This window comes from Periplaneta americana, chromosome 11 (assembly GCF_040183065.1).
Source record: "Periplaneta americana isolate PAMFEO1 chromosome 11, P.americana_PAMFEO1_priV1, whole genome shotgun sequence".
Lineage (NCBI taxonomy): Eukaryota > Metazoa > Arthropoda > Insecta > Blattodea > Blattidae > Periplaneta > Periplaneta americana.
This window is the reverse complement of record NC_091127.1, coordinates 46,187,891-46,442,890: the sequence shown is the minus strand read 5'-3', so window position 1 is coordinate 46,442,890 and position 255,000 is coordinate 46,187,891. Positions and strand designations below refer to the sequence as shown.

Sequence of the window (255,000 nt, the reverse complement as noted above, 5' to 3'; positions counted from 1 at the left end):
GGAAACAGCTGATATTGTTAATTAAAGAACAGTTTATGCTTAACCCAGATAAGACTCACGTCCTATATAAAGGACACCGGACGTTTCACACAAATATGTTAATAACAATGACTATGACAGACTAAATATAAGAAAAAAAATGGAGGCAATTTATAACACATAAGGATTATGGTATCATGATTGCCGACTATGAAAATCTTACACAGCAATGTTAAAAAAAGAAAACGTTCCGTCCTATATATAGGACGTCAGTCTTATCTGGGTTAATCTACATCAACATTTTCCCTGACACTTCTTTTAGTTACCCCAATAATGGTGTCACCTATTGAGAACTAGCGGAACTATTTCAAAGTGTGTCAATTTGTTATATCTTTGGTTCTGACTTATCCCATGGTTAAAGTTCGCTTATACTATCATAAAATCGTAGGTCAGATATCTTTGAACGTCAGTGTACGAGCCTCATCCTTGACATTTATTTTATCATTGGTTTATAATCTCATATATTTTAAAGAAAATTCAATGTGAAGCTTATTAAGGTGACGAATTAATGTTTCATAATTTATTTACCGAGCATTGTCCAAAATTCAATAGCATGATGATGCTCTGACAGAATATTTAAACCTCCGAAATTCTAGCACGATTATATCACAGTCTACTATATACAGTCACGAAGCTTGAGTTTTAAGGGTGCTAGAAACAATGGACTGTGACGGTACTATTTTGCATTGCCTGTAATGAAGCGATATTAGCGATCCTAGTGGTGAGCAACTATCTAATGTTTGCATATTTACTACGTATTGAGCTTCGCGACTGTATATACTAGACTGTGATTATATTAAGATAGTAATAGCTGAACCATTGCATTTCAAAAAATGGCGTTTGTTTACAAAACAGTCACTACAGTCTTGACCTGTAGACAAGTAAGGAAAGGTGGGTATACATGATAACTGGCATCGTATATCAGAATATGTCAGATACCTTTTGAATCACCCGGTATAGTCTATCTCCTGTTATCATCTATTTGTTGTTATCTTAAAAATAATTAAGTATGTTGAATGTGTTACATGAAAATAAGTGTTATAAGTATCTGGTCGTGGACACTGTAAAGAGAAAGCGGTGCCAGCTGAGAAGGGATGCAAATGAGGGCAATTAAAGTAACCGTGCCCCTCTTCCCCCTCACTCACATGTCATAATGAAATGGATGCAGCCTGGGCGGGATTAACTTATCACTCAGAAATTTCACGAGGATTGCGGGGGGATTACAAGACGGAGCTGTGGAAGTGGGGCTAGTGCGCACATCGTCGTGCTGGACATGACCAGATCCCGGACAATGTGGCCGACAGATTCGCCGCATCGACAACACTGGCATTCTCTTTATTTTTGTTTGATTTTTTCTCTTTCTTTCTAACTCTTTCTTCATGTTTTCTGTTTTTTTTTAATTTATTACAATCTCTAAATTTTCTTCATCTAATTCTCTTTCACGGTATTTTCCTAATTTCTTTCTTGATCTATTTTCTATTCCCTATAATTTCTTGTTTCTCTGTCGCTTTATTTTTATCTCTTTAAATATTTATTCCACTTCATTATTTTCCATCTCCGTCTTGTTTTTATTATACGTTTTCCATCTTGATCCTTTCGTTTTTCCTTTCTTTTTTCTTTCTTTATTTATTTCTTACTTTTCTCTTTATTTCTTTAATTCTTTTTTCTTTTTTCTTTCTTTCTTTTTCTTTCTTTCTTTCTTTCTTTCTTCATTTATTAATTTATTTCCTTATTCCTTTTCTCATTCTTTCTTTAATTCTTTCTTTCTTTTTCTCGCTTTCTTTCTTTAACTCTGTCTTTCTTTCTTTCTTCACCTCTTTCTTTCTTCTTTCTTTCCTTCTTTCTTTTCTCTTTTTTCTTTAATTATTTCTTTCTTCCTTTCTGTAATTCTTTCCTTCTTTCTTTTCTCTTTCTTTCTTTTTTAATTCTTTCTTTCTTCCTTCATTTAATTCTTTCTTTCTTCTTTCATTCTTTCTTTCTTTCTTTCTTTCTTTCTTTCTTTCTTCATTTCTTCATTTATTTATTTCTTGCTTTCCTTCTTTCTTTTCTCTTTCTTTCTTTAATTCTTTCTTTCTTTAATTCTTTCTTTCTTCTTTCTCTCCTTCTTTTCTCTTTCTTTCTTTAATTCTTTCTTTCTTCCTCTCTTTAATTCTTTCCTTCTTTCTTTTCTCTTTCTTTCTTTCTTCATTTCTTCATTTATTTCTTTCCTTCTTTCCTTCTTTCTTTTCTTTCTTTATTTCTTTTCTTTCTTTATTTCTTTCTTTCTTTATTCATTTATTTCTTTATTTCCTTATTTCTTTTCTTTCTTTCTTTTTTCTTTCTCTCTTTCTTTCTTTCTTTGTTCCTTTTCTTTCTTTCTACCTTTCTCTTAAAAAATCTTTCCCTTTATCTCCATTTTCTCTTTCTTCTTTTTTTTCCTTACTTTTATCTTTTAAAATGTTTATTTCTTATTATCCTCCTCTCCATATCGTACTTTCTTTCTAATTTTTGTTCTGCGTTTACATATTCTATAGTTTTCTCTTTTTCTTAACTGTTTCCACATTTGAGTGGTTTGTTTCAAAACCTGCTACTTCAGTTTCAGTTACTGTATTTTTACTGGAAGGAACTTTAAAATAAACGAGTCAATGTTTAAATATTTGTTTATTGGACCTTGTTATCAAAGTTGACAATTCCATTTTTGCTTTTTTTATAGGAGAGGCGAAAAACTAGATCCTTGGAAACCAATGTCACCGTTATACGTACATATTTTTAAACATTCTCATGGCTCGTAGAAATATTTTTTCAATCTCAAAATGTGATTAAAATTAATATTCAGGTCGCAATTTAAGTTAAAAAAGTGGAGTTGTCCATCTCTGAAACCAAGTCATGGAGTTGTCTGTATTTAAGCCAAACGAAGCCATATTTAAAGTGAAGTTTTCTGTTTTTGAAACCAAACGAAGCCATATTTAAAGTGAAATTGTCTACTTTTGAATCTAAGTCTCTTCTAATTCCGTTTCAAAGCAAATTTATGTGAAACTTATTCATCCACAAACCGATTATACAAAATATCAGCTATGTTGGATTCACTTCTGGTTTTGGTTTTGGAAAAACATTACAACAAAATTTTCAATTATTAAAACATTTATCTTTGCTAGTATTTGGAGAATGCGTGTTGGGAAAAGATGGTACGAATGTGGGCCTCTCATTGGCTATTGAATGAATTGTTCTAATTTGAAACCAAGCCACAGTGGAGTTGTCTACATTTTGATTCTAAAGCGCACAATTAGCCTAAGTGCTATTTTCGCTCTGTTCTATCCGTGTTTGGACCTAAATCGCATTCAGCATACAAAATTCTATGAGAAACAATCGATATCCCGAAATCTAAAAAAAATGCAGTTGTCTAACTTTGGTACTATCCTCCTCTTAACTTAATGATTTTTTACAACAGTCTATGTACTTAATGTACTAGAATACCACAGAGTTTATAATACAAACAATGCTATGTGCTAGACATATCAGGCAATAAATCTCATCTAGCTGCATACCGTACTGCCAAAATCTCCTTAAATAATATAAATTATGAAAATGACATCGATACACACCGGTAATATTCATGAAAGTGACTATAGAATAGTCTATGAAGAAATGGTAAGAAAATGTAAGCATACCTCAAATTACTTACTGTACTGCTCACAGTGATGAAAATCGTTCTAAAAATGTTCAAAACTGAGTGGAACTTTGCATCAGAAAAATAAGTTTCTCATAATCGGCTTTAGAGCAGTTGTGCACATCAGCGTGAAAACAGAATTCTACAGAGGTGACGAATTTATCAGGTTTGTTGCCAAAGTACGCGGCTTTATAACAGCCATATTTAAACATATACTTATCTTGGAGATGAAAGCTTATTATGCGTTAATGACTGCAATTTTATCACATTATATTCTACCTGATACAAGATAAGAAGGGAGAGCTACTGCCTAAAAACTGACACCATCGTACCCGTACAGCAATTGCCAACCTGCTAAGAAATAGAGGATGGGAAGTACACGAGGAGATTCATTGTGTGTCTGAACATGATTCTCATAGAAGAGTCGATATAATTGCCATCAATAGAAGAACCCAGAAAGAGATGGTCTTAGACCCTACAATTTGCTTTGAACGAGACACAAATCAAGCACTGCAGATAAATGATGACAAGCGAGCTAAATATGTACCTTGTCTTCCATACCTCAGTGAAAAATGTGGCATTTCGCTTTACAACTCGGATGTTACAGGCTTACTGTTTGGAGCGAGGGGTTGTTTACCAAAATTTACATGCAATATCCTCATATCCTTTCAAAATCCCTTTTATGAGGTTCAGAAGATTGTAATGGAAATTCTGAAGGCCTCTCTTCAAATTGTACACTATCATCTATATGTTAATACGTAAATTTTTGTTTTAATGTACAAATCGAATCATTATTTTGCTCGTTTCATTTCCCTTTATCTTTTATGTTTAATTCCGAATCCCAGTGGTCAATCTCACTTGAGGACGGATGATTTGAAATAAATCTTAGTAGTTCGTGCCAAGTAACAAAACACTATCAAAGAACTTCCGAATGAAATTTTTCCAAGGCCCAAAGTCATAAACGTCAAGAGACTGAACAACCGGAGTTGTGTGCTTTTGAATTGTTAACACTTACCTTTTACCTTCTGGAGTTATTCTTTCTATAGCCTGTCTACCTTGGTAAATGGTCCGCGAGCGTACAAACATGATGCTATGATCACTAACAGATGGAAAGTATAGCCTACCTCTTGAAACCATTTGAAGAGTTGAGTTTTCGTAAGCTTCCCCCATTTTGAGGGCAATGCATAAACATTTGGGCCTTAAATATTTTCTTCTTCACGATGACAATGGAGATAAGAAACTTATATGAGTTTCAAGCGATTACTTACTTACTTACTGGCTTTTAAGGAACCCGGAGCTTCATTGCCGTCCTCACATAAGCACGCCATTGGTTCCTATCCTGAGCAAGATTACTCCAGTCTCTATCATCATATCCCACCTCCCTCAAATCCATTTTAATATTATCTTCCCATCTACGTCTCGGCCTCCCCAAAGGTCTTTTTCCCTCCGGCCTCCCAACCAATACTCTATATGCATTTCTGGATTCACCTATACGTGCTACATGCCCTGCCCATCTCAAACGTCTGGATTTAATGTTCCTAATTATATCAGGTGAAGAAAACAATGCGTGCAGTTCTGTGTTGTGTAACTTTCTCCATTCTCCATTCCTCTTAGCCCCAAATATTTTCCTGAGCACCTTATTCTCAAACACCTTTAACCTATGTTCCTCTTAAAAAGTGAGAGTCCAAGTTTCACAACCATATAGAACAACCGGTAATATAACTGTTTTATAAATTCTAACTTTCAGATTTTTTGACAGCAGACTGGATGATAAAAGCTTCTCAACCAAATAATAACAGGCATTTCCCATATTTATTCTGTGTTTAATTTCCTCCCGAGTATCATTTATATTTGTTACTGTTGCTCCCAGGTATTTGAGAGTTTCTAGCGATTATTTTGAAAATTCATATCTCGAAGGCTAGGCCTTCTCCGGATGTAGAAATTTATAGGGAAATTTTTTATTTAATAAGAGGGATAATGGTATCTACCGAATTATACATTTTTATGTCTGTTTTAGGTTAGGATATATTATGTAATGTGTTTTGTTGTGCTTATTTCATTTTAATATGTATGTTCTTTCAGAGAGTGGTTAGATGTAATCATAGGTGAGGGGAGTGAGACCTACAAAGTAGGACTTGTTTTAGGTACAAAGCACGTAAGGTCAGAAGACCCGTGCATTGGATTTTAGAGAAAATTACGATAATATAATATTTAATATGGAACACGTGGGAGACAAATCGTTGTGAAAATCCATTATCACTTGGTGAACTTTCCTTGTAAGACGAAACCTCTCGCTTTACTATGAAAATATAATAGGATCCGATCGTCTTTAAGACAATCGTTTTGCACGCCACTGTTGCAGATGACGTCACGTGTTCTGTTCAGTGTGCGACGGGCCTCTTTGCCTCGACTGACTGAAAGTCTGTCGCTCTTTCTGACAGGTGCGTGTCATAACAAATTGATGTAGAAACGTCAAAATTGATGGTTCCTATAAATATGCTGATATTACCGTCGGAAGGCGCCTGGCATTGGGAGCGCCTTGCACGATGATACGTCTAACAAACGGCGCTGGTGATGAATCACCTCGACAGAGCATATTGCTTAATGGAAACACCCGGTGAGTGCATCGGGCCTATCTCGGTTCTGTCGAGAGTGTAATCAACTTCTGAGCCACAGAGCAAATAACGAATACGGGGAATTCGTAGGAAGAATTTTCATATTCTAAAATATCTATAAATACGACAGTACTTTGTTCAATGTGTATCTTCGAATGTGAACATTGCAGATGAAACTCGCAATGTAAATTCAGCCTTGGCAAAATTATTAGATTAAAATAGCATCTATACAGTTTCCTGTGAAAATTAAGTCATATCTTTGATCACAATGTATAGTGAGGACCACGTAAGTGTAGTTTCTAAAAGTCTAATTTGTCCGTCTCTTCAATGTTGCCAACTATAGTCCCGTCGCTCTAATTTCCGGCAGTCAATCGCGTTGCAGGTCGGCTTCATTTAAACGTGTGCGTCTTGTGATTCGCTGATGAAGACGTTATTCATTTCTTAAGGCTCGATAAATACTTAATATAATCGCCCGCCATTTTGGCTCTTTCGTTGGCGTTCGCAGAAAGCACACGAAGACGTTATTTGCCGCTCAATTATTTGCTGAATTACAGTGCGTTTGATTTATTATCATAGGAGCTACGACATGATAATGTTTAACGTTGTGGAAAATAGATTCCTCGTATGGTAGCTCGACAACGAAAGAACAAAAATGGCGAATGTTACTACCTACCTAGACTTTATAGAGCCTTCACTTCCTAAGACGTAAGCAAAGAGGAGGAGTCACGCCGGGAATAACAGCGTCGCGACTATAATACCAGTTATCACCAAAGAAGGAAAATCACATTGTTGCGTATTGAAATAATAATAATAATAATAATAATAATAATAATAATAATAATAATAATAATACAGTAATTAACAATAACTACATGTCTTACTTATTTACCACATCTAATCTTTATATTGCGAGGTGTTCTCTACATGGTTCAATAACTTATGAAATAGTATAATTATTTTTCTTCTGGAATTCTCGCATATTATGTTGGTAATTAGGATTAGTATGATCTAATATTAAAATTTATTTTGTCTGGCAACACGAAAATCATTGCTTCAACTAAACAATTTACGACTGACGAGACCTAACCTAAAAATGTAGTTTGATCACTTGAAATTAATAGTACGAATTCCAAAAACAGAACACCACTTTAAAATGTATAGCTTACTTAAAATACTTTCAAGCACTTTCTTTCTTGGAGAAGACGCTACCATACTATTTCCTCTCTTGGACATTTTAATAAAACTCTAAACACGAAAGAATTTCTTTAAAATGTCAATATATTTACATGCTTGTTTCATAAGAAATAGGTCTACCTAAGTTATTTCTTACTTAATTACACTTACCTGAATATAGAATTGAATTGGAATCACAACAAAACAGAACTGAACTGTGTATTGATATTAATATTAATACCGGTATTATTAATTAATTATTAATTCACAAGTCTAGGTACTTGCATTGTCATCAGTTTGCTTTACTGCAAACTGAAATTATTGATGCCAACATAACAGTTAGAAAATAACTGCCGGTTGTAGTATTTGTCAGTACCTGAAATTCGAAACGAAGTTGGTAAAAGAAAATTAAACTGACACCTAAAAAATCACCACAATCCACTAGCATATGTAGTAACAGGGGAATAATGGTTAGGTTTCACCCTTAGGGTATTAAGTAAGCTGACGCGGACTATAACACAAGGTGAATGTAAAAATGAACTATGCAGTTAGAAGTATCAAAAATATGTTCCAACACGAAATTTTATCAGTATGTATCTGATAGCTAAGAAACGAACCATGGGAAGTCACCGATACAAATTGATGCAATTGAGAGGCTCAGTCAGGTAAGGCAATAGCCACAATTAAGATATTTACATAACCGCCTGAATCCTGAAACATTTTTGTTTTATTTTTAAAGTTCAATATAATTGTGCACGACTTTCAGTACTTTGTGTGACGTCCATTGTTGCTGTGGCGCTACAAAATATGTTTTCGGAAGCTCTCCACGAAAGTCATAGTTGTGTCTTGGTCAACAGATTCCCATTCTTCCTCGACTCTTTAAATTAAATGTTCTCTGGTGCGTGATCTAGGTTGTCTAAACATACTGTCCTGCAGTCTAGCCCACAAATGCTCAATGACATTTAAGTCCGCCGAGCTTCCCGGCCAATCAGTCCAGACATCGTTGAAATTCTTTTGAATGACATCCATAGTTTGCTGAGCAGTATGTGCTGTTGCACCATTTTGCATCGAAACTCAAAGTGAACGAGGGAGAAATTGTCTAGGGTCATCCATGTAGTTCTAGTACAGAGGCAGTTATTTTTCTCGTGAGAAGGCCCCATGAACAGTTTGTTATTAAACCGTGGTATGCAATTCTGTCTTACCATAACGAGATACATCCCCAGCACCCATAATTTTCAGCAAGAATTTAAACCTGGAGAGACAAAAGGTTATGTTCTGGATCCGACCATCATATTCGAGACGCATCAGAATCAACCCGAGGAGGTTAATCTAGAGAAATGGCAATTTATGAACCAACTATCCCTAATTACAAAACATCGTATAAACTCAGAGATATAGAAGTCATCGGATTAGTGGTGGGCGCTAGAGGGACCATAACAAAACAATTAGTGTCATTCTGTCGTAAATTTGGAGTCCCAACAACAACAATTAAGGAAATTTCTATGATAGCTTTGAAGGGTTCTCTGCAGATTTTACGGTGACACTTGTATTTCAATTCAAATTGAATTTTCTCATTCTATTTTTGTTTGTATTTTTTATTTTACTGCAAATTTTCATTATGTAAAATATTATCTACTGTAAATGTTAGTTTATTGTAAACAAATTTCTTGTAAGACATTTTTAATGTCATCTTAAATGTTACTGTTTAACATTCTTTGTCTCTGGCAACCTCATCAAGTTGAGGAAGATGAAATATATATGCAATAGGCGAAATTTGTTCAGGATTATTAATCCTGATGCTTCTGTTCTGGTGGTTTAGTTTGGAATTCAATTGTACTGGACTCTCATCTGCGAACAAGATGTGGGCACGTTTTATGCATCCATATGGAGTGTCTTCTGAAAATCCAGCATCACTCAATCTTTTTCAAATCTTTACCCGGTCTACAACTTTCTGTGCAGTAAGAAGAAGCTTTACTGATTCTTTGTATGCAACCTTTCCTCACTGCTGTCACGCCCAGTTTTTTTATTACGATTTTCAAATTATTCAGAAAAATTCTCTTTCTTTATCACACTTCTTATTCCTGTCTTCTGATTCATACACAATTGCCTTACTATGCCCTTAGTTTGAGGAGTAACTTTTATTGGTCGGCCATAACTTTTAGCGTCTGTGACTTCGCCATCGTCCTTCCTTGTCCATTTTGTAACTGTGTTTCGTGTCAACTTTTAATGTTCGACTGATTTATTTGATTGACATACGGAACTGATAGAGATATTGAATTTTAGACCTTATATGATCTCGTGGCGTGGGGAACATCTACAAAAATCGGTAAATAAGTCTGAGTGAAAATAAAATTTGCATTGAATAACGATTAATCAACACACTGTTGTGATCTGAAAGTATGGACCGAAAGTTCCTCACCACGGGTGAGAAACTTTTGGTTATTATGTAACCGACTTTTAAAAAACTTTAAATTCACAAAATCCTTCTTACGTGTACTGAATCCCAAACTTGAAGATTACGAAAATAACAAATTTGAAAGTCTGACTTACCTCTGGACAGTGAAAAAGAGCAATAACCCAGAGAGAGAAAGAAAATTCGTGCAATTTCAAACATCTCTTCTTCATATGTGTGCTACTCGCACGAGGCAACAGTGTCGCGAATGAAAATCATTCCAACTGCTGTTATTACAAGTGTTGCCAAAGTTAATATTATTATAACTGCAGCAAAGCGCGCGTACTGTAAAATAATGATACATAAATTTTATTGCCAAAAAATTCAATAAGGGTGAGAAACTTTCTGACCATCCTGTACATTCGGCGCGCCGAGATAATTTTTCCAAAATAATGCATGTCACAATTGATTATGTATCATCATGTATATTCGTATAATTAGAGTGCAACGTCATTTAAATACATTCCATGGAATAATATTCCACGTAGATGCTACAGGAACGAAGAAACGGGAAAAAAAAATCAGCGCTGTATTAGGCATACAATGGCATGTAGAAAAGTCACCCAGTTTAGATAATTAAACTATAATTCTGTTGTTTAAAAAAATGTGTGATATGTTCTATCATCAACTTATCTTTATTCATGTATAAAGATTTTACAGAAGAATCATACACTTTTGTTTTACAGTGCACATACATAAATAAAGCTCTGTTCCGTAGTATAATACAAAGAGTTCCTTTGATATTTCAACATTTGTGTTTAAATAGTAGATACAAGATAGTAAAGTGCCTTTTACAAAATCGAAGGAAAGATTGAAAACAGGCAGAGCGAGTTTTTCAATTTCCGAGATTTTGTATTTCACTTCACTAACGTGTATTGTACAGCATTTTTTGCACGATAGTATATTTTGAAAATAATATTTAAAAAATTTTAATACACAGTACATATGTTACACTATGAACAGCTGACTTATGTTAGCAGTCTGGCCAACGTACAAACTTCACCATCAACTTCAATGTGAAGGAGTAAAAATGATTCAGGTACTTGTAATATTCCGTGTTCAATTTAGATAATTTTTATTTATTTTTGATTGGTGAAGTTTTAATGTGTTTAAATAAAATTCAGTACATTTCAAATGCAATGATTTGTTTCATATAATGTATATTTATTAACACTGCCTTTCGGGTATGAATTTTACATGCATTGTAGGATTGTAGCATACATAGAAGGCAGTGGTTTTTTTACAAATCTAGACCAGTTATTTGTAATATGTGAATATACTTATCTAGGTTGGCAACTCTGAATTCAGTAGAATGAACTTCCAGTCGTAGCGGCAGTTTAATGTAACGACGAAAAAACACACTAACGTGCAAAAATAGTTGTGTATATATGTATACTCGTATATATATATATATGTATATATATGTATATATATATATATATAATTATTTATTTCATTTCAGTTTAATGGACTTTAAAACAGAAACACATCAATTTAGATATCGCGAGGAAGCTAAAAACCAGTGTTAATTGCATTTTATTTTTTACCCATTCTTTTCTTCTTTTAAAATGTACTGTAACGTCATTTTGTTCTTTATTACATGCAGTAGCTTACTGCATTTTCACAATAAGGTAACACGTTGCTAAACTGACTTCCATTTCTGAATTTTTTCATACCCGAACCATGCGAATTTCCAATTTCCAATTAGTCCGGAGTACTACTGTATGATTATTATTATTATTATTATTATTATTATTATTATTATTATTATTATTATTATTATTATTATTACTACTTACTTACTTACTTACAATGGCTTTTAAGGAACCCACAGGTTCATTGCCGTCCTCGCATAAGCCCGCCATCGGTCCCTATCCTGTGCAAGATTAATCCAGTCTGTATTATCATATCCCACCCCCCTAAAATCCATTTCAATATTATCCTCCCATCTACGTCTCGGCCTCCCCAAAGATCTTTTTCCCTCGGATCTCCCAACTAACACTCTATATGCATTTCTGGATTCGTCCATAAGTGCTACATATCTTGCACATATCAAACGTCTGGATTTAATGTTCCTAATTATGTCTGGTGAAGAATACAATGCGTGCAGTTCTGCGTTGTGTAACTTTCTCCATTCTCCTGTAACTTCATCCTTCTTAGCCCCAAATATTTTCCTAAGAACAATATTCTCAAATATCCTTAATCTCTGTTCCTCTCTCAAAGTAAGAGTCCTAGTTTCACAACCATACAGAACAAACGGTAATATGACTGTTTTATAAATTCTAACTTTCAGATTTTTGACAGCAGACTAGATGACAAAAGATTCTCAACCGAATAATAACAGGCATTTCCCATATTTATTCAGCGTTTAATTTCTTCACGAATGTCATTTATATTTGTTAGTGTTGCTCCAAGATTTTTGAACTTTGTCAACCTCTTCGAAGGATAAATCTCAAATTTTTATGTTTCTTTTGGTACAATATTCTGGTCACGAGACATAATCATATTATGCTTTGTCTTTTCGGGATTTACTTCCAAACCTATCGCTTTACTTGCTTCAAGTAAAATTTCCGTGTTTTCCTAATCGTATCCGCATAGACAAGAAGCTGATGTAACCCATTCAATTCCAAACCCTCTCTGTTATCCTGAATTTTCCTAATGACATATTCTAGAGCGAAGTTAAAAAGTAAAGGTGATAGTGCATCTCCTTGCTTTAGTCCACAGTGAATTGGAAACGCATCTGACAAAAACTGACCTATACGGACTCTGCTGTACGTTTGACTGAGACACATTTTAATTAATCGAACTAGTTTCTTAGCAATACCAAATTCAATAAGAATATTATATAAAACTTCTCTCTTAACTGAGTCACATGTTTTTCTGAAATCTATGAATAACTGATGTACTGTATTATTGTTATTATTATTATTATTATTATTATTATTATTGTCCCGCGCCTTGGCGTCGCGGTCTAAGGCATCCCGCCTAGGACTCGCGTTACGGAATGCGCGTTGGTTCGAGTCCTCATGGGGGAAGAAATTTTCTCATGAAATTTCGGCCAGTGTATGGGACCGGTGGCCACCCAGCATCGTGATGCACTTGGGGAGCTACGATAGATAGCGAAATCCGGTTGCGAATACCAGCTATAACGGCTGGGGGGATCATCGTGCTAACCACACGATACCTCCATTCTGGTTGGATGATCGTCTACCTCTGCTTCGGCATATGGGGGTGAGGCCAGCAGCCGTCTGGTCGGTCTAGGCCCTTCACGGGCTGTAGCGCCATGGATTATTTATTATTATTATTATTATTATTATTATTATTATTATTATTATTATTATTATTATTATTATTATTATTATTTGAATAGTAGTTCAAGGAAAATAAATTACGTTCTAAAATGATGTGAATCTTAACTCAACAGATTAAATCAAACATCGCGAATTGCATAAAACCGATAATGAAAGTGCCTGTCGTATTTTACAGAACAATGTTTATTTCTATTTCGTCGCATACTTTTTGTAGGCCCACATGTTCTCTCCAATTTCTTTCTTACTCCTACATCATCATTACCCATTTATCTGTCCTCTATGAACTGCTTCTTACTTTACGAGTCGTTAAGTTAACAAAGGAGCCTACCTTGTCAGGATTCTTAATATTGATCACTGGTTGTGTGTAGGCAGAGGATCGCGATCCTCAGACTTAGAACCGAGTCTGGAGCCTGGACCGCTCGGCGCATGTTCGAGGGGACGCCGACTCGTTTGCGCACATTACTGAGGGGTAAAAGCTGAGAGCGACGCCTCACGAGCCGTTGTTCCCTCGGAGACGCCGCCGTCGCTCCACGCTCGACAACGCCTGCTTGTTCCGACGCTGCCCGCTCAGGTGAGTGCGTGACGTGTTACTAGTGGCAGGGCTGCCCTCTCTAGGTCACTGGATCTACCTCACGCTCAAATATTACTATCCGTTTTTTACTTGATCTCACGTTGTTCAATATTATTTTTACTTATTTAATTTCTCACTATTAATATAGCAAATAAAATCGTGTTGGAACCGGTAACTGTTGCAGTACGACTAGTAGGCCCTAATGATTTAACATTGATACAATAAACGTACTAGAAGCCCAATAAACTTGCATAACAGTTTTGAAGCATAATTTTAACAGGTTATAAGCGTAACTCGAAAAAAACTCTCGAAATTGACATGTAAGAACACATCTTTTTCATTTTAACGATTTAGTTAAGGGTGGATATACAGGTTTGAAAGTCAAAAAAGTCATTTTTCAATTTTTTTATATAAAGATTGGACATTTATCTTTATGTCAGTGAAGAAATTTTTACGATATATACAATATTTTTGTAGATATGACCATAAACATGTGAGTGTGTGCTTATTTATCTCTCCTCACTCATATATGGTGTAACGTTCATTTCCCGCAACTTGTATTTTTCAAAACCGTTTTTGTGATAACTCTGTAAGTTTTTAAGATACCGCCGTAAAATTTTTGCATGTAACTGTCTTTCATACTTGTAAACAAGATGAACTACAATTGTTACTGTAACATTTATAGTTTTAAAATATTTTTACTTAAAAACATTTAAAAAAATTTAACTTCTCATAAGAAATTAAAAAAAAAATGCTTCTATTGTATCGTTTCAAAGAGTGTAGTTCATATTGTTCATTTGACATTTAGGAATAAATATAAAAAATAATGACTAGAAATATTGATATTTGTGGACATTATCACAAAAACGGCACATTATTGCACAAAAAGCGGCCACTTTTTTGTTATGATAATTATTCATAATGGTGAAGCTTGTATTAAATCTGAAAATGTTCTATAATTACAGAATCAGTGAATACAGAACATGTCAAATCTCAAGATGAAAGAGTTATTAGTTGCTGAGAAAAAAAAAGTATTGAATTCCCCTAATTTTTAGTGCTCAAATCTGTATATCCCCCCTTAATTATGAAATATTTATCTTTGTTTGTTAATGCATTTCTATATAACCGGTTCAGAATAAAATGTTTTGTGTTATCTTTCATCATAAATCAATTTAAAAATATGGTTTACTTATTTAAAATTTTTGCAATTAAAATTACAATTGTTGCAAAGTAACATAATCGGTATTTCCTCGGGGATTTTAAAAAATCTTTTCCACATTTTTAGTTTGTGTATACTATTGGATGTTTTTATCATTGATTTAAATAAATATGTGTTCTTCATTCATCATTTACGTGTACCACAACTCTGGAATCATATAACTATCGTCAAATATTTTTATTTGGAATTTAGTAGTATTTTGGTATTTTTTATGTACCGATACCTAAATATATTCTCGATTTCCTTGTACCGATGTCACTTCTATGAATACAGTTTTTTATAACAATCTGTTGCTATTTTGCAAATTTTAATCTTTTAATAATGTACCGTCATAAGTTATATTGTTTTACATTATTTTTCTTTCAAAAGTTTTACCTACTTCTCACGATAGTTTATTTTTGTTCTTAGCAAAATAATATATTTCACTGATGAGAATACGTTTAATTTGTCTTAAGCTATGCAAAAACAATGACTTTAAATTATTTCGTCTTACTAATTATTTCAATACTTGTAGTTGTCATCTAGCTTCCCTGTTTGAGAGTAGCTTACGTATATTCTTCAATGTAGTTCTGTCTTATGAATCTCATATTTTAGGTAAGAGTGAAATAATTGCATTTAATCGCTCAAGTTCAGTTAATTTTTGCTATTTCAACAAATGATACTGCTTTCAAGTTAGTACTGATTTTTTTTATCTTTATTAAACTTGAATTGAAGCAGTAAGATAAATAACCATTCAAGTCCACTTTTGGCCATTCAGTTTTTGAAAATTTGAAATTAAATTTTGGATGTTTCCACGAATATTACGACTTTAAAAGTTGGTATACTACTTTGTCTTGATCTTTAAAACAACCAGAAATATTATATGCAAAATATAATAATTAGGTAAGAAATAAAAACGTTTCTTGCATATTTCTCGAAACTTGTTTAAATGGACTTGAATGGTTATTGATCTCACCGCTTCAATTCTATTAATGTCGAATTGTAAAATTAACAGGTGAATGTATAGTAATTATGTTCTGTACTGGAAAATATCTTCAAGAATTTCGAAACACGCATTATCGTTCACTCAGTAATTATTTAAATAAACTAATACGCTTGGGTTTACAAAACAAATTATTTAATGTAGATACAGAAGTAAAATAATTCCTTCTTTCATTTCAGTAAAATTAGGATATTTCTGTAGGTAAACCAAATAATTGTATCAACTCAGCTGTGTTTTGAAAATTATAGAGTAGTTTGTATTTCGATAATGTTAAATCTTTTATGAAAATAAGTCAATGATATTTCACGAATTTCACAAAAATAGGTCCATTAATTTCAGCAAATCGTTGACACAACCATTGGAAAGTACTTGGCTTCAAAAGTTTGGTTTCTTACACAGTGTTGGAGGAGTTAAATTTCGGATGCACCTCTCTCTAATATCCTTTACTTTGAGTGAAGAATCATCTATGACGAAGTGAAAAACTAGGAAATTTCACACTGCATTGAACACAATGTGTTAACCCTCAACTGGTATTTCTTTTTTAATTGTACGTAAGGATATCTATCCATATGGGTCTATATTGACCCATAGATACCAGTTGAGGGTTAATACTTAAAAATAATTCTGTGGTTTTATGGAATGGTATTGAAATTCTACATATCAAATTATATGCAGTATCACATTGTATACATACTGTAATCGATATAAACTGCTAAATGAATACAGGTAGTTGAGCATAAATAATTGAAGAAAAAAGTCAAATGTTGTTTTTCTGTAACTATCATGGTTTACCCACGAAAAAGTCTTGTAAGTCTAACGTTTTTGGAAAAGAGAATAGAGTCATTATTTACGCTACTATTCCCGGTATGAATGCTAAAGCAGCAGTCTGTTACTCTGTTGTATAAATGTATGTGTTGGATTCTGGGTGCAAGGTCATTGCCAATAACACTTACGATCAGTCGAAATTTAAACAAACAGTGAAACTACTATCAATCCTAAAAACATGGTATTTTACAAATTATAAATAAAATTATAAGATGTTATTAAATTTCACTATATATTTTTTTCAATAGCCGATATTTTCAGCCTATATTATTTTGGCAGTTTATATCGTATATAAAATAGTTCAAAATTTATATATTTGAGTGATATCCTTCACGAAACAGATCCTGGTAATTTTGCCAGTCTGTTGGGCATTTTAAAATTATGTTCTTGTCCTCTATAGTATAAAATATTCAGTAGCCAATGAAGATTGCTTTCTGTGTTTTTTACTGTAAATAAATCGCCCGAAATGTTAAACAATTTGATTTTTTTTTTCCTTTTTTTGTCAGATTCCTCCAAAAGATAAGCATATGTCTTAATTTTTTAGACATGTTACGTTCTTCCATTATCTTACAGTTGTAGTTTCTCCATTTGAATGTTTTTACTGATTTTTCTCTGGTCTCGTTCATTGTTTAGAATTTCATATTTGTTCCATTACTTGGTCATGAATTGATATTAAAATTGAGTTGGTATCAATAACTTACGCAATTTTCAATAATACAAGGAATTCCTACATTATTAATTGTATAAATTACATTTTTCTTACAATTCTGTATTTATTGGCATCTTTATGTTATTCTTCTTGTGTGTATTCAGTGTTTTAAGCATGATTGTTTTCGGTTCCCAGACGCAATGTCCACGGATATTTCGTCCACTGTTTCGTACGTCCCTTTGATATTCTGTCCACTATATTTTTTCGTCCTCTGATGTTTTATGTTCACTATTATTTCGTCCACAGTTTAAATATTCATTGTGCTAATTTGTCCTCTGAAAGTTCAGTCCACATTTTACTATGTCCTACATTTATCTTTGTTGTCTCGTCCAGTACACTGTGTCCAATATTCCTGATTGTCCATTTGCATAAATGGTTTAAGACTAATACAATATTACTACTGTACCACTATCATTACTATAATAACAATAGTAATAATAATAATAATAATAATAATAATAATAATAATAATAATAATGTGAATGAAAGTGGTAAGTATAATTGTTGTGGACTAGCATGTCCCGTCCTCTTACGGGTGTTATGATATAAGCCATTTTAAATGTTTTCACTTCAAAATTTAATACTGAATCAATGAACCACATATTTCCATAGAAATGAACATTATTATGCTACAAAATAATTAAATACATTTCCATAGCAACCCTTCTTTTTTTTTAAATTGGATATTGGAAGTACTTGTTACCCAAAAATGAACAAAATATTTATTTGACACAGAAACTAGCGGACAAGAAAAATTAAGAAAAAAAAATTATGGACACAATAATTCTTGACCGAAATATTAATGGATACATTTTTTGGTGGACGAAATGTTTTCTGGACTTAATAGCTATGGACGTGAGGTAGTGGACAAATTGTCTCGATGGACGTATTGCTGTGGACGTATCGTCCTGCAAGCTTGTTTTCACATAAAACACGTCTCAAAAACCACGTATGCCTGATGTATAATTTTAGTATTGTTCAATATACCGCATTTAATAGACATAATGTAGCGTTAGTGTTACCCCTATGGTTTTGAATTACGTAATTACACAGTTTTTTACATCCTACATTACTTTCCGTAATTAAGTTTTTATTTCAAGAACGAAACACGCAATTATAAGTAATGAAACTAGTGCTTTCATGTGGATAATGTATAATTTATTAGTCAAACAGCTGATTAAATAATGTATGGAAATCTGTTCTAATAAAACAAAATTCATCGCAGTGAAAGGGAAATAACTCTGTAGATACGAAATCATAATTAAAGGGACCGGGTAGTGATCACTGTACGATTAAAGCATATCAGTACAAAAGTTTAGTTCAATATTTCTAGGTTTTCAGTGTTCAGAGTACAATAACAATTTCCATGGTTATACAATAAATCATTATGAATTTAGTGGTATAAAAACAACTAATTAGTTTCTTATCCAAGTGCAAAAGAAAAGGCCCTAACTGATAACCTGTTTTCCCACTTTGCTAATGTGCCTCAAACTTTAAGTGCACATTACTTACTACAACTGTATTTTTTAAGTTGTCCAGCAATGTTTATTGTAAATTCTGAACCAATATTTAGTTTATATTTCACACTTAGTGAAACAGAAAAAATATTAGGGTAAACTGGGGTCTGTTGGACAGTCGGGCATGTTGGACACTCCGTAATTTAACGTGTTACCACGCCACTTGTGGGCACCACATTCTCCTAGAAGTCAATGACGGAAGTAGCCACCAGTGAGGCTACTTCCGTCATTGACTTCTAGGAGAATGTGGTGCCCACAAGTGGCGTGGTAACACGTTAAATTACGGAGTGTCCAACATGCCCGACTGTCCAACAGACCCTAGTTTGCCCTATACTTTGATTAAATATTTCTGCTATTTTTGCCAATATATAGGGTGATCCGTTTGAGTATGGATAAAATAAGAAAACTGTAAAATATTTACTACTGAACTTTATTTGTTGAAACTTTGTGCATACAACATTGAAAGATGGGAGATTCCTAAGAGCTCAACATGACCCCTATTGTGCACCCTGCACAAGTCATAACGGTAATGTAATTCAGCCCATGTCAGTTGTAACATAAGAGGAGTCATTTGTTGAAAAGCTAGAATAATTTTTACTCTCAGATCATCAATGTTCCCGGGTTTCTGTGAACAGACAATGTCTTTAACAAAACCTCACACGAAGAAGTCAGGAGGGGTTAGAAGTGGAGAGTTTGGGGGCCAAGCCAAGAGATAGCTGCTTTCTCGTACTAGGTTTCGCCTGCGACCTCCTGCATGTTTTTTTTAACACAGAACCTATTTCTACAAATGTTCGATACCACAACATTATAACATTATGAAATCGTATTTAGGTACATTACTCACAGCATACTCACTTCTAAATTCCCTTTGAACTCTTTTAACACTCTCAAATTTAGCATACCAAAGAACACATTGTGCCCGCTGTTGATTTGTAGTAGCCATTTTAATCATCTACGATTTTCATTTGTCCTTTCAGAGTATGCATTGTTGATTGTCATATATGGAGAGTCCACTGCAAGAATGATGGATGTCACTTTCTTGTGAAAAATGAACCAAGACTGTCAATGCATAGCTTAAGATATATAGAATGTACATAGGGAGTTATATGGCATTAACACTGATAGTCATTGTCCAGTAATGATCGGAAAATCACAGTTAAGCTTTGAGCACTAAGCATTTCAAAATTTCAATTGCTTCTCCTGCAAAATGTATTCCAAATGACATCCATCATTCTTGCAGTGGACTCTTCATATGGAAACACCCTTCTTTAAATCATAATATAATCAGCAAGAAATTTTTCCTACTATCATAGTACCTTTGTAATAATAAATTAATATTATCCATGCCCAAACCGATCAGGTTGTATACTTTGCCTCTTGGTTGATACACGCAGTTTCCTTTAGAAATTCTAGTTTTAAATATTTTGTCTTTTATATTTCTTGCTGACTCTATTGCAAACTACTATCTGTCGACTACTCTCAAGGAGTATTTTGTTCAATGGCCCATGTTCCTCAGGAGCACGCGAATAAAAGTATATATATATATACACACACACACACACACTATAGTTCGACGAAATTTCATTATTGACTCTTTCTTTACATGTCTGTACTGTTAGCTTCTGAGTTACATGGGTAGAAATCAATTTGTTAGTTTTATTTCCTTGTATGTTGTCGACCGAAGATATACCTTGTAATCCACTCTCAATTTTATTGATATTTATTGTATTACATCATACGTAATTTTACATTTGTCTTTTAAAGTTAGTTCTTATATGTTTCTAAAAAAATACAGTCTTCGTGTAGTGTAAAGTTATTTAAATGGTTATCGTGCGTATGGTATCAAGTTGTTCGACTGAACTGAACGTAGAAAATGTATATCAATTATTAAATGGATCGCTTAATCAATGACAACAATAAATTACATTTCTGCATTAATAATACTATTGAATATTTCTCCCAACTTGGTGAGGTTATACATTTCGAAATAATTATATAAGCAAATGTAAAACTCTTCAAGAATGAATTTCGAATCACTATGTGTTCCATTTCTATCAGCTTCAATTCTAATTTGACTCAGTAGTGAGTGGAAACTTCAGTAGGCCTGCTTCACTCAGACTGGGTGGGATGTTTGAACTATTCGGACGGTAACTTGAATATACCGTCTTGAATGCATTCATTCATTCATTCATTCATGCATGCATGCATGGATGCATACATACATACATACATACATACATACATACATACAGTACATCATAATTGTATATTTATTTATACTTACCCATTCAGACATTGTGAAGTTGAAATAGATGAATATCGATTATTGCAAAAAAAAGAAATAGAATGTTAATCAGTAATGCCAATTCAGATAAGCGAATATGAGTTTATCAATGTTAATTACATGTACTGCGGTTTCCTCTTGTTATTATAATAGAAATGCATTTTCATTATGTGATGAAATCATAATTTAAATGCAATATTTTATAATATAATTGCCAATAACCTGATTAATATTGTACAGTAATAATTAAAATAATAATTGCTGAAAACGCAGTTATCAAATCTGAATGAAGGAGTGTCATTTTATTTAGATACAATGGACATGGAATTGAAGATGTAGATTTGGAAGTAGGATTTCGCACTTTATTTAGTACTTCCATGTGATGTTTTTGATTAATCTTTAGATAAGGCTTAAGTACTTTGCATTGATATATTCCGTGACTTTGATTAGTTTGCTATGTTTTTTATTGTGTTATTTAGCTTTGAGTTTTGAATTATTAATTCAATTTCACTACCTGACACAACACCAAAACGTTTTGGAATGCCGTCCATTTTCGCTTATGATTGCTGGTTGTTACGTCATCGTTACATTAATGGATTTATTCTCATTTATTTACGGGAAAACAGTTGGCGACACTGTCTAAACAAAAGAACAAATATGAGATAAATTGATTGTGATAAATCGAGTTGCAAAAATTATCGCGATGTATGGCTTTGATTGTTTGGAATTGAAAATTTCATTACACTTCATTGGTCGAAAATGGAATGACGTCTATAAACGAAATAGTCGTGTTTGTTTATTGTCTTTCAGATTTTGGAAACTCAATTGCACTTCTGTCAGCAAGCTCTGTTTTTGTTTTTTTACTTTTACCCAGAGCAAACTAGACACAGCGTAATCACTCTACCAAACTTCATCTGAATTTGTTTCCTACCCTTGCCCTTCTGTGTTCTCGTTATTGTACCACATATCCACCTAAATTAAGTTGTTAACTTTTTGTAAATAAGCCACGACAGGAAATGAAACACTCAAATATGAATGACATGAAAAATACACAAAAGAATTAATTTTTAACCACTCTGTACATACATCAGCAGGTGGGAAACATCAAAGACACTTTTGCGTTGTAACCGCACTGCACAGTGTTTGCTCTGTCCTGCAGGTTATGCAACTTCACCTACATCAACCCTCCGTGTACCCGGGGTAATCTAATTTCGCAGTCCCTGCTCGCAGACGTCTGGCGTCCACGAGCTAGTCGCCTCGTGAAGCAAGTTCCGAGTCAAAGACCACCATGTCAATTATTTGAATTAGTACTGATCTTTGTGCCTTACTCTCTGTGTATAATTCCCACATGAATATTCTATGTGGGAGTTCATGTCTAGCCGGAACACAAATTTAATATTTTGAAATGGGCCACTTTAACACTTCTGGAGCACAGAAACTAAATAGAATGTCAGAAGCCTATATGATCGGTCTTAATTCAAAATCTAGCAAATGCACAACCAACTAATAGGAAATTTTGCTATAAACGAAAACAAAAATGAATATTTGATCAATCTTCACATCTACACAAGAGTTATTTTATTAATAGATAGTAGATAGGTGGTTTTATTCAGGAATATTATACATACAGATGCACTACACTGTCATAATTTTCTCTTAAATCCAATGCATTGGTCTTTTGACCGTACGTGCTTTATAAAAATAAGTCCTACTTTGTATGTTCACCCCCTTCACCTATGATTAGATGCAAACCACTCTCCATAAGAACACACAGATTAAAATGAAAATGACACAAACAAATCACCTTATATAATATATCCTAATCTAACATACATACAGGCATAAAAGTGTATATTTCAATAGTTATCATTATCCCTTCGTCAATTCGCATCATAAACTTCAACAGCTGAAGTTCTAAGCTTTCTCGCGCTCAAGAGGAACACTCCAATTTTTTTTCTCATTTCTATTCCCCATGAGGTCAAGAAATGCAAGCGAACCCCTATTCTGACGTAACATCGAGATATGTTCTGTTTCGTCACACTGCAACTGGGATAAAATGTGTCCATAAATCTCGTAATAAGAAAATTACGAAACTCCGTATAATGTTGCTAATAATTTTAACACTTATTTCTTTTTCTGTAAATTGTAACATTTTGAGGTTAAGATGTTATGGAGTATCAACAATGATTGTACATCTATCCTGTATTCTGTATAATTGAATCGGTTATTGTTGAAAGGAACTAAGTCCACTTTTTAAAGTTTTGAGATGATCGAAAAAACTGTTTTGTGGATAATCTCAAAACTTTAAAAAGTGTACTTAGTTCCTTTCAACAATAACCGATTCAATTTCTTTTCGCATCCCGTGTAGTTTTATCATCACCGTCTTATTCTCATCATAACGTCATCGTTATCATATCGTTGTCAGAGAGTCAATCTCATAGATTCTTGCGCTTTTACACTAACCTTTGTCCAGGAGTCAACTTTTGTTTCATCTTCTGCCAATTTGTATCTCTGTGATATATGGTGATTTATCTCTATTCATTTTTGTACAGTATGTGTTGAACTAGTGTCATACATTTCAAGCGCTATGTTCGGTTCAAGTTTGTCGAGCATGACAAGAACCGAAGTCTGCTTTGAAGAAGCGGATCTATCTAGCTTGCTCGAATCTGCCCTTCAAGCTCGCTGGCCTCTCCTACACTCCCGTGTTATTTCTTCATACTTTTAATTACAAAATTATCATTAAACATCCACAAAAATATACGTATATATAGGTAAATCACATTTTATTTAAACAATTTGACAGTTTTTCTGTACCAGTTACCGACAGAATGTAGCTATATTCACATTCTTCACATAATATTTAAATTAATCACAGTTGCTTAGTAACAATAGATGTGTGACTATACGGATGATGAAAGTATTATAAATGAACACTTAATATGAAATAAAGTGTGCAAGTCCATAAAAATAAACGATTTCATTTTAATGCTACATATCATTATAACGTGTGGATCTAAGAGGGATGAAATTACAGGAGAATGGAGAAAGTTACACAACACAGAACTGCACGCTTTGTATTCTTCACCTGACATAATTAGGAACATTAAATCCAGACGTTTGAGATGGGCAGGACATGTAGCACGTATGGGCGAATCCAGAAATGCATATAGTGTGTTACTTGGGAGGCCGGAGGGAAAAAAGACCTTTGGGGAGGCCGAGACGTAGATGGGAAGATAATGTCGTCACCTGAATGCAAGAACTAGGTAACTTGATTTTTCATATTTTGTGACATTGCCTATTTACTTATTTATTGCATTAAGGAAAAGTCTCGTTTTCTTTTACCTACTTGTTATATTGGAAAATAGATGTCGCTGGTATCGTTCGTTCAGTTACCTAGTTCTTGCATTACATTTTGTGCGATTTTTGCTATGCTATAAAAGAAGTAACTAAAGACGCAAATTTCGAGTTACCTAGTTCTTGCATTCACGTGACGATATTAAAATGGATTTGAGGGAGGTGGGATATGATGATAGAGACTGGATTAATCTTGCTCAGGATAGGGACCAATGGCGGGCTTATGTGAGGGCTGCAATGAACCTCCGGGTCCCTTAAAAGCCAGTAAGTAAGTTAGTGAATCGTTATAACTTATCCAACATGTTAATAAATAAAATATATAATTCAATTTCATACAACACATAATTTATTGTAGCTTGCAATGTTCAACCTGAGAATAAATGAGATTATATCATTTTCGTGTTAAACATAATATACTTAGAGTATCTACCCTACCTGTTAATAAATATAAAAAAATCATTTTCGTACTGCATATAATTACAACTTTACCAGAAATGTCGAAAAGACAACCTGATGACATTGGTTTAAAAATAATATGATTACAACTCATACTATTCACTCTGTTAATAAATAAAATAAATAACATCCATCCTGTTAAGTAAATGTTTTCATTTTATAATATTATAGGCCCACATAATTATAGCATAGTATTCAACCTGTTAAATAAAATAAATTATTTCATTTTCATACTACACATTATCGTCGTGCATGACAGACACTGCGTTCGGTTCATTTTGTCGAGCATGGCGAAGCTCGATATTTAGTTCGCTTTGCAGGAGTAGACCTGTCATGTTCTTCGCCAATATTATGAAAATATTTGCTGTCCTCTTCCATCCTTTCATGCTTTAAACTAGCGTCGTGCATTACAGACTCTATATTCTGTTCAAGTTTGTCAAGTATGGTGAAGTTCGATATTCGGCGATATTCGCTCCGGCGTATTTGTTGCACCTTGTTGTAAAAAATTTTCTGCTCTCCACACTTCCACCCTTTCATGTTTTAACAGCTTAGTAATTTTAGCACAGATCTTGCTATCAGTTTGCCATGTGAAATAAGACGAAATATCTAAAAATCTTGATTTTCCGCTCTCATGTTCGAACATTGCAGGACTCTATTTCATATTAAGTAAGACGAAGTTCCTCTCTCATGTTTGAACATTGCACAATACTAGTCGTACTATGAACATAGGCTATGTGTTTTTAAATTATATTTTGTTGATTTATTTATACGTATATTTTTGTGAATGTTTAGTAATATTAATAATAAGCAAATTACCTATATTACTCGTAATTACTATCCGTAACTTCGCAAGATATGTCACAGACATTCTTATGCAGCTAAAACATAAAGGCGCAAGGAGAGGAGGACCTAAGAAGAAGAGCACCGTATGTAAGGGAAGGGGAAAGATTGAACAAACGCAAAGGGAGCTTCGGTTCTACCGAGACTCGGCAAACTTGAACCGAACATAAGGCCTCTAACCGGTTTTCAACAGATTCGGTTATTTTAGTTTACATGCTTCACTTCCACGTACTGTTGGGATGCCTATGGAGTAGGGCGAAGTTCGAAGTATCTTGATATCCCCTCTCATATTCCAACATTGCATGACACTAGTTGAAAATTTTTGTATATTATATTCTTTCAAATTTTAATGCTATTTTTATACTTTCTAATATACTTCGATTTTTTAAAACTTAGAATAGGAGTTAAACTATTTTAGCATAAAAATGTCTCCTTTTGTTAATTATTATATATTATTATAATGTACCGAAGTACATATGATATTTCCATGCAGATATTCTGCGTCATCATACGATGAAAGAGTAATGGAACAGAGAAAAATTCTCTCTGGCGCCGGGATTTGAACCCGGGTTTTCAGCTCTACGTGCTGACGCTTTATCCACTAAGCCACACCGGATTCCACCCCGGCGTCGGAAGAATCGTCCCAGTTTTAAGTTCCAACTCTTGGGTTCCCTTACTCTTTCATCGTATGATTACGCAGAATATCTGCATGGAAATATCATATGTACTTCGGTACATTATAATAATATATATGATATGCGTAAATCACTTCGTGATTTAAGACGGCGCTTATTCCGTCGGATCCCGGCCAACTAGTCACTCATTACGAGTGCACCTCAGCACATGTGTGGACTTCGGTCCTAGGTTCATAGATACCTATGACGTAGTGCAGAGGGCGGCCACTAGAGGGAACCCAAGAGTTGGAACTTAAAACTGAGACGATTCTTCCGACGCCGGGGTGGAATCCGGCGTGGTTTAGTGGATAAAGCGTCAGCACGTAGAGCTGAAAACCCGGGTTCAAATCCCGGCGCCGGAGAGAATTTTTCTCTGTTCCATTACTCTTTCATCGTCCTTTTGTTAATCCTTGGCTTATTCTATTGTCTTATTACCCATACTTCGCTTCCGCAAATAAAAGAAAATACCTTTCATATTTAACATATCGTGTCATTGATTTTATGAAACCTTCTATGTGACAAGAGGCGCTACAGAAAATAATTTTTTAGGAGGAAGAAAAAATTAATTAAATATCAATACATCTACACTGATCCTCGATGATGTCATTTATGTCCATCAAATTCACCAACGTTTTCTACGGATTACTTCATATTCTTATGTAGGCCTATACTTCCTCCTAAAAAATTATGTTGTGTACTGTCACATAACAGATTTCATAAAATCAACGACGATATATATATTTTTTTCTTCTCTATATACGGCGATGTATGCATTGGAGGGGGAAAGGAACTGGCCTAGTTGCCTCATGAGTGATGCCTTATTGGTGTTACTTTTGAGGTTCAAACTTGTCTTCGGACAGTTGACTAAACAAAAAAAAAGTATGTTAGGTGAAGAATACAGTGCGTGCAGTTCTGCGTTGTTTTTTGTTTAGGACTCCCCCATGATATCATCTGTTTCCATTCATTCAATCCTCTTCGACGAAATTCAGTGTTCGGGGCTATATCATACAATTATACGTTAAAGTATAAAATATATAAACCAGTTATATTAGGCCTACCTCTTGTTCAGTATGATTGTGAAACGTGGACTCTCACTTTGAGAGAGGAAAAGGGTTAAGGGTATTTGAGAATAAGGTGCTAAGAAAAATATTTGTAGTTAAGAGGGATGAAGTTACAGGAAAATGGAGAAAGTTACACATCGCAGAACTGCACGCATTGTATTAGTCACCTGACATAATTAGGAACAGTAAATCCAGATGTTCGAGATGGGCAGGGCATGTAGCACGTATGGACGAATACAGTATTAGTTGGGACGCCGGAGAGAAGAAAACCTTTGGGGAGGTCGAGACGTAGATGGGAGGATAATACTTCCTTACTTACTGGCTTTTAAGGAACCCGGAGGTTCATTGCCGCCCTCACATAAGCCCGCCATCGGTCCCTATCCTGAGCAAGATTAATCCAGTCTCTACCATCATATCCTACCTCCTTCAAATCCATTTTAATATTATCTTCCCATCTACGACTCGGCCTCCCCAAAGGTATTTTGCCCTCCGGCATCCCAACTAACACTATATGCATTTCTGGATTCGCCCATACGTGCTACATGCCCTGCCCATCTCAAACGTCTGGATTTAATGTTCCTAATTATGTCAGGTGAAGTATACAATGCGTGCAGTTCTGTGTTCTGTAACTTTCTCCATGGGAGGATAATATTAAAATGTATTTAATAGGGGTGGGATATGATGGTAGGGACTGGATTAATCTTGCTCTCAGGATAGAGACCGATGGTGGACTTATGTAAGGGTGGAAATGAACCTTCGGGTCCACACCTGTGGAGTAACGGTTAGCGCGTCTGGCCGCGAAACCAGTTGGCCCGGGTTCGATTCCCGGTCGGGGCAAGTTAGGTGGTTGGCGTTTTTTCCCTGGGTTTTCCCTCAACCGAATATTAGCAAATGCTGAGTAACTTTCGGTGCTGCACTCCGGACTCATTTCACCGGCATTATCACCTTCATCTCATTCAGACGCTAAATAACCTAAGATGTTGACAAAGCGTCGTAAAATAACCTATTAAAATAAAAATAAAAAATGAACCTTCGGATTGTCTAAAATTTATTTGTAAGTAAGTATTAAGTAGTTTATTATTTATAATATGCTTCTGTTATGTTTTCGTCCTACTCAACACATAATAGTAATATGCTTTACAAGAGCGGTATGTTGAAGTTTTCATGTTCGAGGAAAAGTTTGAAAAAGCGAAACGTAGTTGAGCTTTTTTAATTTCCGAGAATTGAAAGAAAACATACCGCTCGTGTATCGTACATTATTTTGTGCGAAGATCGTTTATTACATACCAGAAAGAGGAATTTCCAATTAGTTGCAATGAAATCTCCATCTTGGTTTCTGTTCAATGACGGCAAATTTGCAAAACAAAAATATCTATCTTCAACATTGTTGCTTTAAAATGTTTTCTGTGTTTACTATAATCCAGTAGGCCGTGATATACGTATGTATTTTTTTTCCCCAGTCTATGATGAGTCTGGATCTTGTTGATTTTTTCACGGCTTCCTTAATGTTAGTTGTATCACGAATGCAGTAACTTTAGTGGAGTTGTATAGTTTATTTAATTTTTGAAAATATTTGAAAACAACACTTAACAGTGCAATTTAGGTGAAATTGCAGTGGTAAGTTTCCAATTTATAATTATTGCTATATTGAACGTCTCTAAAAATAATATGTCAAAAGCCTAAAGCAGTAAAATCAATATGTCACTTAAGCGGTAAGAAGAGGGAAATTGCTATGTGTGTTAGGTTGGGAATACTGAATGTGGAATTTTAGACTTTCCGCGGATTGGTTTTGTGCGGAAACCAAGCAAATACGCACGATCTCGCACAAAACATATTTTTAGAAATTTTAGACGAAACTGAAAAATAAATTAAACTCACAAAGATGCGGGTCTGCATATGAGCAGTTTTTAATGTGAAAATTATTTGGCTACCGACTGCCTACTGTGCAAGAAATCCACTCTGTGTTGTACAATGGCTTAGTATTGGGCATTCCAGTGTTTCGTTCCCCGGAGATTAATTTTTATGTTCACAACCTTTTCACAATGGATACGGGATCTCTCACGCAGCCCTTAATGTGCTTATCATTATCTTTTCATAATCGGACTCATTCGGGGGCACCCGCATGTAACAGCCATTGTGACTAAAACAATCAGGCCAGCCCTTCATCTAGTAAAGGCTACTCAGAGGGGAAATTAACTGCGTAATATTTATGTAGCGACTGGCTATACAGCGTGGCCTAATTAAAACCGTAGCATGAAAAAGAGGGAAAGCGTACTTATGATGTTTTTTTGTATGATATTGTGTTGAGCCATTAAAGTATTGCATTCCTTTAGAATCTTTAGGTCTGTTAGTCCCTAGAGCAGTGTTTCTCAAAATGTGAGTCGCGAGCCCCTGGGAGGTCATGTAAACAGTTGAATAGGTCGCGAAGTGGTTTACTAAATAAAACAAAAAGGCCTTATTAACATACATTTATTTTGTATTTATAATATATAAACAATGTTGAACTTATAAGTAAAAAAAAAAAACATATTTCAATAGCTACTTATAAATAGAGCCCGGATATTTAGGCATTTATTTTGGTTGAAATAGGCAGACATATAGGCACAGAAAATAGTAAAAATAGGCAGTGAAATAGGCATTTATTATTCATGGAAACAGACAAAAAATAGACATATACTTAATAAACCATCCCATACAGTACTCACTTTCCTTGGTTACATGTAAAGAATAGAGTATATATGTATATTTGTTAAATATTCAGTACATTGAATTCTTTGTATATGAGGCGTGTATGATAATCCATTTTTTTCTTAAGATATATTTTTATTATTCTCCTCTCTAATAATATTAATGGCATGAGTGAAGACTTCATTGCCCCAGCCCATCCTATAATGCCATATTGTAGGATAGAATGAACTAGACTCAGATATATTTGTCTTAGTGTTATTTTTTCCATAAAATGTCTAGTAAAACAAATTTATAAATTGTTTTACGTAATTTAAGGCACATGTCACAACAAGATGCATTTTTAAGTTGTCAACTGTCATAGTGAGCCGTCTGTCAGAGAGATCGTTTTTCATTATGGAAAAAGATCTTTCTACTGCTAGTGAAGCGATTGGAGCAACTTATTTTAGAAGGACTGTCTCTACTTTATTTCAGAGATCGGGAAAAACCGATTGTGTATTGTCTCAGAAAGAGGGGTGTGAAAGGAATTAGAGACTTCAAAGTATGCGTGACTTGTGCGTGCAAGCGACAACAGTAACGGGACCTGGAGACTTGCTTTTAATACTTTCTTCATCCTCTTTCTTTCGCTGGTAAACCCCGAAGTGACCTGAGCACTGAGAGTTGTACTGTTCAAATATCATTGTTAAGTGACATAAAAGATGGAATCAATAGGGGAGAAAAGTTTACGACTTCTTGAAAACATATGTATTGCTGGAGAAAAAGATTCTCAGCAAATATGTGTGAGGTGAATATATATTTTTCATTAGTACAACCGTTCTTTTTTGTTTTTTGATACAATTTATGTGCGGTTTATTTTAAATGCATTAAAATATAGAAAATGTACAATAACGACGTAAAAAAGCTAAAAAAGGTATTTAACCTTAAAATAGGCAACGCGATCTAAAATAGGCAAAAAGGACAAAATAAAAATTGGGGCTATCGTCCCCAAATATGTGGAAACGTGTTTATCTCTAATAGGTCTTTCATACATACTCAGTTTAAAAAAGGCATTTTGCCTAACATCCAGGCTCTAATTAAGTGTATCGTTAGAGCTGATTTGCGCAAACCGTCATTTTTTAAGTATGAATTTAAACAGTTCCATCAGAAAGTATTTTATCTAATCAGCTTCATTTGTAGTTGAATAATTATTCGTAGATGCAAATTATCAACAAATTATAAGCAGTAGGTAAGTAGGCAGGTATCCCCTTTACACGCATATGGAGTTAGAGGCACATGCTGTCATGACGTCGGCACCAGGCTGAATAATGTGGTCGTACTACGCTCCGACCACCTTTAACCCCCGAGTAAAACCTGGTACGTACTCAATTTGACAGAAGGATGAGTGGATCCATGGATCTTCTTGAGTTTGGAAAACAGAAACATCTCGTCAACACCCGAGTTTGAAACCGGGACCTTCCATCCCGTAGCCAGTTGCTCTACCAACTGAGTTAACCGGCCGCCAAATTCTTAGCAATTTGTGATTCCGAAAACTAAAAATCATCATTATTGATTGATTTTTGTAAATGTCTAAATAACGCATTTGTTGCATCACAATAATTATACGAAGAGAAAGTAAAAGAGACAATTTAATTCCACAATTAAACACTAGAAGTTCTGCAGTTAAAGAAAGTGATGCTCTGAGAATTTTTAAGATACCAGTGGCGTAAAATCTAGTTCGATATACTTATTTACAACATTTTGTCTCTAATGAGCATATACGTAGCAACAGACGAGGAAATAAAGCTAACTTAATTCGTTACGAAATTGATAGTACAGGATGTAATCAATATATTTCCGAATTGTACTTGCATTTATTGTACCGTTAAACATACATGCGCGTGTCAGTGAAAATCATTGCTTTTTTTTTTTTTTGTGAGTGTTGAGTCAAACAGCTACAAATTATCTTCAAGAACTGAGCATATTTCGTGCAAAGATGTCAAGGACTATTCCGATATTTCCTGGAATTTCTCTATATGCTATGCCTTATGTCTAGTCTTCTTCTCTGTCTTTCAAGTGATACATTCGGTATAGATTCCAGGCGTTTCCCTTGTTCTAGACAACTTCTCCGTTTCATATGTTCTGTGTGTTGCCTGCACTCAGGGCAGTTCGGAAACTTATTGATTTCCCCTTGTACGTTGACTAGATCCCTCAAAGAAATGAGTGCTATAGTGAGAATAGTAATATACGTTACAAGAGCGGTATGTTGACGTTTTCATGTTCGAGGAAAATATTGAAAAAGCGAAACGTAGTTGAGCTTTTTTAATCTCCGAGAACATGAAAACAAACATACCGCTCGTGTATCGTACATTATTTTATGCGAAGATCGTTTATTACATACCTGAAAGACGAATTTCTAATTAGTTGCAATGAAATCTCCATCTTGGTTTCTGTTTAATGACGGCAACTTTAGAAAACAAAAATATCTATACTCCAGCAGGCCGTGATATACGTCTGTCTTTTTTCCCCCAGTCTATAAATGCAAACTTAAAACAAACGGTAAGGTTATGTAATGATTTATTTTTCATTTTAATATTTTAACAATATTATTTATATAACATATTGCAGTAATAACATCGGCATCTGGAGTCTTGTTGATTTTTTCACGGCTTCCTTAATGTTACTTGTATATCAGGAATACAATAGCTTTCGTGGAGTAGTAGACTTTACTTAATTTTTGCAAATATTTAAAAACAATAATTAACAGTGCAATTTAGGTGAAATTGCAGTGGTAAGTTTCCAATTTAAAATTATTACTATGTTAAACGTCTCTAAAAATAATATGTTAAAAGCCTAAAGCAGTAAAATGAATGTCGCGCTTAAGCGGTAAGAAGAGGGAAATTGTTATGTGTGTTTCGTTGGGAATACTGAATGTGGTATTTCACACTTACCGCGTATTGGTTCTGTGCGGAAAACAAGCCAATACGCACGATCTCGCACAAAAGTATCTTTTTAAAGCTTTCTTTTCTCGCCTGTTGTTATTTTTTTATACAAATTTGATGCTATATCTTTCTTTCCTCATTTATCGAATAAGGTTGGTTTGATTGAGCTATTCCTTGACTAATACGTTTCTACATACAAGCCTTTCTCTTTTCAATTGAAGTATCTAGATAGGACGCTCCAAATCACTATATATTATAACGCAGTGAAATGCCAGGATATCGTTTAAAGCGAAATTGAAGAATTCTTTTCGGCCACGAATCTTGAAAAGTCAGCAATAAAGTAACGAGGACAATCCCTCAGCGTCGCAGCCATCTTTTAGGTTCATTATGAAATGTCAAGTTTAATGAATCGGAATACATTTCTTTCATTAAGTTGAGTTGAAATGAATTGTGAGGGCATTCTTTCGAAACCCAAAAGCAACCCCCTTTCCTAAACTATAACCTTCTGCCGGAGAAGGTCACGCAATTTCTCTTCCCCTGTTTTCATTTCCTCTCCCTACTTAGAGCCAGCTGCTTCCAACTTTGTTTCGGAATGCGATACAAGAAGTTGGACGAGGAAGGGAGGCCAGGGAGAGAAAGCTAGAAGCAGACGGTGTTGGAAAACTTGTTCTTTGTATCGATTTCATTAACTTACACTGGAATGACTTTGAATATCGGAATTTTGTAGAAAGTTCAACAGATTTAACCATCCAGGCTGGACTCTGTTGCAGAAATGTTATGATCGAATCTTGACAAAGGCTTTCCTTTATTATAATATAGGCCTACGTCTGTATTCATGTTTTAATTCCTGTACTTAAGTTAAGAGTCTGAATGGATAGAAGCTAAAAGTGATATAGAGGATGATTCACGAGGATTTACCGCCACTTACGGAGCTTATTCCCGAATGCATTCTGAGCAAAAAAATGTCATATAAACATTTATCCTAATTTCAATATTTTCAGAGTTACATTAATTAGAAATTGTTTGTAAAATATCATTAATATTCTTGAGTTTTATGGGTAAAAGAATATTACAGATAAAGAATGAACTATTTAGGAGTACTATTTCTTTAATTAGCTAGTATTCTGAAGTGAATTCCATAGTTGGTTCGTACAGATTTTTTTTTTTTTCGATTTTCGACCACAAAATTAGGTACAAAATTGCATTTTCTTACGCATTTATCACAATAATTGTTACAAATCACGGCATTCTTGTAAATTCTTTAAGATTGTACTTTAGAATGCATAATTAAACTGTAAAGAATCAAGTTCCTAAAGTCGTATGATTTGTAACAATTTTTGTGAAGAATTGTGTAATTTTAAGTTAAAAATTAAAAATAAAATCTGTACAAAGCAATTAACAACACATTTTTAGCTTCAGAACACTAGCCAATTAAAGAAATGATCCTTCTGAATAGTTAATTCTCTTTTTGTACCCGTAAAACTAAAAAAAAAATTGGTATTTTACTAACAACTTCAAATTAATATAAGTTTGAAAATATTGTGATTAGGACAAGTGTTTATATGACATTTTTAGCTTCAGAACACTAGCCAATTAAAGAAATGACCCTTCTGAATAGTTAATACTCTTTTTGTACCCGTAAAACTAAAAAAAGTTGGTATTTTACTAACAACTTCAAATTAATATAAGTTTAAAAATATTGTGATTAGGACAAGTGTTTATATGACATTTTTTGCTCAGGATGACTTCAAAAATAAGCTCCGTAAGTGACGGTAAATCCTCGTGAATCACTTTGTATATATATATATATATATATATATATATATGTGTGTGTTAAAATAAGACCACATAGGTCTAAATATTATAGCCTATGCATAATAATTATATTATATTTAAAAAGTAGATAATACTAACCTATACTTTATATTATTGAAATTAATGACTGATACTGTCCTATAATCAGAAATACACAGGTCATTAAATTTGTTCTTTCATAATGGATCAGGGTATATAAAGAGAAAGAGAGTTCATATGTGATAACAGACTGGGAGATGCACCTTTTCCCGCTAGGAGCGCCTACAGGTAAAGACACCATTCCAGGATTTGTATTGTCTCTATCTTGGCCATCTCGATCGCCCGATCTCACCTGCAAGCATTTTTTGTGTGGAGAGATTGAAACGTATGACCTATAGGAACGCGATAGATAATTAAAACTAACTAGTTGCTCGCATAGCTATTTTTAGGAATACCAGAACAGAGCATCAATTGCACGCATATATTATCTTTGTTCTTAGGTAAATTTCAGAAAGTTTCAGAAACATCTGTTTTATTATGAGAATTTCTGAAGTTCGAGCCAGTAGCCTTGTATTCAGGTCCATCATCATACAAGATAAGCCAAAAGACATGGAACATTTAATTTCATTTCCCTTCTGAAGAACGATATGTATGCCCAAATCGTTTCGGCCCTAAACCTCATCGCAGTCCATGATTGATTTCGTGAACGTCGTATGTAATTGAAGTGCAATAACCGCACTACGACCGCATGCGTCATGCATCGTCTATTTTGATTGAGATATTTATGAGTCAATAAAGTATGTGAAATAATTCATGAAGTTTTCAGTCGTAAAATATAAATTGAAAGCGCTAGTGGTTACGTAAACATGTCTATTCTCTAAGTACGCACTCAAGCACATTATTTGGATGAAATATTTATATTAATGAAAGCTAAAAATAACGCTAAAGGAAATAACAAAAAGATTTTGTTAAAGAGTTATAACTAAGGTTCGGATAAGTAGCTCTATCAGGATAGGCATCCTTGGTCTGTGCGTTTTGTTTACAAACATTAACTAGTTGTCACGTGTCCCCCAGCCGACAATAGTGACGACGTATAGTCGGTTCCTATCGGCTGTACTGTCCATTCACTGATGCTTTAACTAAGAAGTGGGGAGCGCTCTTCCAAGTAGGTAGAGTTTTAGCAGTGGGAAGGGGTAGTGTTTACTTAGTCTTAAGCAAGTAAAGGCTCAGTCCAATACAGCTGTACAATCTATATTGATACAGCTCCTTTATCCGAACACTAGTTATAATTATTTCAGTAAATGAATGCAATAAATTTTGGAGTAATGAACATGAAAGCTCATTTTATATTACACATATAATTAATTCTTCTGTTAACACTTCGATTTACACTATTATATATGTTTAAAGTCGATAGTTTTATGTTAAAACTTACATATTAATAATTTATAATGAGGTTCTAGTTATCTAACGTTGAAAGTAATTACAAATTTTCGAATTCTATTTTATCGGGAATCTAAAATTAGAGATCGCTGTGTCAATACCTGTAGACTAACAGTTACCGCGTCTGACCGCGAAATCAGGTGGCCCGGTTAGGTCTAGAGCAGGCCTGCAGAACTGTAGCTCTTGAGAACGACTGCTTTCCTCCCCTTTCTTACCTCACCCACCTTTTCTACCTGTGCGATCATGGCGTTCTAGTTACGCGCGGCTGTATCAACATTCATTCTGGGGGTGGAAGTCGATCATCCCCAATAGAAGTGGAGTGAGGCTGACTCATAGTTCCCCTACTCTGCGAGTTCTGCAGGCCTGGTCTAGAACATTTCGTAACCAGAAATTTCGTCACCGTTATAGTATGTCACCTATTTTTCGTCATTAGTTTTTTTGGCCATCAAATATATTTGTCATAATGTTTTTTGTCACTCAGGAGATTTTGTCACCGAAGATATTTCGTCATCATACACAGTTCGTGATCATTTTTATACCGAGGGGATTTTGTCACCAAAATAATGCAGAAATTATATTTAGGCTGTTTTCATTATGAGTCCAAAATCATCACTGTATAATTATTTTAATGCTCTTTATTAACATGCATAAATTCATCTGTTTTATGGAGTTTCAACCAAAATTTCTATTGAAGTTGTGACATACGACATGTAGGTAACCAAGGATGTTATTTTCTGTTCTATAGGCTTCATATCTATTGACAATTCGTGCAATTCTGTTATCTATGGACGTGTATTTCTTCTTTTTTCTGGGTGGAGACTGACCTGCTTCTAATTTCTCAATGTCCTGATGTATCCTTGCAGTCTCCTACTGTAGCAACTGAAGGACATGGTAAAAGGAGGGCTGTGCTTTGCCCATTAAAGTACTGAGACGTCTATGACATGCTTAGCAAGCATTTGTTGTTCTGGGCAGGTTTTCCTTGGTACGAATGTAACAATTCCATGTATTTGGAGGGAACATGGGCTGCTGCCTACCTCTGCCATATCTATGACCCATGAGAATAAGGTTCTTAGGAAAATATTTGGGGCTAAGAAGTATGAAGTTACAGGAGAATGGAGAAAGTTACACAACGCAGAACTTCAGGCATTGTATTCTTCACCTGACATAATTAGGAACATTAAATCAGACGTTTGAGGTGGGAAGGGCATGTAGCACGTATGGGCGAATCCAGAAATGCATATAGAGTGTTAGTTGGGAAGCCGGAGGGAAAAAGACCTTTGGGGAGGCCGAAACATAGATGGGAGGATAATATTAAAATGGATTTGAGGGAGATGGGATATGATGATAGAGAGTGGATTAATCTTGCACAGGATAGGGACCGATGGTGGGCTTATGTGAGGGCGGCAAAAGCCATTTGTAAGTAAGTAAGTATCAGCAAGGGAAGCGACACGAAGGGAGAAAAAATTCTGGTGGCGAATAGTGATGAGGAAATTAAATTGGTGACAAAATATGGTAGTGACAAAAGTAATTTAGTGGCAAAATATGGTGGTAACAAAAGTGAATCGGTGACAGAATGTTGCAGTGTCAAAATGTAATATGTGACGAAATCACTGGGTGTCGAAAAATCGGTGATGAAAATACCGAATCCCGATAAAATGATAGTAAGGTGTAGTGCCCAATGTTCGTCCCCTTACCTAAATTCGTCCCCCACGGTTTTTTCCCCCTATAACGTGTCCCACCCTGGTGGCGGTGAGTAGAAACCATCCTTCTTTATACTGCAGCAAGCATGCGTTGAGTTGGAACGGGTTATTATTGTATGTTTCGCTGTTATTTAAGTTTTGAATATCTGTGAAGTAGGAAAACTGTTCTTCTTTTATATTCTCAGTAGTGTTTCACAGCCCAACGTAAGTATTTCCGTAATATATTTGCTTCTATATATAGATTAAAGTGTGTAATGTAAGATCATACAGTCAGTGGACCGGATATTGCAGTGTAGTTAGGACAAGATGCTCCCATACGTTTGTGGTGCACATGCCTATACTTCGTCCCCAAACGCCTTCCCATCTCGTGGAATTTTAAGAAGGTTGTTGTCATTTACATTTCAGGCCGAACTGAAACGCATTGAACTATTGAATCTCGGTTTAAACTGTTAACATTTTTTCAAAGTATTTAAAAATATCATAAGAAAGAGTTTTTTTTTTTTTGCGAAATGTCATTAAAATAATTTTTAGAATGCTGTGTTACATACTTTCAGTAATCGTTTGTCCTGTTTCTTTTAATTTCACTATATTATTGAAATAATTTCCACTGGCTGAGTTAAAAAGCATAGGGGACGAATTTTAAGCCGCTTCATTGTAATGTTAAAAAATACATAAATTAATCCTTCATGTTTCATATTCCATTTGTTTCCGCATTTATATATATATATATATATATATATATATATATATATATATATATATATATATATATATATATTTCGAATTCTGTACATCGTAGCTAAATGTTGAAGAGTCTTAACTACATACTTTTCAAGTCTTCAACTTTAATGACCTATGAATGGTAAGCAAAAACCAAACGGGGGACAATAAATGGGCATCTTACCTTACTTTACTAGCGTAAAACAGTGACCTTGCTTTAAAATAGAAACGAGGCATACCGGTATATAGGCCTACATACTCTGTTATAATTCAAATCTGAGTTGCATTACAGCAAGACTAAAGACATGGAATATTCCTCAATCGCTCACTAGGAAGCATTAGTCTCTGAATTACAAGGATTTGTATTTCTCAAAATTATTAAACCGGAGAAGAGTAACAAAATCCATAAAGGCTCTCTCCTGGCTCTGCCTCAGGAGTGCAAACTTCAGAAAATTCGTGGATTGTGAACAATACAATGAAATGTTTTGTTTCTGTTCCCATTGTATCATGACGGAATACTACCGGCCTTTGTGGAAATTTAATAAAAGCTAATACTGGAACAGGCTCTGAACTTCTAGAAAGCTGCTCAGTTTTTATCATAAATGTCATACGAGATGGGTTCTGTATCTGCGAGGGATTTGTGCCGCTTAATTAGAGTCTCTTCAAGAATCTTCTCCCCCAGTCTCTTTACAAAATTACTTCCAGTAATTCCAGTTCTTCGTCTAGCTCTCCCTCTTTTTAGGAAGACATTTATTTCTTCCCCTGCGCAGAAACGCTAAGCTAAACTCGTTATATAAAATTGCGAAACTTAAGTGAATGAAACGATTTGTGTTAATCAAAAAATTTTGGAGAAAGGTAAAGATGTAATATAATACGTACAGCAATCACCACCATTACAACAATCACTATTGCGTGTAATATGATATATGACATCTGGTCCTGCTGGCCCTTCACATTCCTGTATTAGGTCAGCATTCCCGTTCTTACACCACTTACATCATTTTATAAATTTAGTGACCGACTTATGCTCCTCTCTTTCTTTATTCATCACAGATTCACGCGAAATGGATCCTAGAAAACTTCTTTTCGTCACATTATTTCACCTCCTTTTCACTTACTTAAGGCTGGTTCACAATAAACCGGGAACGGAAACGAGAACGGAAATATTGTTAAAATGTATTTACAGTAAATGTGAGCATTCACAATTAATTATTGTTCATATTTAAATACATTTATTTTAACATTTCCGTTCTCGTTCTCGTTTCCGTTCCCGGTTTAATGTGACCCAGCCTATACAAAACTATACGGTCAGGTTATCTTTCGACCAAAACGTCTCTGCCAGAACACAGGCCTCCCTGAGTGTGTGATCAACATGATGCAGGGCCACAGAGGAGATTTCAGGAGATAAATTTGTTTTACGGATTCTTAAGGCTGGTCCACAATAAACCGGGAACGGAAACGACAGCGAGAACGAGAACGGAAATATTGTTAAAATAAATGTATTTAAATGTGAGCATTCACAAGTAACTATTGTGAATACTCACATTTAAATAGGCTACATTTATTTTAACATTATTTCCGTTCTCGTTGTCGTTGTCGTTTCCGTTCTCGGTTTATTGTGAACCAGCCTTTACAGAACTTTATTGAAATTATCTATAGTAATGTCGCTCGTGCATTTATTGGAAAATCTCAAACCTCGAGTGACATTTATTACGACTATTTCGCGAATAAAATAAAAATGTATGTAATATATCCCTAAAATTCGCTCACAAATTGTTAATAATTGTATATTTACGAATACTTAACCTATTCAGATATAGTGAAGTTGAAATAGATCAATATCGATTACTGCAATAAAGAAATTGGATGTTATTCAGTAATGCTAATTGCGAAAAACGAAATACAGGTTTAACAATGTTAATTACATGTACTGCACTTTACCCTTATTATTATAACAGAAATAAGTTTTCATTATCTTCTGAAATCATAATTTAATTTAAACATTTTATAATATAATTACAAATAATCTGATTAATACATTAATTAAATTAAGAACTGTTGAAAACACAGTTATCAAATCTGAATGAAGGAGTGTAATTTTTGTCAGATAGCCTACAATGCACATGGAATTAGAAGATATGGAAGTAGAATTTCACACTTTATTTAGTACTTCGTCGTTACATTACACACTACACCGAGAACTAAGAACTATGTAAAATTGTGTGGAAATAGCTATATAGCACACTACAGCGAGACATATGTTGCTACACAGTGAAACCATCTCTGAATAGATAATTAAAACACGTATTTCATTACGCCATAAGAAAGGCAGTTTGATCAAAGACCTTGTATATAATATACAAGGTCTTTGGGTTTGATATGCTCTGATATTACATAAATTTGAACATCTGACTTTCTATTAATTGTTTAATTTCATTCACGTAATACATATTTTATAGGTTACAATTGTGTTAGTTACCTGTGGGCGCGGAACCATGTGTCAGCTGTGCATTATTTCGACCGTTACTCCGTGCTACAGGAAAGCATTTTCCATAGATCGACAACGCATTATCGCTGTAGTGTGTAACGGGACTGAAGCTGCATCTACACACTTCAATTTTCCATGCGCGTACGCATGCAGTCTGGGAAGAATATTGAAATGATCAAGTTTAAAACATACGTTCGATTAAAATTCATGAAGATTTCGTGTCTACTTGGTGCGCCGTTTTGAACATCGTCTTCACTGCATAAATATATTAATTAATATTAGCAATCATTGCTTGAATGCGTAAGGTTGAAAGAACAGTTTAACCGTGTAGATGCATCTTAATGGATTCATGTTCATCAATTTACGGGGAAACAGTTGGCGACACCGATTAAACAAAAGAACGAACATGCGATAAATTGATAGCGATAAATCTAGCTGAAAAAATTATCGCAATGTTTGACTGTGATTGGTTGAGATTCAAAATTTCATTACACTTCATTGGTCGAAAATGGAATGACGTCATATAAACAAAATAATCGGGATAAATCGTATCGGGAAAGATAGAAAAATACACGAGTGAAATATTCAAGTGAGTAGATCAATCATATCTCCGTATATAAAATAAACGAGTAGCGTCTATATAATTATTGTAGCAGTGTTATTAAAAAGTAATTAGTAGCAGGAGTAGGCAAACAAAATTAACAACCACATTGAACTAGAGGAGAAGGTCAAATAAATGTGAAAGCTCAGCACTAGTCAAACTACTAAATTTGTAGTGTTCACAACCAGAGTAGTTCCGAGAAGCATTCATTAAGCAACTAAACACTTTAGGTAATAAATGAAAGGCATTAGTAACACAACAATCAATCATTTTTGATGTCAGCTCTATTGTAAATTCATTTGTTATTGCGTAATAAATGTTACAATACCTCTTTGTAATACGTAGTTATACTATTAATCTAAGACGATACTTTTTAAGTAAATACATGCCATACAGTCATTTGGGGTAACTTTGTACCACTTCTATAATATTTTTATACTTATCTAAAATAGTCTGTATATAAACTGATGTTTAACAGTAAATTACTTGAGAAAACTACTTATTTTATAGATTGAGACATAATAAGCATAAAAAATCACATTTTAAATAGGTGAAATTTGACATTTAATGGTGGGACAAAGCAGGGTTTAAGCTATGAAATAAATAATTGTCCCAAATATGCACAAATGGAAAATTATATTTGTGCAAATTACGAAATGCTTGTGCAATATTATAAATAATTGTGGAGAAAGTTAAAATTAATAAAGTATGCAGAAACATAATCTTTTGGCTTAACTTGCACTTACGTATAGTTTTAGTGCAAATTTCAACCAATCGAGTTTATTGTAGACCTTAAAAAATTATTTATTTGTTTAAGTTGAATTTCTCTTTTAATTCTACAATGTGCATCAAGTATACAAAATCGTTCATGATTCTATATTCATTCATTCCTCTTTCACAACACAAATAGTTAGGCCTATGCAGTTCACATAAGCATTCTCTAGTTGGCAAGCCTTCATTTCTTAATTTACTCTCACAGTATTTTTTTATATTCCTTCAAAACTCTTAAATTTAGACCTTAAGGATGCTATTCATAGACATTTCGCTAGCCCGTGCTACGAGCGTGCTAAACTAGCCCCGGCTATCGACAGGTTACTTGTACAGGATTCATATCATATCATATCATATCATATCATATCATATCATATCATATCATATCATATCATATCATATCATATCATATATCATATCATATCATATCATATCATATCATATCATATCATATCATATCATATCACATCATATCGCTAGCATTGGTTTATAAATACGAAAAACGTTAGTTCGCTGATCATCCACCGGAAGCCCGCGCTAAGAATGTCTATGAATACGGCCCAAAAAGATTGCTAAGTAATTTCTAAGTTCAAAATGTTATTATCAGTTAGTCTTGAGAATGCGTATCTTCCAAATTTGAATATTTGTTTGTTAATTCTGTGATTTTACTATCTTTTAATAACTCAAATAATGCAGTTATACTCAATTAATGAACTAATAAAATCTGCCGTAAATATTTATGTTTTAAGATTATGTTATTTCATATTTTTACTACGCATATCTTGTAATGTAAAGTAATTAGTGTCACAACACACAACAGTTAACTACTTTAACTCTGTTGCTAGGCTAAAACTTAACAAATCTATACTAGTACCAACCATGTCTACCTGTCGCACTTCCTAATTATTTCGATTGTACTTTGCGTTTTGGTATACATCTATCACCTTTCTGGAAGTTAAACTGTATAGTCTTCTTATGGATTACGCTATACGGAGAAAGTAAATCATAGAAAACAGTAATTTTCAAGTCTTTAGGTACGACAAACTGAAATGAGAAACTGTTTACAAAAGAATGAAGAGTTTCGTTATTGAATATCAGCTAAAACAACCACAATGGTTTGCAGCAGAACGAGTACCATTATGTAGCACATAATGGAAGCTACAAAACTGAATGGACCATCTGCTGAAGCCACCAGGTTTCATTCTACCAGACCACTTTCACCGCAGAACATTTCACACGGCGGGCGCACTGTCAGGGGGGGGGGGGTTAGACACCACCACACGTTCCCCAGTGACCAAGCTTTGTATACTGAGTTGGTTCACTTGGTCTTTTTACACATGACTACGTTACAAACACACAATTAGTTCATGAAAAGCGCTTGTAAAGCAATATGATGATCCTTTGTTACTTTTTTTTAACATAGGATTTGGAAGGGTATGACAGCTCTTTCATCCTTGACTGAGTTCTCTTTCAGATCTAACACACACACTGTATGTTTTAGCACTACGGTTAATATTTTACAGACTGCAAAGCTTTTTTCAACCATCAGAACTGGTCACAAAACGAATTTCTTCGACATGCTGTGTCAACATATTCAAAATATCTCTCTTGTTATTAGTGAAAGTAAAATTTTCGTTTATAAGGCCCGTAACACACTTGCAGAGTTTTCGCCAGCGAGAAAGGTGTTGCGAGAAAATTAAAAAATTTATAACATGGATTCAAATGGACGTCCAAACACTGGAAACGATTCTCGTTCGAGGCAAAAACCTCGCGCGAGTTTCTCGCTGGAATCGGTAGCTCAGCGAATTTTCTTGACACATTTCTCAAAGATGTTTGACATTTATACTATTTATGACGATTGATGAAGAAAAAGATATCACAGGTGGCGATGAATTGCATTGTTTTTATTTGAAAATGAGGAAAGATGGCTGATAATTGCAGTCAGAAACTTATCGAACTTGTATGATGTCACCCGTAGGCCTATTTATATGATACACTGGATGAAAACTATAACAACACGAAACCTAAAGAAGAAACCTGGAGACAAATATCAGATTATCTGAAAATAAATAAGGTTATATTTTATTTTGATGAGATTTAATAGTATTAATTAAACATTTGAAGTAATGTATCTATATGTCTTAACAGTTTACATAATTTTAATCAGAAATAGAAAGAATCCTCTATCATATCATGAATGGCAAAAAACTGTGGTCCATTCAACCTGAAATAATGCCTAAATGTATCATCATTCAAATCGAAACCAGTGTCCAAAACTCGCCCTGTGATTTTCAGACATTTCTGGCTTTAATTTAGGCCTACTTTTTCTTTTCATTAACAAAATATGTTCATGTAACTACATTTTCTCATCATAATCTGAATAGTCAGATTCAACATAGCGTTCGTACGTAATTTGTAAAGTACGACAATATACTTACAGGTTATATATTTAAGTATGACAATATACGTAAATACATAACCTATAACATTTCCCCTAACGAGTCATTACTATAATCAGAAAAATGCTTTCTGTATGAAGGTAGTGCATAGATGATCATAGCGAGGTGTTATCTGTGATAGCGAGAACTCGCCAAGCGTGTGGAGGAAGGCTCTTTGCCTCTTTCTCGCAACATATTTCTCGCTGGCGAAAACTCTGCAAGTGTGTTACGGGCCTAACAGTTGTTAACTGACAAAGGAAGTATTTTCCGTTAGAGATTACGAAAATAATCCATGAGCAATTTTATATTTCTTCAAAATTTGTTCTTAAGGGAACGCTTATGAGAGTTTTAAAATTTCTACAATTTTCATCAAATATTATTTTATGGATTTTAAACTACTGGGTGAACAGTATAGAGCAGAACAGGTTACACGTCGGCCGGCTATACGCGCGGAGGTGGGGGACTCAAGGCCGTCGAGGCCGTGAAACCTGTTCTGCCCTATACTGTTCACCTAGTACAGCCATCGTCAACTGGCCTGCATACTAGTTCGGAGCGCCGAGACGCTGGCTGAGGAGGTAGCAGTGTGCAGTGTGTCGAGCCAAGCCAACGCATCCTATCACAGAAGTCAACTTTCTGACCATAATTTACAATGCCTTCTTCGATTGTTTTCTACACGAGCATTGACACCTAACATAAACCAGTTAGTGAGGGAAAAACGAATTAAAAAATCCAGGAAAACCAATGCTAATCGGCGAAAATAATTTTTATCATTTGTTATTTACATTGTAATAAAATAATTTAGGCCTACATCAGTCTTGTAACAGAAACGACAATATGTTTCATATGTTATAAAAAATAACAAATAATTGGTTTTGTGACATATAGTGTCAGATAAAAAATGAATAATTAATTTTATTTTATTGACGACACTTAAACAAAGGAATAGGATGACAGGATTTAAATATTAGTAATGGGTTCGATTTGTTTAATATTTTGTAACAGTGAAAATGCATTATAGGTCTGTAAGTTCTCAATTGCTTTAATTCGAAAAAAAAAAAAAAAAAACTATTTGTTTTCAAAACCGCTGCAATACATAACGAAAAAGTACAACTTGCTTGTTGTCTTAAACTAAAAAATGATTTATAAAAATCCAGGAAAACCAATGCTAACGAACAGCGAAAATACATTTTATAATTTCTTATTTACATTGTAATAAAATATTTTAAGCCTACTTTAGCCTTGTAACAGAAACGATAATTTGTTTTATATGTTATACATAATAACAAATAATTGGTTTTGTGATATTTATAGTGTCAGATAAAAAATGGATAATTAAGTTTATTTTATTGACGACACTTGAACAAAGGAATAGGCTGACATAATTTAAATATTACTAATGGATTCGATTTGTTTAATATTTCGTAACAGTGAAAATGTATTAGGCCTATAGGTCTGTGAGTTCTCAATTACTTTAATATAAGAAAACTATTTACTTTCAAAACAGATACAATACATAACCGAAAAATACATATTGTTTCTTGTCTTAAACTGAAAAGTGGTTTACTTATTACACAGTTCCTCTTAAAATAAATGAAGTACATGCTTCTTCCGTGTTTATTATAATTATTAGAGACTGATTAAAAGGGTTGAACAAGTGAACGGACGCCACTGCCATCACCTGCTTCCTTCCCCCCACCTCCTGCTGCACAGTTGATGTCTGAGGGATAGAGCTGAGCAGCGAGCAAACTGTCCCTGCACCATAGTGCACTGAGATGACGACTCCTGACCTAGTACATTAACATGCCTACAACACTACTATCTGTACAAACTTTGGTGCTATTAGAGCTAATATAGTTTTGAACTTTACATATATTTTAAATTTATATTTATTTATGTTAGCAGTCTCTGAAGTGAGCCTTTTTAACACCAATACGTGAAGTGAGCATAGAGTGCGTGAAGTAAAAACACCAGTACGTGAAGTAAGCAAAGTGTGTCTGAAGTAATAATTTGAGGCTATCGAAGAAAAAACATTGTATGGTACACATTCCTGAAGTTGTATTTTGACAATCGTGTATTTGAGAAACTCGACAAGCCTCGTTTCTCAAGCCTACACTCCTGTCAAAATATTACCCATTTCACGAACTTGAATAATAAAACTATTACATTTTCACATAATTATACATACATATACATAAATATACACACATACAGTCGAACTGGTTGGCGCAGTTGGTATAGCGCTGGCCTTTTATGCCCGAGGTTGCAGGTTCGGGCCGGGTCGATGGCGTTTAAGTGTGCTTAAATGCGTCAGACTCATGTCAGTACATTTACTGGCATGTGAAAGAACTCCTGCGGGACAAAATTCCGGCACACCGGCGACGCTGATATAAACTCGGGCAGTTGAGAGCGTCGTTTAATAAAACATAACATTTTTTACACATATACAGTGACATCATTTTATTTTTACTTAAATTTTTATTGTACCTGAGTTTTGAATGTACTTCACTCCCACCCCCTCTACTAGTAAACTTCCAACCCTTCTCCACACAGAACCGAGGCCGCGTATGCAGTGCTGAGTTAATGAATATAGCACGTTCCATAAATATGTTCGCATTTTCCAGTGACGGAAGAGCTTTCAATATTTAATCATATTTTCGCACAGGTACTGTCGTCCGTTTGCCTACGTCGCATCTCAGTTTCCCCCACCTGCTTCTCTTCGCCCCTCTGTAAAGTCTAGTAGCTGGGCTGTCTTAGCTCTTTTCTGAAAACATTAATTTCTGTTAGGAATTGGACGTCTATGTAATATTATACAACTGTTTAAAATAACTTAAATAAAAGGGTCTCGTTAAGTAATTAACTGTCACGTGATTTCCCCCCCCCTTTATACGACCCTGCGAAAAAATCACTTGAACGGACAGTTGATAGCACTTCTGAGTAATTCTATCTTTTCGGATCGGGCAGAAGTGAAGATTAAATTTACAGTACCTAAGGTACTCTTTTATAGAGTAGGTACAGAATTATTTCAACATGAGTTACTCTTACGAAGGACGAAACTGGTAATTGGAATTAGGTACAATAGTGTATAGTGCGATAATATGCACAAGAGAACTGAAGCCTATATCGAAATGAACGGCCACCATTTTCAGAAATGTGTTTAAATATCCATATTATGATTATTTTTCAATTTAACTTCATTCTCACTATTGTACGCTAATGTGCTGTAACAGTGCAATATACACTGCATAATTAATACGTCCGAATGGATAGCTCAATTCGTGAGTAAAAACATTAAGTGTTAATGCAGTACTGTATTTCGATTAAACAAAAACCTAATAAAAATTATCAAACTCAGAATCGCGATATTTCCTAGTTTACGTAAATGGATGAATTACTTTTCTTCCCCCCTATACCTAGTAAAGTGATTTGTATTTTACGCCAGTATCATCGAACTCCAGTCTCGGAAGGGGGAGCAAGCGGTGTTTCCGGTTCTAGACCTTTAATCCAAAGATATAGCCAAGTTAATATAAAAATGTTAGTAAAAATAAAATGATGTCCCTGCACAAGCATGCATGCATATCTTTTGTAAAACATATCTTTAGTTTTTTTATAATAGGTCCATGCTTTAATTTTTATGTTATTGTCTTTCATATAAGAGGATGACATTATTATATCATATTCGTTTTCCTTTGCTAAAGTCGGAAAGAGAAATCATCATCATCATCATCATCCTTCATGCATTAGGAAATTGATTACTGTAGCAGCTACTGAAATTGGTCCATCCATCTTTTGGCTGGTCTTCCAATATTTCTTCTTCCTCGAGGTTTATATTTCCAAAACTTATATGGTATCCTGTCGTCCTGCATCCTTGAAATGTGAGACATCCATGTATTTCTATATTCTTCTATTTTGTTGTTTAATTCATATATCCCAAGTTCTTATTTCTTTGTTTCTTTTATGTTCTATTTTCCTGTAACCTGCTACGCTTCTCAAAAATTTCATCTCATTTGTTTGTAATCTAGAGGCATCTCTCTTTTTCATAACCCATGTTTCGCTTCCATATAGTAAACTGGGTACTGACATCACCTTATAAAATTTTAACAATGTATCTTTTCTAGCTTTTCGTATCAGGGTTCTTCTTATTGTTCCATTTATGTAATTAAATTTTTCTATTTTTTCTTTTTGATCATAGTCTCCTTTATAAGATAAGGTAACGCCCAAAAATTTAAATTTACTTACCTGTTCTATGATACTGTTTCCTATTACTATTTTACAGGAAATTTGCCACAGAATGCCATAGTTTTAGTGTTATGTACAGATATATCCATATTATAGTTCGTATTTATTTTCCATAACTCAAGTACTGCTCTCTGTAGGTTATTTTCATTATTTGCTATTACTACCTGATCGTCAGCGAATAGCATCGTCATTATGAAATTATCTGCATTAAAATTCTGTGTATAGTTCTTTATTATTATTTTCCATTTTCTTAATATTTCGTCCATATATATTGAATAGAATCGGCGATATACTGCAGCCTTGTCTCAAGCCTAAGTAAACTTCCTCTACTCTTATCTGTGTATCACCAGCTATTTGTATTTTAGAATTAATATATATGTTTCTAATCACTTCAACTAGATGCAACGGAATACCTCTATTATATAATATTCTCCATAATTCATTTCTGTTTATTCTATCAAACGCCTTAATATAATCAATAAATGTTAAATGCGTTTCTCTATTAAATTCTTTATGTTTTTCTATTATTTGTTGTAATACAAATTTGTTATCTATACAGCTTCTTCCTTTCCGAAAGCCTGCTTGTTCTTCCATTATTATCGCTTCACTTATATGTTTTACGGAAAGAGAAACGTTACATATTATTAGGTTTATTAAGTCTACTGTTTACGTCTTCTATAACTCTTAGACAACTTTATGGTTAAACTTTACAGTTGTCCTCTATATTACTTTTCATTTTACTTTGTGCTTACTAAATCGATTTCTACATTATCCATGCATTCTCTTGGCTTAAGGCCCACTCAGGTTATTAAGTTAGCATAACTGTTGGAACATTTCTTCTCATTACCATAGTAAAACGAGGTAATAGTGCATACGTATTTCGCTAAATTTTCTGCGGAAGATGCCCTTTGCGCTATCTCTAATTTCTTCCACTCAATTGACTGGGTGCTTGGTGTTTGGCAGCGCTCCGAACTGTTTAAACAGTTATGTCCTTGTTGTCCGCAGCTAGTACGCACGTTCTGCTGTAGCAGCGGGGGAAATTAGTTGTACGACCTAACAGAAATACCGCTGGGTTTCATCTTCCATGAAGTTCTAACCAGCATTCTGCTGTACCTATGAGTGGGATATTGATGCGTTCGATTCAGACGAAATCGGCAGAGGTCAAGTTATAGGGTGGATCAGAAGTTCTGTTACCACCATCAACAGTATACAGTCTTTACAGGGTAGTTTTTTGCGAGGTAAAACACATTTTAATGTAAAACAAATCGTAATAAGGATTTTCGACCTCATCTCTATGTTATTAGAGCTCCGAAGGAAATAATAATAATAATAATAATAATAATAATAATAATAATAATAATAATAATAATAATAGCAATAATAATAATAATAATAATAATAATCCGTGGCGCTACAGGCCGTAGATGGCCTAGACCGACCAGCCGGCTGCTGGCCTCACGCCCACATGACGAAGCAGAGGTGGACGATCATCCAACCAGAATGGTGGTAGCGTGTGGTTAGCACGATGATCCTCCCAGCCGTTATAGCTGGCATTCGCAACCGGATTTCGCTACCTATCGTAGCTCCCCAAGTGCATCACGATGCTGGGTTGGCACCGGTCCCATACACTGACCGAAATTTCATGAGAAAATGTCTTCCCCCATGAGGACTCGAACCAGCGCGCAATCCGTAATGCGAGTCCTAGGCAGGATGCCTTAGACTACGACGCCACGGCGCGGGACCCAAAGGAAACAAAGGCAAATGATATTTAGTTGTAGTAGTATTTAGCAGTAGTATTTATTTATTTAACCTGGTAGAGATAAGGCCGTCAGGCCTTCTCTGCCCCTCTACCAGGGGATTACAACTATAATATGAACAATAAAATTACAATTAATATTAAATTTACAATTACAATTACAATAAAAATTAAAGTATTACAAGATTACCTGATTAGTTAAAGCTAGACATTTTATCATAGAAGTTAAGAACAAAGAATATTTTTGTATTTACTGAATTACAAATTAAACCTAGAATAACAAAATTCTATAGTGATGAAATTACCGGATATTGAAATATTTTGTGATAGATTAAGAGAACTATTTATAAGAAACCATATCTGAACGAATCTCAATTACTGACCAAGTGCCTAGTAAGTTTGCGTTTGAATTCAATTTTATTTCGACAGTCCCTGATGCTAGCAGGTAACGTATTCCAGAGTCTTGGCAGGGCTATTGTGAAAGAGGATAGGGGAATCTCTGAAAATAAAATCTTCAAGTAGACCTAATTATTGGATGTAGCGACAAGATTCCACTACTGTGACTTAGCCGATCAGCTAATAAGCTGATAATTTCTTATCAAAAGTACCAGAGTCGTGCCTCTGGTGTCTTCCTTGTTGGCAGAGATAGGCCCATTACTTTCTTATTACTGTATTAGGTCTATATCTGAAGATCGCAGATTAAAATTCGGACAATCTCAATAGACTTTAACACAAAACAATAACTATGAACATCTGAATATCAATCCATGACAAAGCCACTTATATTTACAGTAACTCTACACATTGAGTGGCTTTCAGTCGGTCCCTGTACCCCCATTTTAGTTCTGTTGCTGAAATATATGATCTTTTCTTAATCCTTGTACCCTCTGCCAACATTTTCAATGCTTTTCATTAGTCACGACAGTAATATGCTCCAGATTTCTACTATCACGTTTAAAACTGGATTTCGTATATTTCATAATTTACCTAGCAGATAAATGTATTTATATCCACTGATAGCGCTGTCTCTATGCCGTAGAATAGTGATGTCGAAGCAAAGCGCATTTTTCTGACCCTGACGTCGTGCGCGGGCAGCAAGCGCTAAGTATGGAAAGAGGAAGGGTAGTGTATATGAATAAGCAACCTGTTGGATTAAGAAAACAGTGGTGCACAAACTTCAAACGGAACGTGAAATTTTATGTCGTTATTTTTATATGGCTTCTTTCTGTTTAATATTATCTATATTCTCTGTAAAACATAAGTACTAACACTGATTTCTTAATATTGCACTTGTGTTTTAAATCTTAATAACATAATATAGAGTTAAGAAGGAATATTCACTTAAATTCCATAGTAGTATAATATTATACTGTATTAAGTAGATGAAACACATCATTCATAAAGAAAGTGATATTCCAAAGAAAGAGATTGCGTATGACATGATAAGTTGGAATTTATATTGATGGCATCTTTAGCCTTACAAAAGTAATCAATAAACTATTCAAAACAATATTACAGTACAAAGCAAAGTTACCTAGGTACTGTATCTCTTTTAAGTGTAACTAATATTACATAACAAAACTCTTATTGCATTATGCTTTTAAGGTGATATTTGTGAGCAACTTCCTATCATCAGAGTATTAAATTATTTTCTCGAAATCTGCTGAAGCTATAGCGCTGACATTTTTACAACAAATTGACACGTATCTTTTGCTTATGATGTAACAGTAGTTGCTTTGTTAATTCATTTCCTTACAAACAATTTCCATGCGAATATTTTCAAAATTTTCAATACACTATCTTCAGTAATACGTATATACGGTATATTAGATTTACGAAAACATTCTGTAAGGCTACTAAATAAATAGGCCTATACCTGAAAATTTCACTTTAGTTGAGAAAATATTTCTTTTCAATAAAGAAATCAAACTTGTGAAAAATGAGCATTAAAACTAAAACTTACATTCTTATTATGCACTTATACTTCTCAGACAAATATAAAAATTAACATGGATACAGTTTTAATAAGTTCTCTTCCCTTTATCTATTGAATCAGTGCTGGCCATCCCTGAATATAGCTCGACCAAGCGGCATATACCACCTCTTTCTTCTGCCTCTTTCCTTTCCGCTGTAAAGCCCTCAGGCTCTCCTGGGTTGTAAAGCGCGCGCTTGCTCCTGTGGGCATCAATTGACTTGCTTGCTGTAGAATGAGGTACTGCTCGCTTCCGTATATCAAGTTACACTGACGCAATCGGTCCTGACTCATACCGCTCCTAAAGACGGAAATTTTCGCCGTCTACCTTCGCCTCTAACGAATTTTATTCAACCAGTTTACACATTGTTAAGAAGCGATGTCTATATTCTATCAAACTGCAAATAAATCATTAACGTAGCTCTTATAGTTTCGGTGCAGTAAGCATTTCAAATTTTACACTTTTTGGGACATAGGAACATTCTACGTACCATCTCATCCACACTCATAGAATGACATTTCTCTACATAAATAAAATCATTAACGTAGCTCTTATATTTTCTGTACAGCAAGTGTCATGATAGGCCTATATCAATTATGTATCATATTTAGTCAATATTTCATTATATGTAAACTTGTGAATGTTGCATGAAAATTATTTTTATATTAAGTATGACTATTAATATTACTATTTTTGGCATTGTCTCACTTCTGGTAGTGTGGAAGAGAAGACCTCATGACCTTAACTCTACCAGAATAAATAATAGTACATTATGCAACGAGCCTATAATGGTAGTAATTAAGACGCAAGCATGTTTATGAAACGAGCGCAAGCGAGTTTCATAATTTTCGTACGAGCGTCTTAATTACCATTATAGGCAAGTTTCATACGACTTTTTATGCTCGACCATATTTCTAACTTGAAATTATTCATAAGTATTCGTGTTATTCTTATCTGACTGGGGAGCGAAACTGACCTTGTGCAATATCTCGTAAATTGTGAGATGTGCGCAGACGCGAAAGTATTGATTTTTTCCGAGAAACAAATGCCATTGACCTTGATATAATCTAGAGAGTAAAATAAACATTAATCTTGATATAACCTTGAAATTGATTTAGACATTGAAAAACGAGATGAAAAATTGAATTTATTGGAATATTATTTACAATTAACGCTAATTATTATAGTAACAGAACATAACCTTCTGCGACAGTATTGGATTTCCAGCCTCCGTGACGTTTCGCTAGTTGTCTTCCGATTGCATATTCGATAATAATCGATATTTGCGCTTTCATATTGCTACAATGGTATTTTCTGATTGGTGGAACACCTGAACTTTAATGAATAGGTGTACTTTAATGAGGTCCATTAAAGGGCTGCTACCAGATGTATAATTAATAAATTTCGGCATGGTCGAGCATAAATGTATTTATGTCCACTGATAGCGTTGTCTTTATGCTGTAGAATGAGGTACTGCTCGCTTCCGTATATCAAGTTACACTGACGCAATCGGTCCTGACTCATACCGCTCCTAAAGACGGCCATTTTCGCCGTCCACCTTCGCCTCTAACGAATTTTATTCAACCAGTTTACGCATTGTTAAGAAGCGATATCTATATTCTATCAAACTGCAAATAAATCATTAACGTAGCTCTTATAGTTTCGGTGCAGTAAGCATTTCAAATTTTACACTTTTTGGGACATAGGAACTTTCTACGTACCACCTCATCCACACTCATAGAATGACATATCTCTACGTAAATAAAATCATTAACATAGCTCTTATATTTTCTGTACAGCAAGTGCCATTATAGGCCAAAATCAATTATGTATCATGTTTAGTCAATATTATTCATTATAATATGTAAACTTGTTAATGTTGCATGAAAATGATTTTTATATTAAGTATGACTATTAATATTAGCCTACTATTTTTGGCATTGTCTCACTTCTGGTAGGGTGGAAGAGAAGACCTCATGACCTTTACTCTACCAGAATAAATAAATAAATAAATAAATAAATAAGTAAAGAAATAAATAAATATATATTTTTTTTTCATTTCTTGGACGAAACTCCGTACGTATCCTCTCATCCACACTCGGGGTAAGTCCGTAGTTCTAAGTAAAACAAAATTGAAAATAAAATATGATAATCTTTAGAAGGTAGTCGTACATTTAAGAAATGGAAATTAACCCAGTATCAGATTAATATAGTATTGCAGTAACAAATTTATGGACTTGCTTGAAAATTCAACAAAAGTGCAAAACCTTTACTGTTGGGGAAGTCTTTGTTATGCGTTAGTTGCTGAAACGAACTCACTCGCAACTTAGGTATTGGTATAGTCTCATTTTTCTGCCACTAAATTATGATGTGGGCGAAAAATGGTCGACAGAGTTTGTATGGAAATCTCTATCGAGCACTTCTCTGTACCCTAAATATACGACATGGACCACGAAGTCTTACTTTTGCATCCTTTAATATAATACAGGGACATCATTTTATTTTTACTTCAATTTTTATTGTACCTGAGTTTTTTAATGTACTTCACTCCCACCCCTTCTACTAATGAAGTTCAATCGTCCTCCACACAGGTCCAAGACCGCATATACAGTCATAGTAGCCTTATGGTCATAGTAAACAGTACGCTCCAAAAATATGTTCGCGTTTTCCAGTGACGGAAAAGCTTTCAATATTGCATCATTTTCCATTTGCCTACGTCGCATCCCGGTTTCCCCCACCTGCTTCTATTCGCCTCTCTGTAAATGCTACTGGCTGGGCTGTCTTAGCTCTTTTCTGAGAACATTAATTTCTGTTATAATTGGACGTCTACGTAATATTATACCCATACAATTGTTTAAAATAACTTAAATGAAAAGGCCTATTAAGTAATTAACTCAAATTTGTCAAATTTTCAAATTTATTTACAATTTACATTTGAATTGAATACATATGAATAGATACCCGAAATGAGCATAATGCTCATGCTCGTGCTGTCACGTGATTTCCTCCCTTTCTACGACGGTGCGACGTAACCACTGGGACGGACAGTAGATAGCATGTCTGAGTAATTTTATCTGTGCGGGTCGAGCAGAAGTGAAGATTGAATTTACAGTACGTAAGGTCTCTTTTATAGAGTAGATACAGAATTATTTCAACGTGTGTTACTGGTACGAAGTACGAACCTGGTAATTGGAATTACGTACAATAGTCTATAGTGCGTTAATATGCACATTAGAACTGAAGCCTGTATCGAAATGAAGTGTCACCATTTTCAAAAATGTGTTTGTATTATGATTATTTTTCAATATAATTTCATTCTGTATATTGTACGCTAATGTGCTGTAGACAGTATAATATACACTGCATAATGAATACCTCCGCATGGAAAGCTCAGTTCGTGAGTAAAAACACTCATCGTTAATACTGTACTGTATTTTGATTAAACAAAAACCTAATGAAAATTATCAAACTCAAAATCGCGATATTTTCTAGTTTACGTAAATGATTAACTACTTTTCTTCCCTCCTATATCTAGTAAAGTGATTTGTTTGTATATTACACCAGTATCATCGAACTCCAGTCATGGAAGGAGGTAGCAAACGGTGTTTCCGGTTGATCCAAAGGTATAGCCAGGTTAATATTAGAAATGTTAGTAAAAATAAAATGATGTCCCTGTACATTGTCTTCCGTCGAGTATGAACCTGTGAACTCCGAATCCAACGGATAATATGACAACCTCTAGACCACAAATGAATATTTTCAAAGATTGATTAAATAAGTTAAAAGCAGTACTATAGTGATAATTGTAATAGTGACAATTCTACTACTACTACTACTACTACTACTACTACTACTACTACTACTACTACTACTACTAATAATAATAATAATAATAATAATAATAATAATAATAATAATAATAATAAAAGCCGCCGCAAAGGTCTAGTGACTGGAACGCTGGACTTATAATCCTGTGGACCCGGATTCGAATCTCGGTTTACTCCTGATTTATAACTTGTGTTGGGCACGCTCGTGGTCCAGGTTACACAGGAGCTCCAGTTCTCCTGAGGCATCCCAACAAATCTCCATCACCTCAACTCATCGCAGCTGTAGCGTAGACCAGCCTTTTGTGGCGCACACTGGACAACGGCTCAGTCAGTAATTGGTCTACGCAACTGTCTTCATATAGATCATACCAGCACAAACAGCGCTCAACGAGCGCGCGGGAGAGCTGTGTTTACCGCTCGCCGAAACAGAGAGGAAGGGACGTCAGAATGACATAGACTTGCTATAGGTGGAGGAGAGGGAAACGACCACTCAGTTATCTAGTAGAATGCAGTGCGTAGGCCTATTCTCAGTAACTATTTCCCGTTGCTTAGCTACTGCTACAGTACAGTATGGAGGAATCTAAAAGACGGAGCATAACATTTAACATTTAACGATTTACAGCTCGAACTTATTGATCTTCAATGTGATCTAATGGCTAAAAATCGTTTGAATAATACTACTAGCCTGGTTGAGTTTTACAAGACTAAACATTAGCAATAATATCCACGACTGTAGTCTGGCTGGCTGTGAAATTGATTGCTATGTTTGGCTCAACATTTATATTTGTGAGCAATTGTTTTCTATTATCAACTTTAATAAAGGCAGACATCGAACATCTGTAACTGGTGTTTCATTACGATCAGTAGGCTACTGTTTCTTTCAGCTGCCAACAGCATAAATCCTCGATTTGATGTACTGATAAATAAACATATAACAAAATGAAATTGTACATTTAAGTAGCTATAGAATTTCTATTACTTCTGTAAAATAAATATTTCTATATTAATTAATAATAGTCCAAGATAGTTTTGCAAACACTGAACGGAAATTAATTTCATAAACACTCGTAATAGTATTTCCTTTTTTGTATATTTTGTACGAGATCACCCCTTCTTCCAGTCCACCCTTATACAGAGCGCAGCTAATATCTGCATTCCGCTCATGAGCTGTGAGCCGGCTCGGAGAGCGCAAACCTTGTGCAGGCCTGATATAGATGAATGACGAACAGTGAAATACCAGGCATTAATAAAAAATTAATAACAATAATAATAATAATAATAATAATAATAATAATAATAAATATTATTATTATTATTATTACAAAACTTTCACAAATTCTGCGAGAATTGCTTTCGATAAAACGAGCACTTCGTTTACCATGCTACTATTCCAACATCATATTTGCAGACAGACGTAGGTTATGTACTACATAAGAAATAACGTTTTTTGTAAGAGAGACACTCATTTCTTTGTGCTCCAGGCTATGATCCTTTGATGTTACAGCAGTTGAACTTTTGCCAATAAATTGACGACCAATAAGTTAAAATACAAGCCATATACGGAGGGTTGTTTCCGATCTTTTCAAACGACCCTGAATGAGTATATAAAACTTGTGTTGTATATTTATTATCAGATTAATTATTATTAATTTTGAAATGCAATATTGTAATCACTGACGAGGCAAACATATTTCTTCAAAACGTTTCGATTGTGCCAATCATTAAAATTAAGTTGCAGTGTTGTCATGATATGCTCCATTATTTACAATCGCCGTAGGCCTACTGTACCGCCACTTATGCAGCGAGCGCCAGTTATTTGAATTTCCTCCGTACAAGGCTTTATTCCTCGATAAATTTAGCGTGACAAAAATGCGAAGCCTGTTGATAACCAAGAATGTGAGTGAATAAAGTGAATATTTCACAGTTTCGGAACAGAGAATGTAACATAAGATACTTAAGCACTCTTGATATCTTCCTGGCAGAGAAAAAACAGAATGCTTTGAATACCTTGTTAAATTTAATATTCCACAAAAAATTAGAACTTGTTTACAAAGAGCTAAATTATGGTATTTTACATACTACTTATCTTTGGAACAATTAAAAGGTTTTTTACACTGAGAGAAGCTGAAATATTGATCCAGCTGTGGAAATTGCATGGCGTCACTTCCACTCCTTTGTGACGCGACTCTTGACGCAGGCCGTGGACTTCAATCCTCAAGAGGACATTTGGACTGCAAACGAGTCTTTAAGTCCGCCTTTACGTGGCCCTGTATCTTCTTTTCCTTTAATCTCGCGATCTCTTCACAGAACGTTACCGAAACTACGCAGTTTATTACATTCATCTGACTTCGACAGAGCGGAAAAAGAATTTGGTATCCTCATTTGATACCCATGGAATCTGACGTCCATTTAAGGAGAATACGTTCAGATATTATAGTTATATTCTTTAAGCAATTGCACAGTAGAGTTGCCTATTACAAAGTTGATATGCTAAACCAGGAGTCGTCATCTCAGTACTGTATGGTGCAGACACAGTTTGCTCGCTAGCTCAGTTCTATCCCTTAGACATCAACTGTGCAGCAGGAGGTGGGGGGAAGGAATCAGGTGATGGCAGTGGCGTTCGTTCACTTGTTCAACCCTTTTAATCAGTCTCTAATAGTTACAATGAAAATAAACACAGAAGAAGCATGTACTTAATTTATTTTAAGAGGAACTGTGTAATAAGTAAATCACTTTTCAGTTTAAAACAAGAAACAAGTTGTATTTTTCCGTTATGTATTGTAACAGTTTTGAAAGTAAATACAGTAGTTCTTTTCTCATATTAAAGTAATTGAGAACTTACAGACCTACAAAATATTAAACAAATCGAATCCATTAGTAATATTTAAATCATGCCATCCTCTACCTTTGTTCAAGTGTCGTCAATAAAATAAAATTAATTATCCATTTTTTATCTGACACTATATATCACAGAACAAATTATTTGTTATTATGTATAACATATGAAACATATTGTCGTTTCTGTTACAAGACTGAAGTAGACCTAAATTATTTTATTACAATGTAAATAACAAATGATAAAAATTATTTTCGCTGATCATTAGGATTGCTTTTCCTGGATTTTTTAATTCGTTTTTCCCTCACTAACTGGTCAATGTTAGGTGTCAATGCTCGTGTAGAACACAATCGAAGAAGACATTGTAAATTATGGTCAGAGAGTTGGCTTCTGTGATGGGATGCGTTGGCTTGGCTCGACACACTGCACACTACTACCTCCTCAGCCAGCGTCTCGGCGCTCCGAACTAGTATGCAGGCCAGTTGACGATGGCTGTGCTAAACTGATGGTCCAGAGTTCCATTGCGGAAAGATTAATATGGGTTATAGCGCAGTGTCCGATCTTAACGCATTCCGGAGGAAGAGCGCTATTGTTTAGAACGCCTGCATCACTCAAGACAAGTAGATACAAGAAAACAAACACACACGGTCAAGCTGACACACTCTTATCCTTCTTCCTCTGAATTTTATACTTCCACAAAAATCTGGTCATTTCTCGTTCATGTGAAATAATATTTCTGTTACACCTTGTCGTTCAGTAAAGCAAGTGTTAATGATAAAAGAGAGACAAAAGTTTGTGTTTTACGCAGACCAGCACAATTGATTTAGAGTTTACGAGTTATTTATTTATTTGTTTAATATTCCAGCGTTCTTCCTCTTTTAACAGACAAAAGACAGTCTTGAGTCCTTCGACGAAGCGAAAATGACCCTTTAACTAGCCGTAACTCGGAAGCCGGTAAAGAATTGTGAGTAGAAATAACTTTTAAAAGTAATTTCCATTTTGTTTTCAACATTTCTCTCACTTCGACCCCCCCCAACTAACGTGAAAAACAAAAATGTTTTCCGCTTACCAACTTTTAAAGATGTAAATATCTATTTTGAACAGATCACTTCGAAGTTTCTGTTTTTTGTCTCTGTTTCCAAAAAAGATTTTGATTTCGAGTTTTTTCCTATGCTTCTCTCAGACATTCACCTATCATTTAAACAAATACATAAAATAAATAAAAAAATATAATATATTAATAATAATTTAAAATTATGTAGTCCACACCTGTGGAGTAACAGTCAGCGAGTCTGGCCGCGAAACCAGGTGGCCCGGGTTCGATTCCCGGTTGGGGCAAGTTATCTGGTTGAGGTTTTTTCTGGGTTTTCCCCTCAACCCAATTGAGAAAATTCTGGGTAACTTTCGGTGCTGGACCCCGGATTCATTTCACCGGAATTATCACCTTCATCTCATTCACACGCTAAATAAGCGAAGATGTTAATAAAGCGTCGTAAAATAACCTACTTAAAAATTATGTATTCTAAATATCTCCTAATTCTAATTTAAATTTATGCGTCATAATTTTTAATAAAAAAGATACCGGTACTTTAAAATAAAATTATTAAACATGTTTAGGCCATAATTAAGGCTGTATTTTTTCAGCAGTTGTGACGCATTTTGCCCTTTCAAATAAAAAATGCTTAGTTCTACTTGTAGGGTTTTTTGTGTCGAAGAAATTAAATGTATAATATTTAAATTAAATAATTAAAAAAATTACAGCGCAATTGATTGTCTATCTTAGGAGCTACTATGTGATAAACGTTTAACGCAGCGAGAAACTGATTTCTTCCTCCCTCTGGCTCCGGTATCACCGTCTCTCTCTTACTCGAGACATCACTCTTTCGCACAAACCATCTATATTACAATTCCGCAGCGATCTCTGATTGGTTCTCCTCATATGCAGGAGATTTGCCGCGGAGAATAGTGATATCTATATTCACAAATTATTCATGATTCAGGATATTATATGACGTTACTCAATAGGTTTTTGCTGCTTATATGACGCGTCAATTGAAAGTAATAGTTGTGTAACATATGTGAAGCGTGAAGTTCCGCTGTTGACTAATCCTATTTCCATAAAATCTAATTTTTTCCCTCAAAAGTTAGAGAAGGTAGGACAGCTTTGGTTCAGAAATAACTCGCCCGATATCTCTCAAGAGAGGCTTTCGCGGCAATGGGCACCTCTTCTGTGTTGATGTTTACAAAGCAACTTGACTCTCGCCATTGTGCGACTGAATAGAAATGCGTGCCGTCTTGTGCTCCACGCACTAGGCTTCTCGAGTTTCCCGACAAGAGGAGAAAAATCCCTCTTTGAGGAGTACTGGATGTTCATTTCCTGTGAAAATAGAAGATTAGAGAAATCACTGATGTGGCACTACTCTCTCGTCAAATTTCCCTTTACGTTAAAAAACTAAACACACCATGCGACCCTTAAAGTACTATGAAATCATCATTTTCCTCTTCTCGTATCACAAACAGTGCGCTCAAACCCAGTAAAATATTGTATGACTTCCTTCCTCAGTGCTATGACAATTGGAAATTCTGTTTTGGAAACTGGAGGACTGATATGTAAACAACATGCCTGCTGAGTATGTCTTATCTAAAATACTTGATATTTGTTGTCCTTGTTATCATATATTACATTGATGTAATAGGTCTGATGGTGGGAGCACGTGGTACCATACCCTCCTTCTTTGCCAACAAATGTAAAAACCTGGGGCTAACACACAGCATTGTGAAGGAAATAGCCATTAGTGCCCTCAAAGTATCGGCTCAGATATTGAGAAATCATTTGTATGGGAGTGATAATGGAAATTTCAAGTTATCTTAACCGATGGCTGTTAATTGGCTTAGATATCAATCCCAATAAATCCGTAGCTACTATTATTTTTCTCGCGGTATATCTGATGATTTTTTTCCCCTTTCTTAACTGTAAATCAGCACAAACACTACTTAGGTGTACATTTTTCTGACATTTTTTATATTCGATTCCCTAACCGTTTCAAATGTATATCATTTTACCTTTTAGGTGTGTTTCCAAATTATATGTAATACTCTTTGTCAAATATGGCAACCTTTTCATAAGGGAAGCTAAATTTATTTATTTATTTATGTTTTTCAAATATACCATACAACTTGAAGAGACCTCATAATTTTCTTTCTGAAATGCATGTGGCTTAATACTTATTTGGATTCACAAATATAGTACATGACGATATTTACACGAATTGACATCATATCTGCGGAATATAAAATGCATGAAAATTACATTTCTTGAATGTACAGACACGGAAATAAAATTTGGAGCTATCTTATTGTATGTTTCGCTTACAATACACTGCGCATGTGCAGTAAATAAGAGCTCATGTATATATGCTACTTGTGTACAGTCGTGAAATTGAAGGGGTCGGAACCACAGTGGGCCAAGCGCCATACATAAAAACGGAGAAAACAGGGGTTAAAATTAAGTGCTTACCATAATTCAATGAAACATATAGCAAATAATATAAAGTGTGCACATTAAAACTAAATTATATGTCAATCTTCGTTAAATTATAGTATTTACTTAAATTTAACCCTTGCTTTCTCGTTTTTAATTAATGGCGCTTGGCCCACTATGGTTCCGAACCCTTCAATTATTGCCTACATACAGGTGGACTCCCATTAAGACTCGCTCCAAATTTTAATTCCGTAGCTGTACACAACTTCATACGTCTGATCTTGAAAAAAACTTGGATGTTGTGTTTCCTCAAATGCTTACTCCTACGATTTGACATTTGTTCTTCTGAAAGATACAGACCTATAGTCTGATTCGTTTGGGTATGGGTAATATTAATTTATTATTATAAAGCTATTATGATAGTAGGAAAAATTTCTTGCTGGTTTTATTATGATTAAAAGATGGGAGTTTCCATATATGACAATCAACAATGCATAATCTGAAAGGACAAATGAAAATCCTAGATGATTAAAATGGCTACTACAAATCAACAGCGGGCACAATGTGTTCTTTGGCATGCTAAATTTGAGAGTGTTAAAAGAGTTTAAAGGGAATTTCGACGTGATTATGGTGTGCGTAATGTACCTAAATACGATTCCATAATATTGTGGTATCGAACATTTGCAGAAACAGGTTCTGTGTTAAAAAGCAACCATCTCTTGGCTTGGCCCCCAAACTTCCCAGATCTAACCCTTCCCGACTTCTTCGTGTATTTTTTTTTTATTTTATTGGGTTATTTTACGACGCTGTATCAACATCTACGTTATTTAGCGTCTGAATGATATGAAGGTGATAATGCCGGTGAAATGAGTCCTGGGTCCAGTACCGAAAGTTACCCAGCATTTGCTCGTAATGGGTTGAGGGAAAACCCCGGAAAAAACCTCAACCAGGTAACTTGCCCCAACCGGGATTCGAACCCGGGCCACCTGGTTTCGCAGCCAGACGCGCTGACCGTTACTCCACAGGTGTGGACTTTCTTCGTGTAGGGTTTTGTTAAAGACATTGTCTGTTCACAGAAACCCAGGAAAATTGATGATCTAACTGTAAAAATTACTCAAGCTCTTCAACAAATCACCCCTATTATGTTGCAACGGACATGGACTGAATTGCATCACCGTTATGAGTTGTGCAGGGTGCGCAATGGGGGTCACGTTGACCTCTGAGTAATCTCCCATCTTTCAGTGTTGTATGCACAAAGTCTCAACGAATAAAGTTCAGTAGTAAATATTTTAGGGTTTTTTATTTTATCCATAACCAAACGGATCACCCTGTAGTTGTTAATGTTTATTATACTTGTCACCGCTGTAAAACGACATCTCTGATTGAGTTCTGGCTCATATTTACATACAGACTTTACATCTCAATTGACGATATGTTTCAGAGGAAAACAATTATTTGTATGCATGTGAAGTCTGATTAGTGTAAAATGTAGATAATCGGCGTTATATTCAATGGAGGGGGAAAGAAACTGACCACCCTACCTCATCATCTCCTCCTAGTTGCCTCATAAGCGGGGCCATGTTGGTATCAGTTCTGAGGTTCAGATCTGTCTTCGGACAGTTGACCAAACAAATGTAAGACGAGACAAATACATTTCCTAGATATTCAGATTGTGATAATCTAATAGAAAAATAACACCTCGAAATTCCTTTACACCCGGCTTTTCAGCAAAATTATGTTTTTACTGTCAGATCGGTTAATTTATCTTTCACTTTCAATAAAATTAGAAGTTTTAATATACTCAGTACAATGTTTCTGTACGCCACTACTGCTCAATGGCTAGCGCGTGCGGTTCCTAACCAAGAGACCACCTACTGGCGACGATGGAGATTTATCTGCAATCTACGAGACTTGGTATTTGACCTATATCTTGGAATTCTCCTGTGATGTCTTCGGGTTCACCATACATCATGCTGAACATAAGATCAGGGACGCCTGTTGTTGAAAGAATCTTCTTCTTACTGAGGACGTAGACAGCGACAGGGGCACTTAGGAACAAATAACCCATTGTGCGCTTCATAAAATAAAAATCTTCATAGGAGACGGTTTAATATCTTAAGACTTCTCGGGAGGCAACATGTATTTCCCGATTTATCGATGTAAGATGGTCTAATGTTGGTACGAGGTAAGGACAAACCATTCAGATGATGACGCATCGTCTCAAGAAGAAATAGTAGGGTAAAGTTGCCTAATTCCGAGACATATTTAATAAAGTCTATATTTATTCTAAAATTGTAATAAAAATTTTCAAATAACACCTGAATGACGTTATTTGGACCTTTAGCTACAGTTTTTACAACATTCAGTGTCAACCGTTTCACAAGTTTGTTATATAATATATGATTCTTCATTCTTATACAGTGGCTCCTAAATCCGTGACAGGGATCCAAATTCCGTGATAGTGGTTTCCTAATTCCGTGAGTGATATCCTAATTCCGTGATAATAAAATAATCCTCATTAACTGCTCAGAAAACAAACGTGTATTTGAAAAAACAAAAAAGGCCTAAGAGTCAAATTTCATAGAAAATACTTGTGTAACATATTAATATATTATAAACAAAATAAACTGAAAGTTAAATTCAATACAAAATTAAATTTGAATAAATTGAATTATAACGCAATTATTCCTCATTATTTATATTCCTAACTGCATTAATTAAGTTAAATATATGCCCTATTATTTTATTATAATTATAATTGATATTTTCTATAACTTATTTCTATTTTTTTTTTCACGAACTATTTTCTTTCATAGACATTAATTTTCACAATTTAGCTTTGGCATCACTGGTTTACTGAGCCAGGAAGGAGAAATATGAAAATAAATCCGAAAATTGGAAAGCTCCTTAGTATTTTTATTGTCTCACAATGTTTAAATAATCATTCACATTGATTCAGCTGACTTTAATCTACAGTAATATATCATTTTTATAAAGCTATATTAATTCTTACCTCAAATATAAAATGTTTCTTCAGGAGCGGCCATAAGAGAAAGAAAAACTTACTGGTCAACCACCTTTCACTGAACAAAAGCTTCTGCAGTCGACTGCTTCTATTCAAAAGGCGGGTAGTCAATAGAATTGAAAAGAAGACATCTCCTGGTATTTCAAAAACTTAAAAGTCAGAGAAGAAATTGGCTACAAATAGGGTCCGATGGAGGCACTTTGTGAATGCCCTATGCTCCTCATGAGGAGATACAGGAGTTTGATTGATAGATTGATTGATTGATTGATTGATTGATTGATTGATTGATTGATTGATTGAAAAGTCAGAGACCACAACTCTATGGTAGTCAATTTAAATTTTATCACGGGATTAGGGATATCACGGAATTAGGCACCTTTACCATATTTGATTCAAACAATTAAAATTTCTGTTTGTTTTCCAAATACAAGAACAAGCATAGAACTCATTTTGTTGGAGAGTGAAATACTGTATTCTGTACCAATCAACACAAGATCAAATTAATGCAAAATCTATAATTTTATTTCATTAATGAAGCATGCGTGATACTTTGAAATATTTTAAGGTGCAAAATAAAGCTATAAAGTATCACACAACGTAATAAAGGCGTCCTTAATTTATCCCTGGATGTAATAAGGATACTAAAATTGTGGCTATGTAAGAATTAATATACTGAGTCAGGGAGCTAAAGAAAACGAAACTTAAGTTTTACAACATGATGACAATTGTAGCAAATGGAAAATAAACAGATGTATTAAGAAACTTATAGAATCTGCAGAGATGAGGTCAGTGACAGGTTTAATCGCCTTGATAAACAAACAAATATGAGGACAAATAAATAAAATGATTGATGGGAAGAGAGACGAGTACAAAGCTACTTGGGAATGGAAGAACAATTTTCCAAAAATATTGGCATATTGTGAACTCGAAGAATATGGGGGATATTGGCTATCTAAATGCGTGTATGTATCAAATGCCTACCTACTTACTTGCGTGATTCGTGTTCCGCATATATAATGTTAACAGTTTTCTGAAACTGTTGTTGAATATGGTCATAAAGTCATTTAATATGCGTTCCTGTATATATATGACGTGTATCGTCTTAAATGCAGGTAGTAAGGCCGTAACACGATACTACGAGAGGAGTTCGGCCGGCGTCGTGGAGCGTGTCCCGGCATGGCTCAGTTGGTTAAGAGCACTCAGCGCGCACAGCTGAGAGGTCCTGGGTTCGATTCCCGGTGCCGGTACGAATTTTTCTCGTACTTAATGGCAATAAAACAAACCGACTAGTTCACACTAGTCATGTAATATGCAATGAGGTGGGCGAGACCTCATTCATATTCAATACATCGATACATATGATAACAATTAATTTAAATTTTGAATACATTTTAAAAAGATTGTCAAATAAGTCGGAATATGATAAGGAAATAATATAGTTTTTGTTTATTTTCCGTCTTGACTTATTATGATGTTAACTTAAAAATATTTTGTTAACAAATTTATTTTTCTTATGAACGTTTTCGCCCTGCTGTGGGCATCTTCAGACAAAGATATTTGTACCTAAATTGCATAATATATGTTAAAGTACACAAATTAATTAGTTAGAATATATAAATACATTTAAAAATATTTTCTAAAAAGTATACTAAAACACAGCAACAAACTATGTAATAAATAGAGTAAGGGAGGGGATTGTCGGATAGGTCTGGTAATGTCGGATAATCTCGGATAACATATTTCTTTTCCATCGAATGGTGCAATCTGATGTGAAAATAATGCATTACGTTCTCTACAAGTAGACGAACATCTGCATGAATAGCCATTACTGTTGAGTGCTCCACTGTGTGTGAATAGCGTGTTTTCAACGTGACTGCAAAAAAAAACTTTTTGAGGGTAAGTAATGTGATTTATTCGTTACAAGTTATTCTTATATTTACACAACATGGTATGCACTGTTTAATATACCATAGATAAGGCTTCTTAATTCTCTAATTGCAGAAATGCTATCGACAACATGTTTCATGCAGTTGGCTTGTTTTACTGTTTGTGAAGAGTCGGCCAATGTCGGATACTAGCTGAGGGCAATGTCGGATACTAGCCGAGGGCAATGTCGGATACTAGCCGAGGGCATTGTCGGCTGTCTTTCAATGCTGCTCGCTATATAAAAGCTGCCTTAAACCCATTTATATGTTTTCTATAACAAACCACTACATTTTTACTCATGGGTATTTTTAATTAATGTAAGTAATTAATTTTCTAATTAATCGAATATTATGAAGTAACGAATTGTTTCTTCTTCTGATATTTTTAGATGCCTAAAGTAAAAGAAAAAAGAGATTCAGTCTAAAAAAATGGAAGTCTGAAGATATGGTAAATGCCATTGTCGCAGTACGGGAGAAAAGAATGGGCTATCTTGCTGCTTCCAAAAGATTCAATGTACCTCGATCAACATTATTTGATTATGTACGGTCCAACTCTGAGCCCACCAAAGCCGTTAAATCGAAACTTGGACGAAAACCAATACTCCCAGCTTCACTTGAAGAGAAGATAGTTGACTATGTGTTAATGATGGAGAGAAAATATTTTGGATGAACCAGAAATGATGTTAAAAGGCTTGCATATCAGTTGGCTAAACAGAACACTATTGTAATATTTTCTGATATGCAATATATTATTTTAAATGCATTATCACACCTCTTACATAATAATGTCTAATGTGTCCGACATTAGCTTCCCATGCTGTCAGTGATGATATTATTTCTGTTTTGTCTTTGAAAGTTATACAGCAAATACATATTATGTAAATTACCTAATACTTATGTACAATCTGCAGGAACCCCAAGAGGTTATTATAATACTAAGTAATTCCAGTTCTAACTTTTTTTAATTGCCTTTATTTTGAAACATCAAAATGGTATCCGACAATACCCTCCCTTACTCTATGCATATTTAATATCATATTCTTCATGTTAGCTGGAGATCGTGAACAAGTTATTGTATTAGATTAGAATATTTAATGACTCAAATACTTGTTAAAAGATAAGCCTCTTAAATTAAATGTGTATATTTTAACATTGTATGACCCAAAAAATATTACATATATTATCTCTTTATCATGATAACATTGTAGCAAATGGAAAATGAACAGATTAAGAAACTTACAGAATTTGCAGAGATGAGGTCATGACTGTCTTAATCGCCTTGACACCAAACAAATATGAGGACAAATAAATATAATAATTAATGGGAAGAGAGACGAATACAAAACTACTTGGGAATGGAAGAACAATTTTCCAAAAATATTGGCATATTGTGAACTCGAAGAATATGGAGACATTGGCTAGCTAAATGTGTGTATGTATGTTTCTAATGCCTAACTACTTACTTGCGTGGTTCGGTTCCGCATTTTTCGGGCAGATGGCAGGACTTTGACCCATTTTCATAGTAACATAACCTACGTTACACACCTCTCACATTGGACAAGCAGTACCCTCTATTATTAACTGAAAAATATGTCTTTATAGGTACTACCACAGTCTAGTATATACAGTCACGAAGCTCAATACGTAGTAAATACGCATCCATAGATAGTTGCTAACCACTAGGATCGCTAATATCACCTCATTACAGACAATGCGAAATATTACCTGCACAGTCTATTGTTTCTAGCACCCTCATAACTCAAGCTTCGTGACTGTATATAGGCCTACTAGACTGTGGTACTACACAAAATGTAGAAGAGACGACGATACAGAATTCTTTACCGGAGATTTAATTCAATATCTTTACTGTTACTAGTCTTTTTTATTTATTGGAAATTCATAAAATGGCGATATTAAAAGAAGACGAAAGCCCGACTCTATGACGTCAAAATATATGAAATTATTTACGTTACTTTTTGTTGTCCGACTTCTTTAGTAGTAACAGACTGTAGAATTCTTATTGCTCTGCCTACCAGGCGATAAAATAACGCGTTATTTAAACCTCTGCAGTGTCCCACACCCGACGCCGACGGCGCTACTTTATCTCCAAAGAGTCCTTACATTTTAACGACAGAGTGCGGCTCTGCTATTATAAAAGCCGAACTGTTCGCTGTATGCTGTTTGTATTCTTAACTTTTGCTTTTTACTTTCAGGACCCGCTGCTTGGTGCTACGAGACTCAGAAGATTCTTACTATCAGTATTCCAGCTTATTTGAAGTCTCTACAGAATGTAAGTAGATAGAAACTTCTGCTAGTAGCAATTACAGAAGTGGAAATAAGACTTTGTGTGATCCAGAGACTATTAAGACTAACGCCTCAGGCTTTGTCCACGAACGTATGGAGTAATTTTCGAATTATAAATGTGTGTTCATAAAGTATAGAGTTGTATTTCTGTGTTGCATAAAATGAGACTCTTCTTCTTCTTCTTCTTCTTCTTATCACGTATTAAGCTTGGTGGCCTGTTACGGTCTCTCTCCATCGTTTCAGCGAACAGCCCAAAGATCTTGTTCCTAAAGGGCGGTAATGTATTCATATTATTATTATTTATTTATTTAACCTGGTAGAGATAAGGCCATCAGGCCTTCTCTTCCCCTCTACCAGGGGATTACAACTACAATATTAAGAATACAATTATAATTATAATTACAATTAATAGGTCTATTAAATTTACAAATACAATAAAAATCAAAGTACTAAAAGATTAACTGATTAATAAAATTTAGACAGTTTATTGTAAAAGTTAAGAAGAGAGAAACATTTCTTTTATTGATTAAGTAAAAATTAAACCTACTCTACTCAGTAAGAAAATGCTTAATAAGCTTGCTTTTGAACGCTACTAAATTCCGACAGTCTCTGATGTCTCTGGGTAGGGTATTCCACAAGCGCGAGAGCGAGATTGTGTATGATGATGAATACGATGATGTCTCATGTGTTGGTATGGCTAGTATGCTGCTGTTTTGCGCGCGTGTGAAGAGATTATGATATAATGACAGGTAACTGAAACGGGAGGTAAGGTAGGTAGGTGTAGAAGTGTGAAGGACTTGGAAAAGGAGAACAAGAGAATGAAAATTTCTACGTTCGTTAAGCCGTATCCAGTTTAGAGTTTGGAAGGATGGGGTAATGTGGTCAGCGCGACTGACATCGCAGACGAAGCGACCACAAGAATTATGAACACGTTGTAACCTTTGCGACTGGTTGACATTGAGGTCAGTCAGTAGAAAATCACAGTAATCGAAGTGGGGCATTACTAGTGTGCTTGGCGTGATATCCTTGTTGCAGTCATTCTGAGTATATGAGATTTCCATTTCTGTCTATAATTTTGAATTTTCTCTAAGACTAGATCAATATTTAATTCTTTCAAAATATGCTAGTTTTTCTTCTTGTCTAATCTAGCATAGCCAGCAGTTCTTCTTAAATACTTCATTTCATTGGCAGTGATTCGGTGTTCATCACATTTACGTAAGGTCCAAGCTTCACTTCCATACATGAGAACAGTTCTCGCCAGTGTTTTATAGGCTTTAATTCTAGTGTGTTTTTGGACAAGAGAAGGTTTGAAAATGTTATTAATGATATTCATTCATAGTTAAAGTAATTCAGTTTTGTAGAAATATCTTTTTCTTGTCCATAGCTCAAATAATAACCCAAATATTTAAAACATGAGACCTGTTCTACTGGTTTATTATAAAGGCAAATTTTCCTGCGGAGATAATGTTTTCCGATGAATCCCATTACTTTAGTTTTATTAATTGAAATTTCCATCCAGTATTCCTCAGAAATGAGATGTAATTGGAAAACAGAACGTTGGAGGCCATCTTCAGAATCTGTTAATAATATTACATCTTAACGGTCTGACTAAATTTCATGAAAGGTTTGTTGGATAGTTGCTTTAATGGGACCGGATACCTCCTCTCTTGACTATGTTTAATTTACAAGTTTTGGTACGTTCAGCTCTTAAACTATTCAAGATAGAAAATTGAAATTTTATGACAACATTATTGAGACTTCTGTCTGTCTATTAAATGCAATAGAATTGCTGTTACTCATTATTGTTATTTCTCCTTAATTTTCTTTCCAAATGTCTAAAATTTTTACATTTTTATATAGGCCTATTTTTTTCCAGTTTTCATATGATGGAGACTAATTAACATTCAACAGAAATAACACATATGACAGACATTAACCAGGAAAAAAATTATGTTTCTATCTTTAATAGTTTCAGCACTGAGCGTACTCAAAGTTTAAAAAATATCGAAGAGAAAAAAAATGACTTTAAATATTTTAAGTGAACAATTTCTACTGTTCTTAACATTCACAAAACTATTTAAAAATATTCCCGATGAAATTCATAGTTGAAATTGCAGAATATTAATTTTGAAATGCCAAGGAATTAGAACATGCAAAAAATTTAAATTTCAATTCAATTCAGCCTACCTGGTCCCTTTCATGTGGTTCAGTGGTTTTAGCTTCGTTCCTACACTTTATCTTTGACTGGGCCTAAAAAAAATCCATAGGAGTGAAGTCTGGATACCTTGGTGTCATTTCAGTCGATCCTCTCCTTCAGATGATTTCCGCGTAAACATATGTCTCGATGTAGTTCCGCACAGCTGTGATAGCGATTTTCTTTCTGTAAACGTCCCTAGGGAAACATAATTTCTGGACTGCTGTCTATATATTATTAGAAGCTGTTCCACCGTTAGAAACTACTGCACAAATAAACCTATTTACTATTCATGATTATCCGTCATTGCTGACACATCTCTCAAAGCTAGTACTATTCACTTTATCCATTGTAATATGGAAAATAAAATTTAGTGTTGTCACTGATAAACTGCAAATTGTAGTTTTACACATTAAATAGCCCTATTATAACAGGACATGATTAATATTTTATTATAAGGAAAATAAAGAATAGAACATTACGACAAAAAGCAAATTTTACAGTTCGTGTTTTAATTTGCTCCTGGGAATAGGACCACCTATTCATCGGAATAAAAGAAAATTAACAAAGTCAGAATTATGTAAAATTATAATTCTCAATTATATAATAACTTCGATCTAAAATAAGGAGATGAAAAAGCTGATTTCTGTTGAAAAACTGACAAAGTGACTAAATCCGCATGAAGAAAATTTTCGGTAGCTTCTTTTGTTGGTTAATAAATGTTAGATGCCGTCTTCTGGTGAGAAACTGACTGATGGACAAAATCTGTATGATGAAAATTGTTGTTTTGAATGTCTTTCGCAAGGTTATAGATTGGTGAATAGCAAAGAACTTGTAGAAATAATTTTGTGGGTATGAGGTGTAGTGTTAGCATGTCGCTGTAATTATCGCTGTTGGCTTGTATACCGGTACTAAAGTAATATTCCTCATTTATTGTATTTAAAACAAATTTTGAATGCATTATATTTTTACATTTATGACATCGATTGCTCATTTTACGTCGACTTTAAATTTATTTATTTATTTAGTCTCATAGGATTAAGGTCACAGGGCCATATCTCCCATCCTACCAGATAGCACATACAAATACAAAAAAAATAAAAACACTGACAAAAATAATACAAAATAAATTAAAGCTCTATAGAGGTTCTTCTTCTTCTTCTTATTTGGTATTACAGCCCAGGTGGGCCTTAACCTCCTCTATGGCTCTCTTCCATCCTTCTCTATCCATCGCCAACTCCCTCCAATTCCTTACTCCTAATCTATTCACATCCACTCGTACACAGTTCCACCATCTTGTTCTTGGTCTTCCTCTTAATCTGGTTCCATCTGGGTTGTTATTGAAGACAATCTTCACTTTCCTTGTTGTTTCCATCCTTGTGACGTGTCCCAACCATCTCAGTCTTTGACATCTTATGTGCGCCTCCAAATCCGATTCCTTGTACAGTTCGTATATCTCATTATTATATCTGGCTCTCCATCCATCCACTGTTTCAATTGCTCCGAATATCCTTCTTAAGATTTTCCTCTCAAATACTGCTAGTTGTTTGCATGTATTTTTATTCAGAACCCATGTCTATAGAGGTTCAACAGGGTCAAAAAAGACTATAGAGGTCTCATTGAGCTAATGCATGGAAAAGGAAGTTAAACTAACAGTAATAATAATAATAATAATAATAATAATAATAATAATAATAAATAATTTGCATATGAAGGGTAAAACTAAGAACAGCATAGTTACAATTTTTATTATACAGTGTTTCAAGAGGATTTACCGCCACTTGCGGAGCTTATTTCTGAGCAAAGAATATCATGTAAACATGTGTTCTAATCTCAATATTTTCAGAGTTACACCAATTTGAAGTTGTTATTAAAATACCTTGTTTTTTCCTTTAGTTTAAGGGTAAAAAATATCACAAATAGAGGATGAACTATTCATAAATATCATTTCTTCAATTGGCGAGTGTTCTGAAGCTAAAAATGTGTTGTTACTTGCTTTGTACAGATATTGTTTTTCAATTTTTAACTAAAAATTACACCATTCTTGCGCACTTATCACAAAAATTGTTACAAATCATACAATTTTAGGAACTACAGAGTGTAACAAAAGTTTCTGTAACAGTATGTTAAAATTATTCTCTTGTTTAGTTTCCATTTCCTCAGGAACCATGACCAAATTTTATTGTGTAGGAGTTGGTACTACTTGATTGTGGTGTGATGCAATCCTTTATTAATAATTTGGCTGAAAATGTGATATTTACCATCAAATATTTGAAAAAAAGAACTAAAATTGTCACTGTACCAGAAATTTTGTTACACTCTGTATATTCTTTACAGTTTAATTATGCATCCTTATGTACAATCTTAAAGAATTTACAAGAGTGGCGTGATTTGTAACAACATTATTGTGATGAATGTGTAAAAAAATATATATATTTTTTTTGTGGTTAAAAATCTAAAATAGAAAAAAAATCTGTACGAAGGAACTACGGTATTCACAATACTTTTTAGCTTCAGAATACTAGCTAATTAAAGAAATGATACTCCTGAATAGTTCATTCTTTATCTGTAATATTCTTTCACCTTTAAAACTAAAAAATAATGGTATTTTACAAACAGCTTCAAATTAGTGTAACTCTGAAAATATTGAGATTAGGGCAACTGTTTATATGAAATTTTTTGTTCAAAATGTCTTCGGAAATAAGCTCCGTGAGTGACGGTAAATCTTCTTGAATCACTCTGTATGTTATGAGTTAAGCCGAAGTTACGCAACTTCACAGGTGTTTAACAAGCAATTCCATGAACTAGAATGTGATTCTTTAATTTAAATTTGAATTTTTATATTGTCCGACAGTCTCCACATGGTCAGGGAGAGAATTCCAGAGATGCTACGTAAGAGTGTGTAGAGGCGTGGCTGATTTTATACGTCATGTAGAAAAAAAATTTACGCGTAATTTCCACTCCTGGTTATAACAATCTTAACATTAAGAAAGAAAGCAGTAATCGTGTTATTTGAGGAAAAATAAACAAAAAAAAAAATACCAGAACCTACGCCTAAAATAATTCACAAGTGTGCACTTACAATGCAGAACTTTAGGGAGTGCTCTTATCGTTAAAGTTGTATCGTGAGGTTTTGGACATCCTTTGTATTGAATGCTATTTATTTACTGTGTCATTAGCAAAGTTAATTTTAGAGGAGTACATTGTAACTCAGTGCTAAACAGTAATGACGCAGAGCACCACGTGGCTAAATAAACCATTAGGAGCTGCTGATATAACCAACAACTGTTACAAATCAGAGGCTTTACGGCCTTGCATAGGTGTTGCACAAGTAATCGAGCCTGCGACTAATCAACAAAATCGGAAGTTGCAGTAAATATATATTCTCACAGCTAACGCCACTGACGTATATATTTATCCGACTTTCACGTGAATGTAGGAGACATAAATTGTTTTATCTGCACATCGCAAAAATATGAATGTAAGTCATAGTCGTTAGATCTAATCTTCATTGGGAAGATTGTGACAATTAGAGATGAACAACGATCGAGAAAGCAAGACTAACAGCGCCCTCAAAGGCGAAAACCCGCACGACAATGTTGTATACGTCGCGTCGTTAACGTAAAGACGCTTGTGAGTGTTTCGAGACGTCGAGATTGATCCCTCTCGAAATCCCGAACGTCAAGCAGCCTTGAATCACCACAGTTGTTTGTACCTGACTGAACTTTTATCTACTTTGGCAACTGTTATATATGTATGTATAAACAATCAAGTAGCCTATTTGAAACATCATCTCTACCTGTCATTGTATAATAATCCGTTCCCCAATATTTATTTAATTACTATGCCCTTATTAAAAGGCTAGGAATTTTTTTTCATATGTTTGAGATCAAGTGTGCGATCTCAAGTAAAAATATATTAACGTTATTTTTTTGTTTCTTAGAAATGCAAATTTATTTGAGAATTGTTTTTCTTTTTCTATTTATATAACCATAGGTAATATCATATAATAGAACCAGAACATTTTGATAACTAAGATACTGTTGTGTTTTGTCTTTTTGTCTCATTTAAACATTTGTAATGTTACTTATTTCAATTATGTATGTTATTCAAAATTACCAAATTCTTCCACGCCGACCAAATGCTATTTCGAGAATGACGAGCGAGACTCGAAGCGCACGAGAATGACGAGACGAGATCCTAAAGACAAATGCACGAACACAGCGAGCGAGAGCAGCAGTTAGTTTTATTCATCTCTAGTGACAATCTAGCATCAGAAAGAGCCTAATTGAATTCTATGAGCTGCAACATAACTACAAAACGATATGATACATTATCAAAGTTACAAAGAAGTTTGCTAAAATGGTACGCAGGTTGTTTATATAATAGTGAAATACTAAAGCTTCTTGCATTACGTTTGAGGAAGAATAAAAGCACCTACTTAAAAATTACAAAACCAGCATTTGTGTGGTCTTTGTGTCGTACTTTGTCAATATACGTGTTTGACATGGCTTTCCGTAATCCATTTCTCTTAAACTGTACTTATATACCTATGTTCTTACTAATAAACCGTGTATTATTATTATTATTATTATTATTATTATTATTATTATTATTATTATTATTATTATTATTATACGCGACTTATACAGAGTTGGGACAGAAAACATTACTAATAAACCATGCATTAACAATGGATGTAGGGTAAAGTTGCCTAATGCCGTGATACCCCTAATTCCGTGATAGGTTTATTTCACTGAATATCACGGGATTGAGTATCTTGCTAGGAAGTTCACAGATACCTCAAAAGTAGATGAAAGATGCACTCTATCGAGAAAGATGTCTGGTGCTGTGATCGAACGGCAAATCTTTGACTGAAATTCAGTTTAAAAAAAGTATCACGGAATTAGGAATGTCACGGCATTCGGCAACTTTACCCTACAAGTAGTGTGTAATTATTATTATTGATTATTATTGTTACCATAACATATATTCTGTAGGACCAAAAATTAATGTCTTTACGTGGATTCTTCGCCCAACAATGCATATTACTGTGGAATCGCGGCCACCAAGTCACTCAGTTGAGTGCACTCCTTGTATATTGGCAGTTGACTTAAAATAATACGTCAATATGTCGAACTTAGAGTCAAGCCACAAAGGGAGAAACACTAGAGGAGTGGGATTCGATCCGGTGCTGTGGAGTGAACTTCGGCGTAGCTCAGTGGTTAGAGCACTTGATACGTAGAGCCAAAGACCCGGGTTTGATCCCCGGCGCCGAGCGAATTTTTCTCCTCTAATAATCATTCTTAAAATTCAGGTTTCTCAAAATTTTAAATTTTGAGTTGTTTCCCCTTTGAAGTGGGCCGTCGAAATAATTTAAATTAGAAGATGGTAAATCAGAGAGAAAGTATACAAAGATAAGTTTGTAGTAGAAAATGTCCATAATAGTAAACTAACATCAGAACATGGGATTAATCTAAACAATCATTCAACAAATTGTAGTAATACGACTACTGAATTGTTCATGAATACAGAGATATCAGCTTACATAATGGGAATTAGTGAATAATTTATAACGGTATTTCTCGATTTCCATTCATGTTGACACGATATTAATGATCAACAATTATTCATGAGTATCAATACAACTTAGCTACTTGTTGAATGATTCTGTTAGTTTAAATTTCACCCTAGTGTACACACTGTTACTCAATTATGCAGATGTGTTATACAAGGTGTTAAAAATAACGTTTACAACCCTTCAGGAATGATATAGGAGGTAAAAACAAACATCTTTTTTAAGTGACAAAACTTTATTAGATGCGCCGTTTTGCCGCAAGATGGCCAGAAGTGTAGATGGCTTGACTTCCGTCACAACACACACTGGTTAGTTCTGTTTGTACTAGTGTGCCTGCAAGAAGTTAAAAGGGTCCCTGACACTCTCCGTGGTGGTAATTATTTTCTTTTTCTACGCGACGTCCTACCAGAAATTTTAGAAAATATCCCATTGAACATCAGAGAACGAATATGGTTTCAGCATGACGGTGTCCCTCCACATTCTGATCGTCGTGTCAGGAACCACCTAAATGCTACATTCCCCGATTGTTGGATTGGCAGGGATGGGCCGGGTACCGTGGCCATCTCGATCACCGGACCTAACCCACTGTGGGGAGACATGAAACATCTTAAGACACCGATCGATACGGCAGAAGATTTAGTTGCTCGCGTTGTTGAAGCTGAACATGTTAGCCTTTTTGAGCGTTGCAGACACTCCATAGTACGAAGGTACCAGATGTGTAATGCCTTCAATGGACGGCAGTTTGAACACCACCTCTAAAACGACAATTGGTCTCATTCCTTATGGATTACACTAACACTTATGTACGCAATAAACGGCGCATCTTTCAAAGTTTTGTCACTTACAAAAGATGTTTGTTTTTACCTTCATTATCCCTGAAACGTTGTAAACGTTATTTTTAACACCCTGTATAGTCATTTCTACTTGGTGTAGATTAAATATCAGAACAACATCAATCAAACAAGTTTAAAACTCTAGAAAAATAGGTATATGAATTTTGATTCACCAAGTGAAGACCTCGGTGCAAAAACCGGTCAAGTTCCAATTTTTTTCGAAGTCGAGATTTAGTAACTATGCATTGCATAAATAAATATATGCTGCAAACTTTGGTGCAAGAATCCATCAAGTCTAACTTCTAGTAACGTCTCTTTAGTGTAAAAGGACTTGAATGCTTCACTGATTTGAATAAAAAACAGACATGTTCGGCTAATTCTAGTTTCAAGATCTTTCCGATAGATGAAAGATAAGACACTATTCTTTCCTACAGAATGTATTTCAATACCAACTTTAACTACAGCTTTGGTCCCCAAGATCAGATGCCTGTAGAATGTGTAGCACATTACAGAATATTAATGTTTGGAAGTATTTATGTAATATACAGTATGCATTGATTAATTACTCAATGGGAACTCATCTGAAGATCTCGTAGAATGAACAGGGTTAGTACTGAAGTACAACACGAGAGTTCGCCACTGTGCACCTCGCAGTCTGGGAATCGACTGAAGCGGAACAGCTGCCGGATTCTCTTCTCCTCGTTTATTTTGTCCGAGAGGAAGACAACAGGATCTTCGTGAGAGCGGGCGAACCTCTCACCTTGTACGAGGGTTAGTTAAATCTACAGAACGGTGGCTACAAGGAGCCGCGACCAGGGGTGTCAAGACATTTGAAAGAATGCTGGTGACACGTGTAGCAATCCACGGAACATGTTTCAGTATATCTTCTGTTACGTGAAATGAAAATAATAATAATAATAATAATAATAATAATAATAATAATAATAATAATAATAATAGTATTTTCTATTAGGCCTATTATTATTAATAAATTATCTTCCAGTACCAAGTTTATTGGCATTTTTATTTGCATTAGTCTTCATCGGTCGATCCGATGGAAATTATTTTTGACGATTCCAAATATTGATACTACTATGCAATGGTTATTGTAATGACTGCAACTAAATTACCCTTTTACGGCTAAGAGTGTTGTACTCTTAAGAAAACATCTGTGACGGCGTATAAAGAAGACGGAAATATCGGTACTCTTTTACATGAAATTTCTCGTTACCGACAAGATCTACCATGTCAATAATAATAATAATAATAATAATAATAATAATAATAATAATAATAATAATAATAATAATAATAATTATTATTATTATTATTATTATTATTATTTATTTTAGCTGGCAGAGTTAAGGCCGTAAGGCATTCTCTTCCACTCAACCAGCAAAAAGTATATATACATATTATTATGTATGAACTTACAAGCTACAAAGAATTCAACAGTTTGATTTAGATAAGAGTTACGTGTATACAAGAGTTATTTATGAATTACACAGCAAAAGACTATGAACTTTTAATTAAACAATGAAATACAAACTGTGTAGCAGAATTAAACTAAAATACATAGAATTTTAATATATTTCAAATAATGTTAGATAATAGAAAGAGATTATTATGAGTCAATATTAGAAATACAGCGCTGTCAGGATGATGTCTAAAGGAAGGAGTAACAATGTAGTCAGTGATAGTTTAAGTCAGTATGATTGAAGTGAAGTGCTAAGAATGTAATCTTTTAAGCTGTTTTTTTTTATATTTATTGTCTTGCAGCCGCTAATACTTTGTGATAAGGAATTTCATTATCGCGACGAGGTGGATGCTGTAAAAGGTGATGAATAACAAGATGTTCTATACTTAGCGTGCTACGGATAAGTGATATGGTATTTACGACGTGGTTAGAGTATAGATAAGAGAAACGAGGCGAAAGGTAATTTGGTGTTGAAATAATGTAAGGGACATATTTTAACATATTGATAAAAATCACTGGTCCCTTGAGAAAAAATGAACAGGTAATCAACGAAAATTTACAAATATAGGCTGAAGGGATGGGAACAAGATCAAGACCAAATGTATGCCAACACCGAAGAAGAGTTCATAAATATCTTTGAAGACAGAAATGCCTAATAAAACCAGCCATTACAGTTACTGACAATAATTTCTTTATATATTTATTTGTATTTATTTATTTACTTATTCACTTATCTACTTATCTACTTGTCTATTTATTTATTTAGTTATTTATTCATTTTTACATTTATCAATATTTGTGTGCTGGTCAACAGCCGTTGGTCAGTTGATAAAGCGTCGTAAAATAAACCAATTGAAAATCAACATTACAGAGGAACTCGAAATAGTTTGATCATTCGTGTAGTTCTTGCATTGTCCAACACAGCTTTGAAGGATCTACGAGAATGGAATGCCTATATTCTAAATGTTTTGCCAGTCGTCTGACATGTAAACATTCCCATGGGGGCAGATAAAATAGTTAATTTTTTTCTTCCTCTATGTTAATAATGTCAAATCAAGTGCTTATACAAATTTTGGCCACGTTTCTCATACCGTGGGATCAACAAAAGTTGCAGACGACTGTCACACCCTAGAACTGATCCCAGACGGCAAACTTCTACAACACAGGGATACAAAAGTTGATCCTACGGTATGACAAATGTATAATTTCTGGTGGAGAATATGTTGCAAAATAGTTCAACAATATCTGTATCTGTACCAATAAATATTTCCATGAAATAAAATTGTTTTCTTTTTGTAAACGGCCCCGAAGAACTTACTTCCTGGGGGGCCCTCGTAATTGCGCTCGAGTGAGCAAAATTTGTGTAAGTACCTCTTTTTGACATTATTAACTGCCTCATGAGAATATTTGCTTGTTAATTTCGAATGAATTGAAGCGGTGAAATCAATAACCATTTAAGGCCATTTACACAAGTTTCGAGAAAAGTGAAAAAAAAAAAAAACTTTTTTTATTTCTTACCTAATTATTATTTTTTGCACGTAACATTTCTGGTTCTTTTAGAGATCATGACAACTTTTAAAGTCGTAATAATTGTGAAAATATCCCAATTTAATTTCAAAATTGCAAAAAATGAATGGCCAAATGTGGACTTGAATGGTTATTGAACTCACTGCTTCATTATTATTCCTTCTGCAGACAACAAAGTAGAGAAATACAGTTATTTATTTTATCTAAGTTACATTATGAAACTCATAATTTTATGACCGTTTAAATGTAACAGCATGGCATTTCACTTCACTTTGAATCAATAATAAAGCGATGAGTTAAGTCTACGTACCGGTACGATATTATACATAATGTCAATTCATCCATTAACATGGAATTACATACGGATTGTGCATCATCCAATTACGCTACACGCCATTCACATGCTTCGCAATAAGCAAAGTGTATAGATCAAAGAGTAGCGCACAGAAATTGAAATCAAGATATGGGGAACTCGGAACCTAATCCCAGTAAATGTTCATATTAAACCCTTTGGCCTTCCCGCGCCCTGACACTGGGTAGGGGTCTGTCTACTTCTGGAAATCAATTTCCATTCCTGATTGAAAGTACTTTTTTTTTTTTCACTCTCGTAATCTGGAAGGAAAAAGTAGAGGATTACGTACGGACTCATCTGCCTATCTGCCTGTTCCAAATACGTTGATTACTCGACTGGAATCTTGCATGAAAGCTTGCGTCATAAATTTAACACTGGGCTTTAAATGAAAGAAGTAGTGAGAAACGTGGAGAAGTTATGTGAGCTATGCATGTTCAGCAATTGCAAGACGCGGTACTTTCCAAGCTCCACGTTATCAAGTAATTCCTAACAGTCCTAGCACACTTCTGTTCTCATCATTTCTTCGTTATTTTATCTTTCACACTATCTTTCTAACTTTATGTAGGCTACTCATATTTTCTGCCTGCAGATTTCCCTTCGTATGTAACCTTCACATAATTATTATCTTATTTCTGTGTCTGTCATTCTTAATTTCATCTCTTTTAATTTGTTGCCATTTGTTCTTTATTTATTCTTAATATGATTTTCTTTTTGTTCTTCTCTTCTCTGTCTTCATCGCTGATGTTTTTTCTCGTTCCTATTTCCTTTCTGTTCTACTTTCAATTTATTTTCCTCATTTCCTCTCCATGTCCTATTCTTCCGTATTTAGTTCCTTCTTTTTTCTTTTCATTTTGTCTTTCATTTCTTAATTGAGAAATTAGACTTAGTAGGAATCAAAGGTAATGCTTTAAACTTAATAAAATCGTATCTCAACGATAGAATTCAAATAACGAATATTGACATTTGTTCAAGTGAACCTTCATAAGTGTTCCCCAAGGCACAGTTCTAGGCCCTATTTTATTTTTACTCCATATTAATGACTTATTAAAAATTGACTTACAACAATACAATGGAAAAACCTGGTATGATGCATACAATAATTCAAATAATGGACTTAAATTAATAAAAAAAATGATCATCATCATCATCATCAATAACTTCAAGGTTTAGGCCGATGGCCTGTTCCGCCTCCAGAATTTTATCCATCAAACTGGTCTCTCCAACGTCTCTTTGGTCTTCCCACTCGTCTTCTTCGTGCAGGTCTATAACACCATGTTCTGAAAGGTATCCTGTCGTTGGGCATTCTTGTTATATGGTCGTACCAATTATTTCTATATTTTTCAATTATAGTTATTACACTCTCGATATTCAGTTTTCGACGTATATCTTCGTTTCTCTTATGGTCCTGTAGTCTAAATCCTGCTAGTGGCCTTAAAAAATGATTTGACATAAATTATCTTTTTATCAACGAAAATAAAATCATAATTATTCCATTCCCATTATCTGAAAAATGTTACAAATCACCCACATCTATATTAAGTATTAAATTATATAACTCCAATTGTTGCCTTATACAGTGTAAATGTCCAATTATTAAGGAGTCCTCTGAAGTTAAGTATTTAGGCATAATTTTTGACAATAATTTAAAATGGAAGCAACACATTAATTACCTTTGTAATAAATTATGTAAATAATATATTATTTTGTTTTATTGAGGAATTAGTTCTCAATAAGTTTATTACGCATAATATACTTAACTTTATTTCAGTCGGTAATTATGTATGGAATTATAGGATGGGGTAGCTTATTTAAATCCAATTTTAATCCACTTTCTTTATTATAGAAGAAAATAATTAAAATATGTCTTCATAAACCAACTGGTTTTCCATCTCAAAATTTGTTTCTGGACTTAATGTTCTTAATATAAGACAAATTTATTATATTGTATTAATAAAATTCATACAAAAAATGGAAATAATTTTGAGTTGTATTCGCATAGTTATGAAACAAAAGGTATGAATTCTTTAAGATTGTTTGAACCAAAATGCAACACTGCTACTGTATTTAATCATAGTAATAATTTCGCCCAAGAATATATAACAAATTTATATTTAAATATCTTAATCTTGTAAATTCTAATAGTTGTAGTATTAAATTTAAAGAGTTATGTATGGATTTTATAAAAATTGTAAATTTAAATTTATATATTCCTATTGCGTAGTAGACATAAGACAAATTGTATTATATACTTCTTAATTTCAATTCAGGAATCCGACCCTGAGCACGAGTTCTACTCTTTCAGGGGCGAGCTAAAGTTTGTTTTGTTTATTTATATTTTATGTTACAATTATTAGCATAATAAATAAATAAATAAATAATTTAATTAATACATTTCTAAATTATTGAATTGATTTGAATTGAATTGAAAGAGAAGTGGGAGGAGAAATTTAAAAGGTATGCAAAACGCGTCCTCGCAAAGGGTTCGGGGCTGAAAGAAACTGAATATGTGAGCTCCAAGCCTGTTGGCCACTTGTCTCAATCCGGGTTACGCTGCTCCACTGGAGGAGCTCTAGAAAATTTTGAAGGGGAATGGCCGAAAATGGACGTAACTTCTTAGGTACCACAAACGCGAGGGGAGGGAAATGTGATCAAACTGATCACAGGTCCAGAAGAAGAAGAAATTGCGGAAGCTGCAAGTCTGCACATTGAAAGGAACTAATCTAAATTAATTCATTATTCTCTTATTTATGTTATACAATGCTCCATTCTCCTATGTAGTTAATCTAAATAACAATATACAGGTTGAACCGTGAGTAATATTATAATTTCAAGGGATTATTCTTTGAATACTCTTATTTCAAACAAAAAAGTTTAATATAATTTTACTCATTTTTGCTTCCTTTTCGAGAAAAAGAAATATTTTATATTAACATTTCTTAGCGTATTTTGGAAAAGCTACTGAATTAATTCCCAATATGCTCAGTCAGTTTTATAATTTAATAATACATTATTCAAATAATTTAATTTTATCTTTAAATGTGCAGAAATTTTATCATAACAAATGCTACTTTTCGATCCGCAAAAGAATTTTACATTGCAACATTTGTTCGGATCAAATTTTTGGACATTTAAAGGACAAAACTAAAATTCTTTCAAAGGACAAAACTAAAATTCTTTCAATCATTTATTATCATAATATTCTGCTCTCTTATGTTCACTGACCATATTGGGAATTAAATCAGTGGCTTTCCCAAAACACACTATTAAATATTTCATATAAAACAATTTTTATCTCGAAAATGAAGCAAAAAACGAGCAAAATTTTATTAACCTTTTTTGCTTGAAATATCTCAAAGAATAACTACCTGAAATTAATGATATTACTTACGATTCACCCTATAGTTAAAATAAAATTTCAATTTCAGTTGAAAATCCACATTTCAGCATCGAGTTGGAGCGTAATCCACCACATGTCATGTTGTGGGCAGGTGTTACTGCTAATTGGACCTTACATTTTATGTTAATGAGTCTGTTAACGGAGAAACGTATCTGAAGACACTTCGAGAGTGGTTGGTACCCCAACTAATTGTGCTATATATATTATGGATCAAGTATGACTGCAACAGGATAGTGTGCCAGCCCATTTCGTGATAAAGTTCGTAATTTCCTTAACGACAACTTCCCAGTAAGATGGATTGGCGTGGATATGCACCATTACCATGGCCTCCACGAAGTTCCGACTTGACAATACCTAACAATAGCCTGTGAGGGTACATAAAAGAAAAAAGTGGCTGCTAGACGATATCAAACAAACGACATTCATACCCGTGGAGTAACGATTAGCGCGTCTGACCGCAAAACCAGGTGGCCCGGGTTCGAATTCCAGTCGGGACAAGTTATCTGGTTGAGGTTTGTCCAGGGTTTTCCCTCAACTCCATATGAGCAAATGCTGGGTAAATATCGATGCTGGACTCCGGAAACATTTCACCGGTATTATCACCTTCATTCCATTCGGACGCTAAATAACCTGAGATGTTGATACAGCATCGTAATATACTAAAAAAAAACAAACAATGAACTGAAAGACGCTGTGACAGCTGCCTTTGCAGACCACAGAAGTTGCGTAAAATGTTACGAAGGACCTGGAGACGTATTCAACTCTACATAGACAATGATGGAGAACACACAGACCTATTATATTAGGTAAGTAAGTAAAATTGTCAACGAAGAAGGGGAGCGTCTTTGTCCGCTTTGCAAAGAAAAGGACTTCTATAAACATATTTTCTTACAGTGTGTCGAATTTAAACATGTATGGAGAAAATATCTACCACCCTCGATGCTAAGTCAGAATAGGAGTTCGCTTGCATGTCTTGACCTCATGGGAAATAGAGAATGGGAACAAAAGACTGGATTGTTCCTCTTGAAGGCGAGACAGATTAGAATTCCAGCTGTTGAAGTCTGTGACGCGAACTGAGGAAGGGATAATAGTATCTACCCAACTGTACACTTTTAAGTCTTTTAGGTTAGGATATATTACATAATGTGTTTTATTGTGCCATTTCCATTTTAATATGTGTGTTCTTTTAGAGAGTAGTTGGCTATAATCATAGATGAGGGGAGGAACCTACAAAGGAGGACTTGTTTTGGGTACAAAGCACGTACGGTCAGAAGACCCGTGCATTGGATTTTAGAGAAAATTATGATAATATAAAATCTGTATGTATAATATTACTCAATAAATCCATCTATCTATCTATATAAAAAAAAAGAAATATCGATGGATACGGTGACTTATGGCCCGCCCAGTATATTAATTGAAATTTAGCATCAAAATTTTAAACACACTTCATGCATGACAGTACTTCATTCGATTTCAGTGAATCTAATTGCAGAAACACAATACAATTACACATATTTTTTACTGAAAAATGTTTTTTTTTTCAGTCAAACATCATATGAAAGTAACATAACGTACATTTATGTGCAGGAAATTTCCAAATCGTATTTCAATGTCAGAGCATTACCTATAGCCTACTTGTTTCTGACATGTTCTTCTCTTTCATTTAATATTGATTCATTGAATCAAGCTGTCTCTCGTTTGAACCAGGCAAACAAAATATGAATTCAGTGACAATGGCAACATTTGAACAACAGTTATTTTAGTCTTCAGAATTCTGAGAAAAAGCGTCATTCTCTCCTGTAGTTTTACAGTTCATATTTCATGTTCGTAAATTATCTGTAGTTCGCAATACTAAACTGATCAAAAAGCTTACATGAATCTGCTTTTACAGAGCTTACATTCTGAATAAGGTCAATGTATGCCTACCTCTGCTCAATTGATATGGTACGATATCGCCCTTCTCTATATCATTGAATCCAGTCAACTGTGGTCAATATCGTTTTCATCATCATCATCATCATCGTCCTTGAAGGTATTAGGCCTAGTGGCCTGTTACAGTCTCCATCCATCTTTTCAGGGGGCGTCCCAAAGATCGTCTTCCATGTGGTATATAGAGGAGAATTTGTCTTGGGAGTCTGGAATGGTCCATTCTACTGACACGGTTAAGCAATTTTTGTCTGTAGTGGTTGAGATGTTCATGAATAGCTGTAATTTTCAATTCTTTTGTAATTAGTTCATTCCTTTTCTGGTCAAGCAAGCTGTAGCTGGCAGTCCTCCTTAGAAATCGTATTTCCGCAGTTGTTAGGCTTTGAACGTCTGAGTTTCGGACAGTCCAGGCCTCACCATACATGAGGACAGGTCTTGCTAGAACTTTATATGTTTTTAACCTGGTATATTTTTGGGTTTTCGTGGTTGTGAAAACCTGGTTGATGGTTCTTAAGGCTCCATTAAAACGTTGAATATTTTCAGATATATCAGTAACAGGTAAATATGTCAAATTATAACCTAAATATTTAAATTAGTTTACCTGTCCTACCATATGGGTTCCAATGCAAATTTTACTCCTAACTGGCTGTTTATTTTGGAACGCCATAATTTTTGTTTTGTTTGGGGAAATTTTAATATTGAAATTTTGTGCTATTATATTCAGGTGATGTATTGAGTATTGGAGCTCGTCTTCATTTGTAGCAAAAAGAACCTGATCGTCTGCATATAATAATGTATCTAGAGTACAATTTCGGAAGAGCGGGTTGTTTCCATGAATTGTTAGTCGCCAATGTCTGATGCTGGAGTTGATTATATATTGAATAAAAGTGGTGAGAGAGGGCATCCTTGACGAACTCCACAGTTTATCGGTCTCCATTCGGTATGTTCTGATCTAATAGTAATTTTGATAATATTGTGGTTATATAATTCGTAAATTGTTCTTATAATTGCGTTCGGAACTGAATCATTTGCAAAATTTGAAAGACCTTATTTCTGTCAACACGGTCGAAAGCTTTTTCGTAATCAATAAAAGCCAAGTGAGTTTCTTTATTAAATTCCCTATGTTTTTCGATCAAAATCTTCAAAGTAAAATCGTTTTCATACCATAGAATAATGTGCACATGACAGAACAAATTGTATTCATAGTTAAAATAATACTGGCGCAGGAAAGAAAATTAAACACTATTTTGGTTTAATGTAATGTAAAAACAATAGTAAAAATTTATTTAAACGAATTCTTCAAAAGACTAGACATTTGGACGTCCCGAAGAGCTCCAAGTCGGGATAGCCCCGTAAAATCCGGGACGAATGGTAGGCTTACTGGAACTGTAACATGTTAGCTAAATATTTATGTATGTGTAACATGTGCCAGAGAAACACGGTAGAGTATCATACAGAACAGAACACTACTCGGAACTGCCACATTCCACGAAATGCGTGAGTAAAATTTCCGTTTCGTATCATTACCTGGAGATATATTTCTGTAAATAGAGCTGTATGTGACATACGCTTCAAAGAGGGAAGGAAGATAATATTATGGTCTAGTATATGAAAATATCTCCCTTTTATATAATAATAATAATAATAATAATAATAATAATAATAATAATAATAATAATAATAATAATAATAATAATGCGAGGGTTAGGGCATAAATCACGACAATGATTTTTTTAAATGAGCCTATGATATCGCGAGATGTCGCGTATCATAATGTTGTATGATATTCCTAGTATGTAGTCGCATCTTTAGATGGCAGTATAATGTACGAGTAGGCCTAAGGATGTTGCACAGAGAGCAATATCAAATCACTTGTGAGTCGACGGCCGTGCCATGCATCCATAATACGAGTATTTGGTCTCAACACTTCACGGATGACAGTGTGATATGGTTGTCATAGAGAGGACGTTGTTGTGCATAATAAGTAATTCAGTTGTGAGTCGACCGCCGTGCGTAATGGATATGACCCGATGTGTATTTAGGGAGGGTACATGTACTATATTGCTTTTCCAACTACCATGTAAACACGAGTAGCATGATGATGTGTCGTTTATGGATGTTTGATCTCTACTCTACCCTATGCTATCTCACTAATACACATACTGCCCTTTTAAGTAGAACCCTCCCTTTTAACCCTCTGCACTTACCTGAGGTCTTTTCTGACCCCCACACTACATTATAGGCCTATTTTAATATCTACATCCATGTACTCCCAAACGTTCCAGTAACCTAGATTATGCTCACTTCGGTTATTTTAGTTTCTTTTAGAATTAAAATTATTATTTCATAATTATTTGATTACTTTTACAGTGTGTATTGTTTGAATTCGTGGATTGACCAGCTATAGAACACGTCTATATTTTATAGTTGCAATTATTTTGCAGTGATATTATTTTGTTGTATTCAAAGTGAACATGTACTTTGAAAAGTAAACAAATGAAACAAATACAGCTTAAAATACCATGAAGGCTACTGGTAAAATGTTACAGCTTCAAGAGTAATTATTTATATTTGTAAAATTAGCTTCTTTTTCTTTCTACTGCAGCAGGTAATGAGACTAAATTAATTAATTATTTATATAAACATAATAATTTAACACTTGAGGCAATCACAATTTCCTTTTCGCGTTATATTTCAAGGAAAGTGAATGTGTTCTCTGATAATTGAAAACATAAGGCCATAGATATAGAATAAATATTATGTCATTAAACTAATTAAACTAATTAACCAATTAATTAATTCATTCTTTAAACATAGTGAATAATTCTAGGTGCAATGAAAACTTTTAATTTGCTTATAATCAGGGAAAGGATTTATATGTAAATACATATTTACTTATAAAGCTAATATAATTTATATTTTGCATTATCTTTATGTTTCACAATGTGTAGGGTTGAAAAATCCTACTTTTATTTTCCATATTTTTCCATATTTTAGAGTTTAGTACATATTTTCGTTAATTTCCATATATTTTCCATATTTCATATAAAACAGTCCATATTATATTAGGTTTAACAATAAAACAAAACAAAATTCCATTAACTTTTAAAAATACATTTCAACAATAGAGATTTAAACACATGTTCAGTAATCCCTTTAACATCAGAGTTATTTGAAAATTAACAGTCCTATCAACAATGGGAAAGTAAGTTACAAAACTGTATTAATTTAATTTAAAATTTTTAACAGACTTCAGTTGTGCAGCTCAACAGTTAAATGCCAGTCAGAGTACACATAGGTTCAGTTTTGTAAATCATACTATAAAGACGGTAAATATGCCAAAAGTACGTCATTCAGTCAATTTAAAATCAAAACTAACAAGTTACATTTCAGAATTTAAAGAAGATGGTTTATCAACTGACAATAAAATATTATTTTGTAATTTGTGTCAGTGTGCAGTATCATCTACACAAAAGTTCCTGGTGCAACAACACATTACAACTAGTAAACATCAGGCCAACAAACAACTAAATTCCAAGCAGAGACAATTGTTTTTAACACAACCAACAACATCGAATGTAAGATCTGAGTTTAACATCGACCTGTGCCGTTCTCTCATCTCTGCTGATATTCCTCTCTACAAACTAAAGAATAAGGTCTTCAGGGAATTCCTTGAAAAATATACTCAACATACAATCCCGGATGAGTCAACACTTAGGAAGACGTATGCTCCATCCATCTACGATGAGACAATACAGAAGATAAGAGATGAAATTAAAGATAGTTCAATTTGGGTTTCCATTGATGAGACTCCCGACAAAGAAGGTAGACTTGTTGGTAATGTAGTTATCGGTTTGTTAAGTGAACAATATTCTGAACGAATTCTTTTACATTGTGATGTTCTAGAAAAGTGCAATAACAAAACTATAGTTAAACTGTTCAACGAAGCTATGGGTATCCTGTGGCCAAAGGGTATTATGTACGATAATGTGTTATTCTTTATTAGCGATGCTGCCCCTTATATGGTCAAAGCTGGACAAGCATTATCTGTTGTATATCCTAAATTGACTCATTTTACTTGTGTGGCGCATGCATTTCATCGTGTGGCAGAAGTGGTCAGAGACAATTTCCCTAAAGTAGATTTGTTGATTTCATCAGTGAAAAAAGTATTTCTCAAAGCTCCCAGTAGAGTTAACGTGTTGAAAGAAATGTACCCTGAAATTCCATTGCCACCAAAGCCAATTTTAACTAGATGGGGTACATGGCTAGAAGCAGTTGAATATTATGCCGAACATATAGACTCTATTAACAATGTTCTCCTTGCATTGGACTCTGAAGATGCAGTCTCAATTGATACTGCGAAAACAGTTACCTGTGACATAAGTGTGAAGAATGACTTAGCTCACATTCAGCATACATTTTCATGCATCATAAAAACGCTCAAAAGTCTCCAAAATAGGCACCTTTCACTATCTGAAAGTTTTGAAATTATAAATAGTACTGTGGAACAACTGAATCGTGGTAGAGGTAAAGTTGCAGATGCAGTAAGAGCTAAGGTGGACACTGTACTTTCAAAAAACCCTGGATATGAAGAACTACAAAAGGTTGTTGCTGTGATGAGTGGTGAATCAACAGTGAAGATTAACTTGGACTTATCCCCAGCAGACATTGTGAAATTGAATTATGTACCAGTTACTTCTTGTGACGTCGAACGCTCTTTTAGTCAGTATAAATCTATCCTCAGAGACAATAGAAGAAGATTCACTTTTCAGCACTTGAAAGAAATGTTTGTAACCTATTGTTATGGTAACAGACAATAAAAATTGTGTTTTGTTGAAACTACATTGGAAGATAAGGTACGTCCATTATATTTTTTGTTTAGTTTGATTAAAATGTACCAATATTTAACGTACATAGTCATTTTTTTATAATTTTAAGTCCATATTTAATTCCATATTTTGGTAAAAATCCATATTTAATTCCATATTTTGGTAAAAATAACTACATATATATTTACATATTTCATATATTTTTAGTCCATATAAATCCGTTCCCTGCTTATAATGTATATAAAAATGCATTAAGCTATAAAATATCGTAATTATTAACAACAAATATTCTTGGGGTCAAGTAGATAAGTAGTATGAATTTTTAGAACAGCTGCGTTGCGAGGGTTAAATAACATGGTGCTGTTTGGTTTATGGATGTTTTATCCCTGGCCTATTTAGTACAAGTACCTCGCCTTTTCATATGCATATTTCTAACTCGAAACCTGACTCGTATTGTCACATTCCCATATTTATTCTGATTTTCATTTCCTCCCTAGTGTCATTTATATTTGCTACTTTTGTTTCAAGATATTTAAATTTTTCCGTCTTTTCAAACTATAAAAACGATACATTTCCAATTTGTATAATAATAATAATAATAATAATAATAATAATAATAATAATAATAATAATAATAATAATAATAATAATAATAGCAGCAACTTTTCGGTAATTACGTAACAGATAGTTTTTGGCGCCTTGAGTTCAATAAATCCCGTTATACCATTTCTTTGGCTTGTTCTAAACTCGTGTATTCATTCCTTTCATTAGACTCCTCTCCCACGACTATTGTTTCATTTTGTTGTTCTGAATAAATTCCAATTTACTGGTATCCGTTAACTAACTACCGTGCTTATTAGGAATGTAATGCATAATAACGTTCAGTGGAAACACTGCTTCAGTTCCTTTGACATGCTATTCATGTATAAACAATGGAAAACAATTCAAATTTTCTCTTTTCGGTGGACAAATTCAGTTACGATGAAATCACAAAGTAACAATTTTAGCAAATATTATTTTGAATTTGAGGGCTTAACAGTGTAACAGGGGAGTCTGTGGCTTTATTTTTCCCATGTGGAAAACCTCAGATTTTTATTTTGTTAGGAAATATAAATGTTTTATTTATTATTGTTTCATAAACAAAGGTGTTTTAATTATAGTAGAAAGGGAATCTATCGAAAAGTATCACTAATGAAATATATATTCGACCCATCCACAAATTGCACACAAATTTCATTATACGTAGATCACTAAACTTTATTTAAAATCTTTATAATACGTATTATTACAGTCTAATATCATATAGTCACGAAGCTTCAGGTGATTTTTTTTTGCATTTCTCGCGATACAGCGCTCCAAGCGGTTAGCAACTCGGAGTAGGGGAGAGTTGGGTAGTATCGGACATTGGGTATTATCGGACAGTGAGTTTCTTTCATCTACCACCAGATCGTAGTACCTGAATGACATGGTTACGTTTCTGTATGCGACATCACAGAAACGTAACCATGTCATTCAGGTTCTATCATCTGGTGGTAGATGAAAGAAACTCACTGTCCGATATTACCCGATGTCCGATACTACCCAACTCTCCCCTACATTTTAGTAGATCTAAACTTAAATTTTATGGATTGCAGAAGTAAAATGTAGATATACATCCCAACAGTATTATCGCCAGAAAGGCGATACAATGTATAGTGAATGGGCTCTTGGGAAGACCAAAATTATTTTGATGTCGATTCTTACTGTTAGAAGACACAAGTGCCTATTTCATGTGTGAAGATGATGAATTTGATTATTATTTATGAGATAATAAAATCAGAATTGAAACTAAACATAAAATTTATAAATAAATTGTGAGAAATACAATTTTATATGAGGCAGAAACTTGGCAATTGCAAAACGCATTCAAAAATAAATTTTTGACCTCAGAAAAGGATTATTGGAGACGATCAGCAGGCATTTTAAGAAGAGGTAAAATTAGAAACAATGTAATCAGAGAAAAAATACAAGTTAATAATGATATTGTAGAGGATATTTTCACAAAACAACTAATATGGTATGTACATATGATGCGAATGAATATGGCAAGATTACCGAGGTTGGCATATGATTGGACCCCATCAAGAAGAAGAAACAGAGGAAGACCTATGACAACATGGAAAAAGGGCATTCTGGAAGCTATGGAAAGAAGACAATTAGGAGATGACCTATGGAGAGATAGAGGGGAGTGGTATCTTGCAGTGCGATACATTTATCAGTGACTGTAAATTAATATTTGTGTGAGATCGTGCGTATTTGCTTGTTTTCCGCACAGAACCAATACGCGGTAAGTGTGAAATACCACATTCAGTATTCCCAACGTAACACACATAACAATTTCCCTCTTCTTACCGCTTAAGCGCGACATTCATTTTACTGCTTTAGGCTTTTAACATATTATTTTTAGAGACGTTTAACATAGTAATAATTATAAATTGGAAACTTACCACTGCAATTTCACCTAAATTCCACTGTTAATTATTGTTTTTAAATATTTGCAAAAATTAAGTAAAGTCTACTACTCCACGAAACTTATTGCATTCCTGATACAAGTAACATTAAGGAAGCCGTGAAAAATCAACAAGATTCCAGATGCTGATGTTATTACTGCAATATGTTATATAAATAATATTGTTAAAATATTAAAATGAAAAATAAATCATTACATAACCTTACCGTTTGTTTTAAGTTCGCATTTATAGACTGGGGGAAAAAAAAAGACAGACGTATATCACGGCCTGCTGGAGTATAGTAAACACAGAAAACATTTTACAGTAACAAAGTTGAAGAAAGATATTTTGATGTTCCGAAGTTGGCGTCATTAAACAGAAACCAACATGGAGATTTCATTGCAACTAATTAGAAATTCGTCTTTCAGGTATGTAATAAACGATCTTCGCACAAAATAATGTACGATACACGAGCGGTATGTCTGTTTCCTCGAACATGAAAACGTCAACATACCGCTCTTGTAACGTATATTACTATTGGCTGTCAGGAAATGTCAAAAGGTATTGTAAGCCGACTAACATATATATTATTATTATTATTATTATTATTATTATTATTATTATTATTATTATTATTAAGATAGCTGATTTGTAGTGACACATTGTTCACCCTACAATTACATCTCGAGATCCCTTGCTACATGATCTCTTGCGGTGAGCGTCTATAATGTCTTCTCTGAATATTCATAGGTTCATGAAAATTAATGTTGGGCTGATACCTCCTTGAAAGCTGGTGTCATGTTTGTCGCACTGATGATGCTTTAATCGTATATAAAATAAACGGAAGAAAGATTTCCCTCCGATCTATGCTTCAGTTGAAACCCTATACTCCGAAATATAAAACAATGAACAGTAGCATTGCGTGCAAGTGTGACGCAGGTTAACCTACATTACAGGACATGTGATGGCCATTATCGCGTGACTTCTTTGTTTCGTCATTTGGGAATCCATTAAATCGATGTTTTCGTCATGTAGTTTTTGTGATTTCCCTAAATTATTCAACTTTGCTGTCACCTGAATTAGTTTTTCTGTCCATTTCTACTGCTTCATATGGAAGAGTTAGCATTGTGATTCTGGAAAGAAATAGACTCGTGTTTCGATGTTTTCACCAAATTACATGTTTTCATCACGTCTGGTATTGTTAATATGATGATATAACATATGTCTGATTTTCCGTCCTACAACCTCATCCAGAACTATCACCTCATCAACATTAACATTAACATGTAAGTTTAGGTCTTGTGGTCTGTTGCGACTTCAAGACTGTGTATTTACACATATTCTTTTCGGTCATCCTACTGATTGTTTTCCTGAGGGTCTGAGTATAGTTGAGTAAGATTTTTGGTAATATTGTTTCTTCCATTCCTTGTAGATGGTCTTATCAGGAAGATTTCTTCTATTGTACTGTATACCAAACTGTTGTAAGAATGCAAATCTAATTCTTCAGGTAAAGCTCCCTGTAAAGCAGATTTGAATAATTTCAAGGGAAAAATTGTTCCGGGGCCGGGTATCGATCCCGGAACGTCTGGTTGAGCGTACCAGAAATTATTGTAAGAATCTTTTTCGTGTGCACTATTTGCAAGTTTATTAATAAATTGATAGAAATTATTATTTCTTCGAAATATACTGTATATCTTTTTGTAATATAAATCACCCCTTCAAAAGTAAATTAAATGTTTTATATATATATTCGACACATAAATCTAAGAGTTTTATTCTTAACGTATTGAATAAAATAATGTAAAATATATTGTTTAACAAAGTTTCTCATTCTCATAATGGAAAATGATGTTATTTAACAAAGTTTCTCATTCTCATAATGGGAAAATGATGTTTAACAAAGTTTCTTATTCTCATAATGAAAAATGATGCTGTCCAACAAAGTTTCTTATTTTCATAATGAAAAATGATATTGTTTAACAAAGTTTCTTTTCTCATACTGCAAAATGATGTTTAACAAAGTTTCTTATTCTCATAATGAAAAATGATGCTGTTCAACAAAGTTTCTCATTCTCATAATGGAAAATGATGTTATTTAACAAAGTATCTTATTCTCATAATGGGAAAATGATGTTGTTTTAACAAAGTTTCTTATTCTCATACTGCAAAATGATGTTTAATAAAGTTTGTTATTCTCATAATGAAAAATGATGCTGTTCAACAAAGTTTCTTATTTCCATAATTAAAAATGATGTTATTTAATAAAGTTTCCTATTCTCATATTGCAAAATGATGTTTGACAAAGTTTCTCACTTTCATATTAGAAAATGATGTTGTTTAACAAAGTTTCTTATTCTCATATTGCAAAATGATGTTGTTTAACGAAGTTTCTCATTCTCATAATGGAAAATGATGTTGTTGAACAAAGTTTCTGATTCTCATATTGCAAAATGATCTTATTTAATAAAGTTTCTCACTCCCATAATGAAAAATAATGTTATTTAACAAAGTTTCTTATTTTCATAATACAAAATGATATGTAACAAAGTTTTCCATTCTCATAATGGAAAATGATTATGTTTAACAAATTTTCTCACTCTCATAATGAAAAATGATGTTGTTTAACAAAGTTTCTTATTTTCGTAATACAAAAAGATGTATAACAAAATTTCTCACTCTCATAATGAAAAAATTATGTTGTTTAATAAAGTTTCTTATTTTCGTAATACAAAATTATGCGTAACAATGTTTCTCATTCTCATAATGGAAAAGATGTTGTTTAACAAAGTTTCTCATTCTCATAATGGAAAATGATGTTGCTTAACAAAGTTTTTCATTGTCATAATGAAAAATGGTGTGTAACAAAATTTCTCATTCTCATAATGGATAATGACATTGTTTCTCATTGTCATAACGGAAAATGATGTTGTTTAACAAAGTTTCACATTCTCATAATGGAAACTAATGTTTAACAAAGTTTCTCATTCTCTTTTGTACAACTAAATCATAACTCACATTGCGCTATAAAATATAAATAAATCAGTTGCATGAAAGCACATGGAAGTCAACACCTTTCATCCGACTGCTGCCCTCATGTCCATATGCTTCAGCAGAGGTGAACGATCATATAATCTGTACTGGGTAATGTGTGTTCATCATGATTCTGGCTTGCTTGCAAAACTAGATTTCACTACTCAATTGTAGCTCCACATATTCACACGATTCAGGATAGATAGCGGTCCTACACATCACACAACTGCGGCATGGATAATACTTTTATTATATCAAATAAAATTAAAACGAAAGAAATTAAAAGTTACCGAAGTGATACATTCTTTCAAAGTCACTATAAAGACATTTATAAAACAAATTTTATTTTTGTCTTTCGGCAATATACATAATAATAATAATAATAATAATAATAATAATAATAATAATAATAATAATAATAATAATAATAATAACAATAACAATAACAATAACCTACATCAATAGTCTGTTACGAACTTTTAATTCTTAACATTAAAAATAACATCCTAAACTTAATATTATTTTTATTTTCATTATTATTATTATTATTATTATTATTATTATTATTATTTATTTGTTAATTTTTTATTATTTTTTCCTCTAATCTGTATACCAGTAATGAGAGGTTATAAGAATATTGGTACGCGTACCATAGGTTCAGAAATTCTTCCTTGATTCTTACATCTCCGGAATCTTTTGTTTCAGATTATTTTTTTACAGAGCTATGTATCAAATATCGAAACGATTATCGGACGTAATTCTAAGTGCAGCTTATACCGACTTTTCCCCCTACCTAGGGTAATTAGCGAATTACATATACATATCTACACCGCACCGCCATTAATATCTGAAAAAGACTCACACCACCTGATTTATAACTATAAAAGTAGTTCATTTTTAATAACGATATTTATGTCTAACGCAGTGATGTCAAAGCAAGCGCATTTTTCTGACCTTGACGTCGTGAGCGGGCATCAAGCGCTAAGTATGGAAAGAGGAAAGGTTGTGTATATGAATAAGCAACCTGTTGGATTAAGAAAACAGTGGTGCACAAACTTGAAACGGAACGTGAAATTTTATGTCGTTATTTTTATATGCCTTCTTTTTTTTAATATTATCTATATTGTCTGTAAAACAAAAGTACTAACACTGATTTCTTAATATTGCACTTGTGTTTTAAATCTTAATAACATAATATAGAGTTAAGAAGGAATATTCACTTAAATTCCAAAGTAGTATAATATTATACTGTATTAAGTGGATGAAACACATCATTCATAAAGAAAGTGATATTCCAAAGAAAGAGATTGAGTATGACATGATAAGTTGGAATTTATATTGATGGTACCTTTAGCCTTACAAAAGTAATCAATAAACTAATCAAAACAATATTACAGTACAAAGCAAAGTTACCTAGGTACTGTATCTGTTTTAAGTGTAACAAATATTACGTAACAAAACTCTGATCGCATTATGCTTTTAAGGTATTATTTGTGAACAACTTCCTATCATCACAATATTAAATTATTTCCTCGAAATCTGCTGAAGCTATAGAGCTGATATTTTTACAACACATGGGCACGTATCTTTTGCTTATGATGTAACAGTAGTTGCTTTGTTAATTCATTTCCTTACAAACAATTTTCATGGGAATATTTTCAAAATTTTCAATACACTATCTTCAGTAATACGTATATACGGTGTATTAGATTTACGAAAACATTCTGTAAGGCTACTAAATAAATAGGCCTATACCTGAAAATTTCACTTTTCTATACGAAAAGTTGAGAAAATATTTCTTTTGAATAAAAAAATGAAACTTGTGAAAAATGAGCATTAAACTTAAAACTTACATTCTTATAATGCACTTATACTTCTCAGACAAATCTAAAAATTAACATGGATACAGTTTTAATAAGTTCTCTTCCCTTTATTTATTAAATCAGTGCTGGCCATTCCTGAATATAGCTCGACCAAGCGACATACCCGTATACCACCTCTTTCGTCTGTCTCTTTCCTTTCCGCTGTAAAGCGCTCAGGCTCTCCTGGGCTCTAAAGCGCGCGCTTGCTCCTGTGGGCATCAATTGACATGCCTGGTCTAACGTAAGATTTGTAGCTTTTAGTAACATATGAATATGTATAGCTGTTACTCAGAAAATTATAGAAATGAAGATCTAATGCAAGTTATTCTCTACGTTTACTTACATAATCCCAAAAAATTTCATTTTCATATCAACAATAGTATCAACTTGTATCATTAGTGATAAATACACCATACAATTACCTGTAATATTTCATTATTAATGGAAATAATGTCAACAAACCTTCTTGAGTTTTGTAGTTTTTAATAGCGTATATACATTACATAGCTGTACTAAGAAAATTACACAACAGAGATCTCTAAATTTTATTCATAATAAAAAATCTTGGAACTCCACTTGAGTTGACACTCTAGCTTCAACTCGCTTGCCGAATACCTCCAGACGCGTAGCATCTGCTGTTGAATTAGCCGTGAAAAATAAAGTCAATACATATGCTCATCTTTTAGACAATTATATCTTTGTCCCCTTTGCTGTGGAGACCTTCGGTCCTTGGGGTCATGACGCTAAAGTTTTAGTATTTCAAATCGGCCAAATTTTGATCTCGATTACTGGTAATCGTCGTTGCACTACTTATTTGCGTCAACGCTTAAGTATTGCAATTCATCGCGGAAATGCAATGAGCGTTTTGGGTACTCTTCCCGAGTCCAGTCCTTTGGACGAACTCTTTCTCCTGTAAAACTTATTAAGTATTCCGTATGTAAATATTTGTTTTTAGTTTTATATACCGTATTATTCCAATTTTTTCAAATTTTCATTGTATGTATCTTTAAAGAAAATGTTAGTACTTTCGTAATAAGTTATGAAGTTCTAAGTAACCAATATAGAGTCAAATGAAGATCGACCTATTGGCATTATATCAGAGAATCTTTTGGCAATTCAGGAGTCATGGCCTCCATGAAATTCTTTATTTTAGTGTTTGTTTTATTCTGAAGAGCTATTAGTTCTCAAAACTGACGACAGATGGATTTTGGAAAACAGGAAAATTATGTACTATAAAAATTGACATTTCACTGAAAATCGCAAATCTTTGGGTTCCAAGCTTCAAAATGAAGAGTCATTCATTAAAATTCGTTCAGCTGTTTTCCTGTAATTTCCATTATCGGTTCAAATTATATATGTATATAGATAAAACATTTTACAGCTTTTTAATTTGTCACCTAACCTATTATCTAACTAAAGTCTTTATTTGAAAGTTGTTTGGAATTAATTGTTTCTTTTGCAATATTATTTCGTATTACAATTTTAATTAAATAGAACATTTTTATTTCTTTTAGCCATAAACATAGAAAATCATTCTTATAGTTAAAAATTCATATCATTGCTCGTGGTGAATTTCATATAGTTTGACGGTACGACAGTTCTGACTTTGATATAGGCTCAGTTTTTATCTCTGTGCTGAAATGTATGGAATTAATTGCATTTTGTATGCGAGAATGCATTATAACATTTTTCACCCGAGGGAGTTCTCTTTGTAACGTAATAGTTTTATGAATGATAGGGTTTTTATATAATATGTTACATTTATTTAATCAAAATCGTTGACAGAGTTTAAAAGTTATTAAATTGCTTTTTCCCTTTCACTTCTGATTTCAGTGGAAGTAAACGTTAATAATTCATTACCTTAAAATCTAACAAGTTTAAACTTGGTACAAGTATTTATATCTTAAATATATTGGTATCTATTTATTATTTTACATTGGAACAAATTGATGAACACCATGAAGAAAATAAGTGTACATTGGAAAGACAGGAGGCTATTCAGTAACATAGGCTATATATGAAATAACGAGTCAAAGTCAAGATAGAAGAAATGTCAGAAGGAAGTGAAATAAGGAGTGGAGTACTACAAGGATGCCCTTTATCATCTACCCTGTTCAACATCTACTTGTAGGATTTGGTGAAGAACTATTTTCAGAACATGGGAGGAGTAGAAGTAGGAGGAAGAAGAATAAAGTGCATAAGATTTATTGATGACGATATGGCGTTACAGATCACACGACTTGATTCTTTACAGTTCAGTTTTGCACCCTACTGTACAGTCTTAAAGAGTTTACTAGAATGACGTGATTTGTAATAATTGTTGTGACTATTTCAATTATATGATGTCATTCTATTTTCGACCAATTAATTGTAATGAAATTTTGAATTTTATTCCAACCAATCACAGTCATACTTCGCGATAATTTTTGCAACTACATTTATCAATGTCAATTTATCGCATGGTCGTTCTTTTGTTTAGTCAATGTCGCCAACTGTTTCCCCATAAATCGATGAGCATGAATTCTTTGTATAAATTAAATAAAGCGCGAAATCCTACTTCCACATTCGATTGCATATAAAAAAGTGATACTTCTTCATAACAATTATTAATTTAATTGATGTATTAATCAGGTTATTTGTAATTATATTATAAAATGTTTAAATCAAATTATGATTTCAGGAGATAATGAAAATGTATTTCTGTTATAATAATAAGAGAAAAGGGCAGTACATGTAATTAATGTAATTAATGGCGGCCGGGTAGCTCAGTTGGTAGAACAGCTGGCTACGGACTGAAAGGTCCGGGGTTCGATCCCAGGTGGTGACAGGATTTTTTTCTCGTTGCCAAACTTTCAGAGGTTAACTCAGCCTCCTATAAAATTGAGTACCGGGTCTTTCCCGGGGGTAAAAGGCGGCCAGAGCGTGGTGCCGACCACACCACCTCAGTCTAGTGCCGAGGTCATGGAAAGCATGGGGCTCTACCTCCATGCCCCCCAAGTGCCTTCATGGCATGTTACGGGGATACCTTTACCTTTTTTTTACCTTTACATGTAATTAATATTGTTAAACCTATATTTCGCTTTTCTCAATTAGCATTACCCAGCGTATAGGTAATTAAGTATAGACACATCACGTCGGTACCTTTGATGTAGCCGGATTGATTTCAATGACCTTCAAGCCAGCTATAGCGTGAGATTCTGCTTTCTCCCTAGAGTTGGCGCTGACATTACACCAGCTAGCAGTCGACACAGCGGAAATATAACACATATAATTAATACATCTAGGTACATTATGTACTCAAATAAAATAAATTGGATCCATAAAATAATAAATCCGTCATTAACTGTAATGTCTAGACTCTAGAGTTCCTTTGTAATGAGAGTTGAGACGTTGACTCCAGCAACAATTAAAATATGTAATGATTTGATAGCACTGAAAATGGAAAAACAAAACTCTTATGAGAAGTAAAACCATATACCTATATTATATACAAATATTAAACGAATTTGATACTTAATTTTATAATGTATCATATTATTTTATAATATAATATATTATATCTGAAATGTAAAAAATTATTATTACAACTAGTTCGTCACTGAGAAATAAGGAAAAGCTGTTAACTTGAATTTATTTGAAGCAAAGCGTTACTGGATTATGCAATAAGGTAGGCGATGTTTGGATCCTTGTCTCAACTCTATACTCAACGCTCGATTACACTAACCTCTAGCGCTTGAAAGTGGAACTAAACGCCGGAGCACAGAGAAACAAAACACAGGAAAATTCGCTCAGTGTCCATTCTTTATAATCCCTATTCGCTGCATTACCGAATAATATTCAATTTCTTTATTGCAGTATTCGATATTCATCTATTTCAACATCACAATGCTTGAATAGGTTAGGCCTATTCATAAATATACAATCATTAACATTTTGTGAGATATATTATTTAAACTTTTATTTTATTCATGAAATAGTCCTAATAAATGCCACTCGAGGACTGAGCTTTCCCAGATAAATCTCAGACCTCTTGTGACATTACTGTACAGTAGATAAATGGGTAAGAAAAATTTAACTTTGTAGTTAAAAATAGCAAAAAAAAATTTGTCCGATGCAACAATGAAATTAACAACATATTTTTAGCTTCAGAATACTATCCAATTTAAGAAATGATACTTCTGAATAGTTCATTCTCTAATTGTAATATTCTTTTACGTCCACACCTGTGAAGTTACGGTTAGCGCGTCTAGTCGCAAAACCAGGTGGCCTGGGTTCGATTTTCGGTCGGGGCAAGTTACCTGGTTGAGGTTTATTCCGGGGTTTTCCCTCAATCCAATATGAGCAAATGCTGGGTAACTTTCGGTGCTTGACCTCGGACTCATTTCACCGGCATTATCACTTTCACCTCATTCAGACGCTAAATAACCTAACAAGTTGATAAAGCGTCGTAAAATAACCTAGTAAAATAAAAAGAAATATTCTTTTACCCTTGAAACTAAAGAAAAAAAGATATTTTTTAAGAACTTCAATTTAGTATAACTCTGAAAATATTGAGAAAAGGACCAATGTTTACAATATGACATTTTTTGCTCAAAATGTCCTCGGGAATATGCTCGTAAGTGGCGGTAAATCATCGTGAATCATCCTGTATTCTATAGGCTTGATTAAAAAACTGAAAGAATTGCTGGTCATGTGTTAAAAATGGGAAATGTAAAGGTACAGCCGAGATCATATATGTAACAGATAACTCATTGCTATGTTAAAATCGGCAGCACTTTGAAGAGAACAACTGCCAGGATCGCCACCCGTCCGCCGTAAACGAACACGAGATGACAGTATAGTCGCTAATGCAATTCAAATGGGAATTATGACGTGACTCCTTATGTAACAACTAGATGGCAGCGTAGTAAACCTGACAAAAGTTGTTAACCTCAAAGACTATAAGGCCGACCTATCTGGGTATATATGATCTAGGGGTACAGCAATAACTCAAGGTGCTGGGATTGGAACTCACATCAGAAAGTAAGGATAGCACAACCATGCACCAACTGAAGAGAAGGTAGAAGCAGAAAAGATTATGAAACGATTGAAGAGAACAGCATGTGAACATCCAGACATCCCGCCTGTCCAGATACTTCGAAATGAATTACCGCGAATTTCGTCGGGAACATTGAGCCAACTTCCAGGAAGGGAGATTGTAAAGAAATTATTACCTCGTGAACGAGAAGAGACAGGGAAAGACATACGAGTACCTGCTGATCCTAAATCGGTAAGAGATTTAATGCAGATTCCGGGCTGATACAGAACAACACCAAATGACAATAATTTCTTGATGTATGATTCCTTCGAAAAAGAAGCAAATCAGAGAGAAACAGTTAACTTAGCACTAGTGATTAATTCAGATACATGGTTCACAGATAGGACCTTCAAAACATCGTATCGTTTGTCTGTTTGGATTTTTGCAAATTTTTTACTTGGTTATATAAAGACGCTATTATCAATTACTGGTTTATTTAGCGTCGGTAAAATTGGTAATAGCGAGATGTTATTTGGCGAGATGAGGCCGAGAACTCTCCATAGGTTATCTGACATTCGCCGTACGGCTGGGGAAACCTCGGAAAAACCAACCAGGTAGGCTAATCAGCCCAAGATAGAATCAAACCCACACCCGAGCGCAACTCCCAATTAGCAAGGAAATGCACTACCGCCTGAGGTATGCTACAGTTATTGGAATCGTAAAAAGGACCTAAGAACATTTCGATCAAGGAATGGAAGTACCCTTCTCTTCTCACTTCTAAAACTGAAGCGGTATACCAAGAGGCTTAATGTTCAATCACTCGTCAAGAATTATCAGATTTTGAGCTCGGAATTATTTATTCTGTAAGAAATGTTTCCACAGACAAATTTTCCTGTTGTTTTTCTCACCTCTGACAAGCGCTATACAGGAAAATACAGGCTGGGGGAATACAATGTCATTGTAACAATCTAGTAGACAGAAGTTTCAAAGATGGCACCCATATGTTGCTGGCATTAGCCTTCATTCCCACTAGAGAATCTCAATAAATAGCCTATATAAATTGTGTCCCATCTGATCTATTTGCAGAGTAGTAGTTGTAGAAGTCTGTAAGTGTACAAGGAATTTATTCTTAGAAACATATTTTATTTATAAAAATATACATTATCTAAAGCATGTTATTTTTCATTCCGCAAATAAATTTTACAGTGTTACATTTGTTCGGATCAAAGATTTCACATTTAAAAGACAAAACTAAAATTCTTTCAATAATACAGGGACATCATTTTATTTTTACTTCAATTTTTATTGTACCTGAGTTCTTGAATGTACTTCACTCTCACCCCCTCTACTAATAAACTTCCAACCGTTCTCTATACAGAACCGAGGCCGCGTATGCAGTACTGAGTTAGTAAGTATAGTACGTTCCAGAAATTTGTTCGCGTTTTCCAGTGACGAAAGAGCTTTCAATACTGAATCATATTTTCGCACAGGTACTGTCGTCCGTTTGCCTACGTCGCATCCCGGTTTCCCCCACCTGCTTCTGTTCGTCCCTCTGAAAAGTCTAGTAGCTGTGCTGTCTTAGATCTTTTCTGAAAACATTAATTTCTGTTAGGAATTGGACGTCTACGTAATATTATACAGCTGTTTAAAATAACTTAAATAAAAGGGCCTCGTTAAGTAATTAACTGTCACGTGATTTCCCCCTTTTCTATGACCCTGCGACAAAACCACTTGAACGGACAGTACATAGCATTTCTGAGTAATTTTACCTTTTCGGATCGGGTAGAAGTGAAGATTGAATTTCCAATACGTAAGGTACTCTTTTATAGAGTAGGTATAGAATTATTTCAACATGAGTTACTCGTACGAAGGATGAAACTGGTGGGCCTAATTGGAATTAGGTACAATAATCTATAGTGCGATAATATGCACAAAAGAACTGAAACTTGTATCGAAATGAACGGAAACCATGTTTTAAATATCCATATTATGATTATTTTTCAATTTAACTTCATTCTCACTATTGTACGCTAATGTGCTGTAACAGTACAATATACACTGCATAATTAATACGTCCGAATGGATAGCTCAGTTCGTGAGTAAAAACACTCATTGTTAATACTGTACTGTATTTTGATTAAACAAAAACCTAATGAAAATTATCAAACTCAAAACTGCGATATTTCCTAGTTTACATAAATGGATGAACTACTTCTCTTCCCTCCTATACCTAGTAAAGTGATTTGTTTGTTTTTTTACGCCAGTATCATCGAACTCCAGTCTTGGAAGGGGGAGCAAGCGGTGTTTCCGGTTCTAGACCTTTAATCCAAAGGTATAGCCAGGTTAATATTAAAAATGTTAGTAAAAATAAAATGATATCCCTGTATATTATCATAATACACTGCTCTCTTAAATTGACTGACCATTATGGGAATTAAATCAATGGCTTTCTCAAATTACACTATGTAATGTTTCATATAAAATTACTTTTGTGCGAGATCGTGCATATTTGCTTGCTTTCCGCACACAACCAATACGCGGTAAGTGTGAAATACCACATTCAGTATTCCCAAAGTAACACACATAACAATTTCCCTATCTTACCGCTTAAGCGTCATATTCATTTTACTGCTTTAGCCTTTTAACATATTATTTTTAAAGACGTTCAGTATAGTAATAATTATAAATTGGAAACTTACCACTGCAATTTCACCTAAATTGGACTGTTAATTATTGTTTTTAAATATTTCCAAAAATTAAGTAAACTCTACAACACCACAAAAGTTACTGCATTTATAATGCAAATAACATTAAGGAAGCCGTGAAAAAATCAACAAGATTCCAGACTCATCATAGACTGGGGAAAAAAAAAGACAGACGTATATCACGGCCTGCTGGAGTATAGTAAACACAGAAAACATTTTATAGGAACAATGTTGAAGATAGATATATTTGTTTTCCAAAGTTGCCGTCATTGAACAGAAACCAAGATGGAGATTTCATTGCAACTAATTAGAAATTCCTCTTTCAGGTATGTAATAAACGATCTTCGCACAAAATAATGAACGATACACGAGCGGTATGTTTGCTTTCATGTTCTCGGAAATTAAAAAAGCTCAACTACGTTTCGCTTTTTCAATCTTTTCCTCGAACATGAAAACGTCAACATACCGCTCTTGTAACGCATATTACTATTACCTCGAAAATTAACCAAAAAAACGAGCAAATTTGTATTAAACTTCTTTTGTTTGAAATATCTCCAAGAGTAACCTCCTGAAATTAATGACATTAATTACGGTTCACTCTGTGTGTCTATATATATATATATATATATATATATATATATTTGTTACTATATTCATCCTACCTGAAAGATAAACATTATACAAGCAACATTCTCCCGGACGGTATCTTTCTCTCCTCGAGCTTTACTGAACTGTGTTGTGAACTGCGCAGCGAGGTGAACATGGAAGAATGTGATTTGTTACTGGTTCCCTGCAATCCATAACCTTCCTTCCCTCTTAAACTTTCTTTGAATACTAGTGAAGCATACTCGCGGTGACTGATGGAAGGATAAAGTCAAGTGTGAAAGACACTCCGTTTCAGAGCGGATATGACGCGAGTGATCGATACGGTTGCGTTATCACTGATTTATGTGCCTGTTTATAAAAGCGCGTAATGATACTTGTGCGCCCACAATTCAAACTGATATTAAACATAAGCACCAGGAGCATACGTCCTCACGTCTTCGCATTTATCAGGGCGTCCTTTCTCGACGACCAGCGTCTCGGCGCTTGGGGAAGGGGGACTGAGGAGACAAATGACGGTCTTCAACTAATCCCTTCTCGCTTGCTTCACGAGCCCAGCATAACAATATAACCCCCCCCTTCCAACGAGAAATAAAGCGAGAAAAATGTGAGAGTTACGGAACGGTCCCTCACACCCCCCACTCAAACTCTATTGGCTCGCTGAATGGGGTTGATGGAGACGAAAAGGCACAACGCAAACTGTTTGCTTGATACCCACTCACCTCTCAAGTTCCTTTCTTATCAGATATTCTTGGAGCGTTGCGAGAAATGGACGACTCATGCCAAGCTCCGTCCATTCGTCCATGGCTTCTTCGACTCGTGGACGGATTTTATTGAATTCTGCAAAAAATACCTACAAAAACGATTAAAATAAAATATTTTGAAGGCTTCCCACGCAAATAACCCGGGTTTGAATCCCGGTTGTCCGAAATGGAATTTGTGTTGAATAAAGAATACTAGTGGCATGTAGCAGCAATTCCTGCTTGATAGAGATTGAAAACCACAACAAAATGCTGCTACTTATGATGAAGATGATGATGACACATTTCGTTCATTGGACTAATCTATACTAATAATAAATCTGTAGCCGAAATTTTTCTGGTAATTTTCGATTTTCCAAAAATAATTGGTCCTAACATATATAATTAACCACCCTGAAACTGAAAATCGCTTTTTTGAAATTTTTGTTTGTATGTCTGTCTGTATGTTTGTTACCTTTTCACGCGATAATGGCTGAACGGATTTCGATGAAAATTGGAATATAAATTAAGTTCGTTGTAACTTAGATTTTGGGCTTTATGGCATTCAAAATACATTATTTAAAAGGGGGGTTATAAGGGGTCCTGAATTAATTAAATCGAAATATCTCGCTTATTATTGATTTTTGTGAAAAATGTTACATAACAAAAGTTTCTTTAAAAATAATTTCCGATAAGTTTTACTCCTTAAAAAATTTTGATAGGACTGATATTTAATGAGATAAATGGGTCTGAAATTAAAATAACTGCCATCTAAGGCCGTGTAATGAATTAAAAAACAAATGACTACGTCTATAAGGGGCCTTGGACAGCAACAATCGAAAGCTATGAAAGATAGCCTACAGAGAATGTTTCTGTGTTTGTATGAAGTAATATCAGAAGCTAAATTAACCGATTTGTATAATTAATTATTAATTCACCATTGGAAAGTGTAGTTTCTCTACATGGACATAATGCTGTAATGTTATTACAGTAACTTCTGAGTGAATCGAGGACAGGTAAGATTAAAATAGCTTCTTATGCACAGAAAACTTGATAGGCTATACTGCACATTCGTTTCTTGTATTTCCTAAAATAATTTTTATGACCAAATGAGTGGTCTCTGGATCAAAATGATCGCATTTTAATTATGCAAATACAATTTAAATTAAGTAACATAATAAACGATTTATCCTTCTATCAAACACGAATGTTCCCTGGATCAAATGTCCTATTTTAATTATGTAATGACTTTATATTTATTTCTAACGGGTGCAGCGGAGCGCACGGGTACGGCTAATATAGTAATATGTAATACTGTCTTCATGCATAATTTATTTCATTTCTTGAAACATTGTCACAAACAACATTATTTCTACGTAGACATAGTCGTTTATAAGTTCTTGATGCAGTTACATTTCTAAAAGTTCCAATACATTTTCTTGGTCGACCAGCTACACTCATAATAACGAACTAATAAAGAGGAACTAAATTCATAACGTAACAACACTATTACCAGATAAAATACACACTTATATTGAAACACGAAAAAAATATGTGACAGTTGAAAGATGAACAAACCATTATTATCTAGGTCTCGAAAAGCAAGATATTGTGACGTCAACATCTCGCATATACAGAAGGCTTTGATAAATATATTTCTGATCGTTTTAAGGAAACGATGTTTTATCATTTGAAATTTCATTATTTGAAACATAGCCTTTCGTGTACACAAGGCCCCACATTACTGACACCATTCATCTCCTTCAAAAAACCTAATACAGCTATATTAATAATTCAAATGAAGATAAAATAGGCTACATATACAACCAGCATGTGACGTGAACCACGGCCCTCTGCACAACACTACGAAATAAAGTGCAAGTTGTCCTACGGTATACGCTTTGCTGCGATGGAAGCATATATATATATTTTTTTTAATTTTTATTTTTAATATAAAGCTTTTTATGAACTTCGCTACAAACCATTTAGATTTTCCCGCAATATTAATATTATTATATTTCGAATTAGACATCACACAACCTCACAGGATGTATAGTTTTCATAAAATTTTTCGCCACAGTTCAAATTAAATATATAGATGTTTGGCGATAAGTTTTTTACAGAGAACTTCCGTTTCCACTACCGGCATTACATCATTGCTCCATTAATCATCAAGGGTGTTATATAGGTTACCTAGAATGGTGCACGGATGTCACATTCCACGCTTATGTTAAAGTTGAGCGGTTTGAACCGTTCTACACCGAATCAACTTCAAGACAAGCGTGGAATGAAACCTATGCCATTGGTTGAATAGCAGTTACACTTCTCTCCCCTATGCCGGGAATATTATTACGTTTTCCGTCAGGCATTATGGAATGAAGTATAGTATGCAATACAATAATAGAGCGCAGAAGTAGACAATAGAATATGATGAACTGACGTCGTTGTTCTGTTTCCATGGTTATCAAATATCTTTACAGTCTAAGTTATGTGTATGTTCTCATTGTGAAAGGTGGTATTACTTCTTAATTCTAAGGTATTGTATACTTTTTAATTTAAAGCTTATGTTTTCATTGAGCGTATTCCGAATCTCACCGGACTGGTTATGACGTCACGCTGCAGCGAAATAGGAACAAAACTGCTGGAAGGTTCGATGGCTATCATGGCGGCTTTACAAGATGTTGTCAGTGCTACGCTAGCAAGATTTTGCGAAATTTCCGTGTTATCATCTCGTTCAAAGAAAAAGAGCATAAATAATTTATTTCTTGAACCAGTAGTAATAACTGGTCCGTTGATATGTTCGCTCATAAGCCATTAACATATTGTTTTTACGTTGTGCTCGTTACAAACAATACAGCAGAACCAAAGCAGAACTTACCGCCATGACACAACAGTGCACGATGTCATTCGTCTAATTCTCGCCCTATACAAGAATCAATCAGATTCACTGATGGCGGCTGATGGAGACTGCCACCACCTCTGCAAGCTGATGGAACCGGTGAGACACCGGTGGAGCATGTGACGTCATCGTTGAAATTCGGAACACCGTGATGCCATCAGATTGCTCAGCGCTGAGATTCGGAATACGCGCATTGTAAATGGGGCATTACACTGAATACCTTTTTCTATTCAAATGATCATATTCATAATAATAATAATAATAATAATAATAATAATAATAATAATAATAATAATAATAACAATAATAATTTCTTCCCTTGTGTTCCATCTGTCATTCAATAGAAAACTGCTTCAATAAATTTATTTTTCGTGACAGTTCTGGTATCCAGTGCGAACAAATATTTCCACTGCTGCTGCTCTAATGTTTTCAAATACTGAACACGATGTCGCGTTGGAATGATGATGAACAGGTGTCCGAGCTTGGGAACGGAGAGGTGCAGACTCAACTGGTAAATAAACTAGCGGCAATAGGCCTAAACCAGCTATTAACAAACTTTATGCTACTAATGTCCCAGCAGTACAAGCTGTATAACTTATTGTAAAGTGAACTTTGTGCAGTAGTTTTGCTTGCCTTTGTACAGAGTGAACATATTGTGAATTTCTCATCCTCGCGCTGTCATACAGCTCAGCTACGGTAGAGAGTGCGGGAACGCGACATCAGTCTAAGTTAAACCACAGTTTAGTATATACAGTTGCGAAGCTTGGGATGATTTTTTGCATTTCTCGCGATAGTTGCTAGCCGCTTGGAGCGCTATGAGTACTAGGAAAATAGACTGTGCCACTGTCATCGTGATCTAAGCAGACCATGTGACTCGCTTAACCCGATCACGGAGGGCGGCATTTCAACCATATAAATTAGTTGGAATGGATAAAGAGTAACATATATTTCTCTAAAATGTAGTGTAATTGCATTAATAAAATTTAAAGCAATGCTAATGAGGTACTTCAGACATAATTCACTTGCGAGTTAAGGTGTAATATTATTTTTGGTGTGAAAATTACGTTGTTCGTATGTGTAATACCTGCCTTTATTTCGATTAAATATTGCGAAATTCTTGTACATTCATTTATGCACGATTCAATAATTTTCAGTTGCACCGGACGGATATTTAGATATGTTGAAATTATAGGTTATGTTTACTGTACCAATACTTCAATATTCGCATTTATACATTATAATTAAGCATAAAGTTACGTATGATAACTTGTAAATGTAATTTGTCTATATTTCACTTGTATTTATTTGTTTCTTACGGTACTCCAATCTCAAGTCTCATTAATGTAATATGTTAGTAGGCTAAACTAGCGCAGAGGTAGTTCCTTTGGAATCATACTCCTTTCATATACGAATCTGTGACAGGTTAGGTTTGGTTAGTTTAGGCTTTTATTATGCCTTGCTTATACGATCACCTGCACCTCCACAAAAAATCTCTTATAAATTCAACGATTTTCACTTCCGAAATCACAGGAACTACCTCAGCGCTAGTTCCACCGCTGTTATGAGTGCTGCCTTATTAGTCTTCGGATACTTGACTAAAGAACAGCAGTACTGCACTATATTGAAATACGGTAACCTCACAGCGCTATTACTAGAGCAACTAGATTTACAAAGTCTCCAATGCCGTGCCATTACATATGTATGTTATGTCATATGGAAATTATAGGTTATTATTTATATTCCTATACGGTTATGTCCACACCTGTGGAGTAACGGTCAGCGTGTCTGGCCGCGAAACCAGGTGGCCCGGGTTCGAATCCCGGTCGGGGCAAGTTACCTGGTTGAGGTTTTTTCAGGGGTTTTCCCTCAACCCAATACGAGCAAATGCTGGGTAACTTTGGGTGCTGGACTCCGAACACCTTCATTATCACCTTCATTTCATTCAGACGCTAAATAACATGACATGTTGATACAGCGTCGTAAAATAATCCAATAAAATAAAAAATAAATATGCGGCTATTACATTACACATTATAATTAAGCATAATGTCATCTGTGATACCCCACACATTCAATTTATCTGTATTTTATTTAATACTGTAATTGAGTACGTACTGAATTATTGTATTTATCTACTGCCTAAGAGACGAAGTAACACAATCATAGGGTACACTAATTTCATAGGATATAAACTCTTTTTTATTAAACCTCAAAATAGCTTCCATTCTAAACTTAAAATGTTGATGCGAATAGATTATTTTAACATGTATAATTCTCTTCACATTAAAATAACATAGTTTTGTAATTATTTCTGCGATGTGTAATGTATCGTTATTTTATTATATGTGACAGAGAAAGTTATACAAATATGAAATAGTGTGATAAACAATCTGAGACGTGTTGTATTCTAGCGGAAGCCTTCCAAATTACTACGCACTGATACTCTCTTTCGCGGCAATGTACAGTGTTACTAATTTGGTGATTTCATCACTAGATCTAGTGTTTTTGGAAAGCCATTTGGTGCCAAAAAAAAAAAGTCATTTAGCAACATGTCGAAATTCTGATGTTTTCATAGGAAGTCTAGTGATAAATCTGGGGTTTTGGACGCACAAAATTAATGTTCGGTTTATTCTGGTTTTTCATTTAAGAGGAGAGGATGGTATTTTTTTGGTGAAAAAATGAGTAAATTTTCAAAAAAAAAAAAAAAAATTCTTTAAAATTCTCTGTGATATGTGTGGAATGCATAGCATAACATTTTGTGGGTATTTGTGCCCTTATCGGATGTTGAGTCGCTATTTTTAAACTTCCTGCGTTATGGATTTTTAAATCACTCTCGCACTTTTATTGCAGTTTCCGGTAAATTATATTTTCAAAAAAAATTTTTTTTCTTTAAAATACCCTTTGATATGTGTGGAATGCATTGCATAACATTTTGTGGGTATTTGTGCCCTTATCTGATGTTGAGACGACATTTGAAACTTCCTGTGCTATGGAATTTTAAATCACACGCCCGCTTTTATCGGTTTCCAGTAACTTCATTTTTTTTTTGGTACATTGCCAGACAAAAATGGATATAAATTCTGAACTATTAAAGATACATGCATGAAAGTTAGAACACACATTCTTTAGACTATTAGGAAACTTTTCTCTGTAACAGAATTTGGTAATTGATTTCATTTTAAAAATACGTCCGTTTGTTTGCAAGAAAGGAAATCAGAAAATTGTTATTAAATTTTAATTGTCTATTTTACAAACATAGGAACTAATATCAAAATTCTATTACAGTAGAACATGCTTTTGCAAATACATTGCAGAAACTGTTTGAATCTATCTTTAAAAACGGTTTAGATATATCGGCTTTAGTATAATCCTGCATTGGCTATATTTTTTTTTTTTTCAAATTTGAGCCCAAAAATAATTTTTTTCAAAATATTTTTATTTGGTTGAGTTTCCACAGCTATGCGCTCTCTACATACAAAAAAAATTAATATTTTACACCAAATAGGAAAAAAGTTTAAAAAAATACCATCCTCTCCCCTTAATTAACCTTAAATCTTAATTGACTGGGGAAAGGGTGATATAATTTAGCTTTTCAAAATAAAGCGTAACGTCTCCACCAGTGGATTCCCCTCCCAGTCATCACAGTGATTGCATTACTCCAACTCACAGAATAGCAGTTAGGGGATCATGAGGGTGAGGAAACAGGAAATAGGAACGGACAGGTAGGCCTACAGAAGCCAGTACATTTTGTATTGTTTTATTAGCAGTTTGCTTTGTTAATTAGTTTCCGGAACTTTTCCGTACGCAACGGCCTTTTTTAATTTTTTACGGTACTTTATAAGAGAAGTGCAGTGTGGAATTGTATTACTGGTAGTGAAAATCCCTTTTTTGAGCTTGCTTTATCATTTCTAACTCTCCCATATTCAAATGCCGATGTTGAATCGTGTTCAGTGTAGTGAATTGGACCAAATTTAAATTGCGAAATATAATGAAAATTCAAACACTTCAAGCTATTATGTGTATTAAATTCGGCTCCAAAAGAGTTAACGAATGCTGCCATAGCTACAGGTTATCAGAAGATGTAGTTGACCAAATTGTGTCCTTCAGTCATATACGCCCGCAGCGTCAATTTCTAGAGGAGGTTGTCGTCTTTGAAGAGAAGAAAGAAAAGGAAATTTTGTAAGCCTTGAAATAGGATTATGATTTCTAAATGAGACATATGAGTAAAATTAATAAAATGTATGTTTTTGTTGATTTTCTGGTGATTTTTGTGCTACATGGTGGCATTTGATTTGACGAGTTAACAGCTCTGTAGACAGCTCATGGTTGACATGATGAACGTTCTCTCGTCGCTTATGGGTTGTAGACATAATTAGATTATTTAATTTATGCACGTCATATTCGATGGAGCTTATATGTTACATGTGATAACATTAATAATATAATGTGGATAGACGGAGAAAATTTGGTAAAATATTCAGAAAGAATAAAGATCACAACATTATTATATTTACAGGTTATCACAAGTTTTTAATCGTTATATCTCGCTGGCAACATTTCGGGAAATTCCTTTATAATACTTCATCAGAAAAAAAGCACACCACGTGTGTGCTTATGAAATTAAATTTTGATCGCTTCATATACAATGATATCTTTTCAGCATCATTATTAGAAGCATTGAACAAATTGGCAGTGTACGCAGCGTATAGGGAATTTTAAGTATGGAGTATGGACACATCGCGTCGGTACCTATGATGTAGCATGACTGATTTCAATGACCTGAACCAGCTTGAATGTGAGATTCTGCTTTTCCCTAGAGTTGGAGTCAACATTACACCAAAATTTAGAAAACAGGGAAGATCTGCATCCTTGTCTCCTGTACGCTATAGTGATGTGCATAGACACTACTTCAATCTGTAGGAATTGTTTAGCCTTCCTCTAAATTCAACGTTCGTAGCCGTCAATTAATACAGAAATTATCTGTAGTAATGTCACGAGAGGTCTGAGATTCGCCGATAAATCGATCACAAAATGTTAATAATTTTATATATTACGAATACTTAACCTATTCAGACATTGTGAAGTTGCAACACTCGTATATGAATATCGATTACTGCAATAAAGAAATTCGATATTATTATTATTCAGTAATGCCAATTGCGAAAGGCGAAATACATATTTAACAATGCTAATTACATGTACTGCACTTTTCTGCACTAATAATTATAATATAAATACATTTTCATTATCTTCTGAAATCATAGTTTAATTGAACAATAACAGTGGGGACAGCTATATACCAATGCTTATGTATTCACAGCGAGACATGTTGCTACACAGTGAAGCCATCTCTAAATTGATAGGCCTAATTAAAACACAAATTTTATTACGCATACGGAAGGCAGTTTGATCAAAGAACTTATTACTATGCAAGGTCTTTGGGTTTGATATGCGATGATGTTACATAAATTTGAACATCTGACTTTCTATTAATTATTTCTTTAATTCACAAAATACAAATTTTATAGGCTACAATTATTATAGGTTAAGTTACCTGTGGAAGCAGACCATTGCCAGCAGTGCCTTATTTCGACCGTTACAATCAGTGCTACACGAAAGCATTTTTTAGCTCGACAAACGCATTCTCGCTGTAGTGTATAACGGAACTAAAGCTGTATCTACACAGTTCAATATTCCAATCGCGTATGTGTGCAATCTGAGAAGAATATTGAAAGAATCAAGTTTAAAAGGTAGGTACATTGAATTAAGATGCCTGAAGATTTTGTGTCTACATGGTGAGCCGTTTTGAACGTCGTCTTCACTGCGTAAATATATTAATTAACTAGCCGTACCCGTGCGCTCCGCTGCACCCGTTAGAAATAAATATAAAGTAATTACATAATTAAAATAGGACATTTGATCCAGGGAACATTCGTGTTTGATATAAGGATAAATCGTTTATTATGTTACTTAATTTAAATTGTATTTCCATAATTAAAATGCGATCATTTTGATCCAGAGACCACTCATTTGGTCATAAAAATTATTTTAGGAAATACAAGAAACGAATGTGCAGAATAGCCTATCAAGTTTTCTGTGCATAAGAAGCTATTTTAATCTTACCTGTCCTCGATTCACTCAGAAGTTACTGTAATAACATTATAGCATTATGTCCATCTAGAGAAACTACACTTTCCAATGGTGAATTAATAACAATAGTCTACAACATTTTTTGTGCCGACAAACAGAATGCTGATTATTATCAAGTCTGATGCGCTGATTATGAATATGTAATCAGATTTTTTCCATCGCGTCAGGTTTCTGAGCACTGCAACAATGTTATATTTTATGAATAGCCATAAATACAGTGTGGGCGGGAAGTAACTAGGTATTATTAATTAGCTGTAGAATTTTTAATATCGATGGACCCATAATGAAAATTGTGTGTAAATATAGATCGTTAAATAGAGTTTGAACTTTTGCTCGTCCGTAGTATAGATGATGACCGTGAGGGGCGGTTAGCGCAACAATAGCAAAGATTGTCGATCACCTATTTGTTCGCGAGAGAGAGCAGATTGCTGCTCGCTATGAAGTGTGGAATTCCGTTGTTTTCGTTCGAGATGATGCCATATGGAGAAAGGAAGGAATGGCACAATCCGTCCAGAGATGATAAAGAATTGGAAGCATGGATTCGGGGCATTATCACCAATGCCCCACGCAACTTCCTCCTGAAGATTGTGGATTCCATTACCGGCCGCTTGAGGAAATTGGTGGAAGCCACAGGTGCCTACGTTTAATTTTGATGTATGTATATGTATTCCATTTAACAAGGTACATAAGAAATAAATTTCAATAATTTAATGTTGTAAATATAGAATTTACACACATTTTTCAATACCTAGTATACATGTAGCGCTTTTTTCGCTTCTATCCATTATACCAAGTCCCTCTTCACTTGACACATCTGAATCATGGTTTGTTGATACTTGAAAGATAAGACAGACTTACAGGGTACCTGGTAATGAAAACAGAGACAGTCTGTACTTTGTTTAGTTCGAGTGTAGAGATTTTGTTAGTAGTGTGAGCTGTTCTGTGTGAAATGAAATGAAGAAGCAAAGGCGTAGTTGTAAAAATTTTCCGAACCAATGGTATGGTGTGAACAAAAAAACCACTAAGATGATTGTTATTTCTGATGTTACTGGATTTTCTTAAAAAAAAAATAAGAGACTCATTCAGTATCCTAATCTCCCGTCAGCTATAAGACCAATACCTCACGGAGAAAATTTACCTGTTCCCATTCCACCTTCTACATTGCAAGAAGAATCGGAATCTGACATAACGTTATCTGATGATGTGCACTCCTCTACATCAAGGGATGACGCCTACATTCCAGATGAAGAGAGAGAAGAAAAGCCACATTTAATAACATAAGTTAGGTGGAACTCAGTGATTGGTATACGTGATTTGTACTTTACTAAACAGCTGACTGAGCTTCTAGGATCTCGTCTTCAGGAATGGAAGGTGCTGGATAAAGATGCTAATGTTTCAGTATTTAGAAACATAAATAAGGATCTATTATCATTTTTTATAGTTACAGATTCTGGAGTTTGTGCATTCAGCGATGTACATGGACTGATTAAAACTAGGTATTACACATAATTCTAAAGAGCGGCTCTTATTTATAGATGCTTCTAAAATTAGTCTGAAAGCCGTTTTGTTACACAATGGCAATAAACTTCCATCCATATCTGTAGCATACAGTGCAGCAATGAAAGAAACATACAAAGAAATGTGTCGTATTCTTGAAGCCATTAAAATATGAAAACATTGTTGGCATATTTGCGGGATCTTAAAGTCTTCTACATGGAATGCAGAGTGGATTCACTAAATATCCTTTTTCCTGTGCCTTTGGGATACCCGAAATACTCATCATCACTATATAGTCAAGGAATGGCCAAGAAGAGAAGATTTCACTCCTGGGAAACATAATGTAAAATTTAAACCTTTAGTTGACCCACAAAAAATATATCTCCATCCTTTACACATTAAATTAGGGCTCATGAAGAACTTTATGAAAGGTATGGACACAACAGGCGAAGGTTTCAAATATCTACGAAGAATATTACCTGGTTTGAGTGATACAAAATTAAAAGAAGGAATATTCATTGGACCTCAGATTAAAAAAGTGATGGGTGACCAATTTTTTTTAGAAAAAATTAACTCCAAACGAACGTGCAACATGGGAGTCATTTAAAGGTGTTGTGAATGGGTTCCTCGCCAACAAGAAGGAAGAAAATAATGACGAACTAGTTCAGAATCTTTTTCAAAATTATAAGAATTTTGGATACAGGATGTCTGTCAAATTCACTTCCTGCATTCTCATTTAGATTTTTTTTCCTAAAAGCATGGGTGCAGTGCGTGACAAACAAAGGGAACGCTTTTATCAAGACATTTTACAGATGGAACAGCGTTATAAAGGAGATGGGATCCATCTATGATGAATGATTACTGCTGGTTCATACAAAGAGAGAATACTACAACATACACAAAAAAGTGTTTTAAAGCGATGCCTGCCTTCCACTACGTAAATGTAAGTAGCCATTTACATCATTATAACATGAAGGATACTTTATTTTTAGCACTAACGCCACTATAATAGTGGAAGACAATGTTTATACATTCTGCATTAGATACTAAAAATGTGGAACTACTTAGTTAGTATCTAAATTTTCAGAAGTGTAATAAGGGTAATAACTGAAAATCTGAGGGTGCTGCTGAAAAATGGGTTCCATTTCTGGATTCAGCATGGCAAATATGTGGATAGTAACAATGTTTCATTTCGGAACAATTTTCAAAGTTAAAATTTGTTGACTAGTGTAATTAATTATACAAATCGGTTAATTTATCTTCTGATATTACTTCATACAAACACAGAAACATTCTCTGTAGGCTATATTTCATAGCTTTCGATTGTTGCTGTCCAAGGACCCTTATAGACGAAGTCATTTGTTTTTTAATTCATTACACGGCCTTGGATGGCAGTTATTTTAATTTCAGACCCATTTATCTCATTAAATATCAGTCCTATCAAAATTGTTTAAGAAATAAAACTTATCGGAAATTATTTTTAAAGAAGCTTTTGTTATGTAACATTTTTCACAAAAATCAATAATAAGCGAGATATTTCGATTTATTTAATTCAGGCCCCCTTATAACCCCCCTTTTAAATGTATTTTGAATGCCATAAAGTCTAAAATCTAAGTTACAACGAACTTAATTTATATTCCAATTTTCATCGAAATCCGTTCAGCCATTATCGCGTGAAAAGGTAACAAACAAACATACATACAGACAGACAGACAGACAGACAGACAGACATACATACAAACAAAAATTTCAAAAAAGCGATTTTCGGTTTCAGGGTGGTTAATTGCATATGTTAGGACCAATTATTTTTGGAAAATCGAAAATTACCAGAAAAATCTCGGCTACAGATTTATTATTAGTATAGATATTAAATATCATTCTTGCATTCATTGCTTTAAAGTTGAAAGAAATATTTAACCGTGTAGTTGCATCTTAATGTATTCATGATCATCAATTCACGGGGAAACAGTTGGCAACAACGACTGAACAAAAGAACGACCATGCGATAAATTGTTAGCGATAAATCTAGCTGCAAAATTTATCGCAGTCTGACTATGGTTGGTTGGAATTCAAAATTTCATTACACTTCATTGGTCGAAAATGGAATGACGTCATATAAACGAAATAGTCCACTAAAATTGTTTGTAATCCTTGCTAATTGTTTATGAAAGTGTTATTTAATAGAGGAGTCTCTATCACGAAGGATGCGGCAGTGTGGAGTTTCTCTCCTACTTTCTTTCTAATTGAGCGGGAATCACTTTGTTACCAGAGAGCGTCTTTTCTCTCTTAACGCGACCTCGTTCTCTTTAGACGATTCATTCGTTTTGTTTTTGACAGCGACATTCGGGAGTAACTTATTTGGTGGAAGGAATATCTCACTTTCTCTCCCTTCCTTTCTTCCTCCTCTCTACTGGTAATTTGACTCAAAGAACTAATTAAATTTCATTACCTATTTCATTTCCTACTCTGCTTTGAAAGTAAATAGAGAACTGCAATGTAACTGAAGTCTAGTGGAAATGCACGGAAATAAAACCTGTATTAGTTCTCGATGAGCAAATGAGATGAATCAAATTCTTTCCTGCTGGCTGTGAGTAGATGAAGCATTCTTTTGACACGGCATTCCAGGGACGAAATTAAATAACTATAATGAGAAAATTTAATTGGAACAGAGTGTCCAGTACGTACATCAGATATTACAGCCGGATTCCCAGATTCAAGTCTCGGAAAATCCCTTTAGAGACTTAACACAGTACACGACCTCTCGTGGACAAATTAGAAATTACTAGTCAGAATTTCATTCTATGGCTGACATTAAGAGGAATTAAGTTATAGATTTCTGAACTCACACTTTGTCTGCATCAGACTGTTTCGAGTTTAATATTTGTCCACTGCAAGAATGATGGATGTCACTTTCTTGTCGAAAATGAACCAAGACTGTCAATGCTTAGCTTAAGACATATAGAATGTACATAGAGAGTTATATGGCATTAAGGCCCGTAACACACTTGAAGAGTTTTCGCTAGCGAGAAATGTGTTGCGAGAAAAAGGCGAAGAGCCTTCCTCCACACACTTGGCGAGTTCTCGCTATCACAGATCACACTTCGCTATGATCATCTATGCGCTGCCTTCATGCAGAAAGCATTTTTCTGATTATAGTAATCACTCGTTGGGGGAAATATTATAGGTTATGTATTTACGTATATTGTCGTACTTAAATATATAACCTGTAAGTATATTGTCGTATTTTACAAATTACGTACGAGCACTATGTTGAATCTGAGTATTCAGATGATGAGGAAATGGAGTTACATTAACATATTTTGTTAATGAAAAGAAAAAGTAGGCCTAAAGTTAAAGCCAGAAATATCTGGAAATCACATTGTGTCTTACGAAAATAAGGGCGAGTTTTGGACACTGGTTTCGATTTGAATGATGATATGTTTAGGCATTATTTCAGGTTGAATGGATCACAGTTTTTTTTCCATTCATGATATGATAGAGAATTCTTCGCTATATTCTGGTTAAAAATACGTAAACTGTTAAGACATATAGATATATTATTTCAAATGTTTAATCAATACTATTAAATCTCATCAAAATAAAATATAGCCCTATTTATTTTCAGATAATCTGATATTTGTCTCCATATTTCTTCTTTAAGTTTCGTGTTTTTATAGTTTTCATTCAGTGTATCATATAAATAGGCCTATGGGTGACATCGTACAAGTTCGATAAGTTTCTGACTGCAATTATCAGCCATCTTTCCTCATTTTCAAATAAAAACAATACAATTCATCGCCACCTGTGATATCTTTTTCTACATTCAATCGTCATAAAGAGTATAAATGTCAAACATCTTTGATAAATGTGTCAAGAAAATTCGCTGAGCTACCGATTCCAGCGAGAAACTCGCGCGAGGTTTTTGCCTCGAACGAGAATCTCTTCCAGTGTGTGGACGTCCATTTGAATCCATGTTATCAATTTTTTAATTTTCTCGCAACACATTTCTCGCTGGCGAAAACACTGCAAGTGTGTTACTGGCCTAACACTGATGGTCACTGTCCAGTAATGATCGGAAAATCACAGTTAAGCTTTGAGCGATTAGCATTTCAAACTTTCAATTGCTTCTCCTGCATAATGTATTCCAAACGACATCCATCATTCTTGCAGTAGACTCTTCATTTTTAAATTGAAGAGCAAGTTTCTCGGTTCATTCAACACCCAACTCAACATATTGCTGTAGGCCTACATTCAGCGCAATTATTACTGTTGGACATGTCCAGAACAGGATTGAAGCAAGATTGAGAAGCTGCACGTTTCAGAAAGTCCAAGTAACAAGTTAAGAAGACACCCACAATCATTCTTTACCTAATTCCATCTTGGAAGAAATAAAACCTATTTACAGGGACCTGTCAGATGTGAAACTGTGAGAAAATGTGTTCATGGAAGAACACAAAACTCCAATGGCATTTTAATAACTTACTGTATTTGTAAAGAATTCCAAAATATGTTTGTGTTAGTCTAGAAACTTTCCGAATTCAGCACTGGATCCCGTCTTTTGTTTTATGATGAGGCAAATACGAGTAGTAGAGTTAAAATTTTTGAGTGTATGGGTATAGAGTCAGGAGAAATCATGAAAAAAATTCCTCAAGACGATTGATGTTATGCGGTTACATGAAGCACAAAAGAAGGTCTTGGAACTCACTAAGGAAGCCAGAATGAAGAATAGGAATCTCAAACGCAAATTGGAGGATGGAAACGATGATGATTATCATCCAGGAGTGTGTTAACATCTTGCACAGGTGTGAAATAACTACTTTAAACTTTAAATACGTTTTAACTATTTTTTTTTTGCTTTAGGTACAGCTGTCAAAAAAAAAAGTGGCCGCACTTGTGAACAGCGAATATTTTCAAAGTCCACTTCGGGTCGCGGCGATGTTACACGATGCATGTGCTTGTACAAGCAGTTCCGGAACTATGAAAGTATTCCGTATCTGCGCCTCGTAGACCAGCGGTAGAGTGCTTGTTTAATGATTCAAAGGTCGTGGGTTGGGGCCTTCTTCAAGTTTTCATTTTATTTTTTAATCGTTCTTTAGCGATGTGAATGATATTCAAATTATCATTTATATCCAGTTATCGTTCTTATGGATATCACGTTATTTATATTTTGTTATCGTTCTTTAGAGATATGAATAAAATTCAGGTCATCATTTGTATTCTGTTATCGTATTATAACGATATGAATAATAATTATTATTGTATCTCCAATGGGGGTTAGCCCTATTTTACATATGTATGTTAGGGCTATAGTTTTATACACAAAAAAGATAAGCATAAAGAGAAATGGAAAAGAAAATTAAATTAGCTTACGCGATGTAAACAAAACATAAACAATCCGTAAATTAGGCATTGCGATTGCAAAACAAATATCAGTTATCAATTTGAAACATACAAAAACATTAACAACACACATACGTAACACTTCTATAACACAAATATGCAGCTTTCCGTACCATACATCATAAATTAATACACAATAGTCACACAAACACAATCAAACTATAATTACGACATTGCGACGACATCAAGCATCCCATAACTGACTCACATACATAACAAATCAAGCATCCGTTACAACACATACACTTCAACATAGTAACCACACTTTTAAGAGTTACAAATTTGGCTCCAAGAAGAATAAATAGGACACTGTTACTAATTGCTATTCTTCTACAATTTCTTAAGTACATCTGTAATAAATCTGTGAAATTCCGATATGAATAATATTCACGTTTTTTATATTGTTATCGTTCTTTAGCGATATAGATAATATTCAAGTTATTATTTATATTCTGTTTTCCTTCATTAGCATTATAAAACAATATTCAAGTTATTTAAATTGTTATTGTTCTTTCGCAATATATTAATTAAATAAACCGATATTTATCATTTATATTCTGTTATCGTTCTTTAGTGATACTGTATAAATAATATTCAAGTTATTTATATTGTAATCGTTCTTTAGCGATATAAATAACATAAATTTAATATTAGGTTTGGAAAAATCCAGTTGCATAATACTGGTATTAGTTTTTCTTTTTGTATTATTACATTATACTATCTTGAACCACAATAAAATGAAAAGGAGTAACGAGGAATTGAACCTGAGACGTTGACATCTAAATTCCGACGTTCGTCCGCTGAGCTACGAGAGCAAAAGTGTGGAAACATTTTCGGAAAAATTGGCCCAATCACACTCTAAGATTTTCTGATGATTCGTAGAAGCTAGTCCAGGATGCGGGGGGCAAAGGCTAATTGAGATCGGGTCAAATCTCCTGATAGAATTAATATTTAACCCTTGCCGTGACTTTCGGTGAAGTCCGGAGGGCCCAATTAGTCAAATCCACTCTCCTCATCTCCACGCTTGGGCCCCCTGGAATTTAATAAGATGCGAAAGAGATAGTGATGTGCGGAAAGCAACGGGATGTTACCGCATTTAGGCCTATCCTTCCCAAGAAAACTGCAAACATGAACAAAGGAAGCTTTTAATAGAAGAAGAAGGATCTTCTGCGGACCTCTGGAAAAGGAACTAAGGAAGAGACTAGTGAAGTGCTTTGTGTGGAGTGTGGCATTGTATGGGGAAAGGACATGGACATTACGACGAAATGAAGAGAAACGAATTGAAGCATTTGAAATGTGGATGTGGAGAAGAACGGTGTGTGTAAAGTGGACAGACAGAATAAGAAATAAAATTGTGTTTGAAAAAGTGAGTGAAGAAAGAATGATGCTGAAACTGATTAGAAAGAGAAAAAGGAATTGGTTGGGTCTCTGGTTGAAAAGAATAATAGACGACATTAGGATATGTGGATCATATGCGGAGACTAAGAGGAAGGCAGAAAATAGGAAAGATTGGAGATTGCTGGGTTTGCAATGAAAGACCTGCCCATGGACAGAACATTTATGTGTGTATGTTCAGAATGCCTGGAATATCGTGTCTAAGAACATTCGCTATTTGCAAAGACTAGTCAATTCCATGCCCACTCGACTGTAAGATGATCGAGATAAGAGGAAGATAGACTAAATATTGAATTGTGGCATTTTGTTTTGTTTTTTGAACGCTTAATTGTTTGGATGTTTTAAGGCCGACGCCAGTAAATTTGTTATGTTTATGCCACGAAAGATATTTTATTCAGAATAAAATATTTTTTCTTTCCATTTGCAGCCACAATATCATAATGATAATGATAAAGTCATGGCATAATATATTAATAAACCTAATGTTAATTACTAAAATAATCATAAAAGAGAAAGGAGCCATTATGTCTAGTTTGTCTCTCTCAAAAACAGAACAGAAAAGGACATAAAAAGCACGAGGTTGTAATCGAACGCAGGACCTCATGAATAAGAGGCCTGAACGCTACCATTATGCTATCGAATAACACACAGTATACTTCAATTATAACTGTAGATATCAGGCAACGAGGTCCAACAACATGTAACATCGCCTGTCTCTGAATTGTAGCGAAGATACCCGAAGGGAACTTTGTTTCAGGAGAGCGGCCACTTTTTCTTTTGACAGCTGTACAACTACAAGTGCTATAGTAGGCATATTCAAACTTTACAGATGTTATCACATCAATATTCAATAAATTGTGTTATGTTTTTCTTACTTTGAACAGAAAATAATTATCACCGGATAATTAATTTAAAATGTATTCTTTTTCCTGTATTTTTATTTTTTCAATGTTACAAATTAAATATATAATAACAGATCTTTATTATTACAATACATTTCATTCCAGATCTACCATTAACAATGTTATTAAAATTTGGATATATTACAATGAGTGCCTACTTCTTTTTACATAAGAGTGCCTATATTAACATATAAAAGATAGTGACAATCTGCAGGTTCTGGTTGCCTTAATTTTTTTTTAATTCAGACAATTCTTCCCAAGCTGTGCGATATTGTTTCTGATATTTTCAGTGTTTTCACATTATCCCATTAATATTATTATTAGCAGTTAACACTAGCAGAGCAATAAGACCGCTTTAAAATGCACAAAATAATTCGTTATTTTACGATGCTTTATCAGCTGCTATGATTATCTAGCGTCTGAATGATATGAAGATGATAATGCCAACGAAATGAGTCTAGGGTCCATTGCCGAAATTTATCCAGCATTTTGCTCTTATTATGTTGAGAAAAACTCCGATAAAACCACAACCAAGTAACTTGTCCCAACATGGATTTGGATCTGGGCCCGCTCGTTTTTCACGGTCAGGCAAACTAACCATTACTCCACATTGGTGGACCCGCATATGGTAACATATTTAGAGGTTATAAAATTTAAAACTTAGCGGTTATAAAATCATGACTTTACAATGTGACTTTCTCTGATTGAGGTTCTGACTGATATGTACAGCTGTCAAAAAAAGTGGCCGTAATCGTGAACACCGAATATTTTATAAGTCCACTTCGGGTCACGGCGATGTTACACGATGCATGTGCTTGTATAAGTAGTTTCGGAACTATGGAATTATTCTCGTAGAGAAGCGGTAGAGTGCTCACTTAATGATTCGAAAGTTGTGAGTTCGGGCTTTTTTCAAGTTTTCATTTTATTTTTTTAATCGTTCTTTAGCGATATAAATAATATTCAAATTATCATTTATATTCTGTTATCGTTCTTTAGCATTATAAATAATATTCAAGTTATCGTTTATATTATATTATCGTTCTTTAGCATTATAAATAATATTCAAGTTATCGTTTATATTCTGTTATCGTTCTTTATCGAAATAAAATGTATATCGATAAAGAACATATATTTAATAATATTCAACTTATTTATTTTTGTTAGTGTTCTTTCGCGATATAAATAATCTGTATTGACGAAATAATCGTTCATCGTAACCCTAGAACAATACGATGGAATGCGAGACTCTGCCTTGACGAAATAACCGTTTACCGTAACTCTGGAACAGTACTATGAAATGCGAAACTCTGCTTTGGCGAAAAGGGCGTTTACCCTAAGCCTGGAACAATACCATGGAATGTGGGACTCGGCTTGACGAAAGGACCTTTTACCGTAAGGCTGGAACAATAAGATGACTAAAGGGCCGTACCAATCCCACAAAAAGAAGAAAAAAAGTAATCAATGTGGGAATGCACTCTGGAAAGCAAAACTTCTACGGAATTGCACTTGCAGTTGATACATAAAATACGAGGAGCAAAAACACTTTTCAAAATAATCGTAAGAAGATCAGGGTGCTCAAAATACGCTACGGCGCAAAGTACTCGAGGAAATATAGTATACAGACGTGGACAAATTATTAGCAAATTGACGACTTTTATTATATATTTTTACAAAATTTGACTTTTCAATTTATATTACAGTTGACATTTTGCATATTTCTGTCATTATAGACAGAAATGTCAACTGTAGTCCAAATTGAAGAGTCAGATTTTGTAAAAATATGTAAAAAAATCTTCAATTTTGCTAGTAATTTATCCACGTCTGTAAAATCCGTAACATTCATTTACTAGAACTTGGTATCTTAAAGGAATAAGTTGAGTTAATACAATATTTATCTTTATTGCTTAAGATTAAGATAATAGGTTAACATTTGGTACGTTTCTCAGCTTTGGAAGTCCTAACGGAACCTTTCTTCAAGTATTTCAACGCGTTCTCTTTCGTGATTCGTGCCACGCAACATTGTTGTCTGTGCCCCGTCATAAAAGTACTTAACCCAAAGTAAGGCTCATAAGTTGTTCTTGTGTAATAGCGGGATGAGCGCCATAATGTCTTACAGCTTGTTCTGTTGATATTAGAGAACAGTTCACACGTAGCAGAATCGTGCGACATCTGTTCTCTGTGGTGTGTGCGTGAGAGGAGGGGAGAGGACCACAATGCCAGACGTTCCTAAACTTTCCCGAAACAGTTGCCTCACTATAATGAATAGTTAACAGCCCGACAATTAGTGAAGTTAAGTAATTGAAATTAACTTATTCTGTGTAGCCTCTCGCTTCAACCGAGATTCAAGTCTTGCCCGGTGAAGTTCTGATGTGTACGTGGGTGTGGTGTGTAACTTTGTACCTTGCTTACACCCAGACATTCAGTACACTTCGGTGCGTCAATTACTTCCAATATATGCTTCTCTTAACAAGGCGATAGCCGGAAATATAATTTGATTTAAGCTACTTTTGTTATTCTCCATGGATAACAGCTGAATTACCTGAGTCTGCAAACTTCTTTTACTCTTGTTAATACCACATTTTTGTAACAGCTCGTTTTTTGGAGCTCAATAATACCGTTAGAGTCCGAATTTTTTTTTACCACATTGTGAAATATATAGAAAAATATTTAACATATATGATTAAATACAGAGTGTTAAGAAAAAAGTATCCAATATTTTAGGAGATGCTAGTATGTATGAAAACAAGAAAAAATGTCTAATAAACCTGGGTCCTACAATACATATTTTCTATGTTGTTTATACCTGACTGAACTTTTATTATCTACTTAGGCAACTGTTAGACCTAAATATGTATAAACAATCAAGTAGCCTATTTGAAACATCATCTCTACCTTTCAGTGTACAATAATCCGTTGCCCAATCTTTATTTTAATTGCTAGGCCCTTATTAAAAGGCTAGGAATTTTCTCTTCATATGTTTGAGATCAAGTGTGCAATCTCAAGTAAAAAGATATTAACGTTATGTTTTATGTTTCTTAGAAATGCAAATTTATTTGATAATTGTTTTTTGAATTTAAATACTGTTATAGTCACAATCATGCCATGGTATGAAAGAAAAATTTCATAACCTCGAGCGGGAATCGAACCTGCGACTTCCTGTTCTCCGGTCAGGCGCTCTACCACTGAGCTATTTAAATTCATTAATATGTCACATCAACGGACGTGTATACGTCACCAAACATCGTAAGATGGAGATTACAATTGTTTTTTTTTCTATTTATATAACCATAGGTAATAGGCCTATCATATAATAGAACCACAACATTTTGATAACTACAGTTCTCCAACCAGGAGATAAACCGTGAAAGGAATGTGCTTACTATTGCGTCATCCATTGGAGCGAAGTAGATAGATAATATTAGAGTTATAACATCAGTTTAAAATCATGCGCTCTCCTGTATATGTTATTTCCTATATGGAGGGATTAAAAGACCAGGAGATTAACCGTGATCTAATTTTGTAACTAGGGTAGTATAAAAATGTGTATATCAGTGTTATTGTTTGTGCTGTGAGACTTAGCCAATAGAGATACGAGTACCCACGTGTGTGACCTTATGACATCTTATGACATCAACATTCATTCACAGCATCACCCCGCTCCCTCTCATTCCCTGGAGACTTTCTCGTGGTTTTTTTATTTATTTTTATTGGGTTATTTTACGACGCTGTATCAACATCTAGGTTTTTTAGCGTCTGAATGATATGAAGGTGATAATGCCGGTGAAATGAGTCCGGGGTCCAGCACCGAAAGTTACCCAGCATTTGCTCGTATTGGGTTGAGGGAAAACCCCGGAAAAAACCTCAACCAGGTAACTTGCCCCTACCGGGATTCGAACCCGGGCCACCTGGTTTCGCGGCCAGACGCGCTGACCGTTACTCCACAGGTGTGGACCTTTCTCGTGGTTGGAGCACAGTAAGATACTGTTCTGTTTTGTCTTTTTGTATCAATTAAACATTTATAATGTTATTTATTTCAATGATGTCTGTTATTCAAAGTTACGAAATCTTTCCACTCCTACCAAATGAGCGAGAATCTAAGCGCTCGAGAGTTACGAGACGAGACTCAAGAGACAAATGCAACGAACACAGCGAGCGAGAGCGGCAGTTAGTTTTGTTCATCTCTAGTAGGGACATTACCCGATTACCGAATCTGGCAATTTTAATAAATTCTATGCTTCACTTATTTTCTTTAAATCTAGCCATAATTTAGTAATATACTTAAGTGAAAATATTACTTAAGATATCATTAAATAACTATATTTGGAATTAGAGATACAACTTCACATAGGAAAATGTCCATAATTATATTATTATACTTTACTTTGTTCATCGCAATAAGCATATGCTGTAAGGTGAGTTGGAATTGAAGCTGTCTCTAATGAACTTAAAAATTCTCAGAGATGTTCCTAAGCCTACTCGTCCTCAATTCACTTTCCTCCTCCTCGGTGATATTCAATTACATCTCGTCTTGCTGTCCCATCCAACTTATTCTGGATCCATGATGAGATATTCCCAAAGACGTGCACAATGTCTGTAATTAACCACGCGAGATTTCTCTTCGCTCCTTTTTCTTTCTCTTAAGTTGGAACACTGGGCTTTAGCTCACGAGGGATTTGTGTCAAATCTCTTGTTTACAGGTTCCAATGGAAATGAATCGAATTTTTGTTGAAGGCGTATGCATATTTATATTCTCAGTTTATATAGCGACTCTAGAACGAGAATTCTATCGTTATTTTGTTTGTTAAGTATAATTATTTACAAAAAAATAATAATTGCAATGCTAAATTAAAAAAATAACTCAACGTTCTTTGTAACTTTGGCGATCTCTGATAATAAATTTAATTCCTGCAGTGTAAAACAATAAAGTCGACTGAGGTAAGTTATAGCTGCGATTTTAAAATCGGGTTCTCTTTCATCTCTTTTCGATCTTCATTTTATTTGTATTAGTAGGCTGCTTTACGCTTTCTCCTCCTTCCTTTATTCACTACTTCTAGCCTTCCTTCCAACTTTTTTCTTGTTTTTGGTTTTTTATTTGTTATAAATTTGGTCATGTCTCTCCTTTCTTATTCATTTTTCCACTCATTTTCGCCATTTCCTTGCTTTTAACTTTCTTTATTTCTTCAATTTTTTTAAATTTATTATAAATATGCGATTGCATTAAAATAGAATTGAAAATGTACAGATGAAAAATATTACAATTTCAGTTTAAATGTGTGTAAATACAAAATTTCATTGTGACTCCTGATTTTTTTTATATGAGTATGTTAGGATAAGAAAACGGCAATCACTTCAGATATTCAAATAAGGAAAATCTCATCGAGAGATTGTCGTCTGGAAAGGTTCCCAAAATGCTGGCTGCGTTTCCACGTTGGATGGATAATCCTATTCTTTGCCGTAGATAATTGGTGCAGTGAGGGTCTCCAATAACAGTCACCAAACTTCTACCAATTTTTGAAATCAGGACTTTTACTTCTTTACACCAGGAGCCTATTGTTTCGACAGCAAAGACGATGAAGATGTAATTGTCTACTAGATGTACGTATTTATGACGTTTACTGCGTACGGCAGATTCTGCTGCAGAGCTTGCGATTTTAGAAGTTGATGGCAAGTGGGATGGAGCTAAGGAATCCACGCATGTCGTGTCCCACATTAGTGATTTTCCTCTGCTCCTTATTTGATCTTTCATTGTTGCCTAAGTTCGATTATTCTTCATCTCTTTCCCTTCTTTTCTCTTAATTTCATTACTTCTTTCTTTTCTTCCATTCTTTGTTTAGTTTGTTCTTCCCGTATTTTATTAAATCCTTTAATAAATTAGATTGTACACTTTTGTTTGCTCTTTATTTACGTTTTCTCTATTTTTTTATTTCTTTTCTTTCATTCTGTCTTTTCTTCTTGTTATGTGGTCTGTTTGTTTCGTTATTGACCATTTTTTCCGAATCCGCTCTTCCTGGCATACTGTTTTCCGGATTGCACTTTTTTCCAAAACCATCGAAACGGTTACTCCTAATGTACATTCTTACGACAGGAAAATTTACCTTTAACCATTATTGCTACAAGAGAATTCTTGAAATTGTAATAATACTTTGGCGTTGCTAAGTAATGCTTACATTACATTCTATTTCGACATAATTTTTCGTTTGTTCTTTTAAACCTATTCACTTACAAACAAAAGAGCCTACAATAATTACATCTGGAAGGGAGGAAATACAATAGCTATGAAGTGGATTTGTATATTATAAAACAAGATCTGGAAGACAGAAAAATTTATGAGGAATGCAAGCGACTTCGAAAAAACGAATGCTCTGCAGGAGTCATCACCATCCGCAATGGACGACTTCTTCGAGTGCTTAAGGGTGACGAACTATCACGCTATACACATCCTCGAAACAGAGAAGCGGCAAAGCAAGTAAACCAAAATAATGAATCTTACAGTTCAAAACGATTTGGAACTTCTACCAGCACAAATGTTGCGCAATGAACTACGAGTTTCTTCCGGTGTCACAATGCTTCCTGCTCAATGTGATCAATTCTCAAATTTCACATCACTAGAAGATCAGTTTGAGATTTCCGACAAGAACAAAAACCTCTCCAAGGTAAGAAACATCTATTATTTGCTCATATCTAGAGGAAGATAGTAATGAAGGGCGGTTAAACATGTTTGGCACGGAAGGAGGCATAAGTTACAATTTTTAATGTAAGTCACGAGTTGTTTATAGACAGAACGTTCATCTACTCATATATTATAGCTAACCTAATAGTAATAATAATAATAATAATAATAATAATAATAATAATAATAATAATAATATATCGGATTTATACAATAAAACCATCTGCCCTTCAATAAGGGTGACCACAAAGGTTTAGAAAACAAATACATTTATAAAAGTTTACGACGAAACAATGAAAATATACACAATAAATTTCAAAAGAAAATTAAAGTGAATCATATTACTTGAAATAGAGATGAAACTGCAGAATTTGAATTGAGTTCTTTAGAATTTCTCTAAGGATTTTTTCAACATTGTAAAATGTGAATCCTTTTGATTTTAAAAGGTTATAGGTGTGTTTGGAGATGTTACCACGAACTTCAAAAAGAAGTCCGTGTACTGACCAACGATTAGCCATAATGTTATACTGCTTGCTAAAATAAGGAATGCAAGGTTCATAGATGATTCTATTTTCATCATGAATAACTTTTGGCTGTTGTGCATATCTTTCAAACCTGATAGTCGGGTCTAGTATTGTTTCTGTGTTCTTTTTTCTATCAGTGACAACAATATCTGCTCGTCTTGTTGAATCATCTTCCGAGACACAATGTACTTCTTCATGGTCTTCTAATCCTTGCTGTCTTAGGATGTCAGCAAGCTTTGTCCTTACCCTGTGATGGCGTTTGTTCCGCAATAACTCAGTCTTTCGTCAGAAACCCAGTACATGTCCTAGTGATAATAATAATAATAATAATAATAATAATAATAATAATAATAATAATCATAAAATAATAATAATATAATAATATAATAATAATAATAATAATAATAATAATAATGGAACTTACCAGAATACAAATAGGCATATACAAAAATCAAATGCAGAGATAAGAGAAATAAAATTACAAATATAAGTATATATTGCAAAAGTGCAGAAAGAGGGGAATAAAAAATTAAAAGTAGAAAGATAAGCTCATAATAGGCATAAAAAGTACTAATGCAATATACTGACTGTCTAATACGTTAGTGATTAAAGAAAACGACTTAATATCTAGAAATAAGTAACTGATTGTACAAATATCAATAGAAACAAAACAGTACAAATTTCGAAACATTTACAATAATTTAGAATACTCAGTTTACTGCAATGCACTCTACACAGTAAGAAAATGCTTAATACGTTTGCTTTTTAATACTGTTAAATTCTGACAGTCTCTAATGTCACTGGGTAGGGTATTCCACAAGTAGAGGAGATGGTCCAAATACGGGCTATCACTTTAATTTCAGGCCCTACAGCAAAATTAATTAAGTTTATTTAGATGTAGTACCTTAAAGGCTTATTTGTAACATGTTTGTTATATGATGTAATATTGAAAAAGCTTAAAATAATTGTTACAGGTTTCAAATGCTTGTTTGAAATTAAAATGTAAAGATCTTAAAATTTCAAAGTATGGTCTAAATATGGGCTACTCTTAAAATTTTGTATAACTCAAGTAAAAAAAGTAGATTTTGTAAGTTAATTTGTGTTTTATTTTAGACAAATTTTTAATAATGACATTAGAGCGAAAAATGCATTTAAAATGTAAAAATCTGCATTATCGTACATTAAAAAGAAAAAATTGAACAACATAAACAAACCTAAATATTTGAAGCACATTTCAATAATTTTTTAAAGAAAAGCAGTCAGTAGGACAAAATTAGCTGTAAATGATAAAGTAGTGTTACATATCCTTCAAAACAAACATAAATCTACTGCAACAATGTAGAATATAGTCTATAAGAATCAACTGACTGGTGACATTTTTGTAACTACACAATGACGCAAGAGTAAGAAGATGAGAAAATATTCAGATTAAAATATTGACTATGCCTTTGAAAACAAATATTTCATTTACAGAAGTCACAAATGTGCACGTCATTTTCTACTCCTGCACATTCATTGTGTGCCCACATTTGACACTGAAAACACAGCACCTAAAGTTATCCTTTTGAGTCTTCAGAAAGGAGTCTCTCGCGAAACACGCAACTTGCATCCTCATTGCCTGGGTATTCCCCTTGAGGAATTTCAAGATCGCTATCACTGTCATCCAGAGGAGGATCTAGAAGTGAATTATCATCTTTCGATTCTGATGACAGCTGGTCCCGTTTTGGATGTCTTTTTCTGCTAGTTGAAGCTTTTCCACTAGTAGATGCTTCGCTTTCAGGTTTTGTTCCTGAACCTGTCACTGATTTCTTTGGACGAGCATCTTTTTTCTTCCTCTGACCATGATTGTCCTCAAACATCAACCTTTTCTTGCCCTTGTTGGTTGCAGATTTTTCCAAAGACACAGACAATGCTTCTTTATATGTTTTTGCAGTGATAACACAGGAACCTGCAGCCTTGCGACCTCGATTGGTGACTTTCTTCTTGATGGTTGTAACTGGAACAATATCAAATGGACTCACATGTACTACGGCTCCAGGTAGAACCTGCTGAGTAGCTGGAAGGCTATCTGGAGGTGATGAAGCATGGCTGTAGCTGTTTCTCTGATAGTGAGTTCTGGAACCTGTGGTGTTGTGTTGCATGTTTTCTCTGTCTCAATCTCAGAGGCTATGAATTCAGCATCAGAGAATATGTTCTTGTTCAACGGAAATATCCCAGTTGTCCTATGTTCTTTCTCTGCAATCTCTCCAGTCTGGACTTTGAGGTAAGAATTTCCGAACAGCTCCATTATGCCATACGGTGTAACAGGTCTGTTAGAATGTCTTAGAAACTGCCTTACTTCCTCACTATAGTATTTTTCCAAGGGATACATGAAGGTCTTGTCCAGAGGCTGGAGCTTGTGTGTAGAATGAGAAGGAAATGAAATGATGATCACATGGTTTGCTCTAGCCAAGTCGATGACAACAATATCACGAACATGGCTATAGTGACCATCTAAGGTATGTAGAACGGGTGTCTCTTCTTTTGGACCTACTTTCTCAATGAAGTGAGCAAACCATTCTGTGAAAATGTTTGATTGCACCCATCCAGAAGGGTGGGCTCTGCCAATTGAACCTGAAGGGCTTCCTCACATTAGCGCTTGTACCATGTTCGTTCGGGGGAATATGATTAAGGGAGGAACAAAATGTCCAGAGGCACTCATGCAGACAATTACTGTGACAGTAGAACCTCTTTCTGCAGATGTGAGGGCTGCTATCTGTCTTGCCTTTTCTTGCAATGACATGAGGGACTTTACTTTGAACAAAGGAAAGTCCAGTATCGTCGACGTTGTAAATTCTTTCAGGATTGAATTCATGTTTGTCATACGCTTCTTCCAAACGTGTGAAAAATTTCTGAACATTTTCCTTGTTGAAGCCTAAAGCTCTAGCAAATGACGCTCCACACGGTTTTCGTAGAGACAAACGGTCTTTGTGCCTATTTAGAAAAGGTCTATCCAAGCTCTGCCAGTTTCATTCCTTTTGATAGGAGATTCTAAATCATTACGAACTGAAAGTTTATAAGCCATCTGTCGTAAGTCACCACTAGTACACCCAAAGAACTTCTGTTCCATAACCAGTAAACAAGAAACCAAGTGTCCTTCAATTTGTACACCTAAATAGGGTTTTCTGCCTAATTTAGTACGAGCTGCTTGGGCTGGAGTACAATCAAGCTTGTTACATAAAGTTTGAAGTGTTGTACAGGGCACATTAAACATCTTGGCTGCTTTAAGAGTTCCCATATTTTTTTCCCCTAACGATGGTAATTGCTTTCTTCATCTCCTCTTCTTTCTAACACTTTCTTTTATCCCTCCGAATATATTTTGGAATACTTCTGGGCATCCTGAACACAAAAAGACCATATAGGCCTGTTACATCTATACTTTTTGTTTCAAGCATTCCAAAGAGTGGTCTAAGTATGGGCTAGCCCATAATTAGACCACTCACGGTAGCCCATATTTAGACCAATTGTATAGGTAACTTTTGAAAGTTGGCAGCCATTACCACGCATTGTTATCCAATAAACTATGCATGATAAATTGAGCTTTGAATATAGTTAATATGCTGCTCTTAACTAAACAGCTTTTAGTTCGACTGATTTCTCTACAGAAAACAAAATTAACACACCTGTAAAAACTTTGAAGACCTCGAAATAGGTAAAATTATACGTTACGGAGCAATACGTCTGAAACACTCCACTGACAGTGGTCAACTGTTCCCATCAGCCTTCCATTGTTACAGGTAACATTTCATAATATTCCCGGAAGAGTATAGCACCAACAAGGCCCTTGGCTCCCACTAGCCCGTATTTAGACCTTAGCCCGTATTTGGACCATCTCCTCTACGATAGCGAGATTGTGTATGATGATGAATACGATGATGTCTTATGTGTTGGTAAGCAATACAAAAATCATTAATTACGTTAATTTATAATTTATATAATCTATAATTGGTGGCGTTCTGCCGTAAATGAAATTCAACAAATGACTTTATTTTGAAAGAATAGACTACTTGAATTAAATATGATGGAATGGAATTTACGGGATTGGGACTATGGCCCAGCACTGCGACCTGTTACGATTTATTGCACTAACCCTCAAGCTAGGCGCATTTCCAAACCTACACCGGCTGACTACACAAAGGTTCGCTCCGTACCCAGGTGTCGAGCAGGCAACCCCCTCGTTCCTAGGCCAGCCCCCTCCTTGCGTCGCCAGCCGACGATCTGGTAATGCTATGGAATGATAACGAAATGGAGACGGAATGATGTAGGTGCCTAATATGGGGAAACGGGAGAACCCCGAGAAAATCCCCCGCTGCGACCTTGTCCGTCACCAGTGTTCCTATGAATTTTTCAATGAAAAATCTGAGACCTAACCGGGACTCGAACCCGGTGACAAGCCGGAGGTCTGACCACTCAGCCACCATAGGGAGAAAAGAATACTTTATGAAGTATTTGTAGAATATAAACTTACGTAAGCTATGCTATCTATAATACTTGTATGTACAGTAGTGGCAAAAAAACCGGACCGACCCTTGTAACTGGAATCCTGTGCTTTGTATTGTGTCAAACTGTGGTAATTTCAATGTAGATAGTGAAGCTAGAGGTATGTAGGCCTACTGCTATTTAATGTAAAAATACGCAGTTAACTTTGTCGAATAGAGGTAGAAATGTAATATTGATGTCAGATGAAAATAAAACTCTCAAAGTTTTTTTCGTCTAAGTTTGAGGCACTGAAGGAAACAGAAGACGGTAAGAATCGAACATATGCAATAAATTTCATTGTTACAATTAATTATACAAGATGGATGTGTTTTGTGACTAGCAACATTTGAATTTGTGACTCTGAAATCAGATACAAGGGTCGGTCCGGTTTTTTTTTTTTTGCCACTACTGTACATAATATGCACTCCCAGTAAAATACTGTCGTATGTGAAAAATCACATATTACTGTCGTAAATTATTTACAACGCTGTTTTACTAGTTGGAGATATGAAATTGTAATAATAAAATAGTAAATTATCAAAGGCTGTGGTACCTGTTTATTAAAATATTTTTGTAGCTGTATTTTACTAGGAAACAGCATAATTTACGAATCACAATTTTCGAGTTACGACACTATTTTACTGAGAGTTCGATATGTATGACGTATTAATGGATGTGGGTTGAAAATTATTAATGTGTAAGTCTTCTTCTTCCTTTTCTTCTTCTTCTTCTTCTTCTTCTTCTTCTTCTTCTTCTATATAGGTCGTAATCTGTTTTTCTTCACGCTTTATCCTGGAGATTCACTAGATGTTGATTGCAGACCATCTTTCCATCTTTGTTGCGGCCTTCCTATACCTCTTCTTCCTAGGGGTTTCATGTCCCTGGCTATTTTTGCTATTCTATCATCCCTCATTCTTGTAACATGATTATTCCATTCCTTTTTTCTTCCTTTCACAAATTTATTAATATCTATTATTTCACACTTGTCTCTTACTTCCTTATTTCTCACCCTATCTCTTCTCGTCTTCCCTATTATCGATCTTAATGTATTCATTTCTATTGTTGTATATAGCTGATTTATTTTTTTGTGGTGTCTCGTGTTTCGGCTCCATAGGTCAATATATGTCTTACCATTGTTTTATATATTTTAACTTTTCCGTCCATACTTAGATACTTATTTTTCCATGTTACATGCCTTAAGTAACCTGATACTCGAGCTCCTTTCATGGCCTGTTCTCTAGCCTCTGTATACGTTTGGCGATCACTTGATACATTAACTCCTAAGTATTGAAACTCCATTACTTGTTCAATAATTGTCCCTTCTACTTCCAGCTTACATCTTAACGGCTCCTTGGATATAACCATAGTTTTAGATTTCTCTGTTGAAACTACCATATTGTATAATTTAGATGTCACCATAAATTTATGTAATAATCTCTGTAAATCATCTTCGGATTCTGCTGTAAGCACTACATCATCTGCGTAACCTACTATATTTATCTGGTTATTACCCATTACATAACCTTTCATTGTTTTACCGCTATCAATTAGTTTATCCATTATTAGGTTGAAAATTTCTGGACTTAAGGAGTCACCCTGCCGTATTCCTCCTTCACATTTTATTTCACTTGTGGTCTGCTTTCTTACTCTTACTGTAGTTTTGGCGTCCTTGTATATGGCTTCTATAGTTTCGATCAACTTATTAGGTACCAATTTGTTCCTTAATATCATAATAACATCTCGTAGTCTAACTCGATCAAATGCCTTCTTAAGATCCACAAACACAGGTAGGCAGTGTAAGTAATCTGCAAATTATTTAACTAACAGACAAATTTTGGACAGGAAATTAAATTTTTATATGTGATTAATCTACAGAAATTATCCAGATTTCAAATATGAATTGTAAACTTCTTCTGTATGTTTATTCATTTTTATCATACTTTGCTTTATGTTTCGATCTTTCATTCTGACCTCATTTTTTTTCTGCCGTGCCCTCTTTTATCTCTATTTTACTCTGCCTTTCTTCCTTAATTCCATTTATTCATATATATTTTCACTGTCTTTCTATCGTCGAGACTATTTCACATTCTTTCACTCTTATTTTATTTTCCCTTCCTCCGTCTTTTTCAGCTAGTTAAAGATACCGCTTTCACAATCATAAACACTATTATTACCAAAATCTCTTTCGGGTCGTTCGGTTTCATTAGGAAACAGTTTCATTGTGTAATTATTAACCACTATCACATTAGTTTAAATGAGCAAGAAGAATAACCAAAGTTTCCAAAATGTTAACTTTGCTCTTTGTAGTAGGTAACATTATACATTCATAACTGCACCAACAAACCTCCTAACATGACGTAACAGCACAACCATTTACGTGCTACAATGTGCTTTCTTTTAAGGAACAAAGACAATTCTCATGGTTTTTACAGTTTACTGTTATCGCAGTTTCTAACTTCCTTGAATGCTAATTGTTACAGAATTAAGCGTTAAAATGTTTGTTTTGTTTAACATAATAAAAGATAATGGTTCTCTGAACCACGTTTAGCTAGGTCCAATTCCCGTTCACCCTCTGGTTTGCTTTTAAATGCTCTAATAGAATTAATTAAAACTCTCAAATGGATCGGCGATATTTTTGCGTCTTACAGGCTAATGACTTCTCGGGTTCTTTGCGTAACAAATTCCGTAATCCTACGGGGTTATGTACCCAGGCAATATAAATTACTTTACGTTGTCTTCATTAAAAATTTAATCCCCAAAGAGACGCCTATTTCAGAATCCTTTATTCTTCTCTATAATATACTCTGACCTGCTACATAATTGAAGGTGTGTAATTCGAAGTTCAGCCTAGAGATATTTTAATGAGCTGAAGTGCAGAATCATGTACTAGAATCGACGCCTCTTGTGAAATATGGAAAATCTGTGCTAACCTCTCACAGGAACACCATATAACTACATTTATAGCACACATTTATCTTAAAACTTTATTATTAGATATTAATTTTTCACAAATCCCATGATTACTGCATTCTGTTATTTAATTCTGATCATACGGCGATTTCAACCTCAGAATGCAGAACTCATTGCCAGCGCAATAGCGTGGTGGTTCATATTCAGAAGGCTTGGAGTGACACAACGTAACTTACAAAGCAAATATTCTGAGGGGGCAGATAAAAAAAGTTATTTTTGTTTCTCTCATAATGTTAATACTATCAAAAAAGTGTTAATACAAATTTTGCCCACTCGACCACAATTATGAGGACCGTAAACAAAAATAAGTTCGCCAGGGGCCATTACAGAAAGAAAACACAATTTCAGTGGAAAAATTGGACAAGATAGTGTATATTGACCGTCCACTGAAGGAATACTGCACACTTTTATCACTGCCAAACCAATTTTAACACTTTTATCACAGCCACAACTCATTTCAATTCTTATTGTACTATATACAGTAGATGGAATTATCACTACATTAACACATTTAAATGTAATTATTATGAAAGTCGCCATATTTTCTTCCTGACATTACGATGAAATACGATCCACTTCCACTAGATGGCTCATGACACGAGTAGCAGGGTTGGTAATGAATGCAAACGAAATAATACTAAACGTGAGGAATGTTACTACAGGTGTATAGTATTATGTGACAGGTTAGGTTAGGATGAAAGAGTAATGGAACAGAGAAAGATTCTCTCCGGCACCGGGACTTGAACCCGGGTTTTCAGCTCTACGTGCTGATGCTTTATCCACTAAGCCACACCGGATACCCATCCCGGTGTCGGACAGAATCGTCTCAGTTTAAATTCCAACTCTTGGGTTCCCTCTATCGGCCGCCCTCTGCACTACGTCATAGATGTCTATGAACGTAGGACTGAAGTCCACATATGTGCTGAGGTGCACTCTCGTTATGAGTGACAAGTTGGCCGGGATCCGACTGAGACGATTCTGTCCGACACCGGGATGGGTATCCGGTGTGGCTTAGTGAATAAAGCATCAGCACGTAGAGCTAAAAACCCGGGTTCAAGTCCCGGTGCCGGAGAGAATTTCTCTTTGTTCCATTACTCTTTCATTGTATGATGACGCAGAATATCATATGTACTTCGGTACATTAAAATAATATATAGGTTAGGTTAGGTTAGGTTAGGTTAGGTTAGGTTAGGTTAGATTAGGTGTATATTATGTGACAGTTTAGATTAGATTTTATTAGGTGTGTAGTATTATGTGAGAGGTTAGGTTAGGTTCGATCAGTTGTGTAGTATTATTACTATGTTGGCGACACTGAAACCCACTGTCACATTAAGGAAATATGGCCGTATTCTTCATATACACACGATTTTTCGTACATAAGTAAGGTACGTATTTAGGGCGGGTTGGGTTGGCATACGGCTCTCCCAGTGGTCACATCAATTCTAATAATGAACACTATAAATCCAAGGATTTTCAGGTTATTTTAGCAAGCTCCTATAGTGGCCGGGACACAAGTAACCTTCACCGAAAAATTTGTTAGAACAGACAAAGAAATTATTGAACTATTTTTCAACAAATTCCCCACCGGAATTAAGAAATTTTGTCATATTATGGGATCGATAGAAAGGTTCAGACGACTGTCAAACGCTGGTTCCGACCCCAGGCGGCTGACTTCTACGACACAAGGATACAAAATTTGATCCCATGGTATGTCAAATGCCTCAGTTCCAGTGGGGGATATATTGACAAATACCGCAACAATTGCTGCATCTGTTTCAATAAATATTTCCATGCAATTGTGCTATTTTCTGTAAACGGCCCCAGGAAAAATCGCTTTCTGGAAGGCCTCATAATTGCGGTCGAGTGGCCAAAATTTGTATAAGCACTTCTTTCGACATTTACCACGTTTCTATATATGACTTCATGAAGTCAAATGTTATCCTTTGGAAATAGGTCTACATTACACCTGATTTTAACAACTGAGAATATTATTATAAATCAATTAGTTTATTGTAATTAATATTCTAGAGACAAAAAGCATTCTCTTTGGCAATCGGCTTTTGAAAGTAGTCAGTGTCTGAAACCCCTTTTTACACTATTATACTCTTTATAAAATAAGTAATCTATGGTATTATGAAATAAAATATATTTCATTACAATACAGAGCACTATACATATTCGTAATAGGTAAATAATGTGTGATTCATTCAGACCTACATTCTTTATTATAGTGTAAATAGTAAGAATAGCGTATTCTAGTGTACATAACTTAAATACTATAAATTATAAATATTAATGACAATGTTAAAGTGGTCTGTGGTTTGTTCTACCCAAATTGACCAAAGAGGAGTCGCGAGAGCATATTCTATTTTGAAGGTAGTTATGTATGAATTTCACATAAAAATTCGGTATTTGTAGTTTAAAAAGTTTTAGATGAGTCCGTTAGGCTATAATATATCAAATTATTCTTCTATTTCAAGAATTGTTGCAATAGTGTGTTCTTTTAATCAATACTCCGTCTGAATGCAAATAATTAGTTTTTTAAGAGCTTCCTTTGCACCATGATGAGATTTCAATCCAAATTGCTCATGTTGAACTCTTTCTGATGTTTGTAGCACTTTTCTAGCACTTTTCCTATGAAGTCTAGTAGGCTGATTGATCTGTACCTGGATGATAAAGTAGGATTTTCCCCTGGTTTGGCTATTGCAGTGACGTCTTCCACTTTCCATGTTAAGAGAAAGTCAGAATGTGTAAAGCAAGCATTGTATATTTAGTTAAGTGTGTTATTGCACGTTTTATCAATATTTTAGCATCATTATCGATATTTTGTCAGGTCCAGGAGCTTTAATTTGTCGTAGTTTTGAATTATAAGTTTGATTTCTTCAGTATGAACAAGGGATAGATTCATTACACTTTGTTTTAAAGAAAGACTGGACTTCTGTCTCAATGTCTTGTGTAAATGAGAGATCTGAAGGTTAAATGTATGGTTTGAATCTTTCCTGTATGGTCTAAGTCAAAATTTCTACTTTCCTTTGCGGATCATATATTTTGTTTGTATTTGTATCTTGGATTGGAGTGTTTTTAATTTCTGTACTTTTGTCTATGATGTGTGTTTTGTGAATGTTCAGAAATCTTTTACACTTGGTTTTAATTGTTCCACCTTTTTAGCAAACTTGTCCAATCTGTACTGTTTATACTAGGGTTGCAGAACTGGGGAAGAGAGGAGTGGAAACATGGGGAAAGGGTTTGTTCCCCATCCACAAGGCCGTAACCTTCAATGACTTTTGTGTGACGTTTGGCATACACACTGTTCTCTCTTCTCCTCTCCCGCTACCGTGCAATGACGCGAGAGTTGAGGGAAGGGATGAGTTATGTTTACCGGGTTATGACGCGTGCTTCAATTGGAGCACAGTTTTGCATCCCTGGTTTATACTTTCTTCCTACATCTCTCTGATATCTGCAGTAAGGTCGTTCTGTTTGCAAGTCTGCGAATTTCTGCCAACGTTTCCGCGCTAAAGCTTTGGCTTTTATAATAAATTTTTCAATGTCATTGTCTGGATGAGTTACTAGTATTTTTGTGTAAATTGTTCTAAGAATAGTGGTAATAGTGTTAGTGAAGATCTTTATTGCAGTTTCGTTATCCGAAGGCTGTGAAATTGTATTGTAAAGCTAAACATTACATTAATTGATAAAATTCCGAGTTTATGTAAAGTAGGTCATGTAACAGGCTTTGGCTATTGTTGAGTTATATGCTCGTAGGTTCTTTTTAAATATTACATATCTTTCACAATAATAATATTGAAGGAGATTATGAGAATAAGTTGTCTGAGAACCGAACTGCTAATCTTGAAGTTACGAAACAGTCAAGTTTGTCGTGGCACGAATCTTTGGTGTTTCGTTTAAAAACATTATGAAAAATTTTTAGAGTGCAATTTTGCTAAAATTTGGTTTATTTTAACATAAATTTGGTTAGATGAAAAGTTTCGTAATTCTGCGTATGTACAGCATTAAGTGAATAGAGGTAAAAATACACACTTTCTCTATCGCTATCTTATTAAGATTCTTGCTAAATGAAAGTTTTATTTTATAGCCTACTATAGATATAGGTTATTAATTATTTTGAAAACAACTCTATACACAATTTTATGATACTTATTTCTTGATTTACTATACAGAATGAACCGTAAGTCATGTCATTAATTTTAGTGAGATATTCTTTGAGATATTTCAAACATAAAAGTTCAATAGGCTACCATTTCCCTCGTTTTTTTGCTCCATTTTCAAGATAAACATTGTTTTGCATGAAACATTTCATTGCGTGTTTTGGAAAGCCATTGATTTAATTCCTAATATGCTCAGTCAATGTAAGAGAGCAGTGTATTATGATGATAAATAATTGAAAAATTTTAGTTGTGGGTCATTCCACGAAAATGCGACATTTTCGCGAAAAATAAAAATCTCACGAATCTCTGCTTGTCGTATGTCATTTTTTTCGTTATGATCCGAATTTTTTGAATCTGAGAACACTGATTGTGTAACAACACGTATGTGGGACAAAAAGCGCCAAGAAGTCTGTGGTTTAAGAGCGCGAAATTATCTATTTGAATGCACATTTAAGGCAAATAAATCATTACTTCTCTATGTTAAATGCAATTAATAATGGAGTGCGGACCTTTGTTAATAATTATGATGCATAGAAACCGTAATACAATGATTATTTCGTGCTTGGTTGCAATTATTACAAGGAAATGTTGAGAGTTCGTGTGTCACGCTCAAATGGACATTTGTTTATATTTCTTCAAAACCATTTCATTTTTTCATGTTTCATAAATGTAAAAGTGAGAAACATCACATAACAATCAACTTCTTATATGGACAACATTTTGATTTATGTACGTATTCTATGTACAAGAAAAACACGTGACACACGTAACACAATGACTGTGACACACGAACAAAAATGTTATGTTCGTGTGTCACTAAATTTTATCCTAAAATCCAGTTACCGGTACAATTTTTGTTGTTATTCGAAGTCTTTACGTCTAAACATAATTAGTAGTAGAATTTCAAATACTTATTGTTGATTTAGATAATTGTGTGTGCGTGCACACACCTGTGCGTTTTTTTTTCAATGTACATAAACTGTAAGTTAAACAATCTTGAAAATATGTGTTCCATAACGGTTGTAAAGGGGAAAGGAACTGGCCACACTATCTCATTATCTCCTGGCCTAGTTGCCTCATAAGTGGTGCCTTCTTGGTATCACTTGTGAGATCCACACCTGTCTTTGGACAGACTAAACAACAACTGTTGTAAAAATATAGTGTGTAGGCCTAAAATTATCATAAGACAATTTATGTCTAAAGTTCGTATAAAATATTTATTATTTTTTTAATTCCTTGAATTAAAAACTTACAAAAATTGGTTTATGTTAATTTATTTCATATAAAAAACAAGCTTATGCAGTACATTTATATCGTAAATAGGTAGCCACCATACTAGGCCTGTGTATAAATAAATTGGTGTAATTATTTGCACATTAGGTAAATGGTACTAAATTTTTTATATTAATTTAAAATCGTTTTATTTAATAACATTAATTAATTTACCCTAGGTATCATTTGGCAATTCTAAAAGATAGACCTTTTTAAATCTATATTAGTTTTTCTATTGATATAAATATTAATACATTTTAAACATTTTTGAAAGCATTTTCAAGAATTTAAATTTGGACTGATTACTTTGTTGGGTTTTTCCGACCCAACCATAAGGCGAATGTCAGGTAATTTATGGCGAATTCTCGGCCTCATCTCGCCAAATACCATTTTGCTATCACCAATCCCATTGACACTAAATAACCTAGTGGTTGATACAGTGTCGTTAAATGACCAAGTAAAAAAAGACGTCAAATATAGGCTACGTGTGAAGTTACAAAATCTTGTGGTGCGAAGAATTGAAAGTGTCTGTGATGTCCAAGGAAGGGAAGTACTACAAATGGTTGACATATTGGTATATTCGTGACATGACGTTACACTGGAAATATCACCACATATGGTTGTAAACAACCGTGGATATTTTAAATTTAAAAGTTTATTTTAGTGTAATATAGTGTTGTTTTGTATAATAAGAACTGTAGGTATAGTGTATAAGTCTTCCACAAGAAGTGATGTATTTATAGTGCATTTAAAACAATTAGTAACCAACATGACAGAAATGTTCGTGAGTCACAACATATTTGCAATATTTTGTTTCTTAATGGCAGTGTTAATTTTTTTTAAAGTTCGTGATTTAGCAGTCAATGTATTACACAAGTGTCTTAATTATTTGGAAAACAACTGAATGCATTTATGTCATTTGGCACAATAATATGAACAATTTCCATTTTGGTAATAAATCTAGTGGCAAGAAAATGTTCGTGTGTCACACCATACAATATTTAATATTTTTTTAAATTATTAATTATTCCTTTTCATTAAGAATTTGTGTTTATATTTAGGAATGCTTATGTTAAAAGACAGTAATGTCTTTTTCATGAATTACTAAGTATTTAAATAAATATCCTGTGAAGATCATAGTTAGGTACTTAAAAAATGTTACGTGTGTCACTATGGAATGACCCTTTTGTCCTTTAAATGTGCAGAAATTTGATCAGAAGAATTGAAAGATTTTAATATTCCTTTCAGAACGAAACGTTACAGTTATTGAAGTCAAATTTCTGCACATTTAAAGGACAAAACTAAAATTATTTTAATCATTTACTTTGTCTGTTTCCGTTCACTGTTCTAACCATCTTGTGCATTAAAAATGTTTAAATTAAAAAAGTTAGGGATTAAAGTTTTGTAATCATCATGCATATCCCTGCTATTTCTTATAAATCTATAAATTTTTAGATTATGCTTACTTTAAAATAATTACAATTAAAGAATAAAATGAAATTAAATCTTTTATTTATCTCTTTAAAATATTCATTTTCTTCAATTTTTATGCCGACTTTCATTTTAACATTTGTATGGCATTATTTTTTTAAAGAATAAAAAAGTACTATAGTTAGAATTGTAGCTTATGTTGTTAAGACATAAAAGACATACAAGCATACAAACTTTCTTTAACTTTTTGAGATAGCAGGAAAAACAAATGTAAAACTTAAATTCTCGGAAAACGAGCGATATAGGATAAATTTAGAGGGTCAGGTATAGTATATAGCTACGCACATGTTAAAGAGACTATCTCGGACTGCATTAGATATATCAAGCACAAGAAAGCAAAATGTGTATTCTATAAAGAAAAAAAAAATGAATTGGAAAATGTTACTTTATCTATAAAAGTGTACCTCTCACTCCACACCCATATTATCAAAAAAGTGCTTTCCATACTACATTCCTTAAACAGCATTCGAAAATCCCTCCCGCTATCACTCAAGAAAATACTAGTGGAAAGACTAATAATGCCCCACTTCGATTATTGTGATTCTCTGCTGACTGACCTCAATGTCAACCAGTCGCAAAGATTACAACGTGTTCATAATTCTTGTGTTCGCTTCGTCTGCAATGTCCCTCGCGCTGATCACATTACCCCATCCTTCCAAACTCTAAACTGGCTACGGCTTAACGAACCTAGAAATTTTCATTCTCTTGTTCTCCTTTTCCAAGTCCTTCACACCTCTACACCTACCTACCTTGCCTCCCGTTTCAGTTACCTGTCATCATATCATAATCTCTTCACACGCACGCAAAATAGCCGCATACTAGCCATACCAACACATAAGACATCATCGTATTCATCATCATACACAATCTCGCTCTCGCGCTTGTGGAATACCCTAGCCAGTGACATCAGAGACTGTCGGAATTTAGTATCGTTCAAGCATTTTCTTACTGCGTAGAGTAGGTTTAATTTTTACTTAATAAAATAAATGCTTCTCTCTTCTTAACTTTTACAATAAACTGTCTAACTTTTATTAATCAGTTAATCTTTTAGTACTTTGATTTTATTATATTTGTAAATTTAATATTAATTGTAATTATTATTGTAATTGTATTCTTAATATTGTAGTTGTAATGCCCCGGTAAAGGGGGAGAGAAGGCCTGATGGCCTTATCTCTACCAGGTTAAATAAATAAATAAATACATACATACATACATACATACATACATACATACATACATACATACATACATACATACATACATACATACATACATACATACATACATACATACATACATATATATATATATATAATGTTAATTAAAATTAGAAGACTAAGAACAAATGCTGTGACAAAATATTTCATTATGATTATAAACAATATATTTTATAATATCTTTATAATTCTCTTCACATCTTCAAGACATTATTGATTTATACATTTTATTTTTAGATGATATAATTTTTGCGTCGTGATTTGGTTGCTCAATGTCTTCAGAATTTATACATTTTGCATTTATTCAAATACCGTACCTTAAATTCAACCACAGCATAGTTTCTGTTACTATGCCTTTAGATTCTACAAGAAGAATGTTTACATGTTATGACAATTCTTCAAAAATGCTTCCTTCACTTTATTTACATGTAGCATTTTCAATAACAGTCGTTGTGTGGAACTGATCCTAATATTTAATGAATTTTCGAGAACGTTGCCTATATTGAGATGCGAGACTAAACGTTTGAAAATAAATCTGGCGTTGCATCTTACGATTCCATTGTCTTTTTCTCCAGGTGTTGAACTTCAGAGGATATTGCCATGGAAACCTGGCACCCAAATCCACGCACTCAGCCCTTTATACCTAAAAGAGGGTTGTATAGCTTACAAACTCTCACTACTCGCCCACTTGGTAGAAGAAGAATTCTCACAAAAGTATTCCAGGTAAGAATTATACTAAATATTTTTAATACCTTATACGTTGATAGGAATATAAACTAACGCAAAGAAATAAATATTTTGAGTCTTTGCCTACGAGATATACACTTCAAAGATATCTGACCTATAGTTTTCTGTCGTGTAAGGGTACGTACACGTTGGAGCAACGATAAACGATAAAAGAAACGACCTAGCGACGCTTTGGTATTATCAAAGAATCAAGTGTTCATATCGGAGCAACGAGGACGCGGGAAGCGAACATTTTGATTTATCAGTAGACGATATTCTATACATCCACTTAATGAAAGAAGATATATAGAAAATATCAGCTGCTAGGTTTAAGGTTAATATAACTTAAATACGTACAAATTGAACTCGATTCTCATCCCAAAGCTAGTATAAATTCATTGTGTTGTGATTGGTTCTTGTGATCACATAACGTATCTCGAATACACAACTGATCAATTTACCAATATTTATGATAATTTGTTTTTTTTTTTTAACAATCTGATTTTAATGTTATTTTCAAGAAAGAATCTATTTTTACATACAAACAGAATTACGTAAGTACCCAACAACAAACTATAAAGAAACACATCAATATGAACATTGCTGAATATTTGTACTGTTTAAGATTGGCTTGCGCTCAAGTAACCTGAATAAAAAATCTGATCTATTAATATTAACATTCAGAGGTCATTATTTTTAATTCCTATCTTATAAAAAATGAGAATTAAATATTGAATAATTATATAGCTACAATCCTACGTACAAATATTTCATACTCAATTTTATTACTATCATAAATCATTTTCAATTGCTTTTTTTTTTCAGATTTTCTTTAAAACTTCATTCATTGTATGCTAGATACAAATATAAATGAATATTCATTAAGAATTTTAAGGTTATATCGGACAATTTTTTTAATATAGCGAGGAGTTAGTTACACTGAGAACAAGGGAAGTTAAATTAGTTGTTGCAATTATTTTTACAAATTGCAGTTAAGGGGTCTAAACAGAACAACTTGGTTAAACATATTTCAGAGAAGTCCAAACATCTCGTGTACTTGCTCTTCATAATTCCATGTTATTGGTGCAGCTGCTATATTTTTGCAATCTCAATCTTCTCAGTCAGATGCTCTCTGTGCAAGTCACAAAATTCACTTTAATTTATCTTTCATTGGTTATTGTGCTATTAGTCTAGTTGTTGTCACTATAGTATCTTCTTTTGAGGGTTCGATACTTGCGCAGCATATATAATGCTTCAAGTTCTTTCACCACATAATTGCCATGGGCAATCAGAACTTCAATTTGCTTGGGATCAGTGACTTGTTGGTTCTTCATGAAAGCTCGTTTGAGACGAGGTAGAAAATAGTCATAACCTTGTGGATATTCTCGACCAAGATGTAACAAATTCATTAATAATAATAATGTGTGAGCCGGCATACTGAAGATCATGGCTTCAGTAAAGATCGGACATCCTCTCTCCTTTCTTCGTGGAAGTTTTCTTCTTGTGAAATTTCTACCCTGCTCAAGCAGGTAGGCTACACATTAAATGAGAAAGATCTCTTCCAACGAAATAGAGTTAGGAAATGACCCCAGGATGGAGGCAGCATTCCCTCGTTGAACCGCTATTCCAATGCGTTGACGAAGGAAATTGATACATCTAGGATCGCCGGTACGGGACAGAGGCGTGTACCAATTTGGGTGAGTAGATCTTTAGCGTCTCTACACCACGGACCAAAGGTCTCAACTGCAAAAGTGACGAAGATGTAATTTGATGTTAAATGTTCATATTTGCGTCGTTTAGCATGATAAGCGGATTCAGCAGCAAATCCGGCACAATTGACAGAAGATTTTAAATGGGAAAGGGTTAATGTATCTACACATGTAAAATCCCAGAGAGTGATTTACCTTTGGACCAAGGAATTAATGTCAATCCGTCAGGTCGTTTACCATCCGACCGGCTAATACCAGATGGTTCAAGAAGAGTTGGAATGTCACAGGAGGTTAAAGATCTACTAATGATGTTATTAATAGCAGAATGCCTAGGAATGCGAAAAATAAAATAAAATTATGATAATTAATTTAACATGCCGAAATAATAATAAACCGATTAATATTCGGATATATTGATAACCACCGGCCATTATACAGATTAATATTATCTTAATCAGAGATCATATGAACGACAAGAGCGAAGAAAATGGAATTTTTCTTTTTCGTCGCTTTTATCGAGTCTCTTCGCTTTCATCGTTACTCCAATATACACACCTCAATGAAAATGCATGCTTCAATTCTCTCTGATATAGCATCGCTGCTTCTTTGATCGTTTATCGTCGCTCCAACGTGTACGTACCCTAAGCGAACTTTCTAACCAGAAGTGATCCAAAGATATAAGAAATTGACAAACTTTGAAACAATTTCCCTAGTTCTCAATAGATGGTAATGTTGTTGAGACTAGTAAAGAATTGTTGGAAAAAATGAGAATGTAGATTGTATAAATCATTCTCATAATTGACAGTATCAGCGGTTTCCAGCTAAACCTAGTGCCTCTTACATTCTTTAGAAGGGGATCAAATTTAGAATTTTATAATACGAGTATATTTATGTACTCTATTGGCGACACAGTTACCTTCGCCATCTATTCATAGAAGTAATAACTAAAGAAACCACACTTACAAGAACAAATTATAGGACACTATCGATTAGTAGGGGTCTTGCCCTCCAATTTTCTGATCGTGTAAGCAAACTTTTTAACAACGGGATAAGTCAGAACCAAAGATACATGTATAACAAACTGACAAATTGAAATAGTTTCGCTAGTTCTAAACAGGTGACGCTATTATTGGGATGAGTAAAAAAGTTATTGGGAAAATTATGTAGGTTTTAGTAGGCCTATAAATTATTTTCATAATTATCCAGAGTTTCAGAGGTTTTCCGTTAAATCTAATGTTTTTTTTCAATAATTAAAGGGGAGTTAAATGTTGAATGTTGTAATGCTGATATTTTTATGTACTATTGGCGACCCTGACTTTTATCTTCGGCATCTATTCATAAAAGTAATAACTAAAGAAGTCGCAAATTATCCAACACTATCGATTAGTATGGATCATGACCTCCAATTTTCTAGTCGTGTAAGCAAAGTTTCCAACAACGTGATGTCAGAACTATAAATATAACAAATTGATAAACTTTTAAATAGTTCCACTAGTTCTCAATAGTTGACCCTATTATATGGACGGGCAAATAAAGATTGGAAATATTGTCTCTAATTCTGGTGATGTAGTGTTAATGGCAGAAGATGTACATTATATAGATTTTATCACTGCGCTCTTGCAGTGACGCCCGCGGATTTTTTTGGAAACTACTCGAAGAGTTCTGAGATCTATAGCGTTGAATTTGTTAGTGAATACACCATTCGATTTCCTTTGTTAAAAGAAAAGTTTTTTTTCTGTTTCGTGGTCCATACCGTTTTCAGTTGTAAGTAATGAGGTAATGACAGTGTATATTTCTTGGTGATGAAAATGAACTTATCAATTCACTGATTATATAACACAGCCTTATCTTAGGAGGTTATTTTCTTAGCATTTTTCTCATTCCACGACGGCATTTTTTATCTTTACATTTTGCCTATAGTATAACAACATTCTCTCGTGGAAGAAATATCAAATGCATAAAACGGAAAATATTTGTGTGTCTATTCATAGCACCTCTGATATATTGTGCGGTTACCAGACATAAAGTCCAGGATTATAATGTCCATACGTCAAAATGTCCATGGAATAATGTCCACGTTGAAAATGTCCATGTTAAATTGTCCAGAGTCAAAAATGTCCATAGTTCTATAATGTCCACTTCACTCTGATGTCCAGAGTCAAAATGTCCATAGTAATATAATGTCCACTTCACTCTGATGTCCAGAGTCATAATGTCCATAGTTCTATAATGTCCACTTCACTCTGATGTCCAGAGTCAAAATGTCCTTAGTTCTATAATGTCCACTTCACTCTGATGTCCAGAGTCATAATGTCCATAGTATAATGTCCACTTCACTCTGATGTCCAAAATCATAATGTCCATAGCTCTATAATGTACAATATATCCATTGTTCATGGTAGTTATAGTAACCTATGTAAAAATTTTCAAATGCAGAACTAATCAGAACAGAATTTTTTAAAGACGGAACGAAATCCTCAGTTAGTGCCATCACAGAAGGGTAAGCTACTCCTTTCTCTTCGTGGATACCTGTACCAACATCATGCCTTTAATAGAGATAGGACAAAAATATATTGGCGATACAGGAACATGAACCTCCCAAGCCTGAAAGGCATGCAGCACACAAACAACGCGGTAGAAGACTGGCACAATCTCCTTCAACACGTGACGGCTGTACATCCATCCACTTGGCGATTTATACAGTGCCTAAAGCGCGAAGAAAATTAAATTTGGACACAAATAAAAAGCGAGGCATACACAAATTAAAGAGCCGGAAATGAAACGTATTTGACGAATGAAAGACAAATTCTCCAGATTGTGAGAAACTACGAGAGGTACAAAGAAAAAGGAGAAATTCTCTTACATCTTAAAAGTATTAGTTACCATCTTAAAAGTGGGGCTCCGGTTCCGGATGATTAATAACTTATTTGTACGAGTTATGGAATAAAATTTATTGTGTTTTATTCAAGCAGAATTTTCCTTTGAACTTGGACATTATGGACGTTTGACACTATGGACATTTTGACCTAACGGACGTTTTATGGCCTTTCTGTCGTATGGACATTTTCACCGTATGGACATTTTGACAATATGGACATTTTGACCTTATGGACGTTTTATCATATGGACGTTCTGTAGTATGGACTATATACTGTGGAAGCATATTGTGTACGTCGTGCATGTTGCAGATAGGAGATAATCGCAGGGTCAAATGTGAAAATAAATATAAGTTATATGAAAAAAGCAAATTGATTGTATCTAAAGAAAGGAAAACTGCCGCAGAAAAACTTCGTCTTTTTCTTGGAAAGTACGAGGACCAGGAATGATATTTTCAATCTCTCAAACGAGTTAAATGAGGTAGACAACAGAACAGTATCATCTTCAGGAGCTAAACAAAGAAGATCTGTGCTTAAAGAAATGTCGAATGATAAGCCAAATGATTTTTGTGCGGATCTTGCTCAGGAAATTTCGAGGACGACAAGCATGGTGACAGATGGATTCAGTATATCAGTTGTGATCAATGCTTTCATGATACATATCAATACCTTTCAAAATTTTAATTCTTCTGAGTCGTAGATTCGAATCTGTTTGAGGAATTTAAAATTTGACAGAAATTTCCCAAACTTCCTGAAACCTAATAAAGTAGTAGGTACATTAAAAACACTAGTTTTTTTAATTCGAGCGTTATTTTTGCACTAAAACCTTAGTATTATGAAATTAGCCGAGTCTACCCTATACAGCAGAATCAATTAAAACAGGCTACTTCTAGACCGTAGTATTAATTGTGTGTTAAGAAACATTGCTGTTTTTAATCTTTAGCTTCCCATATTCGCACCACGGCCAGTCCATGATTTTTTAAAATTAGTTTCAACTTATTTATTTACTCGTATATTATCTTATACTCTACAAACGTCAAGAATTCATGAGAATTCAACGTACTTACTTCCATCATGATTTGTAAAGAGACACGTTTGCCGTTCTTGTTGGTCTGTTAATGATAATGTTATGAATAAATGAACACTCTTCGTTTTCAGCTCTTGTGCCATTTGATGGAACGGCACCGGCTTTAAGCATTATTCATATGTAAGGATTAAACAACAGGTTGCAGCAACTACAGTAATCTCTAGCGAATATGGGCATCGGTTTAATCCGTCATGTATGGTAAATGCGTCAAAGAGAAAATATTTCCTACTCTATCCTACATTTGTAATGAATAAGCCGATAAGCAAATCGTTATCGGATTTAGTTATCGATGCAGATTGATGTACTGCAGAGAAACTGTTAACTTATAGCCTCTAGTGTATTGGAAACAATTATTATAGAAATGAATTATGGAAATGAACAGTAACTCTTTGGATTAGGGACATTTCAGTTTTGAATGGAGGTGGAAATTCTACATTATTTCGAGGGTTTTCACATAATTCATTTAGCTTAACGCGGTGTGCAAAGTCCGCTTTGACTTGTGTTGGTACCTGTGTCGGGGGTTTCTGTCTTAAATCTTTTACAACAATAATTTTATTTTTAGTCCTTATCATGTCACTTATTACTTTAGATCAGAGCTGGGCACATTACGTGATTCTGAGAAATGAGCGCTGTGTGCTTTAAGGAGCGGGTCTTGCGAGCACTATGACGTATGCATACTGTACGTCATTCAGTGTCGGTGCAGTGGTGACTCTGCAGTATGATGGCGAACTTTGAAGACGGAGCTTCCGCTCATACACTAAACGTCCCGCTATTCCCAATGCGTTTAATGTATCATGGGAGGAGGAGTTCTTTTTGGTAGAGAGCAGTGGATTAGCAAAGTGTTTAATTTGGCATAAAACACTCCAGCTGATTAAGAGGTTCAATATCCAACGACATTATTCTTTACAAAATGCTACTGAATGTGAAAAATATGTTGGTAATGAACACCATAAATTAATACAACTTAAAGAAAATGTTTCTCAGATACCGGTCATTATATTAGAGTACATATCTATTTGATATTTATATTGCATTATAGGTTATTATATATTTAGTAATATATAATTTTAAATTATACAAGTATTATGATATATCATTATATAGTAATATACTATACTATAATATATCATAATAGTTGTATAATTTAAAATTATATATTACTAAATGTACTATAATATCTCATAATGCAATATAAATATCGAATAAATGCTCTAATATAATGTACCTGAGAAACATTTTCTTTAAGTTGTATTAATTTATGATCATGTCATATCACATCAAATCATATCATATATCATATCATATCATATCATATCATATCATATCATATCATATCATATCGTATCGTATCGTATCGTATCATATCATATCATATCATATCATATCATATCATATCATATCATATCATATCATATCATATCATATCATATCATATCATATCATATCATATCATATCATATCATATCATATCATATCATATCATATCATATCATATCATATCATATCATATCATATCATATCATATCATATCATATCATATCATATCATATCATATCATATCATATCATATCATATCATATCATATCATATATTATATATTAACAGAATGACAATAATGCACTTAGTGAATCGGCTATGAGAATTAGCTACAAAATTTGCCACGAAATTGCAAACATTCAACGAAGATAACTTCATCAAGCGATGTTTAATTATATTGGTAGATGAACTCTGTCCACAGCAAGTAGCGTAAATGGAAGCCATACGCCTGTCTCGTAGAACCGTGGTGAGGAGATTGCAGTATATGCGTATGGGTTATGTAAATAAGCCTAATGATTTGTGTGTGTGCATAGAGCGAAGTTTATTTCATTAAATTAATAAGAGTGTTATAAATTCTGTAATGTACAATGGATTGATGTAATATCCTTATAAACTATTATGTACTGACAGACTGAATGACTAGAACAACCGTGGCTCTTGTTATATTAATGCAGGGAAGGTAGCTGTAATGCGAGTCCGCCACTGAGTGAGCGTTCTGCTCTGGCTTGGAATTGAAGTGCCTTGCGGAGCGAGAGCAGCTCTGGCAGACTAAATGGAGCCGCTCTCATGCCCGGCCCTACTTTAGATGGAACCCACCTTCATTCTAAAAAAAAAAAAAAATTATTCGCAACACCTAATGTGACGATTTTGAGTCACTTTTGTCGTAGGACTTCATTACTAAAATTTTAAGAATTCTTGTTTGGACCATAAAAACAATAAAATCGAAAATCACTTCTGTTTAATGAAAAGAAGAGGGCAATGACATAATATTATCCATAGGTGGACACATTATAAGAGGAGGTACAACTTTTAGATAGTAAAGAAATTACAGAATTATAAATTATACTAATAATAATGTGTAATTAGTATTAACAGAATAATAATTATTCGCAGTCCTCGTATAATTGACAAAATATAATATTGGTTATCATGCAGTAACAATTCTCTATTTAAAAATACGGATACAAGAAAAAAACACTTAGAAAATCCTGTTAATAAAGAGTCGTAGAAAAAAACTGATGATAGATATCAACATGCAATGTTAAAATCTGCAGCAAGTAAAGGTATCAATTCTTATATTTACGCACCCGTAATCAGATTAGCAGATCAATCATAAAATAGTAATTAACTTTATGCATCCACAATTGATGAACAAACTAATTACTTCCTTACTGAAATGCACATTTCACGAATATTAAATTTCCCTGTACCGACATTCGACCTTGAACAAAACTGACATCAGATTCTGTTCTCCCGGCATTCACATTTCACTCATACAATCATCAGGCTCCTCCTAACATATTCACGTCACCAACACGACCATCAGACTCCCTTCTCCTGACATCTGCACTTCACCGACACAACCATCAGACTCCCTTCTACCGAAATTCGTACTTCCCCGACACAACCATCAGACTCTCTTTTGCTGATATTTGCACTTCAACGATATAACCATCAGACTTCCTTCTACCGAAATCCGCACTTCACCGACACAACCATCAGACTCCCTTCTGCTGACATCTACACTTCACCGATACAACCATCAGACTCTCTTCTGCTGACATCTGCACTTCACAGACACAACCATCAGACCCACTTCTACCGAAATTCGTACTTCCCCGACACAACCATCAGACTCCCTTTTGCTGATATCTGCACTTCAACGATATAACCATCAGACTTCCTTCTACTTAAATCCGCACTTCACCGACACAACCATCAGACTCCTTTCTACGGAAATTCGCACTTCATCGACACAACCATCAGATTCCCTTCTACCGAAATTCGTACTTCCCCGACACAACCATCAAACTCCCTTTTGCTGATATCTGCACTTCAACAATATAACATGTGACTTCCTTCAACCGAAATCCACACTTCATCGACACAACCATCAGACTCCCTTCTGCTGACATCTACACTTCACCGACACAACCATTAGACTCTCTTCTGCTGACATCTGCACTTCACCGACACAACCATCAGACTCCTTTCTACGGAAATTCGCACTTAACCGACACAACGATCAGGCTCCCTTCTACTGACATCTGCACTTCAGCGACACAACCATCAGACTTTCTTGTACGGAAATTCGCACCTCTCCGACAACCGTCAGACTCCCTTCTACTGATATCTGCACTTCACCGACACATCCATCAGACTTCCTTCTGCTGACATCTGAACTTCACCAACACAACCATCAGACTCCCTTCTGCTGACATCTGCACTTCACCAACACAACCATCAGACTCCCTTCTACGGAAATTCGCACTTTACCGTCACAACCATCAGACTACGTTCTACCGAAATTCGCTCTTCGCCGACACGACCTTTAGATTCCTATCTACCGACATTTTCAATTCACAGACACAATCATGAGACTCCCTTACACCAACACCGACATTCTTACTTCACCGATGAACACCAGACTTCCTTTTACAGACATTCGTACTTCACCGATATAAACGTTCACTCTGCTTCACTGGCAACCACACTCAACGAAAATCAAAATTAAACTCTCGAAAACAAATGAGCTAGAGAAGAGGGACTGTACTCATATGTCTTGATAATGTAAAGAAAAACTCGAACCTCACTGTAAGCCATCGAGACTCAATAGGGTAGCAGGAGGTTTAGGCTCCCACCTGTACAGACGTGAACATTAATGACAGTAGGGATTATGCCATAATAGGGAGGAAGAAGTAGGGATAGGAGGAAAAGATGATGATGGCCATACCAATCAGTTTTCAGGAAGAAATTAGAACGTGTTTTATTTCTTCAGTAGCTTTATGCTGAAGTCGGGCTTGCCATTCCGTGAACTTTGATTAGAAGAAGAAGCGTTCACCATCCTTAAAGAGATACAAAGATGATGAAATGAACAGGTTTCGAACCTAAAATAAGACGACATATTAAAACAACTTCTCCTTTTTATTTTGTGGTCTCGTCATTTGTACTGACAGTGTGCTATGACCGAGTTCATGATCGATCTACGAAGTCATGTCGGTTTATTTCCCCGTCCAATGTATGTCCTTCTCTTACCCGTCAGAACCTCATATTCAAGGAATGATATGTGACAGAGATTAACTCGTCGCTGTTGAAGCGACTTCTCGTAGTCTCTTGTCTGTTGTGTAGAACTTCACACCCCACCTTTTCTGGCTCATTAGCGGGGATTTAAGTAACATCTTTTTACTGTTTTCTTTTTATAATGCTAAATTGTGTTACGTAACATATCTTCGTCGACAGGTAAAATTATGAGTACCGTATTATTTTCTTTGTCAGAATTATTATTTTCATTATGCATTATGTACGAGATTACTACTTTAAATATAGACTAACACCACAGTCTAGTATATAAGTGACGAAGCTCAATACGTAGTAAATATGCATCCATAGATAGTTGATAACAACTAGGATCGCTAATATCGCCTCATTACAGACAATGCGAAATAGTACCGGCACAGTGCATTTATTCCTAGCACCCTCACAACTCAAGCTTCGTGACTGTATGTACTAGACTGTGCTAACACTGTCATTGTGTCGAAGTTATCTTGCACACTTGTCTGACCGAAATGTATTTATTATTTAATGTTATCTTATGCCATCAAGGTAATTTTGTTATGACATCAAGGTAAATAACTATAGCAAACACCATAATAATTTTAGTTTCGGCCAATATGGCTTTTGGATTAGATGAACGGTGCCTCTTACCACTGTGTTTGTAAGGTATTTAAGGAGAAGATGCGTATGATATCATTCTTCGTATGAAGATGTGATTTCCTCATGAAAGCACTGAATTTTCTTGTTAAATGTTTCATTTTTAACCTTGTTCCATTAATTATTCCACAAATTTCCTTTCTTATTTACTCTTTCATCTCAATGTTTCGTTCTTTTTTTTTTTGCTTTCATTATTTCTCCTATTATTCTATTCATTGGCTCTATCGTTATTTTCATTCTCACTTTCTTTTTTCTTCTACTTTCCTTCTATTTCCTTTTTCTCTGATCCTAGTTCTTTATTATATTATCCTACATATTCATACTTCTTTTTCCTTTCCTTTTCATTCATTCTCCTTCCCTTTTTCTTTCTTTCTATCTTTCTCTCAATGGTTCGTTCTTCCTTTGTTATACAATTTTACTTATTGCCTCTATCGTGTGTTCCTGTTGTTTCCTCGTTCTTTGTTTTTCCTTTCCCTTTTCTTTCACTTTCTCTCAATTCTTTGCTCTTCTCTTCTTTATTTTATTAATTAAATCAGCATTCGTCATCCTTCAATCTTTCTTTTTATATCGTCGTTGTTCCTGCAATAACTCCTATGTGACATATTTATCAATTTTCAGATTTTTGCTCTATTAAATAACTTAAATAGTGATACAGCAAATAATAAAATCTCCTATATGTAATTATATTTCTTTGTTTCGAAAATGCAAGAATTCACAGTCTCCTATGTACGGCTGCCATAGGATGAATAAATGTGTTTTTTCTTCCTACTGAAAACTTGTATATTTTGCACATAGGAGTTATTGGAGCAACAACGAAGATATGATTTTTCCCTTGCTTGTTTTCTTCTATATAGTGCAGTTTACTTCTTCCTTTTCACTTGTAGTTCTTTCTTATCTTATTTCCTTTATTATTTTACCATTTATATTTTCTCATATTTCTTAATTCTTTAATTTTCGTTCCTTCTTCGCTTCATTAGTTTCTCTTTCATTCATTTTTTTTTTTCAAATCTTTCCTTATCCCGTTCTTGGCTTTGTCATCTTACTTATGTTTCTTGTTTTTCGTTCCTTTTCTTTATTCCATTCATCTTTCGCTTGTTTATTCTTCCTTTGGTTTTTGTTTCTTTGTTCCTTTCTTCAACTTTTATGAGGTGAAGGTAAAAGTAGCTATCCCCTCTACAAGCCATGCAGGCTCTTGGAGAGCACGCTCCACATTTTCAAGATTTCGGTACTAGAATGAGATGGTGTGGTCGGCACCACGATCCGACCGCCTTTTACTCGGTACTCAGTTTTATAGGAGGCCGGTTGAAATTCTGGTCCCTTTCTTTACTTCTTTCTATTCCTTTCTTAGTTTTTTTGTGTAATACTTTTTTTTTTCTTTTATGGTTTCCTTCGTTAATTCTATTGTTCTTGCTTAATTTCTTTTCATCTTTCGCTCTTCCTATTTTTTCTTCTTCCTCCTGTTTTATCCCATTTCGTTTGCTTTTCGATTCCTTCTTTTCCCTTATTTTTCCTTACTTTAGTACATTATTCTTTCATCTTTTCTTCTTCTTTCCTTTGAGGGGCCTTGCTTATCATTGAGAGTAAAATAAAAAATACCACTGTTACAGCTTTATTAGTTATTTTATAAATTTTTATAGAATAGAAATTGAAAAAATTTAATTCATCGAGAAAAAAAGTCATAAAAATATTTCCCATTCATAATTTATTATATAACATATTATATTGAAATGGTATAGATGAATTTTGTTAAAGCATTGTGAATAAAATGAAGTAAAAAACATTTTTAAATACTGAAAGTTATGTGAGATGCTTGGAAAATGGTGTTCCTTAGCGTAGACTCCACTGGCCAACTTAATGAAACGTAAACCGTTAAAGCTGAATTTACTTTACTGTAGTTCTACAATTTCTGTAAAGATGTAGAAGAATTGTGTAAACACTAAGTTACACCAAATTTCAGAATGAAAGGAGTTCAGGATTGGAAGCCATAAATTTAGGAATATTACTAAGTTTAGGGAGGCCAATGATGTACGTGACTCCTTAATAATATTTTTCATTTCATTCTTCCTTTTAATTCCTTCGTTGGGTCATTTGTGCTTAGTTGCGATCTTTATTCCTATGCTATTCCTTTCTTTCTTTCTTTTACCTAGGCCCTATATGTTTACCTTCGTGTTTGTTTATTTTCTATCTTTCTTTACCAAATTTAGTTCGTTCACTCTTTTAGACATCAACCTCCAGTATCCACCAGTGACATCTTATTGACACATAAAATCTTCTGCAGCTGTGTCATTTTAGTTTGGTGACATTTATTTTGCAACACTCTGTATAGGATATTTCTGACGTGTATTAATTTCCGACAGGGCTTGCTGGTTATAGTGCTGCTCATTACAATCGGCATCAACGTGATGTTCATTCTGGACACGAGCCGACGTCTTCACGAGGAGATCCCTTCCACAGGTAGTTACGAAGTAATTAAACGTAGACACTCTCTCAGAGCAAGAGGTAGTCGCTTGTTTTGTAACCAGCTTAACTAATACAGAGGTCGTAATGAATAGAACAATTTGAAGCTCACAGAGATAATGATGCCACACCACATTATGACCCCATTCTTGCTCTACAGGCGGAGTAGAATTTAGTTCACTAGTTACGAAATACACATTGTTGGAATATTTGTATTTTTTGTTGCATTATAACACACAAGTTAATATTTTGCGGCTTAAATACAGTGGAGTCTCACCGGTTGAATCTTCTATTATTGAAACTTCTAATTTATGAAGCTAACTGACTCCGCCCACTACAGGAACACCACTCAATACGTTACTGATAAGGCGATCGCTTTGCTCATGCTCGACGTTGGCATCAAAAGGTACAGTAAAGAAGAAGAAAAAAATTCATTTTCACTTATACATGAGGATACAAACTTAAATAAGAATTATTTTAGCATCTAAATATACAGAGTGGAAGGTAAGGTAGTACATTAATTGTAGGATGTGATTCCTTAAAATATAACGAACAAAGAAGTCTAATATCATTTTGCTCGTTGTTGCGACGTTTTTGAAGAAATAATACTTTTATTGCGGACATTTCGATCGCGAATTTTACGAATACTGTTTAAAATACGCTGTACGTTAAACTGCACACTAATGCAATGTAAACATCACAACAGCTGATCAGTTGCGAGTATTACGCAAACCGTCTGTCGTCTCGACAGCGATGCCAGATTTTTAGACCTTCTGTACGTGACTCGACAATCAATGTTTCCAATGTTTCTTCAATCGATTAATTCGAAATCTGTGAATTTTCTAATTAAAATACTGCTGCAACGTGCACATAACAAACGTTCTCTTCGTTGCTATACAAGAAATTAAACCGCATTTTAAACAGTATTCGTAAAATTCGCGATCGAAATGTCAGCATAAAAGTATAATTTCAAAAAAAAAAAAAAAAAAAAAACCTCGCAAAAACGAGCAAAATGATATTAAAGTTTCAGACTTTTTTGTTCGTCATATTTTAAGGAATCACATCCTACAATTAATGTACTACCTTACCTTTCACCTTGTATACAATACAAATATCCTATATATGAGTAAATAATTACAGTGGTAATTCCTCTAAAATAATTGCATTAACATTAATGAGAAAAATACTTTTTTAAGTAATTTACAGCTCTTACCAAACGTTTAAGGACACCCCTCCATAAGTGATGTTTCACTCCTGTCCTTATACTTATGTGGAACCCCCTGATGTTTACTCAGGGACCAAATGCCTGTGAAAAGTGAAATTTTTACTCCAAACTCAATCTACCTTCCAAACTGTGGATTACATAACAATTTGTCTGTTGTGGAACTTATTGAATAATGACATATTTAGTACTTCAGAATGGGTTGACTTAGGTCAGTGAATTTTGGAATGGAATTAGATATTATCTCCAATCACTCCTCCACATCCCAATAATCTGCGACTTCACGTCCACACTCACTGAATTTTGAGCTATTTTCATTTTTTTTTTTCAAGGAAGAAATCCAACCTTTTCGCATTTGTAGCAAACTCACAGCTGATTACTAAAAATGAAGGGAATAAACTGATTGACCAATGTTAACGACTCCCAGTGTTATGATGTAGATGGCAGTGGCAGATCCAGGTCCATTTGCAGCGAATTTCAAGCTCAAGAAAATTTTAGAAAATGGCAATTTTTCCTAAAGGAAAAACAAAACAATCTGGAATACAATGCCTGCACGAACTGTCACAATTTTTTTAAACAAAAACCAATGATTGCACAAGAAGTCTTCCAGTATGTCTAGCTCTATCCCAAAATTCACAGCTCTAAGTCAACCCATTCTTGAGTAATTATTTTTTTCCTACAAAATATGTAATTTTTCAATAAGTTTCATAACACACAAATTGTTATACTGTATAATCCACAGTTTGAAGATAGATTGGTTTTGCAGTAGAAACTTCGCTTTTTACAGGCATTTGGTCCCTGTATAAACATTAGGGGGATTCAGATAAATATAAGAACAGGAGTGAAACATCACTTATGGAGGGATGTCCTTAAACTTTTGGTAAGAGATGTAGATTGATACCCTTTCATAATACATTTACTCAGACAAAAAATTAAGTTGAAACTTGTAGAGAATCTGCTGGGTAGTCCCTCCAACGCTTAAAGACAAGTACATCATCCTCAGTAATACGTAGTATTAAAACAGTAAATAGTGTTTGCACTCACCCGACCGTTTACACCACGTCCTTTGTCTACGAGTCAGTGATTGCATACCCGAGGTAGAAGTGGGCAAAGAAGACTAATAACGTAGTACACAGTACGTACAAACGTATTAAATGACCTTTGATTGCCTAATAGTTTTAATCTCATTTATGAACAACGAAGGGACTCCACTGTACTGGCCTTTCCAATTACGTGTTTGTAATGTTGTTTTCTTATTCTGTAGGTACAGTGTTTAATGTAAAATGATAGATATTATTAATAGGATTTATGGTGGATTCTGTTGATTTTTCCACTTGAAAATATTGAGAATGAAAATAGTTTCTCCAATTAAAAACCTCGAGCTTGAAAACTTCATACTTGTTAAGGTAAGCCATGAGTGAAATTTGGACCACATTTGATAGAAAATTAAATTCTTTTAGGTCTTAAAAATCCTCCATAAATTCGAAAATAAATAAATAATAAAATAAGAAGAAATGTAATAGGGCAACATAAGAAGCAGGGCAGTTCTGAATACGTAAGACACTGAAAATCTTTAATTTCTTATTTCTCCAAACAATTTTTCTCTGTGTCTTGTATTATGTACAGTAAAAAGTTCCAGGAGTTGTACTATTCGTCCTATAGAGACAAAATTTTGCAATTAATTTAAGAAATATGTGAGAAACAAGAAAAGCTATTGTGTTTTAATGCAAAGATTAATGAAGTGCACATTTCAGATCTTCAATTATGTGTTACGATTATTTTTTCGTTTATGAAAAATCAGATAAGATAAAAAAATTCTACATACCAAACTAATGAAGATACATAAAAAATTGACACAACATTTGACATATATATCCATGGGGAATGTAATTACAAAAAAATGCACATATAAAATATTATAACACAGGAAGTATTTTTGTAACGTAATCATAAAAATATAAATTATTTATAACCTAGATATTTCAAATCTTGTACAGACTCATGAACAAAATAAAATTAGGGCCACCAAGTTCCAGGTATACTGCGCATGCTCAGCGCTAAAATTCAGATGACTCAAATTTTTATTTTGGATCTGTACAAATTTGAAAAGAATTGGGTGAATAATTTCAGATTTCCAAATTTCATTCATGGTTTTCATTAATTTGACGTTGCTATCGTAGTCGTTACTGCCACATGTTATTTTTTTCTTTAGGCTATAATCTCAAAAACAATCGATTTCTGTTTTCCTGATTTTTATCTGAAATAATAATTAGGACGTAGTTATGCAAAAGGGAACCAACCCATAGAGAGTAGGAACTGAGATATTTAAGTTCAAAGTTTTCCTTTTATTACAGCCCCGACCCCCTAAAATTAATGTTCCAAAATTTTGAAGCAGATTTTTTTCTACAGCCTTATCAAGAGTCGGGTTGTGTCATTTTTGTATAATGAATAATCATCTTTCCTCCTGTTTTCTGGTAATATTGTCTAAAAAAATCACGATTCTGTGGTTTGGTTCCCTTTTGCATAAATACATCCTATCTTCCCAAGTCATAGAGCTCCACGTACAAACCTTCCCTTAAAAGAGTATAGCCTACTAATTATGTTAAAGTAATATTAATACGCCTATTTTTGGTCTTAGGAGGAGGGGGAGAACTCATTGACGGGGAAAGCAGGAGAAATAGTCTTAGGCTTCAGGAGAGCCAACCCAAGTCCCTCGCTATTGAAGTCGTGTCCAGCCAGTCAAAAGTGTCCGTGTCGGTCGATGGTGCAACGGTAAGTCGCTTAAAGGGCAGCGATTCATCTCTGTTTTGCGTTATCATGGGTTATAAAGCATGTTCCACGACTTCTCTTTGTCATTTATAACTAGATGTGATTTAGTTAAAACGTAGGTCCAACACATATTTCGAAGTTTCACTACCGACATTTATCCAGTATTAGGGAAACTTATTTCCATAATTCTTTTTCCAAAAGTCCGCAGAAGATGCTCCTTTTTCTATTAAAAGTTTCCTTTGCCATTGCTATCCCCATTTTGACTTCCCGACAGAAGCTCTTGTTACTGCTTATGGGTCATTCCATACAAAATTTTAAGAATATGCCAGCGATGTCATGAATTTTTTTGGGCTTTTAATATAATAATGTTATTATGAAAATAAATTAAACTGCCAATTATGACCGCTATATCATTAATATTTTAGTCATACTGATGACTAAAAATGGGTGGCAGTTACATGTTATCCATCATTTAAAATATTCTAGACACCCTATATGAAGTGTCATCGAAACTAAACAGACGCCATTGTAAACCTGAATAACCATATTTTAATACCTTAAAAACTAATCCGAATAATATTAAGGCATGCTCATAAAAACACCTCATTGAAAAAAAGAAATAGTTTTATATTCGAATGCAACAAATTAAATTCATGCGAATTTCATTCGTATTAAAGAAAATCTTATTCCTAATCCATCTCCCAAGTTTTATGCCTTTATCTAAAAAAACCTGTGAATAATTAAATTAATAAAATTATTAATTTTTGTTCCGACGGTTGAAAATCGCTTGCTATGTATGGCGGTGGCAGCGTTCGCGAGACTTCATAACGATGAGTAATCTCAAAAGTCCGTCTCCCTGACCTTGATCGCGCAACATTCTGTACGACGGGAGAGCCTACCTGCTGAGCTCCTTTGTTCCGGTGAGTTATTTTTATTAAAAACTGACATGATATTTAAGTCAGTATTCTGAAATTTTCACAGTGGAACCAATATACCCTAAAAAATTAAACACGTGTTTTTTCGTCTGTAAAAATGAATTGTATTTTGTGTTCTATATATATTTTTTTATCATTTTACTGTGGGTAACTATTAAAAAAATTATATATATATATATATTTTTCATTTTAAGTGCATTTATAAACAAGGCTCTCCTTTTCCGAATTGCATTGAAATCACTTTTCCATCTTCCTTTACATAGTAAGAAAACTGCAATGAATGAAAGAGTGTTCTTTGTTAAACCAATATTTTAAATTCTGATTGCTGCCAAACTATGAAAGCTATAAATATAGTATTGCTTGAAATTCATATTTAGAACTAACAAAATAACCCACTACAATAGTTTTAACTTTTGAGACATCATGGTTCAAAAACATACTTTTTTGCATGGAATGACCTTTATAGTACGCACTAAGTATTTGAAGCTGTCCACTTGCTCTACTGTCTCATTTCGAATTCTTCTTATCACCACGTAATGATGTGCTAAACTATCGCATTAAAAACAGTGGATTGAGAAAAGAGAAATTTAATGTTAGTGTAGCTTGCTAGATCCTGGAGGACGGCGAGGAGCACAAGGGGCGGGGCATCCACGTGATGGTGCTGAACCAGGCGAGCGGCAGCGTGATGGCTCAGCGCACGTTCGACACGTACTCCCCGCACGAGGACGAGGCCATGGCGCTCTTCCTCAACATGGTGTCCGACGGCAGGATCATCATATTCTCCATCAAGGTGAGCACTGGCGTACTGTACGATTTCATGAATCTTATGCACATTGTAGGAACGTTAGGTATACAATACGATACGAAAAATGTATTTCTCGAAGTTGTTTTGCAGTAAATAAAAAGACCATGTTATTGCTTGGAAACGTTAATGAAACAAAGTACATCGAATAAAGAAACAGATGGTGCTATAGTCCCGTCGCTCTAATTTCCGGCAGCCAATCGCGTTGCAGGTCGGCTACATTTAAACGTGTGCGTCTTGTGATTCGCTGGTGAAGACGTTATTCATTTCTTAAGGCTCGATAAATACTTAATATAATCACCCGCCATTTTGGCTCTTTCGTTGGCGTTCACAGAAAGCACACGAAGACGTTATTTGCCGCACAATTATTTGCTGAATTACAGTGCGTTTGATTTATTATCATAGAAGCTACGACATGATAATGTTTAACGGTGAGGCAAATAGATTCCTCGTATGGTAGCTCGGCAATGAAAGAATAAAAATGGCGAACTATACTACCTACCTAGACTTTATAGAGCCTTCACTTCCTAAGACGTAAGCAAAGAGAAGGAGTCACACCGGAAATAACAACGTCGCGACTATAGTATCTCAATTTTTGACAAAAGTGGACATGCCCCTTATTGCTAATAGCTCTTCATTTTCATCTTACCCAGTAGCGGATGGTGGGTTTGAGATAGCCAAGACGTGACTGATGAGAATATAAAAATACAATGCCTGTGACGTACCTCATTACCAAGCGCAGAATTTATAGATTTTAAGAAACTAAAATTAGGTTTTCCAATTTATGTTTTAGGATTAGTTTAGGAATTTATATGATTTTACGGGAAAAAAATTAAAATGAACAACATAGGCATACTGTTAAGGGGACACTTACGTTACTTTTAAATCATTTACAATTTTCATCCAAAATTTATGAATTTTAAACTATATAAACATGCCTACAATACTATTATCTGTACAAAATTTGGTGTCATTAGGGCTAATAGTTTCGAAATGATATATTTTAAATGTATTTTATATTGACGTCACTAAAAAGGCTCCTTGCATCACAATTTTCACAATTTTTAGTTCAGATTAACTCAAAAGATTCAAAATAGTCATGGGAACATAAATTAATTAGCTTTTTGAGCTCTGTCTAAATAGAGAGTCACAATAAATTTTTAAGTGGATTTTCTTAATTTTTCATCATTAATTCACCATAGTGTCCCCTTAATATATTACAACGGCTTGATAAAGATTGCCTCTCTTTAGGATATTTTAAATCCTAACCTACTAATTAGGTCTTTTTAGGTCATATTGAATTTAAGAATGTTACTCTTTGCTACATAAAACGAATAAGAAAAGCAATATTTCGAGGGTAACGAGATAGCAACAAAATTGATTCGAACCTAAGAATCCGAGGCTTGCTCATTACTATTACATAGTCTAATGTTATAGCAAATTAACTCGAAGATCCTCTTTCTTCTCAAACAGATCAATTAAGTCACAACATACTGAACAACTGCTGCTAGAAGAAGCAAGAGACAAATCTGCATTTGTTTCAAAACTCTCGATATATTTAAAATACTGAATAAATAAAAGAAAACTTTTACGCAGGGAGAGAAAACTAACAACACGTGACTTAAATTTCTAAAACCAAAAAGAGAGAAAGAGAGAGAGCTTTCTAATACAGTCGAAATCAGCCGAAACAGTTGTCAGCGGTGGGTAGGACGTCTTCAAATTCGGTTCCCCTCGCACGTTCTAGTCAAGTTTAAATACTCCGCTAACCAGCTATCTTATTGGTTGAACTGCTGTTGTCATGGTTACCGGGGAGTATAATGATGTAGCCGACTCCTCTCTCCAGCTCTCGCATAGATACAGCAGGCTGCTAGATGTCGACTACACAGGTTACAGCGCTATCTGTTATTTTTCAGTACGAATTATTTGTACTGTCTACAGTACAGCGAGCGGGCATCACCAACTGAATGTGGTCGACTTTACGTAACTTACATCTTAATCGTAGTGAATAGTAAAATTAATATAAAAGGAGAAATGTTCATCATCTGCTATAACTTGTATGTGATCTTAATTCAGCTGGAATTATTACTGCCGTATTGTGTTCTGGTAAAATATTAGGGGAGGCACGATAAACTCCAAACTCAACACAACAACTGTGGGGCATCAAAGTTTCTTCGGATTGTTTTTCGTGTCCTAATAGTTATGCAACCCATTAGCCAGTGCATGCGCTACATCCTTCCATAATCCATGGTTCGCATCTAATTGAGTAGTTTGTGTTGTGTTCGTCAGGTAATGTGGCTGCAAATTTATGTTAGCAGACTGGCATCTGCTAAAATTCGAAGTCTCTCTTGCATTCTGATCAATGAATCAATCAATCAATCAATCTTCTTAATGTATCTAGCTGTTTGCCGACAACATAAAGTCCACTGTAGTATAGTCAGTTGTTTTTCGCGAGAAATTAGGGGTATTTTGATCGGTGTTCATTATAGATGCCTGTTGCTAGTAGCCAGAGTTGGGGTGTAGTCAATATATACTGCAGGGCTGTGTCTTCTGTAACTGGTACTGATGATTTTAATTTAAAAATTACAAAACTGTTAAAAATACCATACATATTATATGCACTTGCTAAGATTGGTTAAGGTTGTGACTATCAGAGTATTGCTATATTATATCAAATCATAGTTACTAAAATTTACAGGACAGCTGGAATAAAGTTCCTTCTCATTGTTGAAGGAGATCAAACAAGGACAGAATACTCAATAATACTACTCTAGCACTTGAGCTCCAATGAAGAACCGAGATTTTTGAATGCATGTCCGAAAGATATGTTGAACATTATCTCTCCTCCCCGTCATTTCAAACACCTGGTGGGAACAGCAGATGTGGGTGAGCACTTTAACCGTAATGCGATTTATTCTCGATTTCTATAGTGGTGACATTGATTGATTTCAGGATGAAGGCACTTTCCAGATGAAGCAGCCCGCTCGAGATCTGTTGAAGAGGCTGGGCTCCAAGCGCGCCCAGGTCATCGGCTGGAGAGACATGTGGGCTATGGTGACGCAGAAAGGGGCTAAGATGTTTGGCGAGTCGTACAGCAAGAGCACCGAGTTCAACACCTGGGGAGCTCCCGTGGTTCTTAGAACTGAAGTTCCATTAGTATCTGTTGAAGGTAGAGATCCATTTCATTACACAGAGCACTTTGCTTAGGCGTTACGTTTCCTGAAAGGTTAGAGTGGCAGCTTGCAGATTGATGACTCAGGCTCTTATTCGGATAGATCTAAGTGAAATTTATAAATGAAAACGATATTTTATGTGCTTTCGTTTCGGGTCAAGTTTGCGAATAATAATATCTCTCATCAATAACTCTTAAGGATTAAAGCAAGAGAACATTTTGTACAATGTTTTTACATATGCACGTGCTTCCCTTCTTATATGTCGGCCATACCATAGTCTGAAGGTTTATTATACTCGTATATGTATTTCATCTTCCTCTAAAATGTTTTTGCTCCAAAAGAACTGAAATGAACATAGCATTTTTTTTCTTTTTTATTTCTTTTTCTACACTGGCTTTCAAAGATACCTTATCCCTAATCGAAAATTATTTCACGTGGGTGTAGTTTCATTAGTTATTACTTCTATGAATAGATGACGACCATATCTCTCAGTGTCGCTAATAGTACATAAATATACCCTTACTATAAAATTTCTTCCCCACTAATGATTGTAAAATACACTAAGTTTTGCGGGAAATCGCTGATACTGTCAATTATGAGAATAATTTATACTTAATCTCCATGAAGATTTTCTCAAATACTTTTTTAACCAACCCATTAATAGAGTCACCTATTGAGAACTAGCGGAACTATTTCAAAGTTTGTCAAAGTGGTTAGAAAGTTCGCTTACACAATCAGAAAATTTGAGATCGGATATTGAACGCCAGAGTACTGCCACAGTCTAGTATATGCAGTCACGAAGCTCAGTACGTAGTAAACATGCATCCATAGATAGTTGCTAACCACTAGGATCGCTAATGCCGCCTCATTACAGGCAATGCGAAATAGTACCGGCACAGTCAATTGTTCCTAGCACCCTCACAACTCAAGCTTCTTGACTATATATACTAGACTGTGGTACTGCTTCGCAAGCTGAATATCTACATTACAGATGCAGACACTATGTAGACCTACATTACGCGACACTCGATAGATAGCAGCACACGTAAGCTTCGACATGTGCAGCGTCTAGCGAAGACTTCTGTATTCGTGTTAGACAAAAAGTGATATTTCTTCCTTTTGTACACTGATGTTTAATGGTATCCGACCTACGATTTTATGATCGTGCAAGGGAACTTTCCAACCAAGTAATAAGTCAGAACCAAAGATATGAAAAATTGTCAAACTGGTTCTCAATAGTTGCCACCATTATTTGGACGGCTAAAAAATTGTCAGGAAAAATGATTATGTAGATAAAACATTTTGAATTATTCTCATAATTGATAATATCAGCGATTTCCCGCTAAACCCAGTGTTGTTTTACAATCAGTGGAGTGGTATGAAAAATTGAATTATGTAATGCGGTATATTCACATACCACTGGTAACACTGACCTATCGTCGCCATCTATTAATGGAAGTAATAACTAATGAAGTCACACTTACATCAACAAATTATTGATCCCTATCGATTAGTAGGATCGGATATCTCTGAACGTCAATGTACCCATGATGCAATAGGTAATCTAAGATGCCATGAAAATCAATATGGCGGGTGATATCAAGATGTTACAGTTTGACAGTGATGAATAAAAGTGTATGTTAAAAGAGTTGTAGTCGAGCTAAGTGCACATCAAGATATTGAAGTACTGTATCACATGTAAGTAATTGTTAAGAATACGAATTAAATTTTCCATATCTGTGTTTTAGGAACATGAAAATTGTTTGTGTGCCTTGCTTTATATGAACACACTGACCCGGTTGGTGAAACTTCGATATCTCCCCACACTATAGAATGGAGAGAAAACGCACTTAAATCATTGAAAGTGTTTCATATTCCTCTGCTTCAAGTCATTTGGATATCCCCCTAAACTAATCCACTAATCTCGTCGCGGTAGTTAGGTAAAAAACGTTGGTCAATATGACGGATATCAGTGACAACATCATCGAGGTTCAGTGACAGGTTAGATTCGATTTGTTAAAGTTTTTCGGGTCAATTTAGAGTGTCCACTAGCCACTGAACGAATATTGCACACTTTTGTCACTGCCAATGTGGCGCTATAAACCAATGTTCGATACTTTTATCACAACCACAACACATTTAAAATCGTATTGTACCATATATAGAGAATTATTACTACATTAACACATTCAGTATATCACGAAACATGTAAAATGTAATTGTTATGAAAGTTGCCATTGCTTCTTCTTCAAATTAGAAGTATTAATACGATCCACTTCCACTAGATGGAAACCGACACGATTGGCAGAGCCGGCAATACATGGAAACGAAATGATACTAAATGTGAGGAATGCTACTAAAGGTGTGTAGTATTATGTGACAAGTTAGGTTAGGTTTAATTAGGTGTATTATGTGACAGGTTAGGTTAGGTTAGGTTAGATTAGGTGTGTAGTATTATTAGAAAAGTTAGGTTAGGTTTGATTAGGTGTGTATATTATTGTCAACACTGAAACCCACTGTGACATGAAAGAAATATGGCAGTATTCTTCGTTCACGCACGACGATTTTCGTATATAAGTAAGGTATGTATTTAGGGCAGTTTGGGTGGGCTTACAGCTCTCCCAGTGATCACATCAATTATCTACTACTCAATACTTCAAATCCCAGGCATTTTCAAGGTATTTTTCATTTATTTATTTATTAGTGGTTGGGATTCACCCTCGCTTCCGAGTGATGTAAGGGGTTGTTGGACAGTAACTTCATTTAGGTCAAAATTACATAAGTTCTTGCTTAACAGATTAATTACTGATTAATACTTGTTACTTATAATTAAACTAACATCTGTCCATTCTTATTATCACCATTAATTTCTCTACATAGAATACAAAACCTCTAATGGCGAAGTGGTACGGAAATGGTTTATTACAGAAAACGCTGTACCAAAAATTTCATGGGACCGAAATATCTTATTTACCTAAATGGCCTAATACCAAAAATGGAATGTGACCCAAAAAGATGGACCTAAACAGCCTGAAACGGTTCAAGTAGCCATTGGTCATGATGATCGTGCATCTATACCATGACATTTGTAACCTATCAATAATAGAAATTTTATTCTGGTTTCCGTAAAACTTTTCTCATTATTTGAATATTTAAATTTCGGTGTAAATAATCCATAAATAAATAGGTTAAATGATAATTGGCCGCAAGGTCTTCTATATGCCATTCGTCCTCTCCGATTTTAGCTGTGTGAGCCTACTGCTATGTCGTATACACGTGTACAAATGCAATACAGTTTTTCCGAATCCATTACAATGAATGGCCATTTATCTGTAGCTTTTTGTCTTAATCCAATTTTTTGAATATCCAACATCTCTAGTACATAGTACATAGCTGGGCAATTATTAGGTTTGTTCGCACAGCAGTTCCAAACTGGTTTGAACAGTTCCGATCATCTGCACATGGATTTTACTGTTCACACAGCGCAAACTTCAAACTCTGACTGTTTCTGACTAATAGTCGCACGTTCGTACAGCATGTCAGACTGTCACAAACCGATTCCTGACAGTCAGAATTGATTTGCGAATTAAGTGGAAACCAATCTCAACTCATAGATGACGCATGCGCATTAAGTTAGTTTTGCCATTATTTTCTGCATGTTATTTACAACATAACCTATACGAGCATGCCATAAATAAATAATAAATTGTATTAAGTACTGATTTCTTCGTATAATTGCCATTTTTCAGGAAGATAATATACATAAGAGTGCGTACTATTCTAAAGTTTTACCGCGTAAGTTATAAGCGTAGCTACTATTATTTTTTATTCAATAGCTGTAACATTTGATTTTATGGATACGTCATGTCAGACTATTTTTATTTAATTTATAAAAACCAATATATAGCATAGACAAGGTTAATGTTTTTATTTTAGTTCACTTTTAAAACAAAATCCACAGTTTTTGATTATGAGTAGCTCTAGATAAAGAGCTTAAGAACACTTCAGAATACCGGTACCGCGTAAGTACTTGTACAATGACTGTGTCAATTAAAAATAACGCTATTCTTTAGAATACCGCGCAAGTGTGCAGTAAGACTGCAAAAATTGAAAATAACTTAAAAACCTGTTTTTTTATTGATGGTACAAGGGTAGATAAATAAGTGCATAAAAAAGATGTCTTGCACCAATGATGAAATAACGGCATATAGGTTATGTAGGCAGTATTATTTTGAAGTCGTTTCCAGATTAACTGTAACAAAATTATTTTCCGGAAGTGTTTTAAAATAGAAGTTAGTCTAATTTAGGCCTGTAATTGTTGTTTTTCAGATATATGATTCAAACACTTACAGTGATAACGATATGGAATATATATATATATATCCAGTGTGGATGAGTTAGACTTGCTGGAATTATTTGAGAAAAGAGACAGACCCTAAAATGAAACCTATTTTCAACATACCTCTAGGTACAATAACAGCGAATTTATTATTTCCGTGTAACCCACCATGTAGCAGAGAATCTCTCTCAACAATTTGAAGCATCAACATATTTTAGTTAATTGATTCTGCTGTCGTAAGTTCAAATACGTATCTAGACGGCAGTGGTTCCAACCAGTTTAAAAATGCGTTCGTACAGCTCTAATCACGGATGGTTTGAATGAAATTAGTTTTCAAACCGATCATGCGCAATAGGTGAGGTCAGAGTTGCCAGATTGGGCTACAAGTAGCCAATTGGGCTACTTAAAATTTTAATTGACTATTGATTTTTACCATTGGACTACTTGCGACTTCTTGTGCTACTCAAAAATTTTCGGGGCTATTTTTGGGCTATTTTTTTCTGATTTGGATTTGTGGAAAATTAATAATAATAGGTGTAGTAACAGTCTTCCTCTCCGTGAAAAAACCTGTTACAGTGTACGTCTCGCTTTATTCCACCACCACCTTAACCACGAGAAATGACGTACTTATGCGAAATATATATTTATTGTACATGTCACATGACCAAGCCAGTGTAAGGGGATTTTCTCGTTTTACTATGACCAGTGCCAGCAGAAATGCAGTGGCGAAGTGCAGCCTGCAGGCACATAATAATCAGTTGCTGTTTTTCCTCCAATTCAAGCGTTAGTATTTTTGTGAATGCCGATGTAGTTTATTACAATAATCTTAAATTAGGAACTAGGATCTTTTGTAAATGTGATACACAGTTTTTAAGTTATATTAGAGAATTATTTTTTTATCCATGACCATAACGAAAAACATGCCTTTACTAAATACTTTTGCGTTTGTAAAGTAGGCTTTTATTCAACATTACTTTATTTCACTAGTGAGATAAAGACTTTACCTCACAGTTTGAACTTTATCTCACAGTTCATTAGTATTTTCCTAGTACCCGGGTACACACGTATACTTTTCCATTGAACTATTACTCAAGAAGTTAATATATTAGTTACTAGATGTCACTACCTCTACTTCTTTATTACCATTTCTTAAATATACATAAACTCAATCTCTTTCTCTTTTCTCTATCTGCTACGTCGTAATTTGTACATTACATCCATATCTAATATGCATCTTTTTAAAATTTTGTAATAATTTACCTTTTGGGATGCGAGGAGACTTGAACCTGCGAAGTTGGGTTTATAGGATTTTAAAACAACACGCGTTAGCCAACTGAGCTAAACAGACACGATGATTAATTAAGTTTTATTATTCCTCTTAAATTTACAGAAGTAAAATGTGAAATTATTTTAATCACATTAGTTCCGTGAACACTTCTAAATAATCCCTGAAGCTTCAAAAAGACGAAAATACACGTTTAAAGTGAAAATATATATATTAAAATTATATAATTAATTATAATTTGTCATTTATCCAACGCCTTAGATACCATTCTTTACTAATCATGGCCTCCTACATTATGACCTACCTAGTAACGTATTGATTCTAAAATCCATGCCATGGTATGTGATTACATGAGGACTTATTTTCAACATATTTTCTTTTATAAAACATAATTTTTCGTTATGGTCATGGATAAAATTACGTATGGTACTTGTGAGTGCAATAAAGATGCACTTACTTCACAAGTACCATAAATAACTATTACTTTCTTGTATCCTAATTATAATGTAGGCTAATTATTCAATTCTGAGTTCTATAGTGAAATAATTTTAAGAGAACTGTGTTTGTTATAGAAGTTATGTACAGTAGGCCTAACATTTTTAAATTGTGATAGTGAATAACTTTTTTATACATTTATTTTGTTTTGTGATTATACTGAAAATGGAAATATTATTTCGTTCTGTAATTGCTGAAAATGGGAAAGTGGGAGAAGTATACTAAAACGTTCACTAGGCAGTGGTTAAATGGTACTTCATTCTCAGACTGGCTTCAGGATGTGAAAGACGACAGCGATAAAGCAGATTGTAAAGTTTATAAAGTTCAAATTAGTGCCCATAAAGGAGACTTGAAAAAAAAATTCCGATTCAGTTAAATATATATAATCCGCGAAATATAAATTTGCCATTTATATTGGGCTACTTTTTCTGAATTTTGGCTACTTTTCCAGCGATCTTTCGCTACTTTTAGTTCTACCAATCTGGCAACCTTGGGTGAGGTTGGAACAGTTTGTAAACAGTTCTCAAACAACCACAAACTTGTTGTGCGAACAAACCTATTGTAAACAGTTTTTTTGTTGTCGTTGCTCGGCAACAACAATTCGTTTATCTACAATTTCTAGACCCAGTTTCACCAAGCTTTGCCCTTAAAATGAATATCCTAATTATTGTGAGGTTAAATAACGTAGGCTATATACCGGTAGAACAAATGAAATCAGTGGCCAAACTTAATCGTGTCAAACAGAATGTGTTCTTCCGATACAACGTCTGTTTAGCCAACATCTAGGTGGTGTTGGTTTAGCCGAGGGAGTACTACATTTCAAGCATCTTTATACGGTACGATATTATACATGTTTCAAGTAGCGAGGTTAACGTACGAGTGGGACTGGTTGCAACATGTCCAGCCGCCGAGATTCCAGTGGTCAATACATATAAAAAAAGCCTTGTATGTACCAGTATGGATATGTAATTTTTCTCTTCATATTTGTTCATTGAGGCATTGAGTATTTTTTTGTCGAAAAAAATTGACTAAGCTACTGTACATTGAATATGCAGATATTTAACTTCAACATTCCACGTTCTGAATTATTAACATTCGGAAACATAGTAGCTCCAGTAAATGCTTCGTGATATTGCATTCGGGATTCTATTGTTTTGCAATGTTCATTCAGGATGTGGGATACGAGATTTTATATTGTTGTTTTCTAATGCCAGGCGTTTGAAAATAAAGTCATTTGACCTCTTGCACTCCAATATTTTTCAAAGACATAATCATGGCCAGCCACTGAAGCACAGATTTTGAGGTGTTTCGAAACCATTTCTTGGTTTGAGTTGCACAATGGGCAGTTAGGGGACTGATATATTCCAATTCTATGCAAGTGTTTGGCCAAACAATCATGGCCTGTTGCCAATCTAAATGCAGCTACAGACGATTTTCGTGGTAAATCGGGAATTAACTGTGGATTATGATGCAGAGAGTTCCATTTTTTCTCTTGAGATTGTGTCATCAAATTTTGTTTGTTGAAGTCTAAGTATGTAGATTTAATAAATCTTTTCACAGAGTAATACGTAGATTTAGTAACAGGTCTGTAAGTAGCAGTGCTGCCCTTCTTTGCTAAAGCATCCGCATTCTCGTTTCCCAGGATTCCACAATGGGATGGTATCCATTGGAATACAATTCTTTTATTGAGTGATATTGAGAGAGCATTTTAGTTATTTCTGCTGTTTGAGATGAAGGTGTGTGTTTAAAGACTAATGATAGAATAGCTGCTTTGGAGTCTGACAATACTGTATAACTGCGTGTGGATGTGTGTGAATGAAGTAGCCACCAAAACGTTAAAATATGGTGTTCACTTAAATCGGCTACACCTTGCCATTTTCACTCCATTTTCGGGATTTTATATGGGAATCTAAAATGAAACATCGGAGTTAAATGCATCAATTTTATAGTGTTTATTTCATGGTACCGAATTAAATTTTAAAAACATAATGGTAGGATATTATTCTGTTTTCACTTTCGTAAACACAAATACTTGTACTAATACTCGTATTACAGGCTTATTTCAGAGAGAATTAAATTTTTGTCTTTTATACAGTGTTCATTTCACAAATACCTAATTCAATTTTAAGTGGCAGGATATTATTCTGTTTTTACTTTTGTAAACGCAAGAACTTGAGCAATTCATACAAATTTATTAAAACTTAATTTTATTTATTTCAGACAGTGAGTGCGATTGGGCGGACACGGAAGAAAACAGAAGACGAAGAGAATTCTGCAATCACATCGAAGGCTACGGAAGTGTGTGCAGTTGTTCAGATCCAGCACCCCTTCTCTTCAACCCTGAACCGGTAAGAAAAAAATGATATTACAGTGTAACATATTTCAGCACAAAATTAAATTATGCGTTCTCAATGTAATATTAATTTTATTTTGAGAGAAGAGTATTAAGAGGAAGCTGCGTTTCTGAAGTTGAGCGGGATAGTAACATATTTTCCCACAAGATCAGTGGCGTATGCTGAACCTGGAGTTTGGGTGTTCTGTTAAAAATATATAGTTGGTCTATCTCGCACAATTATTATAGACCTAAGTGAAATATCGGGTCAACATTAACTGCCATTTTAATATATAATTTAGTATTATTTATAAATAATAACTATGGGGCGGATGTTGATGACCTAAAAATCTACTTAAAATGATCATTAAAATGCCCTTAAACTAATGGAAAAATGACATAAAATTAAAAGAAAATGACATTTAAACATTATTCAGTACTCGCACCACAACTTCTTAAAAATTAATCACCTTGTTTCAATGACTGCCCTGCAAATGCCGGAGAAAGGAGGCAACTACAAATAACGTTATTCAAAATTGCATTATTTATGATCAAACAATAACCAAGGCCAGCAAAATAACCTGTTTGAAGTTCCACAACTCGCTAACTATTCTAAAATGTCATATTGTGAAATAGAAAAATGTCTAGTGTATTGTTCGCTTTTTGTTTTATATTGTTGCACTAAATTCGGAAGTGGCGGGGTAGGTCTACCCTTATTCACTATATGTAATTTCTCTCCTAGTGGGCGAGAAGAGAATGGCTTTTGCAAAAGATATTTTACAGTGTACATTTGCAAGTGCTATTATCATTAAATAAGTAATTTAAATTGTTCACCTGCGCTGGCACACAACTATGAACCCTAGTAAAACCTAAACACAGTAAATTCACGTAAACACACACACGTCAAACACAATATTTTGTAACGCTATTGACAAGTTGAGCTGCCTGTATACAGGACGACCTGCGAGCTTGAGAGAAGCGGGTATCCCCACCATGCCACCTTGCGCGCACAGAGAATTATAGCAGTAACTCTCAGCAGGGGATGTTCTTTTGTACGGACAGGACAACCAGACGAGACCTCATCCCACTTCGTGAGGCAGAGCGTACGTTATAAAACGAAAGCCGATCTGGGGATGGTGTGCACATTTAACCAGCAGGCATTTAAAATATTTAAATGGTAATAAATTAAAATTAGTCTTGAACTAATACGTCAACTGCCAATGAGATTACCACGCATTTAAATTGTGATAAATTAAAATTATTGTTGCATTATATAAAACAACTTAAAATAAAAAATGAGATTACCGAATTTACAGGGTGTCCAGCGCACACTATGAACACCCGCAATATACGCCTCTGCACAAGATGTCATTTCTTTATAATTTAGTACTAGAATTTGTAACTGTCAACATAATTATAAGATCTGAATACCATGCTAGACGAGAACAATATTAATTTATCTGTTAACTTCTCTAAAATACCAAAGTGAGAAACCTTATTAATTTTAAGCAGTGACTTTATGTGCAATTATTTTCTACTCAACAACTTAAAACAACTTGAGAGGAAAGGCGATTCTGGAATCATTTTCTTGGGGCACATTCTAAAGTAACAAGCGTCAAGTCGACCGCTGTGGTAACGGTTAGCATGCCTGACCGTGGAAGGAGCGGAACTGGGTTCGAATCCTAATTGGGACATGTTACCTGGTTGAGGTTTTCTCTTAACCCATTAAAAACAAATGCTGGGTGAGTTTTGGCGTTTGGATCCTGAACTCATTATGCCGGAATTATGACCTTCATATCATTCGGACTATAGATAATCACAGCAGTTGATAAAGAGTCGTAAAATAAACCACTAAAAAAACAAACATCAAGAGGTATGAAACGTAGTCTTTCAGAGTTCGGCCCACGGTGAATAGATGAGTGAGGTGATGAGGGTTTCCTGTATTATTTAGGCTTTCAATACATGTAACGTAATATTGGCATAATCCTATGAGTTTTCGTAATTAAAAAGAATAATGTTACACAAGGTTGGCTTAAACTAGATAAGAAAAGAAATTTACATTCACTTCTCCTTCTCTTCGAAATCTTGAACTCTTCTATTCCTTCGTACCTGTCGTCTCCCTTCACTTACCTTTCTTCCCACCATAATCTGAACACACGCTCTCGCCATGAAACAATACTAACAATACCATCCCATCGCACCTCCTCATACTCATCCTCTTTCACAATAGCCCTGCCAAGACTCTGGAATTCGTTACCTGCTAGCATCAGGGACTGTCGAAATAAAATTGAATTCAAACGCAAACTTACTAGGCACTTGGCCAGTAATTGAGACTCGTTCAGACATGGTTTCTTGTAAATAGTTCTCTTAATCTATCACAAAATATTTCAATATCCGGTAATTTCATTACTATAGATTTTTGTTATTGTAGGTTTAATTTGTAATTCAGTAAATACAAAAATATTCTTTGTTCTTAACTTCTATGGTAAAATGTCTAGCGTTCATTAATCAGGTAATCTTGTCGTACTTTAATTTGTATTGTAATTGTAAATTTAATGTTAATTGTAATTTTATTGTTCATATTATAGTTGTAATCCCCTGGTAGAGGGGCAGAGAAGGCCTGACGGCCTTATCCCTACCCGGTTAAATAAATAAATACTAAATACTAAGGTGAAAGGGGTATACGTGCAAATATTTTTGGAGGTAGTCAAGGATAGTATACTGAACCACATTTGTAATATATTTCTCAATCTTCGAATTTATTTTTTAGACATGAAATAATACCATGTTTTTAGGTTAGTTAATACTTCCAGGTGATTTGTTTTCATTACGAACGCCTCACTAGTTACGCGGAGGTTTAAGCTTGTGGTGGTTTTTTATTGTCCAGGCTTACCATGAAGATCTTTTTGGTGTAACGGGTTATCAAATAATGTATCGTGTATCCAAATACAATCACCTTCTTACTTGTACATTCGCACATATGATTACATTCATGATTTATTTTGTACTGTAATACGTTCGAGTTTCACCCTTAACTGTTTATGCTAGAGTATAATATTGATATTGAAAGATGTGCGTGTAGTCCAAATTGACAGGCGTTCATGGTACTACCACAGTCTACTACAGAGGTCTCCAAAAAGCGTATCGTATTTCGTGCTCTCGATGCAGCCCGCCGAACACAGTGCGCTGTAAGGGGAAGAGACTCGTACCTCAACAGATGGGAGCGATCAGTGGGGGATCGCGGCAACGGTGTGCTTATGTTTACAAATAATAACATCAAAAGAATAAGAAATATCATACGTTTGTATATTACTTTGACATACTATGAAGCTGGATCCCCGTCTGTTGCTATTGACACAAGCCATTGCAAATTCAACCTCTTCTGTTCTATGGTGCCTTTCAGTGCCTGGAAAAGATCTTCTCCAGTTATATTTTGTAATTACATCTAGAAGACATTCAGACACAGTAAAATGTTCATTAACTCCTCGGATGAAAATGGCTAGGTGAGCTTCGTCATTTCTATCTGTGCTTTCGTCCAATGCAAGTGAGTAAGCTACAAACTGGTTAATTGTGGTTTCGACTTCAGATTCAATTACATTTACAATCTTGAAATTGCTTCTCTGAACTGTAATTGGAAACAATTTAGTTTTCTCAAACTTTGACTTTGTTCTGAACATGGTATTTTAGTAACGTCCTGTATGCATGATTTTACAAATTATTCTTCTGTAAAGGGCTTCATTGACTTTCCAATATTCCAAGCTAGAACATAGCTAGCAAGAAGCTTTTATTGTTTAAGACTGAGGACACGTGTGTGATTTGTGTTTTTATTTTCTTGTTTTATATTTATCAAAATATTTGTAAGCCTACGCACTTCACCTAAAATTAAACGAAAAACTATATGTTTGTCATGCGGAACTGAGTGTAAACGTTTTGTAATACACTGATTATTATGTATAACCAACAGTTATACAGATAGCCCCAAAATAAATTCTTTTCACATGTCCCAAATACCTGTAATTGTATGATATTCTTAGTGAAGAGTCGAGTATTGTCGTCGCATGTTGAATTTTAACACACCCTTAAGAATTTTCGAACAAATTAAGCATTTCACATTCTCCCCACTAACTCAAAAAAAAGTCTCTTCCTATTCATCCTTGAATGTACTACGTCCATGATTACAAGACATTGTGAAACGGTGGAACACTCCGACCAACACAATGATAATGGCAGTCCGCCACTGCTCTTCGTTTGCGCATAAACACTGAGTACAGTACAGGTGGGGATGGGTGAGGCGGAGCGGCTCATTACGTACTGCCTTCGGTTCCGTTCAGGGGCTTACTCGTGAGTACGCTTTTGGAGACGTCTGGTCTACTATATAGTCACGAAGCTTGAGTTGTTGAGGGTACTAGGAACAATAGACTGTGCCGGTATTATTTCGCATTGTCTGTACTATGAGGCGATAGTAGCGATCCTAGTGGTTAGCAACTATCTATGGATGCATATTCCCTACGTATTGAGCTTCGTGAATATACAGAGTGTTTAAAAAATACGGGGCATAATTTCAGGTATGTATTTCCCACATGTAGACAATCAAAATAGTTCATTACAACATGTGTCTGGAAATGCTTTATTTCCGAGTTATGGCTTTCACAACATTGAAATTCACCAGAACGTTTTTCTTTCCGCAGGTCGTTGCCGTCAAAGGAGACATTAAGAGGGCACTCTGACAGTTCATTCCGAGGCGAAGGTTACATTCAGTGTTGTGTAGGCGTTAGACTGTGCGACATGTATTCAAATCAAGAGCTGGCAGAGATACACTTCATGTACGGTAAGGCGGACGGCAATGCTGCGCTGGCTCGTCGTTTGTACCAGGAGAGGTACCCACAGCGACAATGTCCAGATCGGAAGACATTTGTACGTCTCCATTACCGTCTGTGCGAGCGAGTATGGAAAATTTAACTCTCCTGGTTTGGGAAGGGGACGACCCAGATCTACAACTCCAGAAGTACAGGAGGAGATTCTGGAGGCTGTGAACATGACTCCTTCTATCAGCACACGAAGGGTAGCGTTGCAAGTCAATGTTCCTCATACGACTGTCTGGAGACTGTTGAAAGAGTATCAATTGTACTGTATCCTTATCATTTGCAACGTGTACAGGCCCTGTCACCAGCAGATTACCCTGCACGAGTTAGGTTCTGTCAGTGGTTCTTGCAGCAGTGTGGTGTAAATCCGAACTTTCATGCCTTAGTATTATTTACAGATGAAGCACAGTTCACACGAGATGGCATAACAAATTTCCACAATCAGCATGTATGGACGTATGAAAACCCACGTGCAACTGTTCCATCTCATCACCAGGTGCGGTTCTCCCTCAACATGTAGGCCGGTATCATTGGTGATCGATTAGTTGTACCCCATGTACTTGTAAACAGACTTACGTGGCAGGCGTACACAAACTTCTTGGAAAACACCATTCCTCATGTTTTAGAAGACACTCCACTGATCAATCGTCAACACATTCACTTCTTGCATGATGGCGCTCCTGCACACTTCAGTCTTACGGCTCGCCGGTACTTGGATCGAAAGTTTCCTGATCGATGGATAGGTAGAGGTGGCCCAATTGCTTGGCCTCCACGCTCACCTGATCTGAACCCTCTCGATTTCTACTTGTGGGGCCATTTAAAATCATTGGTTTATTCATCTCTGGTGCCTGATTTGGAATCCCTCGGAATCGAATTGTGGCATGATCTGAGGACATACGCAATACTTCTGGAGTTTGGGATCGCGTTCGAAGGTCAATGAGACATCGATGTGAGGTCTGTATTCAAGCAGGAGGTGGACATTTTGAACATCTTCTGTAATGACAACGACCTGCGGAAAGAAAAACGTTCCGGTGAATTTCAATGTTGTGAAGGCCATAACTCGGAAATGAAGCATTTCCGGACACATGTTGTAATGAACTATTTTGATTGTCTACATGTGGGAAATACATACCTGAAATTATGCCTCGTATTTTTGAAACACCCTGTATATACTAGACTGTGGTACTACCACTTTCACTTGCATTTTTCTTAAACAAATATCAAAAGATTTGCACGTATACTTCTCACACTCTGTATAGTCTGTGTAAGGACAAGATAGGGGAACAATGCTTCGAACACAAACATAGACGCTACGAACCTACTGATTATGCTTGGCTTATATAGGGATCTTAGATCATATTAATCAATTGGATTGAAACTAACGACATACCAAAAATGTCACTGGGAAGGAATTTTGCAGTAACAACGCCACAATCATTTCATCATACACAGTCGGTCTAGGTAGCATAGTCAGTACAGCACTGGCCTTCTGTGCTTTAGGTTGCGAGTTCGATCCCTGCCCAGGTCGATGACATTTAAGTGTGTTTAAATGCGACATACTCATGTCAGTAGGTTTACTGGCATGTAAAAGAACTCCCGCGGGACAAAATTCCGGCACACCGGCGACGTTGATATAACTTCTGCAGTTGCGAGTGTCGTTAAATAAACCATTTATTATTATTATTATTATTATTATTATTATTATTATTATTATTATTATTATTATTATTACTATTATTATTGCCATACAAAATTCAAGAAGGGATTTTAGATGAAAGAAAAATATACAGATCATTGATCAGGAAAAATAATGTCTCTCTGGTTCGCAGCCACGACGATAGGTTTCCGTAATAATAAAATAGTAATATGCGTTACAAGAGCGGTATGTTGAAGTTTTCATGTTCGAGGAAAAGTTTGAAAAAGCGAAACGTAGTTGAGCTTTTTTAATTTCCGAGAATTGAAAGAAAACATACCGCTCGTGTATCGTACATTATTTTGTGCGAAGATCGTTTATTACATACCTGAAAGAGGAATTTCTAATTAGTTGCAATGAAGTCTCCATCTTGGTTTCTATTCAATGACGGCAAATTTGCAAAACAAAAATATCTATCTTCAACATTGTTGCTTTAAAATGTTTTCTGTGTTTACTATACTCCAGCAGGCCGTGATATACGTCTGTCTTTTTTTCCCCCAGTCCATAAATGCGAACTTAAAGCAAACGGTAAGGTTATGTAATGATTTATTTTTCATTTTAATATTTTAACAATATTATTTATATAACATATTGCAGTAATAACATCGGCATCTGGAATCTTGTTGATTTTTTCACGGCTTCCTGCATCACGAATGCAGTAACTTTAGTGGAGTTGTAGAGTTTACTTAATTTTTGCAAATATTTAAAAACAATAATTAACATTGGAATTTAGGTGAAATTGCAGTGGTAAGTTTCCAATTTATAATTATTACTGTATTGAACGTCTCTAAAAATAATATGTTAAAAGCCTAAAGCAGTAAAATCAATATGTCACTTAAGCGGTAAGAAGAGGGAAATTGTTATGTGTGTTAGGTTGGGAATATTGAATGTGGAATTTTAGACTTACCGCGGATTGGTTTTGTGCGGAAACCAAGCAAATACGCACGATCTCGCACAAAATTCCTATTTTAAATAAAGTTTGTTATAAGGGCATATTGGCTACGTATTAAAAATTGAGCTCTAATAAAAAGTTTATATTTTTTCAGGTGCCGAACAATGAGGTACGCGATGTACCAGTAGCCATCATAGCAAGCAACAGGCCTCACTATTTGTATAGGTGGGTAAATGTCACAAAGGTACAGTTGGACATTTAGAGCAGATTGTGTTAATTAGAAAAATGATGTTGGCAGGAAATATTATTCTTAAATGTGTACCGGTATAAGATGTATAAACATGTATAAAAATACACTCCATCCCATTTTTGGAAACAGAATTTGAAGTTCAGGAAGAACTGGCTTAGTTACTCTATGAATGATACCTCATTGTCACTTATGAGGTCTCATAAAATCAACGACGAAATGCTACTCGTTTTATTTCAGGATGCTGCGGTCTCTTCTGTCGGCACACGGAGTCAATCCCGAGATGATTACAGTGTTCATAGACGGATATTTTGAAGAACCGCTCGAAGTAACGAAATTGTTCGGTCTGCGAGGAATTCAGCACACACCGATTGGAGTGAAGAACGCCAGAATATCCCAGCACTACAAAGCGTCCCTCACTGCCACCTTCAACATATTTCCTAACGCCAAGTACGCCATCATCGTGGAAGAAGATTTGGATGTGTCGCCAGACTTTTTCAGGTAAGATAATGAAATCATCTATTAGAAGAAAATTCACAAATTGTAAACTCTCCAAATTTACGAACTTCAGAGATCCGAAACACACAAACTGTGAACTGAACAGTTCACACGAACAATGAACTTCGGTAACACACAAACTCTGAACTCACATAACTCAAAAACACTGAACTCAGAACTCAAATAATTCATATTCAGTTAACTCTCAAACTTTAAATTTTCGAAAATAAAAATTTGTAACAGAAACAATTTAAGAATTAATGAACTCATCGCATGCACTAACTCTATTCTTTCGAAACTTACAAACAGTGAACTCACGAAACTCTCAAACTGCGAGCTGACAAACTCGTAAACTGTGAGCTTACAAAACGTATAAGCTGTGAACTCATGGTGTTACTCACAAATTGTAAATTCATGAATGTCATAAACTATAAAATAACAAAACTTACGTCCATCGCTGTGGAGTAACAGATAGCACGCCTGACCGTGCAACGAGAGGGTCCTGGTTCAAATCCTGATTGAGACAAGTTACCTGGTTGTGGTTTTTTCCGGAGTTTTTCCTCCACTCGTTCAGAGCAAAGAGCAAATTTCGGCGCTGGACCCTGTACACATTTCGCTTTTCATTTTCACCTTCATCTGACTCAGACGCTAGATAACCAGAGCAGTTGATAAAGCGTTGTAAAATAACCGATTAAAAAAAACTCACCAATATAAAGTTAGGAAACTTTCATATTACGAAATCAAGGAACTCACAAACGGTAAATAAAACATTAAAAAATTGTAGACTCACCTTTATTCTCGATATTCTCGCCTTATAAGTATCCAGATTCCTTAATGGCACAATGTCTATGAACCGAATTGAGATAAGTGTGTGTGTGTAAAGCCTATCCACTTCACTTTGCGTGATTCGGGTTCCGCAGTATAAAAAGGCGTAATATATTTTAGCAATAAATTTAAATTATATCAACATAACTCACATATTTACTTCATAGGTGACACATGTTGGCTTATAAAATACTTTTTTTCGTGATTAACTGTCTTTTCACAAACCTTACATAACAAAACTATTCCATCGGTTGAAAACACATGGGCACCAAATTCACTAACGTAAGCATGAAGTTTACTTTGCAATGGTTTACTGAATTTAGGCATTCTAGCTGCCTTCCTCTTTGTTTTCTCATATGATCAATCTTAATGTCGTCTATCATCTGATATCTTCTTCTACCCCGAACTCTTCTCCCGTTCACCATTCCTTTCGTCATGCCATGTTTGCAGTTTTTCTTGGGAAAGATAAATGAGGTAGCTTCCCGTTGTTTTCCGCACACCACTCTCTCTTTCGCATCTTAAAAAGATCCCAGGGGCCCCAGCATGGAGGTGAGGGGAGTGGATTGATTGATTAGGCCCTCCGAACGTCACCGAAATTCATCGCACGGGTTAAATATCAGTTCTGTCAGGGTTTTTGACCTCATGGAGTTAATCATCCTGAAAAGAATATGACACCTTGCACACGAATTATTTCATATTTAATAGATGTAATTACCACATCTGCTGTTCCTAGAACAAGAGCGCTTTGTTGTCAGAAGACTCAAGTTGACAAGGTCTTCAAATATTCAGAGAGCAATTCATTAATAAAACAACTGTACAGAGTAAGCTGAAGACAGGTAAGGGGAGAGAGCATGCATAGAAAAGCAGCTTGTTTCAATTCAGAGAGCAGATTTACTTGATGGAATCTTTGTTTACTTCGAAGACTTGGAGAGAAAGAAATAGAGTCGAGAAAGAGATGTGTCCCAGCTCCTCTAAGAGAACATCAACTCTGACACGATGGAAAATGCATTACAAATTTACGGGCGCTGAATCAAGTCTCAGTTTTATCTGGTAGAAATCACTGGAACAGAGTTCCATTTCCTGTGTCAAAACAAATGTACAGTTGACTTGTATTAATAAAAAAATGCTGCTATTGAAAATCCACATAATCAAATTTCATACACCGTGCTTAACCTAAGTTAAGACCCATCAGACTCTACTTAATTTTTAGAAGTAAAAAAAAAAAAAAATTACATCCGACATATTTTACCAGCGAGACAAATACTATTGTCCGATTTAATATGGTACATCTCAGTGAATAGTAAATTTTGCAACTGCACTTAAAAGTAAACTTAACTGCACTATAAAACTTTCAAGATCTTCCGGAATATTAAATATGGATTTATCAGCACATGCAACTTATGAGTAGAGGTAATACTCGTATCATGTTTTGTATTTCTCGTTATGTCTCCACTTACGCTTCGTTAGCGATTTTTTAGTTAAAGTACTTTTTCTTTGCACCATCCCATTGTGGAATTCTGAAAACGAGAATGCGGATGCTTTAGCAAAGAAGGGCAGCATTGCTACTTACAGATCTGTTACTAAATCTACGTATTACTCTGTGAAAAGATTTATTAAGTCTACATACTTAGACTTCAACAAACAAAATTTCATAACACAATCTCAAGGGAAAAAATGGAACTCTCTGCATCATAATCCACAATTAATTCCCGATTTACCACGAAAATCGTCTGTAGCTGCATTTAGATTGGCAACAGGCCATAATTGTTTGGCCAAACACCTGCGTAGAATTGGAATATAACAGTCCCCTAACTGCCCATTGTGCAACTCAAACCAAGAAATGGATTCGGAACACCTCAAAATCTGTGCTTCAGTGGCTGACCATGGTAATATCTTTGAAAAATATTGGAGTGCAAGAGGTCAAATGACTTTATTGTCAAACGCCTGGCATTAGAAAACAACAACTTTTTCTTTGCAGAAGATTTCTGTACTGGCATCCTGATTAGGTAGATACATTCATTCATAGTGTTCTGCCCAAGGACAGGTCTTTCACTACAAATCCAGCATTCTCCAGTCTTTCCTATTTTCTGCCTTCCTCTTTGCCTCCTCATATGATCCACATATCTTAATTTCGTCTATCATCTGATGTCTTCTTCTGCCCCGAACTCTTCTCCCGTTCACCATTCCTTCCAGTGCATCCTTCAGTAGTCAGTTTCTTCTCAGCCAGTGACCCAAGCAATCCTTTTTTCCCTTTCTGATCAGTTTCATCATCATTCTTTCTTCACCCATCCTTTCCAACACAATTTCATTTCTTATTCTTTCTGTCCACTTCACAGGCTCCATTCTTCTCCATATCCACATTTCAAATGCGTCTATTCGTTTCTCTTCATTTCGTCGTAATGTCCATGTTTCTGCCCCATACAATGCCACACTCCACACAAAGCACTTCACTAGACTCTTCCTGAGTTCTTTTTCCAGAGGTCCGCATAAGAGCTCATTTTTCTGTTAAAAGCGTCCTTTGCCATTGCTATCCTCCTTTTGACTTCCTGGCTACAGCTCATGTTACTGCTTAGAGTAAATCCCAAGTATTTGAAGCTGTCCACTTGCTCTACTGCCTCATTTAGAATTCGCAAGTTCATCTTCTTTATTTTTCTTCCTATGACCATGGTCTTCGTCTTATTTGCATTTGTCTTCATCCCATACTGCTCACAGCTGTTATTTATCTCCAATAGCATATCCTTGAGTGTCATTGGCATTAGTATTGCATGGAGTTATCCGGTTTTAATTGAAAATACTGATTTTTACCATTATTTTTCTCATGTAAATGACCGAATTAGAATAAAAACTGTAACATATTCAGAAAGGTGCCTCTCTAAACATAACGAAACCGTAAAAAATTCATTTCTTGTTTTCGGTGGAAATGACTTGTTTTGTTCGCAACCTCCACATCTGTTGTTTTATGTTTAAAGTTCAATATAAATCTACACTTCAAAAAAAAAAAAAAAAAAAAAAAAAAAAGAAGTCACTGAATGAGGAAAAATGCTGAAAAAAATCAGCACGTTACAGTTAGGGCACAAATGCAGGTATATTATACTATACTTCGGGTCTCTGCACATAGAATTTTTAATAGATACGGTACATTGAATGATAAGTATGCAAACTGTTGGATTCGAAGAGACGTTATTCCTCAACCTCTCACAAAACTTGGCTTAACCTTCGGATTCTTTCATGGAGATATGGGATGCACATGTATGAGCTGAAAAAAATTATATTTGCAGCAATTGCAACCTCTGCAATTAGGACAGTAGCACAAGAAATGAGTAACTTAACGTGGATGAAGTTCAAATATAGTTTCTAAAAATAAAAATTTAAAAACGTGGCGCACACACAATAAAAAATTTAGTAGCCAAATTATCTTTCATCCTTTCTCTACATTTTAAGTTACAAATTGTCTAAATTAATAGAGTAGTTTTACAGTAAGTCATTATTTTTGAACGAAACTCTTTATAAATAGCCTACCTTACTATAATAATACTGGACGGCTAGCATTTTACGTGCGAACGACGCAGGTGCTGCTACCTAGACGGCAGGGTGTGCTGAAATCCGCGAAGCAAGCTTAATCTAACTACAATGTAGTTAATATTTTTGTTAATTAGTGCTGTGTTAAAATGTCAGAGTCTAGTGCTGTTTATAACTGCTACAATTACAGCATTACAAACTGCTCCAAATCGTATTTTCGATTTCCGAGAGATCATAAAACGTGAGACAACAAAAGTCTTTATTAGGCATAATGCCTTCGTCTCTGTGTTGATAGAACAATAAAAATTAGCTTTTTTTATTTAGGCCTAATAAACGAATAGAAGTTAAAATGTATTGGAAATTTTAAGATTTTAGCAAATTAAGTTTTATTGTTGTCCACATGCCTTTACTAATTTACAACCATTATATTACTACCAATTTTATCTTTGCAGTTGTCAACAATGGGTATATAAATCGTTATTGTAAATTCATTCTTAATGTCAGAATTAATTTTGTCTCGCTAAAGCAAATAAAAAATATGTACCAGTAACAATTAATTACAGAAAATAATACGAAGTATGCAATATTTCTCATAATATACAGCTATGATATAAAATAATGTTACATTAAATATTATTCAATATTTCATAAGTGTGTCATATATCATTCCATATTAGTACCTACTTCACGTTGTAAACAACAGTCCGATTCCCGCTTTGTTAATACAGTATTTGTATTTGTGGTCGTAATACCACATCTCTCCGCTAGATGTCAGCTCCGCAACATTCGCACTCTCGTCAATGCTGCTAGCACAGTCTACTATATAGTCACGAAGCTTGAGTTTTGAGGGTGGTAGAAACAATAGACTGTGACGGTACTATTTTGCATTGCCTGTAATGAGGCGATATTGGCGATCCTGTGCTGCTAGTATATAGCTGTCCGGTGTTATTATAGTACGGTATTTGCTCTTTATTCGCAACATACGTCAAAACTTCATATTGAAGCACGTAAAACTTTCTCCCAACTATATTCTTAACCAGTTTGACTTATTTGCACTCTTCTTGGCAGTTATTTCAGCCAGACGCGCCGCCTTCTGGAAGAGGACGAAACATTGTACTGCGTATCTGCCTGGAATGATCAGGGCTACGAGCACACTAGCAACGATCCCAGCCTGCTGTACCGAGTGGAGACCATGCCCGGACTAGGCTGGATTCTCAAGAGATCTCTTTACAAAGATGAACTGGAATCGAAGTGGCCGACGCCAGAGAAGGTGAGTAACAGAGAAATAAATTGTCGTAAAAAGAACATGTACTCTTTCATTATGCAGTGAGTTTACTTCTAGTGACTCCCTCTCGATATATTAAGATCGTATTTCATTTCGACAAAGGACAGCATTCACTTCAGTTTGTTTTTAGAAGTTGCTTTGTGTCATGTTGCTTTAACATTCAGTTTTATTGACTCATATCTTTATCTATTGGCATATAACTCACGGAGCTCCATTGTACACTGACGTTCAAAGGTATCTGACCTCACTAATCGATAGTTTTCTATAACTTATTCGTGTAAGTGTCGCTTCTTTAATTATTACTTCTATGAATAAATGGCGAAAGTAACAGTCAGTGTCGCAAATAGTACATAAGCCATATACAGTCACAAAGCTCAATACGCATCCATAGGTAGTTGCTAACCACTAGGATCGCTTCTATCGCTTCATTACAGACAATGCGAAATAGTACCGGCACAGTTTATTGTTTCTAGCATCCTCACATCTTAAGCTTCGTGACTGTATATACTATAGACTGTGCTTATCGGGCTATTCCATAATTATGAAATCGATCAGTAAAAAACCTCGCATTTTTTTATACTCTAATTTTTTCCCTATTTATACAAGGTACTGAGGAGAGTGCATTTGCAAAAATATACTAACGAAAGTCAAACGGTTTTCGTGTTGTTGAGCGACAAATTTAGCGTATTTTAGAAAAACAAGCCTCTTTCAGCGCTCAGAACTCTGGAACCATTTACTGCAGAACATTGAACGAGAGCTCATTTTGAAGCTGACATTTGGTAGGTTATGATAAGAAGTAATCCTTGTTTTTATTGTATACGGAGAGACAGAAAAACTGATTTTACTTACTTGTAGGATTTTTGCCCATTTGTAAAAATGTAAAAAAATATTGAGAAAAAAACTTGCATCATTAAGAGGGATTCGGCATTGTTTGCTTAGTGTCACGGCAATAAGTTTCGGGGGTATTAAATAAATTATTTTCACACGCCTAGACTTGAAAGGCGCAACACAGCACACACTGGCCGAGAGATGAAGATAATCGAGCATAGGGCGTCATTTTACTCCTGTGTTTATGTAAACCTGTGATAAAGCTAGCCCAGCTATGCGCTACTAGACGAAACATCACGTGTTTATGTCTCCTGGCCTTGCTTGCCTAGGCTAGCTCCCGCCTCACAGTCAGCTGGTTCGCTCACGCGCGTACTATTTATTTTCTTTATTTGATTTTTCAATACTTTCATATTAACGTTGCACCAGTAAAAAATATGTGTTTATTTGTACTTTCAATGCGGAATTTAACCATATATTTTAAAAATATTTTTTTCGTGGACAAAGGTGTCTTAATTAAGAAAGATCTAAATTTCTCCATTTCCATAAAAAGTAAGAAAAACTCTTTACATGTCAATATAAACTTTAACTTTTCAGCATCAAAATAAACCATGATTTTGATCATTGGGTGAAAGGGTTTCGGAACCACAACAGTTTAAAGTTGCTAATTTTATGAAAATACGATAAATTAAAATATTTTAAATTTAAACACTATGACGTTCTGATGCCTCAAACTTTGCACAAAGCATTGTATCATAGTTGTCTACGGACAGAAAAAGTTTCATTGTATTTAAAAATTGCAAGGTCAATTTTCTCTATATTTCGGTCGATTTGAGATGGAATAGCCCTACCGTAGTTATGCGGCCGGTGACGCATGGACTGTCGGTAATGCAGATACCGGTGAAAAGCAGAAGCCATGACTTGCAATATAAATGATTACCAGGGAACGGATTTATATGGACTAAAAATATATGAAATATGTAAATATATATGTAGTTATTTTTACCAAAATATGGAATTAAATATGGATTTTTACCAAAATATGGAATTAAATATGGACTTAAAATTATAAAAAAATGACTATGTACGTTAAATATTGGTACATTTTAATCAAACTAAACAAAAAATATAATGGACGTACCTTATCTTCCAATGTAGTTTCAACAAAACACAATTTTTATTGTCTGTTACCATAACAATAGGTTACAAACATTTCTTTCAAGTGCTGAAAAGTGAATCTTCTTCTATTGTCTCTGAGGATAGATTTATACTGACTAAAAGAGCGTTCGACGTCACAAGAAGTAACTGGTACATAATTCAATTTCACAATGTCTGCTGGGGATAAGTCCAAGTTAATCTTCACTGTTGATTCACCACTCATCACAGCAACAACCTTTTGTAGTTCTTCATATCCAGGGTTTTTTGAAAGTACAGTGTCCACCTTAGCTCTTACTGCATCTGCAACTTTACCTCTACCACGATTCAGTTGTTCCACAGTACTATTTATAATTTCAAAACTTTCAGATAGTGAAAGGTGCCTATTTTGGAGACTTTTGAGCGTTTTTATGATGCATGAAAATGTATGCTGAATGTGAGCTAAGTCATTCTTCACACTTATGTCACAGGTAACTGTTTTCGCAGTATCAATTGAGACTGCATCTTCAGAGTCCAATGCAAGGAGAACATTGTTAATAGAGTCTATATGTTCGGCATAATATTCAACTGCTTCTAGCCATGTACCCCATCTAGTTAAAATTGGCTTTGGTGGCAATGGAATTTCAGGGTACATTTCTTTCAACACGTTAACTCTACTGGGAGCTTTGAGAAATACTTTTTTCACTGATGAAATCAACAAATCTACTTTAGGGAAATTGTCTCTGACCACTTCTGCCACACGATGAAATGCATGCGCCACACAAGTAAAATGAGTCAATTTAGGATATACAACAGATAATGCTTGTCCAGCTTTGACCATATAAGGGGCAGCATCGCTAATAAAGAATAACACATTATCGTACATAATACCCTTTGGCCACAGGATACCCATAGCTTCGTTGAACAGTTTAACTATACTTTTGTTATTGCACTTTTCTAGAACATCACAATGTAAAAGAATTCGTTCAGAATATTGTTCACTTAACAAACCGATAACTACATTACCAACAAGTCTACCTTCTTTGTCGGGAGTCTCATCAATGGAAACCCAAATTGAACTATCTTTAATTTCATCTCTTATCTTCTGTATTGTCTCATCGTAGATGGATGGAGCATACGTCTTCCTAAGTGTTGACTCATCCGGGATTGTATGTTGAGTATATTTTTCAAGGAATTCCCTGAAGACCTTATTCTTTAGTTTGTAGAGAGGAATATCAGCAGAGATGAGAGAACGGCACAGGTCGATGTTAAACTCAGATCTTACATTCGATGTTGTTGGTTGTGTTAAAAACAATTGTCTCTGCTTGGAATTTAGTTGTTTGTTGGCCTGATGTTTACTAGTTGTAATGTGTTGTTGCACCAGGAACTTTTGTGTAGATGATACTGCACACTGACACAAATTACAAAATAATATTTTATTGTCAGTTGATAAACCATCTTCTTTAAATTCTGAAATGTAACTTGTTAGTTTTGATTTTAAATTGACTGAATGACGTACTTTTGGCATATTTACCGTCTTTATAGTATGATTTACAAAACTGAACCTATGTGTACTCTGACTGGCATTTAACTGTTGAGCTGCACAACTGAAGTCTGTTAAAAATTTTAAATTAAATTAATACAGTTTTGTAACTTACTTTCCCATTGTTGATAGGACTGCTAATTTTCAAATAACTCTGATGTTACAGGGATTACTGAACATGTGTTTAAATCTCTATTGTTGAAATGTATTTTTAAAAGTTAATGGAATTTTGTTTTGTTTTATTGTTAAACCTAATATAATATGGACTGTTTTATATGAAATATGGAAAATATATGGAAATTAACGAAAATATGTACTAAACTCTAAAATATGGAAAAATATGGAAAATAAAAGTAGGATTTTTCAACCCTACACATTGTGAAACATAAAGATAATGCAAAATATAAATTATATTAGCTTTATAAGTAAATATGTATTTACATATAAATCCTTTCCCTGATGATTACCAAATATTTAATTCTTCGTACTTTTATATCATCACCGATGTTAATTTAATTGAATTTCTCGAAAAGATTCTGACACAGCATTATAAATTTTGGAAACATTTAAAAAGAGATATTTGAAGATGGATTAATAAAATTAGCACCGGACTAGCGTCTCTCAGTTCCTCCAACATCAGTCTCTGCGATGTATGTACGGCCTAGGCCTATCTATTACGAGCATTGAAGTACCACTGGCGTTCAAATTATCAGACCTAGAAATTTCTGCTAGTGTAAGCGAGTTTTCTAACCACGGGATAAGTCTGAACCAAAGATATAAGAAATGGACAAACTTCAAAATAGTTCCGACAGTTCTCAGTAATTGACATTATTATTGGGACGGGTAAGAAATGTTTGGGGAAAAGGATGATATAGATTAAGTTAACTATAAGTTATTCTCCTAATTAACAATATCAGCGCTTTCCTGCTAAACCTAGTGTTCTTTTGCAATAAGCACAAAGGGGATAAAATGTTGAACTCTGTAATGCAGGTATATTTATGTACGATTGGCGACATTCAATGTCATCTTCGCCATGTATTCATAGAAGTAATATTATTCAAATAAATTATCGGTCGCTATCAATTAGTAAGTATGTTCGAAATCCAGTGTACAAGTTATATAGAAATGATCCTCGGACATCAGAGGAATTAAAACTTATGTAACAATAGAAGTTGCAAATATTTCCTAATAATAAATCTTGAGACAGTGCCAATAATGTGAAAAAGCAATATTTTGAAAGATTGCTGTCATCAAGTATAACTTAATACTTATTAAAATTATACATCTTTATTACACAACTTTTAACACTGTATCACTTCGGAATATGTATGATAAGTACTTTCTTGTGTTAAATATTAACGTACCTTGTTAACATGTTTCGACCTATTTTCGGTCATCTTCCGAACTGGTCTACATAGGACAGACAGGCAGATCATTTCAAACACGTCACAAAGAACACATCACAGCCATAACAAAATTACAAAACACCTCCACATATGCAAAACACATCACAAATGCCAACCACACCTACAGAGACATCAACACAGACATGGAAATACTGCACATCCAACCAAAAAGCCAGAAACTCAACACACTAGAACAATATGAAAACACACCCAACGATATTCTCAACACACAACTCAATTTCAAAACACATACACTCTTTGACTCTATACTACGAACGCACCCACGCAAGAAACAAGAGGCGCCAAGACCAACAACGACCAGTTCCGAAGATGACCGAAAATAGGTCGAAACATGTTAACAAGGTACGTTAATATTTAACACAAGAAAGTACTTATCATACATATTCCGTATTGAAATTTTTTCGGTTACAAGTTTCTGTTAGCCCCATGAGAGGAGCTCTCAAAAATAAACATCGAACCATTGCTGACACTTAAAATGACATTACTATAAATCTTACAAATTTGGTATCAGTAGCCAAGTCATTAAAGGAAGGACTGTAACTGTAACTGTAAAACATTTGTGAAAGAACTTCCACTCCGTAGGTGTACTTGAAGAATAGGAAAGATGTAGCTTTTTTCTCCAGAAATATCTTCGATTTTTTTTTCATCTGGATTGCCAGATAAACTTTTACAGAGTGATAGAAATGCCAAACTTCCTATAATCAATCTTCTTAATGTGTCCAGCTGTTTGCTGACAACATAAAGTCCACTATAGTCCACTGTAGTCTATTCAGTTGTTTTTCACGAGAAATGAGGGGTATTTTGATCGGTGTTCATTATAGATGCCTGTTGCTAGTAGCCAGACGTGGGGTGTAGTCAATATATACTGCAGGGCTGTGTCTTCTGCAACTGGTACTGATGATTTTAATTTACTAAACTTCCTATAATAAAGTTGTGAAACTTCGGCAAGGTACTCAAGATTGACTCGACATGAAATTAACTAGACGATTGTAAGCAAATTCTTTTATTTTCAGTTAAAATATTTCATTACATTTCATTCCAGTTTATTGATTTCATGATTTTTTAATGAAATCATGTTTAGGCTACATGTTATTGTGACATAATTTCTCTTAATTTTCATCTCAATCATTTCCTTTTTAAAATATTGGTCAATCTGAATTTTCCTATTGCTACTTCCAACGGACTCCTAACGAATATTCAGACGTTTATTACTGGGATTGTGGCACTGTAAATCAATTTTGAACACTTTTATCACAGCCGCGACATATTTCAATTTTTATAATTATCACTACAATGACACAATAATTCTTGCAGATAACACAGAACCAACTTAGGGAACGTAATTAACAGAGTCGCAGTTTCACTTCACTTCCACTAGATGACCGACTCTGACTTCCAGCAGACGATATGCTATTGGTGTAGCAGGGATGCCAATATCGGGAAACGAAATGAAACTGTGAGGAATGTTACAACAGGTGTGCTAAACGTTAGGAATCTTACAATAGGTGTGTAGTAGGTTAGGTTAGGTTAGGTTAGGTGTGTAAGATTATATGAATGGATACGACAGTTGGCGACACTGCAATCATTCTCCCACTCCACCTCAAATTACGTCACAACGACGAAATATGGCCGCCTTCTTGATTCAAGTACGACGATTTTCCTATATAAGTAAGGAACCTATTTAGGGCGGGTTGGGTGGGACCACAGCTCTCCCAGTGATCTCATCGAGTTTCTACTAGGTACTCCACATTACAAAACTAAGGTATTTTCAGTGTTTGTTTTTAATTCCCTATACTGGCAATACCAAATTCAAGATTCACAAAATATTTTTTTTCTAGTGCTGATGTACAGTATGTATTGTTCGTAGTTCATAATCTATTTTTCTCTCTTCCTATTTTACGTCGACTACTGTTGCAGTTTATAATGTTTATCTGATAAAGAACATTTTCATGTAAGCAATAAATTATTATTGCTTTCATAGTAGGCCTACCTACAGCATTTAAAATTGAATTTCAATTTTGAATGAAGATATACTAGAAGGAGTTCACACCTTTGGAGTAACGGTTAGCGCGTCTAGCCCCGAAACCAGGTGGCCCGGGTTCGATTCCCAGTCGGGCCAAGTTACCTGGTTGAGGTTTTTTCCGGAGTTTTCCCTCAACCCAAAAATGAGCAAATGCTGGGTAACTTTCGGTGTTGGACCCCGGACTCATTTCACCGGCATTATCACCTTCATCTCATTCAGACGCTAAATAACCTAAGATGTTGATAAAGCGTCGTAAAATAACTTATTACTACTTACTACTAGAAGGATTTAATGCTGTGTGTAATTTGCAGATGTGGGATTGGGACATGTGGATGCGACTGCCAGAGGTTCGTAAGGGCAGAGAATGTGTGATCCCCGATGTGTCCAGAACGTACCACTTCGGGGCCTCAGGCCTCAACATGAACTCCTACTTCCAGGACGTCTACTTCAAGAAGCACTCCTTCAACACGCTGCCTTACGTGCAACTCAAGAATGTGGACAGGTATTTACTTCACTGAATGTTAATTGTTATATTATTACGATGTTTAATTTTTTTCTATTTTAAACTTCATTTCATAATATAATTCAGGGAGCTATTCTTTGAGATATTTCAAACAAAAAAAGTTTCATACAATTTTTCTCGTTTTTGCTTTCTTTTCGAGATAAAAATTGTTTTATATGAAACATTTCATACAGTATTTTGGAAAAGCCATTGATTGATTTTCCAATAAGCTCATTCAATTTAAGAGAGCAGTGTATTATGATATTAAATGGTTAAAAGAATTTTAGTTTTGTCCTTTAAATGTGCAGAAATTTGATCTGAACAAATGTAACATTTTAAAGTTACTTTTCAGAATGAAAAGTTAAATTTGTTCGGATCAAATTTCTGCAAATTTAAAGGACAAAATTAAAATTCTTTCAATAATTTATTATCGTACACTATCCTCTTAAATTGACTAAGCAGATTGGGAATTAGATCAATTGCTTTCTCAAAACACGTTATGGTATGTTCCACATAGAACCATTTTTATCATGAAAAGGAAGTAAAAACAAACAAAATAATAAAATTGTTCTTCCTCTGACATATTGTTAAGTGAAAACTGCCTGATAATAGTAGATGCACATATCAGCTAGAACCTCAATCAGAGGTAGTATTACATGTAATATATTATAATTCTACTTTTATTAAAACACGTACTGGAGAGGACCTTACAAGTTTTTAAAGACTTCTTGAGCATCTTGAATAAGAATAATAATAACAATAATAATATAATAATAGTAATAATAATAATAATATAATATATAATAATAATAATAATAAATTAATCTATTTCGTTCTTTTTAAATAAAAGCTATTTCATGACAATAGCTGCCTACTGATGCAACATAATTATGTTTATTTAATACTTTGCAATTATAATTGTAATTTTTACTCGAATATTATTTTTTAATATGTTGATTGTTGAATGGTACTTAGAAATTCTAGAATGGGCAGCTATGTCCTTTGAGATTGTCTCTCTTTATTCTGCATTTCGAGTTGAATTTAATATTTTAAATTTTATTTTAGATTTTACGTTTTTAATTCCTGTTAAGTTTAAATAAATTTATTTCTATTTTAAATGTCTTACTCTAATATGGTCTTCTCTTATTCAATCATCATTTCAAATTTGTTTGTTTACTTTTCATTCCTTTTTTAATTTAAGCTTTTTATTGCCTATTACCGGTATTTTACTTGTGCATTTTGTACTATATTTTATATTCTTTAGTTCTATTGAAGTTTTTATTTTAGAAGTTATTTTATATTCTATTGTACTGTACATAGTTCGTAAATTTCGCTTCCAAGACGTTTCGTCCAATATATATTTTATTTACAGTGCTTTGTTCAATAGAACATAAGTCCATGATACATATTGGTCCACAGATATTGTTCAAACTGTAATTTCAGCACCTGTTTGGTCATTTTGCTATCATTTTGTTCATAATTCAATGTTCTTTTATTGTGCCAATTGTTACTTTTTATACATATCATAAAACAATAATCTGGCCAGGAATAATTGTTGGAGGTGCTATGGAAACATAATATATTGCTTACATAAAAATTCAAAATTATGGTGTATGCAATTAATTATGTCTCTGTTTTAGATTACGTGAACAGCATTCAAAGTTGTATTTTCGTGGTTTGAAAATATGATAGATACATTACTTTGTTAAATCGTAAATCTTGCATTCTATTAATACAGCTTTTCCTTGCAGTGTAAAGAAGACTAACTACGAGAAGCAGATAGTAGACATGATAAAACGCGGCTTGGTGCTGGACCACAGCAAATCGCCATGTGAGGAGAATTTCATACCAGACAAGAAGGTAAGATTCTAAGCGATCCACTTCATAATGCCTTCACAGATATTTTTCACTTATCGATTAGACTATTTTTGTAATTTATACACGGTAAAATCATTGTACAAGTTAGTTCTATTATTTCTGTCGCCCTCAGAAAGTCGAGTGTTTATCATTCTTAATAATAATAATAATAATAATTTTATTTATTTACTTATTTATACTGGCAGAGTTAAGGTTATAGACCTTCTCTTATACTCTACCAAGTGACAAAGTATACAAGGAGTGAAAATTTAACAAAAAGTTAAAGAACAGGATACTAGCTGATTACAAATAATAATAGCATAACAAAATCGACACTAAACAATATGAACATAATGCCATAATATAAAAAAAAATTATTACATTAGAAAGTTTGAGATAATGCTATTCCAAGAAACTTTTCTTACTTACTTTCTTTCTTTCTTTCTTTCTTTCTTTGTTGCCTCCCTCACTTCTTCCTTCTTATACATGTAAAAAGCACGCACATAAATTCTGTTCAGAATAAGAAGGTAAAATTTGCTATCTGTTTTCTCCAACATTCGAATTAAATTTGCTAATCATCAATCCGACTTAATATCATCCCAATGAAAATAGTTTTTTCCACACTAAAATGAAAATTGTCAACTTTTGAATCTAGAAAAGTCTAGCAAAATGTTAGTGGAATATATTATGTATGGAACGAAAGCAAAGTTCTTTATTGATCTTCCATGGATTTAAACTGCGTCAATTTTTTCAGTCTCAAAAAATATAATATATATATATTTTAATTTATGCTACAATGTTCTGCCATTTCCTTTCCCTTTACATCTAGAAGTAAAACTACCAGAGGAGCTTTTATATAATTATTGATTATTTAAGTATATTGCAACGAATTCTTTTTGCATTTCTGTATCCTTTAATTTTCTTCATTGTTTTCAAAACTAAGTTGGTTGCTTATTCTCTGTTTCCATTCATTCTTTCTAGATACACCTCTATCATTTCACATCAGTTCTCTCATAATTTGAAGATGCTTATACCATTTAATAGTTTCCTTCTAATACTGCAGCAGTCGTTTCTATTCCAATGAGCCATTTAAATTACATTTTCATTTCTGTTTTCAATAACACATTCAAATATTAATTACACATTTACTTTTCTGATACCTTTGAAAATAACATAATCTCTTTCAAATGTCTATATCACACTTTGACGTATTAGCATAAGATCCAACATAACTGCAGTTACGTCATTCTTTTATTTCTTAACTCATTCTATATATCTGAGGACTCTGAAATTTCATGTTCCTGTTTTAACTCTGTCTTTATTGTCAGAATCTTGTGTTTTTCCTTTTCATGATCTGCTTTAGTCATTACTTCCTATACTTCCTGAAGATTAAGAGTAGTATTATTTTTATTGGTAGAGGTTGCCAGAATCTAAACAAGTACCTCTTCCTGAAGACAGAGAACTGAAATATGTTGTTTTTTTCTAATGCCAGGCATTTGACAATAAAGTCATTTGACCTCTTGCACTCCAATATTTTTCAAAGATATTGTCATGGTTAGCCACTGACGCACAGATTTTGAGATGTTCTGAATCCATTTCTTGATTTGAGTTGCACAGTGGACAGTTAGGAGACTGATATATTCCAATTCTATGCAGATGCTAGGCCAAACAGTCATGGCCTGTTGCCAATCTAAATGCAGCTACAGACGATTTGCGTGGTAAATCGGGAATCAACTGTGGATTATGATGCAGAGAGTTCCATTTTTTCCCTTGAGATTGTGTTATCAAATTTTGTTTGTTGAAGTATGTAGATAGAACTGAAATATAAAACTGTTCTTCCCAGTCATAGCGTTTCTCAAACTGTCGGTCTGAAAAACTCTTTACAATCATAAAATTGACAGAAGACTAGAGGAACTACTGCTTTTATGAGTTTTATCTACCGTATTAAAAATTAAAATTAAGAAATTTGTAATATTGTTATCAATTGATTTTAAAATAACAATAACAAACTCATTAAGTATGAAAACAGTTGACTCAATTTGCTAAAAGCAATATTTTCATACACAAAGTGGGGTATATACGAATAGTATCAGGATTAATATGGAACACACGGATTTTCAGTATCTGCTTCTGTTTTCAGTCATGTGTCATTTTTAAATAATTTCCGAACTTTAGTTCCATTTCACAGAGTTCGTTTCTCATAAGAAAGCTAGAAGTCTAGAATAAAGCCCTTATTTCTCGAATTGTTATTTAGAATTTTATTTCAACTTTATATCAAGAGTGAGAAAATATTTCATCCAAATACATATAAAACACTAAACAGTTTATGTTATAAAATATAACTAGATAAGAACACCAGTAGCGGCCCGCAGTTACAAAGGTTGGCAGTTCTGCATGAAAAATAGTATATTTAGCAAACGCATGCTGTTTATTGCATCTAAATCGGATAACGCGTGTAATTATAGCCCCTTCTCGAAGTTGACTGTGCACCTGAAATTGTACTCCGACCATATGTGCGGCCTACCCACCCCGTGTGCTACACCTCTTCCACCTGGCACAATTAGTCACGTAGTGGAGATATGCCACACATGCCACAGATTTGCAATAAATTATCGTAACTTGATCAGTTTGTGAACATGTTTGTTGCATTATTAAATTTAATTCTTTGGCATAACAGCGCAAGAAATGAGCTGTGGGACACAATACAAATTCTCCATGTTTCCCACTCATTACGTTAGCCCCGCCATTAACCAGAACAATTAATTTATGTGGTTCAATTATGACTGAATTTCCGTTAAGCCTATATTCCATTAAGATAGTTTGCACCAAACTTTCAGCGTCATGTTTTGGTGGCAGTGAAGAGAAATGTCCAATAATTTCATTGCTATCCAGCAATTAATTTTGAATTGTTTTCGTAGTTCCTTTGAATTGTGACGAGCCCTATAAATGATCTTTGAAAGTTTAATCTAAACGTGGAGTAAAATCAGTCAAACCCTGAAATCTTCTGATTCGGCAAGTCCTCGCATCGCTAATTCAAATGCGGCACAGAATTTCACACAGTTAATTATTTTAGATAGACAATATCTATTTTTAGAAACATTTTCATCTTGTTTCTGAATGTTAATCCAATACGCAAAATCAAGCTGTGTTAGAATATTTTAATATCTCTAGCAGTGACAAATCTGTTTGACTTGAAATGAGTTTTCGAATTTTCATGCTTTTATAGTTTTATAAGTCAAATTAACTAAATCCTTCACTCCGGTCTTTGTCCATGTATTTTCTCCTCTAAACAGAATACACGGTTGGAGGAGAAAGCGTTTTCATGAGCGCAGCAAAAAACCAATCGTTTCCATTACACATTTCGGCATTAAAATGACTAGTAGGCTGCATGATTTCCTCGAATTTTTCCAGAAATTTCAATATTTAAATTTGGTGTAGGACGTCCTAATTTCTTAAGTTAACGTGCAATTTCTCTTTTAATTTCGAAAAGGGTTGGTCGATTAGGTTTTCATTTCATTCATTTTTAATATAAAATATTTCCTTAGACACACTGACTAATTACATCACACCACCCACAGTACTATAACACACTGGAACTGTAATGATATGCAGTAGTCCAGAAGCCTATGTGTTCTAACGCAGGTCATAAAGAGATGAGGGTGTTGACGGTTCTTTTGTGTATTCGGAGAGAACTGCTTCGGTTGCAGCTCTAATGCAGTCTCATGGGACGGTGAAGAAAACCAGTTTTCTGCTGCCGACTACCCTACGTTGAGCTTCAGGAATTGCTGATCACAGATCCGAAAAGTACACTGCAGCTAAAATTCTCGAGCAGCTAAAGGCTCTTACAGACAGTAAAATCTCGAATCGAAGGAGAATGAATTGGAAAAATAAATGAAACAATGAACTAGATTACATAAAAGCACGTTTTACATTTTTAATTTTACAGCTCCATTTAAATGGTGGTTCTGCAGCTTTACAGTTCTTATTGTAGAGCCGCCCCTGAAGAACACCCATAAATGTAATTTTTAACGTATTAAGTTGAAAAATGATGTAGTTAACAATGAGAAATACAAATGCATGTCCAGGTTCATTTTCTGCAATCTGTTAAGCAGTAACCTAGGGTGACCAAATTCCCAAAATAAAATACCGGACACTTATTAATAAGTTGACATGAATTAACATTTTATCTAAACATTCATTATTACTTTTGTTTATATAATGTCGGTGAGCAATAAGGTTCAGTTTTATTTATTTTGAAGTAATAAATACTACACTGTTTACAATAACTAGGCTATAGGCCTAATAATTATGCAAGTACATAATAGAGTAGCATGGACACTTGGCTTAAGTCATTGTTAAACATTTTTTTTATATATTTCAACTAGTCTGTATTAATTAGGTTAACTTATCTGTTTAAAAATACTTCAGCTTAATTTGACCTTACATTATATCCATGTCACTGTATTCTGAACTTGTTTCATAATACAATTTTAGTACCTTTCAACTATTTTAACATTCTCCATGAAGATGAAGTGTACAATCAGCATCATATTTCTTTGATGAGTGAATTTACCTCACAAGTTTTCATGTCCCTCGGCGACATTGAACAACCATGTACATACTTTATTTCGAAAAACTGTTCACTATAAATTGAAAATGCATATGATGGCCTGAGTTCGTTTTGTTCTGAGAGATGGAAGAATACTGTACCTCTGATCACGAACCGGGTTGTACACTAGCGCACAGGTAAACAAAACTCAATGCTCTACCTCACTCTGTACTCCATTGCACTGTAACTTCACTTCATTCTTAAGTTGTCTCGGATCTTAAGCCTGCTGATGACACTATTTATACTGGTACTTCATATATTTCTGGAAAGTCTGATGTTCAATACCACCTATAAAATTATAACGAAGTTTATTTTACTTTTTTCAGAGTGATGTAATTATAATGTTCATCAAAATGGAGGAACCAAAGGACTTTGTGACGTGGCTTCAGGTTGCAAAGGTAAGTTATTTACTTGTTTCTGTATATTTTAAATCCATTCTCACCAGTGGCGGCTCCTTCATATTTCTTAAGAGGAGGAAAGAAGTTCACAGCACGAAATAACACCTTCTTGAATGAAACATGCTAAAAATTAGTCTACATGCATACATATAAGACCAGGTAGTGTTGGGGTTGGCCTTCCCTTCTGTATAACAATAATCTGTTCTTGTAAATTGAGTTTCCTAAATTGTCTAAAATATATTATGTTTTCACTTCCATTCATTGTTGAATAATTGCACAAATTAACAATTACAAGGAACTTCACAACCTCGTAGCATTTTTCGAGCACACTACAGCATCACACGCATTGGAAGAGACTAGCTACTAACTTGTAACCGGAACCGTTTTACGAAATGGAAATGGGAATGGGAAATAATCTGAGGAAAGCGAGAACACTGCACCCACCCACGTGGTCTGTGTTGCCACATGTACATTTTACAAGTTCAGTATCACATGCTTTTGAAGAATGTCAGTTCTTGTAAAGTCATACTATTATTATTGTTCAAAGCTGTCGGTGGCCGATTAATTTTTTATGTTAGAAATGATGTAGTTTGGAGTACCTACTTTCAGTTTCAAATAAATTTGTACAAAAGTGACAACTTGGCTGTTGCCCTGTCTAGTAAACAATGAATAGAAGTGAATTTCAGGGGCCAACTACGTAGAACTACTTCCTCTTTGTTTTACATAAACCCGACTTTAACTTTCAAATATCCACGAAAGTTTCAAACCATGAATAGTAACCTATATAAAGTGCAATGAATAATATTTTTTATTTATAATTAAAAAAAAGTTTACATGGTGTCTTTCATAGTGTTCCGTTAAAACTGTTTTTGTTGTGTCTTCTCCTAGATGTGTTATAGTCGTTAGGTGGCACGGGTAGCGAGCTTGCTGCACGACCAGTCGGTTTCTATTTCCCGCCCATGACCGATTCAGAGGAGGACCTCCTCATTCTCCGTTCATTTACTTGCTTTAAAACTCTGCTTCTTTCTCTGGCCGCTACTGCGCTGTTGTCTATGTGTTTTAACTGCAGTAGAGGAGGAATGGAGTGCCTATCCTCCACACAGAAAATCTCGCATATTTCTCACAGTTTTCTACAGCACATGAGCGCGCGTCGTTTAAAACTAGATCAACTTAAAAATTATCGAATCTTCCTCGAATTTCAAGGCACATATTTTATTTGGTATTTACTTTCAAAAGAAGAAAATGTGAGGAGGACGTTCCTCCCTTCCCTCCCCCGAGGAACCGCCACTGATTCTCACCTTAATTTGATTCCATGAACAATAATATGAAACAAAACATAACACAAGTTTCTGTATATAGGTACTACTATAATTATATATTCAAACCCTCTTAGAGTCTAAAATTGTCACTGACTAGATAAAATTAAGAGAGGATCATTGTACAAGACTATGATCATATAGACATCTGCTATAATAATATCAGAATGTCAAACATCGAGTCAAATTATTTATTTATTCCCTGAGACACGAAAATGAAGATAATTTTTACTAAGAAATTATTCCTAAATATGTACTATTAATCAAAAGTGTGCTATATTACCAATATAATCTGAGGTAGATAACGGTGTCCACCAGTCAGGTTAAATATATTGAATTGTTACAATGTTACATAATATCATACAATGAACCACATATACAGCAATACACATGCTAAACTAGCACCACATTAGCACCACATTCAACTCAACTGTGTACTGCACTGTTTATCAGTTAGCATAGAAGTCAGCAGTTGATCTTAGTTATGCCGCAAAAACAGTTCGACCAATTTCAGCTGTTTACTTTTAACCTCACTGGCAGAAACCTATCCGAAAATGATTCAGAAAGGATTACCTAGAATTGAGTTTCATCAATTAGACATAACAAACCTTGTAGATACTACAGTTGTAGCTGAAATCAATTAAATAGTGTTTGTGATAGAAGTAAAAGTTTTAGGACATATACATATAGCCTACATATAAAAAATGTTGAGTTACAATTGAAATTACACTGGTTTGCAAGATGATGACTGCTATTCTTTTACAGCCTTACACTTCAAGAAGTCCTTAAATGTCTGGGCATTATAGTACCGGTAGTAAAAACATCTTCATGATAATATCATAAAGAAAGCAGTGCTGTTAAATACAAACAATAACTCAAAGACTTATTAGGTAAACTACGGTACTAACATATTGATCACAGGCAACAAAACTGATGTAATTCAGTGCACTTCATCTACATTTATTGAAACCACTTAAGTCAATATTTCTTGAAAAGTGACAATTAGGGGAAAAGTGTACAGTGCACAGTGACTTTCTCTCATTGTGTATTTAATAAATATTGTTATATGTTTCTCACATCAAGTCGTATGATTGCAGTGTTTCAAGGTCTGGGATCTCGATGCAAGAGGATTTCACAAAAGTATGTGGAGGATGCATATGAAGGGCAGTGAAATATTGATTATTGGCGTTCCAAATTCGGAATATGCGTAAGTAACATTCTACTTAAATCGACATTATTCTTTTGATAAATTCAGGAAAGATGATTTGAGATTTAGTATTTATTAGATTTGTAATTTCTTGTTTGTGTGACTATTATACATACATATATACATACATACATACATACATACATACATACATACATACATACATACATACATACATACATACATACATATTTAGAATAGAATAGAATGTTTAATTTTCGCTGGCAGAGTTAAGACCATAAGGCCTTCTTTTCCACTCAACCAGCCTTAATCCATACAATACATATTTAAATTACGAATATTTACACTACACTTAAAAGATTCTCCAGCAATATTCTTCAGTTAAGTTTTTAACGACTAGTACATGTTTATTTAAATTTAGATAAACCTATAAGATAAAGTAGTAACTTAATTTATGAGCTAATTTAATTATAATTAATTTCAGATAGCTAATAAAATGATGAGAATTAATTTAATGTAAGTTTAATAGAACTATGTTGTAGGGAGAAAAAATATAAATCGAAAATATATTTATGTAATGAGAATATTAATGTAATGAAATTTTGCCACTAGAGATTTTACATTCTATTTAGAAAAATTAATGATAATAAGAATGGACAGATATTAGTTTCATTATAAGTAACAATAATATTAATCAGTAATTGGATACTTTAAAGTAGAAGGGCGCAAAGTGTCAAAATGAAACATTGGAGATTGGATAAAAAATGTAGCTATAAGAATAATTGTACACATATTTGTGTCATTTTTTTTTTACTGATAGAAAACAGCAATAGTACCGTGTTTACTCATTAATAATAGTGGTATGTAAAGACATTATTTCTCCATATTTAATTATATAACACAGAATGTGAAAAGAGTTAAGTAATGGGTACAGTTGCAGTAGAATGGTGCAAAGTCCAATACCTATTCTGGAACAATTTTTACTCACAGATCTGCCTGTAGAACTGCCTATGCTCCTCATTTGGAAGATAGGGAGTCATTGCTAGTAAATCCCCCTTCTTTTCTTCAGTAATTTCCCTATTTTATGCTTTAACTTGAAACAATGCTGACTGCACATCTTTCATGTTTTTTTTTTCCTTTTTAATGGTATGCACTGCTTCATTATCATGGGACTGTTTCACAGAAACACTGCCTGCTTTAATAACATCATACTGAATGCAATATGCCTTAGAAATATTAAAGTTTTTGATGGAAATTAGTTGATCAGCAACATCTTGCATATTAAGGAAATATGACTCTAGCATTGAAATGGTTTGAAATGGTTTTACAACTTTAGAGTCTTGTACGATTTTAAGCAGGTCACTAGGAATGAAGGCTTTTTTGTCACTTTGTCATTTTTCATTCAAAGCGAAATCAGAAACGCATTGCAAGAAACTGTGGCTGCTGAGAAGGAAACGTTGTTCTATGTGCTCAAATAAAGCAATGGCAACTAAAAAGAGACACATGAAAACCATTACACGATTTTCGTTTCAGCTGCACATTTATCAGATTCTTCTTGTTTGTTATGTTCATATTGATCAGTTTTAGTACACACGAGGCAATCTCATTGGCACCTCTACTCGCGATGCTTTCATCCCACATACACATATAAGACTGCATTGTAACACATACACAAACTCCAAAGTTATAACGTGAAAGCTGACATCTGTAAAACATTTCGCTGTGTGTAAGTTTGGGCACAAACATGACCTGTTGAAGATCCATTGCATTCTATGATGCAGCTCAATAGGGCACTTACTGTCTGAAACTGCATGGTGCTGGCAATGTGACATCTAAATATCTCGCTTAAGAAACACAAGTGGATGTAGCCTCTTTCATACATCATCCTCCGAGGTACATTGCACTTTTCTGCATAATAATTTCGTTTTCTATGATTTTGGCACTTTGCACCTTTCTACTTTAAAGTATCCAATTATTCTGTTACGTAAGAATTTATGTAATTTTGACCTAAATGAAGTTATTGTCCAAAAACACACACACTCACTCACTCTCTCTCTCTCTCTCTCTCTCTCTCTCTCTCTCTCATATATATATATATATATATATATATATATACCCATTCCCCCTCCCCCCTCCCATCTCCCCTCCCACCTCTCCCTCCATCATCACTTCTATATGACACTAATGGTATATCAATAGTTTTGTAAAACTTAATTTCTGTGCCATTTTCGTTTTCATGCCTGTCGCTTTTCTTACAACATCCAAACTTAACTGAAATATATTTTATACTGTATCCTCATACTATAAATCGTATATAATTATTTAAATTAAGTATTTGCAAATCTATCGTGATATTTCATTTTAAATTTATTCCAATCAGTATTTTTTTCTCTATTAAAATTCTATAATAATCTGCCTGATTGTCATGATCTCTGTCCATTAATGAATGTTTTATTTTGTTAAATTTATAGAAAGTATAAGCCTTCAGACATCACTCCAATTTACTTGGAACCAAGAAAAGAAAAGACGAAAGTTAGATAGCAGGAGACTACTGTGGAGTGAGGATTTTCTCCTATTCAACATTGCCATGAAACTATGCCGTCTGCAAGGAGGTGTCCCTTCCAAATTGTTTGTGCCAATTCTTCTCTGAGAAACAGTGAGTGTACGATGCCAAACAATGTGGTGTTTCGTATTGTGTGACAATAATGTGAAGACAGCTGAAGGTGAGTGTGATACTGTGAAAGCGGGCGATGGCAGCCATGTCTCAAACCACTGACATATTATTTGATCTTTATGGAAATAATATGTATATTTTATGTCACAAATCTGAAAATTTATTTAAATTGAAATGAAATGCGTGAAACTGGTACCAAATCTTCATTTTACTCTTATGGTTACTTCAACCATTATATGCTCTAACGAGCTATAAAAGTTTGGTTTATTTTCATGTCACTCACTATTAAATCTCGCTTAATCTAATTTTAATGTGCTTATAACATATTAATGTCAAATATCTTTTAGTACAAAACTTAATCCTATAAGTCATTTCAATGCAAAATTTCTCATTAATTTTGAACTTAAGCAATTGATGTTTTGGTTTACAAGAAAGCAAACACGTAGATTATTTTGACAGGAAAGTGGAAAATTAAATCAAAACAACAAAGCGTTTAATTCAGAATAATCAAAAGGTTTAAATGTAAAATTTCTCATATGTATAATTTCTCATTAATTTTGAACTTCAGTAATTAATACTTTAGTTTACAAGAAAGGAAACGCAGAGAATATTTTGACACGAAAGCAGAAAATTAAATCAAAATAACAAAGCGTTTAATTCAGAGTACTCAAAAGGAATTATGAAAAGAATATATGGAAAAATTTATACAACCAATTAGAACAAAATAATTGAATAAAAAATGGTAAATATTAAAACAAACTACAAAACAAATTACATGAAACAAAGGACAAGCTTAGTAGCTCTATTTCAGCTCCAAACGTGATGCAGTTACTTCGAAATACACACACACACAAAATTAAAATACCGAACTACGAAATCTGCACATTTTTTCAATAACAGGATCAAATGAACACACAATACCTTTCATCCTGTGAAAAGGTGGATGACTTTCACAACAGAGATGTTAGACTCGTTGACGTGTTCCAAAATGGAATGCCACTGGAAGAAAAAAGTAAGTATTTCTGTTTTTATCATAGTTACTAAGGTACTATTTCCAGGTAGTTATAACTAACACAATGTAATAATACTGTAAAGTTATTGTAATTGTTTCAATAAAATTTTATTACAAGTTTTAAGTTTTGTGATATGGCTGCCTACGCTAATGAGGTGATATTTACATTCATTCTTTTTGTTAGTCATATACAGTATATATTTTACTGAATTTTGGTCATAACAAACTTCTGTGGTGTTGGCTATACTGTCTTGATAATACGTTTGGTAAATATTGAAAGCGACTGACAAGAATGAAATAGTATGATAAAAATATTTCATAAACGAATTTTTTTAATACTTAATTCGTTTTCATCATATTTAATAGTCGATATTATCATTATCATAATACAATTCACAGTTTTTGGCTATAATAAAGAAAAATATGTATACCATATGTTTTCAAATTTTAAAAATATGACAGAAAGCCTGTATGAAAGCCTAGTGTATGTTTAGTCAACAGTCTGAAGACCAGTTAGAACCTCATAAGTGACATCAATAACGCATTATGCATGAGGTAAATAAGCCAGGAGATAATAATGTCTAAGTGGCTATTTGTTACACAATGACATTTACATAATATTGTCTTTTCGAACACCGCCATTATATTTTGTTGTAATTTTTGTTACTAGGTAAGTAAATCAATTACTCACTAACATTTTCTTTCTCTTCTCGGCGTGAGTAATATTAACCATTATGAAAATAATGTTTTGTTTTGAATTTTAATTTCTATGGCAACACACTTCTATTATCAATTAGGAGAATGTTGCAAACATGTCGACTATTAGAATATAAAATGTTTAATATTTAACAGAAATGGATTCGGAACAGCTCAAAATCTGTGATTCAGTGGCTGACCATGGCAATATCTTTGAAAAATATTGGAGTGCAAGAGGTCAAATGACTTTGTCAAACGCATGGCATTAGAAAATAACAACATATTTTAGTGCACTAAACATTTTCGTTAATTGAAAAGTAATGCTTTTTACTCTTTTTTATTAAAATTTTCGGTTACCAGTCATGAGGTCCATAAATAAATTGTCAATGCGCCAGAATGTCCACGAAAAAAGTTCATATCCAAATATGTCCATGGCATATTGTCCTAAATCATAATGTCTGCAGTTCTATAATGTTCATGCGATAGGATGTCAAAGCCCTAGTATGTCCACAGTTATATAATGTCCATGCGTCAAAATGTCCACAGTCGTATAATGTCCATGCGTCAAAATGTCCACAGTCGTATAATGTCCATGCGTCAAAATGTCCATGTCTTAATATGTCCACAGTTGTATAATGTCCATGCTTCAAAATGTACACATCCTAATATATCCACAGTCGTATAACGTCCATGCGTCAAAATGTCCATGTCCTAAAATGGCCATAGTCTTATATAATGTCCATGTCGTAATATGGCCACAGTCGTATAATGTCCATGCATCAAAATGTCCACAGTCGTATAATCTCCCCTGTGGCAAAATGTCCACGTCCTAATACATCCACAGTCATATAATGTCCATGTCCTAATATGTTCACAGTCGTATAATATCCATGCATCAAAATGTCCACAGTCGTATAATCTCCCTTGCGACAAAATGTCTACGTCCTAACGTGCCCACAGTCGTACAACATCCGTGTTTCTTCAAGAAATGTTTCGGCTAAAAGAAGACGTATGGTCACCCTAAACCTTGGGAAGCGCTGCTGCCGTTTGTGTCCCACTACGATCGAACAGTGAAGGACTTGATTCCCGCTTTCGATAAGTTCGCCGAACTATAAAATCCGTGTTGATTCCACTCACTTTCTGGCCTACTTTAATAGTAGTTTCTGAACAGACTACCAAGTGCTGTGAGGTATTCAACTCTAAACTGAACGCTCAATTTTACTCTTCCCAGCACCACATATTCCACTGTTAGAGACATTGAACTTGCGTTAAAATGAGAAGCGAGGAGAGAACTACTTTCAAAAAAATGCAGGACAAACAAAACTACATAAAAGAACAAATGAAAAAGTTATTTCATTAGCCTATAACATTACACGGTATGAATATCTTCAAAAAATCTGCTACAAGTTTCTCCCATATACATAATGTTATTATTTATGCTTGGCAATTGCAACTTTGCATGTACATTATGAGAATAACAAAAAGCCAAACATTTTTAACCATACCTACTGCAAGTAGACAGTCCTAAGTCTGTAAAATTGGAAGAGAAATGTTATGGCACTGTTGTTAGCCGATGGGAATCAACACGTACACTATGGGAGAAATAGGATGACAGCTAATGGGAATCAACACGTACGTTTTGGAATCAATTCGGGGTTAGCCTTGGGAAGTGCAGTACAAGTTGGAGAAGTGCCAGAAACATAATAGTGGGAAAATGGTTTGGAAAATAAGGAACCGTAATTTCACATAACAATGGTCCTGGAACATAGCTATAGTCCACAATACAACCATTCAAATATCATAGATCGTTCATAAATAGTAGCATTAACTTGACTTCAAACTTCAGTATAGCAAAAATGTGGATAAACGAGGTACTAAGTTATAGAGTGCAAAATTTGAATGGTTGTATTGTAGACCATAGTTGTGTGGAATTAGGGAATAGGAAAAGTATCGTTTGGTAAAATTTGATGTGGGAACATTGGAATAGAAAAATAGAATTGGGAAGAAAGAAATTGTTGAATTCAATATGAGGGAAAATGGTTTGGAGAAAAATATATTCGATTAGGTAATGTCAGGTGTGCTATCTTGCCCACAGCAGTTACATAGCAGTTTATGATGGAGCTTGTTGCCTCATTAGTAGTCAGAGATGATTCTTTAATCCTACTACAATTTTCATCACTTCACACCTTCCCCACTCTTGTTTGTGAGAATATTAATATTATTTAAGCACTTTATGTATTCTGACAGCTACGTATATACGAGCAGAAAAATTACCTCTTTTTCTCACCTCCATTCTATATTCCTCTCACCTTCTTTGTGTGTGTAGTATATAAATATCCTTTCTATATTAGTTTCAGTTTATCCTTCTCGGAGGTTGTGATCCTTGAACGATCCATTACTTGAAAATTATGTAGAAATGTTACAGTTTGATTAAACCAGAAATGAGAAAACGTTTCTGAGCAACAGGAATTCATTATTTCAACATTTTACAAGAATGAGGTACCTTCTCTTAGCAACATATTGCATTAATGTAACATTTTGCAAAAATTTTATTTGTCCCACCAGAGACTAATTTGCCTGGACGAATCTCTGAAGTATGACACTGGACAAATTTTATTCTGAGATGAATTGTCGCAGGTACAGTTTGTGGGTACGAATTGTCCAGACCTCCTAATATAGTCCTATAATAATATGTATATTGTCAACTGGTCTTACTTCAAGTGTTGGATTATCAGTTTTATTATTCAAATAAACAGCTAATTTAGGATTTACTACTAAGATTTATTGAAAATTATCAGTCCTCAAGTGAGGTTAACCAATAGGATCCGGAATTACAAGCATCAGAATATAAATAAAAATGATATGAGTAAAATAATTATTTGATTTGTAAATTTAAAACAAACATTTATGTTTTAACATAAAAATGATAGTGTAAAATTTGAAGAGAGGTCTTAAAAATTTCCACCACAATCTTCAGAATCTCATAAAAGGGAATTTTAAAAGATTTAAGGATATTACATGTAAATTTTGGTAAACGAATGTGTAATGGCTGGATGTTGTTGTGATGCAAATGATATCTCAAAGTGGTTTCTGTAGACTGTGATTTACTATTTACTGGAAACATATTGTATATATAAATCCCACAAGGGTAACTGCCCTTCAGTAAGGGTTGCCAAAAGACACAGCATATTAAACAAATAAAAATAAAAATAAACATTTGTATTATCAGTATTTATGATTATTATTTTCAAATGTTAGCTACTCTTGGGAGAGTACGTTTATTCAATAGTTTATTAATAATAATCAGATAGAATATAAAGAAATTTAGGTGTACAGGTGATTACGTAAAATCTGAACAGAATATTTCATTACATCTATAGCAATAATTTTAAAAATTTTTAAAGGAATTCCAAACGACTTAAATAATTCAACTGAGAATTTTGGAATTGTTTCCCTTGCTCCGAAGTCCAAATACTTCAATCTGTCCTTGTATATGATAATAATACCTAAAGTACTGAATTGTAGGGTCATAGATGGTCTTCTTTTCTTCATGTACTGCTACAGGTTGTTCAACTGCAGTTTCAAAGCACATGGTGGGAACGATGATAATTGCTCTGTCATTTCCTCCAACTTCTGTTCTGTTTAGTAACTTTTTCTACTTCTTTCGTTAAGCGGCCAATGCTATCAGTAATTGGTTCTTCTCTCTCATTTAATTCATACCGAAATGCAGTTAGTTTATTTTATTATTTAAATCTTTCTTTGAGCTCTTCTTTAAGCTTAATTTGCTTTAATGATACCTTCAAACTATACTGCGCTATTCCCTGTCACTTTGCGATTGAATTCATTTCGACTATATAGCTTATATTAATTTTTAATGCTTTAGCTTGAACATGTATAGTAAAGTTGAAGTTTACGCATAGCTTTGAAGTTTAACATTTACGTTTAATGTTGACCTACAAGTTTACAAGTTTACATTTGTATGCTTATGAAATATTTAATCACGTTACTGTATTTTTTCTTCATTTGGACATACAGGCTACTGCATAGCTGTTAAAATTTACCGTGCATATGATCAATATTTATGATACCTTATTTAAATAGACACAAAAAGTTAATTCCATCCCTTTATGTCATAGAAAGAACAATTGTTTTTATGCATCTGAAGTATGATCAGTGGAATATGTAGCTATCGGCGATGTATGCAATGGAGGGTGAAAGGAACTGGCCACCCATTATCTCTTGGTCTAGTTGCCTCATAATTGGTGCCTTTTTTGGTATTACTTGTGAGGTTCAGACCTGACTTCAGACAGTTGACTAAACAGCAACAACAACGTGTTGCTTTAGGCTTCCAGAATACATATAACCAAAATAAATTAAATTGATTCTCTTATGTTTTCCTCTTAACAAATTTATTTCACAATATCTTGATTCTCCAAAATCCAATGACCTATAACAATGAAAGAATATGGTTAACATTTATCTAACAGTATTACATCTAGTTTTCCAAAAAAAATATTGCCATTAATTCAACTCTTTCTTCACTACATGCATGAAATATTTCGTTTAATTGAATGAATTTGGATTGATCTAAATTCTTAAAGTAAATGTAATAAACCAGTGGTTTCCAAAGTGGGGGACGTGTAAAGAGCTGAGGGGATTCACGAGATAATTTACAAAATAAGACAAGCATTTTATTGAGACATTTATTTTGTATTTTTGAAGAAAATTTCTCGTTTTTCTTTTGATGGTGGTCATAGACAAACTTATGTTGTATAAGTACGAGACTGCACGTATAAAAATTTAAGAACTACGTACTTTTGCAAGGTCAAAATGCCCGGTATTTAGAAATGTCCACAAATCAAGATGTCTGACATACAGAAATATCCACAAGTCAAAATGTACAATATATGGTATGTACAGAGAGCTACATCTCCAAGATTTGCAATTCCTATATGGAATTTCTTTGAAATAACTTTGCAAGTAATCATAGATCCAAGTATAGGCCTATAGTGAAAGATTTTACTCAAAATTAAAATGGTTTCCGGACATCATATCAGTATTTGGAGATTTAAAGAAAACATAATACAAGAACAGAATGAAACAGAAAATACCATAATCCAAATTCGCTATGGTACATAAATGTAAGGCACCCCGTAAACAAGAACTGCATTACAAATCAACGATGAATTGAAGGGATTTCACACCAATAAAATCTGTATAAGATCAATAATTAAACAATATCTATTGGCACTTTCATATCATATGAAGCTGCTTGCTGATCCCCGTACGGAAGGAAATTATAAAATAATATTAGTTACAGAATATTGTAAATTTAACTCATAGTTCATTAATAATATAATTTATTTTTAAGAGGCGTATGTATCTTGACGGCTTAACGGTCATTCATAATACTTCTAAAATTCAGAGTTCATTGTTAAATTATTAATTTACATTTAGCAAACATTGTTCTGGACATTTATGTAATAACTCTCGACATTTTTATAATGGTCATTTAAAGACTGTGGACATTTTGATACTGGACATTTAATGTCCATGGACAGTTGGGATAATGGCCATTTAAGGGGAGAGAATCGTATTTTTTGGTGAAAAATGACTAAATTTTCAAAAAAAAAATTTCTTTAAAATATTCTATGATATGTGTGGAATGCATTGCATAATATTTTGTGGGTATTTGTGCCCTTATCGGATGTTGAGACGTCATTTTTAAACTCCCTACGCTATGGATTCTTAAATCACATGCCCTCTTTTATCGGTTTCCAGTAACTTCATTTTTTTTGCTACATTGTCAGACAAAAATGGATATAATTTCTGAACTATTAAAGATACATGCATTAAATTTAGCACACACATTCTTTAGACTATTAGAAAACTTTTCTCTGTAACAGAATTTTGTTAATTGATTTCATTTTAAAAATACGTCCGTTTGTTTGCAAGAAAGGAAATCAGAAAATTGTTATTAAATTTTAATTGTTTATTTTACAAACGTAGGGACTAATATCAAAATTCTGTTACTGACAGTTTGTAGAACATACTTTTGCAAATACATTGCAAAAAACTGTTTGAATCTATCTTTAGAAATGGTTTAGATGTATCTGTTTTATTACAATCCTGCATTGGGTATACATTTTTCAAATATGGGTCCCCCACATATATTTTTTTTTTTTTCAAAATATTTTTATATGGTCGACTTGCCACAGCTATGAGCTCTCTATATACAATTAATAATTTACACCAATTAGGGAAAAAGTTTTAAAACATACAGTCCTCTCCCCTTAATGACTGTGGACATATTTCATACTGGGCATTTGATGTATGTGGACATTTTTGATAATGGACATTAATAATAATGAACATTTTTGTAGTGAACATTTCGGAGTGAATTAATTTACTGAAAATCGTTTTTTCAGTTGAAAGACAAATAGGACGCCAGTTAGCCGGGTCGAAATTAGTATGAAAACATCGATTTTGATGTCTTGAAACGAAAGCAAGATAAGAGACTAATTTCGTTGGTTTATTTCATAAAATATTAAATTTCCTTACGTTATTAAGTAGATCTTCCTCCTAGAGTTTAATTATGAATGATTTAAGATTTTCTTGGTTTTCAACATGATTTGGTATTTTTAAACTTTTTAATGTGTCATGAATGCAGAAACATCCAAAGTTTTGAATAACATATCAGTTTTATTCTTAAAGTTTAGCCTTTGGTAAAATATTCCCTATTTCTTTGACTTCTCTCATGGATCCGATATGTTGCTCCAAACCGTTGGATTTATCAGCATATAAGACACGATACAAGCAAGCATAAATCTGTCATCACTGTGCAAATGATATCACGTAATTTATTACTGTTTCGAGTCCAATTTTTTCAGTTGATAGTTTGTTTTCTAACATTTCATCTAATGAGACTTTGCGTTTCATTTGTGGAAGATTTGTCAGTCGCTTTCAATATTATCACTTTATGCATCTCATCTTTATACTTTTGTATATAATAGTTATAATCTACCACTTTGTGAACAATTATTCTTATGTATCATCCATTTGAGCTGGATTCAAGATATCTTATTGTGTATAGTGTGAGTTTATTGATATGTTTGTCCAGTTGTATCACATGTAGATTTTTCATAAAAATAAAGTTTATTTTCATAATGAACACAGTCATTTGGAAAGAGATTAATTTTAATTACTTATCTACAATTCCTATTTATTAATTTTAAACATACCAGCAAACAGCAGAGTGCGTAAGTTGTAGACTTTAAATGATTTATTCTCATCATCTCAGTCATTTATTTATGGATTGAAATAATAATAACTCTTTCTCTGACGTCATAACCAGTTTAACAAAACTTTTTCCTTCCAATGTACAGAACAACAAACATCAACGTATGTGTTCATATATCATTAGAGGACAAATCTTAAAATATGCATGACTCTCTCATAGTTCAGCAAACATACGAGTTTAATATGTGATAAACTTAATCATACTACATTAAAAAGCTTGAAAAGAATGTTTAGCATTAGTTACAATCAGCACATTAAACTAAGCACAAATTGCATTTGCCATTAGGGGAGAGTCGGGTAGTATTGGACATCGGGTAATATCGGACAGTGAGTTTCTTTCATCTCCCACACGATGATAGTACCTGATTGACATGGTTATGTTTCTGTGATGTCGCATAGAGAAACGTAACCATGTCATTCAGATACTACCATATGGTGGTAGATGAAAGAAATGCACTGTCCGATACTACCCGACTCTCCCCTAATTATATTTGTTATACTCGTATTTTCAGAGAGAAAAAAACCCCATTGTTAAAAGAGTGATATGAATATGAGACACAATATTTAACAGCCCTTAAAATGGACAGTATTGGTTCTAAAATTTGTGCTATTTTAAGTATATTCGTAAAATTATTACTTTTTGTGTCTAATAGGATATTTTATATCAAAATTCAATAAGTTACTTTGTTATAGCATATTACGATTAACCGTGATGAAGGATCATGGATCTGAGATTCATTGAAGAACAGAAATATATATAACAAAATATATAATTTTTTATTTATCTACTTATTTATTTTTGCAATCAGCTTCTTGATGCAGGAAATAATTCCTGGGGCATTTTTCTGGAGTTAATACACTTACCAGATCGACATTTTTTATATAATAATTATGATCTAAGGTACTTGGGGATATTAAGGCCCAGCATGTTATAAGGCCCACTACCTAGTTCTGCTATGAGTTATACACTTTTGCAAAAGAGAGAAACAGCTCTTAAGACCTACTTCTTCTTGCATTCGAGTGAGATATAAAGAAATTAGAATCTTGTTTGTAGCTGACTGGTGGCAACAAGTTGTGTGTGACTATTTCTGCTTTCATTATAATATTTTGCAAAATTTAACTTGATATTTAATCGTTTTATTGTGTGTTATTAATACAATATTAAATGCACGTTATTGTGTAAACATTAAGAAGTTTGGGGCTACCTTAAAACTTTCGCTAATGGCCATATGAGCACTCCATAAATTAAAATTGGCGCGAAGTAACAGAGCAGGAATAAGGCAGACAGCCCTGGAGCTACTTCCGGTATGGACCCCCCCTCCTGAACAAGTGTTTGGAATTAGGAAACATACCGTATGAATGGAGAAAGTCGACAGTCAGACTACTGTATAAGGGTAAAGGAGACACAACCAGCCCAAATTCATATAGAGGGATAGCCTTAGAATCCACGGCGTTGAAACTCCTAACAAGGTTCCTAAGCTGGAACCAATACTTCCGGAAGAACAATTTGGGTTCAGAAGAGGGAGATCCACAATAATGGCAGCGAAGAACCTACTGGATCAAATAAAACTGACATTAGAAGAGCCCAGAGGGAAACTATATGTGGTTTTTGTAGATTATTCAAAAGCCTTCGGCTTGGTCAACCGGAAGCTACTCATGGACAAGCTAGAAGAGCTAATTGGCAGAAAGTGCGACCATACTTATATCAAACATCCTGGCAGAGAACTACCTCCAGATAGACGACGAAGTAGGAAGATCGGACTGGCTATCCCAAACGAACGGCGTACTTCAAGGCGACCCACTAAGTCCTATCCTGTTCAATGCCTTTACATATGATGTCGCGAAAGAGATAACAGACGTCAACATGTATATCTATGCTGACGATATGGCTATCGCAACGACAGATATAGGCTCACTACAGGCAGCGATAGACACACTATGTAACTGGGCAGAGAAAAACGACATAAAGATAAACGAAGAGAAGACAGAAATGGTAGTATTTAGGAATGGAGGCAGGCTCACCGAAGCAGAACAAGTAAAATGCAACGATAAATTCCTAAAGAGAGTAAACAACTTCAAATACTTGGGTCTTACAATACAGACAACAGGGAAGAGTTTCAGAATCCACATTAGAACAAGAACGGTGGCTGCAATCAGGGCCATGAACGAGATCAGGAACATCAGGCTGCTGTCAATAGACACCGCTATGGACCTATTCAGGCTGAAGATATTACCTGTTCTTACGTACGGAATCGATCTGGTATGGGAGCATCTCACATATAAGCAGCTGGAAGAGATAGAGTAAAAGCCAGATACCTCAAGAGGGCGGTAGGAGTATCGCAAAGTACAAGATCAAGGCTGGTGTACGAGCTCACCAGGGAGACCTTCCTCATAGAAGATCTGCGGACTACACTACTGCTGCCATCTAGTGAAGCTTACAGTGAACTTCTACAGAACCTAGTGAGAAGAAAAGGGACATACCACCAGAATTCTATGCAACCTATGCGATGCAAGACAGAAGCTGGACTCAGACGAACTACGAAATGCGAATGTGACTACAAGATTGGCAATCCATGGCTTTCACCACAAGCTCTGCTCCAATAAGACATTCCACGATCCGGATGATACGTGCATATGTGTTTTGTGCTCAAAAAAATGTGAAAAGTACCATATATTAAAGTGCAAGAAACGCTGCAGATCTATCGCTGCTTATAGCAAGGACAACTAAGATTATATTTACTTCTACTCTTTGCACAGTTTGTGCGCAGTTCTCGTTTATTATTATTAAATAAGGCCCCTGAAATAAATACGTGGAAACGCCCACAAGTTCATAGAAGTCTCTGAATTGTAAAGTTCAAACTCTGAAGCACAATAATTTTTTGCAAGAAATGAAACAAACGAAAGACTGACAATTCCGAATGCAGAAAGAGCATTGGATGAATCATCAACTTCAGGACTTGTAAATATCCAGGGGTCGCGAATGTATTCTGTCTGCACAGAGAGATGTTGTAGATATACATGTGTGTATCTCTTGTGAATGTTGGGTGCACGATGAATGTGTAGGTCTCACTGAGGAAAAAACTGAAGACTTTGTATGCCCAAATTGTATTCAATACTTATATCCTTTATTGTGGGCTTATTATATGTCACAGCAGGATATAAGGCCGAGTGACATGATGTTAATTTTCATTGCTCACAGCATTTATGTGTCTGTTTGAATATTTATTTGAAGTAAAATATTATAGGATAACTATAAAAGTATGCTATTCCATTATTTAAAAATTGCTAAACGTCTTCATTTCAAAGAAAGAACGTTTTATTCCTTAGATGGGCCTTATTACCCCCGGTTACATTATTTAATGTACAGGGTGGGGCATGGGAACCAAGTGTTTTTTAAATGGCTTGTACTCGGTCATTATGAAAGGGAGAGACGTGCGGCATGTGACATTCCATTCCGTGGCTCATAGCATTTCACCTGCAGTCGGCATCATGGAGCAGTGGACGCATGTTTGCGTATGATTGTTTTGTTAGAAATGGCGAGTCGGTGACCTCGATACGGCGTGAGTTTTGCTACAGATTCAATATTAATCTCAATGATTCTGTTCCCGTGCGTGACACAATCTTCTGTTGGGTTAAAAAAAAAAAAAAAAAAAAAAAAAAAAGGCGCAATACTGAAGAATAAATTGCCCGGCCCCCAACACAGAGTGCGTACGCCAGAAAATTTTCAGTCAGATAAGCGATACTGCGCAGCCCAGGCCGCTCTGCTCGAAGACATTCAGCTGCTCTTGGAATCAGCAATCGTACGGTAAGACTGATTTTGCATGGCGATTTACATTTACACCCAAACAAGATAGGTGGTTTCAGCAAGATGGGGCCACGGCGCATATCTCCAGAGCGTCAATGGCAGTTCTTTGCCTCCTGTTTTCCAATCGTCTCATTTCGAGATTTGGTGATGTTCCATGGCTCCCTCAGTCCCCTGACCTGTCCACGTGATTTTTTTCTATGTGAGTACCTAAAGACACGTGTTTACGAGGATAAGCCTCGAATATTAAATGAATTAAAGGACACAGTACGTCAACACATCACCCAAATCAACAGAGATCCCCTGGAAAGAATAGAGGTGAATTTTCGTCAGGGCCTTAAACAATGCGTCAACACAGACGGACATCACATGCCAGATGTAATTTTCTGCACATAATTGAAATGGTATGTTCTCATAAACGTTGTTCTACGAATAAAATGTGTTGAAAACAAAAACTGTTTTATGATTATTTTAAAAACACTTGGTTCCTATGCCCCACCCTGTACAACGTTACTGTCTGTATTTGAGAGAGACAGTAACTGGTGCACTCGAAAATTCTCGACTCTTTCCGTGGTGTCTAATGAAAACTATAAAAAAAAAGTATTTATTAAAGCAAAAGTACACGAGTTAAATTACAGCCTTACGAGACAGAAAGGAACTTCAATCTTTTCGGACAAACTGCTGAAAATTTTCGTCATTTCCTCGAAAACAGACATAACATATGAACGCCTTTTGATGGATCAGTTGCAACTCCACTTTCGAAATGTCGAAATGTTGTTTTACAGTTCATCTAATATTTAAGAACTTCACTTATAACCTTCTTTTATTAAGTCAATCCATAAATAAAACTGACAAGTGTTAAGACAGGAATGGTAGGCCTACAGAGCGGCATGTGACATTCTCTGCGCCACTCGACAGCAAATGGGCCTGGTGAACGGGGTCCGTTACAGTCGACTATTAACATTACAGTATTCATATTGTTTACTAACATTGACTACAGAAGGTGTTGAAAATGTTCATCTGCTGCAACACATTCCTGACATCTCCGAAGAAAATTGACATTTACACGTGCAAGTTCGTCCTCTGTAATTATCCCGATTTCTCATATAATAAGTTACTGTGTTTCAATTTACGGATTGTGTGCGGATTGGCTTTGTATACTATATTTTTTAGATTTCCCCATAAATAAAAATCTCAGGCTGACAGATCGGGGGATGTAGAGGGCCGTAATCGTCTACTAATAATCCTCTCCTCGAATATTTCGCGTATTAAATTCACAAATTCAATGTTTCGGCTGCTTTGTGGACAGTTACTAAATTCTGTACTGTGACACTCTATATCAGTTAACTGTTCAAAACAAAGGTTGAGTATTTGTGTTCTGTATCTATCACCAATGATTGTATCATCAAAATATATAGGGCCTATAATCCTATGTGGAGTTCTAGAGCACCATGAATTTTAGTGGTTCTAAATGATGTGGTTTTCGAAACTCTCGTTTCTTGTGAGAGAATTGCAGCCTAGAGATAAAGTGAGCCGTGTGAATTTCTGTAGGCTAACTGGGTTTCACAAAGAGTTGCTTTGTGGATACTACAGTAATTATTTTCACAGATGAAGCATGGTTTCACTTACATAGCCATGTTATAACTCAAAACAATAGATACTGGAGTAGGTACAGAAAATCGTAATCTCATTCATGAAACTTCTTTACATGATGAGAAGATTAAATTAAAAGCACTAGATTAAAATAAATTAAGTTAAATAAAAAATAAATGAAATTTTAAGTTAAATTAAAAATATTAAATTAAAAAACAAAATAAAATTACAAGACAAATTAAATAAATTGACTTGATGTAATAAGGTACCTACCAAATAACGCCACCTTAACACTTCAGTCACTTTTGCTCTGGAAATAAGTTATGTACAAACACAAAAATTATGAAATAGGAACTGTAATCTTATCTTTACAAAATAGCACAATGAAAATGGATATATTATATACCGAACAAGAATTAGAACTCAAATAGGATAACTTTGTAAACTGGCGTTATTAGGAACAGGTTGTCCAATTAACGTCATCCATTTTCTAGTAACCTATACACTTATAATTGTTAATGAATTATTTTTCCTAAGCAACACAAATTGAACTAAGCGACTAAATTTGAGTTTCTGTTAATAAAATATACAAAATCACTCAATACTAATAAAGATTCCTGATCTGAAACTGAAACACCAGATGGATTAGAAAAATATGTTTTCCAGTGACTCCTTACTTAAAAAAAAAAAAAAAGAGAGACAAGGTGACACAGTAGAAAGTTATTAAACACAAAAGCATTTACCTTAGTTTAATATGAATGTTTTCCAATAAGTAAAACAAAAAAATAAGTTATGTAAAGTTAAAAAAAAAATAAGAGTTCGATAAGCAATTGAACCAATATCATCACTGCACATTCTGAACATTTGTAAATTGAAAGCTTAGTAATTTTCCTGATGTTTTCACACTGATGCTGTACTGTCAGCCTTAGTACTAACATAACCTAAAATTTTGTCTGTAGACCTTTAATGCCACATGGCGTTAAAGCGCAACTGAGTACTTGATAATATGACATGCCTGTTTCTCTAACATTTTCAAATTTTATAAATAGCAAATACTTTCTATACATAGAAGAATGTTTATGGATCACGAAAATATATAGTTTAATATAGTTATTATTTGCTCAACACACAAAATAAAATATTGGCTCTTACCTTGATATAAGAACAGCCATTCACAATCAACACACAACAGGAAAATGATGGAATATAATGTCACTCGTAAATGTCAGCGGACAGCTAGTAACTCATTTCATCACTAGATTGCAAACAAATTCAGGCTACAGTAGTGCACTACCGAAAACTTATGTCGTTAACAAATTTTAATAGGGTGGCGTTAAAGGTATGCATGGCGTTATTTGGCTCAGGGACCTTATAAATTGAAATCTATTAAATTTATAAAATAAAAAATAAAATAAATTGAATTATGATAAATTATTTGAAATGAAATATATTAAGAATAGATTAATTAAGTTAAATGATATACTAATTAAACCAACGTAATTCTTGTCGCATCTTACGGAATAGTCAGTCCACAACATGTCATACAGGAGGATACATACCTGAAATCGTTCTGGTGAGTCAACCAACCAAGTTTTACTTTTCCTCATTCTTAGTCTATTTTGTAAAATGATCTTATGTGGTTTTTACTTTTTACGATAATTGCAACATATCACAAGATGTCAATTTAAATTTTGTTATATCAGCAGTTACTATTTGTAAATTTAAATATTTGCGATTTTTAACATTTTTTTAAATTCAAACAAATGATATTATGTAATTATTGCAGTTAGTAATTTTAAATATTTTCATTAGGCCTACAGTCTTCACCATCACTGATGATTAATTAAAGAAGCTCGACAAGTAGTATTCCTACAACTGTTATATTGTTTATTATATTTTATTGCATTTTATGAATTTTAATGAACACTGTTGAATATTGACCAAATTGTGTGTTTATTGTTGAAGTGAAATAAGTTAAATAAAATAAAAATTAGTTAAATTAAATTAATACTTTAAAGCAATAAATTACATTAATGTAAATTAAAATGAATAAATAGCATAAAGTAAATTAAAATGATTTATGTCAAATTAATAGAAATTCGATTAAAATTTAAAAATATTGAAATTAAGGTGAATTGCAATAAATTAAATTATATTAAAATAACCAGATTAAAATAAATTGAGCAGCGTTAAATTAAATTTAATTAATTAAATTAGTATGAAATAAATTCCATTCCAATAAATAAAACAAAATTATCAAATTAATTGTAATTATATTGAATTGGATAGAAATTGATTAAATTACTTCACTTAATATAAATTAACATTAAAAATAGATTAAGTGAAAGTAAATGAATAAATTAAATTAAATATTTTCATTTAAATTAATATTAAGATAAATTTAATTACATTAAATTATAAAAAAAGCGATCACTTAAGATAAGGTAAATTAATATAAATTAATAATTTAAATACCATTAAAATACATTAAAATTAAAAAAATTGAAGTAAATTTCATTAAATTAAAAATAAATCATTAATGAAATAAATTAAATTAAAACAAATTACATTAAGTTAAATACTTTTATGAATTAAATTGTAATAAATTAATTTAGACATTATTAAAATGAATTATCATACATTAACTTAAAATCAATTGAATAAAATAAAATTAAATTAAATTATATTAAAATTAACTAAATTAAATTAAGTACGGTACATTAAATAAATTAAATTAATGCAAATTGAAATATAATACTTTAAAATAATTTAAATTAAAATAAACTCCTTTAATAAATTGAGCAACATTAATTGTATTACATTAAAATAAATTGATTTAAATTATATTAATTAAATTAATAAAAATAAAATACAATAATTTAAAATTAATGACATGAAAGTATTTGGATATAAATTAATTAACAGTATATATAATCATTCTATAAATCAAATTAAAATGAATTAATTAAATTAAATGTAAATAATATTACTTAGGGCTTTTAAGGAACCCGAAGGTTCATTGCCGCCCTCACATAGGTCCGTCATTGATCCCTATCCTGTGCAAGATTAATCCAGTCTCTATTATATCCCGCGTCCCTCAAATTCATTTTAATAAATTTGAGATAAATTACGATCAAATAAATCAAAGTGAAATAAAATAAAATAACACGAATTGAATTGAAATAAATTAAAAACAATATAAAATAAATTAAGATAAAATAATATAAATTAATTTAAAATGATATACAATTATAAAAATTGGAATAAATTAAAATAAATGGAAATAAATTAAAGGACGTTAAAATAAATTACAACGAAATAAAGTAAATTAGAATAAAATCAATTATATTAATTTAAAATAAATTAAAACAAAACAAAATAAATTAAAATACAATAAGATAAATACTATTAAATAACATAAAACAAAATAAATTGAAATAAAATAAATTTTATTATATAACAAATAAATTGAAATGAAATAAACGAAATTACAATATTATAAATTATATTAAATTAAAATAACATAAATTAAGTTAAATTGAATTAAATTGAAGTTAAATTAAACTATATTAAAATAAATTAAGTTAAAATATATTAAGTTAAAACATTAAAGTAAAATAAATTGAGATAAAACAAATTAAAGTAAATTACGTTACATTAAAATAAAATAAATTAAAGTAAAATGAAATAAATTGAATTAAATTAAATTAAAATAAAATAAATTTCAAATAATTACGGTAAAAGAAATTAAACTGAAATAAAATAAAATAATATGAATTGAATTGAAATAAATTTAAAAAATATAAAATAAATTAATAAAAAATAATATAAATTAATTTAAAATGATATACAATTATAAAAATTATAATAAATTAAAATAAATGGAAATAAATAAAGGAGGTTAAAACAAATTAAAACGAAATAGAGTAAATTAGAATAAAATCAATTAAATTAATTTAAAATAAATTAAAACAAAATAAAATAAATTCAATTACAATAAAATTATTAAATAAGGATTATGATACGCCAGAAATCAAGCACACTTCTGAACACGAACGATGATACACCATTTAGCATAAAAGAAGTGGAAAGGATAATTTTAAAACAAAACGATCGGAAAGCTCTAGGAATAGACGCCATATCAGCAAATATAATAGAACACGTACACTACAAATTACCCACATTATTTCTGAACGTATACAACAAATGTCTACATAATGGAATATTTCCGAATGCATGGAAAGTTGCAGCAGTCAAAGTAATATCAAAACCCAATATATCGAAGAGCAAACACACAGCAAGTACGTCGCGACCTATAAGTCTGATACCAGTAATGGGAAAGATTTTAGAGACGCTAATAATAGAGTTATGTTTCAGTTGTATAGTAACAATCTTCTACATGATAATCAGTTTGGTTTCACACCAAGGCAGTCGACAGAAGATGCTATATTTACAGTTGTTAGCTGGATAAAAGAAACGTTCAGCCAGAGATCGATAGGCTTACTCATCTCTTTTGACATATCTGGAGCGTTCAACAATGCGTGGTGGCCCAAAATTCTGGTACAGTTGCAGTCCATGAATTGTCACAGAAATGTCTTCAAAGTAATCAAAAGCTATTTCACCAACAGACAAGCGCAGCTTACGTTATGCGGTTCCAAAACAACTCGAGATGTTACACAAGGTTGCCCACAAGGATCGTGCTGTAGACCTGGGTTCTGGGTAATTCTGTATGACGACATTCTGAGACAACGTCTACTAGACAGTTGTACCCTTGTTGCATACGCAGATGATGTTATGCTGTTGGTAAGGGCAAAAACTTCGCATAATGTAGCCCGTGATGCAGAATCACCTCTGAACTTACTCTATAACTGGGGCTGTGAGAACAAGCTCAGTTTTAATCCCTCAAAAACGGTGGCATTGCTGGTCTCTAGAAAACGTAATGTCGAAGAATCGATTGTGTGCATGAATGGGGAACAGATTCAAATGACCGATAAGTTACCTTATCTTGGCATTGTCTTAGACAAAAAAATTACGTTTCGAGCGCATTTTGACTCCCTTCTAATCAAAGCCAACAAGCTACTTACAGGGCTTTCTATTGCAGCAAGACCCTCAACTCAGCAATTCTTAAAACTATATATCGGAGTGCAGCTGAACCAATGATTTTATATTGTGCCTCTATTTTTCATGATGTACTTACCAAGAAATGGGCTCAGAAGAAATTTGCACAAATTCAACGCTGATTTGCATTAAAAATCTCAAGAGCATACCGCACCGTTTCCACAGACGCTGCGTTAATTCTGGCTGGCATAGAACCCCTACATTTGACAGGAATATTTCGAGGAAAATTAACTAACATCAAAAAAGGACGTTTACACTTCAATTCCGACACCACAGAAGAAGTTTAACTCCCAGCTCATTTCCTGACTTGTGGACACCCTGCACTACACGCCCGCTCGGTTCGACCTGACTGCCCACGTCAACACGACCTCCACATCTATACCGATGGATCACGTTTCGTCAGAAATGAAGAGCCATGTATACTTGTTGGTTGCGCTTTCGTTGTTTACGATAGAGACTCTGAAATATCCTACAAACAGTATGGTCTCTCACCAGCGTGCACAATATTCCAGGCGGAACTCCTAGCATTGAAGAAAGCAACAGAATGGAGTGTAAATAGACCGTGTAATGTACGAATTTTATGTGATTCTCAAGCAGCACTCGCAGCAATTGACGATAAATATAACCTCAATCCAATTGCGGTTGGTATTAGGGAAACTTTGTTACTATGTATGTTTCGATTGGGTACGTGGTCATGAAGGGAACACAGGAAACGAAAGAGCAGATCATCTAGCCAAGATGGCCGCAATTTCGGAAACAGAACACACATAATACTCTAAACAACCTCTCTCTTATGTAAAAATGCAAATAAAGGTGGACATCTTAAATGACTAGAATGCAATGTGGTTAAATAGTACAAATGGTCAGATCACAAAATCACTATATTTTCCCACAGTTAAAGATAGACTAACCGTAAAGAATTATGAACCATCTTACATGTCCACGCAATTTATGACTGGACACGGAAAATTTAATTCATATTTTGAACGTTTCAAAATTGACAACCCAAATGGCTCTTCATGTCCCTGTGAACACAGCACACAAACAGTCGACCACCTGTTATTTGAGTGCCCGCTACAAGAACGCAAGAGATACCGGCTAGAAACCCACCTTAGCATGTGCGATACAACTTTCTCACCACCTATTACAAAAGTTCTTCTGAAGCAATGTTGCATAAAGGAATTTCATAGATTTATTACAGATGTATTCAAGACCTTGTAGAAAATAACAGTATTTAGTAACAGTGTCCTATTTATTCTTTTGCAGCCAAATTTATAACTTTTAAAAGTGTAGTTATAATACATATAAGAAGCACTCGAAAGAGTATTAAGTATGACTTTTATATATGTTGATCTTGTTTCACACATTAGTCACTGTAGTCTCTTATGGATTTTGTTCTTTTTCTACACGTTATTATGTGATAGCGTTCGCAATTTCGGTCACACAGTGAGCAAACGCAGTCGTCGTCTGGATGGTGGAATCTTTGCGTCCTACAGCCGTGGATAGCGAGTCTGGTTACCACGTGTCTTTGGTCCTGGCACGTCTCTCTCTACTTCCGGTCCGTCATTGCGCTTGTACAATAGAAGTCCGGGTCGATGTCTTCTTGCTTCCTACGCCGTGTCTCCAGGTGTGCTTGATACGGCCGTAGATGGTAGCATTAGTTCCAGCCTGAGGTCCTCTATGAAGAAACTCTCTTTGGCCAACAAGTAGACGATCCTGGTAGGGGACTGCTTTCCTACTCCTAGGACTCTCTTCAGGAACCTCGCCTTCACATTTTCTAACTTTGCAAGGTCGTTGTTCGTCAGTTTCTCCCATATTAATTCTATTCCATAGGAGGCAATCGGTGTTATAACTGCATGAAATAATGACATTGCTGTGGTCAGGGAGAGTTTGCTGATGTTCTGAATTTCGTTTATGGCTTTCGTGGCTGCCGTTGCTCTTTCCTGGATATGTATCCTGTAGGAAGTCATTGTCGGTTGCAAGTATACACCTAGGTAACGAAAGGTGTTCAAGATCTCCAGCGTATCTCCTTGCAAGGTAAATTTCTCGTCTTTTGCTCGTTTTCCTCCCTTTCTAAAAACCATGTGCACTGTTTTTTCTTTGTTGATCTCGAAGCTGTTTTTGCAGACCCACTGTTCGAGCCTCTCGAGTGCTGTTTGCAGATCGCTCTTGCAGTGCGACCCTAGAGTCATGTCGTCTGCATACATTATTAACTTCACTGTGGGTAGGTCCTTAACTATGTCTATGATGTCTGCTGTTCAGATGTTGAACAGCAGGGTGCTCATACGGTCGCCCTGCGGTACGCCGTTTGTCTGTCTGACCTTTTCGGATAGGACTGCGCCGTCGTTAATAATAATGTGGTTATATGTCAGAAGAGCCTCAATCATAATGGCTAGGGGGTGTGTATCTCCCAGCATCTGTTTTAGCTTGTTTATGAGGATGTTCCGATTGACTAAGTCGAACGCTTTCCTATAGTCAATGAAGACAGCGTGATTTGCCTTTCTTGTATCTAAGGGTCTGCTCTGCTTCTTCTTGTAGAACTTGTAAAGTGCTCCTTTTTTCTCGAAAGCCGAATTGACAGTCTGGGATGAATTTGTCCACTTCCATGATCAGTCTTTTAGTTAAGATTTTAGAGAAGATCGTATATATAGTGTTCTGTAGAGCTATGCCCCTGTAAGAGTTAGGGTCGTCAGTGTGCCCTTTCCCTTTATACAATATTGTCAATTGGGCCGTTCTCCAGCTGTCGGTGATTGATCCGGTTTTCAAGCATTGATTAAATAGCTTTTTCCATATGGGCAGTAGCAGTTCTTGTGTTTCCTTTTGGTGTTCTGCGCATTTGCTGTCCGGTCCTGCTGCCTTTCCATTCTTTGCAGTCTTGATAGCTTCCTGGATTTCGTTTGTGGTGATCAAGATGCTTGCTTCTGGTATACTGTTTGTATCTTTGACTTTGTAGGCTATATCTGCGCCGTTCCTGTTGAGTATACTGGAGAAATGTTCCTCCCAGGTATCGATTGGGATCTCTCTTGCCTTGGGAGCTTGTTTTCTTCTCAGCGCTAAGAACGGATCTGATTTTGCTTGTTCAGCTGATTCCCTTGCTTCTTTCTCGATGAACTCTGCTTTTTTTGCTTTTATTATTAGTTTGCATTCTTTCCTCTTCCTGGCGTAAATTTCTATATCTTCTTTCTCATTCGTGCTCTTTGCTCTGTGCAGTGTCCGCAGTGTTTCTTTCCGTGAATTGTAACATTCGGCGTCGAACCTTTTTTGAGCGTATCTTTTCCTCCTTAGGATAAAAGCCTTATTGAAAGAGCTGTTAACAAGTTGCATCGCTTCTTCTGTGCGGTCCTCTGATATAAGTGCGCTTACTTCGTCTATGACTTTCATGTCCTGCAGTTTTTCCGGGTCTAGTTTCCTAGAGGGTCTTTGTTCTGGTGTTATTCTCGCTGGTTCTGTCTGGTGTGTTATTTCTAATGTTGTAGACACTGGTATGTGCTTTCTGATGAGTGCTGCTTCTGAGGTCCATAAACCTTCTTGTTTCAAGATGCGCAAGGATTTCCCTCTGTGAAACACTTGGTCGATAGCACTTGCCCCGTTGTAGGCGAAATACGTTTTGAATGTTTTATCGTTTGCTAGTGTGTACCCTTCTTCTTCTAGTGCCTCTAGTACCAGGTCCGTCTTTTGACTTGCTTTGTCGGTTCTGCAGTTGATGTCCCCGCCAGTATTACGTTTGGTTGATCTGCAACGTGGCTTGTTGTCCTTAGTAGGGTATCAATTACTTCTTCAGTTGCTGTGTTTGGTGGGATGTATACTCCTTTTAATGTGAGTTTTGTTGTCTTGACTATTGTGGCATTTGTCTCTTTCCTGCATTCCAGTATCTTTCCAGCTGACGGTTTGAGGAAGCAGGACACTCCTCCCGCTGGTCTACCTCCTGTCGCTGTTGCGTATGCATGCACTCCATAGAACCCGGGTAGGTCTAGTGGTTCTTGTAGGAAAGTTTCCGTCATAATCACTAAGTCCGGTGAGGTCCGGTGGAATATATTGCAGAACGTGTCTGAGTCCCTCAGTGTTCCATAGGAGCAGTTTTAAGGTGTTCTTATTCGAAGGCAGCCCCTTCGGTGCTTCTGTGGCCTCGAAAAAGGTATCTTCTAACGAGGATCCCTTTTGGCCAGAACTCTGGCTTCTCTGCTTCGGTGAGGTGCTTAAAAGGAATGCCAACCCTGAAGGCTTCCATGGTTCCTTTTGTAGTTAGCTTTTCGCAGGTTATGCCCTCTTTTATGTTGTTTTTTAATAGGAACTTTCTGATTGATTCTTCGGTCGTGCCGTGCTTCATCTTGCCCACGTACAGCCAGGCAGTCCTGTCTGCTGGTCTTAGATCGTTGTCATCTCCTTCTTTGGAAACTATGATCGGGACTTTTTCTTGTCTCTGTCTTCTCCTTGAATGGTAGCGCGTCCAATTTTCTTCATCTTGGATGTCGACCACATGAGCTGCTGACACCTCCTCTGCGTCATTTTTACCGCCTAATGTAACGGCGGCTTCCCTGTTGTCTTCCTCGTTCTTGCATAATAAACCGACTATACGTGGCGGTGGATCCCTGTTTCCTGCGTTGAGGTTTGAATTTGAGTCTGCTTTACTGGGTTTCTGCCGTGGATTTATTGCTTGATGTTGTATGGATTATATTTCCTTCTTTATCATGTCTTGCACACTGTTTGTAAGTGCTTCCAACATGTTCGTTAATTTTTTCGTTACTTTCGTAGTGACTTTCTCTTCTATTTCGTTGAAATCCATATAGTGACTAGTTTTGCCGCTAGGAGACTGTGGCTGTAGGATGACGTTGGCCGGTTCGGTACGTCCACCTTACTCGCTCGGTTCAGCTGCAGCCGACTGCTCCCTCGAAGCCGGTGTCGATTTGTCGGGTTATCCGTCGGATGGCACTAGGTGTTGATCTTCTGGGTCGGGAGATGGCGCTACTTGTCTCATCAACCATCTGTCTCCTCTCTGTAGGTCGCCTTCTGATTGTACACTCTTAACCTCTTTTGCTATGTTTGCAGCGTTTTCTATTTCTCTACTATTGTCTTCTAAGACTACTTTCATTATAAATTATATTAAAATAAAATAACATAAATTAAGTAAAATTACATTAAATTAAATTGAAGTTAAATTAAACTACATTAAAATAAATGAAGTTAAAATCTATTAAGTTAAAACATATTACAATAAAATAAATAGAGATAAAACAAATTAAAGTAAATTACGTTACATTAAAATAAAATAAATTAAAGTAAAATACAATAATGTAAAATGAAATAAATTGAATTAAATTAAATTAAAATAAAATAAATTTGAAAGAAATTACGGTAAAATAAAATAAAATAATATGAATTGAATTGAAATAAAGTAATATAAACTAATTTGAAATGATATAGCATACAATTATAAAATTTAGAATAAATTTAGAAAAATGGAACTAAATAAAGGAGGTTAAAATAAATTAAAACGAAATAAAGTAAATTAGAATAAAATCAATTAAATTAATTTAAACAAAATAAAATAAATTAAATTACAATAAAATAAATACTATTACATAAGATAAAATAAAATAAATTGAAATGAAATAAGTTTTATTATATAACAAAATAAATTGAAATGATATAAACGAAATTACAATATTATAAATTATATTAAATTGAAATAACATAAATTAAGTTAAATTAAATTAAATTGAAGTTAAATTAAACTACATTAAGATAAAATAAGTTAAAATATATGAAGTTAAACATATTAAAATATAATAAATTAAGATAAAACAAATTAAATTACGTTACATTAAAATAGAATAAATTAAGGTAAAATAAAATAAATTAAAATGAAATAAATTGAATTAAATTAAATAAAAAAAATAAATTTGAAATAAATTACGGTAAAATAAATTAAAATGAAATATAATAAAATAATATGAATTGAATTCAAATAAATTTGAGGAATATAAAATAATTTAAGGTAAAATAATATAAATTAATTTAAAATGATATGTACAATTATAAAAATTAGAATAAATTAAAATAAGTGGAAATAAACAAATGAGGTTAAAATAGATTAAAACGAAATAAAGTAAATTAGAATAAAATCAATTAAATTAATTTAAAATTAATTAAATCTAAATAAAATAAATTAAATTGCAATAAAAGAAATACTATTAAATAAGATAAAATGAAACAAATAAATTGAGACGAAATAAATAAAATTACAATATTACAAATTATAATAAATTAAAATAACTTAAATTAAGTTAAATTAAATTAGATTGAATTGAAGTTAAATTAAGCTACATTAAAATAAATTAAGTTAAAATATATTAAGTTAAACCATATTAAAATAAATTAAATTAAGATAAAACAAATTAAAGTAAATTACATTACATTAAAATAAAATAAATTGAAGTAAATTAAAATAAAGTAAAATGAAATAAATTGAATTAAAATAAAATAAATTTGAAATAAATTACGATAAAGTAAATTAAAGGGAAATAAAATAAAATAAGAATTGAATTGAAATAAATTAAAAACAATACAAAATGAATTAAGATAAAATAATATAAATTAATTTAGAATGACATAAAATTATAAAAATTGGAATAAATTAAAATAAATGGAAATAAATTCAAGGGGGTTAAAATAAATTAAAACGAAATAGAGTAAATTAGAATAAAATCAATTAAAGTAATTTAAAATAAATTAAAACAAAATAAAATACATGAAATTACAATAAAATAAATACTATTAATAATAATATATTTATTGCAGCCAAATGGCCATTTAGATTGCATTTAATTTACTTTTGTTTTTGGGTACTTATTGATTTTGTTCTTTTGGAGCATAGTTCAATATGATAGCGTTCACATTTCTTGCTGCACAATGTACACACGGATGAGTCACTCGGGTCGTGGTATGTTCTTGTCTTGCAGATAAGGTGATGGAATCCGTGGACTGCCAGTCTTGTTATTACGTGCCTGAGTTCAAAGTTTTCCTTCGTCCATTCTCGGTCTATCATGGCTCCTGTGGCGTAGAATTCTTTTGGGGTGGCTTCTCTTTTCTCTCTTAGTGTTGACAATAGTCGTTCCGAAGCGTTCGTCTTGGGCAGCATCATGTTTGTCCTTAGGTCTTCAGTAAGGAAGGTCTCCCTTACGAGTAAATATACAAATCTCGAGCGTGTGTACTTGGAGACTCCCATCGCCTTCTTTAAGTAGGTTGCCTTTACTCCTTCTAGTGTTTCTAGGTTAGCCATTGTTAGATGCTCTCCAATTATTTCAATGCCGTATGTTAGTATTGGCAATATTTTGGTTTTAACAGTGCCATTGCTGTTTAACTAAGATAAAATAAAAGAAATATAAATAAAATAGATTTGATTATATAACAAAATAAATTGCAATGAAATAAACGAAATTACAATATTATAAATTATATTAAATTAAATTAAAATGAAGTTAAATTAAACTACATTAATATAAATTAAGTTAAATTATATTAGGTTGAAACATATTAAAATAAATTAAATTAAAATAAAACAAATTAAAGTAAATTAAGTTACATTAAAATAAAATAAATTAAAGTAAAATAAAATAAAGTAAAATGAAATAAATTGAATTAAAATAAATTAAACTAAAATAAATTTGAAAGAAATTACGATAAAATAAATTAAAGTGAAATAAAATAAAACAATATGAATAGGATGGAAATAAATTAAAAACAATATAAAATAAATTGAGATAAAATAATATACATTAATTTAAAATAATGTAAAATTATAAAAAATAGAATAAATTAAATAAATGGAAATAAAGTAAAGGAGGTTAAAATAAATTAAAACGAAATAGAGTAAATTAGAATAAAAGTAATTAAATTAATTTAACGTAAATTAAGACAAAATAAAATAAATGAAATTACAATAAAATAAATACTATTACATAAGATAAAATGAAATAAATTGAAATAAAATAAACTTAATTATATAACAAAATAAATTGAAATGAAATAAACGAAATGACAATATTATAACTTATATTGAATTAAAATAACATAAATTAAGTGAAATTAAATTAAATTGAAGTTAAATTAAACTACATAAATAAAGTTAAAATATATTAAGTTAAGACACAATAAAATAAAATAAATTGAGATAAAACAAATTAAATTCCGTTACATTAAAATGAAATAAATTAAAGTGAAATAAAATAAAGTGAAATGAAATAAATTGAATTAAAATAAAATAAATTTGAAATAAATTACAATAAAATAAATTAAATTGAAATAAAATAAAATAATATGAATTGAATTGAAATAAATTAAAAACAATATAAAATGAATTAAGATAAAATAATATAAATTAATTTAGAATGATATAAAATTATAAAAATTGGAATAAATTAAAATAAATGGAAGTAAATTAAAGGAAGTTAAGATAAATTTAAAAACAATTGGAATAAAATCAATTACATAAATTTAAAATGAATTAAAACAAAATAAAATGAATTAAATTACAATAAAATAAGTACTAATATATGAGATAAAATAATATAAATTGAAATAAAAAAAAATTATGATATAACAAAATAAATTGAAATGAAATAAACGAAATTACATTATTATAAAATATATTAAATTAAAATAACATAAATTAAGTTAAATTAAATTAAATTAAAGTTTAATTAAACTACATTAATATAAATTAAGTTAAAATATATTAAGTAAAAACGTATGAAAATAAAATAAATTAAGATGAAACAAATTAAAGTAAATTACTTTACATTAAAATAAAATAAATTCAAGTAAAATAAAATAAATTTGAAATAATTTGAATAAAATAAATTAAAGTCACATAAAATAATATGTATTGAGTTGAAATAAATTAATATATATATATATATATATATATATAATAAGATAAAATAATATAAATTAATTTAAAATTATATAAAATCATAAAAAATGGAATAAATTAAAATAAATGGAAATAAATTAAAGGAAACTAAAGTAAATTAAAACGAAATAAAGGAAATTAGAATAAAATCAATTAAATTAATTTAAAATAAATTAAAGCCAAATAAAATTAATTTACAATAAAATAAATACTATTAAATAAGATAAAATAAAATCAATTGAAATAAAATAAATTTTATTACAGAACAAATAAATTGCATTGAAATAAACGAAATTACAATATTATAAATTATATTAAATTAAAATAACATAAATTAAGTTAAATTAAATAAAATTGAAGTTAAATTAAACTACATTAAAATAAATTAAGTTAAAATATATTAAGTCAAAACATATTAAAATAAATGGTATTGGGTGATGGTATTGCATAATTTTGCTGATTTGTAATTGCTGCGGATAACTACATTTTGGAAGACTTTCATGTGATGGAAAAATTGTTGCAGTGCAGATCACCTCCGTGTCACCATCAAAATGGGTTGCTGCTGATGTAACTGGTATGTACAAAGACAAAAGCTTACTTGATATTTCTGTACCAGCATTGGTGTTTGCTTTCATGAGGGAACCATGCATATATAGGGTTTAAATGAAATAACCTTGCAAATTGAAAGCGACGATAGGTACACTGAAATGAATAGAAAACCTATATTACTTTTTGTGATTAAATGTACGGTTAATTAAAAATTAAGTTTGAAGTTTCAGCAGTCCGGCAATATCGCCGCTAACACACTGTTCTCATAATACAGATGCAAGAGGTTGAACTCGATGTGTTTCGGTAGGTGAGCTTCTCAGTTCGAATTCTGCAATGGCTTCAAATTAGAGGTCTTCAAAAGTAAATGTATACACGAAATTCGTCCACACTTTTGAATTATGTCAGTGGGATAATTAATTCTGTTAGATTTCCTATCGATATGGACAAAAATGACGCAATAGTTAGCGAATATGAGGTTGTTAAAATTTGGAAAAAACATTGTGAAAAAAAAAGAACTTTCCAGCAAAATGATGATATAGTTTGTTGTTACATACAGTATGAGCTATTTGCTCTGAAAATCTGCAAGACTATTTCACTTCCACTCTGTATGTACAGTGTTATTGAATATTTTTCCTTTGGCATTCCTCATCTGCTTTGTCTTGTTTATGCATTTCATGATGTCTTTGTTGCATTGTTGATTTGAAACATAAGGCCAATTCACACAGGGATAGTTTACAGGAGTCAAGTGCTTGAAGCAACTCGACTTTCCCCGTGTGATATGGTCGAGACAGTCAAGTTGTGACTTGGCGGTCAAGCAAAATTTGAGTTGATGACCCGTAAACTTTTGTGTCCTCTTTCACATCACGTGATGAACTTGACTCCACCACTTTGCTCATGTGAATGCTAACTTGTAGCAACTTGCAAACAGATATTGTGGATAGTGTACGTGTATGGTTTGTTTAAATTAATAGCTAATTAATTTAGGTATCAAATTTGAGATCATCAATTTAACTTTCACACTCCACATTTTAACAAATTACTAATTCTGCTTACAAATCACTTCGATTTGTAATTCGCAATTATTCAAGCAACCACCAGTTTTTAGGTTAGGTCTGCACCTGGTTAGAAGCAAGTGTAATACGGTACTATAATTATTTGGAATCCTCGTTGCAGAAATAACGTTCATTCTATCTAGTTGATAGAGGATAAATTCCTTAGGTTCCTATATTATAAGATATTCAAAATTCCTTTTCCATTCCAGTTCCCAACTAGATTATTGGGATGAATTTTTGGTTTCCATACGGTCAAAGACAGAAGGACTTACTCGATATTTGTCAGAAAAATAATACTGACTCGGTTAAAGTGCTGAAACGAATTCCATTTTATATTCCTCCAAATTTGGTATTCAATATCTCTAGATCGAGACAAATATTGAAACTTTTTGCTTGTCTTGGCCCCGCAATTTATTACCGGTATCGATGTATTAAATGTCTGATTTTGTAATCATAATAAGCAACATATCTTTTTAATGTTTTCATTTCTTTTATTTCTGTTGCTAATGAGTTGCATAATATATTAGTACCTATTTTATAACTACTGTCCATGTGAATAATTATCAATAATTATAAATTAAATTTATGTGAAGGTGCTTCGATAGGCATCTAGCCTACCTACTTTCCTGTAACTCATAATAAATAAATAAAAATAAATCTATAGACTCTGTTTTTAGAAGTGCATGAGATGTACGAAGTTGCGAGGAATATATGGCATGAGAAAACTTCGGTAATAATAAAAATTAAAATTAAACAAGAGGCAATTATTTCAGAAACTTGAGGAACAAGATGTTCAAAACAATGTAGAAGTGGTTCGCAAAAAAAAGGTAAAAAAAGAACTTAAAACAGTGTACCTTCAAGCATAGAACATTGAGCGTGGGGTTTTTTACGTGCAGAACACGGTTTCAAGTTCAGTGTCTCTGTGTGATCACAAATATGGTGTCAAGTTTAGAGGCTTCAAGTACTTAACCCCTGTAAACTATCCCCGTGTGAATTAGGCTTTTGAGATATTGCTTCTGTTTGCAGGCTGATTCCTTGGGTAGATGGTAGTATGTCGCTGGATTGCCTGGCACTGTCGCAAATTGGTGTGAACATATTTGCAGCGCTGTCCTTATGGCATGTTACAGCTAGACACGTAAAGAATTGCAATGTGAGGAGAAGACAAGGTTGAAAGAGTGAGTGGTTTAGTTAAAGTGTTCAATACATTTCATAAAATAAACTTGCACTATTTAATTGCACTGTAAATATAGTGTGCTCATAAAGTCCCAGTACATTTTGGGGATAACGTAGTCCAATTACAACGAAATTTTATATGTAGTATCTACTACAAAGTGAGTGTTCCACGTGACCTCCATCAATCTCAAAACACGTTTCCCAACGACGCACCGTTGCCTGGAAAACATTCACCAACATATCCTCTGTAATCATTGCACTGGCCTGGCGTATTCGTTCTTTCAGCACTTGCAGATTAGGAACCTTGGTTCGGTACATCTGTTGCTTGATGAACCCCCAAGCGAAAAAGTCCAGAGGTGTGAGGTCTGGTGAACGCGGTGCCCATATACGAGGAGATGCTCTTCCAATGCACCTGTTGGGAAACATGTCATTGAGATACGCATGTACTGTCAGAGCAAAGTGTGGTGGTGCTCCATCTTGCTGCAACACCACTGTATCAATGACACCATCTTGCAGTAACTGTGGGTGTAAGAAAAGTTGCAGCATATCAAGATACATGTCTCCCGTGATTGTTTGCTCGGCGAACATGTATGGACCGTAAACTTTTCGTTTAGTCAAGCCAAGCCAAACATTCACTTTCTGTGAATGCCTTTCCCATTCCATGGTATCATTGGGTATCTCGTCCGCCCATATGCGACAATTGTGTCGATGAACACGTCCACAAACGTGAAACGTGGCTTCGTCGGTGAATAAGATGTGACCCATTAAGTTTTCCCGGTCTGCAGCTTCACAGAGGTCATAACACATTGCTCATCGTGCTGCATAATCTTCGGCTTCCAGTTTCTGCACCACTTGGAGATGATATGCTTGTTTTTTCAGAGTAAAACGAAGCACCTTCCAGACTGATGATCGTGGTATCCCCAGCTCTCGACTCAAACGGTGAGGGGACGCCTGTGGACTACGCTCAGTCGCGTTCTGGATAGCCTCCACGCTTTCGACAGATATTGATGGTCGTCCTGTACGTGGCTCATCCCTGACAGATCCGGTTCGCATGAACTTATTCACGAGAATCTGGATGTTACCTCATATTGGAGCCGGTTTCCTGAACTTTCTTTCGAAACAATATATAGAGAGAGTTACAAATTGAAACATGTTTGGCTGTCGTGCTATAAAAACTATTTGTAATACTGTGAGCATGTGTGCTTTTTTCGACACCATGGAGTTGGTGAAGTGAGTATGATGAGAGCAAACAAAACAAGGGCATATGTTGCTCATTACATTGCACGGACATTTATGTACACAACTAGGAATAATATTGCAATGAACTAAAAGTGACCAAAATGCAATATATGCATTCTACAGAGATATTATGATATGACGTGAGAAAATGTTGGGTGACTCATGCTAGTGTGGTTTCCTGTGAGTGTGTAACCATTTCACTGGCACTTGTACAATATATAATAGTACTATGAATAAACGTTCAATGATTTGGACTTGTCATGCTCATAGTTGTTGCTGGAAATGGCCCCAATAGACATACCTGACATCTTCTGATAAACAACAGTCTGAAGTTGTAATCTTTCACTAATCTCATCAAATTGTTCTTGTGTAAGAATACTACGTTTTTGTTTGATTTTGGATTGTTCACGAGACTGTTTCTTTCAGTGAGTTTTGTAATTGTTTGGGAAGGAGACACAGTTGTGTTTGGAGTTTTGGTCTAGTTTTCTTGGTGGGCATTATTAAATCACTACACTTTAGGGATGAAGGCTTTTGCAACTCGACTTGTGATTAGAGTGAATGCCATATGGTGGCTGAGGATCTACTCTATCTCTAACAATGTGTGCATTGCAGACCACCAGTAACCTGGCGTTTTCTCTCTTCATATCATCATAATGTCTCTGTATAATATTTTTTGTATTGACAAAGAAAATTGATAGGTAATAATATGAAGGAAAGAAAATTATGATTTAAATTAATTATCTAATGAAATGTTTACTTCAAGTATAGTATGCACAACTACAGAGTTCAATTTATGATATCCTGTTATGGAACAATAGTTCATATTGTGATGAAACATTTTAATTACAAAAGAAAGCTCTTAGAATAATCAGTCAGGAATATTACCAAGGTCACTGCAAAGAAAATTAGTAATGACTGACCGTAGTCTTTATATATTATTTACTTTTAATTGTAAGGAAAGGCAAAGATAAAGTTTTAATAAGTTATACTCTTCATAGTCGTTATACCAGGAAAAATGAAGATATAAGAATTAAAGTATGTGTGAAAAATTAGAATTAGTATGTGTGAAAATAATTTGTATTTTATGTCAGTTAAATTTTGTAACAGTTTACCTCTTAATGAGATGTTTGCCTGATAATTGTTTAAGAGTAGAGATAATTTGTATAAACAAAAGCCGCCCTAAATAAGGGTTCGACAGATCGGCCTACTAATCAATTCATAAAGAATAATAAGTAAACAAAACAATTTTGTGACACTTGGAAAGAAAAAGAAAAAACATTGAGATGAGAAAACGTAGGAAATCATTTACAATAAAAATTTTGTTGGGTACAAATGATTACTAATTATTGCTAAGGATGATTTTAACACGTGAGATCCTATGGCATCAATCTATTTTAAGAAAGGAATCTTTATAATGTTGATTTTTTTAATATAGATGTTTGACTATGCCTGTATACTTTGTGTTTTATGGAAATAAAGGAATATCAATATTTATATATATAAAACAAAAGAAAAAAACAAAAATAAAAAAAATACAAAAAGAAAAAAAAACAAATACAAGAAAACCAAAGTTGTAAAATGGGGTTGGACAAGACTCAGAACCCACCATGGCTCAGACTGTAAAACAGAGGACCCAGAGATTCCCTAAATTATACCATGTTATGCTAAATTAACTCAAATTTGCCTAAATTACTCCAAGTTCCCTAAAATTATAGTAAGTTCCCCTAAGTTGCTCCAAGTTTCCCTACATTACCCAAGTTTCCCTAAATTACACCAAAATAGCTCAAGTTCCCCAAATTATCCAAAGCTTCCCTAAATTAACCTGAGTTCCGTAAATTACACCAAGTTACCCCAATCTCCCTAAATTAACTTATGTTTCTCTAAATTAACCCTATTTCCATAGATTATACCAAATTATCCCAAGTTTCCTAATTAACCCAATTTCCCTAAATTATCCAGATACCCCAAGTTCCCAATGCTACACCAAGAGCCCCCCAGTTACCCTAAGTTCCCTAAATTACTCCAAGTTAACTAAGTTACACACCTTATTACCACATTTGCCCCAAAATACCAGTTATCACAAGTTACCCCATATTACCACACGATACTCCATATTACCCAAATTAAATAGTACCAGTTACCCCATATTACTCCATGTTGTCCCACATTACCCAAAATAAGCCAAATTATCCCATATTCCCCAAATAACCCCATATCAGACCATTTTACACGAATTACCCTAATTACCCATGTCAACCAAATGCCCCTTAACCATATTAACCAAATCACACCATGTTACATAAATTACACCACATAAATTACCCCATGTTACCCAAATTACCCCAACTATCCCTGTTACCACATTACCCAAATTACCCCATGTTACCCAAATTATCAAAAAATTAACCCAAGTTAACCAAAATTACCCATAATTACTCAAAATTGCCCCATAGTTACCCGAATTACCCATTGTTTCCGAAATTACACCATAGTTACACAAAATACCCACATGAAATTACCCCATATTACCTCAAATTATTACCCACACGATATTACCAAATTACCCTATATTACACACATGAAATTACCAAATTACCCATGTATTACCTCATTATCACCCAATATTACCTCCAATTATCCACATGAAATTACCCCATATTACCTCGAATTACACACATTACCCATATGAAATTACCAAATTACCCATATATTACCTCAAATTACCCCTTATTACCACAAAATTAACAAATTATCCCATATTACCCACATGAAATCACCCCATATTAACTCAAATTAACCCTTATCCACATGAAAAAACCTCATATTACCTCAAGTTAACCCCAAAATTACCCCATATTAAACATGATATTGCCAATGTACCCCATATTACCTCAAATTACCCCATATCACCCACATAAAATTACCAAATTATCCCATATCCACATGAAATCACCCCACATTACCTCAAATTACCCCTTATTACCCACATGAAATTACCAAATTACCCAATATTACCTCAAATTACCCATTATTACCATAAAATTGCCAAATTACCTCAAATTACCCCTTATTACCCAAATGAAATTACCAAATTACCTACGTGAAATCACCCCATATTACCTCAAAATATCCCTTATACCCACATGAAATTACCCCATATCACCCAGATTTAATTAACAAATTAAACCCATGTTACCTTAAATTACCCCTTTTAACCGCATAAAATTACCCCATATTACCTCAATTTACCCATTACCCACATGAAATTAACAAATTAAACCCATATTACCTTAAATTACCCCTTTTTAACCGCATAAAATTACTCCATATTACCTCAAATTACTCACATGACATTGTCAAATTACCAAATATTACCCACATAAAATAGCTAAATTACCCCATATTAACCACATAGAACTGCGAAATTACCCATATAATTACCAAATTACACCATATTACCTCAAATTACCCCATGAAATTACCAAATTACCCCATATTACCTCAAAATACTCCATTCTTACCCACATGACATTGTCAAATTACCCCATATTACCCACAAAATTGCGAAATTACCCCATATTAACCACATAAAATTGCGAAATTACCCCATTTTACCCACATAAAATTACGAACTTACCCCATATTACCTCAAATTACCCCATGTTATTTACATTAAATTACCATACTACCCCATATTACCTCAAATTACCCACATGACATTGTCAAATTACCCCATATTACCCACATTAAATTGCAAAATTACCCCATATTACCAAAATAAAATTGCTAAATTACCCCATATTAACCACATGAAATTGCGAAATTACCCCGTATTACCCACATAATTTTACCAAATTACCCCATATTATCCTCATATTACCCCATGTTACCCACATGAAATTACCAAACTACTCCATATTACCTCAAATTACCCCATATTACCCACATGAAATTGTCAAATTACCCCATATTACCCACATAAAATTGCTAAATTACCCCATATGATCCACATAAAATTGCGAAATTACCCCATATTAACCACACAAAATTACAAAATTTCCCCATATTACCTCAAATTACCCCATGTTACCCATATGCAATTACCAATTACCACAGGTTACCCCATATTACCTGCATGCAATTACACCAAATTACCTCAAATTTCCCCATATTACCCACATGAAATTGCCAAATTACCCCATATTACTCATATGAAATTTTCAATTACCACACATTACCTCAAATTACCCTATATTACCCAAATAAAATTGCTAAATTACCCCATTTTATCCATATAAAATTGCGGAATTATCCCATACTACCCACATAAAATTACCAAATTACCACATATTACTCACATAAAATTGCTAAATTACCCCATATTAACCACATAAAATTGCGAAATTACACCTTATTACCCACATAAAATTACTTACGCCATATTACCTCAAATTACCCCATGTTAGTCACATGAAATTACCAAATTACTCCATATTACCTCAAATTACTCACATGACATTGTCAAATTATCACATATTACCCACATAAAATAGCTAAATTACCCAATATTAACCACATAAAACTGTGAAATTACCCATATAATTACCAAATTACCCCAATATTACCTCAAATTACCACATGAAATTACCAAATTACCCCATATTACCTCAAATTACCCCATATTACCAACAATAAATTGTCAAATTACCCCATATTACCCACATAAAATTGTTAATTTACCCCATATAACCACATAAAATTGCGAAATTACCCCATATTACCCACATAGAATTACTAACTTAACCCATTTTACCTCAAATTACCCCATTTTACCTCAAATTACCCCATGTTACCTCAAATTACCCCATGTTCTTTACATGAAATTACCAAATTACCCCATGTTACCTGAACTTACCCACAAGACTTTGTCAAATTACCCCATATTACCCACATTAAATTGCAAAATTACACAATATTACCAAAATAAAATTGCTAAATTACCCTATATTAACCACATAAAATTACGAAATTACCCCGTATTACCCACATAAAATTACCAAATTACCCCATATTATCTTCAAATTACCCCATGTTACCCACATATAATTACCAAACTACTCCATATTACCTCAAATTACCCCATATTACCCACATGAAATTGTGAAATTACCCCATATTACCCACATAAAATTGCAAAATTACCCCATATTAACCAAATATAATTCGAAATTACCCCATATTAACCACACAAAATTACCAAATTTCCCCATATTACCTCAAATTACCCACATGCAATTACCAATTACCACAGGTTACCCCATATTACCTGCATGCAATTACACAAAATTACCTCAAATTTCCCCATATTACCCACATGAAATTGCCAAATTATCCCATATTACTCATATGAAATTTTCAAATTACCACATATTACCTCAAATTACCCTGTATTACCCAAATAAAATTGCTAAATTACCCCATTTTATCCACATAAAATTGCGGAATTATCCCATACTACCCACATAAAATTACCAAATTACCCCATATTACCCACATGAAATTGTCAAATTACCCATATCTTAAATTACCCCAGGTTACCCCATATTACCAACATGAAATTACCCATATGACCTCAAATTACCCCATGTTAGCCTATATTATCTACATGAAATTGCCAAGTTACCCCATAACACCCACATAAAGTTACAAGATTACCCCATATTACCACATGAAATTACCCTTCATTACCCAAATAAAAATATATAAATAGAAATAAAAAAATAAAAGTCCAATAAAAAATATAAAAACTAAATAAAAATATAAAAATTCCAATGAAAAATATAAAAATACGAATAAAAAATATAAAAAAGTCCAATAAAGATATAAAAAAACGAAAAAAAATATAAAAAATTAAAAAACGATAAGCGCTAAGTGCTGAGTTTCTGTAATATTACAAGTTCAGGTTTTTACACATTAAAATTATTTGTTCGCCTATGACCCGCTTGCGGTTCTAGCTTGCTGTAATTATAGTACAAGTTCCTGTTTTTACACATTAAAGGTATTTGTTCGCCTAGGATCCGGTTGCTATTCTAGCTTGCTGTAATCATAGTACAAGTTCCTGTTTTTACACATTAAAGGTATTTGTTCGCCTAGGATCCGGTTTCGGTTCTAGCTTGCTGTAATCATAGTACAAGTTCCTGTTTTTACACATTAAAGGTATTTGTTCGCCTACAATCCGGTTGCGGTTCTAGCTTGCTGTAATCATAATACAAGTTCCTGTTTTACACATTAAAGGTATTTGATCGCCAAGGATCCGGTTGCGGTTCTAGCTTGCTGTAATTATAGTACAAGTTCCTGTTTTTTACACATTAAAGGTATTTGTTCGCCTAGGATCCGGTTCCTATTCTAGCTTGCTGTAATTATAGTACAAGTTCCTGTTTTTACACATTAAAGGTATTTGTTCGCCTAGGATCCGGTTGCTATTCTAGATTGCTGTAATCATAGTACAAGTTCCTGTTTTTACACATTAAAGTATTTGTTTGCCTAGAATCCGGTTGCGGTTCTAGCTTGCTGTAATCATAATACAAGTTCCTGTTTTACACATTAAAGGTATTTGATCGCCAAGGATCCGGTTGCGGTTCTAGCTTGCTGTAATCATAATACAAGTTCCTGCTTTTACACATTAAAGGTATTTGTTCGCCTATACTCCGGTTGCGGTTCTAGTTAGCTGTAATCATAGTAAAAGTTCCCATTTTTACTTACATGGAACTTTTCCAAGTTTCGTTTTTCATTTATGCGTTTTTTTCAATTACTTATATTTTTTTTCGTTTTTCTTAATATTTTTATTGAACTTTGATATTTTTTTATTTCGTTTTTTTATATTTTATTGGACTTTTATATATTTTTATTTCGTTTTTTATTATTATTTTACTTTTTTGTTTATTTCGTTTTTTATATTTTTTGTTTGGGTAATAAAGGATAATTTCATGCGAGTAATATGGGGTAATCTTGTAACACTATGTGGGTAATATAGGATAATTTGGCAATTTTATGTGAGTAATATGGGGTAACATGGGGTAATTTCAGGTAATATGGGGTAACCTGGGGTAATTTGACAATTTCATGTGAGTAATATGGGGTAATTTGTTAAATTTATGCGGATAGAATGGGATAATTTCGCAATTTTATGGTGTTAAGATGGTGTAATTTAGCAATTTTATTTAAGTAATATGGGGTAAATTGAGGTAATATGTGGTAATTTGACAAATTCACACGGGTAATACGAGGTAATTTGAGGTAATACGGGGTAATCTTGTAGCTTTTTTGTGGGTTATATGGGGCAAGTTGGCAATTTCATGTGTGTAATATGGACTAACAGGAGGTAATTTGAGGTAATTTCATGTGGGTAACATGGGGCAATTTGATGTAATATGGGGAAATTTGGCAATTTCATGTGGGTATATGGGATAATTTGAAGTAATATGGGCTAATGTAATTTTATGTGGGTAATATGGGGTAAATTCGCAATT

General features: G+C 34.1%; 1 protein-coding gene across 3 annotated transcripts; it reads left to right on the top strand.

Annotated features, from left to right (window-relative positions):
- The first annotated feature begins 13,712 nt into the window (after positions 1–13,712).
- On the top strand, positions 13,713–246,550 carry LOC138708970 (protein O-linked-mannose beta-1,2-N-acetylglucosaminyltransferase 1-like). Of its 3 annotated transcripts, XR_011334801.1 has the most exons (17): positions 13,713–13,807; positions 70,559–70,635; positions 150,855–151,002; positions 164,282–164,378; positions 168,242–168,375; positions 169,918–170,097; positions 173,059–173,275; positions 181,619–181,746; positions 189,332–189,402; positions 189,665–189,925; positions 195,335–195,536; positions 202,815–203,005; positions 204,757–204,865; positions 209,798–209,869; positions 212,283–212,392; positions 214,825–215,076; positions 246,086–246,550. XR_011334801.1 is itself a non-coding variant. In XM_069839378.1 (16 exons), exons 3-16 carry the CDS (start codon positions 150,880–150,882, stop codon positions 214,892–214,894), a joined length of 1,965 nt encoding a protein of 654 aa, XP_069695479.1. In that variant the 5' UTR covers positions 13,713–13,807; positions 70,559–70,635; positions 150,855–150,879; the 3' UTR covers positions 214,895–223,914. The 3 variants fall into 3 exon arrangements, 2 of the variants coding, with proteins under 2 accessions (XP_069695479.1, XP_069695480.1); XM_069839378.1 differs by lacking the exon at positions 246,086–246,550 and having other exon boundaries at positions 214,825–223,914; XM_069839379.1 differs by lacking the exons at positions 13,713–13,807; positions 70,559–70,635; positions 150,855–151,002; positions 164,282–164,378; positions 246,086–246,550 and having other exon boundaries at positions 168,241–168,375; positions 169,910–170,097; positions 214,825–223,914.
- Positions 246,551–255,000: the final 8,450 nt, after the last annotated feature.

Bases quoted from the DNA above. Each gene is read 5' to 3' on its own strand.
- LOC138708970 (XM_069839378.1), top strand. From the start codon at position 150,880: ATGGAAACCTGGCACCCAAATCCACGCACTCAGCCCTTTATACCTAAA. The intron at 189,403-189,664 runs GTGGGTAAATGT...GTTTTATTTCAG, and splicing joins AGGCCTCACTATTTGTATAG to GATGCTGCGGTCTCTTCTGT. The intron at 203,006-204,756 runs GTATTTACTTCA...TTTTCCTTGCAG, and splicing joins CAACTCAAGAATGTGGACAG to TGTAAAGAAGACTAACTACG.